Source organism: Panthera leo, chromosome E3 (genome assembly GCF_018350215.1).
Source record: "Panthera leo isolate Ple1 chromosome E3, P.leo_Ple1_pat1.1, whole genome shotgun sequence".
NCBI lineage: Eukaryota > Metazoa > Chordata > Mammalia > Carnivora > Felidae > Panthera > Panthera leo.
In genome coordinates this window covers 7,462,613-7,729,722 of record NC_056694.1, presented here as the reverse complement: position 1 = coordinate 7,729,722, position 267,110 = coordinate 7,462,613, and the positions used below count along the sequence as shown (strand labels likewise).

General features: G+C 54.4%; 20 protein-coding genes and 3 long non-coding RNA genes across 68 annotated transcripts; 10 read left to right on the top strand and 13 right to left on the bottom strand.

Annotated features, from left to right (window-relative positions):
* The first annotated feature begins 6,659 nt into the window (after positions 1 to 6,659).
* ACHE (acetylcholinesterase (Cartwright blood group)) lies at positions 6,660 to 12,329 on the top strand. 8 transcript variants are annotated; one of them, XM_042922727.1, is made up of 5 exons: positions 6,660 to 6,725; positions 8,324 to 9,403; positions 9,769 to 10,253; positions 10,995 to 11,164; positions 11,277 to 11,579. In XM_042922727.1, exons 2-5 carry the CDS (start codon positions 8,345 to 8,347, stop codon positions 11,402 to 11,404), a joined length of 1,842 nt encoding a protein of 613 aa, XP_042778661.1. In that variant the 5' UTR covers positions 6,660 to 6,725; positions 8,324 to 8,344; the 3' UTR covers positions 11,405 to 11,579. The 8 variants fall into 8 exon arrangements, with proteins under 8 accessions (XP_042778661.1, XP_042778659.1, XP_042778660.1 ...); XM_042922725.1 differs by lacking the exon at positions 6,660 to 6,725 and adding an exon at positions 6,923 to 8,021; XM_042922726.1 differs by lacking the exon at positions 6,660 to 6,725 and adding an exon at positions 6,923 to 8,021 and having other exon boundaries at positions 8,321 to 9,403.
* A 274-nt stretch (positions 12,330 to 12,603) lies between these two features.
* On the top strand, positions 12,604 to 13,572 carry UFSP1 (UFM1 specific peptidase 1 (inactive)). The gene has a single exon (XM_042921576.1). It carries the CDS (start codon positions 12,965 to 12,967, stop codon positions 13,454 to 13,456), a length of 492 nt encoding a protein of 163 aa, XP_042777510.1. The 5' UTR covers positions 12,604 to 12,964; the 3' UTR covers positions 13,457 to 13,572.
* A 54-nt stretch (positions 13,573 to 13,626) lies between these two features.
* SRRT (serrate, RNA effector molecule) lies at positions 13,627 to 26,516 on the bottom strand. Of its 7 annotated transcripts, none has more exons than XM_042921569.1 (20): positions 26,213 to 26,516; positions 25,817 to 25,956; positions 21,494 to 21,622; positions 21,081 to 21,227; positions 20,634 to 20,846; positions 18,621 to 18,790; positions 18,306 to 18,490; positions 17,995 to 18,093; positions 17,378 to 17,495; positions 17,029 to 17,186; positions 16,659 to 16,720; positions 16,466 to 16,544; positions 16,004 to 16,192; positions 15,531 to 15,704; positions 15,269 to 15,422; positions 14,803 to 14,996; positions 14,456 to 14,612; positions 14,156 to 14,245; positions 13,910 to 14,036; positions 13,627 to 13,807 (listed from the first exon to the last, which is right to left on the bottom strand). In XM_042921569.1, exons 2-20 carry the CDS (start codon positions 25,936 to 25,938, stop codon positions 13,732 to 13,734), a joined length of 2,643 nt encoding a protein of 880 aa, XP_042777503.1. In that variant the 5' UTR covers positions 25,939 to 25,956; positions 26,213 to 26,516; the 3' UTR covers positions 13,627 to 13,731. The 7 variants fall into 7 exon arrangements, with proteins under 7 accessions (XP_042777503.1, XP_042777507.1, XP_042777502.1 ...); XM_042921573.1 differs by having other exon boundaries at positions 17,029 to 17,183; positions 20,634 to 20,822; XM_042921568.1 differs by having other exon boundaries at positions 14,156 to 14,257; positions 17,029 to 17,183; positions 26,213 to 26,515.
* Positions 26,517 to 27,365: 849 nt separating this feature from the next.
* On the bottom strand, positions 27,366 to 31,129 carry TRIP6 (thyroid hormone receptor interactor 6). The gene is made up of 9 exons (XM_042921574.1): positions 30,919 to 31,129; positions 30,536 to 30,663; positions 30,318 to 30,443; positions 29,647 to 30,024; positions 29,240 to 29,333; positions 28,970 to 29,139; positions 28,113 to 28,291; positions 27,738 to 27,858; positions 27,366 to 27,626 (listed from the first exon to the last, which is right to left on the bottom strand). The coding sequence occupies exons 1-9, from the start codon at positions 31,025 to 31,027 to the stop codon at positions 27,495 to 27,497; spliced, it is 1,437 nt and encodes a 478-aa protein (XP_042777508.1). The 5' UTR covers positions 31,028 to 31,129; the 3' UTR covers positions 27,366 to 27,494.
* A 355-nt stretch (positions 31,130 to 31,484) lies between these two features.
* On the bottom strand, positions 31,485 to 40,606 carry SLC12A9 (solute carrier family 12 member 9). Of its 3 annotated transcripts, none has more exons than XM_042922142.1 (14): positions 40,494 to 40,606; positions 39,486 to 39,708; positions 39,124 to 39,258; positions 38,538 to 38,669; positions 37,829 to 38,137; positions 37,111 to 37,218; positions 36,867 to 36,978; positions 36,142 to 36,299; positions 35,948 to 36,030; positions 35,653 to 35,777; positions 35,328 to 35,520; positions 34,982 to 35,156; positions 34,619 to 34,765; positions 31,485 to 32,763 (listed from the first exon to the last, which is right to left on the bottom strand). In XM_042922142.1, the coding sequence occupies exons 2-14, from the start codon at positions 39,664 to 39,666 to the stop codon at positions 31,874 to 31,876; spliced, it is 2,748 nt and encodes a 915-aa protein (XP_042778076.1). In that variant the 5' UTR covers positions 39,667 to 39,708; positions 40,494 to 40,606; the 3' UTR covers positions 31,485 to 31,873. The 3 variants fall into 3 exon arrangements, with proteins under 3 accessions (XP_042778076.1, XP_042778077.1, XP_042778078.1); XM_042922143.1 differs by lacking the exon at positions 40,494 to 40,606 and adding an exon at positions 39,852 to 40,390; XM_042922144.1 differs by lacking the exons at positions 38,538 to 38,669; positions 39,124 to 39,258.
* Positions 40,607 to 40,738: 132 nt separating this feature from the next.
* LOC122210181 lies at positions 40,739 to 43,056 on the top strand. Its single transcript, XR_006197954.1, has 2 exons — positions 40,739 to 41,952; positions 42,551 to 43,056. It is a non-coding gene; the product is annotated as an uncharacterized LOC122210181 (long non-coding RNA).
* An 11,550-nt stretch (positions 43,057 to 54,606) lies between these two features.
* Positions 54,607 to 72,207, top strand: EPHB4 (EPH receptor B4). The gene is made up of 17 exons (XM_042922171.1): positions 54,607 to 55,112; positions 57,862 to 57,932; positions 58,116 to 58,403; positions 59,112 to 59,508; positions 60,478 to 60,633; positions 60,819 to 61,151; positions 61,453 to 61,577; positions 61,996 to 62,161; positions 63,957 to 64,059; positions 64,272 to 64,336; positions 64,455 to 64,568; positions 64,656 to 64,903; positions 68,068 to 68,283; positions 68,561 to 68,710; positions 69,364 to 69,557; positions 69,773 to 69,928; positions 71,089 to 72,207. Exons 1-17 carry the CDS (start codon positions 55,061 to 55,063, stop codon positions 71,216 to 71,218), a joined length of 2,964 nt encoding a protein of 987 aa, XP_042778105.1. The 5' UTR covers positions 54,607 to 55,060; the 3' UTR covers positions 71,219 to 72,207.
* Positions 68,226 to 70,896, bottom strand: LOC122209888. Its single transcript, XR_006197815.1, has 4 exons — positions 70,860 to 70,896; positions 69,787 to 69,969; positions 68,741 to 68,866; positions 68,226 to 68,298 (listed from the first exon to the last, which is right to left on the bottom strand). It is a non-coding gene; the product is annotated as an uncharacterized LOC122209888 (long non-coding RNA).
* Positions 72,208 to 74,353: 2,146 nt separating the features above from the next.
* Positions 74,354 to 112,846, bottom strand: ZAN (zonadhesin). Of its 8 annotated transcripts, none has more exons than XM_042921971.1 (47): positions 112,659 to 112,846; positions 111,462 to 111,514; positions 110,826 to 110,972; positions 110,382 to 110,653; positions 110,115 to 110,202; positions 109,261 to 109,413; positions 106,416 to 106,580; positions 105,761 to 105,852; positions 105,484 to 105,562; positions 105,193 to 105,339; positions 104,394 to 104,665; positions 104,027 to 104,111; positions 101,099 to 103,549; positions 100,079 to 100,263; positions 97,539 to 97,680; positions 97,253 to 97,372; positions 96,650 to 96,774; positions 96,142 to 96,287; positions 94,299 to 94,442; positions 93,814 to 93,921; positions 93,558 to 93,727; positions 92,750 to 92,952; positions 91,873 to 92,014; positions 91,308 to 91,555; positions 90,896 to 91,076; positions 90,530 to 90,641; positions 90,084 to 90,178; positions 89,591 to 89,767; positions 88,361 to 88,569; positions 87,969 to 88,113; positions 87,303 to 87,550; positions 87,042 to 87,206; positions 86,469 to 86,593; positions 85,833 to 86,128; positions 80,890 to 81,104; positions 80,316 to 80,457; positions 79,693 to 79,940; positions 79,143 to 79,272; positions 78,780 to 78,954; positions 78,306 to 78,479; positions 77,914 to 78,053; positions 77,258 to 77,457; positions 77,024 to 77,162; positions 76,315 to 76,455; positions 74,662 to 74,767; positions 74,525 to 74,569; positions 74,354 to 74,439 (listed from the first exon to the last, which is right to left on the bottom strand). In XM_042921971.1, coding segments are annotated over exons 1-47 (9,423 nt in total). In that variant the 5' UTR covers positions 112,736 to 112,846; the 3' UTR covers positions 74,354 to 74,438. The 8 variants fall into 8 exon arrangements, with proteins under 8 accessions (XP_042777905.1, XP_042777906.1, XP_042777907.1 ...); XM_042921972.1 differs by having other exon boundaries at positions 74,354 to 74,569; positions 101,099 to 101,853; positions 102,001 to 103,549; XM_042921973.1 differs by having other exon boundaries at positions 74,354 to 74,569; positions 101,099 to 101,790; positions 102,001 to 103,549.
* Positions 107,108 to 113,574, top strand: LOC122209792. 2 transcript variants are annotated; one of them, XR_006197756.1, is made up of 3 exons: positions 107,108 to 107,183; positions 108,856 to 108,953; positions 112,834 to 113,574. It is a non-coding gene; the product is annotated as an uncharacterized LOC122209792 (long non-coding RNA). The 2 variants fall into 2 exon arrangements; XR_006197755.1 differs by having other exon boundaries at positions 108,856 to 108,957.
* A 6,525-nt stretch (positions 113,575 to 120,099) lies between these two features.
* On the bottom strand, positions 120,100 to 122,431 carry EPO (erythropoietin). 2 transcript variants are annotated; one of them, XM_042922264.1, is made up of 5 exons: positions 122,419 to 122,431; positions 121,739 to 121,881; positions 121,409 to 121,495; positions 120,978 to 121,157; positions 120,100 to 120,810 (listed from the first exon to the last, which is right to left on the bottom strand). In XM_042922264.1, exons 1-5 carry the CDS (start codon positions 122,429 to 122,431, stop codon positions 120,655 to 120,657), a joined length of 579 nt encoding a protein of 192 aa, XP_042778198.1. In that variant the 3' UTR covers positions 120,100 to 120,654. The 2 variants fall into 2 exon arrangements, with proteins under 2 accessions (XP_042778198.1, XP_042778197.1); XM_042922263.1 differs by lacking the exon at positions 122,419 to 122,431 and having other exon boundaries at positions 121,739 to 122,182.
* A 9,534-nt stretch (positions 122,432 to 131,965) lies between these two features.
* POP7 (POP7 homolog, ribonuclease P/MRP subunit) lies at positions 131,966 to 133,070 on the bottom strand. Its single transcript, XM_042921844.1, has 2 exons — positions 132,895 to 133,070; positions 131,966 to 132,649 (listed from the first exon to the last, which is right to left on the bottom strand). Exon 2 carries the CDS (start codon positions 132,637 to 132,639, stop codon positions 132,217 to 132,219), a length of 423 nt encoding a protein of 140 aa, XP_042777778.1. The 5' UTR covers positions 132,640 to 132,649; positions 132,895 to 133,070; the 3' UTR covers positions 131,966 to 132,216.
* Positions 133,071 to 142,692: 9,622 nt separating this feature from the next.
* Positions 142,693 to 157,674, top strand: GIGYF1 (GRB10 interacting GYF protein 1). 6 transcript variants are annotated; one of them, XM_042921355.1, is made up of 29 exons: positions 142,693 to 142,727; positions 145,787 to 145,905; positions 146,988 to 147,212; positions 147,950 to 148,101; positions 148,181 to 148,241; positions 148,394 to 148,462; positions 148,557 to 148,686; positions 148,795 to 148,890; positions 149,055 to 149,166; positions 149,278 to 149,386; positions 149,753 to 149,793; positions 150,014 to 150,184; positions 150,429 to 150,682; positions 150,803 to 150,911; positions 151,397 to 151,534; positions 151,699 to 151,796; positions 152,005 to 152,176; positions 152,311 to 152,477; positions 152,595 to 152,695; positions 152,783 to 152,896; positions 152,980 to 153,080; positions 153,235 to 153,317; positions 153,425 to 153,571; positions 153,712 to 153,939; positions 154,212 to 154,402; positions 154,500 to 154,660; positions 154,755 to 154,912; positions 155,005 to 155,134; positions 155,228 to 157,674. In XM_042921355.1, the coding sequence occupies exons 6-29, from the start codon at positions 148,428 to 148,430 to the stop codon at positions 155,278 to 155,280; spliced, it is 3,099 nt and encodes a 1,032-aa protein (XP_042777289.1). In that variant the 5' UTR covers positions 142,693 to 142,727; positions 145,787 to 145,905; positions 146,988 to 147,212; positions 147,950 to 148,101; positions 148,181 to 148,241; positions 148,394 to 148,427; the 3' UTR covers positions 155,281 to 157,674. The 6 variants fall into 6 exon arrangements, with proteins under 6 accessions (XP_042777289.1, XP_042777290.1, XP_042777291.1 ...); XM_042921356.1 differs by lacking the exon at positions 142,693 to 142,727 and adding an exon at positions 142,804 to 142,900; XM_042921357.1 differs by lacking the exon at positions 142,693 to 142,727 and adding an exon at positions 143,163 to 145,606.
* A 335-nt stretch (positions 157,675 to 158,009) lies between these two features.
* GNB2 (G protein subunit beta 2) lies at positions 158,010 to 163,216 on the bottom strand. Its single transcript, XM_042921361.1, has 10 exons — positions 163,061 to 163,216; positions 160,613 to 160,758; positions 160,374 to 160,412; positions 160,149 to 160,255; positions 159,755 to 159,818; positions 159,509 to 159,671; positions 159,348 to 159,414; positions 158,872 to 159,073; positions 158,565 to 158,781; positions 158,010 to 158,485 (listed from the first exon to the last, which is right to left on the bottom strand). The coding sequence occupies exons 2-10, from the start codon at positions 160,667 to 160,669 to the stop codon at positions 158,379 to 158,381; spliced, it is 1,023 nt and encodes a 340-aa protein (XP_042777295.1). The 5' UTR covers positions 160,670 to 160,758; positions 163,061 to 163,216; the 3' UTR covers positions 158,010 to 158,378.
* Positions 163,217 to 170,306: 7,090 nt separating this feature from the next.
* ACTL6B (actin like 6B) lies at positions 170,307 to 183,574 on the top strand. Its single transcript, XM_042922904.1, has 15 exons — positions 170,307 to 170,331; positions 170,429 to 170,504; positions 170,670 to 170,877; positions 171,082 to 171,247; positions 171,527 to 171,627; positions 176,800 to 176,897; positions 177,584 to 177,678; positions 177,745 to 177,851; positions 178,487 to 178,576; positions 178,733 to 178,794; positions 178,907 to 179,021; positions 179,160 to 179,240; positions 179,337 to 179,432; positions 179,653 to 179,739; positions 183,351 to 183,574. Exons 1-15 carry the CDS (start codon positions 170,307 to 170,309, stop codon positions 183,429 to 183,431), a joined length of 1,488 nt encoding a protein of 495 aa, XP_042778838.1. The 3' UTR covers positions 183,432 to 183,574.
* Positions 183,575 to 185,138: 1,564 nt separating this feature from the next.
* Positions 185,139 to 198,680, top strand: TFR2 (transferrin receptor 2). The gene is made up of 18 exons (XM_042922613.1): positions 185,139 to 185,206; positions 185,451 to 185,700; positions 185,812 to 185,998; positions 189,820 to 189,960; positions 190,072 to 190,183; positions 190,290 to 190,412; positions 190,786 to 190,902; positions 191,034 to 191,173; positions 191,515 to 191,678; positions 192,690 to 192,809; positions 193,336 to 193,418; positions 193,502 to 193,565; positions 193,664 to 193,731; positions 193,818 to 193,894; positions 193,976 to 194,060; positions 194,149 to 194,376; positions 194,738 to 194,878; positions 197,927 to 198,680. The coding sequence occupies exons 1-18, from the start codon at positions 185,174 to 185,176 to the stop codon at positions 198,209 to 198,211; spliced, it is 2,418 nt and encodes an 805-aa protein (XP_042778547.1). The 5' UTR covers positions 185,139 to 185,173; the 3' UTR covers positions 198,212 to 198,680.
* A 2,819-nt stretch (positions 198,681 to 201,499) lies between these two features.
* Positions 201,500 to 204,112, bottom strand: MOSPD3 (motile sperm domain containing 3). Of its 4 annotated transcripts, none has more exons than XM_042921648.1 (6): positions 204,039 to 204,112; positions 203,297 to 203,561; positions 202,985 to 203,060; positions 202,526 to 202,755; positions 201,783 to 201,947; positions 201,500 to 201,683 (listed from the first exon to the last, which is right to left on the bottom strand). In XM_042921648.1, exons 2-6 carry the CDS (start codon positions 203,496 to 203,498, stop codon positions 201,652 to 201,654), a joined length of 705 nt encoding a protein of 234 aa, XP_042777582.1. In that variant the 5' UTR covers positions 203,499 to 203,561; positions 204,039 to 204,112; the 3' UTR covers positions 201,500 to 201,651. The 4 variants fall into 4 exon arrangements, with proteins under 4 accessions (XP_042777582.1, XP_042777585.1, XP_042777584.1 ...); XM_042921651.1 differs by having other exon boundaries at positions 204,055 to 204,076; XM_042921650.1 differs by lacking the exon at positions 204,039 to 204,112 and adding an exon at positions 203,946 to 203,990.
* A 2,422-nt stretch (positions 204,113 to 206,534) lies between these two features.
* Positions 206,535 to 212,434, bottom strand: PCOLCE (procollagen C-endopeptidase enhancer). 2 transcript variants are annotated; one of them, XM_042922876.1, is made up of 10 exons: positions 211,406 to 212,434; positions 210,477 to 210,585; positions 209,779 to 210,037; positions 209,480 to 209,554; positions 208,753 to 208,877; positions 208,073 to 208,209; positions 207,534 to 207,781; positions 207,206 to 207,283; positions 206,903 to 207,073; positions 206,535 to 206,772 (listed from the first exon to the last, which is right to left on the bottom strand). In XM_042922876.1, the coding sequence occupies exons 1-10, from the start codon at positions 211,498 to 211,500 to the stop codon at positions 206,606 to 206,608; spliced, it is 1,464 nt and encodes a 487-aa protein (XP_042778810.1). In that variant the 5' UTR covers positions 211,501 to 212,434; the 3' UTR covers positions 206,535 to 206,605. The 2 variants fall into 2 exon arrangements, with proteins under 2 accessions (XP_042778810.1, XP_042778811.1); XM_042922877.1 differs by lacking the exon at positions 209,480 to 209,554 and having other exon boundaries at positions 211,406 to 211,622.
* A 101-nt stretch (positions 212,435 to 212,535) lies between these two features.
* On the bottom strand, positions 212,536 to 223,838 carry FBXO24 (F-box protein 24). 6 transcript variants are annotated; one of them, XM_042922869.1, is made up of 11 exons: positions 223,573 to 223,838; positions 222,488 to 222,637; positions 220,172 to 220,270; positions 219,884 to 220,067; positions 218,616 to 218,854; positions 218,139 to 218,373; positions 216,942 to 217,100; positions 216,559 to 216,680; positions 216,163 to 216,294; positions 213,474 to 213,644; positions 212,536 to 213,141 (listed from the first exon to the last, which is right to left on the bottom strand). In XM_042922869.1, exons 2-11 carry the CDS (start codon positions 222,524 to 222,526, stop codon positions 212,779 to 212,781), a joined length of 1,743 nt encoding a protein of 580 aa, XP_042778803.1. In that variant the 5' UTR covers positions 222,527 to 222,637; positions 223,573 to 223,838; the 3' UTR covers positions 212,536 to 212,778. The 6 variants fall into 6 exon arrangements, with proteins under 6 accessions (XP_042778803.1, XP_042778802.1, XP_042778808.1 ...); XM_042922868.1 differs by lacking the exons at positions 222,488 to 222,637; positions 223,573 to 223,838 and adding an exon at positions 223,341 to 223,449; XM_042922874.1 differs by lacking the exons at positions 222,488 to 222,637; positions 223,573 to 223,838 and adding an exon at positions 220,600 to 220,734.
* LRCH4 (leucine rich repeats and calponin homology domain containing 4) lies at positions 222,956 to 234,247 on the top strand. 3 transcript variants are annotated; one of them, XM_042922866.1, is made up of 18 exons: positions 222,956 to 223,269; positions 226,805 to 226,949; positions 227,118 to 227,244; positions 227,626 to 227,731; positions 229,751 to 229,887; positions 230,033 to 230,148; positions 230,291 to 230,390; positions 230,635 to 230,725; positions 230,816 to 230,892; positions 231,025 to 231,086; positions 231,197 to 231,325; positions 231,457 to 231,525; positions 231,642 to 231,754; positions 231,885 to 231,968; positions 232,181 to 232,266; positions 232,400 to 232,537; positions 232,633 to 232,710; positions 234,044 to 234,247. In XM_042922866.1, exons 1-18 carry the CDS (start codon positions 223,050 to 223,052, stop codon positions 234,146 to 234,148), a joined length of 1,983 nt encoding a protein of 660 aa, XP_042778800.1. In that variant the 5' UTR covers positions 222,956 to 223,049; the 3' UTR covers positions 234,149 to 234,247. The 3 variants fall into 3 exon arrangements, with proteins under 3 accessions (XP_042778800.1, XP_042778799.1, XP_042778801.1); XM_042922865.1 differs by lacking the exon at positions 234,044 to 234,247 and adding an exon at positions 233,025 to 233,672; XM_042922867.1 differs by lacking the exons at positions 222,956 to 223,269; positions 234,044 to 234,247 and adding exons at positions 223,885 to 224,181; positions 233,025 to 233,672.
* SAP25 (Sin3A associated protein 25) lies at positions 234,239 to 236,367 on the top strand. Of its 4 annotated transcripts, none has more exons than XM_042922885.1 (6): positions 234,239 to 234,958; positions 235,133 to 235,233; positions 235,322 to 235,428; positions 235,526 to 235,679; positions 235,798 to 235,895; positions 235,977 to 236,367. In XM_042922885.1, exons 1-6 carry the CDS (start codon positions 234,501 to 234,503, stop codon positions 236,262 to 236,264), a joined length of 1,206 nt encoding a protein of 401 aa, XP_042778819.1. In that variant the 5' UTR covers positions 234,239 to 234,500; the 3' UTR covers positions 236,265 to 236,367. The 4 variants fall into 4 exon arrangements, with proteins under 4 accessions (XP_042778819.1, XP_042778817.1, XP_042778818.1 ...); XM_042922883.1 differs by having other exon boundaries at positions 235,061 to 235,233; positions 235,325 to 235,428; XM_042922884.1 differs by having other exon boundaries at positions 235,061 to 235,233; positions 235,837 to 235,895.
* A 313-nt stretch (positions 236,368 to 236,680) lies between these two features.
* LOC122210266 (insulin receptor substrate 1-like) lies at positions 236,681 to 243,024 on the bottom strand. 2 transcript variants are annotated; one of them, XM_042922879.1, is made up of 4 exons: positions 240,931 to 243,024; positions 238,597 to 239,856; positions 237,863 to 238,384; positions 236,681 to 236,895 (listed from the first exon to the last, which is right to left on the bottom strand). In XM_042922879.1, the coding sequence occupies exons 2-4, from the start codon at positions 238,991 to 238,993 to the stop codon at positions 236,831 to 236,833; spliced, it is 984 nt and encodes a 327-aa protein (XP_042778813.1). In that variant the 5' UTR covers positions 238,994 to 239,856; positions 240,931 to 243,024; the 3' UTR covers positions 236,681 to 236,830. The 2 variants fall into 2 exon arrangements, with proteins under 2 accessions (XP_042778813.1, XP_042778812.1); XM_042922878.1 differs by having other exon boundaries at positions 236,681 to 238,384; positions 240,931 to 241,790.
* A 224-nt stretch (positions 243,025 to 243,248) lies between these two features.
* On the bottom strand, positions 243,249 to 264,881 carry AGFG2 (ArfGAP with FG repeats 2). Of its 2 annotated transcripts, XM_042922880.1 has the most exons (13): positions 264,484 to 264,881; positions 256,442 to 256,535; positions 255,456 to 255,571; positions 254,237 to 254,390; positions 253,490 to 253,655; positions 252,684 to 252,809; positions 251,932 to 251,964; positions 247,018 to 247,138; positions 246,772 to 246,854; positions 246,516 to 246,599; positions 245,388 to 245,516; positions 244,744 to 244,829; positions 243,249 to 244,452 (listed from the first exon to the last, which is right to left on the bottom strand). In XM_042922880.1, exons 1-13 carry the CDS (start codon positions 264,702 to 264,704, stop codon positions 244,393 to 244,395), a joined length of 1,473 nt encoding a protein of 490 aa, XP_042778814.1. In that variant the 5' UTR covers positions 264,705 to 264,881; the 3' UTR covers positions 243,249 to 244,392. The 2 variants fall into 2 exon arrangements, with proteins under 2 accessions (XP_042778814.1, XP_042778815.1); XM_042922881.1 differs by lacking the exon at positions 251,932 to 251,964.
* Between the last annotated feature and the right edge of the window lie 2,229 nt (positions 264,882 to 267,110).

Genomic DNA, 267,110 nt, shown 5'->3' with positions numbered 1-267,110 from the left:
CGTGGGGATTGAGCCCCCCCCGTCAGGCTCTGTGCTGAGCTTGGAGCCTGCTTAAGATTCTCTCTCTCTCCCCCCCCCCCGCCCCTCTCCCCCACTCAGGCTCTTTTTCTCTCTTTCTCTCTAAAATAATAATAATAATAATTTTTAAAAATAAGCAAAGAAGCGCACATGTGCCTGAGAGAATCAGGGGCTTCTGCCGCAGGCCAGGGCGGGAGAGGGCAGCTGGGGTGATGGAAATAAGAAAGTATCACATAAGGGAGGCGAGGAAGGAGGAGAGGGCTAGGGAAATGGGAGCGTGGGAGGGGCTAGAAGTGTTACCACCTCAAGACAAATGCTTTCTACTTTCCCCAAAGCCCAGGGTCTCTGTGGATTCAATTCACCCCCCACCCCCCGCCCCGCCACGAGCCCTCCCACCTACAGAGAAGGCCCAGGGGAGGGGTGCCCTTCCTCTTGAGTCTCCATCATGACCATCACGGAGCCCCAGGAAATGAAGGGGCCTGGATGGAAGGGTCTCCAGAAGTGGCCCCTGAGATGGGGGGGGTAGTCAGGGAAGGGTCGGGGAGACGGGGCCTGGGTCTGAGAGACCACTACACTGGGCTGTGGGTCCGGGACGGAATGGGGAGACTCAGGAGGCACTGAGCTACTCTGTTCCCAGGGGAGCCTGGACATTCCATACCCTCAGGCTCCGACCTGGAGGCTGGCTGAGGAGAGCAGTATCTCGCTATCTCGCTGTCGGGAGAGGTCTCTGGCTATGGGAGTGGGATGGATGTGTGAGGTCCCAAGTGGGGAGGAGGAAGGGCCCCTGGAAACGGCAGAGACCGTCACACATCCTTCTTCGTCCACAGAGCTCGGTGTTCTGCACCTGCTCTCTTCATTCAAAATGCTGGGGCCTCTCACCCAGACCCGAGTGAGGCCTGAGAGGGAGAGAGAGAAATGGAGGGCGAGGGAGGAGGGACAGAAGGGAGGTGGTCTCCGGAGAGTGGGAGGCAGGGAAGAAGTGTCCAGGAAGCACAGGAGAGTTGTGCAGAGACCTGCCCCATGCTTTTTCTTGTCTTGGACGCCGGGAGTTAATTACCTGGAAGTCACAGAAAAGACGAGTGACTCCAAAGCAAGCCAACCTTATCACAGGACAGAGTTCTCAACCTGAATCCAGGGCCTCCACTTATCAGCTGAGGACGTAAGCAAAAATGTAGCCTCCGTGTGCATCAGTTTCGATTTCCCGACTGTTCTATTCCAAGGATAAAGAACAGGGACACCCGGCCACTGCAAACGTCATCAGCCAGAATTAAACGTTTAGCAAAGCATCGGGGCCAGCGGCTGCTAAACTACAAGCCCCCAGTAAACACTAATGTGGACATAACGCTGGGTCTGGGCCACTCACCGACCCCACTCGGGTGTCCCCAGTATTGTGGATATTCACCCCGGGGCTCCAGCTGTCCACAGGACCACTGGCCATGCAGCCGACCTTGCAGCCAGCCTGCACTGTCCCCAGACAAGATGAGGGATCCCAGAAAGTCCCCCCCGCCCCACTTGTGTGTCTGATGCTTCCTGTCGCTGGAACCACAGCCAGGTTCATCCAAGGAACCTCTGGGATGGCTCTCACTGGCTGGCTGATCTCTGCAGGGCAGCCGGGAGCAGCTGGGAATGTTTTCAGGAGCCCCCTGGGTGCCAAACGCAGACAGTACCCAGCGCGACCTCACCAGCCGTTTCCCAGAAGTCATCCAACATTGCTAACATTTAAACCAAAACCAGCGTCCGTGGTGGCTGGTGCCTGTGTGGAACCAGGATCTGAGCAGGGAGCGGATCAGGACACCAGAGACCCCGTCAGGTGGATGCTGAGCTCCTTTGAGGATCCTGAGTTGCTCTGAGGTTCTGACACCAGGGCAGATAAATGGTAAACGTGGGGCTAAATGCACTCCCGATGAAATAACACATTTGACTCCTTTGGGAACCATTACAGCTCACGGGCGGAGATCAACCCCGAGAAGCGGACTGATGTCTGTAATTACCCAATCCGGCGGCACAAGGATATGCCACCCCCACTCCACCCTCCCCCCAGGCAGAAAGGGGGTGAGGATAAGCCAAAGGATGTTTGGTTAACTGCATAGGGAATACTAAAAAGCGGTTAAACATTTCACCGAGCTGTGACAATAAAACGAGTCTATCGAGAGACAGGCTCTACGTTGTGTGAAATGCTCAAAACCGGCAAAAGAGGAAAAAGGTACAAATGGGGTGGCTGGGCGATTCTGAGCAGGAATCATGTGAACTCGTGTGACTGGGATCAAGTATGCGTTTTAGGCCAGAAGGGGTCGCAGGATGGGGTGGAGCGAGGGGAGGAAAGTGTCTTGCGAGGCTCATGCCCCCACTCTTCAGGTCAAGGACCCCGCTGAATGGGGATGGGGCAGTGGCCTCATCTGGCGCCCCCCAGCCTCGGGAGGGGGCAGCCCCTGAGGACATCCGGGACCAACAACCCCCGCCTTGCTCTGCACGCGGGGAGGGTGGGAGGACCCGGGTCTGGGCGCTGCGTCGCCAGAGCCGGGCCGCCGCCTGTCTGGGACCCCTTTGCCTCCCCCCCCCCCCACGGCCCCCAGCGCGCTCTCGCCTCGGCCGCCCCTTCTCTGGAAGCTCGCGACGAAGACGCTCAACGCCACCAGCAGCAGCAGCAGCAGCAGCAGCAGCAGCAGCAGGGCCTCAGCCTCCCGACCAGCGCCCTCCAGCGGATGGCGTGGGAAACAGTCGTTTCCGTGGGAAAGCAGCTGGAGCAGGGGGTCACGGCCCACAAAAATCACAGAGTGCGGTGGTGTTCATGAGAGAAGATGTTGGGGGTGCCATGCCAGAGTTGAGCCCTTTTTTGTTTTCCTTTTTTAAAATTTTTATTTAAATCCAAGTTAACTAATATATAGTGTAATAATGGTTTCAGGAGTAGAATTTAGTGATTTATCACTTGCGTATAACACACACTGTTCATCCCGACAAGTGCCCTCCTTAATACCCATCACCCATTTAGCCCATGCCCCCCCCCAACCTCCCCTCCAGCAACCCTCAGTTCCTTCTCTGTATTTAAGAGTCTCTTACGGTTTGCCTCCCTCTCTGTTTTACCTTATTTTTCCTTCCCTACCCCTATGTTCATCTGTTGTGTTTCTTAAATTCCACATGAGTGAAATCATATGCTGTCTTTCTCTGACTTATTTCGCTTAGCATAATACATTCTAGTTCCATCCACGTTGTTGCAAATTGCATTTTAGAAGTGTGTTTCAGGGGTGCCTGGGTGGCTGTCGGTTAAGCGTCGACTTCGGCTCAGGTCATTATCTCGTGGTTTGTGGGTTCGAGCCCCGAGTCGGGCTCTTGGCTGTCAGCACAGAGTCTGCTTCCAATCCTCTGTCCGCCTCCCTCTCTGCCCCTCCCCCTCTCACAAATAAATAAACATTTTTTAAAAAGTAGAAGTGTGTTTCAGTCCTACACTAAAGGAGGCAAAGGCAGGCATCGTGGGGTTTGGCAGAGGATGGCTATCCCCCAGTGTCCGCTCCCTCTCCTCCCTTAGTATTAGAACCGACAAGTTTTAGGTGAATACGTAGAACAAAAACTACATCTCTGACCATCTGGCGTAGCCAGTTATGACCTTAGGATTAAGTTCTGGCCAATGCACTATAAACCAAAGTGCAGTGTGTGTGACCGGTGGTAGACGCAAGGCTGATTCCTGGATAAACAGATTCTTCCGTGGGAGAATCAAGGACACCCCTGTGGTGACAGCTGTGGAGGGTGGGGTCAGAGAGGACGCTGGGGAGGTTACTATGTCGAACCATATAGGAAAAGGTGTCATGGCTAGATAGGTGAGGTCCCTGTGTTAAAGGTTAGGGAGAAGCTCAAGGTAAAAGAGGAATGTTCCTGAAATTTCTATCCATTTTTAAGAACAGGCTCAAATCTGTGACCATCTCCCTTTGTGGCCAAGGGCGTCCCTGTTAGCCCATGTACCTGTTGACTGTCCAGCAGCACCTTCTTCTGACCCACACAGGCTGTTGGTCCTCAAAAGGTCAGTTTGGACTGAGTGTGGGGACACCTGGTCCAGAATGCTCCTCATGTGAGCCTCAGACCACCCTCACGGGACTGTCCTAACGACTTACTAAAACCGCACACGTTAAGGACGCCGCCCAACCCCAGATGGATCAGTCCCGCCGGTGGTCCTCGTGATTCCGATGTACACTCAAGTCCAATCCACCATTTTACACATGGGGAGACTGAGGCCCGACGAGGAGTGGGACATCCCAGAAGTCTCCCTGACAGCAGAGCACTGGGCGAGAACCCAGTAATCAAGACCTGCAGGCCAAGGTTGACTCCACTGCCGTGTGGATCCTCTATCCTGGCTCTCTCAGGCGGCTCCTTGCTAATTTAAAGACTGTCTGAGATGGGACACAATCTGCATGGCCTCCTCCATCCTCACAATCCTGGGACAAACCTCAGGCTGAGGACACACCTGTGGCCCCTCAGAACGTCTCTCAGATCCTCTTGCAGCGATAGAACCCTAGCCGCACGGACTACGCAGGCCCAGGAACTGCATGCCCTAGGACTCCATGCAGACTTGCAGATGCCTCTGATTAGACATTCTCTCCTTCTTTAATGTTTATTTGTTATTTATTTTGAGAGACAGAGAGGGAGAGAGCGAGCGAGCACGAGCAGGGGAGGAGCAGGGAGAGAGGGGGAGAGAGACTCCCAAGCAGGCTCCACGCTGTCAGCTCAGAGCCCATCGCGAGGCTCGACCCCACGAACCGTGCCTTGTCCTTTCACCTTCCGAGTCACGTAAGGTATCACTAGCTCGTAACTAACGTGGTCCCTGACCTCCTTAGGGCCTCATGATTTGAAAAGTCAGGTGAGACGCCTACGCTCAGAAACCTGCCTCGGAGTCTTTTCTCCCTCAGCAACACCGACTGTCCATTTTTCTGCCCCTTACCCAAACCCGCAGCCCTATGCCTGCTCTTTAGGCAGTGGAACTGGGGACGTGGTTTGGAACCATGGGGAGCTCTCCACCAGTGGGGCCGTCAGGACGTTGAAAGCCGGATGTAGGGAACCTCGGTGTCCACGCGGGGTATTCGGGGTGCGTAAAGAGCGAAGGGCGGAAAGTGAAAACGGTGGGAACAGACCGTGGTGAGGTTAATCGCCGCACCCCGCGCCGCATCCCGGTCTCCGAGGCCCGAAGAGGCTCCTTTTGGCGCCACCTGGCGGCCGTCGTGCGAGAGCGGAGAGGGGACCCAGCGCGGGTCGCCGGGTCTGGGGCGGTCGCTTCCCGCGGGACTGGCAGGCGCCGGGGGAGGGAGGCAGGAGGGGGCATCCAGCTTGGAGAGCCAGGACTGCGCGGCCCGGGGCAGGGAACGTCTCTGGATTCGGGGGACCCCCCCACCCACCCCGGAGACCCGGGGACGCGGACCCCTAGCTGCAGCGGACCGGCGGCCGCGGGCCGGGACGCTGCGGGGCGCTGGGCGCCCGAGTCAACGTGCGCGCGCCCGCACGCCCCGCGCAGCACCCCGCACCGCCGCGCGCACGCACGCCCCGACGCTCGCCCGCGCCGGCCGGTCTCCCACGCAGTGGGCCGTGGGCGTCTGAGCCCAACGCTCGGGGAGTGGAAGGCCTCTCCGCGCGGCGCTCTCCTGCGGGCACACCGCGGCGCGCCTTTGCCACCCTCACCTCGGGCGTGGGGACGCCGCCGCGGCCGCACTGTTCCCATGGGTGACCCTCTGGAGGGTGGGTCGTGGGGGTCCTGGCGGCTCAGGCCCTACCGATCAGGCTGGGGGCTCCGGGTCCAGGCCGCTCCCACCTGCTGGCCGCGGCGGCCAATGAGAGCCTGGTCTGGTGATGTCATGCCCCGACCGGACCCTGGTGACGAAAGTCCCAGGTCACCCGTCAGGGAACCAGTGCAAACCCACCCGCGGGGGTTCCGGAAGTTTCCACTGCGGCAGCGGAGTGCGGCCTCGCCCCGCAGCCTTGCGCGTGCCACCACGTTTGGCCTTCTGGGGTGTCCCCGAGTCACCCCTCCCTCCCCCCCCCCCCGAGGGTCTTCTTCCGTGGGCCCCCCCTTCATTTCCACTCGTGATCTCATGGTCTCATCTTCATTCCCACAGGTGTGCCCTCATCCCCCAGGAGTGTTGCACGTCACCTCTTCTCCCCTAAGGGGGTCCTCAGCCACACTTGCAACGTGCCAGTCCTCCCATGCCACCCCCACCTCCCGTGTCGTGGCCAAGGATGTTCACTTATTCAGCCCCAGCCCTGACTGAGGTTGTCAGTGTGTCCGAGTGTGTGTCCGTCCGTCTGTGAATGTCGGTCACTGTCTGGAGCTGTCACTGCATGCGAGTGTCCGTCTGCGTGTGTCTCCGCAGCTTCTGTCCGTCTGACACTGTGCGTGTCTGCTCCGCCGCGGCGGGTCTTTCGGCCGTGTCACCGTGTGTCTGTCCGTCTGTCGGCGTCTGTCACTGGAACCGTCTGGGCCCCGGGGTCTCCGGGTCTCGGCTCCGAGGGAGGGAGAGGGAGGGCAGGTGGCAGCCCGCGGAGGCGGGGAGGGGCGGGGGCGGAGACAGTGGGCGGGGGCGGGGGCGGGCGGGGGCGCCGTGCGGCCCGGAGGGGGTGTGTGCGGGGGGCCGGAGGCGGCGGCTGTCAGAGTCGGCTCAGCCTGCGCCGGGGAACATCGGCCGCCTCCAGCTCCCGGCGCGGCCCGGCCCGGCCCGGCTCGGCCGCCTCAGGTGAGTCTCCCGCCTCGGCCGGGACCCTCCCCCGGCCCGCGGCCCATTCCGCGTCCGGGGAAAATGTGCGCTCTCGGAGGGATCCAGGCCCCCAAACGGGACGCCCCCCGCGCCCCCGGGCCTGCCCAGCGACGCCCCCCGCCGCCCCACACTCATCCTTAACTCTTGCCTCTCCGCCGAATACTTACGGTCGCCCGCGCGGGAGCCTGCACCCCGCGGGGCCGGCCGCCGCCTCTGCTCTGGAATTCCTGTGGGGACCCCCGAGCGTCCCTTCCCCCGCCCGCCCAAGTCTGAGACCACTGGCCGACGCCCCCTGCTTGGGGCGGAACCCGAGCTGCGCAGGTTCCTGGCGCCGGGCTGGCTGCCCCCCCCTCCAGATCCCGCAACCGCAGCGCCCCTGCGCAGCGCCCAGCCGAAGCCCCCTTCCAGGCCCAGGCGTCCCCCTCCCACGGGGACTCCGTCTCTATTTTGGGGAAAGGGGAGGCTCAGCGGAAGCCCCGAGTTATAATTAGCCTCACTCGGGTTTCCTAGTTAATCTCCAGCACCACCACCACCACCCCCCAACCGCAGGGCGGCGGGTGTTGGCTGGGTGAGAGGTGACCGCCGGGAGAGGGGGGGAGTTCCGACCCGGGGAATTTTGATCCCTTGGCTGGAGATGCCGGAACCGCAGCAGCTGCTGCCCCAAAATAGCCCCCTCGCCCCTGCAGCCGGGGATCTCCGGAGCTCCGAGAAGACAGGCGTCCGGGTTCGCCCTTCAGACCCCTCCGCAAGGCCCGCGAGCCTCCAGACCCCCGCCCCAAGTTCCCGGCTCCCGGACTCGGGGCGGGGAGCGCCGTCCTTTTCTCGGTCTCTACTGCCCCCCACTGGCGGCAGCGTGCCCCTCAGCATCGGATGGATGGGGGACTCGAGTCCTGGGGGGGACGGGGCTGACGAGCCTGTTCCCTGATGCTGGGCGAGGCGAGTGCGCAGCTGACCGGCACCCACGGGTACCCCGTGCCGGACAGCGGATGAGGAAGGGCAGGGTGGGGCAGGGTGTGGAGTAAGCGGGATCTGGGGTGCCCCGGGACCTGCAGCTCCCACACCCTTGAATGCCCAACCCACCCCCCAGGGTCCCCGACCCTGGCCAACGCCAGAGAGCCTGCGCCTTCACGCCACCGCAAGCTTCCCCATCAGCGCCTCCCGTCAGTGAGGGCCCCGCCCCTGTCGGGTGGCCTGTGTGTGGACTGCGGTCTCTGGTGTGGGTGCCCACACTGCTCACGCGGGGCCCAACGCAGTCCACCCCGTTGGGGGAAGGAGGTGAGGGTGGTGGGCCCTCTGTGGGGCAGCTTCGGGAAGGTATTGCCCCCATCTCTGGCCTCATCTGGGTTCCCTGCGTTCATCTGTCTGGGTGTTGTGTCTGTGTGCCTGTCTCTGTCCCCTCTTGCTTCTCCCTGTCTGCCTGTGTCCTTGTCTCTGCCTGTCTCTCTCCATTTCTCTCCCAACCTGCCCCACCTCCTCTGCAGCTCAGTGATAACCCCTGGGTAAGAGTGTTACCTAATCAATCTCCTTGCTCCTGGCAGCCTCCGGCCTTCACCCTCTGCCTTTCTTTCTCCCAGCAGAGCCTGCCTGCCCTGGCAGCCATGAGGCCCCCCTGGTGTCCCCTGTACATGCCCTCCCTGGCTGCCCCAATCCTTCTCCTCCTCCTCTTCCTCCTGGGAGGAGGGGCAGAGGCTGAGGACCCAGAGCTGCTGGTGACGGTCCGTGGGGGCCAGCTGCGGGGTGTCCGCCTAATGGCCCCTGGAGGCCCTGTCTCTGCTTTTCTGGGCATCCCCTTCGCAGAGCCACCTGTGGGCCCCCGTCGCTTTCTGCCACCGGAGCCCAAGCGGCCCTGGCCAGGGGTGCTGGACGCCACAGCCTTCCAAAGTGTCTGCTACCAATATGTGGACACCTTGTACCCTGGCTTCGAGGGCACCGAGATGTGGAACCCCAACCGCGAGCTGAGTGAGGACTGTCTCTACCTCAACGTATGGACACCATACCCCCGGCCTGCGTCCCCCACCCCTGTCCTCGTCTGGATCTACGGGGGTGGCTTCTACAGTGGGGCCTCCTCCCTGGACGTGTATGATGGCCGCTTCCTGGCCCAGGCTGAGGGGACCGTGCTGGTGTCCATGAACTACCGGGTAGGAGCCTTTGGCTTCTTGGCCCTACCAGGGAGCCGGGAGGCCCCAGGCAACGTGGGTCTACTGGACCAGAGGCTGGCACTGCAGTGGGTACAGGACAACGTGGCAACCTTCGGAGGAGACCCAATGTCAGTGACTCTGTTTGGGGAAAGCGCCGGTGCCGCCTCAGTGGGCATGCACCTGCTGTCGCCTCCCAGCCGGGGCCTGTTCCACAGGGCTGTGCTGCAGAGTGGTGCACCCAATGGCCCCTGGGCCACAGTGGGTGTGGGAGAGGCCCGCCGCAGGGCCACACTGCTGGCACGCCTCGTAGGCTGTCCCCCCGGCGGTGCCGGTGGCAATGACACAGAGCTGGTCGCCTGCTTGAGGACACGGCCAGCTCAGGATCTGGTGGACCACGAGTGGCACGTGCTGCCTCAGGAAAGTGTCTTCCGCTTCTCCTTCGTGCCCGTGGTGGATGGAGACTTCCTCAGTGACACACCCGAGGCCCTCATCAATGCTGGAGACTTCCACGGCCTGCAGGTGACTAGTGGCTGGACGGGGTGGAGCTGACTCCTCTAGGCCTGTTCTCCCATACCCCACACCCCCAGGGACCCAGGCATGAAGGCACCTCAAGACCCAACTCCCAAAGGCCTGGGCTTCTGGCCCCTGGCCAAACCCTCCTCCCTGAGACCTCAGATCCCAGGGTGGTCAGTGGGACGGAGAGAAAAGGAAACGTGGGTACATTTTCTCTTTCTCTCTGTCCCTTCCCCAACCTTATAGTCTCTTCCTCCGTGGTTCTGGGTCTATAACTATTGCTCTCTTTGGCTCTTTGTCCATCTGTTTCTGTCTGCCTGTCTGTCTGTGCCCCCCCCACCCCGCCCCCTTCCTCCATCCTGTCCCCCCAGGTGCTGGTGGGTGTGGTGAAGGATGAGGGCTCCTATTTTCTGGTTTACGGGGCCCCAGGCTTCAGCAAAGACAACGAATCTCTCATCAGCCGGGCCCAGTTCCTGGCCGGGGTGAGGGTCGGGGTCCCCCAGGCGAGTGACCTAGCTGCCGAGGCTGTGGTCCTGCATTACACAGACTGGCTGAACCCTGAGGACCCCGCACGCCTGAGAGAGGCCATGAGTGATGTGGTGGGCGATCACAATGTCGTGTGCCCCGTGGCCCAGCTGGCTGGGCGACTGGCTGCCCAAGGTGCTCGGGTCTATGCCTACATCTTTGAACACCGTGCGTCTACACTCTCCTGGCCCCTCTGGATGGGGGTGCCCCATGGCTACGAGATCGAGTTCATCTTTGGGCTCCCCCTGGAACCCTCGCTAAACTATACCGCCGAGGAGAGAACCTTTGCTCAGCGACTGATGAGATACTGGGCCAACTTCGCCCGCACAGGGTCAGTAGTACTGAGGGGAGGAGGGCCTCCGGGAGCCAGGGAAGCAAGAGCAGGGGACACAGGGAGAGGCAGACAAGCAGAGACAGGGCCAGAGAGGGGGGGAAAGTTCACAAAAGAGAGGAGACTGGAGAGGACAGCAGGGAGGCAGCTCCTGAAGAGACCAGGACAGAGGGGGAGGGAAGCAAAGAAAAGAGAGACAAGGAGACAAAGGAGTTACCATAGTACTGAGGAGCTTGAGCTGTACAGAACTGGATTCAATCGGCCCAGTGGTGACTGTGGCAGTTGTGTGGCATGCACATATGCATGGATACTCACACGCCAGTTTACCTGTCCCAAAAAGGGGACCGGAAATCGGACAGCACAAGGGTGTTGGCAAAAGCAAACAAGATGTTTGTAAGAAAGAGGACTGGGCCTGGTTACATAGTAAGGGCTCAGTTTTTTAAGCGGAGAAACAAAGACAAAGATGGGGGGGTAAAACAAGGAAAGGCAGAAAGAGGGAGGGCAGAGGAAAGGGATGGCTCCAGATGATGGGGGATTCGGGAGACCAGAAGGAGGGCCTAAGGCGGTGGTGGGAAGGAGGGGATGGGCTCTCCACGGAGCAAAAAAGGGCACGGCGGGGGGTGGGGGGAGGTCAGGAAGCAGCCCGCCTCCTCCTGCTCTGGGTCTCCAGGCCACAGCCCCAAGGGCAGGGGAGGGGGAGGCAGGCTTGCCCCAGGCTGAGCCTGCCCTTTCCTTCCGAAGGGACCCCAATGACCCCCGAGACCCCAAAGTCCCGCAGTGGCCACCATACACGGCGGGCGCGCAGCAGTATGTGAGCCTGGACCTGCGGCCGCTGGAGGTTCGGCGAGGGCTGCGCGCCCAGGCCTGCGCTTTCTGGAACCGCTTCCTACCCAAATTGCTCAGCGCAACCGGTAGGCAGGAGCCAGCGGGCAGGGGCTGGCGGGAGAGGGCAGAAGGGGGGAGTGAAGAGAGAGAGGGGAGTGGGAGCGGGCCGGGTGTAACCCCTCTCTTCTCCCCCCCCAGCCTCGAAGGCTCCCAGCACCTGCTCAGGCCCCGCCCACGGGGAGGCTGCCCCGAGGCCCAGGCCCGGCCTTTCCCTGCCCCTCCTTCTCCTCCTCTTCCTCCTCCTCTCCCGACTCCTGCGGCTGTGACCGAGGCCGCTTACCCCTCCGGCCTCAGGGGGCCCCTCCTCTAATGAGTGGTCGGACAGTGGGGAAGGGCCCCACTCAGGGATCTCCGACCCAGCGCACCCTCCTTCCTCAAACAGAGAGACTCAAACTGGCCAGTGCTGCGAGGGGGTGGTGACTTACGACCCGTCTCAGGGACCCACACGACTCTGTTGTTTAAATGGAATTATTTGGAGCCTGAGCCGGGGGGGGGGGGGGGGGGGGGGGGGGGGGGGGGCGGAGAGGGAGAGCCAGGAGCTAGATAGCACCCCCTTGAGGGGCTATAACCGTCAACCATTTCTGTCTCTTCTCTTTTCCCCACCAACCCACGGATCCTCCCTCTTCTGATCCTTGCTGCCCCCCTATCTTCCGGTCATTTTCTCCTCCCTCCGCCTTCCTTCCCGCCATCCTTCTCTGGCTCCGCCTCCACCCTCATCCTTCCTCTGGTCTTCGTCTTTCGCGTATTCTTCTGGTCCTCTTTCCACCGTCCTACGTGCCATCCTGCGTTCTCCTTGTATCCTCCTGAACTCACGCCCCCCACCTTGTACGTTCCCCGACCTTCCCCTTGTCCTCCTCCAACCCATTTGCCGGGCGCCCTGGCCGCAGACACGCTGGACGAGGCGGAGCGCCAGTGGAAGGCAGAGTTCCACCGCTGGAGCTCCTACATGGTGCACTGGAAGAACCAGTTTGACCATTACAGCAAGCAGGATCGCTGCTCAGACCTGTGACCCAGACTGGACCCCCACGTCTCCCCGCCCTGCCCGCCCCGCCCGGCCCCCTAGCTGTATATACTATTTATTTAAGGGCTGGGATATAACACAGAGAAGCCCTCCTCCCCGACTTTCCCCGGAGGCTCCCCGTCCTCTGCATGTTTCGGTCCGAGCCCCCCTCCACCCACCCCCCCAACCCCCCGCGGTGCCTTGGCCCCTCTGGGCTGCCAATAAACTGTTACAGCCACAGGAGTGTGCACGACTAGGGAGCGGGGAGAGGGCCTCAAACACCAGGACTGAGTAGACGGAGGGGCGGGTGCAGACCCAGGTGAACTTGCGGATCTCTGTAGTGGGGCGGAGCGCGCCCGCTCCCACCGCCCCGCCCCGCCCCGCCCCAGGAGGCGGGGCTCGCGCCCGCGCAGTGACCACGACGGCCGTGCGGCGGTGCATTGTGGGAGCCTCGGGGATCGCTGTCTTCTCAGCCCACGCGGGCCGCGCCTCTGCTGCCGCCACCGGAGACCGGGCGAGAGCGTCCGCAGAGCCCGCGCGCCGGTCCTGCCTGCGACTAGCCCAACACCCAGGGTGGAGAGGGAGAGTTGGAGCCGGAGTTCCCTCCGCGCCGCCAGGACACATCAGCCTGGTCTCGGCCACCGCCGCGCCCGCCGACCGCCCTGGAGCCGCTGAAGGACGTCCACCTGGGCCTGGCCCCGCCCGCCCGCGGTCCCGCTCGCCTGGCCCTCCTCTCGGGCCACTACCTTTACTATCACTACGGCTGCGACGGCTTGGACGACCGGGGCTGGGGCTGCGGCTACCGCACCCTGCAGACGCTGTGCTCATGGCCAGAGGGTCGGCCCGCGGGCGTGCCCGGGCTGGCCGAAGTGCAGGCGGCCCTGGAGGACATGGGCGACAAGCCCCCGGGTTCCGGGGCTCCCAGAGCTGGATCGGTTGTGTAGAAGCCAGTCTCTGTCTCGACCACTTCGGAGGGCCCCAGGGGCGCCTATGTCACATACCCCGTGGAGCAGGGCTTCAGGGGGAACTGGAGAGGCTTTACTCCCACTTCGCAGGGGGCGGGGGGCCTGTAATGGTTGGGGGGGATGCGGACGCCCAGTCCAAGGCCTTGCTGGGCGTTTGCCTGGGATCAGGCACGGAAGCCTATGTTCTGATATTGGACCCTCACTTCTGGGGTGCCGCGAAAAACCCTAGTGAACTACAGGCTGCTGGGTGGGTGGGATGGAGAGAGGTGGGCACAGCCTTTGACCACAACTCCTTCTACAACCTGTGTTTGACCAGCCGCAACTCCCAAAAGCAGCAGCACGCACTGGACTGAGGCTAAGGTCCCAGAACTGAGAGGTCTCTGGCCCCAAACACAGTCACCTACCCCCTTTGTGAAACGTAAAAGCTACTCTGGGCCTTTGAAGTCCATAAAATGGATGGCCCGAGCCCATCTTGTTGGGGGGGGGTAGAATTTGGGGTGGTATGTAATAAACAGTCAGCCACTATGGAAGTGCTTTTATTGGCAGTAGGGTTGAACGTACAAAAAATTCTCAACTGGATGGGAGGAGGCAGTCACAAGTATAGACGATACGAGGAATGAGGAAAAGCTCAAAAGAAATCCACATCATCTGGAGCATCCAGGTCACGGTACTCCACAATAGCCCGTGGGTCTCCTCGGACCATCCTGGGAAATAAAAAAAGAGGTAAGATGGAAGGAGAGTTGAAGGTCCCTAAGAGCTTAAAGAGGGCAAGAAAGCTTGCACATCACATCTTAGCTCATTCTCACCTGTTTCGAGGCTTCCCAGGATAACCTCCTTGGCCTCGAAAGGCATCATAGTTCCCTCGACCAGCACCATAGGGGGCATGAGGGTATGGAGGCCCTCCCGTGGGGACTGCAGGGCGGACGGCACCAGCTATGAGCAAGATCAGTGTTGAGTCAAAAACCTGTGACCTCAACTACACCTTGGTTAAGTTCCCTTCCTCCCAGCCCCTCATAATCCACCAAGCCTTTTCATGTCCCTCCTATACTTACCTCCATAGCCCAAGATGGGGGGCCGGGGCTGACCATAGGGCATCAGGCCCTGTGGAGTCTGGTGTGGGTAGGGGAGTCCCGGGGTCAGGCCTGGGGGGAGTACAACATGGACAGGAACATGAATTACTGCGGGGGGGGGGGGGGGGGGGAGGGGAGGCAATGGGGAATGACAACTGGCTTTTAGGAATATGGCCTGAGAGTGGGATACAAGTTTTCAGAGAACCACAAGGTATGAGAACCAGAGTCCTTGAGTAGTCAAGGTAGAGGGAATGTGGCAGACCCTCATGGATCGTATCTTACTCTGGGCAGGGCCAGGTGGCTGGGCTGGCTTGATCTCGGGCAGAGCTGGGCGCTTGGCATCAGTGAGAAAGTTGTTAAAAAACGCCACCTCCTTCTTCACTTCCTCAATTTTCTCTGCATGCTTGTTGAAGATATGTTTGCGTACAAACTCAGGGCCCTGAGTAAAGAGGAAAAGGGTCAGTCAGAACATGGCAAGCAACGTGGAAGGATGATCACACACACCCCCCCCCCACCCCCCCCCACCCCCACCTATTCCACAGAGCCCATTCCTCCCCAGGCCTGAGGAGGCTTCTGGCTCCACCCCCTCCTCCCACAGGTCTAGCGCACAACTCCCTAACATCCCAGACCTTGAATTTCTTGCCACTGAGAGGGCATAGCCACTTATCCTTGCCCAGTTCCTGAGTGTTAGAGGTGACAAACTTTTCCACTTCCTGCTCAGGGTCTTTGCGACCCATCTTCTGAGCCTCTTCCTCTGAAAGAGATTCCCGTACACTCAGCAGTGGAGCCAGCTTCTCCTCGAATGTCTTCTGCCACTCTAGCACTGCGGTTTAGAACAGACGACAGGTTGGAAAGGGGAGCCAGAAGCAAGGAATGAGAGATAAGGGGCACCTGGCTGGCTCAGTCACTACAGCACGTGACTGCTGATCTCAGGGTTGTGAGTTTAAGCCCCACGCTGGGCATCAACAATCAAAAAGGAGGGGATAAAAGGAGAGGGTGGTAGGGCACTGCTATCCAAACACATCTAAGGCCAGAGGCAGCTGAAGAGAAAAGGAAACCAAAGGGGAATCAGGACTGGGGAAGCTGGGAGCCCACCTTCTCCATGACTAATGCGGTTGGGTGGCATGGGCCCACGAACGTGGATGATGCCACAGCGGTTGGGCATTTCATCCTCATTGGGGTACTCGCACGTGTTATAATAATCCAGGGAATGCACGATGCGCAAATAGAGGAGGAGTTTGTCCAAAACCTAAGAGAAATGAGGAGCTGTGAGTTCACCACACTCTTGCCCCTCCGATGCTCTAAACCAGGAGGATCCTGCCCGCCTGCTCTTGCCACACTCTGCTCTTGCGGGCACCTTGATCAGTTTCTCATCCCGCTCCACGTTGATCTCTGCCGGGTTCCCCTCCTTAGGGGGCTCCTCAGGGGGGGCCCCCCCACTGCTCCCGAGCAGCTCCTCCTCCTCCGCGCTCACTTCCTCAATCAGATAGTCCGTGATATTCTTCAAGATTGGGTTCTGGGAGGGCAGACTCTGGTGGGGAGGAAAAAGAACAGGTGAGGCAGAGAAGCCCAGGAACCTCTTCACGTGAAGCAGAAAGGAATCCAGGGTTCGCTGGGCCTATTACCACTGTTTCATTGTTTGTCTTTTTTTATTCATTCTATCCCTAGCAAATCATCACTAATGCCAACCTGTCCTGCTGGAAGCTGGAGGTGCTGCCCAGATAGCCCAAGTACAAGGGGTCAACACTACAGATCAAGTGAGACAAGACCAGAGGTGCCCAAGCAGACGACATGACTGCTTTTGAAAGAGTTCCACGGGGAGTCACTGACTGTTGGCAGAGGAGGTGTCCCAGGCTCAGAGGCCCAGAGCTGGGTCCTGTCATCCAGCGTATGGATCAGTTTGGCTGCCAACTTGATGTCGTTGCGCACGATCTGCTTGTGCTGGGTAATGCCATTGATGTTGCGGACTCGACGGGTCAGGTCTCTGTTCACACCAGGGCTCAGCTCACACTCTCGGAGCTGGAGGGAACAAAAAGCTTACCAACACACTTGCCCCAAAAAGCAGCAACTCAAAGACTGGCCTACTAATTAGATCAGTGATTAGACTGAGCTCACGGAGAAAAGGGACCAGAGAGGTCTTACTCGCAGTAACAGCCCCAGAGCCCAGCCCAGAGACAACAGCATATTCTTAATGTGAGCAGACTGAGTGGATGAAATAGGGGGCTCGACGGGTGAATCAAGGAACAAAGGAATCCGAGGTTGTGTGCAACTGAGAGCCCATTCCGCACTTACTCGGATATTCTGCAGGTTCCAACAGATCTCTTTGATGTTAACACTGCGGTCAAACGTCACCCAGCCGCGGCGGAAAAACCTACAAAAGAAAGGGTCAGCATAATCCTGGCTGGTGGAGGAGATGCTGGCCATTAGCGCTCCCCTGCACCTTATCTCCAGGGTATCCAGGGTCACTCTTCTCTCCATTCCTCACCTCCTCTCAGGCTGGGGTTCTGACAGTGCCACACGCATGAAGCCGGGGTATCTTTTACAAAGCTGGAAAAGCAGAGGAACAGAAACCCCACTGAGCGAGTCAACGTTACACTTCTTCCTCTAGTCCCCATGTCCTCAGAACCCTAAAATTGTCTTTGAATCTTTACTCAAGCAAGGAAAAACCAACAAAGGACGTTAAGAGCAATGATGCAACCAGGGCCTGCCCACAAAAGACACAGGCCCGCGAGAAGGGGGCTTCCCTATTAGAGAAATAGGGATGTGTTAGAAGCAGAGCCAGATTACCTTCTTCCCACCACCAAAGATGGAGCCCGGATGCCATTCCTGCCCCCAGTAGCGCTCTCCCCACTCACAGAAATGATCTCTGCCCTCGAGATGTTGGGTGCGATGTTGCGCATGAACAGGGAGCAAGTCTTATGGAGGGGACGGGGTTTACATTCCAGCCCCGGAGTGTCCTTAGGCTTCTCCCTTTCTTCTTCTTTGGGCTTCTCCTTTTCCTTGAGTGCTTCTTCTATGCAGGAAGCGGTGGGAGTTGGTGAATTTTTATTGTCAATGTTGAAAGGGAAGATAGAGAAGCTGTCAAACTCCTGCTACGTCATCTCCCCAAAGGCCCCCCCTCCTTTATCAATTTCACCCACCGTCACCTCCCCTACCCCTATTCAGTAGGAAGAGAATGGAACAGAAACAGAAAATAAAACCTACCAGCCTCTTCCTTCTCTTCCTCAGCTTGGCCACTCTCGGACTCGGACTCCGACTCGGACACACTGCCTTCATCAAAGCTGTCGTCACCGCTGTGCTTCCTATTCCGCTTCTTGCTACTCTGTGAGAGGCACAGCAAGACAAGGGGAGTCAGATAGCCAGGACCCCAGTCCTGACACTGACCCCCGAGCAAGAAACACCCTACTTTTGTTTTTAAGACTTTTTTAAATTTATTTTTTTCAATGTTTTATTTTTTTATAAACGGAGCACGAGCAGGGGAGGGGCAGCGAGAGACAGACACAGGATCTGAAGCAGGTTCCAGACTCAGCTGTCAGCACACAGCCCAACGTGGAGCTTGAACTCGTGAACTGTGAGATCATGACCTGAACCGAAGTTGGACGCTTAACTGACTGAGTCACCAAGGCGCCCTTAAGATTTATTTTTGAGAGAGAGAGAAAGTGCAAGCGGGGAGGGGCAGAGAGAGGGGTACAGAGGATCCAAAGCAGGCTGTGCTGACACCAGCGAGCCTGATGCGAACTTGAACCCACAAACCACAGGATCATGGCCTGAGCCAAAACTGGACATTCAACAGACTGAGTCACCAGGTGCCCCTACCCTACCTTTTTGGCATCTTTCTCAGAGTCGTCTTTCTTCTCTTCCTTGTCCCCATCACCCTCAGATTTCTTAGTTTTGTCATCATTAGAAATGTCATTTTCAGCCTGCAGGTAAAGACAATCACAGGCATGTCAATCTTCCCTTCAATCTGTATCAGAGCCCCGCCCCTCCCCTACAGCTGAGCCCAGAAGTCTGCCTCCACCTCTCCCTGGACCCAGGATACAACCTTCCGGTCCCCCCACCTCCACCACGGAAGCTGCTCTATTCTCCTCCCCAGGTGCTCACAGGCAGCACCCAGCAAGCCCAGCCCGCAGACCTGTTTGCCGTCTTCTTTCTTGTCGTCCTTATCATTGGCCTTGCGCTCTCCGTCCCCCAGGCCTGGTCCAGCCCGGCCTTCCTCTTTCTTGCTGGGCTCCCCAGGCTTTCCCGCCTGCTCCTCCTCCTCCTCCTGCTCCAGGATGCGCAGATCGTTCTCCGTCCCTCCTTCCATCTTAATCACAGCTGCCAACAAAGGGAGCAGAGGTCACAATCCCAGGGCTGTGACCTTCTGCCTCTGGTTTGTCAATGGACTTCTATTTCCCAACCAAGATCTTGGTTACCAGACATCCTCTTCCCCTCCCAATCTACACACCTGCATCCAGCATCTTGACAATGGCATCAGCTTTGTCTATGTCCAGGAGAAGATTATCAAACCAGCCACTCTCCATGAGGGACAGGAATACCCTCAGTCTGTTTTGCAGGGCCCCCCGGGCCTCCTGCCGACGCTTCCCCACCTCATCTGGGTGGTACTTAGACCGAAACCTGGGAAAGGAAGTGGGGAGGGGAAGAGACAAAATAGTCACTGGATGCCAGGGCCAGGACATGGGGAGGGGCCCAGGAAAGTCAGGGCTTAGCCCCCATCCTCTCACACCCACATAAAACCATGAAAGCAGAAAGACTGGGGAGAGGGGTGCACTAGAACCACCCAATACCCCCAAAAGGAACCAGAAGTTCTGCTCGGAGAAGATTTGGGGGAGAGCCAGGAACTAAGAGCTCTGGATTTGGGAAGAGCAACGACTACAGGGAGAGGCCAGGGTTAGAGAGGCAGAATGATCGCCCTGAGTCTCTGGGAAACACTAACTTGAAAAAGTGTAGTTTCCCAAAGCTTCCAAGAGGAAGGCTAAGGAAATAGTAGGCCCCAAAGAACCTCCCTCTCCTTGTAAAACCCAAACTAGAGTAATTAAAAGGACTGCTCCCACCAACTCCCTCCATCCCTAGGTGGAAGACAGAGGGAAACCTGAAATGCACCAGACAGGAAAAGCCAAAAAAGGCAGAAAAGCTTTCTCCCCCCTCGGGAAGAAAAGGAGATGGTGGAGGGACAGGAAAAGACCAAAGGGAGAAACTGAAGTGCCCTTGTAACCTCAGGTACTGCCCACAGGGGGAGAGAGAGGCGGGAGGAGGATCAGGGTGGAGCATGAAAAGGAAACATTTATAATAGGAGGGGGTGGGGGGGGGGCGCAGAAGAAAGGAGTATGAGAAAAAACAGAAAAGGAAAGTGTGAGAAAGTCCCAGAAATCGAAAACAAAGGGAAAAACAACTAAAGGTCAGAGAAACTGAAAAAACCAGAGGAAAGAAATGTTAAGTGAGGTGCAAGGACAGGGACAAAGAAAGAACAAAAGGTACATGAGAGAATGAGACCAGGACACAGAGAAAGAAGAAAGAGGGAACAGTGACAGACAAAACAGAACCACAAGTTGAGCGTGAGAGGAAAGGAAAGCCGCAGGCGTCACCTCCAGGATCTTTACCTTGGCCGCTTGGTCAAACAGAGCTCAAGATTTAACTAGCCGCGCCCAGGGCCCATGCTGGCAGGTGGGCCACCGGCTGGCTCCTGGCTGGGGCGTCCCGGCCCAGATGCCCCACCCCCGCGGGGCTCCGCGGTGGGGGCCCTGACTGACTAGCTGCCTGAGCAATCACATTCAGCTAAACCGCTGCATTGTGCACAGCGGTGCCCTGCCTGTCTGCCTGGCCGGGGCAGCGCGGCTCAGCCCAGGGGGCTCATGTATGGGCTGGGTATGGTGGGGGTGGAGGTGGGTTTGCTCCGAGCTCCGTCGATGAGCGGGTGTAGTTCCCAGTTCTGGCTCTTTTCAAGGAGGAGGAGCAGAAAGAGGATGAGGAGGAGGAGGAGCAGGAAGGGGGGAAAAGATGGTTGATTAAAATCAAAACATCCACAAAAGGAAAAAAAATTCAAAATTCTTTTCTGTCAAACGACCCTGAGATCTTTGCTTTTTCTTGTCTGGATTCACTCGTTGCTTTTGGGAGAACACCACAGCCACACAGGGTCCCGGCGATCAGGGATGACAATGACCCAATACCAGCAAGTGGGAAGCAGTCTGTCTGCTGCCCCAAGGGAACAGGTGGCTCTGGCCAGCTGCCTGGAGGTGTCCCACTCACTGAGGACAGAGGGGAAGCGAGGTGGGGCGGGAGGCCGTGGCAGACGGTGAAGTGAGGAGGAGAACCCATCAGCCAATGCTGTTGTCCTTCCCATCCCCCGCCCCCAGGAAGTTCTGGATCGGGGAAAATGGGAGAGGACAGGGCTGCAGGCTCCACTGGCGGGGCCAGGGGACACATGCTAGGGAACAGACAGGAGGAAAACGGGGGCACTCACCACTCCTCATCTTTATGAGCCAAAAAGAAATCTTGCATCTGCTGCCTTCGAAAATCCAGCTTATAGTCATTGTAACGCTTTACGGCCTCGGTCTCGTCCACAGAGTCATCCAACGACAGGAGAAACTCCTTGAAAGTCTTCATCACCGGTGGTGGCACACCCAAGTCAATCTCTGCGATGCTGCCCAGCCTGGGGGGGGCCCGGTCAGGAAGTCTTGGTTGTGGGGGAAGAGGGTGGGGGGGATGGGGGGGCCGAGGTAGCCAGCTGCCCCCTTCCTTTGCCCACGACGGACACACACCATAGGCACCAACTGCTTCCCGCCCCCACAGGCACCCCTCTGTACCTAACCCACTTCCTGGCTCTGGCTGCGGTCTCTGGCAACCCCAATCCACCCCCCGAACCTAACAGCTCCCTTTTCCCAGGAACCCCAGAACCCCAGGTCTTTACCTGGCCTGGATAGGCAGAACATGGTGCTGCATGATGTGGACGTCTGGGTGGCCCCAGGGCTGAGGGGGGCCATAAGTTGGGCCCCCACCCCCCCCAGCATAGGGCATCTCATAGCCACTGTGGTATGGGTCAGAACTGTGCTCATCCCTGAGGGTAGGGGACACAAAAGTCAGACAGAGAAGGGCATCATGTCTCCAGAGCACGAAGGAAGACGGGACAGAGGAAGGGGCATACGGAATGTGGGCTCTCACCCAAGGGTTTAAAGGGACAAAAAAAGGGGGGTTTATAGGAAGTCCTCCAACTTCCTATAGGAAAGGAAATGACACAGTCCTCAGCCAAAGTGCCAACAGACAGCCAAGGCCCGGTGGAACTGAGGCTAAGGAGAGAAGGCAGAGAAACCGTTGCCACCTCACCAGTCTCGCCTCATGCGCTTTTGTGGGGGGCTGAGTTCATGGCGGGGAGGAGAGAAGCGCTCTCGCCGATTCCGGTCATAGTCCCGATATTCACCCCGACTGCGGCGCTCCCGGCCACGGTCCCACTCTCTGGCGATTAAGAACAAGTAACGGTCAGAGGACACAGCCGGCTTACACTCCTAGACGTGCCCTTCCTATCCTGAGACACCAGACTAAAAGCCTACGATTACAAAACCATTCTCTAAACAGAAAAAAACTTGCCTACCGCCATCGCTTCAGCCGTCACCCGCACACTGATGGCTGTCCAACTGTTCCTCCAGACCAGCACCAAACACCCACCACTAGGATGGCCACTGCCACCTCAAATTCAGGTCAGAACTGAGCCTGTCATTTCTACCACTTCGAGCCCAAGCTTGCCTTCCTCGTCCCGTTTCCCACTCTCGGGTGTATCAGCACATCGCCAGGTATCCGACTTCTCAAGTGTCACCCTCACCCCTCGTTTGTTACTGGTTTCTTAATCCTCTGCCTCAGTGCCTATCAAGGCTTTCCTCTTCCTTGCCCTGCCCGCCAACTTCCCTAGTCCCTGTGCCCTGACCCTGGTCCTCTCTCCTGTAACCACAACATCAGTGTATCCACCTCTGGTCCCTCCCACTCCTCTACTGTCAAAGCGATCTGTCTCAAACGCAGAGGTGATCAAGCCATGCCCTTCCTTGCTAAATGCCAGTGTACAACACTCTTCATAACCTCGGCTCCTGGTGTCTGTCATTCCAGCCTCTCCACTAGTCACCCACCACCTCCATCCCAACCTTAAAAAGAAAATCCTTTGTTCTAACCCAGCAGTTTTCCAACTTTTGGTCTTGGGTCCCCCATCCCCACCTTACACTCTTTAAAATTACTGTGCAGGGGCACCTGGGTGGCTCAGTCAGTTAAGCATCCAACTCTTGGTTTCAGCTCAGGTCATGATCTCACGGTTCCTGAGTCTGAGCCCTGCATCAGGCTCTGCGCTGACAGCACAGCCTCACTGGAATTCTCTATCTCCCTCTCTTTGCCCCTTCCCCGCTCTTTGCCCCTTCCCCGCTCACACACTCTCTCCCTCAAAAGTAAACAAACATTTAAAAAATAAATAACGTTACTGCGCACATCGAAGAGTTTCTGCTTATGTGGATGGCATCAATACTATACTCAAAATTAAAACAAAGGGACACCTGGGTGGCTCAGTCAGTTGAGCATCCGACTTTGGCTCAGGTCACGATCTCACGGTTCGTGGGTTTGAGCCCCACTTCGGGCTCTATGCTGACAGCTCAGAGCCTGGAGCCTGCTTCGGGTTCTGTGCCTCCCTCTCCCTCTGCCCCTCCTCTGCTCGCTCGCACTCGCTCTCTCTCAAAAAAACCAAAAACATTAATAAAGAAACTAAAACAAAAAATTAACACCTATTAATTGTGAAGTTACATATCAACATAAATTACATCCTTTTATGAAAATACAGCTATTTTCCAAAACAACATTTAATGAGAAACGTGACATTGTTTTTACATTTAACAAATCTTTTCAAGGCCTGGCTTAATACAGACAGCTGGATTCTCACATTTGCTTCTACATTCAATCTACTGTAATGCATTGTTTGGTTGAAAATATGAAGAAAATCTAGCCTCACAGATAGGCAGATGGAAAAGGGAATCCTTTTAATAGTCTTCTCAAGAAACTAGGGATATTCTTTGATACTACCCAAAACTTGACAAGAGATAGTTTCTTTTATTTATTTATTATTATTTTTAATGGTTATATTTATTTTTGACACAAAGAGAGACAGAGCATGAACAGGGGAGAGGCAGAGAAAGAGGGAGGCACAGAATCCAAAGCAGGCTCCAGGCTCTGAGCTGTCACCACAGAGCCCGACGCAGGACTCAAACTCACAAACCATGAGATCATGACCTGAGCCAAAGTTGGACGCTCAACTGAATGAGCCACCTAGGCAGCCCCCCCCTCACCTTTTTTTTTAAATATTTACTTATTTTGAGAGAGAAAGAGAGCAGGTGCATGCAAGAGCAAGGGAGGGGGAGAAAGGGAGAAAGAGAATCCCAAGCAGGCTCCATGCTGTCAGCACAGAGGCAGAGGAGGGGCTCAATATCACAAACTGTGAGATCATGACCTGAGCCGAAAACAAGAGTTGGACGTTTAAGGCACCTGGACAGCCAGTCGGTTAAGCAGCCCACTTAGGCTCAAGGTCATGATCTCTCTTGAGTGGTTTGTGAGCTCGAGCCCCACATCAGGCTCTCTGCTGTCGGCACAGAGCCCACTTTGGATCTTCTGTCCCCCTCTCTGCCCCTCTCCCACTCACACACTCTCTACCCCCGCCCCCTCTCAAAAACAAACGTTAAAATAAAAAAAAAAAAAAAAGACTTGGACATTTAACTACTGAGCCACCCAGGTGTCCCACAAGGAACATTTTCTACTCTGCTACATTTAAATCCATTGTTCTATCTTGCTCTGTGAATGGATCTTGGCACATTTCATTATACAATATCAAAACATTATATTTATTAGTATTACTACCTAGCTCATCAGAAAAGTCTTAAAGTAATGGGAGGCTGTCAAACTCACACTGGTAGATAAAAGTTTTCTAAAATTTCAATTTTCACTGCCAAGTTCCACTTCCTCACTGGCAACAAAGCTAACAATTTTCCTTGAGATAACATAGATCCTTAGTCTTTTTTCAAAACAATGTCTCTCAAATACCCAAACAGGAATAACCACTGTCCAATAATCTTTCGTTCAGGTAAAAATGACATCTCACCAAAACAACCACACACCTGTTAGTTCAACTCCAAACTCAGCTCTTCTTTGAGGTAACCACTGTACTCCTATACGCTGCATAAATGCTTCATGCAGATTTCTCATTCATCGCGTGTGTTACGGAGACACATAGACAAGAATTCAACTTAACAGAATTTAAAATTTTTACTGCTTCATCAAGGACGTTAAGTGAACCCGTTTTGTCTGTTTTTTTTTTTTTAACTGTTTGGTGCCACTGCCTTTATTTGCACTAAGACACCAAATGGTTTTCCCCCCAATACCATGAACCAACAGAGAAAATGACCATCCTCCTTCAAGTTACTATGAAAAATATAGTTATAACACCACAGATCCCGAGGGTCTGTGGACCACATTTTGAGAAGTACTACCCTAAAAAACCTAGACTATGGGTTCTTTTCTGCACACAATGTCATGTCCCCAACTCCAGACTATTCACTCAGTCTGTGTCTGGGGAATTCTCAATCATCTTTCCAAGTCTTGCTAAGGGCCACTTTCCTGCAGCTCTCTCTGACATATAACCTCCACCTCTACTCTCCCCTCCGTTCTAAGATCTGTTCCTTCAACACTTAACCATCTTCAGGATGATCTCTTACATACACTCTGCAGGGCACACCCAAGGCCATTTTGCCCCCCACTCCAAGCTCCAGAGATAAACTCTTTAATTACAACAAACACTCCCTACCTATCTTCAGAATTCAGAACAATTTTAATTTTCTTCTTTCTTAGAGAAACCAGGGAAAACAAAGAGCCACAGTCCCCCCAGCGAAGAGATACAAATTGAATGATTTCCCGAACTGTTTTTTCAAAATGACACTGAATGACTAAATACTATTACACTAAGTCACCTCAAGCTTTTTTTTTTTTTTTTTCCTGGTAATGTTTCCAAATCAAGCGTCATCAGCACTGATATTGCTGATTAGATTCGTGGTGTCCTTTATATTTACAAAATTTTGCGCGGTTGCCCTTAACTTCATCAGTTTGTTTGAAATCACCTCTCTCTGTGGAAACACCTTAATGATAATTAACTCCAGAACATCCCAGAAAACTAATGACTAGCTAAGTCAAACCTAACCAACTGACCTAACCATCACTGTCCAAAAAACTCTTTCCGATTTTAGGGAAGACAACTACAAGATATTTAACCATATTTTGCCAGGGAACCGGTCTGATCTGACAACCTCTCCAAGTTAAGTCAATTCGAAAGCGTTACTTCCTATGAATCCACACCTTTGAGGAGTAATTTACAAACAAGAAAATGCATGCATTTTAAAAACATTACTTCTTCATACCCCAACTCTTAGGTCTACTGCTTTGACCTCATATACGTTTCAAAATCAAGCCATAGCTAGCTAGCTCTTTGGCAAACAGCGAATAGGTTGACCGACCGGAAACGGTCAAGCATAAGCGACTTCATGTGGTTCGCCCTATATAACGAATAAAGGCAATGCAACGAGGGAGGAGTGCAAAAGAATGAGATAGGGAAAGAAAACTAAGAAAAGGAAGTCTTACCGGTCATTCCAATCGTCTCCTCGACGTCTTTCATCTCTTTCGCGAGAACGGTCATAGTCGCTGCGCTCTCTTCTAAACTTGTCCCTGCGCCTTCGGTCGTACTCGTCGTCACTGTCCCCCATGGTGCGGTGTGAGGGGGCCTGGGGCCCGGACAGGGGTGGTCAGGGTGCGGAACAATGACCAGGGCAGGAAAGGATCCAGAGCTGCTCCGGGGCAGCACGCCCGCCTCCCTCCGCAAAGGCCAGCCTCCCACTGTCCCCGCCATCCCAAGCCCTCTTCCCGCGCAGGTGGACGGCTCCGACACTCGCCCCCAGGGACTCCCTGCCCACGCCCGCCCGAACCCCCTCCCTCCCGTCCGCCGCAGCCCCGACTCTCCAGGCCCCGCCCCTCCCCCACCTGGGAGCTTCGCGGCCGTTAGTCTCGCGCTCCCGCGGGCTAGTTTTCCGGGAGACCTGGGCCCGCCTCTCGCCTCGGGCGCGCGACGAGGGCGGCGCGGACGGTGAGAGGGCGACGCGAGGCTCTCAGCGAGGAGGCCGAGGAGACGAGAAGAAAAGTGGGACAGCCGGGGATGGGCGGTCGGCGCGCGCCGCTCGCGCTGCGCCTGCGTCACCGACGGGACGGGGCCCCAACCACAAAGTAGTCCCCCGCGGCCTGAACTGGAACTTAAAGCACACAGCGAGAGGCTGGGAGCACCGCGGGATGATGGGAAGGGGCGGGGACCGGAAGTCTCGCGTGCTCTCTGGAACGAGAACTGCGCGCGGACGAGAGAAATTACGGGAGCCGAGGTGGACCAAGCGAAACCTCGGCCGGGTTGTGGAGCCTTATGGGCGTGAAGGAGCGCGTCCTCCCGTTGAGGTCGAAGGTCGTTGTCACTCGGATGTGTCCGGGGTCTGAACCAGCTCGTGTCCAGTTGTCCCCCCAGCCAGCCTGCTTGGCCGCCTCCTGACCTCATCGGGGCGGTTTTCTCCTCCTGGCGCAGGGCAGGGAGTTGGGGAATGCAGGCGTTTAGCGGGGTGGAGCAACCATTTTAAAGCATCTCCCACCATTTTGTGGTGCAGCAGAGAACCAGGCTTTTTGCTGCCTCAGTATGCGCCATATGCAAAGCCCTGTGACTGCTGTATCTCAACAGAGGCGCCCCGTCTTGTAAGCAAAACCGGCAAATCTGTCTTATCCCCAACCAATGCTTGGTTGGGATAGGCTATAGGTTGAAGTCTTGATCAACAGGGGGAGTCTGGCTTGCCCCAGATTAAATGCATCACCACCCGGGAGATAACACCCAAGTCCTTGTTCAGGGAGTGGAGTGTGAGGCTTAAGAGTAGGAGATGCTGCCTCCCTGGAGCATGCCGCAGCTCACTCCCAGCACGGGGAGAGGGTGTACAGTGTAGTTGCCAAAAACCAGGACTAGGACCAAGAAGACCCAGGCTCTGACCTCGGTACTGCCATTTGGGAATCATGTCATCTGGGATCACTTCTATAAAAACGCAGGGAGGTGCAACAGTTGTGCGTGTGTTAGGCTGCTGTGAGAATCAGATGAGACGACACGCTTCAGTGGGTTTTGTAAACTCTTGAGGGATTATTATTTCATGATTGGGGGAAGAGGAGACAGCATTTGGTGACAAAGTTGTAAGGGTAGATGTCAGGGAGGGTGGGAGAATGCAACAGGTGCTTCTGGGGAGACTCAGCAGTCAGTGGTGACGGTGGCTGAGAGCTCCTGGATGCGCCAGGCACTGCAAGCCTTGCACAAGATGTGCCCATCCAGCGGGTAACAGCCCTGACACTCACCCTCGGAAGAGAGCAGCAGCCCACACTCCTGTTGAGACAGAAGCAACACCTTTCTATCGGGCCTGGATCCCTGGGTTCTACCATATCCAGCACCCCAGACTCCAAGAACCCCCGCTTCCCCTTGCCCAGGCCCCCTGACCTCGCACTTATAACAGCCAACGTGAAAACTGCGATCCAGAGCAACGATTCGTACGGTCTCCTCCTGACCTGGCTCAGGCATGATGGCCCCACCACATACTGAGCATCGTGGGGCAAACTTCCTGGGTCAGGAGGGAACCAAGGAGGCTGTCAAGCCCCAGGGTTGGAGGGGACTAACCATGGAGCCCAGAGAAGGTAGGATACACGAGGGAACAGGAGAGACCAGGGGTATGGTCTTAGATCTTAGAAAAGAGAGTGATGTTAACAAGAAAGAGATCAGGCCAGGGGTGGGAGACCAATGCTGGGGCATGAAGGACAAGTGGGGAAGATGGGGAAGGTCAGACATCTGAGACAAAGGTGGGAGACCCAGCCTGACCTGTGGAAGTCCTCAATGCAGTGGATCTGGCTGGTGGCATCCACGGTGAAAGGGATGCCATCAAGGCCACGGTGGCACACCACACAGGTAAAGCAGCTAGGGTGGTAGGCCTTCCCCATCGCCCGTAGGATCCGGTCCAGGATGGGTTGGGAGCATGTGGAGCACTTCTCCAGGGTGGCCTAACAGGAAGGAGGGTAGGAAGTTTGGGGATGGGGAGGCCCGCTGGCCCACCCATCTGCTTATGTAGCCCCTGCAAGAGATTCGTTGAAAAGTGGCCTTGGGGTGCCTGGGTGGCTTGGTCAGTTAAGCGTCCGACTTCGGCTCAGGTCATGATCTCACGGTCCGTGAGTTCGAACCCCGCGTCAGACTCTGTGCTGACAGCTCAGAGCCTGGAGCCCGTTTCAGATTCTGTGTCTCCCTCTCTCTCCGCCCCTCCCCTGTTCATGCTCTGTCTCTCTCTGTCTCAAAAATAAATAAACGTTAAAAAAAAAAAAAGAAAAGAAAAGTGGCCTTGAACAGATCTGTGTAGAAGTCCTAGCACAGCAGCCTCCCAGATAAGTGACTTAGTCTCAGCTTCAGTTTCCTTCAGTAGTCATAGGTGCTCCACAGGGGTGGCGGTGTGGGAATTTAACACATTCCCTTAACTCTAAAATGTCTGGCATTTGTAAGAGACCATTGTCCTTTCCCTCCAGCAGCCAGTATTTAGCAACTTTTATAATTCCTCCCTTCTTATGTGTCAGTTTAGTGCCCCCCCCACTTTGAGCTCTGTACCTTTTATGGGGCTCGGGCATATGGTCCCCACCTTAGATGGAAGCCCCCTGTCTCCTGCTGTTGACACCCCCAGCCCACCTACTCACCACGTAGCAGCTCTCACAGTACGCCCTCCTCTCCACGGCATAGAAATGCTGGCCCCGAAGCTGGGCCCGGCATGTAGAACACACAAAGCAGCCGACGTGAAAGACACGGTCCAGGGCCACAACCCCAGCCCCATCCCCAACCACATCTTCTCCACAGCCACCACACCGCCCTGGGGACAAGGAAGGACAAGGTGAGTCAGTACAGAAGAGAAAGGTAGATTCTCTGGCCCTCTGACTCTCCAGCCCCCTTCCCACCTCGGGTCAGCTCACCAAAGTACTCCCCTGTGGGAGGGTGGTTCATGTCGTGCACCAGCTTCTTGGTCAGCCTCTCAAGCTCCTCTTCAGGAGGCTGGCTCAGGGGGACCTGAGAGGAGGGAATCAGGGGTTCAGCCCTACCTCTAGCTCTCTGTGCTGTCAAACTTCCTGAAGGTGACCAGGCAATTCCACCCAGAAGTCTCATCTGAGAAGGGCTCAGCGCCGGGCCCAGGGGCACACCTCAGGAGCCAGTGAACAGCCCTAGCCCTACCCTCTTATATTTTCTGACCAGCACAGCGTGCTCACCCAGAGCACCAACCCGACAGGCCTCTGACAACAAGGGCATTAGACACCACCCCCGCCCACCCAATCAGTATCCAGTTGTCTGTGAGGACCCCAAATCCCAGTTACCCGGGACTTACCTGGGGTCCGTACCTGCCACCTCGTCCTCCTCCTGCGGCCTCCTCTTTACCCCCTGGACCTGGCTCACGGTGGCTCCTATAGCCAGCCCCCCACACTTCACCTCGGCCTGGGAGAGGAAAGTGGGGGCCCGGGAGGGCCCCGGAGGCCTGAGAGGCCCCCCGCCTTGGGGGGCCACAGCCTCTCACCGGTTGTGCCACCTTCACTTGCACGGGGAAGGCAGGACCGGCGGGGGTGCTGGCTGTAGCATAGGAGGCCGGAGTGGGACCCCCATAGGAGGACGCAGAGAGCTGTTGGGGAGGAATCGGAACACCCCCTCCGTTCGGCTTCAGGGAACCTGAGCCCGTGCGGTAGGCATGGGGCTGAGGGGGCTCATAAGCCTGGGGAGAAACACAGACCGGGAGTGAGCAGACCCATTCCAGGACGCACACCTGTGGAAGCCCCCGTTTGTGCGGCCCCGAGATAACCACTGGTCTTTGACAAGGGCTCATCCTCAAGAGGTAGACAACCTGGTAGGCTCAGGTGGGCCAGCTTCTTCCACGCTCCTGTGTGTATCACTCACACAGAGAGGGCTGGGCTAGACTGAGAATCTAGAGAAGGGATCAAACTAGGGAGTGGGGAGGAGGGCAGGAGACAAGGAGCAGGGGAGGGACAAGGCAGGCCAGTGGGTCACCTGCCGGTCTGACCGCCGTGGGGCATGACCACGACCTCCATCCAGTTCAGCCAGCATGCTGGTCAGCGAATCTATTTCAGCATCCAGACTTCCTGGGCGCAAGGCCCCCCTGTCTTGGGGGAGCCCCTGGGGATGAAGCAAAAGCAGGGAGAATTCAAATCACCTGTCCCGGGTGCCCACACCTCCCGCCCCCCCATCCCCCAATTCCAGGTTCTCACCTGTGAGCGCTGGGGTGCTCCATGGCACCCCACCCAGGCTAGCCCCCGATCATCCGGTCCCCCCGGGGCCTGGTAACACTGCTCAGATGGGAGGGGGCAAAAATTGACCCTGGGGTGGGGCTGAAGTGCTGGGGTGAGGGAAGAGAGAGCCAAGGTGGGGATGGGGAAAGAGAGGAGGGTGACACTTCTGGAGGCCGCGCTCTAGGGTCCCTCATCTCCCCTCCCCCCCACACCTGGGGTCCAAGAAGGGAGCGGGAGGAGCAGGAACGGCAGGAAGCCGGAAGAGCTTCAGGGAAGGGGTGGCAGGGACAGGCGGGAGGCAGAAGGCAGAGGTGAGCGAGGAACGGCCAGTGGCCTCCTCAGCGGCACTGGAGCTGCTTTACCTGCTCCGTGGGCTGGCGGCGGCCCCGGGGCACCTCGGGAGAGTGCTCTTCCCAGAGGGGCTCTGGCAGGCTCCAGCTGCTTTGGGGGGAGCCAGGTGGGCCCCGACATGGCCTGGAACAGGGGACTCCAGACAGCGATCGGCCCCCGTGTAGTCCCAAGCCTCTGGTCTTGACCCCTTCTTCCGTCCCACACCTCGTTTGGGACTCCAGGAAAGAAACTTTTTCTGGCTTTTTTTTTTCCCCTTCCTCCCCAATTTTGGGGACAGCCACGCCCCCGGTGACGTCACCGCATTCCTGGGGGAGGGTCACGTGGCCCCCTAGGCCCTAAACCGCCGTCCCTCCCCCAGTCAGCCCCCTCCTGCCGAGCTGGGAGGACTTTCCACGGCAGCCTCCGGTTCTGCCAGTGCCCCCAGGCTGGCGCCCCAAGTCTTGCACGTGGCCACCTCGCTGCTGGGACGCTCCAGAGCTGCTCTTTCCCACACTCCCCCATACAGATCTCTCCCTCTTCCGTCCCACCTACGAACCCCCCCGCCCCCTCCCCCACCCCACCCCACCCCCCGCAGCAGTATTCGGCCAGCCCATAGTGTTTTGGTCTTTTATTCACGTTCAGCGGTTAGAAAAATAAAACAACAAAAACATCACAACCTCAGCGGTCTGTGAATCTGTTGGGCGAGGGGAAACTGAGGTAGCCTAGAGTCCAAGCAGAGACCCAGCCTCCATCAAGGCACCGGTGAAGGAAGGAGGCCAGTGGGGAGGACTGCTGGCTTCCTCCCCCAGCGTGGCGGGGACACTGAAGCCCCTCTCCCAGGGACGGGACGCCCCAGCCCAGGATCCCCTAATACTTCCCCTGGGAAACTCCCGTATGTGGAGCAGGCCGGAAGGCTGCCCTTCCCCTTCACATCCACTAACCAAGGCGGGTCGCTGGACCTGCACACTCTGCTTCAGGACCCGGGCATCAGAGATCAGTGCAAGTGACCGGGGTGACGCCATGAATGAGCAGTGTGGGGCCCAGGTCACGGGTCAGAATCTCCAGCAGCGCCAGGTAGCAGGTGTAGCGGGCAGGATCAGCTGGCGGCCGAGGCAGGTACAGGAAAGTGAGGGCCGTGGCAGGCCCGCCCTCGCCATCCCCACCCTCAGGCCCACCAGGCCCTTCTCCTCTGCTGCGCCCCTGCTGGGCCCGAACCAGGGCGTTGGCGCTGCCTGCCAGGGCCTCTGCCTCAGCATCTCCCCGCCTGCCATTCACAAAGTCCCCTTCCTCCTCCTCCCCAGGCTCCCCAGACCCAGCCCCCTCGCCCCACACCACCTCCTGTACTTCGGCCCTGATTCTCAGCTGGCTCAGCAGTGCCCGCAGCCGCCCCTCGGCCGCCCCGGGGGCCTCTCGAGGCCCCAGGCACAAGAAGATCCGGAGCCGGGCACTGTGCCAAGCAGGCACCATGCCCAAGATGGTTGCCATCTGCAGTAGGAAAAGGCCGCACACGTCCACATAGCCGGGCCCGCCCCGGGGCCGCAGCAGGTTGAGGGGCCACACATCCACGTGATGCGGCTGGGAGGTGCCCCCAGACCCCCGGCTCAGCCGCTCAGGGGGCAGGGCCCCACAGGCCCGGGCCAGAACCACATTCTTGTTCATCTTGAGGGCGTCTGCCACCGTGGCCACATAGTCCTGGGGACTGAGAGCCCGGGGGCTCCCGGGAGCCCGGGGTGGAGGGAACAGGGTGCTCAGGGCTGGGGACCCGCCCTCCTGGGTGCCATCAGCAGCCTCGGAGAAAGCAGGGTCTGTCAGGAAGTGGTCCTGGGGTGCAGCATCATCGTAGAAACCCAGGACCAACGTGTTGGGCTTCATGCCACCTGGGGGCAGAGAGGAGGAGGTGGGAAGGAACCAACAGGAATCAGACTCACGGGCTGAGTTTACACCACGCTAACGCGCGCCCACTCGTACACGCCGGCAGCACCACACGTCAGCCATCAGGCATGGCATTCGCCTCGTGCTTGGGCTCTCCGGGCAACACTATGCACGTTTGCATAACGACTCTTCCTTTTCCCAGACGCTCTTGCATGCGTTTATCTGTTGCACCTCCGTGACTAATCTCCCCACTTAAGTGGGCAAAGTTCGCCTTAGGATTCTTCTAACTAACGAGCACTTCCGGTACTCGGCAGTAGGAGGCCTCCACTGCAAGCTTCTAGCTAGCAGCACACCTTTTTCGTCATGGGAGATGAGAGTCTGAGTCTACTGGGCAGACCACACCGCCCTGAGTAGTCAGTAGTCAAGTTCGTGGGCTCCATCCCCAGGGAAACAGCACCTCAGACTCTGCTGGGGGGTGATGAGAACTGGCCCGATCTGTTTCTACTACTACTGCAAAGCCCTAATGGTGGTGAGTCCAAAGCAAGATCCCTGGACAAAAAGCAGCTACCATCTGCGCACTAACGAAGGGCCAGGGCCCGCTGAAAGCACTTTGTGTTTTAACTCGTGAAGCAACACCAGGAGGTAGGGGCCATTTACTCACCCCTCTCACAGGTAAGCAACCCGAGGCACAGAGCGGTGAAGTCACTTGCCCCAAGGCTCACAGCAGGTGGATACCGGGTCCACAGGCGAACACAAGGCACCCAGCAGCAGAGGCCACCCTCTAAGTCTCTGAACCCGTGTGTGAAGTGAATACAGTGCCCTAGGTCCCTGCTGACAGCTCCTGATTTTTCCATTTTTGAACCAATGTGGAACCGGATACTCTCCCCCCATCCCCCCCACCCCCGCCCTTCAACAGGGCTGAGTTCACAGAAAACTTCTGAGATCTTGTCTAAGGCTTTTTCTCATGAAACAAATGGGTTGCTCAAAATCCACCAGTAAATCAAGTTCTGCACGTCAGGAGGACTTAACTATTTCGAGGAAATCCTTCCCCTTCATTGCAATCGCTTTCCTCAGGATAAATTTCGTAGAAGTAGTGGTCTCCTGGCACAGGTTCCCCCACAAAATGTGGGGCTGAGGAGAGACCAGACTCTCAGATGCTCCAGGGACTGTCTCATAATGCTTGCCAACAGCCCCCAAACGCTTGAACTTTAGCCAGATCTAAACGGAGAACGGAGCATGTGCCCAGAGAGGGGACTGACACCCCCTAGGATTGAGAAAGAAGGAGGCAGTTCAGCCCAGATTTGGAGGAAGCCGGGGCGTAAGGCTGAAGGCCTTCGCACTAAGGCAGAGTAGCAAGGCAGAGACTCTTCCACTGGCTCGGGAAGCTTCAGCCCCACTCACCCTCTGCATCCTCTGTGGTCTCCGGAGGCCATGTCACACCAGCCCTTCCTTCTCCACCCCTTCTAAGGCCCAGCTGAGTATACCATCTTGTCACTAGCCGCATCAGCACACAGCGGTCTTGAAGTGGGATGATTAGAAACCATCTGCCCTAGATTTGATGGAGCAGCCCCCCTGCCTCAAGTAATTCTCCCATTGTCCCCAGGAACACAGCATGCTCTTCAGAGCTTGTACCCCAACTTTTGGGTCAGAAAAAAAGAAACGTCAGCGGCACCCATCGCCAGCCCTTAAGCATCTCCTCCAGGACCTTCTCACACACCATCCGGTATCTTTGAGTTGAGCCCCGCGTCTTATCTGCACTAGACTGTGAGTCTGCAGTCTGTGGTTTACTCTGGGGGATGGTAGCAGAGATTAAAAGGGGCCACAGAGGGGGCCGAGGGGACCCGGGGAGAAGTAGCTCACCAAGGCCGGAGATCCGCAACAGATGCTGAGCTCCCTGGCGCACGGAGGGCGAGAGGGTGAGGTCCACGAAGGCCTTCACTTGGGCTCTGTCCACCAGGCTGAGCCATGCCCCGTACTGGGGCTGCACAGGGTCCGAGGGCAGGCAGTCTGCAGAGAAGGGAGGTAGTAGATGTGGGCCAAACCCCTGTACCTTCTCCTCAAATCCAAATCCCAAATGGGCCAAAGAAAACAGTCTGGGCAGGGCTCGGGCTGGTTGGAAGGGTCGTCAGGGAAGAAGCATGAGGCCTCTGAACCCAAAGAACATGAAGAATGTCTGAAACGTGAGGGAGGAAGAGGCTGGGAAGGGAATAGAGGGCCACTCACCAAGGTCTCCCAGGGTGACGTGGCCCAGGACATAGAGGCCCCCCTTCTTGAGCTGGTTGGCCAACCGCAGCAGAGGCAGGGCGCCCCGGGGGTTCCCCACCAGTAGCAGCAGTTGGGGCCGCCAGAACTTCACGTGGTCCTTCCGGACATCCAGCCGGAGCAGGTATTTACGTACCTGGGACCAGGGGTGAGGTGTGGAGAGGAAGGGCTCAAGAGGGCAGCCCCCACTCACCACCTCTCGGACAAGAACCCTGATTCCGGCCACGGCAGAAGGAGGCCTACTTGGAGCGGGATGGGGGATCCCAGACTGCCTCCCCCCTCCCTACCCTCCTCCGAGCCCCCCAACCTGGTGGAAAAGCAAGGCCTGGCTGACGTAGCCCCAGCTACTGGGGCCTCCTCGAGCAGTGAGCAGGGCGGAAAGAAGGCCCATGAGAAGCAGTGAGCCGCCGGCGGCCCCGGGGCTGATGAGGAACATCATGAGCAGACAGGAGGCCACCCCCAGCAAGCAGGTGTGCCAGGAGAACAGGCTGAAGGTGGGGCTGGGGTGGGGGAGAGAAGGAAGGGCACTCAGGGCCTGCCATGGCCTCCATCTCCAACCTCGGTCCCCTGGACCGAGCCCTTCCCACGCCTCCCCCCTGGTCTCTGAGGACACAGGCCACTTCTGCACTCACCGGAAGTTAGGGGCTGAGGCCCACTCCAGGCTCAGACAGGACAGGTCCACCGCAGCATAGGCCACCAAGTAGAAGACGGTGACCACAGCAGCCAGCGTGTTCAGCTTCCCAGCCAAGAGCACCAGCTACACAAGGACCGAGAGGCTGGGCATGCACGCACCCCCCCCGACCAAATGCCAATGCATCCTGCCTTTTCGTTCACTCTCCCAGCCCAAGCCCAAGCCCCTCCTGGTCCTGGGAACAGAACCAGAAGGAGCCCAGGGGAAGGGGAAGGACAGCCGGAAAGAAGGCTTACCTGCACTAGGCCCCAAGAATAGAGCACAGCCCCCCAGGGGTTCCCTGTTCGGGACACGACCTTGGCCGGCGCCAAGATCACTCCTGTGCAAACAGAAACACCGTGGCGGACACATCAGCCCAGGGCCAAGCGGAGAGAGAGACAGACACGGGAGGGTGTGCTCAGAGCCGGGCGAGGAGCAGGGGGCGGCGCACCAAAGAGGTCATCTTGAGCCAGAGCGTGGAGGATGCGGGAGGCCCCGATGAGGGAGCTCATGGAGGCCGAGAGCGACGTGGCGTAGATACCAATCAGCACCAGTGGGGGCCACAGGCTGATGGCGCGAAAGAACCCATAGTCCTCCTGCAGCAAGGTCCTGGCGGGGGGGAAAGGAGGATGCAGAGAACACAGGTGCATCTAGGGCCTCCGTGAGCAAAGTGCTCTGACTCTTCGTGAGGTCAAGAACTGGGTATTCCTGGGGATTCTCAACTGACCCAGGCTCAAAGGCCATTGTAATACATCATGTGTGCCCGGAGGGGAAAGACATGGTATTCACTGGTTGATCTTTGGGCTGCTTTGGATTTAATCACATGGTGGACATTCCCAACGTTGTATGCACAAGAAACCAAATATTTATGGAAATACGCATTGAGAAGCAGCTATCCCCCACCCCCTAAAACCAAGTGCTTACAACAGTCCCAGGGACACAGCAAACTCTGGCTACAGGCTGGCTACCACCAATTACCCGGCTGTCCCCATCACCGGCGGCCGCTCCTTCTCTCTCCCAGAGGGAGAAACAGTCTCCGTTTTCCCTGCACCCCAACAATGGGGGTACCTGCTCCCCCTCGGCCTGTGCTTCCCTTGGTGATCCAGGGGTGGCAACCTTGTTCTGCGGCCCCATTCCACCCCCCTCAAGGGCCAGGCCAGCCCCCTCCCCAGGCACCTGTCACAGGTGAAGCTGGAGAGGAAGAAAAGCAGGGTGTAGATGAAGAAGGTGTAGGCGACAGCGACAATGGTGCCCAGGGGAATGGCCCGGCTGGGGTCCTTCAGCTCCCCTGGAGGGAGAGGGGCAGAAGGGGAGACATCAGCCATCTACCATCTCTTACATTCCTGAGCCCTCAGCGCTCCCACCAGGGCACAGGGTGGCAGCCCTACACCCCCAGGGGGCAGCAGGCAGGGACCCTCACCTGACATGTTGGCCCCCGCCATGATGCCCGTGCAGCCATTAAAAAGGACAGCAAAGACACTGGCGAAGTTCATCATGGCCCCCGTGGTATAGTCCTTGGAGTAGCCAGCTGAGAGATGGTTCCCAGGGAGAAGAAGGCGTCAGTACCCCTCATAGGGACCCAGGCATGTTGGCCCCGCCACCTTCTCCTCACATGTCACAAACAGCCCACCCCAAGACCCCAGCCCTGACCCATCACAGCCCCTGGCTCAGCTGGCCTCATCACTCCCCCCACTCTCCTCACTCCTCCCTCTACGCCTTTGCGTTGCCCCTTCCTGAGACACCGTCCCTCTCGCTCCTACCTGAATTCCCCAATATACCTCGGGCCACCTCCCAGCTCTCCCTGCTCGCCCCCAGCCCTCCTCCCAACTCCTCTCCTGATTCCCATCTATGTGAACCACTTTGGTCTTATTGTGCTGTTTAATTGTTTCCTGAATGCACATTTTATCTTTCCAACTAAAAAAAGTTCCTCTAAGGCAGGAACTGTCTCGTGGTCGCTCTCACGCCCCACTGGGCCAAGCATACTAGACAGATCCTGAATAATCTGAGCTGTTCTGAGATCTGCCCTCCTGCCCCTGATTCTCTCTGGCATCTGTTCTCATCCAGGGCTTCCAAGGGCCTGCCTCCTCCCACATGCTTGCTCCTTGTCCTGAGAACCGTCACCCCTGTACCCAGCTCACCACCCAAGTTGGCCTTCAGGGTGCTGCTGTTGAAGCCAGTGAAGTGGCCAACCTGGGGCGGCAGGGAGGAGCCATTGGGGCCAGGCCGAGGGGTCAAGGGGATGCTCCTGGGTCCCACAGCCACAAAGCTGACCAGCACAGAGGCCAGGGATCCAGAGACCAGCAGGAATGTGAGGAAGGAGGCTCGGGCATAGAGGCCAGCCCCCAGTGTGCAGACCCCACCCACAAGGCCCAGCAGCAGGGAGCCATAGAGCAGGTTCCAGCCGTAGCCCTGGGGCAGGACCTGAAGCCCACTGGACCTTGCGGAGTCTACAAAGAGGAAGGAACAGGGTTAGAAGACAAGACTCCCCAGGAGAGATCCCACCCATGAATCAAAGCAGGAACAGACCCCCTCTTTGGCCCACCTGTCCTCAGACACTATCTTTCCCACCTCCCTACTCAACTGTACCCCAGCATCTTACCCCTCCCTAGTAGATACCACCAATCTTGCTCTGTTGAATTTAGGGGTATTAGCCTGGCCTCTCCAACTAGACGGTAAGCTGCCTGTGGGCCAGGACAATCTCTCAGATGTCTAAGGCTGGGAACATAGTAGGAGCTCAAGAAAGCCAAACTAATAGACCACTTTGCCCCTCTTCTAGAGAGGCCTCTCACCCTCGTGATCCCCGAATCCCAGACCCCGCAAACCCACAGAGCTCCCTGGCACACAGACCAGCCCCGAAGACATCCAGCACGGCCTCCACCAGCCCCAGCAGGGAGACAGCACAGCCACAGACGTTAGCCAGGTAGAACATGAGGCCGATGCTGCCCCCAACCTCAGGCCCCAGGGTCCGGCTGATCATGACTAAAAGTGGAAGCAGGGGGTGAGTGTTAAGGGAAAAGAAAGTCAAATGGAGCAGGAGGAAGGTTCCAGGCACAAAGCACACTGCAGCCCTGTCTCCCGGCACACACTGGGATTGTCCCTAGTATTAATCTGTCCAGAGCGGTCACACCCAAGCCAAGCCACGTGGCTTTGCAGTGCGCCACTAATACTCTTGAACTCCGGTTTCCTCATCTGGAAAATGAACTATCTAATTGACAAGACTGTTGGGGGAACCAAAAGGACGGCTGGGAAGACACCTGATAGACTGGAGAGTAGCAGTAAGATACGCGGAAAGGCCATGTTGGTCACCTTCCCCATATCAGCCCACCTGCTGAACATTGATTAGAACCTGCCTCCCTCTTGCCCTGCCCTTGCCCCTCCTCCTCCCTACAAGACAGAAGAGCCCAGACCCCAGTCCATCAACATTGGAGGATACAGTAGGCTCCACCCCCCCGCACAGCTCCGTTGGTGGCGATGGCACAGACAGAGAGGACGGTGAGCGCCAGGATGAAGTAGGCAACCAGGAGCATGGCCAAAGCCTGCAGCAGCCCAGCATGGCCCACCACGAACCCTGGGACAGGAGTGGCAAAGCAGGTCAGAAGGTGGCTCATGCGTCCCCACACCACACTGGTCATCAGTTACCTCCAGGGCAGAGCTCAACACAGGGCCATGGGGAGCCCTCTCCCAAGCCTCCCATCCATCTACTTCTCCCGGGACCCTTCCCCAAACTCTTCCCAGTCCCACCCCTCCTCCACCCCCCCCCCCGCACCCCAGAGCAAACCCCACCACCCCACTTACCAATTCTCAAAAAGACAACTATACTGAACATGGACAGGACCGTGGGCACCACCACACCCAGGAAGGTGGAGAGCTTCCGGGCAGATGCCCCTCCAGGACCCCCGGCCCCATTGGCAGAGAAGGCAACCCCCTCCTCTCCCAGGAGCCGGTAGGCCAGCAGAGGAGAATTCTCGCTGGCCATGGTGGAGAGCAGGCAGAAGATGCCACCAATGGGTTATGAGGCCTGCAAAAGACAGTGTTACTTAATGGAAAGCAGCTTCACGGAGCCCCTCAAAAACACCTCTAACCGAACACCTGGAAACCTCCCCAAAAGGAAGAGCTTCAAGAAACACACACACACACTCACTCACTCACTCACTCACTCACCAGCAACCCAGAGTTCCTGGGGAGCAGACTGGTCCTTGCCACTTCCCTGGGCAATGGCAGACTCCACACCCTCAGCATTTGGGTACCAAGTCCCCTCCCAGCTCCTGGGGGCCACCCTTCCCCCAAATCCGGGAGACTAGGGATGGCAATGGTTCTGGGAAGAGGCAAAGATACTCTCCCTTTTCAACTAACTAGCAGTATAAGAGGAAACAAATCCCCCAAAAGGGAAGTGAGTTACCGGCAGGAAGCCCTCCTCACCCCCTCCTCCGAAGTCCTGAACTGTCCCCATCCTAACTCCCCCAAGCAATCACCTCACCCAAGGCAAAGAGAAATCTCCAAATCTCCCATTGCCCCGCCCTCCATCAATCCTCTCCTTCAACCCATTTCAAACGAGCTCCTCTCCCCCCAGCCTCACCAGATTCCTCCCACCCACACAAGGCACCCTCCAAACTCGACCAACCCAAACACACCCCTCGACTACCAAAACAAAGACACAGGCCAGCAACACAAGGTGGGTCTTCCTCCCGGCCCTGACACCGGTTCCTGCCCACTTTCTCCCGGGGCCGGTTCGAGGGGCCGAGATCCGCGGCTCCCGGGCCAGGCGCATCCCCACAGCCCGAGTGTGGCGGGGCGCTCACTCACCCGCCCGGAGGACGCAGCCGCCCGGGGGAGGGGGGATCCCCGAGAGCCGGAGGGGTCGGCTACGGGCCGAGGGGGCGCGGGTGCCGGAAAAGCCAGCTGCAGCTACCGGGATGCCAGGCCCGGAGCCCGCCCCCCCCCCCAGCCCGCGCGCCCCATTGGTCCCGGCGCCCAGCCCCGCCCCGTGGGCGCGCCCCCGGGGAAGCCCCTCCCCCCTCGGGCTCCGGGGGCCGGCGCGGCTCCCGCTCCACACGCGCCTGGGATACTGCCCTGGGTCGCCCCTCAGGGATGCGTCTCCGGCAAGGTGGAGGCCACGGCCCCTAAAGCGGCCCATCACCCCCGTGCAAACAGGCACCCTTTATGCGGGCGGGAGCCCACTCCGAGCTCGCGGAGACGCCCGGAGGCGCCACCACGGAAAGGGGCGTGCGGCGACGGCGGAAGACAGCTGCAGGTGGGCGGGGATGTGACACCTGGCCCAGGTGCGTCGCCGGGAATGCGGGGCCGCGTCGCTCGGCGCCTTCCGGAGTCCTATTCCTCCGGCCTCTCGAATCCCTGGAATGTCTCTGGATACGGGCCTCAGCCCTCACCCCCGCGGAGACCCGCCCCTCACGCCTGGTCCATCCCAACCCGCTGCGTTCTCCGCGTCCGCCATCGGAGGGAGCCATCGGCCGCTGGTCCGGAAGAGCCCTGGCTGCGCCGGCCACCGTCGGTCCGCAAGGTCCTCCTGCCGCCTTCCAGCCTCCCTGCAAGGTGTCGTCCCCTCTAACAGACATGACAGGACTTGTGAACCTCCGGGAGATGGGACCTCCTCCCCTCCTCACTCTTTACAGTTACCATCAACTGTAGCACCACCTGGTAACGTTTCCTCATCTATAAAACGGGGACTAAATAGAGCCCTGCCTGCATGAGGTTGCTGCGAGAGGGTTGGATGAACTGACCGACACTCGAAAACAATGCCGAAATGTTCAGTAAGTTATTTGCACGTCGTGCTACCTTACATATGCATAAGCACTCTGTGAGGTAAGTACTTCTTAGGGAAGCTGAAGCTGGGAGAGCTTTCGTAATCACTTGCTTAACTTTGACATAGTCCTTTGTGGCTACACCGTCATTTGAGCCTCAGAAAATGAACAGTGCTTTTAGGGTCACTGGCCTTTGGCTATAGATTCTCTGCAACATGTCCCTAGGAGAGGAACCGGCTTAAAGCAGCCCAAAGGTTGGCTTTGCCAGGGAGAGGTCTCATGAGCAACTGAACTGTGGCATCTTCAGTGGTCATCGCTGCTAACCATAACAGAGTTTGGCTCGTGGGTCTCTCCAGCACCATCCTGTCGCAGTTTTTGATGATTTCAATATCCGTACTGATGAGACTTCCAATATCCGGGCGTGGCAGTTGCTTGAACACAGATCTGCATAGATCTCACGCTCCACGATACCCAGTGGCTGTGCCCAGATGTTGTCCTTGCCGGTAAATAATTGCAGGCCCTCCTTTCCATTCACCTTTTCTGGTATGCCTCCTAAGGGGGAAAAAAATTAATCTGACACTTGTTAAAATGGTAAAGAAGACTTTATTCAGGACCATTCCAATAGGTGTCAGAACGGTCACAATAGGGGAAAGAGTTGGGGCTCTACAGCAAAGGCAGCTGGGCATTTCTAGCCAACAAGCAGAACGAGGGAGTCAGTGATGGGAAATTACAAAGAGCATGGGGGGGTTCTAGCTAAACAGACTTAGGATTCTTGCTGAAGGCAGACCAGGGTGATCAGATATCAAGTATCAAGGGTGGGAAGATTCTCCCTAAACTAGGCCAGGCGAGGCAGGCCCAGCAAGGATGGGGGCCAAGTCTAAAGAGGGCTCAGAGAAGCCTGACTGAAGTTTGGTCAAGCAAAGGGTCTTTGTCATGCCTTGACCCCAACAATCCTCCACCTCACTGCACCCCAATCCACTGATCCTGCCCTCTTCCCAGTCCCCGACTCACTTCCCTTCTTATCCAGCTTAAAGTTCATGGTCAGTGAAAAGCTCTCCCTTGTCCCTCTCTCACTTTATTAACCTCCTGGCAAAACCACAGCCCAGGTAAATGCAACTCCCCGCCCAGCTTGAACCTGCCCAAGCAGCTAAATGTGGCTGAAGAAAACATCCAACTATGGGAGCTCATCTCAAATTCATGACCATGAACCTGAAGTGTGCCCTCATGCTGCCCAGCATTCAGACGAGATTTCTCTAGTCCAGTCACTCTCCTGCACTCCTAGATGACTTACATCCTCACCCCTCTCTGTTCAACCCTCTGTGCTTCCTGTACAGCTCCTCAGCACCATCTCACTTCCCAATTCGGCGAGAAAACAGAAGCCACCAAGAGACTAAAAGCTCCTAATTCACCACCACGCTCCGCTGTGCCCTCCTCCTGTCACTAGTGATGAACTGATGATCATGCTCCCAGCTAAGGTCAACCCGCCACTACATCCCATTTAATCGTCTTGTTTTCTCTTTTCATTGGCTCATTCCCACAGATATACAAATATGCTTTTTTTTCCCCGTCTTGTCTTAAAAAGGAAAAAAAAATCTTTTTTGAATACACTGTACTCCCCCATTATCGCTCCATTTCTTTGTTGTTCTATATAGCAAAATTCCTCAAACAAGTTGTCTATACTGTTTCCAATCCCTCCTCACATTTATTTTTATTTATTTATTTATTTATTTATTTATTTATTTATTGAGAGAGAGAGAGCAGGGGAGGGGCAGAGAGAGGGGGGCAGAGGATCCAAAGTGAGCTCTGCACTGACAGCAGAGCCTGATGTGGGGCTTGAACTCACGAGCCGAGCCATGAGATCATGACCTGAGCCAAAGTCGGACACTTAGCCCTAAGCCACCCAGGCTCCCTCCTCACATTTTTTTTCTTTTAATGTTTTTTAATATTTATTTATTTTTGAGAGAGAGAGAGAGAGCAGGGGAGGGGCAGAGAGAGAGGGAGACACAGAATCCGAAGCAGCTCCAGGCTCTGAGCTGTCAGCACAGAGTTTGACGTGGACTCCAACCCACAAACTGAGAGATCCTGACCTCAGCCAAAGTGGGAAGCCCAACCTACCCAGCCACCCAGGCGCCCCCAGTGGATTTAAAAAGAAATGTGAAGATGGGATGCCTGGGTGGCTGGGTAGGTTGGACATGTGACTTTGGCTCAGGTCAGGATCTCTCAGTTTGTGGGGTTGAGCCCCAGGTCCGGCTCTGTGCTGACACTCAGAGCCTGGAGCCTGCTTCAGATTCTGTGTTTCCCTCTCTCTCTGCCCCTCCCCTGCTCGTGCTCTCTCTCTCTCTCTCTCTCTCAAAAATAAACATTAAATATAAATAGATAATAAAAGTAATAAAATAATAACAATAAACCCACTAAATTTAGGCTTTTGCCCCTCAGCAGCAAAAACAAAACTGCCCATCAAGTCACCTGTGACTTCCACTCTGTCAATCCAAGGGTTGCTGCTCAGTCCTCATTTTACTAAGCCATCACCAGTTGACATGCAGGCATACCTCGTTTTATTGCCCCTCGCTTTATTGCACCTCACAGATACTGCATTTTTTTTATACATTGAAGGTTTGTGGCAGCCCTACATGGAGCCAGTCTTTTGGCACCATTTTTCCAATAGTGTTTGCTCACTCCATGCCTGTCACGTTTTGGTAATTCTCGCAGTATTCCAAACTTCTTCATTATTTTTATATTTGCTAGGGTGATCTGTGGTCAGTGGTTGCAACTCACTGAAAGCTCAGATGGTCAGCAGTTTTAAACAATGAAGTCTTTTTTAATTAGGGTGTGTACATGGATTTTAGACATAATGCTGTTTCACACTTAATAGATTACAGTGCAGTGTACCCATGACTGTGATGAGCACTGGGGACCAAACAATTCATTTGACAGGCCTTCTTGTGATATTCACTTTAATTGCAGTGGTCCAGAACCAAACCTGTACTATCTCTGAGGTATGTCTGCATTTGATTACCATCTTCTCCTCCACCACTTTCCTCTTCTTCTAGGAGACCACACTCACGCATTTCCTCCTGCTTGGTCTCTTTGGCTTCCTCCTCTCTTATCTTAACTCTGGAGCATTCCTAGATGTTGGAGGCACAGCCACAAGGCACTGCGGACTGGAGGCTCCACCAAAGACCAGAAGCTCGGTCCTCAGACTTCTTTTCACCATTTACACTCCCTCCCTCAGTGACCACTTCCAGTCTCAAGGTCTTAAATACCATCTCTATGATGGTGTAGCAAGGGTGTATCTCCAGCCCAGATCTGAGCTCCACACTGTATGTCCAACAACACACTGACATCTCCACTTGGACTTCAAACAGGCAGCTCAAACTCTGTATATTCCAAAATCAAACGCCTAAACTTCCTCCCACAACCTACTCCTGTTATGGTCTTCCCACCTTTCCATTTGCTTAGGTAAAAAACCTTGGGGTTATGCCTTCTCTCACATCCCACATCCAACCCATCAGCAATTCCTTTTGCCCCTACTTTTAAAATATTACCAGTGTCCAACCACATGTTATCACCCTACTCCAAGCCACCATCATCTCTTAACCTGCATTATGGCAACACCCCCCTAACTGGTTTCCTGTTTCTGCCCTTGTTCCTGCAGTCTGTTCTCAAAAGAGCAGTTAGAAGGATGCTGTTAAGGGGGCACCTGGGAAGCTCAGTCAGTAGAATGCACGACTCAATCTCCGGGTTGTAAGTTTGAGTCCCACGTTGGGTGTAGAAATTACTTAAAAATAAAATCTTTTTTTTTTTTTTTTTAAGGATGCTATTAAAGCAAGAATCAGTTCGTGATGCTTCTCTTTTCAAAACTCTCCAATAGTGACACCTGGGTGGCTCAGTCGGTTAAGGCTTCCACTCCTAGTTTGGGCTCACGTCGTGATCTTAAGATTTGTGAGTTCAAGCCTTGCATGGGGCTCTGCTCTGATGGCTCAAAGCCTGCCTGAGATTCTCTCTCTCAACATAAACTAAAAAAATAATAATAATAAAAATAAAAAATAATTCTCCAATAGTTTCCTATTTTTGCCATTGTAAAAGACAAAAGCTTTAATAATTAGGATAACATACCTCATGATTCATCAACTATAGTCCCACTACAAAGTTTATGCCCATTGCCTTAGTGTAAATGTTAATAGTGTTCCTTTGGCTCAGAATTGAGCCGGAGTGGTCTATGTATTTCATGGCCACTCTACCCCTGTAGCCCTATCCAATCTGCATCCCCCCCCACTCTCCTCATCTCCTTGCGCCAGCCTCCAAGAACGCACTGTGGCCCACAGGGCATGAGCTTCCTTGGTGTTCTGGACGCAAATTTTGACGTCTTCTTGAAATCTCCTCCACCAATCTCATTTAAATTGAACCACACCCTTCATCCCATCCCCGTTTTTTTTCTCCATTGCACTAACACCATCTAATATACGTCATATATTTATCTTGTTCACTGCCTGCCTAGTCCCCAAAAAAAGTCAAGCTCCGCGAAACAGGAACTTTTGTTTTCTTCGCTACTGTAGCTCTGCCGCTTTAGAAGACTGCTAGACAGTCGCCTGCACGGGTTGGGAAACTTGCTCCTCACGTGACTGCACCGGGCGCCACCCGCCTGCTGGGAAGGGAAGATGGCTGCGCCCAGGGTGGCCTCAGAGAGAGGGCAACCAACGAGAGGACGTCGGCTCGCTAGAGCGTCCACGCCTCGCCTAAGTCTGCGGTTGCGTCCTGGGAAGGCGCGAATTCGGGGGCTACGTGCTGGTCCTCCTCCCCACCTTTTTTTTTTTTTTTTTTTTTTTGAGGAGAAAGGCATTAGCTCATTCTCGGAGATGCTTGGTGTGACTTGACTGCTGCTTCCCCACTGCTTGGGATCGCTGTCATCCGAGGCGTGTAGGACGAGGTTCTGGGATTCAATATCTGGGTTTTTCGCCCCTGGTGCAAGCTCCTCGGTCAACCTATTAAGTGACCTCACAGTGTCAGTCCAGCCTCCAGTTCTGGGCACCCCCGAACACACCCGAACTGCCTCTCGGGGCCAAGGACGTCTAATCCACTCCGCAGGTGCCCCACTCAGAGTTCAGGCCCTAAATGTGAATTCCCTGGCGATCCACAATTCCGCCCCCCCCCCCCCCCCCGCCAACCCCGCAGCGCGGGGTGAGCTCCCCAGGATTAAGTCTCGTGAATCCGGACCCCCTCCCCCAGGCCCCAGGGGCAGATGAGCCCTTGGCCACCGCCCCTGCAATTTCCTGCAGACCCAGCAAACAAAAGGCTCGGGAAGAGAGGCGAGGCTGAGCGGGCGCCCTTCCTGCAGGAACAGCTGATGGAGCAAAATGGTCCAGGAGGGAGCGGAGGGGAGGGATGAAATTCCAGGATTCCTGGAGGACCAGAGTGGGAGGCCAGACCCCTGGATCCCGAGGAGGGAGGGAATCCAGCGAAGTGGACGTGGAGGGCCCCGGGCAGGACACCTGAGTTTCCTGGGCTCTGCCAGATCCCAACTGCCCTAGCAGGGTTGATGTCAACTTTTGGGAATGGAGGGGGTGGGGGGGACAGTGCAGTTCAGGTGAGCTCTCAGGCCCACAGGCTGGAATGGGGGGGGGGGGGGCGCTGGGAAAGGCCTGAAGCCCTGCGTCATCTCCTCTGGGGCCCAACCTACCTCCCCCTGGCCCGACCTGCTACCCTCTGTGCTGGCCCCACCCAGGCCTGGCTTCCTGCTTCTCCCCAGGCACAAAGCTTTTTCTGCTAAACTTCATGAACCAGCACCCCCACCCCTCGCCCCCGGGGTCTTCTTGTCCCTTCTGGACCCTAGTAGCCTAGCCCCGCAGCCACTTATATTCCCTCCTAGAGCCAATGCCCCTGCCCCCCATTCCTGTCAAGGACACAATGGTAAGGGAAGGGCCACGTTCAGTGGGTGGGGGGATGCTGGCATGGAGAGGGGGCTTGGCCTCATATCCTGTCAGGCTGCCAAGGGAAGAGAGGAAACAAAAGACTTCCCAGCTGGGACAATGAGCCTCCCGATACCTCTCCTCCCCTGCTACCACTCCTCCTCCACCTCTCCCTTCTAGCTCTAGTCTTCAGCTCCTTCCCCTCCCTTCTCACCAATTTCTTACCCTCTGGTAGCCTTGGCTTCTGGTGTGAGCTCTGCCAGTCCTTCCTAGAAGATAAGGGCAAGGCAAAGGGGGGAGATGCCCTCTGGCTGGCCTGGCTGAGAGAAGGAGGAGGAAAAGGACATCGGTGTCCTTCAGGTCCTTGGGGGTGGGGCTGGAAGGCCAGCCTGTATGCTGAGTGCCACAGTGGAGTCAGCCAACCTGCTGACTACTGGCCAAGTACATTGGACGGCTCACTTAACCTGAGCCCGTCTCATCTTTAAAGTGGATGTCAGAAGGGCACCCTGGGTGGCTCAGTCGGTTAAGCGTCTGATTTTTGGTTTCGGCTCAGGTCATGATCTCATTCGTGAATTTGAGCCCCACGTATGGCTCTGCGCTGACAGTGCGGAACGTGCTTGGGATTCTCTCTCCTCTCTCTCTCTCTCTTTGTCCCTCTCCTGCTTGCGCTCTCCCTTTCTCAAAATAAATAACCATTAAAAAATAAATAAAGGAGGGGCGCCTGGGTGGCTCAGTTGGTTGAGCATCCTGCTTCGGCTCAGGTCATGATCTCATAGCTCGTGGGTTCGAGCCCCGCATAGGGCTCTGTGCTCTCAGCTCAGAGCCTGGAGCCTGCTTCAGATTCTGTGTCTCCCTGTCTCTCTGCCCCATCTCCACTCGTGCTCTGTCTCTCTCTGTCTTAAAAATAAATAAAACATTTAAATAAATAAATAAATAAAGGAAAATATAAAGTGGGTGTCAGAATAACGCCCATCCTGCCTAAGAGTTCTTATGATGAATTAAATATGATAATGTTTGCTTTTATAAATAAATAAATAAATAAATAAATAAATAAATAAATAGTGAAGTGTAAGGCTTTCCTCCACCTTTCCAATCTATAGTCTCCTCCAACCCCCCTCCCACTGGGCACAGGCTCCAATCACCATCATATGCCAGTAACCCCTGAACCTGTATCTCCTGCCAAAAAGCTGCCCCTGAATGCCTGTATGGTTGACTGCTGGACCTGCGTTCTGGATGATACACAGGGATCTCCAATTCAACCTGCCCACACCTTCCTCCCTGGTGGCTCCAGTCCCCTGGCTCCTACCTAGCTGCCAGAGTCTGAAACTTGAACCATACTTGATTCCAGTCTCCCCCACTCCCATGGCCAGGCTCCAAGACCTACCTGCTCTCGCATGTGAGCGCATACTTCTGTCCTTTCAAGCCCTTACTGTCATTTGGAGACCTACATGTGGTTTTTCTGCCTTCAGTCTTGATCCCTTTCATATATATTTTTTTTAACATTTATTTATTTTTTGAGACAGGGAGAGACAGCATGAATGGGGGAGGGTCAGAGAGAGAGGGAGACACAGAATCGGAAACAGGCTCCAGGCTCTGAGCTGTCAGCACAGAGCCTGACACGGGGCTCGAACTCATGGACCTCAAGATCATGACCTGAGCCGAAGTCGGATGCCCAACCGACTGAGCCACCCAGGCGCCCCAGTCTTGATCCCTTTCAATCTACTCTCCAAAGTTGGACACATGGGGTCTTTCTACACAAATCCGATAGGGTTGCCTCTTTGTCTCAAACCCTTCAGTGGTTCCCCAGGTATTCAGGACAAGCCTGCACTCCAGGATTGTCCTGTGATGTCAGGCTGGCCCTTGCTCATGTCACCAGCTCATCCACTGTCACTGTCCTGGCAATTTACACCCTGGCGTCCTGAACTCTGGCAGCACAGGGACAATCTCACTACGTCCACACTCTTGTTTTTGCTCTTCTTCTGTCTTTTTTTTTTTTTTTAATGTTTATTTATTTTTGAGGGGGGGAGGACAGAGAGAGAGGGAGACAGAGGATCCAAAGTAGGCTCCACGTGTCAGCACAGAGCCCGATGCAGGACCTGAACCCACAGTGAGATCACAATCAGAGCTGAAGTAAGACACTCAACAAATGACCCACCCAGGCGCCGCCCCCTTCTGCCTTTAAAGCAACCTTTCCCCCAATCTCCTCTAGGACTCCAGTCAGACAGCATCATCTTCTCCAGAAAGTTCACCTTGAACCCGCAGGTTGGATTACGTGTGCTCCCCCTGGGATCCCATAGGACCCTCTGTATGCCACTACTTATGCTCCACACATAGCTTCCTGCGTTCTGTTGAAGTTTCGTGGTTGTTTCTTCCCCTGGGCTGTCAAGGATGACTTTGTGTCTCCAGTCCTGGTCCATAGCAAAAGTACAATAAATAATCGTTGAGGGGTGCCTGAGTGGTTCAGTCGGTTAAATGACGACTCGTGGTTTCTGCTCAGGTCATGATCTCATGGATCATGGGTTCGAGCCCCAAGTGGGGCTCCACACTGACAGTGCAGAGCCTGCTTGGGATTCTCTCCCTCTCTCTCTGCCCCTCCCCTGTGCACATACTTGCTATCTCATAATAAATAAATAAACTTAGAATAATAATAATTGCTGAGTTGGGGTGCCTGGGTGGCTCAGTTGGTTAAGTGTCCGACTTTGGCTCAGGTCATGATCTCGCGGTTCATGCGTTCAAGTCCTGTGTCGGGCTCTGTGCTGACAGTTCGAAGCCTGGAGCCTGCTTCAGATTCTGTGTCTCCTTCTCCCTCTGCCCCTCCCCTGCTCATGCTCTGTCTCATTCTGTCTCTCAAAAATTAATTAATTAATTAATTAATGCTGAGTGAATTCAAGAATGACTAGTTAATAAAGGAATAAGTATGCACATTTACTGAGTATGTACATAGGCCAGACTTGCATTGGACTTACCGTTGAGCACAACACACATTGTACCTGCTTTTAGGAAACCTGGGACCACAAACAATGAAAATACAATCACTAATAAATTTATAAAATCTTTTACACTTGTGTCTATTACAATTTCACATATGGTGAGTTTGGGAAGATGCCTGGTGGTCAGACAAGGAGTGGATTCAGGTTTTGTGAGTCCTGAAGTTTGTATAACATGGGGAACCCACCTTAAGAAAATAAAATTGTGAAGCTGAAATTAGGTATAAAAGCTAATGTTTGCTTAAATGCAGAAATCACGGGGGCGCCTGGGCGGCTCAGTTGGTTAAGCTTCCGACTTCGGCTCAGGTCATGATCTCGTGGTTCGTGGGTTCCAGCCCCACATCGGGCTCTGTGCTGACAGCTCAGAGCCTAGAGCCTGCTTCAGATTCTGTGTCTCCCCCTCTCTCTAACCCTCTCCCGCTCCCCCGCACGCACACACACACTCTCTATCTCAAATATAAATGTTTAAAAAAATAAATGTAGAAATCACAGCAAAAGTTAAGATGACAATTACCATAAATACTACCAAATCGAGAAAAACAGGCTAAGTGTAGTAAATAATTGCCCAACACATCTGTATAATACCTTCATGTCCTACCTTTTTCTTACCTGTGTACTGGGGCTACCTCTTCATATGATAATGACTCTGTAATACTACTTTCTATTTCTCCTTGTCTCCATCTTCCCTCTATTATGGCCAGTTGACTTTTTTTCCCTTTCATTATTGAAATTTTATAAAGATCTCACTGAGGTTTACAACTCATTATTGGCAATGTTGAAACCTCTACCAAATTCCCTTTGTGTAAGGGCCGTAAGATTTCAGGCTATTTCAAACATTCTTGTGCTGGAATTCACCTTAAAAACTGTTTAAATTGATGGCACTCATTAACCAGGACAGTGGGAGGGGCAGTCAGGTGAGGGGTGCGGAAGCTTAAACGTCATGGGCTTCCACTAAACTTAACTCTAGACTTGACAGGGTGAGGTGCACGCTATGAAGGGCACTGGGATATGGGGGGAGGAATGACAATTTCTAGAATTTTCAGTGAAAGGGATGATTTGTTGTTTATTACATATAGGGAAAGTCCTAACTCCAACACTGCGCCAAATAACTGTCATGATGTGGGTAGCAAAAAGGAAACCTGGGGCACCCGTCTGGCTCAGTTGGTAGAACACGTGACTTTTGATTTTTAAGTTGTAAGTTCAAGCCCCACTTTGGGTATAGAGATATATACTTAAAAATAAAAAATTTAGGGGCACCTGGGTGGCTCAGTTGGTTAAACGTCTGACTTAGGCTCAGGTCATGATCTCGCAGTCCGTGAGTTCGAGCCCCACGTCGGGCTCCGTGCTGACAGCTCAGAGCCTGGAGCCTGTTTCAGATTCTGTGTCTCCCTCTCTCTCTGACCCTCCCCCGTTCATTCTCTGTCTCTCTCTGTCTCAAATATAAATAAACGTTTAAACATAAATAAATAAATAAATAAATAAATAAATAAATAAATAAATACAAAATTTAAAAGCCCGACCAGCTGTTGGGGTGGGGATGCTCTACACAGGTACTGGCATGGCGAAGATCATAGGCAAGGAACAGGGGGTGACAGCCTAATTTTGGGGTGAGAGGTCAGTGAAGCACTCTAATAATGAAGGAAGGAGCACCCGAGATTTGCTCAGGTCTGTTCCACAAGCATCCATCCAGGTAGTGATTTGGCTGCTCACTTACGTAATGTAATACAGTAGATACTGAATTAGCTTTGCTAGGAAGTAGTCCTGGGTGGATGGAGGGTGGAGGAAATGACTTCACACTCACAGGATAGACACTCCTGAGCATTGGAGTGAAAAGCTCAGATATCATCTCCAAGGAAAGGGGAAATAATGGGATTCCTGCCCCATTAGAAGATCTTTGAGGCCAGGAGCCTTGCTTTACAAATCTGCAAACTAGCACAGTGATCGCTTGGCACATAGCAGATGCTTAATAACAGCTTTATTTTATTGATTCCTTTATTTATTTTTTGTTTTTTTTTATGTTTATGTAATTTATTTGAATAATCTCTACACCCAATGTGGGGCTTGAACTCATGACCCCGAGGTCAACAATTGCAGGTTCTTCTGACTGAGCCAGCAAGGTGCCCCATTATTCATTCTTTTACTGGTATACATTAGATATTGGGAACTGGCTTACATGATGGGAGGGGTGGGGACTGAGGACCCTATGATAAGGGATCAACTGGGTATTTTCTTTTTCTCTAATATTTATTTATACTTGAGACATAAAGACAGAATGTGAACAGGGGAGGGGAAGACAGAGAGGGAGACAGAATCCAAAGCAGGCTCCAGGCTCTGAGCTGTCAGCGCAGAGCCCGATTTGGGGCTTGAACTCATGAACATGAGATCATAACCTGAGCCGAAGTTGGACACTTGACGGACTGAGCTACCCAGGCGCCCTTCAACTGGGTATTTTCTTATCTGAGTTCTCTTCCCTATAGCTGAGGGGGCCTGGTTCTCAGGGGTCAAAAATACAGGGTTCGAATCTGCAGTGAGCTGCACCCCTCTGTCTCATCAGCCCTCACTACCCCCTGCCTCATTTCTCTGTGCATCTGTGTGGGTCTCTCTTTACCATTCAGGCCATCCACCCCCCACCCCATCAGGGGTCCCAACCAAATAAGACAATTCAAGCAATCAAGGGCACAAGGAGGTTGAGCACAGAGCCCAGGAAGAGATAGAGACATAACTTTTGGAGGAAAGAATTTGAGTGTGTAGTGAGAACCAGGGAAAGGTGTGTGTGTTCCGAGCGAGGAGGTGGGTGTTTAACCTGGAGGAGAAGCTGAGTGAGAGAAGGGAGATATGGCTTGGATCAAGGAGGGAGGAGGGGATTCCTGGCCCTGGCCTGGTCTGCCTGGCTCCAGCCAAGCCGGCTGTTTCCTGCCCTCCGTGACCCCCCACCCCGGAGCAGGACCCAGGCAGGGCCATGAGGAAGGGCAGGGGTGTGGGGAGCACACTTGTGGCCGGAAGATAAGTGCGCTGGGACAAGAGGTCACTGCAGGCCTAGCTGTTCTCTTGGGGGGGTTAGAAGCGCTTGGCAGTCTCCTCACCCCCCCCTCCATCCACCTCCCTCCCCAAAGTCCTGGGCAGCAAGGAGTGTTCCTTCACTCTCTCGGCTCCTCAGCAACTCCAGACTCTGTCTCCCTTAAATTTCTGAGTTAAACCCTTTTCTTCCAGCTCTTCACTGGCGGATTCCTGCAGCGCCCCCCCCCCCCCCTCCAAAGGTGACCTGACTTATAAGGGGGTTGGTGGGAGGAGCACTGTTTTCCTGGACCCTCCCCTCTAACTGATGGGATGGGGGTGGGGAGGCGGCAAAGAGAGGAAGGGCCTTCCCAGCCATCCCAAGGGCCCCCAGGAGCCAGACAGGAAACAGCCTCTGGAAAGACAGCAGCAGCCCCGGCCCAGCCCCAGGGGTCAGGCGGCAATGAGCTCTCCCCAACGCGACAGTGAGAGTGAAGATGGTGATTTGGGAATCCATCCAGACTCTTTACTCTCGGTCCCACCTACCTTTTATTTACTCCTGCTTCCTTTTTTTCTATACGCCTCCCCATCTCAACCCAGTTGCCCCACTTCGCTAGGTTGCGCGCACAGCAGGTCCCCATACCTAATGTTTGTTGAGTGATTGTGTGAACGTTCGCTCCAGGGTCATCTAAGCAGCGATCGCTGTCTCGGGAGCCCAATGCGCCACCCTCCATCCTCAGAAACTTCCCCCAAACATGGTCCCCTGCGCCAACTATGGAGTAGTGGGCGCATCCAGGAGTAGAATCCAAAGTCCGCAAGAAGGTTGGAGCGGGCTTCGAGTGAGTAGTGCACTTTTCCACGCACGTCCGGGCGGCCCTCCGTGCTGCTGCTGGGTGTGTTTCTCCGCTGCCTGCCGTGTGCTGGGTTCGGACCTGCCCCGGGGGTCCCCGGGCCCCGGCCCCGACACGCGCGGTCCGCGTCAGGGCGCACGGCCACCGCGCACGTCTGGGCGGTCCCCGGGCTCCGCGCCCGCCGCCCCTCCCCCTTCTCCAAACTTTCTCCCAACTTCCCGACCTGCTCCGCTCGGCGTCCCGCTCTGCTTCCCTCATGAATTATTCAGCAGTGCGCTCTCCAATCAGCGCGCCCCGGCCCCCACGCCGAGCCCGGACTCGGGGAGGGGGGAGCTCCCCCGCCCCCCGCGCGCCCCTCCCTCCCCGGCCAGGCGCCGCCCGGCCCAGTCCCAACCCGGCCCAGCCCCGGCCCGCCCGGCCCCGCGCCGCAGTCTCCCTCCCTCCCGCTCTGTCCCCGCTCCGCTCCCACCCTCCCGGCCGGCTCGGAGCGCACCCGGCCCGGCGCGCGAGCAGCACCACTCCAGGGAGGGGGGGAGACCGCGAGCGGCCGGCCCACCCCCAGCCAGCCGGGGCGGGACCCCGAGGCCCCGGAGGGACCCCGACTCTAGCCACGTCTCGCTCTGCGCCCGCCCGGCGCAGCCAGTGCGAGGACGCCCCCCGCCCGCCCGCGCGCGCGGCGGGGACGCGGGGCCACACCTGGACGCCGCCGCCCGGTGCCCGTGCCGAGCGCGCCCGCATGGGCCCGCGCTGAGGGCCCCGACCGAGGGTCCCGGGAGGGGAGTCGGTGTCTGCCGTCTCGAGGGGGGGGGTCCGACCTGGGGGGGCTAGTGCCCCCCAAACTCGGATCGGATCCAACCCGAGAAAGGCGGCGCCATGGAGCTCCGGGCTCTGCTTTGCTGGGCTTCGCTCGTCGCGGCTTTAGAAGGTGAGTTTCCCAGGGGGCACCCCGGCACTCCAGGGGCCCCCAAAGTTGGGCCTCGGAGTGAGGGAGCCGGCCTCGGTCTGCCCCTACCCCGGCACCCCAACCCTGAGCACTTCGGACCAATAGTGCTAGACCGGGCGGGGGGCGGGGAGGAGGCGGCCCAGCGGGGAGTGGAGTTTTCTTTTGTTTGGGAAAGAGAAGGAGTGGAGCTCCGTCCCGGGACTTGCCCCTGCCCCAGCTTCCCAAATTCTTAACCCTGATTCCGTACGCCCTTGGCAGCCTTTCCTTTTCTCCCTCCTCCAACCTTCAAACTGTCTCCAAAGCTTCTGTCCCTCTTCCCACCTCTGCCAAACATGAGAAAACGTTTCTGGAGGAACAACTGTAGACCAGGCAGAATGCTAGGCCAGAAAACTGCCCCCACCCCCATTCCTCATCGTTCACACCTTGATCCTGCAGTTCCCCTGGCCTCTGGCAGCTGGGCCACCTTCTAAACTCACCCTCCAAACGCCCAAATCTGTCTCGAAGCCACTGCCTCTGCTGCCGTGAGGCCCCCTCCCTGGTTTCCCCAGGCTGCACCTCAGCCCTTTAAATGCCGTCTAGACCCCAGACCTGCACTAGTCCTGCCTAGGCCCCCTTCTCCAACCCCACAGGCCAGCAGAAACTGACCTTCACAGCCCCTGGGTCACCTGAACTTAGCCTAATAGCTACCAATCTCTCTAGATTTCTGATTTTTCTGTGTTCCTCCCAGATGTTTCTTCATCCAGGAGTCTTTTCCCTCGCTTCATCTCCTAGAGGGGGAGCAGAGCCCAGAGCCCTATAAACCCTCCTCCTACAGCCCTAATCTCCTTTCAATGAGCTGCCTCCTTCCCCCCCTTCACTGCCTGGAATCAAAGGGGTCTCTGGTGGGGGGGGGGGGTCATGGGGGGGGGGCTGCTGAGGAGGAGGAATCAAAGGCAGTTGGAAACCCCTCTCCCCCAGGCTGGGCAGTGCTGCTCTGGGCTGGGGATCAAAGGCTGGGGAGGGGGAGAGGGAACCCTTGCCCGGCTCTGAGAAAGAAGGGGAAATAACTGAGTGAGGGAAAGGAAGACAAAGTGGGGAGATACGCCCCAGGGCAAAGCATGGCGAGAGGGAAGGAAAGAGGCAAAGGAGGAAGGGGGAATGTTTTCATGCTGCTAAGTAAGTGCCTTCCCAGCCCGAGGCCTGCGCTAAATTTTCACCTTAAATTTTCACCTTCACAACAGCCCTGCTGTGGGAGGGATTGTTGCCCCCATTTTACAGATGAGGAGACTGAGGCTTAGAAGAGTGAGATAACCTGCCCAGGGCCACGTGCCCCAGTGAACGTGAAAGGCTGGAGACAGAAAACCTAGGGGAGTATAGTGACAGAAATGGAGGTGGACAGAGGGTGGAGGAGAGAGGTGAGAGGCAAGAGAATTGACAGATTGAGGCAGGCCCTCTGAGCCTGAGATAGGAGGAGAGAAAGTGAGTCTCTCAGAGCGCTGAGGACAGCCCTGAAACAGACAGTGTGTAAATTGGAGACAGGAAAACACTATCCAGGCTGGAACAATGGAGGGTGGAGACGGCAGCCTCTATCCACCCCCTTCCCAGAACCCGGGCATCCTGTCCCCAGCGTGCCGGGTTGGCTCCTGCCACCCCGGGGGCCCGGGCCTCACCTCGGGTTGGCTGGGGTCCCGCCTGACCCCTTGCCTTCCGTGGACATCACTTGGCCCCTGGGAGGAGGCTGCCCCACCCACCCACCTTCCCTTCTCCCCTGCAGCCCCCACAGGGGCAGAGGGAGGCAGGCGGGTGAGTAGGGGGAACCTGGTCCCAGGTGTGCTGCTGGCTCCCCTGGGGGCCTCCCACATGGCACTAACTCCCAGGGGATTCCCCTACCCTCCCTCTACCCTCCACTGCCAGGGGCTGTGATGTTTCTCCTAATCCCCCCTTTCCGCCAGAGCCCCACCCCTCCCCCGATGCCCCTCCCCAGAGACCAGAGCAGAGCGGAGCCAGGTGTGTTCACCCCTCCATACACACACCCCTAAAATCTCCTCCCCTTTTCCTTCCCGTAACCAAATCCAGATGTGAGGCCTCTGCAGGCAGGGGCCAGGGCGGGAACCCAAGCGTCCTGGCCTCCAGCACTTCCTCCTCTGACAGCAGCGAGCTCTTGAGGTGGGGGCAGGGGGTGGTGGTGGCAGGGCTGGGCCTGGGCAGCTGAGTACCACCTTCAGGGATCTAAAGGACTGGAGTGTTTGGTCCCAAAAGGAGGTGGGAGCCTGGAGCAGGAATGGGGTTGCAGGGAGGGAGGCAGTGACTTTGGATTTGAGGAAGGGACTGTGAGTGGAGGTGAGGCAGGCCCTCTAGGGAGGGGTATCCCCCCGCCTGCGGTTCTCCTCCCTCAGGTCATGCCAGGTCGGGGTTCTAGTTTAACCCTGTCTGAGCTGTTTGGCCTTCTTCCCCTTTCCTCAGGGCAGAGCGGTTCTCGGAAGCCTAGATCAGGGAATTCGGAGGGGGGCAGCCCGGTGCCTGCCAGCTGTGAGGGGTGGGGTTGGCACTCCAATAAAGAGATGAGAAACAGGGTGGCAGAGGACAGGACTTGCTCCCCTCTTCATCTCTCGGCTCAGTCAGCCCCAATGCCACCAGCTTGGAGCTCAGAGGACCCAACTGCCTCAGTCAGTTCCCAGGGATCTGGTCTCCCTGGTGTCTCCCCCAGTGCTGACTGTCTCTGTCTGTCTGTCTGTCTGTCCGTCTGTCTTAGAGACCCTGCTGAACACGAAACTGGAAACTGCAGACCTGAAGTGGGTCACGTTCCCTCAGGTGGAGGGGCAGGTAGGAGGCAGGCCCAGGAGCTGGGGCTTGGAGGGACGCCGAAGGAGGAGGGACAAGAGGTACCTGTGCTGGCCTGCTTCCCATGCCGCCAGCCCCCAGATCACAGCAGCCTGAGCCCCTCCTTGCTTTATCACAGACACCCCCAAGCAGCCCCCAAGCTGATTCCCCCCACTCTCCCCACAGTGGGAGGAGCTGAGCGGCCTGGATGAAGAGCAGCACAGCGTTCGGACCTACGAGGTGTGCGACGTGCAGCGGGCCCCGGGCCTGGCCCACTGGCTGCGCACCGGCTGGGTCCCGCGCCGGGGAGCTGTCCACGTGTATGCCACGCTTCGCTTCACCATGCTCGAGTGCCTGTCCCTGACCCGGGCCGGGCGCTCCTGCAAGGAGACCTTCACTGTCTTCTACTTCGAGAGCGATGCTGACACGGCCACAGCCTTCACGCCAGCCTGGATGGAGAACCCCTACATCAAGGTACCCGGGCGCCCGGGACCCAGCCGCCGGCCAGTGTGGGACTGCGGCAGGCCCGTTGTGGTCCAGGGGCAATGGCTGAGCTTCCGAGGCCCTGGGGGGTTGCGGGGGCGCTGGGGCCTGGAAGCAGGATGCTGCAGCCTGGAGAGGGAAGAAGGTGATTGGCTGGGTGGAGCAGTCACGTGTAGTTGAGCTGCCCCCAGGACCCCCGGGGCGGGGGGGGGGGGGGGGGTCGTCTAGACCACCTCTGCCACTTCCCACCTTCTCCCAGTACACCTTGCCCTTCAGAGACTCCTTTCTGCGCCTTCCATCCGATTCCTACTTGCCCTGCAAGCTTCAACTCCCCCGGGACGCCTTTGCCCTGGGGTCTCCCGCCAGCTACAGATCTCATCATGCTTTTAACTTCTCTGTTTCCTTCGTTCCTGTTCCCTCGGCTCCAAGTCCAGGGGCCTGTCATAGAGCAGGTGTTGATAAATGTCTGTAGGGTGAATGAGTGAAGAGAAAGGGGGTGCAGGACAGAGGCTGGACGCATCATAGGAGCTCAGCAAGCATTAATGGGTAATGTTGGGGCCTGCAGGCAAGTGGAGAGAAGGCTCTGGAACAGGAACGGAGGTGGTCAGGGAGAGGGTGAGCTGGGAAGAAGAAAATAGTCCCCCAGGCCCTCGGGGAGTGGAGGACAGTTGGCAATGAGTCTCTCCCTGCTCCTGGCAGGTGGACACAGTGGCTGCTGAGCACCTGACCCGGAAGCGCCCTGGGGCCGAGGCAACGGGGAAGGTGAACGTGAAGACGCTGCGTCTGGGCCCACTCACCAAGGCTGGCTTCTATCTGGCCTTCCAGGACCAGGGTGCCTGCATGGCCCTGCTGTCCCTGCACCTCTTCTACAAGAAGTGCGCCCAGCTGACCGTGAACCTCACCCGCTTCCCAGAGACTGTGCCTCGGGAGCTTGTGGTGCCCGTGGCGGGGAGCTGTGTGGCTGACGCCGTCCCCACCCCCGGCCCCAGCCCCAGCCTCTATTGCCGGGAGGATGGCCAGTGGGCCGAGCAGCCGGTTACGGGCTGCAGCTGTGCCCCGGGGTTCGAGGCCGCCGAGGGGAATACCAAGTGCCGAGGTGAGGCCCAGCGTCTTCTCCGTAAAGCTTGCCCACCCGTGCAGCTCGCCCATACCCCGCTCTTGGACCCACTCCAATTTCCATTTTGAACATTTCTCTGTTCTCAAGGGCACTCACAGGGCCTGTTTACAGAGCCCCCAGCATAGTTCTGAGCTCTTTCTCACCCTTTCTCCTAACTATGTCCCCAATGCTTTTCTGGATGAGGGATGAGGGACGCAGGGCTGACCGCAGGACGAGGGTACCTTGTTGGGCTCTGAGGACAAAGGCATCGTGGTCTCTGTTTCTTGTTCATTATGGTTTCCTCCAATTTACTGAGACTGAATTCTCACTTAGCTATTTTTCTCTAGCGTGTGCGTGCAAAACTCAGGTTTTGTAGATTGAACTTAAGGGATCTGGGAACTTCTGTGGAAAAGAAAATGACCTTACTGTCACTCACCTCCACCTGCAGTTGGCCTCTGATAGTGACAGGGCCCAGCAGTCACAGCAGGACCTGAGGCTTGCACACCTTTCGAATCACAGCTATTTTCCCAGCCCGTTCCAGAAGATTCAGGAATGTCCTAGCTGCATTTTTTTGCCCATCAGGGCTTCAGTATTACAGTGGCCATCGGGCCTGCCACTCTACCTTGTAAATAAAGAAAACACGTTCATTCCTGTGGCACAAACTTGTTTTTCTCATGTTTTGATCATCGTATTTCAGTTTACTTGGTCTCTGTTGTGACCTGGTGTATTTAGTGGTGTGCATTTAAAAACATAATTCTGAGCAGGGGTCTGTGGTTTTACCAGACTGCCAGAGGGTATTTGTAGGGGGTGTCGAGGTTAACAAAGGTCAGAAACCCTGATCTGGAGGGAGGGTCTCCTTCTCCTCTTAGAGGCGAAGTTTCTGAGCTCTTCCCTTGCTGCTCCCTGTGTGCCCTCCACACAACTTTAAGAGCAGCTGAATGTTTCTGATGAACGCTGTCTCTCTCTCAGCCTGTGCCCAAGGCACCTTCAAGCCCTTATCTGGGGAGGGGTCCTGCCAGTCGTGTCCAGCCAACAGCCACTCCAACACCATCGGCTCGCCCGTCTGCCAGTGCCGCGTTGGGTACTTCCGGGCCCTCACAGACTCCCGGGGTGCGCCCTGTACCAGTAAGTGACCAGTGACCCCTGGGGCGGCGGGTGGACACCCACCCCAGCTCCCAGCCTCTCCGGCCTTCCTCCTCTTGGCCCTGGCCTGCTGGTGCCCAGCCAAGACAAGAAGTCACGAGGCTGCCTGCGTGCCCCACTGCCCCTCTCTGCTGAGCGGGTCAGCCTGACTCCCTGGTGTCCCACAGCGCCGCCCTCTGCTCCGAGAAGTGTGGTTCCCCGGCTGAATGGCTCCTCCCTGCGCCTGGAGTGGAGCGCCCCCCTCGAGTCCGGGGGCCGAGATGACCTCACGTATGCGCTGCGCTGCCGGGAGTGCCGCCCTGGGGGGTCCTGCACACCCTGCGGAGGAGACCTGACCTTCGACCCTGGCCCCCGGGACCTTGTGGAGCCCTGGGTGGCGATTCGTGGGCTGCGTCCTGACTTCACCTATACGTTCGAGGTCACCGCCTCGAATGGGGTGTCCTCCTTAGCCACCGGACCTGTCCCGTTTGAGGCTGTGAATGTCACCACTGACCGTGAGGGTGAGACTGCGAGCCGGCTGGAAGGGACGCAGCTGGCCCCAAGGCCTGAAGGGCAAAAGTCGGTGGTGGGGCAGTGAGGCCGCCGGGAAGCGTGGAAAGTCAGGGCTTGCAGGGCAAGAGGCAGACACAGCGAGTGAAAAACGGTGCCGAGGCAGGCAGGCCTTCAGGACGGGGCAGAGTCAGAGGCAACTCCTGGAACAGCTGGAGGACCGACACAGGTGTAGCCAGCAGAGGCAGAGTTGGAAAGACGGGGAACAGACCTGTCAAGAGCAAATACCCTACCCTGTCCTCTCCCTCACAGTACCGCCCCCAGTGTCCGACATCCGGGTGACGAGGTCATCACCCAGCAGCTTGAGCCTGGCCTGGGCTGTTCCCCGGGCACCCAGCGGAGCCGTGCTGGACTACGAGGTCAAGTACCACGAGAAGGTGAGAGCAGGACCTGCCCCTGGGGGTTTGGGGTGGGCAGGGGGACGTGTTTGGGGACTGGGACACCTCAATTACAGGCATCCAATAGGCATTTGAATTCTAGCTCTGCTGAGTACTAGCTGTGTGACCTTGGGCCAGCCCCTTGGCCTCTCTGAGTTTAATAACCCCATTGTAAGTCAGTTACAGGTACCAACCCCACAGAATGGCTGCAAGGATTAAATGCTATGATAAAAACCAAACACCCAGCACAGTGGATACATAAATGAGCTCTGAGGCCCCTCTTGATGCACAGGGGAACCAAGATGCAATGATGGGGGAGGCTCAGGGCAGGGAGGGAGAGGTGGGAAGAGCAATGGAAACACGGCGGGGGGCGGGAGGGGTGCCTGGTTTACAGCCAGCCCCTCCTCCTCTCGGACAGGGCACAGAGGGCCCCAGCAGCGTGCGGTTCCTGAAGACGTCTGAAAACCGGGCAGAGCTGCGGGGACTGAAACGGGGAGCCAGCTACCTGGTCCAGGTGCGGGCGCGCTCCGAGGCCGGCTACGGGCCCTTCGGCCAGGAGCACCACAGCCAAACACAGCTGGACGGTGAGCCTGGGGAGCAGGGCATGGGCGGGCCTTGCCCGTGCCCTCGGAGGACCCCCAAAGTCACGTTCCCATGCTCCTCTTTCAACCACAAGGCGTTTTGGCCTAGTGAGGAGAGCATAGGCTGCAGAAACCAAAGCGTATAGCTGGGAGGGGAGACCTGCTCAGTGGCTTTCCGGCTGTGTGACTTTCGGCAGAAGCCTGACCCTTCCTTAAGTCCCACCTCTCTCCTCCCCACAAAGTGGAAATATCCCGAGGCCTCTCTCACAGGGCTCCAAGGATTAACTGAGGTGACACCTGTTCATTTTTATTTATTCATTTTTATTAATTTATTTATTTTATTTTATTATTCATTTTATTATTATTATTTTATTTATTCATTTGTTTATTTTGAGAAAGAGAGTGAGCACATGAGCAAGGGAGGGGCAGAGAGAGAATCTCAATCAGGCTCCCGCTGTCAGCACAGGGCCCTATGCCGGGCTCAAACTCCCAAACCATGAGATCATGACCTGAGCCAAAATCAAGAGTCGGACACTTAACCGACTGAGCCACCCAGGCACCCCATACCTATTCATTTTAATATGCTTGGCCCCAGGGGGCCCCTGGGTGACATTTGAGCATCTGACTTCGGCTCAGGTCGTGATCTCACGGTTCATGGGTTCGAGCCCTGCTTCGGGCTCTGTGCTGAACGCTTGCTCAGAGCCTGGAGTTTGCTTCGGATTCTGCGTCTCCCTCTCTCTCTGCCCCTCCTCCACTCGAGGTCTGTCTCACTCTGTCTCTCAAAAATAAATAAATGTAAAGAAAAAATTTAATATGCTTGGCCCGGTAGCTTTCTGATCCTTTTCATTTGACAGTTTAATTGAGCTGGGACTCACATGCCATACAATTCACCCATTTAGAGTGTACAATTCGGTGGCTTTTAGTATATTCAGTGTTGTGTGACCATCACAATTAATTTTAGAACCTTTCAGCATCCAAAGAGAGATACTATAGCCCTTTAGTCACCCCCAGCCCCTGGCGAACACTAATTTACTTTCTGTCCCTGTGGATTTACTTATTCTGGACATTTCATACAAACAGGAACCGTGCATTCTGTGGCCTTTGGAGACTGGCTTCATCCTTGACTCAGGACAATGTTTTCTTTTTTTTCTTTTTTTCAAGTTTATTTTGGGAGAGAAAAGGGGGGGGTGTGGAGAGAGGGGGAGAGAGAATCACAAGCAGGCTCCACGCTGGAGCCTGCCGTGGAGCTCGATCCCATGATCATGGGTCTCCCTAAGCCAAAATCAGGAGTCAGATGCTCAACCGACTGAGCCCTTCAACCACCTAGGCACCTCTAGGAGAGTGTTTTCGAGATTCACCTATATTATAGTGTGTATCAGTGCTGTTTATGGCTGAGAAATATTCCATTGTATGGCTACAGCATGTTTTATATATCCGTTCATCTGTTGATGGACATCTGGGTTACTTCCACTTTTTTGGCTACAAACCTTTTCATTTTTAGCCCTTGGGGACTTTCTGTGATCATCAGTATCTGTAACTGAACAAAATCAAACTGCTCTTGCCGCAACTAGGTCTGGAAACTTCCTCCCTTGCCCTGAGGGACTTGGGAGGGGCCCCCACCTGTGGAAAGCAGTCCGAAAACCACTGTGCTTCCCGGACCCTGCGTCTCCTCCGCCTTCCCCGTACCCCCCACCCTGCTGGGGGCCTGTTCGCAAGGGAACACAGCTCGTGCCTTGCGGCTGGTGTGGGGTCCCCAGGGGCCGTCGGCTTCTCTTGATCACCAGTTTTTCTCCCCCAGAGAATGAGAGCTGGCGGGAGCAGCTGGCCCTGATCGCAGGCACGGCGGTCGTGGGTGTGGTGCTGGTCTTGGTGGTCATCGTCATCGCCGTCCTGTGCCTCAGGTAAGGGCTCTGGGCACCTGGAGGCCCTTGGGAAGGCCCGTATAGCTGTCCACCTGCCCGCTCGCTCCAGGCAAACCTCCCTCAATGCCCCAGGATACTTGTTTTCTCTTGGAAGCTTCTCTCATCCCCGCTCCTCCTCCCCCCGGTCCTGTTCCTTTGGGAACGCACAGATGTGGGATTCAGTTTACCTTTTCTTTTCCCATTGGCCACAGGAAGCAGAGCAGCGGGAGAGAAGCTGAATACTCAGACAAACATGGACAGTATCTCATCGGGCACGGTGGGTAGGCGTGTCCTGAAAGAAGCAGGACTGGGGGCAGAGCTGTGAGCCGAGAACCCAGGCATCTGAGTGCATGGGAAGCTGCCTCTCGGTTAACGGGGCCTGTGTGATCCCTCAGGTACTAAGGTCTACATTGACCCCTTCACTTACGAAGACCCTAATGAGGCTGTAAGAGAGTTTGCAAAAGAGATCGATGTCTCCTATGTCAAGATTGAGGAGGTGATTGGCGCAGGTGAGAGGAAGGCTGGGCGCCTGGGGGAGGAAAAGGAGGGCCAGATGGTGGGCAGAGGAGGGCTGACCCTCAGCGTCCTTCCTGAAGGCGAGTTTGGCGAGGTGTGTCGGGGGCGGCTCAAGGCCCCTGGGAAGAAAGAGAGCTGTGTGGCCATCAAGACCCTGAAAGGGGGCTACACGGAGAGGCAGCGGCGGGAGTTCCTAAGTGAGGCCTCCATCATGGGCCAGTTTGAGCACCCCAACATCATCCGCCTGGAGGGCGTGGTCACCAACAGCGTGCCCGTCATGATCCTCACCGAGTTCATGGAGAACGGCGCCCTGGACTCCTTCCTGCGGGTGAGCCTTCTGCCCCCAGCCTCCCGCACCCCCCTCACTCCCCCAGCACAGCCAAAGAGCTCAGAACCGAGGTAGATCGTGGGGCACGATCGTGGGGCATCACACCTCCTCTGCCCTTTGTTCTTCCTTCGGGACAGCTTGAATTCCTGGGACTGGCTTTTCCTTTGGCCGTGAGTGTCAATGGCCTCTCGGTGGGGCGAGCTGACCCTAAGATTTGGAAGGATGGTCATTTGTCCTTTTGACAAATATTTCCTGAGTGCCACCTGGCACATCAGCCACTGTCCTAGGTCCTGGGAATAAAGCCATGAACATCTCTGCCCTTGACAGTATAATCGAGGAGACTGGAAATTAACAAGTAAACAAATAAGCTTTTGGAATACAGATATTTTGGGGGCGCCAGGGTGGCTCAGTCGGTTGAGCGTCCGATTCTTGATTTTTAGCTGAGGTCATGATCCCAGGGTTGTGGGATCAAGCCCCGAGTGGGGTTCTGTGGATGGAGCCTGCTTAAGATTCTCTCTCCCTTTGTCCCTCTCCCTTCCCACTTTCTGTCACTCTAAAAAAAAAAAAAAAAAAAAAAAAAAAATTTAAATACAGATAATTTGGAAAAGTGACTTGAGATGATGGGGAAGAGTTTCTTTTAATTTTCATCACTTTAACAGGCTTCACTGGATTTTATTTTATTTTTTAATTTTACATCTTTTTGGGGGGAAAAAACGCATTTTCCTACAGAGCAAGATATTGCATTTAACAGAATTATGATGCTTCCTCAGGATCATCCGGTACCCAGTCAATATTCACATTTCCCTAGGTGTCCCCCAGATGTCTCCTTCCTCCTGGTTCCTCCAAACCAGGATCTAGTTCAAGCATTGCACTTAGTGGTTTTGTTTGTTTGTTTTATTGTGTTTTGTTTTTCCTGGTGGTTATTTTTTTGAGCCTCTTCTAAATCCAGGACCGTTCTTTGTTGTGACACACTGACATTCTGAAAAGCTGGGCCTCTTATTCCTTTGAATATCTCACCTTCTGGATTTATCAGCTTCTTCCCTATGAGGTCATTGTTTCTCCACTTCCTTTAAGAGAAGATAGATTTAATGTTCTGATAAGTTCAAAAGTAAATATGTGTGGCCAGCCTACATCGGGGGTGCTGTGTACCTTACATGACACCCCATCCAGAGACAGGCTATCTGGCTCTCATCAGGAGAGATGCTGAGGCAGGCCTTGGGGTAGTGTGATGGCGGCCTGACCCTTCCTTGTGGACACAAGCTTCTGTTCCTTGGTACCATACAAAGGTCTGGTTGCCAAGAGAGGGAGGGTCTATTTTAGAAGAGATGACATTTGGGGTGCCTGGCTGGCTCAGTCGGTGGAGCATGCGACTCTTGATCTCGAGGTTGTGAGTTCAAGCTCCACGTTGGGTGTAGAGATTACATTTAAAAAAGAAGAAGAAGAAGAGAGGACATTTGGGCTGACATTTGGGTAGATGAGAGAGAGCCAGCCAGGAGCAGATGGAGGAGAAGCACGTGGGCCTCATGGCCTTAGTAAGGAGTTTGGATTTGATTAGAAGTTCAAGGGGAAGCCTTTGGAGGGATTTCGGCAAGAGAGGTGACTTTAGGAGCTCCCTTTGGTGTGCTGGGGGGCAAGAGCCAAGAGCCAGTGGGGAGACTCGCAATCCTTTGGGGCACAGCAGTTGCAGCAGGATGGGGAGAAGTGGCTGGATTCGGGACGTGGTTTGGAGGCAGGGCCAGCAGAACCTGCTGATGGATTGTAAGTGGCAGGTGAGGAAGAGAGGAATCGCAGAGAACCCTGGCGTCTGCCCCGAGCATCTGGCCAGCGGCGTTCCTGCAAGCTGAGTTTTGAGGTGTGGCACAGGGGCAGGCTTAGAGGAGGGTTCAGAATTCAGGGTTTGGACTCTGGCCCTGGCCCTGCATGGCTGCCAAGGGTCCCCTGCGTGCTTGCTGAATCCAGAGGATGGGATTTGTCCACTGTAACTGTTTGGCTGATCCGGTGAGAGCAGACTCTGTAAAGGTCAAGGTCAGGCTTTAGGTCTTGGCTTTGGCGCCGTGTTCATCGATCGCACCCAGTTTTTCACTGCTGTGTTGCAGGCTACACACAGCTGGTCCAAGAGGGCTGAGCAAGCTTTCTTTGGGTCAGCACAAGTGCATCTGCACCTGTAGACAGGTAGTTTAGGGCACACCTCAACTGTCGCCACTCTGTTGCCTCCAAATAAAAAGAACATACTAGGGGCGCCTGGGCTGCTTAATCAGTTAGGTATCTGACTCTTGATCTCGGCTCAGGTCTTGATCTCAGGATCCTGAGTTCAAGCCCTGCACTGGGCTCTGTCCTGGGCACAGAGCCTACTTAAAAATGGGGAGAAAAGAGTTGTGTCAGAAATAAAGAAAAAATTAGGGGCTCCTGGGTGCCTCAGTCGGTTGAGCCTCCAACTTCAGCTCGGGTCATGATCTCACGGCTCATGGGTTCAAGCCCTACGTCGGGCTGTGTGCTGACAGCTCAGAGCCTGGAACTTGGTTCAGATTCTGTGTCTCCCTCTCTCTCTGCCCCTCCCCTGCTCGCACTCTGTCTCTCTCTGTCTCTCAACAATAAATAAATGTTAAAAAATTTTTTTTAATAAAAAAAATAAACATTAGAAACATTTTTTTAAAAAGTAAAAAACTGAAAAAAAAAAAAAAGTACTAGACTAGAAGGATTTGTTGATACTCCCTGGATATAAAGCCCTGCCCTAGGCTAAACAGAAGAAAATGATTTTTTTAGTTTTTTTTTTTTTAATAATGTTTATGATTTTGAGAGGAAGAGAGAGACAGAGAGAAAGGGAGACACAGAATCTGAAGCAGGCTCCAGGCTCTCAGCTGTCAGCACAGGGCCCAACGTGCGGCTCAAACCCACGAACTGTGAGATCATGACTTGAGCTGGGGTCTGACGCTTAACCGACTAAGCCATCCAGTCGCCCCTAAATCAAAGAAAAGTTAAAAATAATCGTATAATCTTGAACATCATGTCAGGTTACTGTAGCGAGAGCTGAGAGAGCTCAGAGTAAGAGAAAAGAGGAGGGCTTACCTGGGAAGGAGGAGGGCTTACCTGGGAGGTCAGCGGAAGGAAGGGGGGATGGCAGGTGCGCTGGCCTGATGGTGCCCTCTCCCTCGTCTGGTCTCCAGCTGAACGACGGGCAGTTCACCGTCATCCAGCTGGTGGGCATGTTGCGGGGCATCGCCTCAGGCATGCGGTACCTGGCTGAGATGAGCTACGTCCACCGAGACCTGGCTGCCCGTAACATCCTGGTCAACAGCAACCTTGTCTGCAAGGTTTCCGACTTCGGGCTTTCCCGCTTCCTGGAGGAGAACTCTTCTGACCCCACCTACACGAGCTCTCTGGTGAGGCTGGGGGACCTGCGTATGAACTAGGTTCTCAGGGCCAGGTGGAAAGGTGGGAGGCACTGGCAGCTCCAGTTCAGGGTCAGGATGTAGGCGCAGACCATGGAGGGGGCGGTCAACTTAGGGAACCCAACTTCCGGTGTCCAGGAAAAGAACAGAGTTGAGCTATGTGTCTGGGTCCCAGAAAGAAAGGAGGCCTGGGGGAAGGCAAAGGCAGGGGGCCAAATGCCTGGGTCCTGTGAGTCCCTCAGCTAACCTTTTCCCTCCTCATCTTTAGGGGGGAAAGATTCCCATCAGATGGACAGCCCCCGAGGCCATCGCCTTCCGGAAATTCACATCTGCTAGTGATGCCTGGAGCTACGGAATTGTGATGTGGGAGGTCATGTCATTTGGGGAACGTCCATACTGGGACATGAGCAATCAGGATGTAAGTGTCCCATAGTCCTACCAAGCTTACCTGAAATGTTCTCTCTCCTGGGATATGGGTTGGGGAGTGGGGTCCCCAAAGAGCTAATCGCTGTTGTCCTTGAGGGTGGCACAGAGTAGAGTTGATCTTTGTATCCAAGACTTTGATACAGCACGTCTGGTCACAGAAGGACACAGAGGAGGGCAGGGTTGGGAAGTTACTCATTAGATCACGGCCCAAGAGCCACTGGGGCTTCAAGCCACAGCCAGCTTCAGCCACAGCCAGAAGGACCCCCACCCCAAATCTGCCATTCTTTTTTTTTTTTTTTTTTTTTTTTTTCAACGTTTTTTATTTATTTTTGGGACAGAGAGAGACAGAGCATGAACGGGGGAGGGGCAGAGAGAGAGGGAGACACAGAATCGGAAACAGGCTCCAGGCTCCGAGCCATCAGCCCAGAGCCCGACGCGGGGCTCGAACTCACGGACCGCGAGATCGTGACCTGGCTGAAGTCGGACGCTTAACCGACTGCGCCACCCAGGCGCCCCCCAAATCTGCCATTCTCAGGGGCTATGGCATCTCTCCCGGCATCTGCTAAGTCCCCATTTTCTGGGAGTCCTTTGGCACCCCAGTGTTCCCGGGAGACCCTCACCCAGTGCTCCTACCTGTCCTTCCAGGTGATCAATGCCATTGAACAGGACTACCGGCTGCCCCCACCCCCAGACTGCCCCACTTCCCTGCACCAGCTCATGCTGGACTGTTGGCAGAAGGACCGGAACGCACGGCCCCGCTTCCCCCAGGTGGTCAGCGCCCTTGACAAGATGATCCGGAACCCAGCCAGTCTCAAAATCGTGGCCAGGGAGAATGGCGGGTGAGGATCCCAGACAGACAGCGGGCTTCCTTCCCACACTCTGCCACCACCTGAGAGCACCCCCCCCCCCCCCCCCGGCCCTTCCTCCTCAGAAGTATCCGTCCCTCTGGTGGTTTGTGGGATTGTCCCTGCCTGCTTCTCTGAGGCTGGGCTCAGAGTCTCCACCTGATGTAGCCTTGGAGCTCAGCACGCCCCTCCCCATCCTTGCCTCCCAGGGCCTCGCACCCACTCCTGGATCAGCGGCAGCCTCACTACTCAGCTTTCGGCTCTGTGGGTGAGTGGCTTCGAGCCATCAAGATGGGAAGATACGAAGAAAGTTTCGCAGCCGCTGGCTTTGGCTCCTTCGAATTGGTCAGCCAGATCTCCGCTGAGTAAGTCGTGGCAGAAGCTGGAGGTGGTGGCTAAGGGGTACCTGGGGACCAGAATCAGATCCGCAGGTTTAGCAGGGACCTTTGGGGGAGATTCCTGGTGCAAACCCTGTTATCAAGAGTCTCCACCACCCCCACCCCCACCAAAACAAGCAGTAACAGCTCTGGGGGCTGAGAGCCTACAGAATCTCCCAGGCCGGCATTGCCCAGCTCACCCCTTTGCGCCACCCCATGGCCCTGCCGCACCATAGGTATCTATCCTTGTGTATCTATCTACATTCCGGGTTCTGCTCTCACATTAACAGTGACAACTCTGGCTGTTTTCCCCACCCATAAAAGGAGAGGGTTGGACTAGGTTTTGGAGATCCTTTCCAGCTTTAATGTTAAATAGTATTATGGTTCCAACGCCTCTCACTTGCCTCTCACTTTGTTCCCCCAGTCGGCCCCTCTGGCGCTCCACCTTTCTGCCTTCCCATTTCCCTCCCAGGCTCTTTTCTCAGGCCAGGTTTGAATAACACGTGGAAGGAAGAGAAATCTGGAACCAGGAGGTGGGAGGCAGTCTCCCCGCAGGGCAGGTCATGGACCCCCGTGCTCCCTGATTGTTCAGGAGACTCATGCTCTCTATTTCCCACCTCTGCTGTTCTCCCTTATCTCGGGCTCCAGGCCTCAGGATAGGGGCGGAGCGGGGCAGCTTGTGTTCGCCCCTCCCCCCTTCCTCCCCACCCGCTCTTCCTCTCTCTGAGACCTTTTCTTCTGACTTCTCTTTTTTCCTCTAAAGCAATCTGTGCAGCCCCTTCCCTCAACCTCATTTTGCGCGTTTTTCCCTCTTTCATTCCTCCCCTTCGCTGATTCTCTGCCTTTTCCTAATCCTTGCTGGAGCCCCAACCTGTGGCCCCCACAACCTCCCACCAGCCCGCCCTGCTCAGCTACCTACCCCACCCTCTACTGCGGCTGTGCAGAAGGACTGAGGCTGTGCAGAAGGACTGAGGCCCGGCTCTTAAATCCTCCGGAAACTGCCGGCAACTATTGGCAACTATTGACGTGCCCCTCCCCTGCTGGCCTTCCTGATTGGCTGACAGTCCTGAGGCAAGACGCGGTGTCTGGAGCTAAGAGAGCCTCCCTGGGAGCCCTATGGCCTCACCTAGCTCTCCCTTCTTCCCCAGGGACCTGCTCCGAATTGGAGTCACTCTGGCGGGACACCAGAAGAAAATCCTGGCCAGTGTCCAGCACATGAAGTCCCAGGCCAAGCCTGGAGCCCCGGGTGGGTCGGGAGCACCAACCCCCCAGTACTGACCTGCACCTGCTTGCCTGGCCCCACTGCTCTGGAGCGGCAGGAACTCCCAGCTGGGGACACCGCTCCCCTTCTTCCTGGGACAGAGTCGGATAGGGACCCAAGAGGCCATCATACCTAGGCCCCACTGGATTGCACTTTGAACCCATGGGGGTGGGGAGCTGGCAATTTGGAGACAGGATTTGAGGATTCTGCCATATGAGAGTAGAAATCACATGTCCCCCCGCCCCCCAGGCGGGGAACCCTATGCCAAGGGTGCGGGAGCCCTTCCCTCGGGATTGGGTGTGACCAGAGGGAAAGGAAGCGCTTATAATCTGCCAACTTCCCAGGGGTGGTTGGGCACGATCCCCACAACCTCCCTCTGATCCCCAGTTAGGGCCCCACGTACCGCCCCCCCCTTCACCTCGAAGGGTCACTGCACTGCCCTGCAGACCAAAGAGAAGAGGGTGACTAGCCTGGGAGCTCGGGAGTGGAGAGCGCCGCATCGTGGCCGGAGGCGGGAAGGGGTGTCGTGGCCCAGTGACAAAATCATTGGACTTGGATGTCCCAACCTTGCTGCTGTCTTCCCCGAACTCAGTTTTCCCTTGTAAATGGTCCTCCCCCATCTGCTGCCTTCATATTGAAGGTTTTTGAGTTTTATTTTTTATTTTGGCCTTACTCCCCCCCCCTTTTTTTGTTGTTTTTTGTTGTTGTTTGTTCTTCCACCGTCCTTGTCATAACCTTTTGTGTTGGAGGGGCCCGTTTCATTATTGCCTCCTTTGCCCAGGGTGAAACAGGGCCTCATCGCTGTGTCTGTTTCCGGAACAATGCCTTGGTCACACCACAACTCCCAGACACTTCCCTGCCCCCAAGTACCCCCAAGCTGTGTCCATGAGGGGGTGTGGGAGGGGTGAGGTGGTGGTGGAAACCAGAGACAGACACCGGTGCTTGGAGGGGATCTTAAATTATATTTAAAACAATTTTTTTTTGTATAAATAAAAGAAACTGGGAAACTGTGCAGTTCTGGGGGTGATTGGGGATGGGGGATGGGCCAGGTTTCCGCAGAGTGCGGCCTGGGTATGGAAGAGTGGTCGGAGGTCTGGAGACAGGGCTGTGGGGGGCTGCGGGGGGCTGCAGGCTTGGTTCCCGGGCCCCAGGGTGTGTCTGAGGTGGTGGGGTGGGGGCAGTGGGAGATGAGTCATTGGCAGCTGCTTCTAACGGCTCCAGATGGTTCTGCCAAGAGCCTGGGGCACCTCCGGGGTGGGGCTGCCCCTCCCTCCCCTGTCCTGGTTCCCCAGCCCTGGTAGGGGGCCTCACCCGGGGAGGCCTTGAGCTTGTAGCCCTGCCCCGCAGCCCCCTGAAGGGGTATAGGGGGGCATTGGCTGGGGTGGGGGTCCAGTTAGATGAAGGAGACAGATGTGGGCCAGATGTTGGCAGCTGGGGTTGGTTTAGAGGCAATGGGGGGAAAGTCTGCATGGGCTGTGGGGGGGGGCAGAGCTGGAGTGAGGGATGTGGACCCCCCACGGGTACACACACAGACACACACACACACACACACACACACACACCCTGGGCTGAGTCCTTGGGAAGACAATTCCCCCTTTCAAGATGCTGCCCGGGCAGGTTCTCCCAGGCTCTTCCGAAGGGGAGGGGAAACCACTGAATGTCTTCCCCCAACTTCCAAACAGGAAGATGGGGATGGGGTCAAACCCCTGCGAGCCCTTGTTACCCTCTTTTGTTCCTTTGCTCCCAATCTGCCCACCCTCAGGGACACCTGCAGGGGCCAGCCTTGCTACTTCTGCATCTCCGGTGCCCCCTGTTGTGTTGGGGTCTGTGCGGGACCCCAAATCACAGTTTCTGCCCTTCCCTGCCCAGGTGGCCTCAGGTGGCGATCCCGTCTGTGATTTCCTACCTGTCCCAGCGTCTTCTAGGGTCCCTAATGCTCTGGAATCCTCTGTCCACTCCCTCGATGACCCATCACTCCTGTTTTGTACACTCAAGAGGTATGGGAGGGACTCCATCCTGCTAAGGATGGAGGGCGCATGGGTCCAGAAGGACGTGGTCTATCGGGGAGGATGCCAGTCCAGGCCACCCCTTTCCCCTCCCAACCAGACATCTGGGCTAGATAAGGTGACCTTAGTTGTTGAGGGGAGGGGCAGAGGTCAAGGGGACAGGGCGCAGACGAAAAACAGGCAAAAGGTCAAAGATGCGGTGAAGGGAGTTCGGGTGGGGGCGGGGTGTGCAGCAGGGAACCCCGTGATGCCCGAGCCAAAGCGCAGCCAGCTTACTCGCGGAACCCCCTGAGCACCCCTGCCATGCCCAGCTCGAGTGGGAGCTGCTCCCCCTAGCCAGCCGGGTCAGGGGCCATCCCTCCCTCCCCGGGCCCTTCCCCAACCAGGTGGGATCTCCATTCCTTACACGAGGGTGGCTGCAAGGGTCCTCTCAGAAAATAAGCACAGAGGAAGGGTTCCTTTGTAGAACCCAGTGTCCTGCCTGCTCTGGCATCCCCTGTCCCTTGGGGTCTTATGTCCTGGCCTCCCCACCCCAATTGGCAGCCTTCCTTTCCCTCTTGGCGCCCAAGCAAGATGTTCCAGGCCCCATCCCCAAGCAGTGACCTGCCCGTAGGGAGGCCCGAGACCCTGGGGGAGGGGTCAGAATGTGAGCCCTTTGGGTTCAGGCTGAGGAGAGCTGGCCTCCGCTGCTGGGATGGGGCTCCGAACTCCTCAGCCCTTAGACCTCACCAGCAGTTGCCATAGTAACCCCTAGGCCCTCCTGGGAAATGGATGTGCGCAGAAGCGAGGGGCCTCCCCGGAGGATTACAGAAAAAAGCCACATTCCCCATCCTTAGCCTCCACCCCGTGTTTAATCTCCTCATGGGAAATGTCAGCCTCCTCGGGATCACCTGGGTTCCTGGGAAGACTGGGGAAGTGCAGGCTTTTCTCCCATTTCCCAGAAGCCAGAGGGCTGGACACCCCACCGCCAAGCGGCTCTGTCCAAGGGACAGTCAGACCTCGGTCCGCCTCCCCTCTGGACATTTTGCAGAGCACCCAGCGCTGGCCACCCCCCAGCCCTGCACACCGGTGTCCCTCCCTCCTATTTCACCCCCCCCCCCAAGACCCACTTCACAGATCCCTTCCTCCACCACAGTCATGTGGAAATTCACATTTCAAAAATAAATTTTAATTTTCTCTCTCCTTTTTTGAGGGCAACTCAAAACTGAGGGACTCTAAGGGCAGAACGAAATCTGAGGAGAAAGCGAGAAAACCCCCCGTTAGAGGCAGACTTGGCTCCCAGTCGCCAAGGTTTTGTGGGGCCGGGATGGTTCTCACCAGCATCGGCCAGCCTGTTCTCTGTTCTGGCTCTGCGTTTTCTCCCTGGGAGTGGTGGGGAAGAGAGGAGGGTCAGTGCCCACTCCCCTGTGGACTCATCCCCACCCACCCTGCTCATCCCCTTTCCCAGAACTCACCTCCTCCTCCTCCTCTTCCTGGAAACACATTCCCAGGTCACTGCCGGCACTATGACCACCACAGGCACGAGCATCCCCAACAGGATGGCCACAAAGCTGGATGCTTCTGGGGTGCGGGGGACAGAACGGAGGCACATGGGATAGGAAGGCGTGGGGGAGGAGACACTCCCCTTCCATCCTAAGTTGCCACCGGAAAGGACTATAACCCCTGAGTCCCTGGGTGTGACTAGTTCTCCCTCCAGAAGGCTTTTACTCCAAGGCCTCGGCACCACACACCCAGGGTCCCTTTGTGTTTCTGGACACTCAACTCCCATCAGCCTTGTTAAGGGGGGTGTTTGTCCAGCTGGTCCCCTAGAGTCCAGGGTATCATTGTGGCCAGTGCTTCTCAACGAGCAGCCCTGGAATCACTTCTAAAATGTTTTGTTAATATTTATTTATTTTTGAGACAGAGAGAGAGAGAGAGTGCAAGTGGGGGAGAGGGGCAGAGAGGGGCAGAGAGACACAGAATCCGAAGCAGGCTCCGGGCTCCGAGCTGTCAGCACAGAGGCCGACGCGGGGCTCGAATCCATGAACTGTGAGATCATGACCTGAGCCAAAGTTGGACGCTCAACCGACTGAGTCACCCAGGCGCCCCCGGAATCACTTCTACTAGTCACCCAGGAGCTTATTAAAAATGCAGATTTCTGGGCCCCCTCCAGACCTACTGAATCCAAATCTCTGGGCTGCCAGGAGTGGGGGGGGGGGGGGGGGAGTCCTGAAATGAACATGTAGAAAAAGCCACCCCCACCCACCCCACCCTGGGTGAGAGGTGGGATAAAGTCAGAGAACCACAGGCTCAGAAGCCCAAGGGAATTCGAGTTTTGGATGGGGAGAAAGGGTCAAAGGTACTGGAGAGGCTCAGACGGATCCGAGACGGGACAGGAAGAGCAGGAGTGAGGCAAGGAGACCAGAGAAGGGACCGGGGTTCCGAGAGAAGATCCCAGAGGACAGCGGGTCCCCCTCGTAGTCTGGGGTTTCGCTTTCCACACTTGGTCACCCACAGTCACCCGCAGTCCAGAAGCAGATGGTCCAGTAGCGTCAGAAGGTCAACAGCCTGACACTACATCACAACGCCTACATCATGCACCTCCCTCGTCATCTTCTCTCCCATCATCACAAGAAGGGGAGGACAGTACAATCGGTTTGAGAGAGAGACCACATTCAGATGACTTTTATTATCGTAATTGCTCTGGTTGTTCTATTCGGTTGTTGTTAATCTCTTATTGCGCCTAACTGGTAAACAAAACTTCATCATACGTCTGCACGTACAGGAAAAACCAGATGGGGTCCGGGGCTGTCTGTGGTTTTGGGCATCCACCTGGGTTTGGATGGGGGTCTTGGAAAGTACACCCCACAGATTAGTGGGGGGCTACTGTATGTCGGTAGGGGATGGGCACAGGGACTCGGATTCTTTGAAACTCCTTGCTCTGCTCATCTCTAGGGAGCATATTATTATGTTTTCTATAATGTGTGTTATATTAAGAATCTACTACCCGTCATAGCTCTGTAATAGGTATGCATTATATGTTCACATTATGTACATGGAATAATGCTGTAGCAACTGGTGGTGGGGAAGGGGCGGTGAGGATACAGGGTCTGGGATGAAGTTCTCACCTGGTTCTCCAGGGGGTGGCACATCCTGGGGCTCTGTGCAGAGGTGCCCCCCGTAACCGAGTTCACACTCACAGGTGAAGTGGGTTCCCTGCTCCTGGCACCGTCCATCATTTTGACAGGGGTTCCGTAGACATGGGCTTTCTGTGAGGACAAGCGGGGTGACGGGTGGGTGGTTCTAAGACGACACCCACAGTCAGGGAGAGGGGCCTGGGGCTGGGACCCCAGAGAGGGAAACAGAGGCTGGAAGAAACTGGGCAGGGGTCCGCCAGCCTGGCTTGTTGCTTGCTTGCTTTTTTTTTTTTTTCCCCTGAGTTTTAACACTTTTTTGATTATTTTTATTTAAATCCAAGTTAGTTAACATATACACCAGCCTGCCTTTCAAACTGGGCTCTACACTCACTAGCCCTGGGCTCTGGAGAAAGTGCTCACCCTCTCTGAACTCCACTTTCTTTACCTATAGTGGGGATGTGGGGTAAGGACTGAAGATCACGGAAAGCTAATGCCGGGACAAGGCCCCAGCACAGTGCCTGGCAGATGGCAGGCACTCACTGCACGCAGATTCTTTCTCTCTGCCCCTCCCAAAAAAGGAGAGAGTGGGATGACGGCCAGCTTCCTGACATCGAAGACTGAGAGGGACGATCCTCCGTCCCGCTCTTCCCCGCCCCCCCACAAGGGGGCAGCTTGAAGCCAAGGGGAGGTCTAGGCTCACCTCGGAAGCAGCCACGAGTGAGGTTCCCCAGGGTGCAGATCTCCCCGGCACGACAGCGGAGGGGCTCACACAGCAGCACCCCCGAGCTGGCGCAGGTGCAGCGCTGAGAGCAATCCTCGGTCACAAAGCTGTCACCCCGCTGCAGAGGGGAGAAGGGCCGGGAGGAGAAGGTCTGGTTTTCCCCCCTCGTCGGGCTCTCCTGCCCCCACAGGGCCCTCCACTCCCAGCCCGGACCTGGTAGTAGATGCCGTTGCTGGTGCAGCCACAGTGGGCCACGGGGAGGCTCCGGGCACCACTGTAGATGTAGCCTGGGAGGCTGGCACAGCCTTCCACACAGGGTCCCTTGCAGTCCCTAGGGGCTGCCAGGTTGGCACAGGAGGCTGGGCAGGGTGTCATACAGCTCTGATAGACGGTGTTGGCCGGACACGCCAAGGCTGACGGGAAAGTCATAGTGAGGTGGTGGCCAGGCCGGGCTGACCCCACAGATACGGGGAACGTGGGGCCGGAAGCTGGAGGGGGGAACAAGGTCATCCAACAGAACCCAGAGCTTGGTAAAGGCCGGGAAGCCAGAAGAGGGGGCCGGCTCTGCGTGTCCTTCTGCCTGTGACATTAAAGCGTGCTAAGGAAGTGGAGGAGCAAAGCTGGGCGGAGGCGAGAAGGAGCGAGAAGGAGCGGGATGGGCTGACACGGGTGGGTGGGGTGCAGCCTCCTGGGTGGGGCCGAGAGGGAGGCTGGGTCGGGAGGACTCGGATGTGGTGAGTCCAGGGAGGGATAGGGGAAGCGGGGCGGGCAACCCAAGAGGAGCAAGAGTGGGGGCTCAGAGCCGAGCAGGGGGCAGAAGTGGCCAAGAAGGTCGGGGGACCAGCTGCTGGGGAAGGTCAGGGCCTCACCACAGCCGGTGAGGTCCCGCCAGCCGGCCGGGGTGGCTCCCGCCTCCTGGCAGATGATGGCGTAGCCGCTGAGGACCTGGCAGCGAAGTTCCTCCTGCTCTTTGGGGGTCCGGGCGGTACACAGATCAAACACACAGTGCCTGGGGGTAGCAGGACAGTTGGGGGCTGTCAGAGACGGGGAGGCAGAGACCCAGCCCTGCAGAGGAGGACCCGGAAGCCCCAGCAGAAAGATATTAGGCAGTGTGTGTGTGTGTGTGTGTGTGTGTGAGCGTGTGTATCACAAGGAACTGAAGCCACAGAGAGAAAGAAGAGCCAAACAGAGCTCGGATCACAGAACCGGCAGCAGGACCCAGACAAAGGCCACTCCCATGTGGTCTGGGCCCTCGACTCACTCCTGGAAGGGCTCGGGGGCCACAGTCTGGTGACAGGCAGCAAAGGGGCCCTGGGGGTCCACCAGCACCCTACACGCCTGGGTGCTGTTGATGAGCGCCAGCCGCTCCGGGGTGCATTCCGAAGTGTCGGAGCCTGACTCCTCCCCTTCCTCCTCTTCCTCCTCCGGTAGGGCCCTGGGGGGCAGAGACCCAGGGAGCGCCAGGTGAGGCCCATGAGGACGGTGAACTCTGGAACTGGGGAGGAAGTGTGGGGAGGCATGGGCACAGCCTGGGATCTGTAGGGCCGGTGTGCCCACAGTCGGTCTGAGAGGCAGGGACAGAACGAGATCAGGCAAGTGTGTCTGGGCTCTCGGCCTCGGGCGTCCTCCTCTGCTGAGGATACGGGGTGAGTGGGGTGTGGACAGATACCGGGCTGATGCTCACCCCCCCCAGGGCCGGTCACCTTGCGGCCACTCAGAAGCCCAGCCCTCTCACCTTGCGAAGCGGGCGAGGCCGCCACTGATCCTGTGTACCTCCCAACTGTTGCCAAAGCGGATCAGGTCTTGGGTGATGGTGCCGTTGGGCAGCACGAAGTCATTCCTCTTGTTCCCGTCAAAGTTACCGCACAGGCCACGCACGAGCCCCTTGTACTTGTTGGGCAGCGTGATCACTGCGGGAGGAAGGGGTGTTCGAAAGCAGGGCTCCCCACCTCCTCTCTGCCCCTCCAGGCTCCTCCCCAGGCGCTCAGGGCCCACTCCCAGGGCAGGGGCCTCCTCACCACGGCCTGGGGACCACGTGGTTTTCCTGGCCCCCTCCCGGAAACGTCCATCCTGCTCTCCCATCCCCGCTCTCAGGTACCTGCATTTTTGCCTCCGTCGAAGCTGACAAGCATCTCGAAGTCAGTGATCAGAAACAGGCGATGGCCTCGCAGGTTAACCCGCAGACGGTCATCGGGCTGGTAGGGGATGTCCACCTTCTGGTTGTTGACCTGGAGAAGACAGACGGGAGCCACGTGGTCCGGAGTCAACCCGACCCTCCGCTGCCTCTCCTCTGCCTCTCTGCACTGCTCGGCATCTCCGTGCCGTCATTCCATGGAAGGAGACACCCCGGAAGGGTTTGCTCCCCCGCGTCTCTCTTCCTTGGCAGAGCAGACGCCCCCGGTCCTACTTCAGCCTGGCTCCACCTTCACGCCGCACGTTCTCTCCTTCCCTTTCTCCCTATCTGTCTCCAACCTCTGGCTCAGTCCCATGAGGGGAGTGTGGCACTGATTCCGACTTCCATAACCAGGCAGCCCAGCCCAGGCCGGGAACTTCCCAGAGAACACGGAGCCCTGGCTTCGCCTGTTTTCGGTGGCCTCCCAAGGCCCAGGCCGCCTCCCGACACCCACCGGGCCCGGCCTGGCTCTTACCACGAGCTCCAGTTGAGCCCGGAGCTGGACTGTGTAGCCATAGATCACCACGATGATTTCGTGCAGGTAGACGGGGCTCCAGGGCAAATACACTTTGTTGCGCCCCTCGACGATCAGAGGCGCCACCCCAGTGGGGAGCGCGTCCACCGTCTTTATCAGAGTGTAAGTCATGCGGCCCCGGAAGAGGTAGCTGAGGCCATCAAACGTGCGGTAATGGGGGTCCCCGTAAACTGAGCACTGTTCTGATGCTGCCAAGGAGGACAGACACTCAGAAGGGACCCTTCCCGGATAGAACAACGCTCAGAATCCTTCTAAGGCCCTGATGTCTCTCGTCACCCTCCCTCCGAGCCCCCAGCTCCCTAGATACTTGACCTTCAACCTTCTTCCTTTCCCAGCCCCCGTTACAAAACCTGAGAGATCTCTCGGTCCCGTCCCCTCTGTTTGCACTTAATAGAGCAAATCCCAGGGGCGGCCACGGCTAGGCCACGGAGCAGGTGAGAGCCCAAAAGAGGCCGCAGGCCCACCCCCTGCCCGTGCCGGGCCCCCTTCCCTCTCCAGACTTTCCCAGCCTGAGCCCCTTCTGGCCCCACCTCTTGCTCCACCTCCCCGGTTGCCCCTCTTACTGTTAACGTCACAGGTGCCCGTGCCGTCAGATTGGGGCTCACAATGGGAGCCAGAGGGGCAGCTGAACTGCTGGCAGTGGACGGTTCCCAAAGTGCAGGCACACCTTCTGGTGCAGCGAATGGTGATCCAGGTCTTACCCTCCTAGAGAAGCCACGGGAAGAACCAGGGCGTGAGGAGGGAAGGGCCAGCCTAGGCCCACAGTCTGAATGGCTTACTTGGCCCAGGCCAGAGGCAGTTATGGCACCACCTCCTAGAGGCATCGTGCTTGGTGTCTTACATACGTTGTTCAGGAAGTACTACTGGACCCATCTTCCAGATGAGGACACTGAGGTCACGGAGGTCCTCTGACTCATGAGTGGTACCCATAGGATTCAAACCAAGGCCACGCCCCATCCCGGCTGTTTGGATTCCTCAGATCCAAAACCCAAACCGTGCCCACCGCCGCCCCCCGCCCCCAGCCCAGCTCTGGCTGGACACCACCCTGTTCTGTCCCCAGGCTCAAAGAGACCCAGGAAAGGAGAAAATGCCAGCTTCCAGGTGTTGTCCCCACCGCCACTTCCTGTCCCCACTCACAGGGAAGGAGCTGCCATAGTCGTCTGTGCAGCCGCCACACTGACTCCTGGGTACACACTCTTTCCCACTGAGCACGAAGCCGGACTGACAAATGCAGCCCTCCTTGCAGATGGTGGGGACTTGGGTGTCACTGCACTGGCCTGATGGGTCCACGCAGGAAGGTAAGCAGGAGGGAACGCAGGACGAATACTGGGTGTGGATGGGGCATTCCAGAGCTGGGAGAGGGGGAGGGGGGGAAACATTTATTGAGCGTGGGCTCTGTGCCAGGCCCCAAGGAAAGAAAGGAGTAAAAACGGCCCTTCCACCAATTCAGTGTGGGAGACAGAGGTCAGCCAGCAGCCCAGCGACTTTGATGTGTGTGGTCAGTAAGTGTGTGACAAGTGTGCGTGTGCAACAGGAGCAGGGAGGTGTTCGCTCTGCTGCAGGAGAGAAATAGAGCCCTTTAAGCAAAGTACCTGTGATCAAATGGAAATGTTCACGGATAGCAAGAATCTACAACATAAAGGAGTCAGTTGTCCCTAAGTTAATTTATACATTTCACATGACCCCAACAGAACACGCCAGCGTGATTTTGCATTGTTGTTGTTGTCTTAAGTCCATTTATTTATTCTGAGAGAGACAGAGACAGCCTGGATGAGGGAGGGGCAGAGAGAGAAACGGAGAGAGAGAGAATCCCAAGCAGGTTCCGTGCTGTCAGCGCAGAGCCCCACACAGGGAACGCAGGAAACTGAGATCATGACATGAGCTGAAACCAAGTCAGATGCTTAACCAACTGGGCCACTCAGGCACCCCTGTTTTGTTTTTTTTTTTAATAGGGCAAGAAGGTATTAAAGTGGAGAGGAAGATATGAACAAACCAGAAAAGCCAAGAAAACTTAAAAAAATGAAAGAAAAGAAAGAGCAGTGAGTAGTGAATGTCCCTACCAGAAATTAAAACACAATTTAAACTCTCAATGATCACAACACTGGGTTACTAGTAAGTGAAGACACAGCAGTGAAAGGACAAAGAAGACCCCATAGGGACCAGATACATATAGGAATTTAGTATAGAATAAATCATGGCATCTCAGGTAGTGGGAAAAAGAGACAGGTCATTTAAGATGCTAGGGGAAAAAATAAAAACAAATGTGATTCACATCTCGTACTGTGTACCAGAATAAAAATTCCTGTGGATCAAACATGTAATATAAAAAAAGAAACCATTCGGCTGGCTTGGTCGGTAGCCCTACATTGGGTGTAGAGCTTACTTAAAAAAATAGAAAGAAATCATAAAATTGCTGAAGCAGGGGCCCCCCGGGTGGTTCAGTCAGTTGAACGTCCCACTCCTGACTCAGGTCATGATCTCATGGTTCGTGGGTTCGAGCCCCGGGTCGGGCTCTGACCGACAGTGTGGAGCCTGATTGCGATTCTGTCTCTCCCTCTCTCTGTCCCTTCCCTGCTTGCACTTTCCCTCTCTCTCTCAAAATAAATAAACTTTAAATGCTGAAGCAAAACATGAGCAAATTTTTTTTTAATGAATTTTTTTAAGTTTGTTTATTTGTTTTGAGAGAGAGAAGGAGAGCATAAGCAGGGGAGGGGAAGAGGGACAGAGAGGGAGAATCCCTATCAAGCTCCCATGATCAGCACAGAGCCCGATGGGAGGCTCGAACCCACAAAAACTTTGGGATCATGACCTGAGCCAAAGTCAGTCGCTTAACTGACTGAGCCACCCAGGCGCCCATGAGCAAATTCTTTTTTAACTCTGGAGCTGTAAGGCATTTGTAACTATGGCTCCAAATGCAGAAGCCACAGAACAAAGACTAGCATATGCTACCCCACATACATGTATCTCTTTTATTTGCCTGACAAAAAAAGTCAAAGAAAAAAAAAAGAACTGGAAAAATGTTTGTAACTCATAGCACTAATAAAGGGCTACTTACTCTCTGTGATAGATAAAGGACCTCCATAAGATAGTTTGACAAAAGCCAACGAGCCAGTGGAAAAAAAAATGGTGAAGGGATACGAAGACAGAGTTCTCAGCAAAGGAAATTCAAACAACTCCCAAACACGTGGAAGAATGCATAACCTCACTCATCGGAAAAATGCAAATTAAGACTCTTTGTATTTTTCACGTATCAGATTGGCAAAGGTCCGAAAGTGTGACAATGCTCTGTGTTGGCGAGGCTGTGGGGAATCGGGCACTCCCCCGTGTTGCTGGTAGGAACGTAAACTCCTCACCCGCTGTGGAAAGCCAACTGGCAGCATTCCTCAGAAGAACGAATGCACACAGTCCTTCATCCAGCATTCCACCCCCAGCAGTTTATCCTACGGACAGACGCGTACATACAAAATCATAACTGCAGCGCTGTCTGCAGTAACAATTGGAGACAACGGGAAAGTCTGCCAACAGGAGACTAGTTAAGTAAAGTAGGACAAACAAGGGGCGCCTGGCGGGCTCTGTCTGTGGAGCAGGCAACTCTTGATCTCAGGGTTTTGAGTTCGAGCCCCACATTGGGTGTAGAGATGACTTGAAAATAAAATCTTAAAAAAAATATATGACACAGGGCGCCTGGGTGGGGGGGGGGGGGGGGGACGGTGCTCAGTCGGTTAGGCGTCCGGCTCTTGACTTCAGCTCGGGTCATGATCTCACAGTTCGTGGGTTTGAGCCCTGTGGCGGGCTCTGCACTGACGGTGTGGAGCCTACTTGGGATTCTCTCCCTCCCTCTCTCTCTGTCCTTCCCCCACTCATGTTCTCTCTCTCTCTCTCTCTCTCTCCCTCTCTCTCTTTCAAAAATAAATAAACATTTAAAAAAAATTATGACAGAGGCTCCTGGCTGGCTCAGTCATTTGAGAGTCTAACTCTTGATTTCGGCTCAGGTCATGATCCCAGGGTCGTGGGATTGAGCAGTGGGGAGTCTACTTAAGATTCTCTCTCTCCTGGGGCGCCTGGGTGGCTCAATCAGTTAAGTGTCCGACTTCAAGTCATGATCTCACAGTCTGTGAGTTTGAGCCCCACGTTGGGCTCAGTGCTGACAGCTCAGAGCCTGGAGCCTGCTTCCGATTCTGTGTCTCCCTCTCTCTCTGCCCCTCCCCTGCTCATGCTCTGTCTCTCTCTGTCTCAAAAATAAATAAAAACATTAAAAACATTTTTTAATAAGTAAATAAAAAGATTCTCTCTCTCCCTCTGCCCCTCTCCCCAACTTGCGCAATGCTCTCTGAACAAATAAACAGATAAAAATTATGACAAATGAATTATGATGTAATCATGGGATATCACAGAGCTGCAAAAGAGAATGAGGGCACTCCTTAGCTGATCTGATGTGAAAGGATCTCCAAGCTAGATTATCAAGCAAGAAAGATAAAATGCAATCTACCGGCTGTTTCGAAGGGACACATGCACCCCCATGTTTATAGCAGCACTATCAACAATAGCCAAAATATGGAAAGAGCCCAAATGTCCATCAATGGATGAATGCATAAAGAAAATGTGGTCTAGGGGCGCCTGGGTGGCTCAGTAGGTTGGGCGACCGACTTCAGCTCAGATCACGATCTCGCAGTCTGTGAGTTCGAGCCCCGCGTCGGGCTCTGGGCTGATGGCTCAGAGCCTGGAGCCTGCTTCCGATTCTGTGTCTCCCTCTCTCTCTGCCCCTCCCCCGTTCACGTTCTGTCTCTCTCTGTCTCAAAAATGAATAAACGTTAAAAAAAAAAAGACAAATGTGGTCTATATATACAATGGAGTATTACTCGGCAATCAAAAAGAATGAAATCTTGCCATTTGCAACTACGCGGATGGAACTGGAGGATATTATGCTAAGTGAAATCAGTCAGTCAGAGAAAGACAAAAATCATATAACTTCACTCATATGAGGGCTTTAAGAGACAAAACAGATGAACATAAGGGAAGGGAAACAAAAATAATATAAAAACAGGGAGGGGGACAAAACAGAAGAGACTCATAAAAATGGAGAACAAACTGAGGGTTGCTGGAGGGAGTGGGGGGAGGGGGAGGGGCTAAATGGGTAAGGGGCACTAAGGAATCTACTCCTGAAATCATTGCTTCACTATATGCTACCTAACTTGGATATAAATTTTAAAAAATAAAAAATAAAGTTAAAAAAAATAAAATGCAATCTACTGGATCTTGTATGCTATTTTTAAAACAAATAAAAATTTTAAAAATAAGGAAAATTAATTTGCGTTTGTTTCTATGGGCATAAGTAAAAGATCTTTGGAAAAATACTCGGATGCTGATAAGGTCAGGCTGTGACCCGGGGTCAGGGGGGAGGGAGACTCTTCACTGGCAATCTTTTTTTTTTTTTTTATTCTTTTAGTAATTTCCACACCCCGAACATGGGGCTTGAACTCATGACCTGACATCAAGAGCCGCAGGCACTTCTGGCTGAGCTACCCAGATGCCCCAGGCAATCTTTTAATGCATTAAAAGTTCCTGAACCATGTGAATGCGTCACATCCTAAAAACACACTAACCACTGTCTTAAAGTTTAAAAGGTTTTGGAATTATATAGTGATGATGGTTGCAGAGCTTGTAAATATCCTAGAAAACAATGAATTGTATTTTTAAAGTGGTGACTATTATGGTATGTGAATTCTAATTTGAAGAAAATAATGTTAGGAACTACAGAAGGATGCCTAGGAGTCTGCCAGGAGGCGAGAAGAATCTTTGCCGTCAAATTTGACCTGGACCCCGGTGTTAAAACCTGGAACTTTCCAGGTTCAGGGAGCGGTGTGGATAAAGGAAAGGAGGGGTGTGGAAAAGCAAGGTCCGTGTGTGCTGTCCCCGTCATAGGGGCATTGGCTAAGACCTTGTTGCAAAGGAGCCACAGCTGAACAACGAGGTCAGATGCAGGTCGGGCACGGCCCAAAAGGAAGACAGGGAGCTTTAAGGGACACGCAGATGGAAAGGAGGTGTGGGAGTGCTCCGGGGTGACCGTAGGGGACACTCACGGCAGAAACTGCTGTTTCTCCAGATTGGGGGCTGGAGCCCCCGGGCCCGGCAGGCGGCTGCGAAGTTTTCCAGAGATCCACAGAGGGCATGGCGTAGGCCTCCAAACTGACAGAGGTTGTGGATACACTTGAGCAGGAAGGGCTTGAGGAACACGTAGGTGGCACACTCAGTCCAGGCCGGAGTCTGAAAGGCTGCCTGGCATTGTTCCTGGGCTCTCACTAGGTCATCTCTCCTGCAGCCTATATTTAGATTCTCCAGCTGTATTGCTTGGGTCTCCTGGCTCTCTTTTTGGCAACTGCAGAGGAGAAAAGGGTCATCACAGGGACAGACACTGTCCCACCTATGAAAATGGCTTGGCCCTCCCAAGTGACTCAGAAGACCCCCTTGTCTTGTCTTCACCAGGAAGCTGGTCCAAGCTCCGGCTACCTTCCGGAAGCCTCAGTCCCTGCCCACACTCTGAAGCGAAGAAAGGAAGGCTCATGTGTCCCCAGATAGGTTCCGGGGACCCAGAAGCCATCCCCCGTCAAGTTGCACACATACAGGAACACTCCAGTCTTCCTATCCTTGGCACGCTACACAGTCCGGGATCCCAACTCCTGTTCCTATGAAAGGTTAGAGGCTTTGGGGACAATTACTTTGGGTGAGACTCCTTATCTTGCCAACTCTCCACAAATTCAGTGTCATTCTGGGCTAATTCGTCATTGGGCATCATGAGCTCATCCTCTTCCTCACCATTGAAGTTTCCGCACAAGCCACAGACCTGGGTGGGCAAAAGGGTTCTGGGCACCAGGGAAGCAAAAGAGGCTTTTTTGGGGTGCCTGGATGGCTCAGTTAAGCGTCCAACTTTGGCTGAGGTCATGATCTCATGGTTTGTGGGTTCGAGCCCCGCATTGGGCTCACTGCTTCCAGGGCAGAACCCGCTTCAGATCCTCTGTCTGCCTCTCTCTCTGCCCCCACCCCCCTCCCGCTCTCACTTGCTTTCTTTCCTTCTTTCTCAGAAAGAAGGAAAGAAGGAAAGAAAGGAAAGAAAGAAAGAAAGAAAGAGAAAAAGGAGACTTTTTCATACGGCATGGGCCCGCATTTCCACTCCTAAGAAACAGGCGCACTCCCAGCCCTCCTCCATTCTGGGGAGTGACCAGTTAGGTCTGGAGAGGGCTCTGCCCTCTTGACACAGACTCCCCTAGAGAAGAGCCAGGGGATTCCCCCACCTTTTGGTAATAGGCTGCAGGGAGCTGGACCTCAAAGAAATCTTTGCCGTCAAACTTGACCTGGACCCCGGTGTTAAAATAGAGTACGGTGTTGTTGCCAACAATGCTGATTCTGAGCCCTCGGATCTCGGTGGCGAAGGGAAAGGTGACCTGTGTGCCGTTGATCTACAGAGGAGGGCAGGGCAGGTGAGTGGGAAGAGGGACCTGAGCCCCCTCCCCAGAGCTGGCCTCCTCCCTTCCCCCCCACACCACCCAGCTCACCAGCACACGGTGGTCCTTTATCAAGGTAATGAGGGTATTAAAGAAGTCAACGTTGACCTGGTGGAGGTAGGAAACAGCGGATTGGCCTCTCTTCTTCCCATACTTGACGCTGATCTTGAAGAAAGGCAGGTCCATGGTGGGGTGGCACACTTTCACCAGGATACCAGTGCAGGTGTCCCTGATGGTGTGGTAAGTGCCATCGAAGCTCAGGTACTGAGACTGGTTTGAGATACGGCACACTCCCATACCTGGCAGAGAGAGACGGGTTGCTGAGGAGTGGTCCAGCCTCTCCAAGAACAAGTGCTCCCCCATCTGTGAGGAGAGCTGAAGGTGAAGGAGGCCCCACAGGGAGGGGAGAAGAGAAATAAAGGCTCGGTGGCCAGGCTAGGATGAGGCTTGGGGGTGGAAGGGGCGCTATTCTGCCAGAGAATGTGGCATCATAATGGGACTCACAATGTCCCATCTAAGTTCACGGCCGGGACAGCCATGAGTGAACACGAGGAACCCTTTCCAACGGCACAGGGGTCATCATTCCCAGTCAGAAGTTCTTTGGGACCCCGGACATAGGAGCCCAAGAGCTACAGATGATGGGAGAGGGTGAGGAGGAGTTGGGGACAGCAGTCCCAGTGACACCGGGGTCCTCCTGTGTGCTCAAGGGCCTTCTACCTGAAGCCCGGCAGCGTAGCAGCCCATCCAGGGGCCAGCACATCTGGCCAGGCTTGCAGGCGGCCTGCTGGCAGGAGATGGCGTTGCGAGTGGAGCAGGTGCAGAGCCTGGAACAGGTGTGGTCCGCGTACCATCTCTCCCCGACCTGTGGGATGTGGGCGTCAGCAGAGCCCATGGAGGTTTGGAAGCCAGGGTTGGACCGAACCCTCTACCCCGGGCGCCCCCTCAGGCTCGCTCCCCTTGGCTGCTTGCCTCCATCCCCAGACTTTCTCAGCCTTCGGGCTTCTGGGCTTGCTGCTCAGCCCCTAGCACTGGCCCTGCCGCCTTATCCCTTCACAGGCTCTGAGGCCTCCTGCTCCCCAAACATGTGGCGCTGCGGTCCGGCTTCTCACCGGGTGGTAGTAGCCCTCCTGGTCGACGCAGCCGCACTGGCTGAGGGGCACACAGGAGGTTCCACTCAGGATGTGACCTTTCTGGCACTCACAGCCCTCCGTACAGGGCAGTGCTGCTGGGCAGTCTCTGGGGGCCGTCAGGCTGAGGCAGGTGGCTGGGCAGGGGTTGGCACAGGGGCTGTAGCTGCTGCTGGACGGGCACTTCAGAGCTAAGAAGAAACCAGTGTCAGGAAAGGCAGTGATTTCCAGCACCCTGAGCTCGGGGCATCGAGAGCTCCCAGAGAATGTTCATCAGATGAATGGATGAACACAATGAGATCTATCCATACAGTGGATTATTATTCAGTCTTTTTTTTTTTTAATTTTTTTGTAACGTTTATTTATTTTTGAGACAGAGAGAGACAGAGCATGAACAGGGGAGGGGCAGAGAGAGAGGGAGATACAGAATTGGAAGCAGGCTCCAGGCTCTGAGCCATCAGCCCAGAGCCTGACGCGGGGCTCGAACTCACGGACCGTGAGATCGTGACCTGAGCTGAAGTCGGACGCTTAACTGACTGAGCCACCCAGGCGTCCCTTATTCAGTCTTTAAAAAGACATTCTGGGGGCACCTGGGTGGCTCAGTCGGTTAACAGTCTGACTTCGGATTGGGTCATGATCTCAGGGTTCGTGAGTTTGAGCCCCGTGTTGGGCTCTGTGCTGACAGCTCGGAGCCTGGAGCCTGCTTCGGATTCTGTGTCTCCCTCTCTCTCTGCCCCTCTCCTCACGTTCTTTCTCTCAAAAATAATTTTTTTAAAAATTTAATTAAAAAATGAATAAACATTAAAAAAAGTTTTAAGTCATTAAGATGGGAAATTTTATGTTATGTATATTTTACCACAATTTAAAAAAAAAAAAAAAAAAAAAAAAAAAGAGTTCCCTGAAAAGAGAGGAAGGAAGAAAGGGAACAGAGCTGGCCCAGGTCAGAGGGGAAGGAGGCAGTAACCAAATGAGGGTAAACCGTCTTGGTGAAGAGAGAGTCAGATGGAGGAGGCTCCCAGAGTGGGGAGACAAGTTGAGGGTGGGGGTTGGGTTCGGAGAGACTGGAAGGCTGGGACAGGATGGGGGTTCCACATGGGGCTGAGGGGCAGGCTGTGACAGAGGAGCAGAGGAGCAGACTTTAAGGACAGGAAGAGAGACAGGGGTTCTGGCAGCCTCCTCCGGGCTTCGGGAGCAGGTGGTTGGGTCACTCACGGCAGAAGGTGCCATTCCGCCAGGAAGGGGCCCGGCCGGCATGCGCGCACAGGGATGCATAGGCCTGCAGGGAGCGGCACAGGGTCAGGGTGTCCCCCTTGGTCCCACACTGGCCATACACACAGCTGGCGAAGCTGGACTGGGGAGGCACCACCCCGTGGCACTGAGAGAAGGGTCCTGGAAGATGAAACGATGTAGGTGTGAGGGCAGAGAGTCAGCTTGGAAGGGGAAAGAACCACGCGGCTGCCCTGGAGTGCATTCAACATCCATTTCAATCAAAACCCGTCATTATTGAGAAAGTACCGTCTGAGATGCAAAGAAAAAAGGTCCATCAGAGCTCCCGAGGTGAACACTGCCTCTGCCTTACCTTCCGCTTGCCTTCCCTCCGACTTTCTATTTCCTGTCTCATCCTTCCTCTCTGCCTGACCAGTCCCCCTCCTCTGTCTCTGGCCGGGGGAGGAGAGCGCTGCGGCCACCAAGGGATGTGGCTTACCCTGAGGGTCCATTAAGACATCACAGTTCTTTTCCCAGCTGTTTGCCCCTCTGTTCTCCTGGCATCTGGAGGGCTTCGGACTCTTAGCAAAGCAGCTGAACAAGGAGAGGGGAAGGGACAGGAATTTAGGATTGGAGGAAGCTTCCCCAAAACTGAAGCGACAGTGGAGAGGGAAAATGGGAGGGGAATAAGAAGAGAACAAAGTGGTCCCTCAAGCAACAAGGTCAGAAGATGCAATAGGAAGGAAAGCGTTTGGCACTCAGGATGGGATTCCCAAGGGGGCTCTCCAAAGAGACAGATGAGTAAGTGCAGAAGGCAAGCGGGGCGGCGGGAGACAACAACCTTGGGTCAGTTCGTCTCCGGAGAGATCAGGGACGCACAGAGGACCCCCCAGGCTGCCCGCTGAGGCTGCTCCCCAGCTCTGGCTCCCCGCATTCCCAGCTCACCCTGTTTCAGAGTAATCAGGGAACTTCCAGGCGACGCCCAGGCCATCCGAGCTGGCCACAGGCCTTTTGTCCAGGAGCAGATTGTCATCCAGGCTATTGTTGTTGTAGTTGCCTGGAGGAGGGTCCAGTTAGAGCCATAGACCCTCTCCCAGGACCACCACCTTCCTCTTAGAAGAGACAGCTCGCTCTTCACTCAACAGACCACGGTTCATCTTTCTTTCTCTTTCCCTTTGGCCTTTTAACACCTACCCGCACACACAAGCAGACAGGCCCTCAGGACACCTACTGAAATCTGTGGATGAGCCGGTCTGGGACAAACTCTGGCCCATTGTCCCCACTTTGCCCGCAGATGCCCAGGGAACTCACCACACAGCCCGCAGAGCCGGCCAGCATAGGAGGAGGGCACTGTCACTTCGGCCAGATGCTTCCCATCGTAGCGAATTTGAAGCCCAAAGTCCGTGTAGAGGAGGATAAAGGAACCGCTAGGCCTTATGCTCACCCGGCCTTGCGCAGGCCACACAGGCAGGGCCACTCGGCGACCATTCAGCTACAGAGGCAGGGAGGACGCAGTAGGGAGAAGCCCTTGGGACAAGGACAACGGGCCCAGGACGAGGCAGCAGACAGCGATGGCGATGTGTCTGCGGAATTGGGGGCTGGATCTGCTGTGGGCTTCCCCCAGGGGCTCTAGAAGCCAGACAGGTGGGCCTGTGGGCAAGGAGGGTGCAGAGAAGAGATGCTGGTGGTGCAGGGGCCAGGGGAGGCGGGCGGAGGCACGCACCATGACCTTGTAGCCTTTGATGAGCGAGATTCTCAGGTTGAAGATGTGCAGGTGAACGGATCTGACATAAGAGGCCTCCAAGTTCCCACTGCGAAACTCATTGGTGGCGCTCACGATGAAGTAGTTCTCTAGGGACCTAGACTGGCAAGGCCTGGTCAGGATGTAGCTGCAGGTGCCCATGAAGTGGTGCAAGGCTCCGTCGAACGTCAGGTAGTGGGGGTCCCCTGAGACGGTGCAGGTGGCAGCCCCTGGGGTGAAGTGGATGGAATTCAGAGGTGCCCTGACCCTGAGCTGCTCTCTGGGCGAGTCCACATTGGAATGGGACCCTTGGCTCATCCTTGGCTCATCCGTGTGGTTGGCTCGGCCTAGAGAGGTCAAGCATAGGGACTGCCCCAACCTCACCGGGTCCACGCAGAGGCTGCTCAGGCTCGGGCCAACTGCCTTCCAGTCCCCCGTTAGACTCCGGCTCTCTGGGGTGACTGTTTTAGGGCAGAGCCATGCCCTCGCCCAAGGTCATGCGGGCAGCTCCCCCCCCCCCCCACTCACCTTCCACCGGTCTGCTCACCTAGGGCATGGCAGCCATAGATGCCATCCTGCTGACGACAGACCTCCTGGGCCTGACACCTCCACTGCATGCAGCGAATTTTATTGTTGCTCTCGCAGGTACAGAGCTGTCTGCAGCCTGGCTTGAACCACCGCTCCCCTACCTGGGGGATGGAAAGAAGAAAGGAAAGAGGTCATTCCCAGGTCTGTTACTCAGATCAGTGGGTTGCTCCCTGGGACCATTCCTGTCATCCCGAAGCTCCAGGCTTCGCTGCAAGCCTGGCATTGGCTCACTTACTCAGCCATTCACTTCTTTGTTCCTTCACTTTTTCAACAGATATCTGTTTGTGCTAGGTGTTAGGGATTCAGGAATGAACTGGGTGGACGATGTTCCTGCCCTAACAGCTCACGATGGGGGGGGGGGGTAGGGAGGGGGGGCAGTAAACAAGTAAATTAATGGATCAACTGTTCCAGCAGGATATGCACCTAAAGAAGACAATCAGGGGGCCCAATAAGAGTTTCCTGCCATCAACACGGACAATAAGCACGGGCTCAGGAAGTTTAGAGGAATGTCTTCTGACTTTGCTTATCAGGAAGGCTTCAAGGAGGCAGCATTTGAACAGAGCCTCAGAGGAGGTGAAGGATTCCAACAGACACAGGTGGTGGGGGGCGGGCAGAGCAGAGATAGAGGGACTACAGAGAAAGTAAAATTGAGGGGAGAGCAAGGCACAGACAGGGTATTCAGTAGGCCGACCCAGAGCTGGGCAGAGGGCTGTGATGGACGCCAGTGTCGTTCTCAGGGACAGGGCAAGGGACAGGCAAAGGAGGAAGAGAGAAACACCAGAGATGAGGGTCTGGCTTCAAATGTGCACATGGGGGTGGGGGGCCCAGAGGCTCACCTTGAAGTAGCCCAGTGTGGGCTCGAGGCACCCACACTGGGAGTGGGGGACACACTGGAGACCGCTGAGGACGAAGCCCGGGTTGCACTCACAGCCCTCCACACACCGGTTCTGGCAGGCCATGCCAGAGAAGCCAGAATGGCAGGTGGCGGGGCACACCCTGGCACACAGCGTGTACGTGCTGTTGGGCGGGCAGGTCATTGCTGGAGGAGGGAGAGGAAGAGGTGAGAAGGGCACAGGGCAGGGCAGGGAAAAGGGAACGAAGATGGGTTCAAAGCCCAGCGTTCAGAGGGCCCACAGCTAGAGGCTTCTGCCCAATCCTGAGAAGCAGAGGGTGACCCGGAGAAGGGTGACCAAGGAGCTCGGCTTCCACTCTGGGCCCAGAAAGTGGCCTGCTGGGAGCTACTAAGAGGCAGGTCTGGGGGAGCAGAAAGATCTGGGGGAGCAGACAGATCCAAACGTCTCAGCACTGCTGCTGTGTAGACATGCACTTGTCTACAGGGCAGAAGAAAAAGCCCATGAGGGCTCGATCAAGGGCACCGCCGCCTAAGCAGGCTCCCCAGAGGCCGTGCAGATACACCTGCAAGCATTGCCCCGCATAGCCTCAGGCGGCCGGGGGTGCTTTCTGAGTCTGCAAGGGACTGTGATTTTTCTCCATGGCTATTTCTGCCTGCAGATTTCCCTGTGCACGTGCGGAATCAGAGCGGTTCAGCCAGGGGTCCCCCACGCCTGTGCCAACACTCAGATGCCCACCCTCTGCTCGCATCCGTGGGTGAAGGAAGGGGCCCTGCTGCGGGGCACAACTCACAGCAGAATTGGGGTCCCCTCCAAGGCTTCACGGCATAGCCAGCATCCTGGCAGATCTCAGTCAAGGCTGCCATATGGGCACACAGCACTGGCTGCAGCCCCTGGAATTTACACATGTCAAACGTGCAGCTCTTGAAGAACGAGGAGGCCTTGAGGTGAGGCAGACATGCCCTAAGGAGAGAGGCTGGGTCAGAGGAATGAGCCAGGTGCTCAGTGACCACCCTGCCTCCCGTGGCCCTAACCGGCTCCCTTCATACTCAAAGGCTCCGCGGGTGTCCAAGAGCCGTCCACAGAACTGTAGTCCCGACAGACTGTTCTGCAAGCCTGACTTGCACGAGGGAGGAACTGTTGGGTTCTTCTGGCACCTGGAAGAGACACCCCCCCCCCAACAGGCCCTGAAGGCTCGTCTCCACCCCGCCCCTACCCCAGCAGTCTCGCGGCTCTCGGCGGCCCCTAGTGGACAGCTGCTGAACCCCAAGCCCGGGAGGAGGTGGGAAAACCTGGAACCGAGCAAACCGGAACAGAGGCTGCTTGGCATCCCCTGAGGACGACTGACAGCGTGGGGGCAAGCGCGGTGGTGAGGTGTCCGTGAACTTGGCCGGATCGGGAGCAGGGAGAAGAATGACAGAAGTGGCGGGGGCAGGGGGGTTGCAGGCGGGAGAGGAGAAGGAAGAAAAGGGGTGATGTCGGTCAGGGTGCACGGTTCTCAGAAGGGCAGAGGCAGGGTTGGCCACGTCCTCACTCCTTGTCCTCGTCCTCTGCCGTCTGCCAGCTGTTGCCCAGCTCCTCATCGTCCAGCGCTGGGCTGCCGTCGGGCTTCTGGTTGTCATTGCTACCGTCCCCGTCATAGTTGCCACAGAAGCCACAGAGTTTGCTAGAGTAGGTGCTGGGGGTGGGAGGAGAGGAGGAGGCGTTAATGGAGAGAAGGGGCTCCAGTCCCTGGAGGGACCACGCAGAGGGAAGGGCAGAGCTGTGGGCCTCGGGCAGGACACATCAGAGGACTAACAGACGCACGTTGCAAACAAGAGCCTGTGTCAGGCACCCTGCGCACAAGGACCTCACAGACCTTCCCCCCAGCCATCCTCACTACTCCACTCATGCCCCATCTTCTTGCTGGCCCTACAAATGTGGGAACCAAAGGCAAAAAGAAATGTAGATAAAATTACACTTCCTTACAACCTACAGCCCTTTGACAAATTCTTTTTTTTATGTTTATTTATTTTTGAGAGAGAGAGAGAAAGCAGGAGTGCACGCAAGCAAGCGGGGGGAGAGGCAGAGAGAGGGGGACAGAGGATCTGAAGCAGGCTCTGTGCTGATAGCAGAGAGTCCAACGTGGGGCTCAAACCCATGAACCGTGAGATCATGACCGGAGCTGAAGTTGGACACTTAACCGACTGAGCCACCCAGGTGCCCCAACAAATACTTGAGACAGGCAGAGTAAGATGTTCCTCCAGGAACTCCATCTGTCTTAATATTAATACTCTGTTAGAGGGAAGGACAACCGTAGCTTGGCAACAGCTAGACCTCTGGGATCCTGTGAGTCTCCTTTGGAAGCTTCTGCTTATCTTTACTTCCCCAATTCCCAAGTCTATAATCAGGCACCCCTCAATCCCAGTGCAGCTCTCTCTGCCCATGGGTCCTATCCCTGTGCTTTAATAAAACTACTTTTTGGGTTGCCTGGGTGGCTCAGCCGGTTAAGTGTCTGACTTTGCTCAGGTCATGATCTCTCGGTTCATGAGTTCAAGCCCCGCATCGGGCTCTGGGCTGACAGCTCAGAGCCTGGAGACTGCTTCACATTCTGTGTCTCCTTCTCTGTCTCTGCCCCTCCTTGCTCGTGCTCTCTCTCTCTCTCTCTCTCTCTCTCTCTCTCTCAAAAATAAATAAACATTTAAAAAATGTTTTTTTTTTTTTAAATTTTTTTTTTTTAATGTTTTATTTATTTTTGAGACAGAGAGAGACAGAGCATGAACGGGGGAGGGGCAGAGAGAGAGGGAAACACAGAATCGGAAGCAGGCTCCAGGCTCTGAGCCATCAGCCCAGAGCCCAACGCGGGGCTCGAACTCACGGACCGCGAGATCGTGACCTGAGCTGAAGTCGGCCGCTTAACCGACTGAGCCACCCAGGCGCCCCTAAAAAATGTTTTTAAAAAATTCTTTTTCATTGTCGACTCCAAACCCCAGCATTTCAAACCACACCACAACAATATTCCCACATTCCCGGTTTTCCATGCATTTGCCGTTTGCTATCTGCAAAGACATTCTTTCCCTTGTTTGTCCGTCCTGGGAACCACCCTTTCTTGAGACTGGAGTCAAGTGACCACTCTTCAGGAAGCTCCCAAGACCCATTAGCCACTCGTTCTAGGACATTCCCAAAGCATCATGTGTATATCCTGCTATTATCATTCTGCCCAGAAACCAATTTCTCCTGTCTCCTCATCCAAAGGGAGGCGGGAATTAGATGCTTCCCACCCAAAGATTGAAAATTAGTGCCTGGATGGGAGGGGGAGGACGAGGGCAAGGTCCTGGGAGGGGGAGGGGACAGAGCAGGTCGGGGGAGTGGCAGCGGCACCGAAGGGCACCCCTCACCTGGGCACGCTTATATACAGCTGCTGGTTGCCATCCCATCTCACCCGCAAACCAAACGCCGTCTGCAGCTCCACAAACCGCCCACTTGAAGCCAGGAAGATTCCTTTAGAAGGTACCGCTGGGAGAGAGACTTGCTTCCCCCCAACCTGGAAGGCGGGGCAAGGGAGGAGACCAGGAGACAGAGGGAAAGTCAAGGAGAACCCCCGCCCCCGCCCCCACCCCCACCCGGAGAGACAGACAGAAAGTCAAGGAGAACACCCCACCCAGAGACAGATGGAAAGTCAAGGAGAACCACCCCCCCGCCCCCCGCCGCCCCACAGATTCCCACATCCACGCTGGAAGGCACGGCAGCATCCACGGCAATCCTCAGTAGCACACAGAATGCTCTGGAACCCGTCCCTGAGAGGTCTGGAGGTGGCAGGAGCTGGCTGGAACACCGCGGCCCACGGGACAGGCTACAGCCAAGGTCTGGAAGCATTGGCAGGACTGAACAGAAAACCAGACTCACCAGCGTGCGCCTGTCCCTGAGCAGGGTGATGGTGATCTCATGAAGAGTCACGTAGACTTTGCTCAGGCAGGACATGCCTTCCTGTCCTCGATCTTCATTCTTTGCCGCCACCCTGAAGAATGGCTCTGGGTGGGGAGAGGGGTGAAGAGCACCCAGGGGCCCATTCAACAAGCATGTCTGAGCGTCCACTGAGGGTGGCGCCCACACCTGGCACTGCAGGGCTAAAGGACCACAAAGAGTGGGGCGTGACTGTCTGCCTTCTTCCAGAATAGCCTGTACTGTGCTGAGACTCTGTGCCCCCTCAGTGGGCCAGGGCACCCTCTGGGGCAGGGCATTCGTAATAGCTCTCTCGTCCCTTCATTGCCATTATTCCAGGTAGGCGTTCAGTAAAAGCTGGCCAGGGAGACAACTCCTAAAGAGGCATTCTCTTAAAGGGCATCCTGAGTAAGTCCTGCTTCTGGGGTGGACGTGTCCACTCTTACGTCACCCAAGACATTGTTCCCATCTTGCTCCTCCCATCGGCTCCCCAGCCCTTTCCTGCCGCCCGCTGTTCCCAGCTGTTCTGAACTTGGACCCCTGGCCCAGGCATCTCCAGGGCCATACCTGTCGAGTTGCCACAAGGTTGGGCCAAGACGTAGGTGCATTTGCCCATGAAGTTGAAGTGTCTTCCATCAAAGGTGAGATAGTGCGGGTCTCCGTAGACGGTGCAGGTGGCGGTGCCTGCTGGGGAGGAGGAGGGTGGGGGGCACAGGCAGCGGGCTGCTGCCACTGCTCCAAGCAGCACCTCACCCACCCGGTGGCGTGCCCCGGCTCCTCTGGTCAAGGAACCCTGGTGTCATACCCACTCTGACCAGCTGGCTGGCGGGGTAGCGTGCAGGGAGGGGCTCACCATAGGGCTGGCATCCGTAGTGGCCGTTCTTCAGCTGGCACACTGTGTGAGTCCCACACTGAGAGATCTGGCACTCCATCCGACTGCCAGGCCTGCAGCGGCAACGTTCTGTGCAGTTCGAGCTGAACCACTCTGCCCCAGGCTGGGAGCAGGGGGTCCGGAGTTAGACACTATAGCTCTGGGGACCCTTCCCCCTTCACCACCACACCTGCAGACCTCACTTGGCGCATAATCTTCCTCTTCCCACGGCCCTGCCAGATAGCCCTGCTCACCACAGGACATTTGCACGTGCTTCCCTCTTGTCCTGGAATGCTCTTCCCCCTCCTTTCTAAATCATTTTTATGTAACCAGCTCAAGGGTCACTACTTTCTCAGGAAGACTTCTCAGACTCCCTGACGAGGTCACCCTCACCGCTTTGGGTACCTTTCCTTCCCAGGACTTACCACAACTGTACTTTCGTATTAATTCCTGTGATTGTTTGATTGCAAGCACTCTGTGAGGGACCATGGCTCTTTACTCACTATCAGAGCCGCAACACATCGCACAGTGCTTGGCAGGAGCTCTCATCCAAGAAACCTTTGCTGTTGGGGCGCCTGGATGACTCAGTCAGTTAAGCTTCCGACTCCTAGTTTCGGCTCAGGTCATGACCTTATGGTTTGTGAGTTCAAGCCCCGTATTGGTCTCTTTGCTGACAGTGGGGAGCCTGCTTGAGATTCTCTCTCCTTCTCTCTCTGCCCCTGCCCCCCACACACACACAATAAATAAACAATAAAGAAAAAGAAACCTATGCTGTGTCATAGTGAACCAAGATCCAATGTATCCCGCGGAATCTAAGAGCATTAGGAGAGCAAGGACCATGCCCTGTTTGGGATGGCCCCAATTCCAGGAGGGTGGAAAGGACTCAAGAAACGTTCCTTGAATGCATAAATGAATGTATAAGAAATGCATACATGACTCCAGGGGCAGGCAAGAAATGCTTAATGCTAATGGTTGTGATAGATCTTTCTGAGGCTGAAACTAATCCTAACACTGACACAGGGACACCCAGGAGACTAGTTAAAGGGAGGAAGGGGAGAAAGTGGTCCTCAAAGAGGCAGATAGGAACTCAGATGATCCATGGGGAAGAACACCTGAAGCTGAGACAAGCCACTGGACACTAGTGAAGAGCTTAATGCACTTTTTTTTTTTTTAAGTAGGGTCCACGCCCAACGTGGGCTTGAACTCACAACCCTGGGATCAAGAGTCACACACTCTACCAGCTGGGCCAGCCAGATGCCCCTGGCTTAATGCACTCATAATAGGTTGTGTATGATATTTACCATAATTAGCTAATAATAGTAACATTTATTAAGTACTTGGCCTGTGTTCAGACCTAATTTCAGCTTCACAACAGCCTTATGAGGTAGGTAGAAATTATTGTGTACACATTTCGTAGACACAGACACAGATCTGAAGAGATAAAGACACTTGCCCAAGGTCACCCAGCAAGTGAATGCTGGAGCCCAGATTTAAAAAAAAAAAAATCTTTTTTTTAAAATGTTTATGTACTTTTGAGAGAGACAGAGACAGAATGCAGGCTCTGAGCTGTCAGCACAGAGCCAGACGCAGGGCTCAAACCCAAGAACCGTGAGATCATGACCTGAACCAAAGTCAGACGCTTAACTGACTGAGCCATGCAGGTGCCCCTGCTGGAGCCCAGATTTAAAGGCTCTGTCCAATACAGTGGCTACCAGCCACATGTGGCCATCGAGCTCTTGAAACGTGGCTGGCTCAAATTGAGATATGCCGTAAGTATAACATACACACTGGATTTTGAAGAATTAGTATGGAGGGGGGAAGGAATATAAATGATCTCATTAATAATTATTAGTTACATGTTGAAATGAGAATATTTGAGATTGAGTACATTACTGGAATTAATTTAACCTGTTTCTTTTTACTTTTTAAAAATGTGGCTATTAGGAAATGTGAAATAAAGCATGAGGCTTGTGTGCTATTTCTTCTGGACAGCGCTGGCTCAGAGCCTGCGCTCACGTGGAACCTTCCCAGGGGGGCCACCAATTAGGGGAGACAAAACAGTAACTCCTCTGTTTTGACAGGATATGCAAGCTCCTTTGGAAGAAGATTCTGGAATGCTGTGTTCTGCCTTGGACACTCCTGAAGTTCTACTCAGCATCTGGGCTCCCTGTACATGCAGGGACCCCCCCGGCTTTCCTCAGGATGGAGATGGGGGCCTTGGACCACCAGGTTGGCCCAGTATCTCATGCGTGGGGCTACAGGATTATGGAATGTTCTGCACAGTCTAGCCTAGCTGAGCCAAAGTGAGTACTCAGCACCTATTTATTGTAGGAACAGAGATGACCATCAAAAGCCATATTTGGAATGAATGACTCCAATATTGCATAACCTCTGCTTGTGAGCTGGCCCCTTGGGACTATCCCACGGGGACAGTCATCTCGTCTCGGGAGCAGATGGAGCCAGAACCCAGGTGTTCCACTCACAATCTCCCTCGGGGGCTCTGGGCACCCCAGCGGCCTTACCTTATAGTAATTGTTGTTGTAGAAGCAATTGCAGGACGAGGCATTGATGCAGAGGGATCCCCGAAACAAGAAGCCAGAATTGCAGACACAGCCAGGTTTGCAGGGGGGCCCACAGTTGGGCTTGGGTCTCTCACAGGATGCTGGGCAGGTGCAGTGCTCATAGTGGGCATTTGGGGGACACCTCGCTGAGAGGAAAACAGCCTGCATCAAGCCTTCACTCTACCGCTTTTTTCAGGGAGACTTCCTGTTCTCCTATACCCCCACACTCAAGTTCTCTACAAAGCAAGTCCATAATTTAGCCATAAAGAGGAGCGAAGATCCCTCATATGGATGGACTTGAATTTCTACAACACGGAAGAACCTTGAAAACATGATGGGAGGGAAAGAAGCCAGTCCAAAAGACCACATAGTACATCATGCTCCATGTATGCAATGTCTAAAAGAGGTAAATCCACAGAGACAGGAAGTTGATTAGTGGTTGCCAGGGCTTGGGGCATGGTGGGGGTTTGGGGAGAATGTGGAGTGACTGCTAATGGGTTTCTTTTTGGGGTGATAAAAACGTTCCAGAATTAGAAACTGATGTTTGCACAACGTTGTAAATATACGAAAACCACTGAATTGCAAACTTTAAAAGGATGCGTCTTATACTATATGAATTATATCTCTATAAAGAGGAAGGCGTGTGGCATGCGACTGGCCCAGTCAGTGGAGCATGCAACTCTTGATCTCAGGGTTGTGAGTTAGAGCCCCACGTTGGGTGTAGAGATTACTTAAAAATAGAATCTTAAAAAAAAAAAAAAGATGCTGTAAGTTCGGGACTTGACTCCCAACAACCTCCACCCCACCCATGCTCTGCTTCCCTCTTGGTCGGGGTGGTCCTCATTTTTTCAAAAGTTAACATGTCGCATTCATCTCTCTTCTAAGACTGCAGTTTTCTATTAGAAGCATCCATTTACCTAATTCTCTCTCCTACTCATGATCTCTTACTTTCTGCTGTCGGTTCGATGCTGTGTCACATACCTGGAGTGCGTCCAGGGGTTGTAGCGGTCGTGGAGGTACTTGGAGCGGTAGAAGGCATCACCAAGACTGTTGGCCCAATGGGTACAAGTGTTGGGCTGGGCTGGGGTATTGTAGGAACTGTGTGCCATTCAGTGGCAAAAGTAGATATTTTTGTGGGGATGGTGGGGTTTTTTGTAGGGACAGTGGGTTTTTCAGTAGGGATGGTGGTTTTTTCTGTGGGGATGGTAGGCCTTCCAGTAGGGACGGTGGTCTTTTCAGTGAGGACAGTGGATTTTTCTGTGGGGATGGTGGTCTTTTCAGTAGGGGTGGTAGGCCTTTCAGTGGGGACAGGGGGTTTTTCTGTGGGAACTGGAGACCTTTCAGTGGGGATGGTGGGTTTCTCTGTGGGAAGGGTAGGTTTTTCTGTGGGGATGGTGGTCTTTTCAGTAGGGGTGGTGGGTTTTTCTGTGGGGATGGTAGGCCTTTCAGTAAGGACGGTGGGTTTTTCTGTGGGAAGGGTAGGTTTTTCTGTGGGGATGGTGGGCCTTTCAATGGAGACAGTGGGTTTTTCTGTAGGAACTGTGGGCCTTTCAGTGGGGACGGTGGGTTTTTCTTTAGGAAGGGTAGGTTTTTCTGTGGGGATGGTGGTCTTTTCAGTAGGGGTGGTGGGTTTCTCTGTGGGAAGGGTAGGTTTTTCTGTGGGGATGGTGGGCCTTTCAGTGGGGACGGTGGGTTTTTCTGTGGGAAGGGTAGGTTTTTCTGTGGGGATGGTGGGCCTTTCAGTGGGGACGGTGGGTTTTTCTGTGGGGATGGTAGGCCTTTCAGTAGGGACAGGGGGGTTTTCTGTGGGAAGGGTAGGTTTTTCTGTGGGGATGGTGGTCTTTTCAGTACGGGTGGTGGGTTTTTCTGTGGGGATGGTAGGCCTTTCAGTAAGGACGGTGGGTTTTTCTGTGGGAAGGGTAGGTTTTTCTGTGGGGATGGTGGGCCTTTCAATGGAGACAGTGGGTTTTTCTGTAGGAACTGTGGGCCTTTCAGTGGGGACGGTGGGTTTTTCTTTAGGAAGAGTAGGTTTTTCTGTGGGGATGGTGGTCTTTTCAGTAGGGGTGGTGGGTTTCTCTGTGGGAAGGGTAGGTTTTTCTGTGGGGATGGTGGGCCTTTCAGTGGGGACGGTGGGTTTTTCTTTAGGAAGGGTAGATTTTTCTGTGGGGATGGTGGTCTTTTCAGTAGGGGTGGTGGATTTCTCTGTGGGAAGGGTAGGTTTTTCTGTGGGGATGGTGGGCCTTTCAGTGGGGACGGTGGGTTTTTCTGTGGGGATGGTAGGCCTTTCAGTAGGGACAGGGGGGTTTTCTGTGGGAAGGGTAGGTTTTTCTGTGGGGATGGTGGGTTTTTCTGTGGGAAGGGTAGATTTTTCTGTGGGGATGGTGGGCCTTTCAGTGGGGACGGTGGGTTTTTCTTTAGGAACGGTAGGTTTTTCTGTGGGGATGGTGGTCTTTTCAGTAGGGGTGGTGGGTTTTTCTGTGGGGATGGTAGGCCTTTCAGTAAGGACAGTGGGCTTTTCCGTGGGAAGGGTAGGTTTTTCTGTGTGGATGGTGGGTTTTTCTGTGGGAAGGGTAGGTTTTTCTGTGTGGATGGCGGAACTTTCAGTGGGGACAGTGGGTTTTTCTGTGGGCACTGTGGGCCTTTCAGTGGGGACGGTGGGTTTTTCTTTAGGAAGGGTAGATTTTTCTGTGGGGATGGTGGTCTTTTCAGTAGGGGTGGTGGGTTTCTCTGTGGGAAGGGTAGGTTTTTCTGTGGGGATGGTGGGCCTTTCAGTAAGGACGGTGGGTTTTTCTGTGGGAAGGGTAGATTTTTCTGTGGGGATGGTGGGCCTTTCAGTGGGCATAGTGGGTTTTTCTATGGGGACAGTGGACCTTTCAGTGTGGATGGTGGTCCTTTCAGTGTGGACAGTAGGTCTTTCTGTGTGGACAATGGGCTCTTCTGTGGAGATACTGGGCTTTTCAGGGGGTATAGTGGACTTTTTAGTGGGGATGGTAGGCTTTCCAGTGGGGATGGTAGGTTTTCCAGTGGAGATGGTGGGCTCTTTGGGAAGGACAGTGGTCTCTTCAGAGGGCACAATGGTCTCTTCAGAGGGGACAGTGGGTTTTTTAGTGGGAATAGTGGGCTTTTCTGTTGGGACTATGGGCTTTACTGTGGTGACAGTGGGTTTTTCTGTGAGGGCCATAGGTTTTATTTGGGGTGTCATAGGTTTTTCTGTGGGGGTCATGGGTTTTCCTGTGAGGGCCATGGGTTTTTCTGTGAGGACAGTGGATATTTCACTGGGGACAGTGGGTTTTTCTGTGGTGGCCATAGGTTTTTCTTTGGGGACTGTAGGTTTTTCTGTGGGAGTCCTAGGTTTTTCTGTGGAGACAAGGGTTTCAGAAGGGCCAGTGGGGGGAACTGGAGATTTGGAAGGAAGCACTGTTGGCATAGTTCCTGCAAAGAAAAAACAAACAAACAAACAAACAAACAAACCCTGGAGTTTAGTCGAAACCAGACCACCACCCTCTTCACTCACTTCCAATTGGAGTGGGTGGCCTCAAAGGGTAATTTATTCACACCTCTCCTTCTACTCCCAACCCCAACCTTCACTCAACAAACTCTCAACAAGCACTGCTCCTAATAAATATCAGACGTCATGCCAGATACAAACGACACAACATGAATAGGATGTGGGTCCTCCCTTCAGGATCGCCATCTACTGGGTAAGGAATTCTGGATCTAGCCACAGAAATTCACTGCATCAAAGTCACATGCGCACACGCAAGCATCCTGATGCCACCGAGAAGGCAGAATGTAGAACACAAAGCAGTGTGAAAATACAAGCACAGGAGAGAACTTGATTTTCAGCCATCTGACAGATGGTCATCCCAGAGCACCGCCCCCTTTCCGGGGCCTTGAGTTTTGTTTTACCTCTACAAGTCCCGTGATTGATCAAGATAAAACCCACAGCGACAACAAAGGCAGTGTTGGTCCCTCTGATGGCCTCCAATATCAGCTGAAGGGAATGAAGGACAGAGAAGAGAGAAGTCCAACTGAATCCATGGCACCTCAAGGATTCTCCCAGACAGCCTGTCCTCTGCCAAAAGGTCACCTTGTTCTAGGCTCAACAGTCCAATTCTGCCCTCACTCCTTTTCAGGATGCAGATATCCCTCTCAGGGACACTGAGTTCACCTCTGCTCTGCCCCCTTTCCAGCGTCCCATCTCCTCAGCCCTGATTGTCCCCGGGTACTATGTCCCCCTCACCGGGCCCCACACAGGGCCCACTCTGTCTCTCACCTGCATGGGCTGTTGATGCCCCGAAGGGATAGTGACGGAGGTGTTCAGCCAGTCGGGGCTCTGAGACCCAACGCGGTGCCAGAGAGAAGTCGGGAAACTGCCTGCGGGACTCTCCAGCAGGAGACTGAGTTTAGCGCCCTCTCCTAGGCCGTACATGTGGTAAGCAAACTCCACACAGATCGCACTCGGGGCACAGAAGGGCCGGCTCACCAGTCTGCAAGACTGGCCTGCCTCAGAGAACTTGTCAGCCTCGAAATAGATATAGCGACCTTCTGGGCAAAAGAAGGGAATCAAAAGAAGGGCAAGATGACAACCCCCACCCCCACCCTGAGGACACTCTCGTGTTGTTTTCCCTAGCGACACCTTGCAAACGAGGGTTTGACGCGAACACCCAAACTCCCCACGCTGTAAGCGGGTTTTTTTTTTTCCTACTTGTTTTGGACTTCTAACTGAAGAAGGTAGGATCAGAAAGAAAGGGAAAACCAAACGAGCAACCCAGATTCCTTTGCTGGCTGCACCAGTAAATGTCTTAACTGAAAATGAGATTGTGGATTTTGAAGGCTCGGGCTCAGTGAAGTGAGTTGCCTGGATTTTCTGGCGGTTTCAGTGACCCCACAGGCAGGAGAATCTTCAACCCGTTCGATTTCTGTCATCTCCCCAGCTCGGACCCATGGTGGCTTCCCAATAAACACCTGCCAGCTGACCGTCGCCACCTACAATATCTTCTCCCAGGAATCATACCAGCCAACTCCCCAGTAATCCGTTGGCTACGGGATTGGGAGATCCTCAATCTCCTCACCTCCATTAAGGGAACCTCCAAAAGCGCCTGTACCCTGGATGTGCATATTTTTACTTCCCCGGGTCCATTGTCCACCGTCCTCTGATGCCTGGGCCCAGTCACAGAAGGGATGGGCATCATCGTCAAAGTCACACTGAGGAAAGCTCTCTAGGGGATCAAAATGGGAGATGTGAGAAATTTGGGCCATGCCCTCTATTTCTCCCCAATCTTACCCTCCCACCCCCCCCCACCCCCACCGCCCGTTTTGATGATCTGGTGGAGGCCCTGCTCCTCCCAGGGCCTTGCTCTCACCCCCACAGGGAGCAATGCTGATCGCATCCACTGCCACAGCAGGCTCTGGGGTCTCTCCAAACACACCCACCACAGTGAACTGAAGAGAGAGAGAGAGAGAGAGAAAGGGGACTGGGAGTGAAAAAAGAGCCCAGATGCCCAAACCACCCCCCCACCATCTAATTTTACTCTATTCAGGAACCCAGACACCCTACTCCCAGCGCCCAGACCCTCACTCCACTTCAATATCAGAAGTGCCTACCCTGTGCAAGGGGTCCTGACCTTTGCTCCTCTGTACCTGAATTTGTCCCTGGGCTGTGTAATTGACAGTAACAGGCTGCCAATTGGGTCCAGGTTGTCCTGAGAAGAGAGTGTGTTTCCTGATGCTGCCTGCAAATGAAAGGAATCAGAGAGAGAATTGCCTTATTAAGGGGACTGAAAATGACCTCAAACCTGTACTCAGGGGGCGCCTGGGTAGCTCCGTGGGTTCAGCGTCTGACTTTGGCTCAGGTCATGATCTCACGGTCTGTGAGCTCGAGCCTCACGTCGAGCTCTGTGCTGACAGCTCAGAGCCCGGAGCCTGCTTCACATTCTGTGTCTCCCTCTTTCTCTGTCCCTCCCTTGCTCACGCTCTGTCTCTCTCTCTGTCTCTCAAAAATAAACAATTTTTAAATTAGGAAAAAAAATCCCATACTCAGAAAGAGGAGTAGCTAAGGGAATACTGGGAGTGTATCCCCTTCTCCCAAATGCAAGCACATCCTTCTCTCTCACTCTCCTGGTACTTTTATCTGTTTTTCTAGAAGCCAGCACTCTCCCAGCTCCCCAATTCTACGCCACACAATAATCTTGCATATATCCTAGATTTCCCTAGAAATATGGGATGCCCCATATTTTCCTGTCAACTCAACCCTGGGAGACGAGATAAGCATAAATCCTGCAAATGCCAGTCTCACCCAAGACAGAAGCATAGATGGCGAGGGCTGCACCAGGTGACTGGCCATAGAGGATGTAGTGGAAGGACAGGCTCAAACAGCCAGAGGACTGGCTCAGGGGGCTCAGGAGGACAGATTTCTGCCGCGGTTTTGCATTCTTGGGGTCCAGGAGCATGTAGAAGCCACCTATAAAGTAAAAGGCCAGTTAGGTGGGGCGGCTGAAATTGGGGGATAGGACCCTGTGACCGCAGGGGTCCCGGGCCTGGGAAGCCCCAACAGCTGCCTGGGATCGGCCAGCGATGAGGTGGGCCTCCATCTGTCCGAGGCCTTCGAACTTTCCAGAAATGCTTGGCAAGACTGGGTAAGGGCGCAGGCACCACCATATGAAACGCAGCATCCTCTCAGAAGCAGCAGCCAGAACCTTGTCCTTTGGGTTGTGACGCTTTAGGTCCCCCAGGGTCATATCCTCTTCCTTTTCTGGACCCACGGGACAGAGCTGATTCACACAAACTGGTGAGAGAGGACTGGTCTGACGCCTAGAAGCCGGCATCTTCCCACCCCACCCCCTCCGGCAGTTCAAGCAGCCAATCAACCTGGACCTCGCTCCGTGACGCAACTGGTAGCCGGGGGAAAAAGTTAGGCTGCGCAGGCGCGCTGCGTCTTGACTCCCGAGCGGTCCTGCCTGGTGAGCGCGCACGCACAAGGCCTGGAAAGGCGGCCTCGGGGAGACCGAATAGAGGGCAGAAGGGGAGGGAAGAGAAAAGAGAGGAAACATCAGGGAAGGAGGAGGTAAGGGGAAGGAGGGAAGTGGTAAATGGTGAAAGAAAACGCCAGGAGGGCGCTAATGGGATAGCTGGTTGGTGGAAAGGAGAAGTGGGAGTAAAAGAAAAGACGGAAAAATAGAAGGAAGCAAGCTGGAAAAAGGAGGAGAGAGAAAATGGAAACAACAACCAACATTTACTGAAACTACTGAGGCTCGGCTTGGGGGTGCTAATACTGGGAGGCGGGGGTGATGCGGAGATGGGCTGGCCCTGCCCTGATCTCCAGGGCTTCGGAAGGGAAGGGGAGAGGAGGTTCTCAGGGTCTTTCTAGAAGGCGGACCTCGGAGGCAGCAGGAACAGCAAGAAAGCTCAGAGGAAGGAGATCTTGCATTTGGAGTGAGCAGAAAGGGCTTCTGGGCGCTGGGGGCAGACGGAGGGGAAAAGGACAGAAAAATGAAGGGAGAGGATTGAGAATGGAGAAATGCAAGGGGCCAGAGAACAAAGAAGAGAATTTAGAAAAGAAATCAGGGAGCGGGGTTCTCATGTTTGACCTGCACAGCTTGGCGTGCGTGGCGTGTGCTCTGTGAGGACTGGAGAGGCACGTTGTGTGGAGAAGACAGGAAGAGAGGTAGCTGCTGTGGGCGAGAGAAAAGGAGCAGAGAGGCACAGGGAAGGAAGGAAGGAAGGAAGGAAGGAAGGAAGGAAGGAAGGGAGGGAGGGAGGAAGGGAGGGAGGAAGGGAGGGAGGGGGGTGGGGGAGAAAGTAGAAAGGGGGAAGGAAGGGAGGGAGGGGTCATCCGTGAAAAGAAAAGCCCAGTCTAGAGCACAGAGAGAGATGGTGGGAAAGAAGCTACGGACAGACATGGATGCAATGGAAGAGGAAACATATTGCCTGGCTTATTACAAAAGCCTTGTAACTATATACATATGTATATGTTTATTTTAGAGAGAGAGCACGCACACGTGCGTGAGTGGGGGAGGGGCAGAGAGAGAGGGAGGCAGAGAATCCAAAGCAGACTCCAGGCTCAGAGCTGTCAGCACAGAGCCCGACATAGGGCTCGAACTCACGAACCATGAGATCACAACCTGAGCCAAAGTCGGACATTTAATCGACTGAGCCACCCAGTTGCCATATTGCAAAAGCTTTCTAAATGGCCTCTCTGCATCTGCCTTTGGCCGTTCCCTTTAGCGTATTCTCAACGCAAAAACAAAAACAAAAAACCCCAGGTGATCCTTTTAAACATAAGGCAGATTTAGTCACTCCTCTGTTCCAAATCCTGCAAAGGCTCCCCATCCACATCCACATAGAATCAAAGCCACAGTCCCGACCATGGCCTTCAAGGCTCCAAGTCATCAGCCCTGCCTAGGACTGCTCTAAGCTCCTCTTCTCTATCCTTGCTAGGTGGCCTCTTGTATCTCAGCACCTCCCCTACCTCCTAGCTCACTGCTACCTCAGGACCTTTGCATGGCTGGCCCCTCGGCTTAGAATGTTCTTCCCCTCTATATGTTCACTCCGTCACTCCTTCACTTGCTTCAAGTTTATGCTCAAATATGACCTGAATGAGACCTACCCTGACACCTTGTTTAAAACTCACAACCCCCCCCCCCGCCTTAACTCCTGCACTCCCAATCCCCTCATTTTGTTTGACTTTCATTTTTCAATAGTCCTGCTATAACTATATAATTTATTTCTTGTTTTAGGAACCATCTTCCTCTCACCCCCTGCCACTCCTAGTCTGTTTTGTAAGCTGATGTATCTCAAGGGCCTGGAACAGCACCTGGCACATCATAGGCGCTCAGTAGGTACTTGTTGAATGAATGGATGAACGAATGAATGAAGAATGCATGAATGAATGGTGCCAGGGAAGGGAGGTGAGGAGTAGGCTGTGTTGGGTCTGCCCGGTGGGGTTTGTGGGATGGCAGTGGGGGAAGCTGGGGTGTGGAGTTTGCTTTCTGCTGAGTAACTTGCGCTCAGCGAGGTTTGAGGTTGCTGGGGCTTACATCCCATGGCAGTTACTGTGCGGTAGTCAGGCAAACATCGTAAACTCCTGCAGAGGTCACTAGAAGCCCACAAAGTCAAAGGACGGAAGTGTGCTCATTACTCACCACCAGGGCTAGAGAAATCGTCCTCAGGCCCCACTTTCAGCACCCCGGACGACCCCTTCTTCTGGACCCACTTGGCCCCAGAGGCTGTCGGGATCCAGCTCCAGCCACAGAGATCATTTGGAATGTCAAAGCTGCACATTTGCATCATGCAGACTGAGGGGAGAAAGAGCGGGGTGGGGAGGGAGGGAGGATTTAGCTTGTTCTAGAAGGATGCAGCTCTCAAAAGTATGCCCCAGTGTGGGCATACTCAGAATTCTGAGTCCCAATACTGTGGGACCCAATTCTGAGTCAGAATACCGTGAGCCACGGGGGGCTTTGGAGCCAGATACAATTCCACTCCTCAACGGCTTATTCCTGGGACATGTTACAGAACCTGCCCAAGCCTCAGTTTCCTCATCTATAACTGGGAACGACAGCACCCGCCTATCTCACTTTAGATCATTTGTGGAGAGCCACTAGTACAATCCTGTGCCCAGTAAGTGTTAATTACTTGGACTCAGCTTCTGGAATTTTCCTTCACTTGAGTTTGCTCCCCTTGAATCTCTATATGTCAGCTTAGAGGGCTGATTCGGGATGGATCTGGGGGAACAGCTGGAGTGACCAGACATCCAGTTTTGCGCAGGGACTGAGGCATTCCTGAGATGCAGGACTTTCTGTGCAAAAATGGGGACAGTTCAGGGCAACCCGGACTTGGTTGGTCACTCTCGGAAAGTTATTACCACAACTGTGTTCAAAGGGAACCTCTCCTTAGGTGTAGGTGCTTCAGGATTCAAAGGTGTGAGGTGTGGAAGTAGAGGGAAGCCAGAGCTGGGCGGATGGTGGAGGCAGAGAGAGAAGGAGGGACAGGGGCTCACTCCGATTGCAGGAGCCCCTGTGGATGGAGATGGCATCCAGAGCGATGTCCAGGTAAGCTGTGCTGCCCCTCACTCCTTCAAACATCACCTGTGGGAGAAAGGAGGGGACCACGCAGCCTGTAAGCTCCTTTGCCTCAGGCCCCCACTTGTCCTGTCTGAATTCGGGTGGCCCGGCCCCGGCGCCCCCTCCTTGGCCCGGCCCCTCCTGCCCCCACCCACCCAGATTCGCCCCAGGGCCCAAGACTCTGCCCTCTGCCGCACCCTCACCCGACTGGGCAGGGCAAGCCCCATAGGCACGGTGACAGCGGTGGGAATCCAGGAGGGGTTCTGGGTGTTAGTATGTTTCCAGAGCAGGCTGGGACGCTTCTTCTTGGTGCCTCTGAGCAGCAGCAGTTTGAGCTGGGCGCCCCACGAGAGCCCAAACAGGTGGTAGGCGAAGTGCACGCAGAGGGGGCCTTGCTCCCATACGGGGGGGCTGCGTAGGCGGGCCACCCCGCCCCGGTGGAAGGTGCTTGATGCCATGTGCAGGTAGTAGCCCTCTGCGGGAGGCAGAGCCCAGGATGATGAGGAGGCCCTCCCAGCCTTGAGGGCTGCCCTCCCACCCCCTTCCCAGAGCCCAGGCGTCCACTTCCAGCTGCCTCCCTTCTCCCTGCACCTGCGTCTGCCCATGCCTACCTCCTAGCTGTCTCCTTAAACCTTAGGCTTCCTTACCTCCGTTGGGGTAGCCCCCGGGGGGACCCGTACTGCCGATGGGGGAGGGTCCACTGGCTCGAGTCCAGTCCCCGTCGTCTGTGGACACTTGGGTCCAATCACAGAGGGGGTTGGAGTTATCCTCAAAGTCACACTGAGTGAGAACAGCTGGGAAGAAAGGGCCGCTCTGAGGCCAGGAGAGGGGAGAGGGCCAGCCCCAGAGCCAAACTGGGGGTCGGGGGTTAGCAGGATTGCTTAGCTTAGAGAAGGCAGCCACTATGTGGGTCCAGAGCACAGATTTGGAAAAGAGAATCTGAGAAATAAGAATCTCGTAGGAGAAATTCAGGGCGGGGTGGGGCAGGGCAGAAGGACTTCTAGGACAGGGGTCGCACACTGAGGTCCCGGGGGGATGGGTTCATCTGGGCAGACAGGCTTTGTCTGGATGCATACATTTTGTTGTTGTTAACCTGAACACGAATCTTCTAGGTAGGGCTTAGACTCCACTCTTCCATGGTCCCTCCACCCTCTATTCATCCAAGGACTGCCCTCCACACATCATTATGTGTTTATGCCATCGCCCAGCCCAGAGGGCCCTTGAGGTGGCCACCCTGCCCTGGGGAAGGAGAAAGGTCTGAGTGGTGCTGGTTTCCAACTCACAGTTATCCCTAGAGTTGCGGGCAACTGGCTTCCATTCTGAAGGCTTCCCCTTCCTTGGGGTTGGAGAAGGAAAAAGAAAAGTAATACTTGTCATCATCAAGAATCATAAGCCTCATTGATCGTGAGCTTTCTGAGTGGTTCTTCATGAAGGATTTCTTGGTATTCATACTGCACCAAAGTGTAGGCGGCGAACATATATTTGTCTTCTTTAAGGTTTTCAAAAGGCCGGGCGCTTGGGTGGCTCAGTCGGTTGAGCGACTGACTTCGGCTCAAGTCATGATCTCACTGCTTGTGGGTTCGAGCTGCACATCAGGCTCTGTGCTGACAGCTCAGAGCCTGGAGCCTGCTTCAGATTCTGTGTCTCCTTCTCTCTCTATGGCCCTCCCCAACTTGTGCTCTCTCTCTCAAAAAATAAACATTAAAAAAAAAAAAAAGAAGGCCCCCAACCTCCTCACGTTAAATTCTCATCTGTCTCCTAAAAATAAAATAAAATAATGAGTGTCTCTCCTCGGAGCGCCTCACTGGTTCCCTCCGTGCCTCTGTGACGTGTGTTGGAGCCTCCCTGGAGGAGGAACCCGATCGTGTGTCTGGCAGTTCTCAAGCAGTGCCTCCGCGTTTACACCTGGGGACACCCCTTCCTTCGAGCTGAGGTCCTCTTGTGCTGAAGCCTAAGTTCTCCCCTTAGAGCGGGGACCCTGGGTCCCATGCTGCCCTAGCTACATGCCACTGAACATACAGATGAATAACACAGGGATGGCGCCTCCTCGCCCTAGGAATAACACACAGACGCTCACTGCGCCTCCCCAGATGGTGTAGGCCAAACAGAATAGCCCTTTGCCATCCATGCACAAGTTCGGCTTGCTCAAATCCCACAAAACAAGCTCCAGGACACCAAGCCATCTATCATTTCTTGCTGCCTCTACCGGAAGTCTCCTGTCTGCTGGGTTTGCCCTGGGTTTGGTCCGTTTCCCGAAGGCCCAGCCTCTCCTCTCGTCTCTCCTTGCTCTTTCTAACATCTGGGCTCTGTCCTCTGAGCTTCTCACACTCCTCAGTTCTAGGCGCTTGGGTCGTGGGGTTCTCCCCACTGTTCCTGTTCATCATCCCCTTCCTCCCCACGGCTGTGCCCTTCATCGTTACCCTTTTGCCCCCCCACTCTCCCCCAGAGTCACCCCAGATCACCCCCTGAGCCCCGCTTACCGGACAGGGGCAGGCATGTGACCCTGGCCCCAGGCGGCCCCCACCAGCAGCACCAGAGTCCAGACTGGAGGAGCCATATGGGACCTCAGAGGCGGCTCTTAGGGAAGAGGGGAAGGCACAGTGAGCCCAGGCTACTTTATCTATCCCTGACCCTCCTCTCTTGACATCCTTCCAGGGATGCCATGAAAACCAGACAGAGAACACCAGAACGCTCTGGGAAATGAAAAATACAAAGGGTGGAAATTTAAAATCCAGTGAGAGGAAATGAGATGAGAGCAGGAGAGAAGGACCAAGAGAAAGACTTAGAGAAGCAGTCCAGAACGTCTAGCATCCAACCAAAGAGTTCAAATCAGAAAGACCAAAGGAAAAGAAAGGACTTCGGAAAAACCACACGAGAAGATTTCATAGGACTGAGCTACAAGTCTCTTGATGAAAAGGGGTCTCTTATGATGGGTGCAAAGACACCCATGGAAGGTCTGACATGAGATTTCAGAGTATTGGGGGAGGAGGGGAGAGAAGACCCTAACCACTTTCAGATAGAGAGAAGCAGGTCACATACTAAGGATCAGGAGTCACCATGGCATCAGGCTTTTCAATAGCAACCAGGGGTTCTAAGAGGCCGTGGAACATTGTCTGCAGAATTCCAACAGAAAATCATTTCAAATCTAAAATTCTATAGCTGGCAAAAATGGCAAAAACGACTGGCAGGTCATTACTGGCAAAGAATCGAAAAAGACAAGTCCCAGAGGAAGACGTACCACCAGCCAGTAAACATCGGAGATGTCCTGCTTCACTAGCGATAAGGAAAATGCTAATCAAAACTACAACTGTCACATTGACAACCATTTAAGAGATTGAAGGCATTGGGCATTGGCCAGGATGTGGGTAGACACACTCAAATACATTGATGCTAAGACTCTGTGTTGGTGAAAACTTCTTCAAAGGTAATCTGAAACTCTCAAACTTCCTAACATGCACGTCTTTGACCCCGCCTTACTTTTCCAAGCATCTTCCCACAGAAATACCTATTTGCACAAAATAGTAATAGAAATGCCTTTTTGCACAAAGCTGGGCACATCTTAAAGTTGGTAATTGTGGCACTGATTAGAGTAGGAAAAAAAAAAATCGAGATTACCCAAACGTTTGCCAGCAGAGATGCGGTTGGATCATAGTCAAGGACTATTTTTCACATGGAGGAATATTATGTACATATTAAAAAGAATGGCACTCCTCCAAAAGTTAAAAATAGAATTACCATAGGGCCCAGCAATTCCACTTTTGGCTGTATACCCAAAAGAATTGAAAGCAAAGATGAAGAGATAGATAACCTGGTCACCCATGTTTATGGTGGCATTATTCACCATAGCCAAAAGGTGAAGGCGACCCAAAGTCCACAAAGCCAAAAACTATGGAACATACATACAATACCATTCAGCCTTTTTTTTTCATGTTGATTTTTAATTTTTTTATTTTTTGAGAGAGACAGTGTGAACAAGGGAGGGGCAGAGAGAGGGAGACACAGAATCTGAAGCAGGCTCTAGGCTCCCAACTGTCAGCACAGAGCCCAACGCGGGGCTCGAACTCGCAAACTGCGAGATCATGACCTGAGCCGGAGTCGGATGTTTAACCGGCTGAGCCACCCAAGCGCCCCTCGTTCAGCCTTTAAAATGAAGGATGTTCTGACACATGCTGCAACACTGAGGACATTATGCTAAGTGGAATAAGCCTGACACAGAAAGACAAATAGCATATGATTCCGCTCATAGGAGATGCCTACTGTAGTCAAACTCATAGAGACAGAAAATAGAATGGTGGATGACAGGAATAAGGAGTTTTTGTTTCATGGGGACAGAATTTCAGCTAGGGAAGATGTGAAGGTTGTGTGGATGGCCAGTGGTGATGATGTCACAACGCGAATGTACTTAATGCCACTGAACTGCACACTTAAAAATGGTTAAGAAGAGGTTTGCCTGGCTGACTCGGTTGGAAAAGTGTGAGACTCTTGATCTTGGGGTCGTGAGTTCAAGCCCTATGTGGGGTACAGAGATAAATAAATTTTAAAAAAACAAAAAAAAATTTTTAAGAATTTTAATGGTTAAGATGACAAATTTTATGTTGAGTATGTTACCACAATTAAAAAATAGTTTAAAAATATTAATTGATGTTATTACACTTTGTTAAAGTTTATTCCTGGCTTAAGGAAAAACATAAAGAATGGTGGTAGAGCTGTATGCTGTGATAGTGGAAAGGGATCCTGCGTATGTTATTAAATGAAAGAGGCCGGGAGAGTCCAGAATGCAGGCAACAGGAGGGATGAGCCACCTCTGGGAAGGGACGGAGGAGACCTTGCCGACACAGGTTTAGAGACTTTCTAAACCACAAAGGGGTGGTAATCAGACAAGATGGGAAGACACATCCAGGAAGGAAGAATGTTCCAAGCTTAGAGGGAGCATGACACTTTTTTGAAGAATGGTGTGGGGGCGGCGGGGGCGGCGGGGCGGGGCGCGGAGAGGCAGGGTCCCTGGCTTGGAGGACCTTGGATGCCATAGCTTTGAAGGGCCACTAAAAGTTTTTAAGCCACCAGGGTGACTTGATCCCACGTACATTCTCCAAAGGCTTCTGTGGCAGCCTCGGCAGATAAGGACCAAAGAGAGGCTGGTTGGAGCTGGAGAGACAGGAGGGGAGACTGCGGAGGGCGAGGGATGGTGGTGCAGCTGGACGGTAACATCGAGACAGCAGGAGTGGGGAGAACTTTGCAGGAGCCAGGAACAGCGGTGCTTGTGGGCTAATCTAACCGCACCTCGTGTCCTCTTTGTTGCACAATTATTGTCCTCGTTTTCCATGTGTTGAAACTGAACTCTTCGGAAATGAAGTCCACTGTCCGGCCCAAGAGCATGGCTCCGACGGTGCCCACAGTGTGGCCTGCAGACTCCCACCGTTGTGTTGGGAACATCCAGAAGAGGTCAGGGCCCCACCCCCACCCCAGCCACAGCCACAGCAGCTCTGCTTTGACCTGTTTCATAAATGGCAGTCCTACATAAGACTGCAGCGGAAGGGTGGTTTTGCCCCTTTTGAAAAGGCTGTTGACTCTCACCGCGCATATGGAGCCGTATCTAGGCTGGAGGGCCGGTCAACAGCGAGCTGGCCTCTCCCGTCCAGATTTCCCATATCCCACCACACCCAGGTGTTTCTAAAAGCCTTCAGTTTCACTCCCTTCACCTTGGCAGCCCCCCATTCCCTATCATCAAATCCATGCCCAGCGCGGCTCAGTCGGTAGAGCATCTGACTCTTGGTTTCAGCTCAGGTCATGATTTCATGGTTGTGGGATTGAGCCACACGTTGGGCTCTGTGTGGACAGCAAGGAGCCTGCTTGGGATTCTCTCTCCCTCTCTCTCTGCCCCTACCCCACTCATGAGCATGTTCTCTCTCTCTCTCTCTCTCTCTCTCTCAAAATGAATAAACTGTAAAAAAACTTTAAAAAAAAAAATCTATGCCCAGGGGTACATCAAAGAGGGAAGTCCTAACCCCCTTCACAGTCCTGGGGATTCCTGCCCACGTGAGCCCAAAGGGACTGTGTAGGGGTCCGATCTGGGGAGAGAGCAATCCTCTGCCCCTTTTCATCAAAGTGGGGGATGTAATGGATGCCCGGCCCAAACGCTGATCTACCCTTTCTCCATACCAGGTTAGGAGAGCAGTCGAGAGAGGGACAGCGCCAGGAAATGGTTAACCCAGGGAAGAGCAACAGAAGTCAATTGATCCACAGCCCCTCCTGGTTGGGCAATAAGTCCTCCGAGGGCTGCTTTTGCTGACCTCTCTTTGGCGCCACAGAGCTGGACAATCTCAGCTTCCAACCTGTCCGGGGGTGGGGGTTGGTTCACAAGTCAGGACAGGAAGGGCTGGCGATGTGGGAGGGAGCCCCCAGGCTCTGCATTTTGGGGAGTCACGAGTGCACAAAGACCCAGAGGGCTTGTGGCTTGACCAGCCTAGCAGCTGCAGGGATAGGTATGAGAGACCCTGGTATGTGGAAACCCTGGGGACCACTCCAGAGAAGTAAAGCCGGTCTTGGCTTCACTGTGTTTTTTTGGACACTTTACTCACCCTCTCTGGTCTTTAGTGTGTGCTTCTGTAAAATGGAGAGACTAGCACGGCTAAATTTTGTTTTGTTTTGTTTTGTTTTGTTTTGTTTTGTTTTGTTTTGTTTTAAAGCAGGAATTGTGTGTGGGTCATGTAATTTTTTTCCTAATCAATTTTTAAAAATCAAGAAGAGAGAGTTCATGGACATTTGGGCATGACTTATATAAGTTGGGAAACCATACTCCTGCCTGCTTTTCTGTTGCCAGTAATCTTTCATAATGTCAGTTTTATGATGGAATTTTAGAGGAATTAACCTTGACCAGCTAGAGAAAAAAAAAAAAACAAAAAACGTAGTTAACATTCAGCTTAGGTTGCAATGTCTAATGTTGCCAACTCAACTCCAGCAACACTTGTCTTCTTTGGTGAGAAGAGGATTCTGAGCAGTTCCAGGAACATCTTAGGTGACCTGTGAGCTGGGGTCAGGCAGGTACATTTGGTCAGCCTGATGCTCAGGCCCAGGGAGAAGGTTTGGGCCAATAGGTGGCAGTCAAGGTGGGGTCTCCGGCTGCTGGAGGCGACTGAGTTGGCCTCCAGTGCTGGAGACTTGGGTCTGGGAAGGGTGGGAGGTAACTTCTGCCCATCTAGGGAGGAAGGAGGAACCCCAGGCAGGGGATGGAGCAGGGAGGAGTTGATGGAGCAGGGAGTGAGAGATGGATGGGCCTAAAGCCTCATTGACCCAGAAGTGCTCTCTCTCCTCCAGCTACTCCCTCTACGCTCCTTTCCCCGTGGTCCCCGCTTGGGGCAGAAGAGGGAACCAGGGTCAGAGAACCTGGATCCTGGTCCTTATCTTCCTCTCAGTGTCTTACGGCCTGGGCACGGCCCATAATCTCTCTGAACCTTGGTTTCTTCCTCTGCAAAATGGAGATCCTCTACCATCTCTGCCTTCCTCTCTCGGTTAGGAGAGCAAATAAGAAAATGCCCCGAGAAAGCACCTTGTAAATCGCAAAGCACTCTACAAACACAAGGCAGTGCCATTAAACAATTATGTAACCGGCTGACTCAGAACTGGGCTGTGCCGGCTCCTGTCCTGCCAGGAAGTCAGAGGAGCTGGCTGGCTGTCGTTTACCTGGTGGGACTGAAGTTTTATTCTCCCCATCCGGCAAACGGGGCTGATACTGAAGGTCTTCCTGTTTCGTGGATTGGTGGTGAGAATCACAGCAGGTCATGCCGGTGCCAGAGTTTAATAAGTTGTGAATCATCGTCATAATAGTACAGAAGAGAGTTCACACTCCCTGCCTGTGCCTGAAAAACATCTGGAATCTGGAGACACCCTCCCTCCTTGGGTATCTATGTCGCTTCGCAGGGACTTGAGCCTTCACCAGGTCCTTCCCATCGGGGCCTGTCCATACAGTCACCTACAAAGCCGGCTCTGTCCACATTTATGAGCTCCTGTCTTTTTGTCTCCAGTGGGGAATGCCCGCTTTCTCGGGGGACACCTGGGCTGTGAGTGGCGCAGATAATCATTTCATGTTTTTCTAAGCACTCAGCACAGAAGCTGGTACCCAGTAGGTACTCCGTTAAGTGTGGAATAAATGAGTTATGTGGGGTTTTTTTTAAAGTTTTTTTATTTTTGAGAGAGAGAGAGACAGACAGGCAGACAGACAGAGTGCTAGTGGGGGAGGGGCAGAGAGAGAAAAGGAGAAAGAGACACAATCTGAAGGAAGCTCCAGGCTCCAAGCTGTCAGCACAGAGGCCGACGCAAGCCTTGAACTCACGAGCCATGAGATCAAGACCTGAGCCAACGTCAGATACTTAACCAACTGAGCCACTCAGGTGCCCCATATGTTTCGAATGTTTTAACATACTGGCCCAGGTCATATAGTTGGGGTCCCTTAACTAGCTAGGTACCACATCAGGCTAAGATGTGCTTAGGGGTTGAGTCCTCAACCTTGTGTTCAGGTCCCAGCTGCCATTATTAGCTGCATTCCTTGGATTTCAGGACAACCCTCTTGACTTCAGTTCTGCCAGAGAGAAAGACAGATTCCTCCCTTCCTGATTCATAGCAGTGGGGCGAGAACCAGATGCCATCTGTGGAAACCGCAATACAAACTTCTATTGAAATGTGCCAAGATCGGAGCCTTAAGGGTTCTTTTGCAGGCCAATTTGTTTAGCATTTCCTAGTGGGGCCTGAAGAGGGCACTGTACCCCAGGAGCTGGATTGGCCAGGTGAAAATTCTCCTTTGGATCCACCCCTCTGTGGATTCCTCCCACCCCTGCCCCCATCACGCTCCTATACTTCATAAATACCCTCCAAGCCTGCAACCTACCCCTAATTTTTCCTGCTGCAGATTGCAAAACTTCTCTCTCTTTTGCATATTTTCAGGGGTGCAGCCTGACTTCTCTGTTTTGTGATAGAAACAGAGAGACTGATCCTCCCATATATGTTAATGGCCGGGATCTGGATCCTGATGCAGTTTTGTGTCATCTTTTGCTGTCTGCACTGGTCTCTCCTGGGCGGTACTTTACAGCGGAAGCATTATGTCTGGGAAGGAGTTTGAAGTTGATTGTCAGAGTAATGAGTAAAATTAGACGTAGGGATGGAGAGTGGAGGCCGTTTGTTCTGTGTCCCATATCCCGGGGAAGCAGGGAGCAGGTAGGGATTCTGCGGAAGGAACAAGCAGAGAGGGAAGGGGTCAGTGCTGGGGGAATTGGGGGTTCCTGTTGTCTTGACCTTGGCAGTGACTTTATTTCTTCATCTGTTCAAAGGGAATGACAGTGGACACTTTCTCATAGAGTTGTGCAAGGAATCAAATGAAGTCGAGTAAGGGAACCACCTGGAAGAGCCATGCTCAGTGAGACCCTTGTCGGGGAAGGTGGCTCCTTCTGTGAGTTACAGGGTAGAGCATTAATAGTGACCATCCCCGGCAAGGAAAGAGGGCAGCGGGATTTAGAGGTGGCAAAGGCGGATTCTGGGAATGTGGCTTTAGCCAAAGGCACCACAGAGAAGAAGTGAGAAATAATAAGGGTCTAGTATACAGGACTGGGAGCTGTCCCCAGCCACCAAAGGGTCTCTTCCTCCTGGCTCCTGTTTCCTTGATGGCGGCTGTAACTCACTAAAGAGAGTTGCCAGCTGCCTACTGAGGAATAGCCTTGAATGGAGCCACCTTATTGACCAGCGTGGGCAGAGCTTGTGGCCTCAGGCCCAGTGGGGTCAAGAGGTCAGACAGGCCATGCAAGGCAGCACGTAGGGCCTGACCCCCTCCAGCTCTAGTTTCCCAGGACTGCTGCCTGCTGCCAGGGTGGGAGCAGGGCCAGGGAAGTGGGGTGCTCCAGGGGAAAACAGAAAAGCCAAGAGCCATGTTGTGGTTTCAGTTCTTGCCGGTGAGATTGAAAAATACACAAGATGTGGACGCACTGGGAGCCAGGGGCCAGCCCCCATCCCATCTCCCTGGCTCCCACCACCCTTCGTCCGGCGGGCTCTTACTATCATGGGAGTGCCCATGAGACCTGGAGAATTCATGGCTCGCCACCTAAATTCTCCGGTCCCTCCTATCCCTGCCTGATGGGTGCACGAAGAGGCATCGGCCCTCCACCTTGTCCCGGCATCGCGGTTCGGCAGGGCACCAAGATGAGTTTCGGTTTCTCCCCAGCAAGGCTCCATCCCCAAGTTTAAGCTGATTTCCTCCAAATTCCTCCTGCTTCGGGGCCTCAGGCTGGCCCTGTGACATCCTTAGATCTGAGTTGCGCTCTGGACAGTTCCTCTGGCCCTTGCGATGTCACCACTGGCCGTGGAGTGTCCGTGGGACAGGCTGGTGCTGAGCTGATCACCCCCGACAGGGGTCAGGAGTGGTGGTGCAGAGGGCGTGGCACAGGCAGTGGTGGTAAGTGAGGTGGTGGACATGCCCGGGGTGGGAGCACCTGGTCACCTGTCTCCTCTTTGGCAGGCCTCCCCTGTGTACAGCGTCAGCTTTCCCCGCAGGAAGTTGGAGTAGATTCGGAAAAGTTTGCACAAAGTATCGACAGTGAATGTTCGGAGTGGAGCAGCAGAGGTTGCCTCTGGAAGGGAGGTGGCTTCCTTCTGCCAAGGAGAGAACAGAAGGTTACCGCAGTGCCGGGGCCCCTGGAGGGAGATGGGATTCAGGCTAGAATCGGGAGGGGGATGAGAGCCTCAGTATTTCTTGGCAGGGGTCCTTCTCCCATTTTACAGAAAGGGCAGAGAGAAGTGAGGCCCCCCCACCTACGCACCTGGGCTCCCAGTGCCCGAAGCAGGGAGGTGAGGCTGCGCAGGCTGCTGACGGCTTTATCCACATGCAGCTGCAGGGTCTCAGATGGCTGGGAGGAGTTGGCCAGCAGGGCCTGGCCCCGCAGGATGGCTTCTGAGAGCAGGGCGAGGCCCTGCCAGACTTCCACAGCCTGCTGCCCGACCTAAAGGGAGTGGACACTTGGAGTCAGCAGCCCAAGCCAGCCCCTCCGTCTCAGCAACCCCAAGCACCAAGCTGAGCAAATGAAGCCATGGAACCAGTTTTGTTGAATGAATGAATGAATGAATGAATGAAGAAAGGAATAAATGAATGGACATACTGCATTCAGCCCTCACCTCCTTCTGTCATTCTCCCTCCCACCCCAACAGGTTCCCAAAATGAGACTCCCCAAGAAGAAGGAAAACATAAACTCACGTCCATCCTCTTCCAGGTATAGAAGTTGACCTTGGTGTCTGGGACAGTGATATTCTCACTGAAGCTGCAGCCTTCAGCACAGCCCATCTGAAATGCACGACCCCGAGTCAGGCTCCCCGAGGGCTCCCCTCCACCACTGCCCCTTACCTAGCTTCCAGGTATGCATTGGGGGTACCACTTTTATCATTGTTACTGGGGGTTCTGGCTTCCCACCTCCCTGAGCCAAGTGCCAGGAAGGGGCTCAGCTTCCTGGATCTTGGAGGACCCCCCCCCCCCCCCCAGGACTCCTGAGAGTGAGTTCTGTGGAATGTTTTGTGGAGGGGGCCTCACCGTGACATTTTCGGCCTCCCTGGCCTCCAGAATGTACCTCTCCAGGACTCGGCTGTCACAGATGAGGCGAGGGGGGGCGCCCAGGACTGGGAGGCCCAGGGGAAGCAGCAGCAAAGATAGCAGAAGCAGCAGGGCAGGACATTCTAGAAAAGAGTGCCAGGCTGAGTGTGTTTGGAGCAGCAGGTTCACACATCCCGTTCCTCTGCCCCCAGCTTGTCGCTCCCACCCCGAACCTTCCCAGCGCTCGGGTTCTGCCTCCTTGGCCTTCATTCAATCCCCGCCGCCGCCGCGGTGAGCACACCCCACCCCCCAAACTACCGGCATCCCCTTCTCCCGGGCAAACTTCAATCCCGGTGTGACAGAGGCTTCCCCTCTCGCAGATCCCGGGGATTGCTCCAAGACCCAGGTATCAGCTTCCTCCCCACGCACGGAGCCGCCCCTCTTCCCCCCGAACCCGCAAACCGCGTCCCCGTGCCCGGGTCAGATTTCACCTTTTCCCGGCGGCTCCGGGAGCCCTGCCGGCACGTGGAGGCTGCCCCACCCCCCTTGCCCTTCCGGGGTCCTTGGCAAGTTGTCGGTCCTTGAACCCGGCCACCTCGGGGCCACTCGCCCCAGCGGTAAATTCCTGCTCAAACAGGGGCCCAGGCGGGCGGGGGCTCCTCCAGCCGGCGGGTACTCACCGCACGACCCCATCTCCGCGCCTCCCCCGGCCCCTCAGCGACCAGGGGCTCGGCCGGCGCCCTTGCCGGGAGCCCTCATCCCGGGAAGCGCGGCGGGGCAGGGCCGGTCTCACGCCCTGAAGGAAGGGGCCACCGTCCGGGGGCCGCCGAGCCGGGGTCGCGCACAGCGAGCGCAGGACTGCTGGCCACGGTCCGCGAGGACTGGCGCGCGGCGACCGGTCGGGGTTGGCCCGGGGACTGCGGCTCGGCCGGGGGTCGGGGCTGTTATCAGCATGTGTGCGTGCGTGTGTGGGGGTGGGGGGCAGGCTGTGTGCGTGAGGGGTCGCCGGAGGTAGGGGCCAGAGGGGTCAGACCGGGGCAGGACGCCTGGGTCGGGGGTTCGCCGGGGCGGGAGCACAGCGGCCGCAGGCGCGGAGCGGGGCACCGGTCTGCGCGTCCGAGCCCGGGTTCTGGGAGGTGCCGCTGGGTGCGCACCCGCGGGAGGGGTGCCATTCTGGGAAAGGCTGGGGGCCTCCGACGCTCCCTGGGGGTGGGGGAGGGGGGCGTCCCGTTCTCGGGCCAAGGTGGGGGGGGTTCAGAGTTGGGGGTGCCGGTTCCTGCGAGGCAGCTGGGTCTGGAGGCCGGGAAGGTGCTGGCAGAGGCGAGTTGCCTTCCTCTCACAATCCCGCTACTTCTAGAAGCCAGTATTTGTTCGTGGTCTGGAATTTTATGGGGGCACACGAAGCAAGAACTCTGGGGGTCTTCTCTCCCCACTCATCACTTTCCAGGACTCTGAAAACCCAGAAATGGAACTTTCGGGCACCTGGTATGTTGTGCAGGACAGGCCATGCACTTTGACATCCTTTTTGTTGTTTTTGTCTCTGACCTGTGATATAGGTTAGTCTGCGTGGCAGAATTCTTAAGAACTCTGAAATAGAGCTATCCCCCAGAATGATGGCTCTTCAGATTTGCAGCTCAGCCTTTGGGGCTTCTAGGAAGCATCCGGGCAAGCTGTCTAGAGCAGGAGTCCAAGGCTGGCTGGTCTCTCAAACCTTGGAAAGGCCTCAGTGCCCTGACCTATCAAATGGGGCTGATGAAAGTCCCAGTCCCAAAGTCCTACAAATACAGGTGGTTATATATATTCCTTCACATCCTTACCAGTTCTGTGATACTAAAGATATCTCATTCAAGCCATCGGTGCCTTCTTTTGTCAAGTCAGCTGACTTTTGCAAGACAAAAAGATGTGTTTGAGACCTTGCTCCCGCTTCCTGGAGTTTGTAGCTTACCGTAGAGATAAGATGGGTACACAGGGCAGTGTGTGAGGACTGGAGTGTGTGGAGCCTAGGTGGAAAAGTTTGAAAGAGGCAGAGCTCACTGTTAGCCGGGGGAATCACGGAAGATTTGATGCAGGAGGTGACTTGAGCTCAGCCTCGAAGGGCGGGTAGGATTTCCGTGGGAAGTGATGTGAGGCGGGGGAAGAGGCTAGTACAGCAGGGAAGAAGGAAGATCCGGGATGGTCAGGCATGTCAGGGGGGAGGGTGTGGAAGGGAAAGGTGGACACAAGGCCAGAGGGCTGGTTTGGGAGGGGTCAAGTTGGGAAGGGCCTTGCATGCCACTCTAAAGAATTTGGATTTTGTTTGAAAAGAATGGGAAAGGGGCGCCTGGGTGGCTCAGTCGGTTAAGCGTCCGACTTCGGCTCAGGTCATGATCTTGCAGTTTGTGAGTTCAAGCCCCGCGTCGGGCTCTGTGCTGACAGCTCAGAGCCTGGAGCCTGCTTCAGATTCTGTGTTTCCTTCTCTCTCTGCCCCTCCCCTGCTCATGCTCTGTCTCTCTCTGTCTCAAAAATAAATCAAACATTTAAAAAGAAAAGAATGGGAAACATTCATTCATTCGTTCATTCAAGAAATGACTATTCCTCTAAGAAATATATATGAGTACCTAATTGTGGCCAGGGACCTGGGGATAGAGCAGTGAATGAAACGGACAAGAACGCCTGCCTTGGTGGAGCTGACGTTCTGGCAGCAAGGCAGATGACAAACACAAACATGGGGATCTCCGGGGCACCTGGGTGGCTCGGTTGGTTGAGCATCTGGCTCTTGATTTCGGCTACGGCCATAATCTCGCGGTTGGTGGGTTTGAGCCCTGTGTTGGGCTCTGCGCTGGTATCACGGAGCCTGCTTGTGAGTCCCTCTCTGCCTCCCCCGTATTGCATGTGTGCATGCACTCTCTCTCTTTCAAAATAAATAAAACTTAAAAAAAAGAAAAGAAAAAAAAAGAGGCTCTCCAGTGGCAATAAGGACCAAGGAGAACAGACATGGAAGTGGCCAGGAGTGACCGGGGAGGCTGCAATTTTAGATGGGCAGTCGGGAGAGCCTTGCTGAGAGGGTGACATGAATAAAGTCCAACGGAGGTGAGGGAGGGAACCATAAAGTGGAGAGAGAGCAAGATCAAAGAGGGGCTCAGAATGGTGACCAGGAGAGGCCGGGAAGCAGAGGCTGGCCTGCTTCCAGTGGGAAGGAATGAGGGTCTGACTTGCTCAGATCCTGCCCCTCTGCCCTCCACTCACCTCCAGCCTGCTCTGGGGTCCCTCCTCAACCCTGCTGTACTGGCTCCCGGTCTGCACACCCTGCTATGCCCCTGGTGCCAATTTCCCTCTCAGCACCCAGGCAGCCTCCCAGCCCCGCCTGGCCCTCGGAGCCCGGTCCTGCTTCCCTCCTAAATCCCAGCTGTGGGACAAGCACACGCACGCTCACGTCCACACACGTCCACACATGCGTTCTGTCCCGACCCCTCGCCCCTCCCCAGCCTCTGCTCTTCATTCCCCCGACTCCTGCGTCACTGCCCTGACCTGACCATGGAGAGGGGGCCAGGGACAGATGGGGGGGGGGGGTAGACACTGCCTGAGGAAAGGGAGGAGAGGAGGATTTCGGGCTGTGGGACCTGCTGCTTCCTTCGTAGCGACTTGTCGGAGGTGCCTACACCCCTGCCTTCAAGAAAGGAGGGGAGATGGGCCAGAAGGACCAGCTTCTAGGTGTTGGGGCCTGCTGGACAGGGGCGGTGCTGGCTCATCCTCTAGGGCTTTTGGAGAGAGCCCTCTGATGGCAGCTTGGGAGAGAAGGTGCAGGAGAGGATCTTGGTCCACCCCACACCCAACCCCTGAGCTGAGGTAATCCTACTAGAGGGCAGAGGGTGCTTCGGGGCCAACTTCAACCCAAATGCTCTTGGCTACTGCCCAGCAGGGTCCAGCTATCTGCCCATGACATCAGGGGACCCTGAAGAGCAGAGAGAAAACAGGAAGCTTCCCGGGGCTCCCCCCCTGCAATGCCCACCGCCCCGTGCCAGGGCCCCCTTCATCTGCCTCCCTGTGCTCTCCTAGTATGGCGCTGACCACTGCAAAGGGTCTCCTCCCCAACCTCTGCAGTCAATCCCCACTATCTTTCCCATTGAACAGCCTCTCCTGTGTCACTCCCCTGATCAGGAGCCTGCTATGGCTCCCAGTTGCCTCAGAACTAAGACTGCCTGTGTTCTGCCCTGTGTCTACCTTTCCAGCCTATTTTCCTACTTTGTTCATTCCTGCTCCTTCCATCACATGAACTCCGATGCTTCCTGCCTTTTGCTCACTCTGTGCTTTCCACCTGGATCACCTTCTCACACTCTCTCTCCCCACATCGTTCTTCAAAGCCCAAGCCCGAGCCTTAAGCTCCTCTGTGAAGCCTTCCCTGATCCCCCAGCAGGAAGCTGTCCCCTTCCTCTGTACTGCCATCATTTATGGATGTGGCTTAGGCCTCTTACTGGCTGGGCCAACATGCACAGCTTTCAAGATTGAGCACTGTACAACTGCAGAGGGTGCCACTCACAGGCTTGCCGGGAATGGTACTCCCTGGAGTCACGCAGCACGGGTGACTTGATCACCAAAAAGAGCAAAGGACAGTGTATGGCAGGTCTGGCTCACTTTGGTACCCCCCGGGCACCCAGCATGTTGCCTCTTTACGGTTAAGCCTGGCTGGTATTAGGCAATCCCTCCACTCCGGACACCTCTGCCAGAGAATGGGAGACCTAGAGTGGGGAGGTGAGCCACTCATCCTCCGAGTGCTTGCTGGAGCCAGGCTGGACAACCTAGCTCTGGGATCGCAGGGGCCCGTGAGGCCTACATCCACTTCCTGAGCAGCAGCCACTGAGGCAGGATCTGAAAAGGGACGGGGTGACAAGGAGGATGGCGGGGGTGGAGGCAGGCTCTGTTCCATGGAGCCTTCCTGGCAGCCAGTCCAGACTGCAAGTCCAAGGAGAAGCAAATTTACGGTTCCCCTGAACTGCCCCAGACCCCAAGGCAGCAGGAAGCCCCAGCTGCCTGGAGTCGTGTTGGGGACGAAGAGGGGGGCCTCCGGGCTTCTCTTCCATCCTCTTTGCAAGCAGTGGCTTCTCAGCTCGGCTGGAGAGTTCAACCAGTGGCCCAGAAGACGTTCTGTGCTGGGAAGTGAGGTGGCCAGGGACTGTGGAGGGTGCGGTGGGGAGGGCTTCCTGGCCCTTAGGGAGCTGGGAAGGGAGCAAGAATGCTGGAGAACAGATCCCCGCTGGAGAACCAGAGAAAGTCCTGTCCGAAGTCAGTTTGGGGAAACTGAGGCAAGGGTTGCTTTCTTGGCCATAAAATAGCCAGTGGAACCAGACATCCAGGTTTCTGCTCTCAACAAGCAGCTCTGTGGCCCAGTGGCTTCCAGGGGTTGTCCTGGAAACAAAGGAGCCCGGATTAGTGGCCTGATCTGCCGCTTACCAGCAGCCCACTTGGACCAGTGACTGTACCTCTGAGTCTACGGATGGCGAAAATGATAGTGATTGCTTGCCAGAGCTCTCGTGAGATTATGTAACACCTCGAGCGGGGTAATCAATAAGTGCCGGCTGTTACTACTGCACTATCTCTGCTTTATTGTCCCTCCTACTTGTCCTCACTTGGGAGGCCTAGAGACCAAATCTCCAGCATATTCTCCAGACTTCCTCCACTGTTCCCTCTGGGGCGCTGGGCACAGGCTCAGGGCACCTCGTGTCTGGTGTTGTGTCCGCTATGCCAAGCAATTCACCGGAAGACGTCGTGAGAATGGAGAATAGTGGGTTGTGGATGGAGGTATCTTTGGGTGTGTATACTGATGGCACTTGGAGAAACTTGCCCCTGAACACAACCGAGCGAAACAGAGTCACTGTGGGAGTTGCGGGTGGGTTAAGAGGCAGATACCAAGACATGTCTCAAATGGGTCAGCCGGGGATTCCTTGCCCTGTCGGTGTGGGTCTCCTCCTAGGGGGGCCCAGAGAAACCCTAAGGATCTTGAACTGAATGAGGCCTTTGGGCTCACCCTAGACAAGCCCTGAAACATGATGGGCCACCTTTCTTGAACACTTGTCTCCTGAATCCCCCAAATGTTTGAGTCCTTGAAGGTGGGCTCCCAGGGCACCAATGCCTCCGCCTCAAGCTCCAGAACGACCCCGGTTCGGTTTCCGTGGAAAGCGTCTGGCGAATCCTAGGATCTGTCGCTCACTAGTATTGCTGAATATTCCTAAGCCCCCTCCTGTATCTCCCAACCTGTAATCAGAAGACAGAGCTGCTAAGTTGACCAGAGTAATGTTCCTGTCCAAAAATAAGACTAGAAAATCCTAACTGAAGCAAAACATGACTGGTAATGTCAACACGAGTAGTTTGTTTCTCCCGTGTGAGGCCTTTGCAGGCGCTCGGTTGTGAGTACAGACGTTTCATTTTGTTGACGTGCGGCTCGGGGACTTTTTGAGGATTTGGTATGACCTCTACTGGGCGGTATTATAGGCGCTTTCTACTTAGAAGAATATAGGCCGAGACCTCAAGGGAAGTTTATAGAAGCCTTAGACATACTCCTGCACATCCAAATATAGCAGATATTCTCCCAAGCTGTTCACGGTTCACTGAGAACCAACAAATATCAAGAACCTGTTGCTCGACCCCATAGGCATCCCTTGATCTGTATACAAGGGAGCCTCTCTGCTTCTGTCTTATTTCAGGAGCCAGCAAATAAGTTTAGTACTTTCAGGAAAGTATATTTTTCTTGCAGCCAACAAAATTCATTGACTCTGAACCGGAAAGGACCTAGGAGGTCCCATGAAAGTGAAGGCCCACCCTCTGCTTGCAGACTTCCAGTGGCAAGATATTTGATGTTTCTCAAGAGAGCGGAGGCTTGTTATAAAGTGGACGGCAAGCTGTCCTTCTATACATCCATCCATGTAGTCATTAGGTATTTATTTGTTACTGGATCAGGCAATGAAATCACTTCTTCTCCTTGAGGTTATCTTACCAGTATGATCACTAACTCCCCTGATGACCCCACCTAGAGAACAGAACAAAGGAACACGCTTCGTAAACAATTAATGTTCTCTTATTACAAAAATGATATGTGATCACTGAAAATTAGAAAATATGGCTAAACCAAAACATAGGAGTTAAAAAGCACCCACAATGCCATTATGGCATTTCTTTTGCCGGACAAACTTCTAGTCGTCCTTCAACATTCAAGTCAAAGATGACACCATTAAGGGGCGCCTGGGTGGCTCAATCTGTTAAGCGTCTGACTTTGGCTCAGGTCATGAGTTTGAGCCCCGCGTTAGGCTCTGTGCTGACAGCTCGGAGTCTGGAGCCTGCTTCAGATTCTGTCTCCCTCTCTCTATTCCCCCTCCCCCACTCATGCTCTGTCTCTCTCTTCCTCTCAAGAATAAATTAAAAAACATTGAAAATTTTTAACAAAAAGATGAACGATTAAGGCAGAGCCTTAAGTGGTCATATCCAGGCATCTTTCTTTGTGGGATCACCTTTGCCTCACCCCAAACCCTGGTGCAATTGGACCTCTGCTCCCTGAGAAACTACATTCATCACAGACTTTTCAACCAACTTCTCTAGAGGTTCGTGGGTTTAAGGAACACGCCATTCTTCCCCCAACTCCTGACCAAGCACCCTGCACTCAGCCCATCCTGAGTATGAGGACCTCCCCAGGAGGATCATCACCCAGTCCAAACCAGTTCATGTGTCCTTAGGGCCTGTCTTCTTCTCTCCCAGGCAAGCCACAAATGTAAAAGCCAACAGAACTAGTAACCCGGCCTTGTAAATCAAACACACAAATCCCCTTTCCACCCCCCTCCCTATTCCCACAGAGAGGCCCAACACCATTTCTTTGCAAAATGGCTCACATTAACAATAGTAGCTTTTCTGACTTGTGGAGCCTGTACTAAATGCCAGGGACGGCTCCCAGCACTATGCCAATTATTTGTCTTTTTAAATCTGTCTCACTCCCTATTGACTTTATAGGACCAGTTTCACCCTCTCTGGGAGGCGGGATGCTTAACAGATCCCTGCAACTAGTGACTGCTCAATAATGCTATGGGTGATGAGCAAATGTCTACACCCTCCTCCAAAATAAGGCATTTCAATTCTGGCCTCTGGGGATCTGCTTTTGAAGTAAGAGGTCATTTTGAATGCCTGGTGGCCTCTGCAGCTGTTGAGTAAAAACAAGGGAGGGGAACCCCATTGGGACACACCTTCTGCCCCACCCCCTTCCCTTTTCCCAAACTCTGATGGAAGGTGCTTCAGTCAACAGAAGGAAGCGGAAAAGAGGTCTTGGTTGGCCTCCCTACAGGAGGGATCTGGAGTGCCCTGCCCTGCCCACGGTGCGTGGACTCTAGCAGATGCAGGAGCCTCCCCCACGCCCCCTACCTCCCCACACACTAAAGGGCACGCTCCAGGACCCACTCTTCCTTCAGCAGCAATGTCCAGGAGCTGTTTCTGCAGACCTGCCACTGAGGGAAGCCCCATTGGCAAGCAGTGAGAGGACTTGGAGTAGAAACAACAAATAGGCTGGGAGAGGTAGCTGCCAAAACAAACCAAATGCAAAAGGGCTGCTTGCCACCACCTCAGCTGGGCCTGGGCCAGGAGCACAGAGAGATGAGAACACATACGTGCAGAGAGACACATAGTTCCAGCAAGCTCCCTATTCTGCTCCTGGGGGGCTCCAGGGCAAGGGAGCCTTGCAGTCAAGGCTGATAGGGGGACAAGGTAGGTGGCTATGGAGTGGGGTGGGGGTGGGGGACCTGAAAGAAATGTCTCTGGTCTTGTCTCCCTTAAGTCTCCCCAGCGCCCCCTGCTTTCTCGCCACCCTGAGTTCCACGATACACGCTGCCTATTCATGACTCCCCTTTGTGCATGCTGACCCCCCTGCCAGAGATGTCTGTCCTCTCCTCTCTTTTGCCTGGCAAACTCCTATTCATCCTTCAATACCCAAGTCAACAGTAAAACCATTTTAGACTCCAGCAGGAAGCTAGCCATTTCATTCTCTACATTCCCAACTCATGGCTACTCTTACATCTTACATAACTCACCTTCTCACTCATTCACAAATTTGTGTATCTACCTTCCCAGTTAAATGAGGAGCTCCTTGAAGGCAGGGGTTTTTGTACTGATTTTGTATCCCAGGGCCCAACCCAGGCTTTGGCTCACAGTAGGCACTCAGCACGTTTGTTGGAATGAAGCACTGGTCTGGTAAGGAGTCCCCTTGCCCGAGTTGCTGGCAGTCAATGACCTGGCATCAAAGTCCCTCAACAGGAATATCCAGGCCAGAGGGAGGGTTTTTGAGAAATGAGAAGCCTTATTTTCAGAACCCCAAACCAAACTGCCTTCAGGCAAATTAGAGTAAAACCTCTGTTACTTTTAAGTCAGAGGCTTTCCAACTCCTGTGACTTCGATCGATGGTAAAAAACACAATTTCTATCATAAGTAGCACATGTGTAACTCTACACCTACCCCTAACTGGAAAGGCACTAACAAAACATCACCGGTTCAGTGGCTTTTTTTAATAGAAAAAGAAAAAAAAAAAACTTTCTAAATGGCTCTGACCCAGTAAATTGATTTCAAGACCCACAAATGGATCACCACCCACTTTGATAAACATTGCTTTCAGGGACTCCAGCTTGATAAACATGAGAAATCAGATCCTCTTACAAATACCCAAACAAAAATTACTGATTACCTGTGTACCCAGTAATTCAGGGAGGAAGCTCTCCTTTCCCACTGGAGCAGCTCGTCAAGAAGGGTCTAAAGGGCTCTGGACCACAACTGCTTGGAACCACCTGGGCCCCGCAGGACTGGGAATCCAATGAAACAGTCCCTATCATAGAGTCTGACACAGGGCAGGCCCACGGTTTTTGTTTGCTCCCTTCATCCTTAAATTCTCACCTTTCTTGTCTCGGGGACCGCCACCAGAAAGCCCGATGCTTCGTGAGTGTACAATCATCCTGCTGCACTTTAAGCAGGCAAGATGGAACACCTCATCCCTCGGCCTTCCTCTGAGAGTACACAAAATGTTAAAGCAAACACTGGGATTCTCCGGTTTTTGCATTGCACTACAGTTTGTTTTCTTACACAGTCTGTAATACTATCTACGCTCTCTAAAGGCAGAAAACACTTGGGGTCCCCTCCTGTACCTAAATACTTGTAAAGTTTCCTACTCTCCCTTTCCAGGCACACACAGAATTTACACAGGGGAGAGCCAGCCGCAGTGGGGTAGCTGCATACTAACACAACTTGATATTTTTTATTGTCGATGACAAAGCTTACAGACCACAAAGACGGTAAGACCCGCGGCTTGGGCCCAACAAGAGACAATACTCTTTCCCTCAGTTCAGAGTCCTCTGGGCTGTAAGGGAAACAGGCTTTCTCTTACGTGGCTCTGGTAGGAGGTCCATGGCCACATTCAGTACAAGGAGAGCCACGTCTGAGCCTAGCTACCTGGGGGTAGGTGGACAACGCCGTCCTCATTTGGATTACTTGGGTGTAACCCTGAAAACACGGATGTGGATGGCCGAGTTGTTGCGGATGCGGGTCAGAGGCTCTCGGGTATCAGTCTCTGGTTCCAGCTCATCGACGAGCTCCACGGTGGAGGTATTGGCAGCCACCTGCAAGGACCCGAAGCTGCCCGCCTGAAGCTGTAGAGCAATGTTGATGGCACGGTTGATGGCCAGGCCCAAGCCATGAATGTAGATCTCACTGCATGAGTTCTGACCCCGAGCCCCTCCGTCCAGAAGCTTTTGGCAGCGGGCCAGCTGGGCTTTAAAGTCAGTCTTCATGTTGACGTAAATGTCATTGGGTCTCCGGGGCAGGCGGTGGGGGAGCCGCTTCCGAAGGGTATACTCCACCGGGTCCAGCTCAGCCTCGACGGCCCCGCGGGGCTCTCGATTTTCCGCCATGCTGTGCGCCCTGACGCGGGGAGGGAGATCAGAGAGAGGTGACAAGCGACTTCGCTTTCGCTTTCTTTCCTACCCCGTTTCCAGCCCAAAGGGTGCAGACGGGAGGGGGCGCACTCAACGCCCCTTTTCCCTTCCAGCCTCAGTCCCCTCCCACTCACTTCGGACTTGCGTATCTCCCTCACCCCCAGTTCCTATTCATCCAGGACATCTCCCCCACCCTCAGGTCCCTCCACAGCCCCCTTCCCCCGCGCCTACACTCTCCAGTCCACAGTGCTCTCCCCGAGCACGCGGCCCACTCCCGGCCGAACCACTCAAGTTTGCGTCGACCCGCCCGGGCTGAGGGCGCGGCCCGCGACCCACAAGCCCCAGGACGAGAAGGAAAGCCGCGCGTAACAGGATCGCGAGATCGCAGGCACCCTGGCGGCTCCCGGCTCCTGAAAGGGCTGCCAAGTGCGCACGCGCGCCCCGCCCCCCGAGGCCCGGCCCGCGTGCTCCACGAATCGCTTTCCTGGCCTCCGTTCTCCCCGCCCCCTCGGGCGCTCGCGCAACCGCGCGACGTGTTTAAGTAACGCGAGAGATCTGAGAGACGGGCTCTACCACGTGTACGCCACGCAAGCTGGGCGCGGATGCGTGGGGCATGTATTAAGTCAAACCCCGAGAGAGTCAGCTTTCCTAAGCCAGTCCAAGTTCCTGGCCCACGAACGGCGTCTTAGAGGGGAGACAGGAGGCTGTTCTAAGGACGTGGAGGATTTGGGGTAGGGGACTGCCAAAGACCAAAAAAGGGCTGCGAGTTCAAGAGAACCTGAAGGGGACTGAAGGCAAGTCTGGACTCCCGCGTTCATCGCGGTTTCTCTGGTCAGAGGAGGCGCGGCAGAGTTGGCAGAACTGACTCCCGCCCAAGGCCCCTGCTGCCCAAAGACTTGAGTAGGGGATTGAGTGGCGAGGTCGGGCCCCGGGCAGAAAAAGCCACCTCTGGACTCCCCAGTAGATCACGGGGACCTGTCCCTTTCCCCTATCACTTGCAAGGGCTGACCCTAAAGTCAGCCCTTGGAGACCCAAGCTACGAGACGTAGGCCCAGCCTTCACGGCTCCCCCGGAGCATGCTGACCGACCCACACTTCTCAACCTTTGCCCGCCAGTTCATCGTCCTCTGTCCACCCCCACTCCCGCCCCCAGCAGGGACGTGCACCCCCTGGTGGGCAGGGCGAGGCAGCGCCTGCGGGTTCCTGGCTCCCGATGGCAGTAGGGAGGGGTTTCCTCTGCTCAGATTGGTATCGTTTCTGGAGAGTTCTCTTCAAAAAGGAGTTAGACCTGCATTGGGAACCTAGAGCTATTCTCTGCTTGAGTTGCCCCAACACTTAAATAAGGATGATAATTCGTGTTCTGCCACTGGGAAACCCAAAATAACCTTGTAAACTTAAGCCTACGCATGTGAGTTGGCATTTTTATGACCCCATTTGACTGCAGGTTGGAAAGGGGTCAGGTTCTTGAGAACTTTTCTCCCAGCATCATTTAAATCCTGTAGTTCTCCCTTTAGTTTCAGATTTTCATTAATCACAAGTTTGGGGGTTTATGTGGCGTGAGGAGGAAAGGCTATTCTGCCTCGAAAGTGACGTCTGAGCTGAGTTTTGATGGATAAACTGTTTTTCAAGGAACCAAGGAGTATTCTGGAAACACTGAATGGTATTTTGAAAAGAATGGAAGCATAATCTAAGCTTCCACTTCAAGGAACTAGAAAATGAGCCAAATAAAGCCAAAGGAAAAAGAAGTGAGGAAATAATAAAAGAATAAAAATCAAACAACACAAAAACAATAAAGAAACTCAAAAGAAAAGCTAGTTCTCTGAAAAAATCGATAAAGTTGATAAGCATGTAGCAAGACTGACAAGTCAGAACCAGAGAAGGAAAACTGGTGCCTGGCTGGCTCAGTCAGTAGAACATGCATGCAACTGTTGATCATGGGGTTGTAAGTCTGAGCCCCAGGTTCGGTGTAGAGATTACTTGGAGCTAAAATCTTAAAAAAAAAAAAATCAAATTATGATTACTAGAAATGAAAGTGGGGATAGCACTAAAGATAGCCTCATATGCAAAAGATACTTAGAGAATAATACAGGCATGCCTTGGAGATATTGTGGGTTCAGTTCCAGACCACTGCAGTAAAGTGAATATCACAGTAAAGTGAGTCAAATAAATTTTTTGGTTTCCCGGTACACATAAAAGTTATATTTACATCATAGTCTATTAAGTAGTCTATTAAGTTTGCAATGGCATTATATCTTTTTAAAAAAAGCATGTATCTTAGTTTAAAAATACTTTGTTGAAAACATAAAAATATTTTATTGATGGGGCACCTGGGTGGCTCAGTCATTTAAGTGTCCAACTTTGGCACAGGTCATGATCTCATGGTTGGTGAGTTTGAGCCCCAAGTCGGGCTCTGTGCTCATAGCACAGAGCCTGCTTGGGATTCTCTCCCTCCCTCTCTCTCTGTCCCTCCCCTGCCCTCTCTCTCTCTCTCTCAAAAATAAATAAATAAACATTAAAAACTACTTTACTGCTGAAAAATGCTAACCATCATCAGCTTTCAGTGAGTTGTGATCATGATTACAGATCATAACAAATATAATGAAGTTTGAAATATCAGAATTACCAAAATGACCCACAGACACAGGCTTAAGCAAATGCTGTTGGAAAAGTGGTGCCAAGAGACAGGGTTGCCACAAACCTCCAGTTTGTAAAAAGTGCAGTAAAACAAGGTATCCTTGTACAAACAACTTGCTATACACAAATTCAACAACTTAGATGAAATGGACCAATTTCCTAGAAAACCACAACCTACGGAACTTACAGGAGATGAAATAGATCATCTGAATAGTCCTGTGGCTACTGAAGTAACTACATTCATAGTTTTAAAAAACCTTTAGAAAAAGAAACATCTAGGTCCACATGGTTTCCCTGGTGAATTCTACCAAATTCTACACAATCTCTTCTCTACAGAAGAGGAAGGAACACTTTCTAACTAATTTTATGAGGCCAAAACCAAAGATTTTACATAAAAAACTACAGACCAATATTTCTCATGAAAAAAGGTGAAAAAATCCTCAACAAAATTCTAGCAAACTGAATCCAGCAGTATACAAAAAGAATGATAAGCCATGACCAAGTATCCAAGCATCCAAAGATGCCAGACTGGCTCAAAAAATAGAAAATCAATCACTACCATTTACCAGGCTAAAGAAGAAAATGTATATGATCATATCAGTCAATGCAGAAAAAAACATTTAACATAATTTAGTATCCATTTATGAGAAAAACTGCCAGCAAAAAAAGAATAGAAGGGAGCCACCTGGCTGGCTCAGTTGGTGGAGTGAGGACTCCTGATTTCAGGGTTGTGAGTTCCAACCCCACATTGGGTGTAGAGATTACTTTAAAAATAAAAATCATAAAAGAACAGAAGGAACTTCCTCAACTTGTTAACGAGCATCTACAGAAACTCTACAGCTGGCTACAATCATATTTAATGACATAAGACAGATGTAAGACAGTTTTCTCTTAAAATCAGGAACAAGGCAAGGATGTCTTCTCTAACCACCCTCACTATTGAAGTCCCACCCAGTGCAATAAGGCAAGAAAAGGATACAGTGTAATAAAGCAAAGAAAAGATTGGAAAGGAAGAAATAAAATTCTCTATTTGCAGGTAACATACATGACTATTGGAAACTGAAATTTAAAACAGTACCATTACAATCCAGAGAGAGGGGAATCAGGAGTGAGGGAAGTAGAAGGAGGGAGAAATATTTAGGTATAAGTCTGACAAAACACGCAAAGAATCTGTATGCTAAAAACTACAAAATCCTGATGAAGAACTCAAAGATCTAAATTACTAGATGTCCATGTATTAGAACACTGAACATAATAAAGATATCAATTCTCTCCAAACTGAACTCTAGGTTTAAGGCAATTCCTATGAAAATCCCAGCAAGAATTTTGTAGATCTAGCCAACTTCACTGTAAAGTTAACACGGAAGGGCAAAGCAAGGTAAAGCAATTTTGAAAGAGGTGGAATCACAATACCTTATTTTAAGACTTACTACATAAACACAGTATCAAGACAGTGTAGTATCTGCCAAGGGATAGACACACAAATCAATAAAATGGACTAGAGGGTCGCCTGGGTGGCTCAGTTGGTTAAGCGCCCGACTAATGATGTCAGCCCAGGTCATGATCTCACAGTTTGTGAGCTTGGGCCCACATCAGGCTCTGTGCTGACAGTGTGGAGCCTGCTTGGGATTCTCTCTTTCCCCCCGCTCTCTCTGCCCCTACCCCGCTTGCTCTCTCTCTCTCAAAATAAGTAAATAAACCTAAAAGACATTTTTAAAAAATGGAATAGAGAATCCAGAAATTGATTCTCACAAATACAGCCAGACAAAGGTGCAAAAGCAGTTGAAGGAGAAAAGAATAAAGAACCTTGGGACACCTGGGTGGCTCAGTCAGTTAAGTGTCCGACTAATGATTTCAGCCCAGGTCATGATCTCACGGTTCAAGAATGGGAGCCCCACATCAGGCTCTGCGCTGAGAGCCCAGAGCCTGGTATGGATCCTCTGTCTCCCTCCATCTCTGCCCTTCCCCCATGCTCGCTCTCTAGCATTCTCTCTCTCTTTAAAAGATAAATAAACATTAAAACAAAAAAAAGAAAGAAATAATGGGGCGTCTGGGTGGCTCTGTCGGTTGAGCGTCCGACTTCGGCTCAGGTCATGATCTCGCGGTCTGTGAATTTGAGTCCCGTGTCGGGCTCTGTGCTGACAGCTCAGAGCCTGGAGCCTGCTTCGGATTCTGTGTCTCCCTCTCTCTCTGCCCCTCCCCTCCTTGTACTCTCTCTCTCTCTTTCACAAAAATAAATAAAACATTAAAAATTTTTTAAAAAATTAACTTTAACCCTGTGAAAGATCACATTAGTAGAATGAAAAGAGAAGCCATCCATCGACTAGGAGAAAATATTTGCAAATTACATATCAGACAAAGGATTCGTATCCAGAATAAACTCTCTAAATTCAAGAGTCAGGAAACAAACAACCCAATTAGAAAATGCGCAAAAGTCTTGAACTGACGCTTAGGTAAAGATGGTGTACGGGTGGCAAATATGCACATAAAATATACAAAGTTGTTAACCGTTGAGGAAACTCAAATTAAAACCATGATGAGGCACCACCACACATCTATCAGAACGTCTAAAAGAAAAAAATCTTACCAACCAAGTATTCACAAGAAAGCAGGGAAACTGGATGTCTCACACACTGCTTGTGGGAACGAGAAATGGTCTAGCCACTCTGCAAAAGAGTTGGGCAGTTTCTTCTAAAACGAACCATACAGGGGCCCTGGGTGGCTCAGTCGGTTGAGCTCAGGTCATGATTGGTCACCTGGTTGGCTCAGGTCATGATCTCACAGTCTGTGAGTTCGAGCCCCGCATCGGGCTCTGTGCTGATAGCTCGAAGCCTGGAGCCTGCTTCGGATTCTGTCTCTTCCTCTCTCTCTCTCTCTCTTTCCCTCCCTTCTCTCTTTCTCTCAAAAATAAATAAGATTTAAACATAAATAAGTAGGGGCGCCTGGGTGGCTCAGTCGGTTAAACGTCCGACTTTCAGCTCAGGTCACGATCTCGTGGTCTGTGAGTTCGAGCCCCACGTTGGGCTCTGGGCTGATGGCTCAGAGCCTGGAGCCTGCTTCCGATTCTGTGTCTCCCTCTCTCTCTGCCCCTGCCCCGTTCATGCTGTCTCTCTCTGTCTCAAAAATAAATTAAAAAAAAAAAAAAAGTTTAAAAAAATTTAAAAAAACATAAATAAGTAAATTTTTAAAAATAAAAAATAAAATAAAAATAAAACAAACCATATATACGCTTAGCCTATGACCCAGCAAGAACACTCAAAGGCATTTAAAAACCTGTTCACCGGGGCGCCTGGGTGGCTCAGTCGGTTAGGCGTCCGACTTCGGCTCAGGTCATGATCTCGTGGTCCATGGGTTCGAGCCCCGCGTCGGGCTCTGTGCTGACAGCTCAGAGCCTGGAGCCTGTTTCAGATTCCGTGTCTCCCTCTTTCTCTGACCCTCCCCTGTTCATGCTCTCTCTCTGTCTCAAAAATAAATAAATGTTAAAAAAATAAAATAAAATAAAAACCTGTTCACCAATGTCCATAGCTGTTTTATTTGTAGCAGCTCCAAACTGGAAATAACCCAGGTGTCTTTCGACGGGTCAATCGTCAAACAAGCTTCTCAGCAGTAACAAGTGGATCAGGACTTGATAGGCTGTTGGAATACTAGTTACATCACAGAATTCTGTGCTAAGCCGCTCACGGTTTCGTGTGGAAGACAAACAAGATGAACAAAATGGTGAGACCAGTGCTAAATGGGGAGCATGTACAGGGTTCGGTGGGGCCCCCAGGAAGAAAGAACAGCCAATGTGACCTGGAGGAGATCCAAGGTTTTCCAAAGGAAGCAGTGGCTAAGCTGAGATAGGAACGTCTAGCATTGGGGCTCATAGCCTGTGCAGTCCCTCCCATTACAATGAATAGGTCTGGAAAGACTGAGCATTGTGTTAAGGAAGAAGGAAGGAACCACAAAGGATGCAGAAGGAGCGGCTGGTGAGGTAGGAAGAAAAACCAGGGAGTGTGGTGTCCTGGAAATTATGGGAGGAAAGCATTTCCTGGAGGAGGGAGTGATCAGCTGTGTCCATGCTGCTGACAGGCCGCATAAGATAATGGACCAGTGCGGGTACCTGGGTGGCTCAATCCATTAAGCATCAGACTTTGGCTTGGGTCATGATCTCACGATTCGTGAGTTCGAGCCCTGCTTTGGGTTAGTGCCTTTTTCCCTCTCCGCCCCTCATGAGATTCTCTCTCTGCCCCCTCTCACTTGCACCCTCTGTCAAAAAAAAAAAAAAAAGATAACGGACCAGTGGGATCAGCAACGAGTAGGTCATTGGTAACTTGAGACGCTAAGACAAAATCTTAGATCGTGGCAGAAAATAATTCTGAATGCAATAAATTCATTTTGAGGCCCATTTTGTCTGACAATTAACAATAAACAGTTTATGAACGATCACTCCATTACTCAGGATATGTGTCTTTTCATGGGATCTAAAATGTGGTTTCTGAACTCTGACATCCAGATAAATATAAAGGTTCATGATTTATGTGGGTGAGGCCAGGCACCGTAAGAAACTGATGTGACATTAAGATGGTCCTTATCTTTTTTGCATTTCATTGAAGGTAATCACTACAGAGGAATCTGCCATTTGGAAAAAGGGCAGAACTTGGCTCTTTAAACTTACTTGGGACCTCCCTTTCATCTCGATTAATCATCTCGCCAAATCTCTTTCTTAAATTTTTTTTTTTAACGTTTATTTATTTTTGAGACAGAGAGAGACAGAGTATGAACGGAGGAAGGGCAGAGAGAGAGGGACACAGAATCGGAAGCAGGCTCCAGGCTCTGAGCCATCAGCCCAGAGCCTGACGCGGGGCTTGAACTCACAGACCGCGAGATCGTGACCTGAGCTGAAGTCGGACGCTTAACCGACCGAGCCACCCAGGCGCCCCAACCCAAATCTCTTTCTTTACTTCAAAAGCAATTTAAAACAACATAGACCAAGGCATTTTACACCATAGCACCTGAATAAACAAAAACATTTTAGGTCTAAGTGATTTTTTTGTAATTTTCTCTTTCATTCTGTAGGGGAGATACACAGTTCTGATTTCAGTTTCTTTTCTCAAAGAGGGTGCTTAACAGATTCAAATTCCCATGTCTTCAGCGGCAGCAGCCAGAGCGTTTTCCCCAACTTTACAGCTGGAGGAGATTACTTGGCTACAGTCACAAGTTGGAACACAAGGAACCTTTGGTGATCACTCCAATCTTGGACTCTGGAGTCTAGTCTGTGCTCCTTGCCAGGCTGCATCTAGTGGGTGCTACTCTATAATCAAACACTTTTTTTTAAAAAAGTTACTTATTTTGAGAGAGAGAGAGAATCCCAAGAAGGCTCCACATTGTCAGCACAGAGCCCAACGCAGGGCTTGATCCCATAAAGCATGAGATCACAACCTAGCTTAAATCAAGAATCCGATGCTTAACCCACTGAGCCACCCTGGTGCCCTGATCAAATACATTTTTATGGTAGCATTCGAAGCATTCAGCTGAAGTTCTGCTTTTCTTCTTACCCATCTACTCTTCTCCCATCAGCCTAGATTGCGGCTATCATAAAGCTGACCCCCACTTTTCCTAAAGCCACCCCAAATCCTGCCTTTCTTCCAGCTCAGCACGGCTGAGTCCACAGAGCTACAGTCCCTACAGCTACCAGTCGACAGAGGTCCCTCTTTTCCCTTGTACCATTTCTCCACCAAAATTTGCAATCTCACGTTGCTAATTAACAAAACACGCTAAGGCTTTCCTCATTCCGAGATTAGGCTGCTGGGATCTTCAACCACCCAGGACACAATCTAGAAAAGTTAAAAAACAAACAAAAAGCAAGGACAACAGCTTTTGAGTTGAGAAAACACTGTTATAAAAAAGCTGATGAACTTTAGGTAAAAAATTCTCACCCAAGCTTAGATTCTGTTGATACATTTTTATACAGTGTTAACAATCAGAATATTGTGGACCCTGTGGAACCAGAAGCCCCTACCAGGTAACACCGGTGGAGTACCTGCCCTGTGCCAAGCGCTGTGTTAAGTGCTTTACCCCACAATCCAGAGATGGAAGAGATTATTTCCAAGGCCACAGGCAGTAATGAATGAAACCCACACGGGAGCCCTTGCTCTAAAATAATTCCACTTTCCAGCCTGGGAGCAAGCACCTAGACTGGCAGCACTAAGAAATCCTGACTGCGAGAAAGTCAAGGGAACGGAAAAAAGCAGACACTAACACTACAAGTGCACAGAAGCCTGGGGAATGCTCAGTGCAGGAACAAAGGGCCTTCTGGTAGCTCCTGAGGTCTGTGCTCCATTATGGCACAACACAAGGGACTCAAGTTCTAAGTCTGACTTTACTTCTCCATATCCTAAGAATTACATTGTGTTTGGTAACAGCTATTATAGGAAGCTGGAAAGCAAAGTATTACATTCTAGAATAACTGTAAAAAAAAAAAAAAAAAAAAAGGTGAAAACACCAGAACACTTTTTCATCCTGAAAAGTTCAAGGATTCTGGAAAACCCCTTTTTTAAACAAAGGAGGTGTCAATCTACTACTCGATTTGCATAGTAATTTCTCTCTTTTCACAGCCTTTCATATTCACCTATTTTAATTCTTTCAGCACTCCGGGAAGGAAGTGGAGTGAGGGTCAGGGGTGGGGCGGAGAAGTGCAATAATACCTGACTGCAAACGAGAAACCGAGGCCCGAAGGTATCAAATGCTTCCCCCGAAGTCTAGAAGCTAGTCAGTGGCGGCGCCAGGTAGAAACTCTAGGTCTCACCAGCCAGTGCTGCCTCGGACAGTTTCCAAGTGATTAGTTCCTCACTTATTTCATATATCCCAGAACGTCTGAGTGAACACACATCTGGATTAAAAGTTGTCTCCTTCAATCCAGGCGGGCTTCCTGGAGGAAGCCGACTGGCGAAACTCAGAGCCCTGCGATGCCACCTGCGGCGGCCTCCGTCGCGACGGTCACGCGTCACTTGCTAGGGGCAGCCGGGGAGCGCCCCGGGGACCCCCACCCCCGGCCCGCTGCAGGCCCTACGTCACGTGATGAGCCAGGCCCCGGGTCACGTGTCGGGGGGGTCGGGGCGGCGGGCTTTGGGGCTCCTCGCGGGTCGCGCGGGGCGGACGCCTGGCCGTGCGGGTCGCGGGGGACCGGAGCCGCGGAGGGGGCGGGGGCGGCGGGGGCGGTGGCGGCGGCGGCGGCGGCGGCGGAGGGGGCGGCCCCGCGGCCCAGCGTCCGCGTCACGTGGTGCGAGGCGGGCAGCCATCTTGCTACAAACACAAACAGAGAGGAGCGGCCGCCGCGGGAGCGCCAGCGCCCCCTCCCCCGCCGCCGCTGCCGCCGTCGCCGCCGCCCCCCGGCCCGCCGCGCGCCGCCAACGCCCCGGGACCGGAGCCTCGCGCCGCCCGCCCGCCGCGGTAAGCGCTCGGCGGCTCCGCGGACCCCGGCCCGCCGCCGGGCCCGGGGCAGGCCCGCCCCCGACGCCGAGGCGGCCGCGCCGAGCCTGCGAGAGCCAGAGCGAGAGCGCGGGCCGCCGGCACGGACCCTCCCGCGCCTCTGCCCAGGCCGCCGCCGCCGCCGCAGCCGCCCGGTGCGTCCGCACTCCCGCCGGCCCTTCCCCGGCACGGCCCCGAGGGAGGCCGGGCCCCTCCCGGGGGGCGGCCGCCCTCGCCCCGCGCACCTGGCGCCCCCTCCCTGAAGGGCACGCCGTCCTCCCGGGCGGCCCGCCTCCTTCCCACCCCCGCGCTCCTAACGGTCGCCCTCGGGCCCCTCGGCGGCCCTGCCCGGCCCCCTCCCGTCCATCCGCATCCTCCGCCTGGCCCGCCCGGGGCCCCCCGACCCTAATGCCCGGCGGTCCCCGGAGACTTCCCCGGCGTGCCTCCGGGCTCTTATCGTAATTAGCTGGGCCCAGCGGCTCTGAAAGTCCAGGCGTTCCGTGACTTTGGCCAACGTGGAAGCCTTTCCTCTTAACCAAAGCACCTCCACTGGGTCTTCACCTAAATCTGCTTTCCACGAGCGACATTAGTGCTTGGTCATTGGGGTCTCCTTGCTCCCTGTTGCCTGACCGTTTTCAACACCTAAGTCTCTCCTGTCTCCAGGCCAGGCTCTTCCCAGCCCAGCGCCTCTGATGCAGCAGCTCCCCGGCCACGGCCCCTCACACTTTGGCTTTTTTTTTTTTTTCCCCCCTCCTTCTTCTTCCTTCCTAAGTTAACTTAAAAGCAACCCTCATCTCGCATTTCTTACCCAGCCGTTACTAGAATTCCCAGTAAGCTCCCAGGTCTGGTCCTTCATAGGGCCCCGGCCCTGGGAGATGCTAAGTCAATTGTTGTTGGCCCATTCTTTCCTCCACCCGCCCCAGTCTCACTGCCCTCTCCTTATTGCTGTTTGCCCAAAGATCAGCCTCCACACAATCTCTCCACTGCTCCTCTGAGCTGGCAGTTGCACCTTAGCCCTCCACCCCCCACCCCACCCCGCCTCTGCATCTGAAGCCCTATGGGCGCCGACAGGCTAGTCCCCTTTGCCACTCACGATGTGGGAGTTTGCTCTCTAGGTCCTTCATCTGTACTGTTCCCTGTGTGTCTCAGGCCACCCACCCTCACTCAGCTCCAGTCTTAGTTTCTAGTTGTTGGCCTGGTGTGTAATTGGGAAGGATCGAGACGGATCTGGATTTTGTGTTGCTGCCTTGGTCTGGGGACCCAGGGCCTTAGGAGACCTATATGGTGGTTACAGTCAAGTGAGTTGTGTTCCTAGACCTCTGGCCCGGCTTTTTAAGCCAGGGGACAGATTAGTATTGTTGCCGTTTGAGAAATTAAAGGACTGTAGTTTGTTGTCTGTGGTTGGAGTTAGGGGTAGAAAGAGTAGTCTCAATTTAAACAGCAAGGGAGAAGAGATTGCTACGTGAAAGATTTATAAAACTAAAGGAAATTTAAAACGGCCTGAAACTCACAAAGTACTCAGGGTGCTTCTGCTGCTAGTGCATCCCTTCTCCAGTCTCGAACAGAGTGTCTGGGGACATGGGGTCCCCTGTGGGGCCAGCTGCATCCTTCCTTCCTTGTTTTCCCTGGCTAGGTCCCAAGACTGGGCAAGTGGGTAGAAGGGATCAAATGAGGTAAAGTGTGAAAGCGCTTTGAAAACTTAACTGGTAAACGTGCCAAGGGGCGTTATTTGTCATGATGGCTCAGAGAGGAGAGAGCTGGGATCGCTCACCAGGTGGGGGAAACATGGGCTTGCACCCCTTTCTGAGCTTTCTCAGTTACCCTCCTGGGCCTGGAGGATCTTCGCATCCTGAGAAAGGGCAGAGTCACTTCCCAACAGGTTTGGGACTGGGCGGTTGTTGGTTGCTCAGATGTTGGGGAATTTGGGACTCCACTTCTGTTAATAGTGGTACCTTTCTGTGCCAAGGCACATAGCTCTGGAATGGGGCTAATTTTAGGGTTGATGGAATGAGGAAATAACGTTAACTTAGCGTGTGCTAGGACTGCCCATTCTTGGGATCTTTTTCTTCTCAGGGTTCTGAACCCCAGAGAACAGGCTTCCCTCCTGTTCCTGCAAGCCTGTTGTGAACACCCTGGACCAGTATATCTTTTTCCCTCAACTCCAGCAGGGGGCAGCCTTTTAATAGCAATAAATCTAAAGCTCGGAGGGAGAGGGTGTACCAAGGCCTGAGAAAGAAGATGGGGCAGGGGGATGGAGGGAGCTGGGCAGGCAGATGAGGCAGGCAGGTGCTGAAGGTAGGGGTGGCGGGTAAGCGGGAAGGAGCCTGGAGGAGACGCTTAGATCAAGAAGCCAGGAAAGGGTGCTGCCCCCAGTCCTGTCTGCTCTCTGTCCCGGCCCTTTCCTTCACTGGAAAGGGATCCAAACAGGTGGCTTCGAGAGTTTGTGATAGAGAAACTTTGCACAATTTTTTTCATCTCTTAAGGATTTCCCTCCTGGCAGGGTTTCAGATTTCTCTCAAGGGACAGTATAATTAGGAAAAGATTTCCCTGCCTTTAGGGGAGACTGAACTGGAATAAATTTGGTTTGTCCTGTCTTCTGTTCTTCCCTGTAAACACAGAGCAGGCTTTACCTGCGCTTGTGATATGGAGGAGGCGTCCTCAGCCCGGGCACTGTCGCCGCATTGGGCCCACTAATTTCTTGTTGTGGGGGGCTGTCATGCGCCTTGTTGGAGGCCAGTAGCGCCTTTCAAGTCATGCCTACCAAAACCGTGTCCAGATACCGCCACATGTGCCCTGGAGTGCAGGCGCCCCCAGTTGAGAACCCCTGGCTCAGAGGACACAGAAGCACGCCTGGTCGGAAGGTGGGAACCACTGGCAGCTCGTGTGCTGCTTTGCAGTGCTTCCTTTGGTCTGAAGGACGACCCGACAGCCACCGGCTGCTGGACCAGGTCCCCCTGTGGCCAGGCCAGCCCGGAGACGTGACTTTCCTCCAGCCGCTCCTCTGCTTCCTCTGCCCTGACTGCCTTTCCTTGCTTCTGCAGTTTCCCTGCTTCTCACACCGGGAACCACTTTTCCTCAGTTTGCCAGTCTGTGACCGGGACAGAAAGGTGAAGGCCGGAAGAGGAGAGCTGCCTTTGCCACTCCCTGGAAGGGAGGGAGGGTGAGTTGTCCCTGTTGTCTCACAGCGGACTTCCATGAGGATGGGGCTCTTCTGGAAAGAATCGCAAGAGGCTCAGAACAGCCTGTCCTGAGGTTTGTTTGCAGGAATGTGGGGTGTTTTCTTTGGAGTGAGGAGGACCTCGGTATGTAATAGGTATTCCCAAATGTCTCTTTTTTTCCCCCTAAACCTTTTTTTTTTTTTTCTCCTGCCGGGGTGGGGGGGTGGTAAAACAGGCCATTTAACCATTTTTGAGTGTACCATTCTGCAAGGTTAAGTACGTTCACGTTGTTGTGCAACTGTCCCCACTGTCCCATCTTCAGAACTCTTTCATTGGTCCCATTTTGGCTGAAACTTCTTACCTATTAAACACTTCCCAGCCCTGGCCCCTATTGTTCTATGTGTCTCTAAATTTGGCTGCTCAAGGAATCTCAAACGAGGAATCCTGTGGTGTTTGCTCTTTTGTGACTGGGCTGTTTCATTTAGCATAGTGTCTTCAAGGTTGATTGGGCAGATTAGGTAAGGGCTGTAGCATGGAAAGAAGGAACCTTACTCTGTTGTCCTGGGAGGCCTGCGTGAATCCAGTGAAAGGAAGAGCTTTTCAAATGTTTTTATTTATTTTTGAGAGAGGCAGAGCATGAGTGGAGGAGGGGCAGAGAGAGAGAGAGGGAGACACAGGGTCCAAAGCAGGCTCCAGGCTCTGAGCTGTCAGCACAGAGCCCAGTGAGAGGCTCGAACCCATGAACAACGAGATCGTGACCGGAGCCGAAGTCAGACGCTTAATGGACTAAGCCACCCAGGTGCCCCTTTTCAACACCATGTGTCTCCTGAGAGCCACGTGTGCCGTGGTGTGCTCTGTCGCCAGGAATGTCCAGTTGGGGCTGTTGCAGAAGAGATGGTCATGCCAGGGACAAGTCCACCCTGTTCTAGACAACCTCCAAAGCTGGGTTTCCTCCTAGGACACCAGGATTTTGGAAGCGGGTCGCACTTCTGTCATGGTGTTCTGCTTTGTCTTCCCGTCTGCAGCTGTGAGAGCTACTGCCCCTTGACCCCTCTGGAAGAAACCCTTCCGCCTTTCTTCGCAGAATCGTGGAGTCTTGGACTTGATGGAAACCGTGGAGGCACTCTGGTCCGGCCTCCTCCCCAGCCAGTGAGGGAAGCCCTTGTGCAGCTCCCTGAGACCTCACCCACCCATCCTTGCTCAGAACCGCCAGGGATGCGCTGCCCCCTGAGAGCCTCTCCTGCTGTTCCTTAGGAGGACAGGTCACTGCCACTGCCACTACTTCTGTCAACCTCATTTTTACTTTATGGTGAGAGGGGCTTTTGCCTAGTTTGTAGCATAATGTTCCCTTTTTGGTTCTTAGTAGTTGTGATGGGGCTCTTCCCGATCCCTGGAAAAGTGTGGATTCCTGTTGGGTAAACCAGGCCAAGGGGGCACTGGCTGGACTCACCTGCCTATGGCCTTCCGTTTGCCCTGTCTTTGGCCCTGGGGGAGGGGCTCCTCACCGCCGCTCCCATTCCACTGGCTTTCCCCCCAAATGAAATCCCTGGATTCTAGCCGCCAAATAGGTGGCCCTGAGAGTTTCCAGGAGGGAGGTAATTTTGCTCCTAGGTTGCATTTGTAATTCTTTCCATAACTGATGTTTTTTTGTCTCTAGGGTATTTGTGGCTCTGATGTTTTGTTTGTTGGTTTCCTTGCTTGCTTGTGTTTTACCTTTGTTCTCAGTGTCCCCCATGCCTCAACCAGCCCCTTCCCAAATACCACGCCACCCTGCGGGGGCGCTTAGGCCTGGAGAGGTACCTGGCGTGCTCTGCCACAATGCCAGCGCCTCTGTTAGCTCTGCTGGGTCAATTAACTGGTCTTAAGGCCTAGCGGGGGGGACAGAGATGAGAAAGGGCAGGGTCCGTGGCTCCCTGCGCCGGGTAACTAGAAGCCTCCCGCAGCTGTGGATCTCCCCATGTTGCGGGCCAGAGGAGGGCCAGAGGTGGGGAGACCCATCCGGCCCGTTAGTTTAACCCCAGTTTTATTTTCTTGCCTCTCCGTAAGGATCTTTCCCTGATGTGAAGCTCCCTCCCTGGACACCACTGTAGTCAGGTCAGCGTCCTGTAGCTTGGAGACCTTGGTTCATTCCAGCACAGGCCCCTGCCTGAAGAGAGCCCCGGCCTGGCCCTACCTGCTTCCTGGGGCAAGGCTGCCAAGTAAGTCTGGGGTAGAGGGAGGTACCCTTTGTTGAAGCTGGAAAGGGCTCCAGCTGCCCTGTTTCCTTCCTTCCCCCAGGTCTTCCCCCGTCGCGACAGTTCACTTAACTCATGGTGTGAGTGGCACGTGGCTGGCTTAGGTGAGTCCTTTCAGAGTTCATTAGGCGGGATTCCATTTTTTCTCTTCTTGTGGTTTTCTAATGTGTTGTCTCCGAGGCCTAGTGTCCCCGTGTCTCCCCAGGTGTTTGGAGAGTGAACGCCGGGTCCCCCCCCCCCCCCCTTGTCCCTTCAGCCCCTCGGACCTTGAGGATACACCTGGCTCCACAATGGCAGCAGAGACCCTCAATTTTGGGCCTGAGTGGTGAGTCACACATGCTTTGGATGGCTCAGAGAAACCAGGAAGAAGAGGGCTGCCCGGATTCCTGTTTCTCTCCTTTCCTGTGTCCCTTTTCTAGGCTGAGGGCCCTTTCCAGCGGTGGCAGTGTGGCCTCTCCACCCCCGTCCCCTGCCATGCCCAAATACAAGCTGGCTGACTATCGCTACGGGCGAGAAGAGATGCTGGCTCTCTACGTCAAGGAGAACAAGGTGGGGCTAGGCGAGAGCGTGGGGTGTGTGGCCCTGTTGCCCATTTGGTCTCAGCCAGTGGAGGGGGTCCAGGAGCACGTGGGACCTCCGCTCTGCCCCGGTTGACAGGTACCCGATGAGCTGCAGGACAAGGAGTTTGCTGCGGTGCTGCAGGAGGAGCCACTGCAGCCCCTGGCGCTGGAGCCTTTGACTGAGGAGGAGCAGGTGGGCCTGGGCCGGAGCCTTGCAGGGCAGGGTGCTGGGTCTTCATCTTGCAGAGAGGGGCCAAAGCTGGAAAGACAGGTGGTGGAGGTTGTGGTTCTGGGCGGGGTGGGGGGGGGGGCGGCGGGTGCCTGGGTCCTCACTCCCACCCCTGGCTCCCTCCTCAGAGAAACTTCTCCCTGTCAGTGAACAGTGTGGCTGTGCTGAGGCTGATGGGGAAGGGGGCCGGCCCCCCCCTAGGTGGCGCCTCCCGCGGCAGGGGCAGCACTCGGAGCCGAGGTAGAGGGGGTGACCACGTGTCCAGGGGCGGGCCGAGGTGGGGCCCATGGTTTTGAGGGTGCAGAGAGACGATCGGGCAGGCTTCCCACGTGCATCTCCTCCTTTCTCCAGGCCGAGGCCGTGGTGACAGTTGCTTTTACCAAAGAAGCATCGAAGAAGGCGAAGGGGCCTTTGGCCGAAACCCCCGGGAGATCCAGCGTAGCCAGAGTTGGGATGACAGGTGCTAGCAGCATCATGGCAGAGCAGAGAAGCCCTGTGGCGGGTTCTGGTGTCGTGTGGAGGGGTTCCGCGCCTTTGGCATTAGAGAGCAGCAGGGGATTTGCTGAATAAGCCTTGGTCACAAGTCTTCCTCTTTGCCTCCCAGCTCCCTGCTGCCTTCCTCTCTTCCCATTTGTCCTGTGACCTCCTGTTCTAATGTGTCCCCTTGGGCTCCCTCCCAAGACTGACTTTTCCCTAACTGCCCCCCCCCCCCCCAGCCCTCCCTCTCCCCACCCTTCTCAGGGCAGAAGGGATAAATTGTGCAGAGATGCTGCAGGTTGGGGAGGGGAAGCTGTCCTGGTTTGACCAACACCTTTTCCTTCCGCAGAGGCGAGAGAAGGTTTGAGAAGTCAGCCAGGAGGGATGGAGGTATGGAGAGTGACAAGGGCGATGGCCGGGTCCTGAGGGTCCCTGAGAGGTGGGGGGAGGACTGAAATGGGTGACCACATGAGGGGAAGGTGTTTCCCGAGGGAGGTGGTGGGAGCAGGAGGGCCCAGAGCTGGGCTCCTCCTTTATCGCGAGGTGTGTAGTAAGAGTCTTCCAGGAACCGTGGCTGCCCTTCCACTGACTGTGTCTTCCCGTCTCCAAGCGCGATCCGGGTTTGAGGAGGGAGGGGCTGGCCCGAGGAAGGAACATGCCCGCTCAGATAGCGAGAACTGGCGTTCTCTCCGAGAGGAGCAAGAGGAAGAGGAGGAAGGCAGTTGGAGACTTGGGGCAGGACCCCGGCGAGATGGCGACCGCTGGCGCTCAGCCAGCCCTGGTGAGGTTGGGGCCGGATGGGTGCTGTGGGGGGCATTGGTGGCAAGAGCTTCCTGAGGGTGTGTTCCCGCAGCCGGGTGGAGGGAACAGAAAGTTTCCTGCAGTGGAGCGGGTGGGAGGGCAGACTTGGAGATGCCGGTTCCCGGTGGGGGCGCGGGGGCGGGGGGTTCCCAGTGGGCAGCAGAAGAGCGAAAGCCAGCTTGCCCAGGATACTGATTCTCCTTCTCTTGACTTTTTCTGCGCAGATAGCGGTCCCCGCTCTGCTGGCTGGCGGGAACATGGGGACCGGCGTCGCAAGTTTGAATTTGATATTCGAGGGGATCGAGGAGGGTGTGGTGAAGAGGAGGGGCGGGGTGGGGGAGGCAGCGCTCACCTGCGGAGGTGCCGAGGGCCTGACGGCTTTGAGGAGGACAAGGATGGGCTCCCCGAATGGTGCCTGGACGATGAGGATGAGGAGATGGGCACCTTTGATGCCTCTGGGGCCTTTCTGCCTCTCAAGGTATTCGTGAGGGGGCGAGGGGAAGGTCTGTGCTGGCGGGTGGCGGGACCTACCCCAGCAGGGGCCTCTCCCACTCATCCTCTGCCCCTCGTCCCCACCGGGTTCCGTAACCCCGTGCAGAAGGGCCCCAAGGAGCCTATTCCTGAGGAGCAGGAGCTCGACTTCCAGGGCCTGGAGGAAGAGGAGGAAGAACCTTCTGAAGCGCTAGATGAGGCGGGCCCTGAGGCGGGTGAGCCCAAGGAGCAGGGTGGGGTGGGGAGGAGAGGAGGCGGGCAGGCAGAAGGCCCTCACCAGGCTAGGCACCAGCTGTCCACCCGCCTTCAGGAGAAGGTGGCCTGTGAGAACAGCGGGTGTCGTCGGGCGGGAGGAACGCAACGGGGCTGTCTGAAAGGCAGGGTGCCAGGCGAGACCCCGATGTAATCAAGATGACCTGTGAAAATTCCTTGGAGGACTTAAGGAACGTGGTGCCAAGAGTGGTGTTGCGTGTACAGCCCTAGGCGGTGACCCGGACATGCTCCCGACGTGTCTGGTGTCGCAAAGTGGGGTTTGTGGTGCTGATTGGTTGGATGTTAGCGGGGTCGACCAAAGCTAGGTGGGAGGATTCGGTGTCCAGAGGCCTAGATTCTGGCCACAGATGGAGGGTTTATGCCAAGTCATCTTTAAGGCCTTCCAGCTGGTTGGTTTTGAATTCTGGTAATTGCCCTTCTCTTTCAGGAGGGAAGGAGCTGACCCCACTGCCTCCCCAGGAGGAAAACTCCAGCTCCCCACCCCCACTGCCCACCTTGGGACCGCTCTGGGGAACTAACGGGGAAGGCGACGATGCTACAGAGAAAGACCTGCCGGCGACTGAAGGTAGCCTAGGGTTGATGGGGGCGGGGGACGCTCCCCTTCCTTGGAGGGGGCGGGGAGAGAGCTAGAATCACAGTGCTCTCCTCTGGAATGAGGGTGGTTGGGGGGGGGGGGTGTTTCCTTCCTGTCTCGGGATTTTCTGTTGCACTTCCTGTCTTCACTCCTAGACGATATGAGGGGGATGCAGCTGAGTCCCGGGGTGGGCTCACCCCCTGGTCCACCCGGAGATCTGGAGGATGATGAAGGCCTGAAGCACCTGCAGCAGGTGTGGGAGAAGCCTAAGAAGGTTCTAGGGATCTTCCCCTACAGAGGACAGGGGGCCGTTGTTCCATCTGTCGCCCCCCAGTTCCTACTTTCCCCGTCTGTCTGCCTTGTGATCTGACCTCCCGGTTCCACCCTGACCTCAGCCTCGGCCTCGTCTTGGTGTTGCCTTCTTGGGCCGTTGAGCCTTCCCTCTCTCCCTGGTCTCCCAGGAGGCAGAGAAGCTGGTGGCCTCCCTGCAGGACAGCTCCCTGGAGGAAGAGCAGTTCACGGCTGCCATGCAGGCCCAGGGTCTGCGCCACTCAGCAGCTGCCACTGCCCTCCCTCTCAGCCACGGTGCGGCCCGGAAGTGGTTCTACAAGGACCCACAGGGGGAGATCCAAGGTGCTCGTGGGGAGTGGGAGCCATGCAGTGGGAGCTCAGGGGGCGGGGGTGGGTGGGCAGGAGGACGACCTCATTCTCGTTCAGGGCTTCTCTGGCGTAGCTTTCTGACCGAAGTCCCCTTTCCCTTGGTCCAGGCCCCTTTACAACACAGGAGATGGCGGAGTGGTTCCAGGCGGGCTATTTTTCCATGGCACTGCTTGTGAAGCGGGGCTGTGATGAGGGCTTCCAGCCACTGGGTGAGGTGATCAAGATGTGGGGTCGCGTGCCCTTTGCCCCGGGACCCTCACCACCCCCACTGCTGGTGAGCACGTCCACCTGGAGAGGAGCAGGGCGGGGAAGCGGGAGCCGGACGGATGGCGGCGGGTGGTGCGGAGCTAGACCAGGTCAGAGGCACAGAAGCGCTCTGGCCCCCACTCAGGGCAACATGGACCAGGAGCGGCTGAAGAAGCAGCAGGAGCTGGCGGCCGCGGCCTTGTACCAGCAGCTGCAGCACCAGCAGTTTCTGCAGCTGGTCGGCAGGTACGGGGGCCTTGAAGGCCTTGTGGGTCAGGCCGGGCGCCGGCTGTGTGGCCTCTCCCCGCTCGACACCAGTCTCCGTGTCTGCAGCCGGCAGCTCCCGCAGTGCGCGCTCCGGGAAAAGGCCGCTCTGGGGGACCTGACGCCGCCCCAGCAGCAGCTCACTGCGTTCCTACAGCAGCTCCAAGCTCTCAAACCGCCCAGGTCCGGGGCCAGTCTGTGCAGGGGGGGAGGTGGGCAGAGCCGAGAGGGACTCCCGTCCTGAGAATCCTCGCTCTGCTCCTCAGAGGCGGGGACCAGAACCTGCTCCCGACCATGAACCGGTCCTTGTCGGTGCCGGATTCGGGCCCCCTCTGGGACATACATACCTCAGCCTCATCACAGTCAGGTGTGTGGCCAGCCTGTCCCCTGCCCCCACTTTCTGAACCCCAGTGCCCCAGTCCCGGGGGGGCGGGCCAGGGGCTCTGTGTCTGCTCCCACCCTCTTGCGCTCTAGCCCGGCGGCACCCTGAGCTTCTTCTGCAGCTGCTTTGCTTCCTGCAGGCGGTGAGGCCAGTCTTTGGGACATACCAATTAACTCTTCGACTCAGGGTCCAATTCTAGAACAACTCCAGCTGCAACACAAAGTGAGTGGGCTTCAGGGGGCTGGGGTCCTGGGGTGGCAGGGGCCAGACCGACGCAGGGGAAGGCTGGGTGCCCCCACTCTGCCGTCTGAGCTGGCTTCCTGTGCCAGTTCCAAGAGCGCAGAGAAGTGGAGCTCAGGGCGAAGCGGGAGGAGGAGGAGCGCAAGCGGCGGGAGGAGAAGCGCCGGCAGCAGCAGCAGCAGCAGGAGGAGCAGAAGCGGCGGCAGGAAGAAGAGGAGCTGTTCCGGCGCAAGCAGGTGGGTGCCCAGCTGGGCCTCCCCCGCCGGGCTGGGGCCCGCGGCCGGCCACGCGCTCTCCCCGCGTCTTCCCGTGTCTCACCGCGTCTCCTCGCGTCTTCCCGTGTCTCACCGCGTCTCCTCGCGTCTCCCCGCTCCAGGTGCGGCAGCAGGAGCTCCTGCTGAAGCTGCTGCAGCAGCAGCAGGCAGCGGCCGCCGTCCCGGCGTCCCCCGCACCCAGCTCCCCGCCCCCGTTGTGGGCCGGCCTGGCCAAGCAGGGGCTGTCCATGAAGACGCTGCTGGAGCTGCAGCTGGAGGGCGAGCGGCAGCTGCATAAGCAGCCCCCGCCTCGGGAGCCGTCGCGGGCCCAGGCCCCCAACCACCGTGTGGTGAGCAGGCGGGCCAGCCCTTCCCCCACCGATCGATCGGCCGGTCTTGAGCCCTCAGGAACCCCTTCCAGTTACAGTTCCCAGGGTGACCGGGGGTGGGGGGAGCGGGGGGAGGGATGGTTGAGCCCAAGGTACAGACCTGACTCTGAAGGCGCTCGCTTCTGGGCGGCCCTCACCTTGCGCTCTGCCACCTAAACGAGCCCCCCTCCCCACCTAGCTGTTTGGAGTGCGTGTGTCTGTGTTTGGGTCACCCTGACTTCTGCCATCTGTAGCAGCTCGGGGGCCTGGGCGCTGCTCCTCTGAACCAGTGGGTGTCTGAGGCTGGGCCACTGTGGGGCGGGCCCGACAAGAGCGGGGGCAGCAGCAGCGGTGGCCTGGGGCTCTGGGAGGACACCCTCAAGAGCAGCGGGAGCCTGGCCCGCAGCCTGGGCCTGAAGAACAGCCGGAGCAGCCCCTCTCTCAGGTGGGTGCCGGGGTCTGTCTGCGTGGCGGGGCGGAGGGGGAGGCCCTGACCTGCCTCAGCAGATTTCATGCCTCCGGTTCGTCCCCATCCTACTCAGTGACTCGTACAGCCACCTGTCAGGCCGGCCTGTGCGCAAAAAGACAGAGGAGGAAGAGAAGCTGCTGAAGCTGCTCCAGGGCATCCCCAGGCCCCAGGACGGCTTCACCCAGTGGTGTGAGCAGATGCTGCACACATTGAGCACCACAGGCAGCCTGGACGGTATGGGCAGCAGCCCCTGAGGGTGCCGGGCTGGCCCGGGGCTTCCCGACCTGCATCGGGTGGGCCCTGACAGCCCGCCTCTCCTGCCCCTTAGTGCCCATGGCTGTAGCGATCCTCAAGGAGGTAGAATCCCCCTACGATGTCCACGATTATATCCGGTCCTGCTTGGGGGACACGCTGGAAGCCAAAGAATTTGCCAAACAGTTCCTGGAGCGGAGGGCCAAACAGAAAGCCAGCCAGCAGCGGCAGCAGGTGAGGCTCCGTTGGCTCCCCCGGCAGGTGGGATGAGGTGGGATGAGATCGCCCCACACCGCGCTGACCCAGCTTCCTTCTGCGCCCCGCAGGAGGCTTGGCTGAGCGGCGGCTCCCTGCAGACAGCCTTTCAGACCAACCACAGCACCAAACTCGGCCCTGGGGAGGGCAGCAAGGCCAAGAGGCGGGCTCTGATGCTGCACTCGGATCCCAGCATCTTGGGTAAGTTTGGGGGTGCGGCCATGAAGGAGGCTTCTTACTCGTACGGGGCGGGGGCCTGGGGAGAGCTCAAACCCAGCTTCTCCCCGGCTTCAGGGTACTCCCTGCACGGACCTTCTGGTGAGATCGAGAGCGTGGATGACTACTGACCAGCCCGTCCCACCAGCCCCTGGGCTGTAGGCCAGGGGCAGCAGCAGCGGCTTGGACCCTTGGGTCCCCAGCCTGCAGGCTCCCCACGGGAGCATAGGAGGAAGCAGGGGCAGGGTCCCCAGCACTTGTTACAAACCACACGATGCACCTTAACTCACCCACCACGAGGCACTTTACAGATTGGGGGGGAAGGGTTTTTGGTTTTTTTGTTTTTTGGGTTTTTTTTTTTGTTTTGTTTTTTTCTTTTTTTAAAAAGCATTTTAAACCGCATTGAAGAAAACTGTTAGGAGAGACAAAAATTGTTAAAAACTAGACTCTAAGCACCCCTTCCCCCTGTAGGGACAGTGAGGGTGACAATGGAAGGTCCACAGAGGTCTTTTGGGGTTTTTTTTGTGTATGTGTGTGTGTGTGTGTGTGTGTGTGTTTTGTTTTTTGTTTTTGTTTTTTAAGAAAAAAGAAAATGGAAAAAAAAAAGGTTAGGAGATTTAAGGAAAAAAACACACTGTTATTTTGGGGCAGTGGGGACACAGGCCCCATGGACCTGTCCTGCCTGGCCCCCAAGGCTGCACTTACCCTCCCTGCCCCGCAAGGTGGGCCATTGGGGTAACTGGAAGCTGGGGTGCCAGCAGTTTGCACAGCGAGGCCCCCTCAGCCCCGCCGGCCGGACCCGCTGTGAACGGCTCCCTTTGTTGCTGTGACCGTGGCAGAGGTGTCCGTGGTGGGGGCCAAAGTAGCCCCTTGGCTTTGCTGCTTTAGGGGAAAGTTGCACAAATGGGCCGGGCCGCCTCAGCTCTCTAGGCTGCCATCCTGTGCTGGCTGACGGTGGGGAGGGGGAGAGGGCCAGCCGGTGCCAATCTCTTCTGGCCGTCAGGGTGACGGGACTTCCACTCTGGCCCTGGTGAGGGGCTTCCCCCACTGCTGCCATTTGGGGGGACGGCCTGGGTGTGAAGCTGAAAGCCTCAGCTCCCTGCCTTGCCACATGAATGTATTCTTTGGGCCACAAGCCCCTGCTGCGCCTTCTGCCTCAACCCCGTGCGAGGTGGGAGTAGAGCAGTTCCTCCGGGAGCTGGAGAGAGAGGCACCACTTACTGACTGTTTTCTCCTGTGAAAGGGGCAAGAGGAGGGCCTAGGAGGCCAAGGGAGTGGGCAGCATGGGGCTTCGGGTTGCAGTGTGGGGGCTGTCAGAATGGAGCTCTCCCCGCCTGCAGCCAGCTGTGTGGGAAGTGGACCACCCAGCCCTGCTCTGAACCCCCCCCCCCCATTGACCAAATGGGAGAGGAGCCGGTGGCCTCTCCCCCTCCCTGCTCCCCTGATGCGTTTTTAATGTTGGGTAAGGTGTGGGGGTCAAGAATAGAAGTGTCGTCTCTCCTGGGTCAGGGGAAGGCCACCCTTCTGTTGCTCACCAACTTCTCATTCCCAATCACCTGCCTGGGTTTGTCTCCATTTGTGTGTGTTTTTCTTTTCTTTTCTTTTTTTTTTTTTTTAACAGTTTGTTGTATCTTTTGGGTTTCTCATCTAACTTCTCCCATTGACCTCATTGCTCAGAGTGCAGTATTAGGGCAGGAATCTGCCACTGCCTCCCCTCCATGAATGTATTTGTCCTTCCTGCCCTGGGGAAATGGGGAGTGGCCCATTTTCTTTCCCCATCCATTCTTAGACCACATTTTTTTTCTTTTTTTGTTTTGTTTTGTTTTGTTTTGCACCAAAGTGGCAACTGGGTCAGTGTTGGGGGATAAAGCTGGCCTCGGGGGTGGAGGGGCACCCTCCACCTGCTTCTCCCTGGTTTCAACAGTGTTAGCGTCCGTGAAAAGACAATATTCTCTCTAAAGCAATAAGGGGGTGATGGGCCAGGGGGAAATGTCTTGCTGCTGCTGGCCCCCCAGCTCCCCCTTTCCTCACGCCAGTATTTGGCGGCATTAGAGGTGTCGGGGGAGTACTGTTGTGACTGAATGTAACCGCCCCCACCCCTGCCGCAGCCAATGCAGGGGAGGGGGGTGACACTCTTCCCTGTTTCTTCCTTCCCCTTCCCCCCAGCTAAAGAGACTTTGAACTTAGGGGGCCCTTGAGCCTGGAGAGGCCTTAACCCTGTGAGGAAGTGTAGGGGGGGCCCTCTCCCACCCCCATCCCCTTCTGAGAGTGGTCAATGTTTACAAGCCCCTGAGCCCCCCAGCCCAGGGACTCCACCCCCATTGCTGTCCTTTCCCACCCGTCTTCCTGGGCCCCAGCTGCTCTCCCACCCTCCTGGGTTGGGGTGGGTGCAGGGGCTGTTCTGTATCCCCTTGTCTGCCTTGGACCCACAATCTCCCCCCACCCTCACCCTGTGTGACTCCCCTCTCTTCTACCTGCCCCTGTAAATATTCCCCTTTCCCCAATAAAACTTGGTGTGTGTTCTCCCCTCTTGATTCTGTGTCTTGTCTTGGGGAAAGGGGCATTGTGATCGGAAAGACAGCTCTGAGCTAGGAACTGAGCTGTGGGCCGGGGCAGCTGTGGTCAGCCAGCCAGAGTCTGGGGGCTGTGTGTGTGTGTGTGTGAGCACCCGTGGCCTTGCTGGGCAGGTCCTCCTGCTTGACTTCCGCTTGGGCTGGAGAAGGAGTGGGAGTTTCTCTCTGGCCCTTGCTTACAAGGGCCCAAACCCTGCCCCCGCCCCCCCCCCCCCCCCCCCCCCGCCCTTGTCTGCCCTGGGGACAGAGATCTGCACTGAGAAAGACACAAGGGTAGAGACCAGGTACAGAGTTGGAATTGGTTCCTTTATGGAAAAACTGAAAATATAATAAAAATTAAAATAAAACCAGTTTTAAAAAAGCCAGCCCCTGGAGTTTCTACCTCCTGCCTCTGGCCCTCCAGAGGGATGAGGCCCCAACCCCAGGGCAGCAAAAGGATGAGGGCTTTCTGCCCCTCCTCTCCCCCCATTCTATCCCATCTTCATCTCCACAGTGGGGGCCCCCGGGAGGAACCAAACCTGGGTAGGGGAGCAGGGACCCAAGGCCCGGTGGCCCGGGGAGGGGGGCTTGGTGTGCACCCAGCCCCAAAGCTCCCGGTCTGTAGTGTGGGCACGGGCAGGGCCCCTCCTGGCCTGGGCTCAGTGGGGTGGCAGCTGTTAGTTCCAGATCTTGAGGAAGGAGTCCCAGGAGCCTGTGGCCACAGCCATGCCATCATCAGTGACCCCAAGGCAGCTCACGCGGTTGTCGTGGCCAGCAAGGACACCTGTGTGGAAAGAACATCAGAACTCCCACCGGCTGGCGGCCCCGGCCCCGGCCCCCGCCCCCGCCCATCCCCAGCGCACCTGCACGATCACCCTTCATGGCGTCCCAGATGTTGCAGTTGAAGTCGTCGTAGCCAGCGAGCAGCAGCCGGCCGCTGCGGGAGAAGGCAACAGAGGTGATGCCGCAGATGATGTTGTCGTGGGAGTACATGAGGAGCTCCTGGTCGGCCCGCAGGTCAAAGAGGCGGCACGTGGCATCATCAGAGCCCGTGGTGAAGGCATAGCCATTGGGGAAGAACTGCAGGACATGGGACCAGAGTGGGATGAGGGCACAGAAAGGCCAGGAGCCTGGCAGAGACAGGCCGGCCCAGCTCTGTCCAGAACTTACAGCCACGGCATTGATGTCTGATTCGTGGCCAATGAAGGTCTGTCGGCACATAGAATCCCGAACGTCCCACAGCTTGATGGAGGCGTCACAGGCACCTGACACAAAGGTGCGGCCATCAGGGGCCAGCGACAGGGACATCACATCTCCACTGTGTCCGGCAAAACCCACCGTCTGCTGTCCTGTCTCAATGTCCCAAAGGGCACTGGAGAGATGACAGGAAGAAGGAAGGGGTCAGAGAGAGGTCCCTGCCCCCCTTCCCCTCCAAGTGAGCCCAGCCCTGACAGAGCCTCCTCCAAGGAAGGGGCATGGGGGGGGGGGGTTGGGGGGAGCCACTGGGTCACAGGAAAGGGAGGCAGAGTGTTCAGAAGCCCCTCACCCTCTCAGGGCGTGTACTACATGCTAAGCACCAAGGCAGGGGCCCCCCCGGGGAGGAAGTACTGGTGAGCCCTGACTACGTAGCCCTGGCAGGGCCTCACCAGGTCGTGTCCCCAGAGCTGGTGATGATTTGGTTGTCATCCAGGAAGCGGCAGCATGACAGGTACCCTGGGGAAAGGGGCTGGTCAGCCGGGTCTCTCAGGGAGGGCAGCACAGCCCCTCCCCCCGCAACAGCACCCAAACCCTGCCAGGTCCCTCTCACCAGTGTGGCCAGGCAGCTCCCGGCTGACCCTGACATTGCCCTCACGGGTCTTGAGGCTGTAGATGGAGCAGATGTTGTCCAACCCCCCACAGGCCACAAAGTTCCCTGAGGGCGCGTAGGCACAGGTCATGACCCAGGAGGAGCGCAGAGGGATGGCATGGACCTAGAGAGGAGGAGCAGTGCCCAAGGTCAGAGCCAGCCAGGGCCTGCAGCCCAGCCCCATCCAGCCTCAGGCACCACCTCTACCTTGTTGGTGGTATAGCTGTCCCAGATGATGAGCTTCCCGTCCTGGGAGGCGCTGACCAGCAGCCTTTTAAAAAGTGGCAGGGAAGAGGCAGAGGAGTCAGGGTAGGAAGCTCCCCCCGGAGGCAGGACACCTTTCCCCCTTCACCCATCTGGTGGGAGGCCCTCTGAGACTACTCCCAGCAGCAGCCCAGAAGTCCCTGTTCATTCGGTCCTATTTCCCACCCCCTGGGACTGTCTGGGAGCCATGGCCTCCCCAAATATGTCCACAACATGGGGATCCTGTTCATCCCACCAGATCAGCAAGGTTGCAACCCTCACCCCACTCTGCCTGCTATGTTCAGCCCAGGGCAACACAAAAGCTCGGCACACAGCCCCAACCACTCGCACACCACACCTTGAATCTGTCCCCCAGTGCATGGCATAGATTTTTGCCAGGTGCCCGCGGAGGGTCCTCCGTGTCCTCATCTGAATTCTCCCCACTGGGTCCAGCCCAGCTGTGATCTGGAGGTAGAAGCAGAATGGGCTCAGGGAGGTTCGAGGTGGTGTGGCCCACCAAGCAGTATGCCTCTAACACTTGCTCCTTCCCTAAACCCCACGTCCGGCCCTGCATTCATCTCACCTGGGTCAGTGTTGAATCCCCACATGCTTTTCGGGCATCCTGTAAGAGATGGATGGCAGAACCATCAGAGAGACAGGAGAGGCGAGGAGGAGACAGGGAAAGAGGTGACAGGGGAGTGGAGAGAAGACAGCGAGCTACTAGGATAGCCACACACACACAAATCCCTCCCCCCACCCAGTACGTGCAGGCCACCTGGCCCTGCCTGCCCAGCCTCCCCAGCCCAGCGGCCAGGCCCTCACCCGGATCTGGTTCCGGAGCTGCTCAGCCTCCTGTCTCAGTTGCTCCAGCTCACTCATGGCGCCGGGCCCGTGGGGCGGGGTTGGGGGCGGCTGGGGGCCGCGGGACGGGGGCTGGGGGAGACAGCTCCTCGCCGCTGGCCCGAGGCCTGGGGGATGCAGGGCTGACGTCAGGCCCAAGGCCGCCGGAGAAGAAGGGGGGGAAAAGGCGGGGTTGAAGCCCGGCCCGGAAGGGGTAAGCGCCGGTCGGAGGGGGGAGGGGACAGCAACGGCGGCCGCGGTCCCCCAGGCTGAATTGGGGTCTCTGGCACAGAAGGGATGTTGCCCAGGAAGAGCTGACTTCCCCAATCTTCCGCCCCCCGGAAACGGAGCGGGAAGTGCAAGAGGAAGCTCAGGGGAAACCCCTCCCTCGGACAGCAGCTCGGGCGGGACACCCGCGGCAGGAACTGAAGGGGGGGGGGGGGGGAAGGAGGAGGGGGGGCGGGGAGAGTCCCTTAGAAAACAAACCTGGCGTCCTCCCGGGCCGCACAGACACCGCCCTCCTAGCACCTAATTTTAAAAGGGGCGGTGCCTCTTTAAATTCACCCCCACACGCCGCACACCCTCCACACATACCCCAGCTTCGACTGGGGTGGGGGAGACCAGAGGGGGAAGCTGGGCTGTTCGTGGGGTTGCCTAGGCAACCGTCACCCGGACTGAGAGCACCTCATTGGTGAAGTGCCCCCACCCTAGCCCTGTTGCCAAGGCAACCGCATCCACGGCAGAGACCTGTAGGGTGGGTGACCCCACCCCCGGCCCCATCGCCCCCGCCCGACCCAGCCTCCCGCCCCGACCCAGAACCGGCCAGGGTGGCTGTTTACAGGATTTGGGAAAGCCGATTGGCGCTAATAGGTTCGGGACGGCTCACCCCGGATAATCCCCGGGCCGGCTGCGCCCCATTAGCCGCCCCCGGCGGGCGGAGGCGAAGGTGGAGGGGAAGGCAGCCCCTAGTCGCTGCTCCCTCCAGCGCCGAGGCCGCCCGCCCCGGCGCGCCCGCAGTAAGCCCGTGGGAGCCGTTCTCGAGTAATTAGTGCTCCGAGGAGAGGTCCCCGGCCCCGAGGCGCGGAGCTGCTCTCTCCCAGGCGCGGGCGGGCGGGAGAGCTGGCGGCCCCAAGCGGCCCGGCCTCGCGCCCTCGGCACCCCAGAAGCCCAGTCCCTGGGCTCCGCGCCGGGGCCCCAGGGGCCAGGCTGGCTCCGCTCCAGGGCCCCGGAGTCCTGCCCCACTCTTTGGACACCTGTGTGATCAGGCCATGCACACTGCTCTCTGCCGACCCAGGCGTCCCCCACCCAGCTCCCACTTCCCCCAGGCCCTGGGCGTTCCTCTTTCCCCCTGACATTTCCCCTCTGTCAGTTCAGCGTTTTACGCTCGCGCCGGGGGATGCCCTTCCAAAAAAGCGGGGGGGGGGGGGGGGGGCAGAGTCTCCCACTCCACCGCCCCAGCTCAGGACAAAGCCTCTTCCTTCTAGCCGCCAGCAGCCCAGGCCGGGCGGCAATGCCAGAAGCTGGGGGCAGAAGGAAGCAGGCCAGGAAGAAGCCGCTGGGGGCGGGGGCGACGCTCCCAGCCCTCAGTCCCCATCACTCGCCGGAGCCCCCTCGGCTGCCCCCGGATTCTGGGCATACAGTAGCCGGGGCCCCAAGGAGAAACAGGGGTGCCACCGCCTCCGCGGGTCTGGCGGGGCGAAGGGGAGGGGACATGGGAGGGTCCCGGATCTGGCAGCTGGAAGGCGCGGGCCGGTGCCGCGCTGCAAAGCGCAGTGGGCCTGGCCCTTCGGCCCCCACGACCTCCATTTTGCCCAAAAGAAAGCTAGGCGTGGGGTGAGGGCGCCCAGGAGCTGGGCTTGAGGTTAGGGCTAGTAGAGGGAGCAGGGTGCCGAGGTCTCCGGTCTAGGGTAATATGGCCAGAAAACACCGACAGAACCCAAGGGATCTGAGGGTAGGGTGGAGGCGAAGGGAAGGGTGGCCTCGCGGCCTTGCCTGCCTCTCTGAAGATTCTGGAGTTTTGCAAGGCGAATACCGCCAGAGGTGCAAAGAGGACACGAGGGGTGCTACCCAGGGGCAAACGAGAGGGCGGTGATGGGGGGGAAAGGGGGCGGGACGGGGCCTACAGAAAGCCCGGAATTTGGCCCCCAAACTTCTCAGGGAGCAAGAGGCAGGAGGGGCTGCGACAGGGTCTGGGGTCAGGCAAAACGCCTCGGACGGTGCAAGGAGCGCGTGCATTTCTGGGAACAAGGGTCCCCCCCACCCCAGTTCCCCTTCCGGGTTTGGGAGCGACGGAGCCAGAGGAAGGGAGGGGAGGTCTAGGGTGCTACGTCCGCTCCCGAGAGGCCAGACCAGGAGACAGAAGGAAGAGAGGTTCCCCCATGGGAATTTGGGGCTGGGGGAGAGAAGGACTCCTTTTGCCAGCGGAGGTACCTGTGGCGGTGGGACTCTGCGAAGGGTCGCTAGAGCAGCGCGGGAGGTCCTGTCTTCCTCCGCGGCGGAGGCGGCAGCGGCGGCGACGCGGATGGATTTCCTCAGTCACCCCAACTCAACCGTCCAGCGCTGCTCTCCCCAGAGCGGAGGGATCCCGCCCGCCAGTGACGCGGCCGTCGCCGCCGCGCCCAGGGCCCGGCTGGGCGAGACCAATTCCTTAGTGGGGGGAGGCCAGAAGGCAAAAGACCACTTAAGGGGCAAGAACTAACCCCGTCACAACAAAGATATCACACCACACTATTTCGACGCAAAACGGACCAAAAAGAATGCTTCGTTTTCTGAAAAGGAGCAGGACATCCCCCCTGGGACTGGAAGAGATGGTATCGGCACAGGGGCGGGAGGGGGGGGGCGGAAAACCGCTCTCTGGTCACGTGACCCACCCTCCCGGATTGGGCGGCTCCAGACTGGGTAGGGGAGCTTGACGCCCCAGTTCTGAGTTCGGCACGCCCCTGCTCCAGTGAGACCACGCCCCTCCAAGGTCCAGGACAGGGCTCGAGAGCTCCCTACCCGCGCGGGACGGAGCAGTCGGTCTTGAGGCTGTAGAGGGACGCTTCTGAAAGTCCCCGAGGAATGGTGCGGGACCCTGAACCTGAGAATGATGAGAAGAGCCATCCATGCCCAGGAAGTTCCCCAGCGTTGCCCCCTGGGCTTTTGTAGAACTCTGCCGGGCTGCATGGCACTGTAATAACAACTCCTATTTTTTGAGGTCCATACTTATTTAGTCCTCACGACAGTGCTGTGAATTTAAGTACTGGCATTGTCCCCATTTTATAGTAGTGGAAACAGATTCCTAGGGCTGCAGAGTTGAGATATGAACCAGGGTGGCTTTAGCGACTTAACGTGCAGGAATACCAATACTAACCTCTTGAGTAACCCTCCAGTGGACCCTCCCTGCAAAGGAATGAGAATGAAAGTGTTGCCTTCCTGTCTGCCCTGCAAGTCACGTTGGATTGTTATGAGAGTCTGACGGATTGTGGACATGCTTTGGAAGGTTCAAGTCACCGAAGAGCCTTCACTGAGTCCTCATCCAATTGAAAAGTGAAAGTATCAAAACAGACACTTCTTATAGGCATTACAAAAAGTTTTCACAGCACACTATTTTTAAGAAAATAAGAAAACAAAGTCAGTCTTATGCACAAATCCCATGTATGTGCCCTCACCAATTCAAGGATATATTAGCAGTAGATGATAGATGTCAATTAGGCATTAGCATATGGAAGGGACCTTACAGATAATTTCCTTCAGTTTCCTCTCAGTCTACAGATGGACAAAGTGACTTCCCCAAAGTCACTTAAAAAACTGGTAGCCCAGAGGCACCTTGGTGGCTAAGTTGGTTAGTTCGGCTCAGGTCATGATCTCATGGTTCATGAGTTCAAGCGCCACATCAGACTCACTGCTGTCAGCACAGAGCCCACTTCAGATCCTCTCTCTTTCTCTGCCCCTCCCCCACTGTGCTCTCTCCAAAATAAATAAAACATTAAGAAAGAAAAGAAAAGGAAGGAAGGAAGGAAGGAAGGAAGAAAAAACTGGCCGCCTAGGACTAGAACCCAATTTTATTAATCTCTGTAGTGCATCTGACAGTGCTTCCTCTTGCTTTGCTTTCCATGCTAATACGCTTCTTTGTTTGAACTCGTTCAGCAGATATTCACCTAAGTCCCAATGATGCATCAGGCACCGTCCTGGGCACTGAGGATATGACCATGAACTGTGAACCCTCCTCTGCCTGCAGGGAGGTTATAATCTACAGAGGAGGCAGTGGTAGATGATCGTTGGAATGACGATCAGTGCTGGTGGCTTGGAAGTGCATTGACTAAGAGCAGAACACTGGCGGGGGGAGGGTGGGGATCAAAAATTTTAAGTTGAGACATGTTAGGTTTGCAGTGCCTAGGAGAGGTGCTCAGAAGAATACTCAGAGGGTGGTTGTCAACGCAGGTCTGGGGCTCCGCAGAAGAGTATGAGTTGGAATAGAGCCTTAAGAATGAGTGGCGTTTTAGAGCAGATGAAGTCATAAAGAGGTTCAGGGAAAAGACAAGATGGCCTAAGACCAAGCCCTGAGGAACTCCAACATTAGAGGTCAGGCAGAGGAGAGGAAGCTGCCAAAGAAGAAGCCAGAGAGCTAACAGGAAAATCAGGAGAATGTGGAGTTCTGGAACCCAAAAGAAAAGAATGTTCCAAAAAGGGAATGGTAAAACTGTTTTGAATGCTGCAGAGAGATGAGGCAAGCCTGCACTGGGAAGTGTGCGTGACATTGAGAAACAGGCAGGCCATGGGTGACTTTGTCAGGAGCCCTTGCAATGAATGCTTTTCTTGCAATAGGTTGAGGGTGAGAAATGAGGCAGTGGAGACAGTCAAAGTGGCCAAAGCTCTGAGAATCTTGTCCTGGAGGGGGTGTAGAAGGGTGGGGCAGTGGTGAGAGGAGAATTTGAAATAAAGGTATTTGGGTTTTGGTAGGAGCTTCTTTAGATGATAATGGGAAGGATGGGGTTTGGGGGAGGAGAAGGATACACAGGTAGCCAGTGGACGACCAACTTCTCTGAGAAAGCAGAAGCCCTAGAGGACATGTGGAGACCCTGACTCTCACGAGTCATGGGACACTTCCTCCTTCCTCTAACTCTTCTTTCTCAGGCTTCTCCTTGGTCCTCTCGTCCTCCTCCGCAGGGCATCCGTAAACAGAGTTTCTACAGGATCCCAACTTCAGCCTCCTTTTCTCACTGGTGACTCCCTCTATTACTGTGACTTTAACTGTCCCCTAATTGCTCACAAAGCTCCATCTCCAGCCCAGATATCTCTCCCCAGATGTAGACTTGGTGTATGTCCAACTGCAGCCTGAATATCATCATCTGTTTGTTCCCAGACAGTGGTGTGCTGGAGTCAGCTTGTGCCAGTTCAGGCCAGCTCACAAGAGCCCAGAGTGCACCTCTCTTCCCAACTCCTTGTTTAGTGAAGTCAGGTTGATAGCAGTAACTTTTAATTGTCATGGTGGGAGTAGTTACACCATGGACATTGGGAGTTGCTTCAGATCAGAGCTGCCTTTGCCTGAAGGGCTGATTGTTAAAACATTTCCTACACACCTCTGATCACAAACATGTCACATTCAACACATTCAAAACTAAATTAATCCTCTTCTACCCCACCCCACCCTGCCCAACCCTGCCCTTTCTCTGAATCTCCTGGCCTAGTCAACAGCGTCACTATCCCCTCAGGAGCTTCTCGCTCCCTCATTCCCCATATCCAAAGGTGGTCAAGTTACTGTATAGGACAAGCTGCTATAACAAAGAATCCCAAAAATTCAGTGGCTGAAGAGACCACTTTAAAATAGATCCTCCAGGACTGTGGGGACATCTCTGCCATGCTGAACCCCTAGCTTCCGTCTCCGTGTCTATTGTGCCCCAAGCAGCTTCCACAATCATACCTGAATTTCGTCCATTGGGAAGGGGGGGTAGGGTGGAAAGCACAAGTTCTTTCCTGCCAAGCAGAAGCACTAACTTCTGCTCAGAGGTTGGCCAGTTACAAGGAAGGTGGTCTTTCGTCATACACACAGCTAAAACGGTATTAATAAAGAAAAAAGGGAGATGGCTGTTGATATAAGGCTAGCAATCTATGTCACTGGTGGCTAAATCTTGTCAATGCTACCTTTTGTATATTGCTGAAATCCATCCCTTCTACTGTATGCCAAATGCTATTACCCTGGTTTTTGCCTATGTCCTGTCCTCTAGGACGGTTCCTCTCTATTCGTCTACCAAATAGCTGCCAGACATATCTTTCTAAAATGCAAATTAGATCATATAACTTTGCTGTTCAAAACCATGCATGAGTTCCCTATTGGTTCCAGGAGAAGACCCAAACTTCTTTGCATAACACACAGGGCTGGGTCTTGTCCCCTCTCAGAATGCCTTCCACCCCAACTCCAGTTCTATTTCCTTTTCAGCTGGGGAAATCCAGTTTATTTTCTCAAGCTTCTTTTGAATATTGCCTCCCTGACCACACTGTTGTCTGTGCCCCACCGCAGTGCTGGCTCCGTCCCTATTGCAGCCTTTACTGGACTGTTTATTTCTGGGCCCTTGCCACCTGCACTAGGCAGGGGCTCCCTGTGAAGCCAAGACACTTGATTTATCTGGCAGAGGACTGGGGCGGGGGGGGGGGGGAAGCCCACCAAAGCAAGGAACAGACCCTCACAAGATGCCAAATCATGTCCAAGGTGTGGGGTCTGAGGGTCCTGGACCTACTACTTTTGACATCATTACCGGGTGTCCAGGTTTGGCCAACCTGACTGTGGGCCTGGAATGTGCGAACCTCCCGATGACTTTGTTGAATTAATTATTTAACCCTCCATCTTCCAGGATAGATATGAAACCTTAGGAGAGTCACGTCAAGTTATATGAGCCATTTTATTCCTGGTGTCTGCAAGGCACCTTGAGAACATCCTTGAAATTAATAGAAGCATAGCAACATTTTCCCCAGGATCAATACTTTTCACATGTCACAGTTCCAATCTCAGCTCTGTCATTTACCAGCTGAGTGACCTTGGGCAAGTCGCTTAATCTCTCCATGCCTGTTTCCCCTACAAAATGGGGATAATAATCAGATCATGATGAGAACTAAACTACTTGACATTTATAAAGTGCTTATAACAGTTGTTTTAAAACACTTAAAAACAGATGTTTTGTGTTTGCTAAATAAAAATAGAGTTTAGGCATGAACAAATTGGTGTTTGACTACTTTTCCAGTCTTATTTCCCCCTAACTCTGGTTTCTGCCACCAGCTCATATGCAACCCTCCTTCAAGACTGAGCTCCTAACTCCATACAGGCCACAAATGTTCGTGTCTCTAGAACTTTGGACATGCCAGTCTTTGTGTGGAAGACCTTTCCCACCTTGTTCACCAGTGAACCCTATTAGTCCTTCACAATTCAACTCAAACTTCACTTCTAGGAGCCTCTCTGGACTCTCAGAGACAGGCAGCTCCTCCCTCCTCTGGGCCCCCATTTCACCCCACTTACATGCATGTCCGAGCTCCCCACTACACCAAAACTTCTCTAGAGCAGGGATATATCTTATGCATTTCACTATTCCCATGCTTCGCACAAAGATGTTTGTTGAATCAATGAATGGACAGTGAAATAGAGTAATAATATTTTACCTTAACCACTGACATAATAGGATACAATCATAATACAATGGAATGACAAATGAAAATCGGCCACGGTTGACTAGGAGGTAAATCAAGTCCAGTTGTGTAGTCAGCCAGCTATAGTTTTTCCACCAACTGTGAGAGGAACATTCACTTCTTATTACAATACTACAGATTTCCAACTTATGAATAATAAGCTTTCCTAAGCTTCAAAAACTCCCCAAGAGCATTCTTAGGACCAGCGTTTACTGACTAGTCCTGTGTGCCTAGCTTTTAGCCAAGCACTTGGTTCTGGCATCAGATTGAGTCCTTACCACCAGCAGTACTATAGATGGGGACAGTGAAGCTTGGACCAGGACACAAAAGTGTTATGAAATAAGGTCATCTCTCAACTGGCTGATAAGAGGTGTAAGTTCTAGTCCTGGCTCTGCCCCAGTGGGCTTTGTGACCCAAGACAGGGCTTTGCCTCAATCTGCAGAAACCTTTGTAAAATCCAGGGGCTGGATCCAGGATCAGTAAGGTTTCTCCTGACTTGGGGCAGTCTCTGAATCTGAGATCCTAATGGAGGTAGGGGAGGGCTGATGGGAACTGACAAGGTGAATTTACAGGGGAAGTGAGGCAACATCATCAAATGTCAACAAAAGGAGAGGTGCAGGTCACGAACAGAATCACTTTCCACTCCAGCGTCCCTGTAATCCTCACCTCAGCAATGATAACAATAACGATAATAATAATAATTTTGTAAGATGAAGAATGCAGGTGCCAAGAGGTCGAGGGCACTCATCCAATTCATCCAGGTCTCAATTTATGGAGGCCAATGACTAACTCACTCAGGAATATTTCAATTTCCCAGCACTGAGTCAGCTCTCTCCCCTACAGCTCACCTCTTGCACTTAAGCCTGAATGCCTCCAGACTGAAGAGCTAGGCCTGGACTCCCAACCAACCTTGGGCATGTGAAGGGCCACTGTTGTCAGTAGGTAATCAATGAGCCATCTTAAACTATCTGTCCTTTGGCTGGAGACAGGTGGAATCTCTTCCAGAGTGGGCATCTGGTGAGCAGAGAAACTTCAGGGGCTTTGGCTGTCACACAGTACCCTCTTCCTGTGCCATCCATGGTCTCCATGCTCTCCCCCCACCCCAGAAAGGAGGTGGAAGTGCCCTCAGCACACACATATTCACATGCACATATGTATACACACACACACATGCATATGCACATGCACACATATCCCCACACGTGTAAGCACATACATACCAGGCACACATCACATAAGAGTCTCTCAGCTAAGCGAGTCTGTAGAAGTAGCTCCCTGACCTTTGCTATTAAAACTGTTGTGGAGGTGGTGTCAGGCCAGGAGAACAGCTGGGGAGAGATAGATGGGGAAAGGAAGCTAAAGATGGGTTAGCTCAGCACCAATGGGTGAACACGGTACACGTGTGTATGTATAGGGCCCAGGCGCCAGGGACGGGAGAGGAAAAGAGGGGCCATTAGAAAGACGAGGGTGGAAAGAAACAGGGAGAAGATGGAGACACACCCCCTCCTGTACCTCTCTCTTTCCTTCTTCCCTTCTTCCTTTCCCTCCTTCACCGGGCGATTTCATTCAGACTTGGGTATGACGGAACCTTGCTCAGGAGCCTGAGAATGGAAGACTCCAGGACTACGGAGCCCTCTCCTCGACCCCATTTAAAACAGTAAGGAAGCAGGGGCCCCATCAGTCATCCTGCGGCGTCCTGATCTCCAGATGGACAAGATTTCCATCTCTTTTGTACGCCAGCCAGCTCTCTACCTGGTTATCCCTTAGGGTCAGTCTCAAAGTCTTTGCTATCCTCCCCACAATCTTGAAGTTTTGGTGTCTGCCCCTTTAAAGCAGCGGCCCCCGGTCGGGTTATTGTCTTGCCTCGCAGCCAATCTGCGGCGCCATTGGGGGCGGGGGATCCGACCTCCTGATTGGCCACTGCGCGCCCCGCCCCGCCCGGGATCCCGGGAGCTGTCCGGCCGCCTCGGTGCTGATCCCGCCGCCGCCCACGGGCCGTGAGCCGCGCTGAGAGGGCATTATGAGCGGGGGCGTCTACGGCGGAGGTGAGCTAGCCTCGGGCTTCAGGCTCCCTAGCCTGTCGCGGCCTCGCCGGCAGCCCTGCACCCCTCACCCGCGCGACCTGAGCTCTGGGCACCCCAGGGCCTGTCACCTCGGCGCTCGAATGGGTCCACCCTGGGTTTGGGTCCTGCGCCACTCCTACCTTTGGTCCTCCCAGGTCGGTCGCTCGCGCGCACTGGGCTCACTCTCTCCATCATTCAACTCACCTCCTCCCGGCCCCCCTGGCCCCTTCTTTCCCGGCGAGGAGAGTGGCCTGAATAAGGCCACCGGGCAAGAAGGGATTCTGGAGGCTTGATCCCCACTCCCAGGATCCGGACTCCAGGCCGAGCTCCCACCTACCCCGGCCGGCGTTGAAGGTGGCGAGACTGTGGCTCTGCCCTGACCTCCTCTCGGAGCTATCCAGGGGGAGAGAGTTTGGGAGAGGTCCCCTCACACACCTGTCTCCCCGCACAGATGAGGTGGGGGCGCTGGTCTTTGACATTGGCTCCTTCTCAGTCCGCGCTGGGTACGCTGGGGAGGACTGCCCCAAGGTGAGCCTTCCAGCCCCATCCCCAAGTCCGAGAGACTCCGGACTCCCCTCCAGGCTTCCCAGTGACCCAGGGTTCTCACAACACAGAGAGAAGCTCTGCAGAGCGGGAATGTGGGAGTAAACCCAGGGGTGGGCTGAGGGCCTTGCCATGGGCCTGGACAGGGGCAAGAGGTTGATCCCTCTTCCTGCCCATGCCCCCCTCCAGGCTGACTTCCCCACCACGGTGGGGCTGCTGGCCGCGGAGGAGGGGGGCGGGCTGGAGTTGGAGGGGGAGAAAGAGAAGAAAGGGAAGATCTTCCACATCGACACCAACGCCCTGCATGTGCCTCGGGATGGAGCTGAGGTCATGTCGCCCCTCAAGAATGGCATGAGTAAGGAGCCCCTACCCACCATCTCCCGACACAGACCCGAAGCCCACACACTACAACCGGGGGCACATCACCCCACACCCACAGAGTCTACCTTGCAGTTGCCCACAGCTGCCTGGTTCCCAGCCCAGGGGCCCGACAGATTCCTAGGAAGGGGGGATTTCTGCTGAAACTGATCTCACATCTCCTCCTCTGGACTTGGCCTCCCTCCTTCCTTTGCTTCCTGTCCCTGGACCCCTACCGGCCCACTCTCATCTCTCCCCGCTGGTCTCCTGGCCCCAGTTGAGGACTGGGAGTGCTTCCGTGCCATCCTGGATCACACCTACAGTAAACACGTCAAGTCTGAGCCAAACCTGCACCCAGTGCTCATGTCCGAGGCCCCGGTAAGTGCCTCATCCAGCCCCTAGTCCAGCCCTAGGGACTCCCTGCATTCTTTCTGCCATTTGTCTCTCCCACCCCTCCCAAAGCCTCTGCCATCAATCACTCCACTTAACTTTTCAGACTTTGCTTCCAACTCCACCATCACCATCTTCAAAAACACTTTCTTTCCTCCCTGGTTTAGTCTCCTTTCCACCTTCCTATTCTATCCACTCCTATCTTTTGCCCATTCAGTCCATCCCTGCTGTTTTCTTCACCAAAGTCCTTGTTTGACTTTTTAACTTAAATTTTTTTTTGTCAATGTTATATATGCACATTGTCAATTTCCTTTGTAAAACATGTTAAGGAAAAAAACTGCCTTCATATCATCTTCCTTCCATTCCCCTTTTCCAGAGGCTTTTCTTTTAGCTATTTTTGGGAGGGGGGGTCAGGTTCTTCCATATCTGCAAATATCACACTCAAAAGGCTGCTCGTGGATTTTTTTAGTTTTAGGCATTGATTTCCCACCATAGAAAAAAAACATTGAGCTCACTTTCCTCTTCCAGCCCACACCACACACTTTAATACAAATACAGTTGTATTTTAGATTTTTAAAAATCATTATTCAGTATTTACACTCTTATGTTTATGTATGCTAATAAGGTCTGGCCTGGGCAATAAACTATGGTCACTTTTCTTTTCCTTGCACAGCTTTCTGTTTTCCCTAAAGCTAAAAATTGTGCTGGTTTTTATTTGACTTAGTTTTCTATTTGCTTAATAATATGACCCTAAATTATTCATCTGCTTATTACTCATCAGCTTATGTTACCTACATCCTTTCTCAAAACATTAATTCCTTTAGATATTCTATCAATTTCATCTTCTTGAAGAAATCTCTCCAAAATCCCAGTGATTTGCTCCACTTTGGACTTGTTGCCCTCTACACAGAGAACATAGATATCATCCTGACATCTCCCTTCACCATCATCTTAGGGCATCCCTTCACCTCTCTCCTGTGTTAGAAGTCCTGTTTCTTGTATCTCATCACTCCTTTTCTTGATTTATTCCCTTATTTTCATGGAGCATATCCTCCAGTAACTGCCTTAGAAAGGTCATGAGAAGTAAAAATGTTAAGACCTTGCATGTCTGACCTTGGATTGATAGCTTAGCTAGGTATAACATTCCAAATTGGAAATCATTTTTCTTCAGAATCTTGAAGGTCCTTCTGCATTGTCTTCCAGCATCTATTGTTGCCATCAACAAGGCAGAGGTGAGGTGTCTGCATGATTCAGTAGGTTAACTGTCCGACTTTGGCTCAGGTCATGATCTCATGGTTAATGGGTTTAAGCCCCTCATCAGGCTCTGTACTGACAGCTCCGAACCTGGAGCCTGCCTCGAATTCTGTGTCTCCCACTCTCTCTGCCCTTCCCTCACTTGCACTCTGTCTCTCTCTCAAAATAAATAAATAAATAAATAAATAAATAAATAAACACCCATAAATAAAAGGAAAAATAACAATAAAGAAGGCAGAGATGTCTAATTCCTGATCTTTTGATGTAATGCTTTCCTTTGTGAAAGCCTATAGAATTTTCACTTTGTCCTTAGTGTTCTATAATTTCTCAATATTATATTGGTTTGTTTTCATCCATTGTTCTAGATACTCATTATGTCCCTTCAATCTGAAAATCTATGTCTTTCGATTCAGTGAAAAAATAATTCAGTAATTATTTAAGTAATTTTAGTTCCTTATTTGATGATTGATTTCTCTTAATATTCTCTGTTTTTTCTTTAGGAAAGTATTATTTGGATTTTACAACTCCTGAATTCATCCTCTAATTTTCTTATCTTTTTTCTTATATTTTCCTTCCTTTCATATTTTCCTCTAATTTCTTTTAACTTTTTTTTAAATTTATTTTTGAGACACAGAGAGACAGAGTGCAAGTGGAGGAGGGGCAGAGAGAGAGGGAGACACATAATCTGAAGCAGGCTCCAGGCTCTGAGCTGTCAGCACAGAGCGCGATTCGAGACTCGAACCCACAAACCACAAGATCATGACCTGAGCCAGTCAGTTGCTTAACCAACTAAGCCACCCAGGCGTCCCTCTTCCTATAATTTCCAAGATATTCCCTCAACTTTATTTTTCAATTCTTCTATTGAGTTTTTCATTTCTGCTTCTGTAGTTTTACTTTTCAAGAGTTTTTTGGTTCTACAAATGTTACTTTTTAGAACATGCAATTCTTTCTTCATGGGTGAAATATGATGTTAGCTCACTCAGGATATCATTAGTTTTGTTTCTGTTTTTGGAAATTTTCATTTCCCTACATAATCTCTGTTCATCCAAATTGCTTTTTTTTCCTCTGCCATTTATTTATTTATTTCTGAGAGAAAGATAGTGCATGAGCATGTGGGAAAGAGCAAGGGAGGGGAAAATAGAGAGGGAGACAGAGACACCCAAGCAGGCTCTGCACTGTCAGCACAGAGCCCAATGAGGGGCTTCCAACCCACAAACCGTGAGATCATGACCTAAGCCGAAACCAAGAGTCAAACACTCAGCTGACTGAGCCACCCAGCCACTCCCTCTCTACCCTCTTTCTGGGGGATCTCTGTCTCATTTTAGAGGCTTTTCTTAGATTTCTGCCAATCCTTGGTTGTCTGCTTATGTTTACAAGTGGTGGACTAAAACACTGATTGGAAGCCATGTGAAGTGGGGGGACTCATTGGCTGTGGTGATAGAGGATGTTGCTATAGGATGATTTGCCTGGGGTGTTTGTTAGGCAGCCTCTGATAATTGGCATCTATAGATTTCTGATGTAACCCATGGAGAAAGCTTGTACCCTACAGACAGGCCTGGTCACCCCCTTTCTGGGAGTGAGGGAATAGGGCTGAGGTTCTCAGCATTTAATATGCATGGAATCACTTAATTCTCCTGTTTTTAGTGTCTTCACTCCCAACTGTGTCGTGTCCCACCAGTCCAGAGCCCCTCAGTGTTATTCTGTCTAGAGAATAAACTTCCAGTCTTCTGCTGAGGCTAGGATGGGTAATAAATAGCTCAGTGACATGGATGGAACTGGGGAGAGAGTTTAGGGAGCTATTACTTGAATGGCTTTAAACACTCTTTTTTTTTTTTTTTTTTTTTTTTTTAAGCTTTCCCTTAACCTTAACTGCCAGAGATGCCTGAAACTACAAATTCTTGAACCCTGTGAGAAGTCCGCAATTTGACACAGGCTGTTCTTGGCTTTTTCCATTACCTGCTTAGGAGTCAGTGTTCTTGAATCTGTTAGGTCAGTTACCACTCAACTATCTGGCTTCCGCTCTTCAAAAATTTGTTGTTTTCTCCTTCTTTGTTACTCCCAACTCTTGAGGGTGTCTGTCCCAAGATTCTTCCTGTCTCTCTTTTTCGAACTAAAATTCACATAACATAAAATTAACTTTTTAATGTTATCAATTTGGTGGCATTTAATACATTCACAATGTTGTGCAGTCATCATCTTTATCTAGTTCCCAAACATTTTCATCACCCCCCAAGAAAATCCATTTTCATTAACCAGTTTCTTCCTACTCTCCCTGCCCTTGGTAACCATCAATCTGCTTTCTGTCTCTATGAATAGATCTATTCTGGATCTTTCTCATAAGTGGAATCATACAACATGTGACTTCTTGGGTCTGTATTCTTTCACTTAGCATAATATTTTCAAGATTCATCCATGTCATGGCATATGTCAGTACTTTATTCTGTATTATGACCGAGTAGTTTTCCATTGTATGGATATACCACAATTTGTTTTTCCAATTTCTCCCTTCATGGACTTTTGGGGACTTTCCATCTGTGGCTATTGTGGGTAGTACTGCTATGAACAGTTGTATGTATGGATTTATTTGGTACCTGTTTTCAAGTCTTTGGATATATAACTAAGAGTGGAATTGCTGGGTCATATGGTAATCCTATGTTTAACTTTTTGAGAAACTACTCATTGTTCCCCACAGTGGCTGAACCGTTTTACTTTCCCCCCAGCAATGTACAAGGGTTTCAGTTTCTCTATACCTTTATTTTCCCCTTGATTATTATCAACACACTAGTGGGTATGAAATGGCATCTCATTGTGCTTTTGATCTGCATTTCGCTAATGGCCAACAATGTTGAGCATCTTCTCACGTACTGGTTGGCTTTTGTGGGTTTATGCCTTTTTTTTTTTTCCTCAAGAAATCTCAAGCCCAAATTCTCAAGCCTAATGTGGGGCTTGAACTCGTGACTCCAAGATTAAGAGTTGCATGCTCTAGTGACTGAGCCAGCCAGGTGACATGGGTTTATGTCTTTTTAAATTGCCCCTTTATTATACTTTTGCTGGGATCTTGGAAGAGAATAAAATTAGATGTTTGTATTCAATCCACAATTTTTACCCAGAAATCCTCTTCCCAGCTTTCTTCCCTCTGAGATGATTAAAATGGGAAAGAGGTATAAATTGGAGGCTGAAAGGAGCCTGAAGTATATATTGTACAATAAAGAACACTGAGGGGTGCCTGGGTGGCTCAGTTGGTTAAGCGTCCAACTCTTGATCTCAGCTCAGGTCTTGATCTCAGGGTCATGAGTGTGAAGCCTACTTAAAAAAAAATAATTAGGGGCGCCTGGGTGGCTCAGTCGGTTGAGTGTCCGACTTCGGCTCAGGTCATGATCTCACAGTCTGTGGGTTCGAGCCCCGCGTCGGGCTCTGTGCTGAGGCTCAGAGCCTGGAGCCTGCTTCGGATTCTGTGTCTCCCTCTCTCTCTCTGACCCTCCCCCATTCATGCTCTGTCTCTCTCTGTCTCAAAAATAAACATTAAAAAAATAATAAATAAAATAATAAAAAGTAAATTAAATTAATTAATTAAAAATAAAAAATAAAATAAAGAACACTGGGCCAGAAGTCAAGAGACTATGACTCTACCAAGCTCTACCCAGAGCTTTCTGTGTGATCTTGGGGAAGTTATTCTCCCTCTCTGAGTTTTATCTTCTTCAGCTGAATTTGGAGTGTGATCTTTAAAATTCTCCATAGTTCTCACATTCTAAAGGTCTATGTGGATCAAGAGGCCTGAACTCTCCCCAGTCCAAGTTTTGTGTGTGTGTGTGCGTGTGTGTGTGTGCGCACGCACGCATGTGTGTGTCGTACATGGGTCTGTGCCTCCCCCTTTTTGAATCCTCCCCTCCTGTACTTTCTCCCCAGTGGAATACACGGGCCAAGCGGGAGAAGCTGACAGAGCTGATGTTCGAGCAGTACAACATTCCTGCCTTCTTCTTATGCAAGACGGCTGTGCTCACCGCGTATCCTCTGGGCTGAGCTGCTCTGCCTGGGTGGAGGGCCAGGGTGGGGTTCATGGTGTGCTAAACTGGAGGCTGGACCTGATTCTGTGCAGATTAGTGTCCTGGATGGCAGACACCCACTCTGTGCCCCATTAGTGCAGAGGGCCTTCTGTGGGCCTTCTGACCCCGAGGCGGCCAGATCAGTGGCTCTTTCCTATTCCTTGGATCAAGCTGAACAGAGACAGACAGACAGAGTTGGGCCAAGTAGACAGCAGGGGCTGGGACTGGAGAGAACAGGGAGGGATATAACACTGAGGAGTTTCCTCCCCAAATAACCAATCAAGGATTTTTTTTTTTTTTTTTTTTTTTTTTTTTTTTTTTTTTTTTGGATCTACCTTGCATTAACTCCTGAGCTAGGCATTGGGGCAATATGGCCCCCCATTTCAAGGAGCCAATAGAACACTGAACCAAGACTCCAGAGAGACTGGGAGCTCAGAAGGAAGAAAAAGAGGAAGAAGTTGTGATTCAGACAGGGAAGAAGTGACAGGGGTCTCAGGAGCTTTCCTCTAGTCATGGGTCATAAACCAGAATGAGAGATTTGCAGATTGTGAATGGGCTGGACCAGGACAGCAGAGGGTGACCAGGCCAGACCTGAGTCCCAGCCCCATCACTGCCACCATGTCTTTGACTTACCCATCCCATGCCAGCTTTGCAAATGGACGTTCCACGGGCCTGGTGCTGGACAGCGGGGCCACCCACACCACGGCCATCCCAGTGCATGACGGCTACGTCCTACAGCAAGGTGAGGCCTCGGTAGGGCTCGGGGGTGTCTTGGGGGACAAGGCCCTAACGTCCCCTCCCTTTCCAGGCATTGTCAAGTCACCTCTGGCAGGAGACTTCATCTCCATGCAGTGCCGGGAGCTCTTCCAGGAAATGGCCATTGACATCATCCCACCCTACATGATTGCAGCCAAGGTGGGGTCTCTGGGGAGTCCTGGGCACTCACCCTATGACTGTTGACCCACTGACCCACCAGATACCAGAAAAGGGTGTAGCAGGGCCCCCAGAGGACCCAACTTACAATCGAAGCATCAGAGGTCCAGGCATGCTGAAGGCCATACAGCCAGCTGGGAGCAGGATGTAGGAGGGTCAGTGTGGTAGACCCAGGTTCAAGGTGTGCCTTTGCCATGTAAAAGCTGTGTGACCCCACAGCATGAGATTGAAGCTTCCTGAACCTCAGTTTCTTCCCCTGCAAAGTGGAATAACACCATGCAAGGCTGCCGTGTTAAGTGAGACACTGCATGCAAGGGTCCATCCTGGACCCCCACATGGAACACGGCTCAGGAAAAAGCCCCTTAAGGTTCTGTCTGATCTCTTACTATATTCCCCATGCCCTTAGCTTCCTCTGACTGGGCCTTTCAGATAGCTGCACTGCTGCATGAGTGACAGACACGGGAACAGGCTCTCCCTATTCTCTCTCTTCCGCTGCCTTTTGTGGACAACAGAGCAAAGAACCCAGTGCCTGTTTGATGTAGGAGCACAGGTGTGGTCCAGGTGGGCTGGGCAGGTGTGGGGTGGGGAAGGGCGCTCACAGGCTTTGTGCCCCACAGGAACCCGTACGGGAAGGCGCCCCTCCAAACTGGAAGAAGAAGGAGAAGCTACCCCAGGTTTCCAAGTCCTGGCATAACTACATGTGCAATGTGAGGACAGCGTCCCCCGAAATAGCCCCTGCCCCTCCCCAGCTCCTCGTCCCCTACCATGAGAAGAGGGGAAGGGACAGAGAGGCCCTGCAGGTGGGGGTACTTGGGGGTGCTGAGGAGGGAGACCAGGCCCTCACGACCTCCCTGGGTCCTCAGGAGGTGATCCAGGACTTCCAGGCCTCTGTGCTGCAGGTCTCAGACTCTCCCTACGATGAGCAGTGAGTGGCATTCCCTGCTGGAGGGTGGGAAAGAGGACAGGCCTGGGACTCTCGGGGGACCTCTGGTCCTTTGTGAGCACCCCCAGGCAGGGTCTCACTCTTTCCTGGGCAGGGTGGCTGCGCAAATGCCCACAGTGCACTATGAAATGCCCAATGGCTACAACACAGACTACGGCGCTGAGCGGCTCCGCATCCCTGAGGGCCTGTTTGATCCCTCCAATGTCAAGGTTGGGCTGGGCGGAGGGTGTTGAGGTGGGGGCTCATTGGATTCCCTGGATGCCGGCATGTCGGGGAGGCTGGGAAGGATCGCCAGGGTCTGGGGAGAGGGGGCAGAGGCTGGAAACCTAGATCACCTTTCTCGGCAGGGCCTGTCGGGGAACACCATGCTAGGTGTGGGCCACGTGGTGACCACCAGCATTGGCATGTGTGACATCGACATTCGCCCGGTGAGGCCCAAGCCTGTGTCTGGGCAAAGGGGCCCAGGAGCAGTGGGGAGACGGGGAGGGGCCCTTCCCTGAAGGTTCACTCCTCTCTGCTCTCAGGGCTTGTATGGCAGTGTCATTGTCACTGGCGGGAACACGCTGCTCCAGGGCTTCACTGACAGGCTCAATCGAGAGCTCTCCCAGAAGACCCCACCGGTAAGAGCCCACCGCGGCCAGGGCCCTGGACTCCAGTCGTGGCTTAGCTCTTTAGGACTTAGTCCTTCCTCCTTCCCCAACATCAGGCATCTGGCCACCAGAGCAGACACTCCCCCTGTGACTTCCCAGTCTTCCCCACTTCCAGCCCTGTCCCTTCCCAGAACCCAGGTGTCTGCTTCCCCCCCCCCCCTCCCCTGCCTGCCCCTCTCTTTCTCCCCAGAGCATGCGACTGAAGCTCATCGCCAGCAACAGCACCATGGAGCGCAAGTTCAGCCCCTGGATCGGGGGTTCCATCTTGGCCTCGCTGGTGAGAGGGACAGGGCTTGGCCTAGCACTGACTGTGGGAAAGGGGCAGGTCCGAACAGCTCCATCCTCTTGCCTGCCTCCTCATTCATTCATTCATTCAACAAACATATTTTTGAGAAAGAGCAGCCAGTGAATGCTCCATCGGGGCAAATCAGGGAACAGAAGGAAAGGAGCTGGAGAGACTGGTTGGGGTTGAGACTGTGGATGGGGCACCCACTGTTCTTAGCAAAGGGGAGACACAGAAGTTGGGGGGAGGAAGCAACGTGACAGTCACAGGCATGTTTGGGAAGACTGTGTCAGGCATGAGGAGATCAGGGTGTGAGCTGGACACAAGGGGACCCTGCAAAGGGTCCTGTCTGGACCTGTCACTGGGCACAGGCAAGACGGTGAGCAGGGAGCCGGAGATGCAAACTTCATCTCACGGGCATCAGCCACATAGAGGGGACAGCGGGGCCACAACAGAGCAAGAAGGACATCCCTCAGAGGGGCAGCCCTCAAGGAGACAGAAGCAAGGGTCAGAAATAGAGGAGGCTGATAGTGTGAAGTCAGCTGAGGGCCGGGAACATGTCAGCCATGCCTACTTGTGTGCCTGGCTTAGTCCCGGCCCCCATGAGAAGGCAGAGTCCAGAGGCTGAGGCCATTAAACAGGAAGAGACCACAAAGTGCAGGGATGTCCCTTCAAGGGAGGACCAGATCTAGTTCAAGGGTCATGAAGGAACTCAGAGGAGCGTTGAAGTTGAGATGGAAGACTGAGTAAGAACTTCTGAGGCAAAGAGAGAGAGGGTGCTGGGGCTATAGGGAGAGGCAGGTGAGACCAAAAGGTATAGGCAGACGCGGTCATATCCGAGTTTAGGAAGCTCACTCACTAGGGCAGCAGAGTGGAGAGTGGCTTGAGTAGGGCTGCTGTGGTCTCCGCTGGGAGTGGGGTTTGACAGAGGAGTGGGTATCAGGCTGTGGAAGTGGCAGCTCATCACAGGTCCAACTGACAGATGTGGACAGCATTTGGATACAAGAGGGAAGAGGGAAGGAGTCCAGGATGAGGCTCAGGACGCTAGCTCCTGGCAGCCGTGGTCAACAGGAATGTAATGCGAGCCACATATACAACTTTAAATTTTCTAAATAGCCATATTTTATTTTATTTTATTTTTATTTTTTTTAACGTTTATTTATTTTTGAGACAGAGAGAGACAGAGCATGAACGGGGGAGGGTCACAGAGAGAAGGAGACACAGAATCTGAAACAGGCTCCAGGCTCTGAGCCGTCAGCACAGAGCCCGACGCGGGGCTCGAACCCATGGACCGTGAGATCATGACCTGAGCCGAAGTCGGACGCTTAACCGACTGAGCCACCCAGGCGCCCCTAAATAGCCATATTTTAAAAGAGCCTGAAGAATCAGGTGAGATTAAGTTTAAAGAATATACTTTGGGGTGCCTGGGTGGCTCAGTTGGTTGAGCTTCTGATTCTTGATTTAGCCTCAGGTCATGATTCTGGGGTCATGGGATCGAGCCCCAAGTTGGGCTCTGTGCTGAGCATTGAGCTTGCTTAAGATTCTCCCTCTCTGTGTCTCTTTCTCTCTCCCTCTGCCGCTCTCCCCCGCTTGCACATTTTCTTTCTCTCAAATTAAAAAAAAAAAAAAAAAAAAAAAAGAATGAAAAAATATACTTTCTTTGGGGCACCTGGCTGGCTCATTCATAGAAACATCCGACTCTTGATCTTGGGGTTGTGATTTTGAGTCCCACGTTGGGTGCAGAGGTTACTTAAAAACTGAGTCAGCCAAAAAAAAAAAAAAGGGGGGGGGGGCGCCTGGGTGGCTCAGTCGGTTAAGTGTCCGACTTCAGCTCAGGTCACGATCTCGCGGTCCGCAAGTTCGAGCCCCGCGTCGGGCTCTGGGCTGATGGCTCAGAGCCTGGAGCCTGCTTCCGATTCTGTGTCTCCCTCTCTCTCTGCCCCTCCCCCGTTCATGCTCTGTCTCTCTCTGTCTCAAAAATAAATAAACGTTAAAAAAAAAAAATTAAAAAAAAAAACTGAGTCAGCCAGGCACCTCTAGTTAAAAGAAAAAAAAAAATATATATATATATATATACTTTATTTAATCCAATATATCCAAAATATTATAATTTCAAGGTGTGACCAATAATTTTTTAAATTTTATTTATTTATTTTGAGAGAGAGCCATGCACCTGCAGGAAGGGCAGAGAAAGAGGGAGAGAGAGGAAGAGAATCCCAAGAAGACTCCACACTGTTAGCTTGGAGCCGGACGCGGGACTCTAACTCATAAACTATGAGATCATGACCTGAGCCAAAATCAAGAATTGGACACTTAACCAACTGAGCCACCCAGGAGTCTCTAATGGGTGATCAATATCAAAGTGAGATATTTTACATTCTCTTTCCTGGACTTAGTCTTCAATATCTGTTGTGTATTTTACAACTGTAGAGTGCACGTCAGTTCAGACTAGCCACATTTCGACATCCACAGTGCTCAATAGCCACTGTGTCAGACAGCATTAGTATAGAAGGTGAGAAGACCAGCGGCACCTGGGTGACTCTGTGGGTTAAGTGTCATGATCTCACAGCTCATGAGTTTGAGCCGCACGTGGGGCTCTGTGCTGACAGCTCAGAGCCTGGAGCCTGCTTCCGATTCTGTGTCTCCCTCTCTCTCTCTCTGCCCCTTCCCCACTCGTGCTCTGTCTGTCTCTCTCTCAAAAATAAATAAACATCAAAAAAAAAACTTAAAAAAAAAAAAAAGAAGAAGAAGGTGAGAGAGACCACAGAAGCAGGTTTGGGCCAGGCCTAGGGGAACTCAGTCTTGGACATGCTGAGTTTGAGGTCCCAAGAGACTCAGAAAGAGGTGTCCGAAAGAGAGCTGAGTATTTGGGTCCAGTACTCAGCGCTGAGCATTGCAGACTGGAGACTGGGGGAAGGGGTGGGGTTTTAGTGCTTGAGCAGAAGTCCCAGGAGTGGAGGAGCTGGTTCTGGAGGGCTTGGTTCTGTGAGCCCAGAAAACAGGGTCAGTACCAGGGACACAGGCACTAGCTTTCAGGCAGAGGTGAAGCAACCATCCAAGAGAAGGGACAGTCTGGGATGCCCAGTGCAGGAGACCCTCAAGGGGCAAGGTTCAGCGTGGGTGGTGAAGACCACTCCAACTAGAAGTTAGGTGGTGCAGGAAGGGTGAGGGTGGAGGAAAGATTGTTCTTGGGAATGCAGGAGACTTGACAAGTTTGTAAGGCCTGATGGAGCGAAAGGTGCAGGAGGTGTTGGGGGGTGGGGGCTTTGGGGGGACAGGTTGGCTGGCCTGAGGCTCTAAGCTCCACTCCCCCCTCGAAGACAGCACGTGGCCCAGGGCAGACAGGTGCGCAATAAATACTTGTTGAATGAATGAACCAATGTTCTGACTGAACGACAGGAGGAGGGGTATTCACCCTCTGAATATGAAGGAGGGCGGGGAGGCTTGGGGAGGTGGAGGAGGAAGGGATATGGGCGGGAGAGGCGGGGCTCGCAGGGCAGGGGGAGGGTTTCCCAAGGGCTGGGCCTGCTGGTGGAATGTGGGGAGGGGCGTCCCCTCCTCTCTCCAGGGCCGCCCTGAAGGCCTCTGTCGTCCCCCGCCCCCAGGGCACTTTCCAGCAGATGTGGATCTCCAAGCAGGAATATGAGGAGGGAGGGAAGCAGTGCGTGGAGCGGAAGTGCCCCTGAGGGCGTCCCCTCAACACCCACTCGCCCGCCCGCCGCGGTGGGATAGGGGACGCCAAAAGGCGGGGAGAGGGTTTCCCGGCTCGGCCTCCGCAAGCGCACATCGAAGTCCCCACCCCATGCCCTCGTCTCTTCCCCTCCCTTCTCTTCCGCTTAGATGTGATGTTTCTGGGTTGAAAGGAGTAAAAATGTTTTAAGAAAAAAAAAAAAAAGTTTGGCCTGCTTGGTGGGGGTGGAGGGCGTGGGGTCAAGGGCCTGGGGGGAAGCGAGGGGAGGAAGGCCCACACCTACGTCCTTTGATGATCCCACAGTGGACGCCGGGGCAAAGTCTGCGGATGGGGACAGAGATCCAGGAGCCGCAGAAGCCTCGGGTTTCAAGGGAGACCCAGGGAGGATCCCGTAGCGAGGACACAGCAGAGTCGCTCAAGTGGGCCCCTAGCGAGGAGCCGAGTTGGGGCAGGAAACGGATGCTGGAGACTAGACCCCGCGGCAGGGGAGGGGCGGAGCGGAGGGCTCGCCAGGGGGGCGGGGCTGGGGCGGGCCCTAGGTGGGCGGGGTTTCGGGCCTCAGGTGGGAGGCGGTGCCTAAGCCCCCCGGACCTGCAGCTCAGGTGAGCCGGCTGCGCCTCGTCTTCCTTCTCCGGGCTCTTGGCGGTGGCAAGAATGGGGCGGAGACTGGGGCACTGGTGCGCCCCAGCAGCTCTGAGCCTCTCTCCCAATTTGGGTAAGAGCTGAGGTTTCCCAAGGGAGACCCGACACGAGGCCCCTGAGCACTTCTATTCCAGAGCTACTTGGGATCCTCGGTAGGGCTTGAGGACCTGCATCCCATGCGTGAAATTGTGGGTAAAACTTAGCAGTTTGTGCCCGTGATGTGTTCCAGGGGTGCCCAGACCCCAAAGAGGTAGAAGTCATGTCTTCCGGTCACCAAAGAGACGCAGGTGCCCAGAGAAGACCATGACTTGTTGAAGATCACCCAGTTCTGCCCAGGCCTTGACCAGGACACTTGCCACCAATGCCTGGTGGGCCTTGACTCACAGATCCAGGAGAACCCCCACATGGAGCACTCTCTGGTCCTACTTGACCATATGCTCCCACCCATGCCCCTCTATCCCCAGAAGTTAGCAGGAGCCCGAGACCCACTTTTCAGCCTGATTCCAATGAGATAGGCATTCACATGGCCAGACCAACCCCCAGGTCACACCACTTAGGCAACTTCAGCTTAGGATCACCCCAGCCAAGCCTAATGTGTTACAGGGACTGGCTGGGCACTCACTGGTGGGCCTGCAAGCCAGATGACTTGAGAGGGGGTGAGGTTTTCATAGTGGGGAGCTTAGGAAGGGGTCCCCAAGGACACTGGGAGGGGTGGAAGCAGGAGAGGGCATCCTTATCTTTGCCCTCCCCAGCCATCAGTCCCCTTCCCCCACCCCTGATGGGAACTAGGAGGCCAAAGTCTGCCCCAAGGTAAAAAAAAATGATTGTTTTGCAGGAAGGGGGCGGAAGTGGGACTGTGGAGGGATTGGCAGGGGAGGGCACAGCCCCTTGTCCTCTGGCCTGGGCTGGGGGTTCATATCTGGAAGGCTGGACTGAGGCCAGGAGTGTGCCCCCACCCTTTGGGGGGGGGGGGGGACAAGAACGGCTTAGGCTCAGGCTGCCTGCCAGGGCTGATAAGGGGCCCTCTTGGGGCTCCCACAAACGGTTTATCACTGTTGGGGGAACAGCCGGCAAGGCTCAGGAGGGGGCACGAGCATGGAGCGGCTTTGGGGTCTACTTCACAGAACGGTAAGACCGAGTGGGGTTGGGGGACACGTTAGGCCTTCTCTCTAGGTCCTTCAGCCCCCTCCCAAACCCCAAAGCTGGCCCCTCCTCTCCCCACCTCCATCTTTCCCCTGCAGCTTGCCTCTCAGGACCCTTTCCCCTGCCTTGTGCTCCTCTGGCACCCCATAGTCACTGACTGTTATTGCCAGATCCTAGCCTATCCCCCACGCCTCTTCTCCCAATCTCATGCCCACCGTGCCCTGCGCAGCAAAGGCTGTCCCCACGACCCTCTCAGACCATCTACAAGCGCGTGGAGGGCACCCAGCAGTGGCGCCTGGAGGAGGAAGAGGAAGACGGGGAGGAGGGGGCTGAGCCACCCATCCACTTCTGCCCTATGGAGCTGAGGGGCCCTGACCTGGGCTCCAGAGCAGGGAAGCAGAACCTCGGACTCTGGGCAGCAACAGGACGAAGGGCTGCCCCCTACCTGGTCCTGACAACCCTGCTGATCTTCACTGGGGGTGAGAGTCATCCCCTACCCCATTCCCCCGTCAGTGAAGGGCCTGGGTTGGGGGTGGATTTCTGGAATCCAGAGGGGGGTACAAGGGCATCTCCATCTTGCCATCCCCCAGCTTTCCTTCTGGGCTATGTGGCCTTCCGAGGGTCCTGCCAGGCATGCGGGGATGACGTGTTGGTGGTCAGCGAGGACATAAACTATGAGCCGGGCCCAGACTCCCACCAGGGCACCTTGTACTGGAGCGACCTCCAGGCCATGTTCCTGAGGTTCCTGGGGGAGGGGCGCCTGGAGGACACAATCAGGTAAGGGTCAGCCTTGCCGGAACTCAGCCTCCTTCCCTCTGCCCAGGACTCTGGTGTGGGGCCCCTTCTGAGGCCTTCCACTTGCCTCCCTGGCCTCCCTGGGAGTGGTCCTGGGAAGGATGTCAGGCACTTGGAGCTGAGGGGAGGGGGGGGGCATCCCAGAGATAAGGTTGCAGAGGGGCTCTGGCTCTGAGGATGGCACCCTTAGGAGATGTGGGAGCTGACTGTCTGAGTGAGAGCAGAAGGGTCCAGTATCCAGACAGGAGGCGGGACAGACCCAGAAAAGTCCTGAGTGCCACATCACAGGGCTTGGATTTTGACCTGTGGCTGTGGGAAGCTCTGGGGGTTTCTGAGAAGGGACATTTGAAGGAATCTGAAAAAATGAGCACGCAAATGCATTTGTGAGCATGGACCTTCCGTCTAATTTGTGAGAGATCCCATCCAGACACAGACCACGCAGGCCCGAAGCTCAGCCCAAGCAGGCCAGTGTTTCTCTTGTTTTGCTGAGGTCACTTTCCCTATTGGGAAGGAGCTGCCCATTTAGGTTCAGAGGTCAGGCCTCCAATAGCCCTCTCTTTGGTCAGGAATAGTGGTTTCAGTGGATTCTCCTGGGTTTTCTAAGTAGAAAATCATATAAGCTATAGCTAGTGAGAGATGTATAGCCTCTTTCTCAATGTCTATACCTTTTCTGTCTTTTTTCATTGCTTATCGCATTAGAGGATGTGAATTTAGGTAATGATGACTGGAGATATGCCTATTTCCTGATTCTCACAGGAATGTTTTTATATTACTTTGTTATGGAGTATGAACTTTGCTGTAGACTCCAGATAACTTTTTATTTTTTTTAATGTTTATTTATTTATTTTGAGAGAGAGAGAGAGAGAGAGAGAGAGAGAGTGCAGGGGAGGGGCAGAGAGAGAGGGAGAGAATCCCAAGCAGGCTCTGGGCTGTCACCACAGAGCTGGACTAGGGGCTCGATCCCACAAACAGTGAGATCATGACCTGAGCTGAAATCGAGAGTCAGATGCCTAACCAACTGAGCCACCCAGGCGCCCCAGGGCTTCTTATTTTCTTGGGCAACACTCGGTCGGCTGGGTACAGACTGAACAGGTGGTTTGCCAGGTTGCAGGGTGAGGTGTGGCACTGTGGATGTCATCAGAGGGTGGGGAGGGCAAGAGGGTGGCAGTGAGGGGGAGTGAGCGATGAAGTGATGCATGACTCCAGGGTGAATGGAGAAGGAAGGGAAAGCTGCAGAGAGGCTTGGAGAAATCGGACAGTCTGGAGTACTCAATGTGGTTGAAGAGCAGGTATAGTGAGGGTCAGGGAGCAAGCTGGAACCTGGAAAGCTCTAGTCAGAGAGTGGGATATTGGAACTTTTAACATTTATCTGATAAATTGTGTCCTATTTATTCTGACATCTCCAACACTTAACACAGTGCCTGGCATTTAGTTAGTGTTCAGTAAATCCTCAGTGGATAAATATTCTGGAGACGGAATTCTGGGTAATGACAAGAGCAGTGTGGGTGTGACCAGGGAAGTAAATGGCTGAACTGGCAGTGACATTGATGAGGTCATTCATTCGTTTGTCCACCAAATATTTTTGAGCACCTACCGTGTGGCAAGTGCTAGGCTAAGTAGTAGGTGGAGGCGATAGAGCAGAGAACAAAAGTCTGGACCTTGTCCTTATGGAGCTTTCAGTCTATTGGGGGAAATCAATACTGAACTAAAAATCACATTCCTGACTATGTATTTGTTACTAGGATCATTGCAATGACTATGACCAGGGAGATCTGACTTAGAGTGGGGGTCAGGGAAGGCTTCCTTAAGGAAGTGAGGAGCTGACCTCAAGGGGTGAGTTGTTCACCAGGCCAAGAGAAGGTGGAAAAGCATTTTAGGCCAGAGAACAGCAGGTGCAGAGGGCCTGGGGTGAGAATGGTGGCCTATTGGAGGAAGTGAACGAAGGTCCATGTGACTGAATGAGTATAGAGGGGTCCAGATAGGACAGACCCAGAAAAGTCTTTAATGGCACATCACAGGGCTTGAATTTTGACCTGTGGCCAGGGGGGGTTCGGTGTCAAGGTGGATATGGCTCAGGTCATATAAGGCTTTAATGGCTACCCAAACTGCTTTGGATTTTAAGAGGAAAGAGGGAGAAATGAAGAATTTGAAACAACAGAGTATCATGATCAGATGTAGGGGGAGCTTTTAGTGGTTTTTTTTTTTTTTTGGTTGTTTGTTTTTGTTTTTGTTTTTGTTTTTTAAGGTTGGTGCAAAGAACAGAGTTCATGATACTCCTGGGGCAGTAGTTCAGTGTCCTCAGCAAAGGATTTTCTTATTTAATTTCCCTCCCTAACTCTGAGCCCTCCTCCCTCGTCTCCTCACCCAGAAGCACCTCATCTGATGTGTTTGATGTGCGCCTTTAAATACACACATAGCTTTGTCATATATGGAATGTGCTACATGGATAGGTAGAATTTTCAAAACATTTAATGTTTGCATAACATCCTCTATGTTCATTGTTTTTAAAGTTAAGCCATGTGGAAAAATATAAAGAGGAATGTAAAAAAAAAAAAAAGTCACTCCAAGACCCACTACTCAGATACAGCTCTCTCTAGTGTCTCTCTAGCGTGTTTTTAATTTGATAAATTTTTCTTTTAATTTAACGCCATGTTTTCAAGGTCTATATATTGCAGCGTGTACATCTAATTTACTGTTATGCATCATCTATTTTACGAACGCACTGATGGATGCAGTTTCAAACAAATACTTGAGATCCTGGATGGGGGTGGAGTGGGAGGCAGGAATGGTCTTGAGAAAACCACTTAGACCATGGAGTGCAGTGGTCCTCGCGAGAGCTCAGAGGGTGCAGGCTGAGACTAAGGTGACCCTGCATGTGGATTTTGAAGTAGGGCAGAAACTTGGTGGAGTTCCTTAGTGGAGATGAAAATGATATGCCAGATACCAAAGTCCTTGATGAAAGCGGACAAGTGACCGATTGTCTGAAAGAGGGGCAGAGCGTGGGAGAGCTGGATGCTCCAGGCTTCAAAGGAAGAGAGTTCTCCCAGAGCAGTAATGGCCAGAAATTCCAACCGTGGAGCCAGGGGCCTGCCTCCACCGCAAGTGCAGGTGGTAGAAGAACCAGAGCCCCATAGGAACCCGGCATCTCAGGCGACAGCTGGGTTTCTGCCAAGGCAAAAGGTAGAGGGGTATTCAATGATGATGCTGAGGAGGGAGGAGTCTGTCCACCTTGGAGAGGGTGCAGGTGAAGCCTGTTGTCAGGGAGGCCATGCCTGAAGCTCAGGCGACAACAGGCTCACTAGTTAGGTGGTGACTATGGAAGACGACAGGGTGAGGTCTCCAAGACAAGGGGCCCCACTATGACACCTGGAACCACGGTGTTAAGATAGCTCTGTGAGACTCAGGTGGAGGGTGGGGGAGATGGAGGGCCACATCCGCCCAGTTAGCCCTTTGGAAGAAAAGTGTTTTTCATATGTGGGGCAAAGCACAGGACAGTATGCGTATGTGTGGAAAGGCAGTAAATCGGGAAGTTTGGATTGAGCCAGTAATAACCTAAGAGATGGTGGACAAGATACCAAGAAAGCTAAGGAGGAAGGAGGCCTTAGAGACGCTGGCTGGCAGCCCGGTGGTAATGGGATGGATGGTAATGGTCGAGTCAGGGAGAGACTTGAGAGTCCGTCACTCCCCAGGCCCCAGGGCGACCCCACGTCTCTGGCATCAGTCCCCCTCCCTCCCTCTCCTCCAGGCGTCCAGAAGTCCCCTTCTTCCCCTTCCACGCCCCAATCCCACCTCTTCCCGCTCAGGCAAACCAGCCTTCGGAAAAGGGTGGCTGGTTCGGCCGGCATGGCGGCCCTGGCTCAGGACATCCGCGTGGCGCTCTTGGGCCAAAAGCTGGACCACGTCTGGATGGATACGCACTACGTGGGGCTGCAGTTCCCGGACCCGTGAGTGCGCGGGGGGGCGCGCGGGGGGGCGCGTGGGGGGGCGCGCGGGGGGGCGCGCGGGGGGGCGCGCGGGGGGGCGCGCGGGGGGCGCTTACCACCTCCGCTCCTCAGGGCTCATCCCAATACCCTGCATTGGGTGGAGGCGGCTGGGAAGCTCGGGGAGCCCCTGCAGCTGGAGGACCACGATGTCTACTGTCCCTACAGCGCCACGGGCAACGCCACGGTGAGAGCCCCCTGTCCCGCCCCCAGGACGGGGGCAGCGAGCGTCCCCTCCCGGGTGGCGGAGGAGGGACGGGGAGACAGCGCCTCACAGCCCTTCTCATTCCCAGGGAGAGCTGGTGTACGCCCACTACGGGCGCCCAGAGGACCTGCAGGACCTGCGGGCCCGGGGCGTGGAGCCGGCGGGGCGCCTCCTGCTGGTGCGCCTGGGGGAGATCAGTTTTGCCCAGAAGGTGAGGGTCCCTGGATGGGGGATGGAGTGGAGCGCGGAGGGCGCAGGGCTGGGGAAAGCGAAGATAGGACAGCAGCAGATGGGGAGCCTCTAGGAGGCTGTCAGAAGAGGAAAAGAACCAAGAGGGTAAGAAAGTGTTGGCGGGGAACAAAATCGGGAGGTTGGGATGGGGAACAAGCAGGGAAGAATGTGGAGCAAGGTGAGGTTTGCTGTGCGAAGGTGGGAAGATGAGGGTGGTGGGGGGTGCCCACAGCCTCTCTGGGTTCATAATAGCAGAGCAGAGGCAGTGCCACTTTACTTTTACTTGCTTCTCCTGCCCTTATAAATCGGTTTTCTCTGGGAGAAGGAGCCTTTTACCCATGTCCCATCCCCAGGTGGCCAGTGCCCAGGACTTTGGGGCCCGAGGAGTGCTCATATACCCTGATTCCGCAGACTTCTCCCAGGACCCACACAAGCTCGGCCTGTCCAGCCACAGGGCTGTGTATGGACATGTGAGTCTGGGGGCAGCCAGTGGTGGATTCCTGGGGTCCCAAGACTGTACCTCTTTGTCTAGGATGATGCTGGTAAGCTACTCCTGGGAGCCCAGCTCACAGTTTCAGCGTGGACACCCCCTTCCTCACAGGTGCACCTGGGAACCGGGGACCCCTACACGCCTGGCTTCCCTTCCTTTAATCAAACCCAGTTCCCTCCAGTCCAGTCCTCAGGCCTCCCTAACATCCCAGCCCAGCCCATCAGTGCGGACATTGCCTCCCTCCTGCTGAGGTGAGGGGCGTGTGGGGGCCAAGAGGGGAGGAGGAAGGGAGAGGGAGCTAGTTTGTAAAGTCTTTTGGGGTGAACTAGAAAAAGATGAATCTTCTGGGTGGGCAGAGCCTCATGCCAGTGCCTGCCATCCAGTGAGTGGAACTCCAGCTGGATATCACACCCACTTCCTCTGGGCACCTTTGAGGACCTAACCTGCACAACTGTCCAAGGCAGGAGGCACATTGCAGAAGTCGAGCTGGAACCAGAGGGTGGGAGGGAAAGAGCGCAGGGGGAGCTCTGGGCTCTTCTATAGCCTGGGCCTCTCTGCCACTTCCAACCCTTTCTGCCCGACCCCTCTCCAGGAAACTCCAAGGCCCTGTGGCCCCCCAGGAATGGCAGGGGCACCTCCCAGTGTCCCCTTATCGCCTGGGCCCTGGGCCAGGCTTGCATCTAGGGGTCAACAACCACAGGGTCTCTACCCCCATCAGCAACATCTTTGGCTGCATCGAGGGCCGCTCAGAGCCAGGTGTGCTAGCTTGCCCAGCATCACCCACAGCCTGCAGGAGGGGAGCCATTGCTCATGAACCTGGACTAGAAATGGGGCTGGAGCAGGAGGCCCTGGGGGAGTGGGCAGGGGTGGTGCCCAGGGGAGGGGGCAGCAGGAGTTAGCAGGGTGGGAGGCTGGCAAATTGAGGCTGATCTGGGACCAAGGAGGGTGGCAATGAGTAGACCCCATGGTCAAATCTGTCCAGAGACAGGATGGGCAGTTCTGCACAGTAGTGAGTTCCCTAGCACAGGAGGTGAGCAAGTGTGCTTTGGGTGATGTCATAGCATAAAAAGGAGTTCAGGTTAGACAGACGAACATTTTGAGCCTAACTAGATGCAGATAGCAGTAGGAATCTAAGTGGGTTCTTTTTTTATTTTTAATGTTTAGTTTTGAGACAGAGAGAGAGAAAAAGAGTGAGCATGAGCGGGGAAGGTGCAGAGAGAGAGGGAGACAGAAGAAGCAGGCTCCACCTTGATAACAGAGAGCCTGACACAAGGCTCGAACCTATGAACCATGAGATCACAATCTGAGCTGAAGTCAGATGCTCAACTGACTGAGTCAGCCAGGTGCCCCCGAATCAAAGTGGGTTCTTGAGCTGAAGAGTGTGATATCTACAAACACTGAGGAGAGACACAGGGAAGCCTGTGATGGCAGCCCAGATGAGAAACCGGGGTTGGGGGGGGATGGTTGGGGTAGAGGGGTAGAGGAAGAAGACCCGTCAGGACTTGTCAAACAGCAGGACATGGCTGACCAGGGAGGTGACGGAATCCAGAATGACTCCAAGCACCCTGCTGAAGGAGCAGGCCATCCAGGCAGGGCCAAGCAGAAGTGGTGCTGTCACTTTAGGGACAGCAGGGATGGCAGGGCTGGGAAGTGGAGACTGAGAGGCCTAAGAAATGGTGAGGGCTGAGGCCCTGTGACACACCCTCCCAGGTGCTTTCTGGGTACTGCCAGTATAAGGACATAGACCCCAAACCTCCCCTCCTGCAGATCACTATGTTGTCATTGGGGCGCAGAGGGATGCGTGGGGCCCAGGAGCGGCCAAGTCTGCTGTGGGGACGGCCATACTGCTGGAGCTGGTGCGAACCTTTTCCTCCATGGTGAGCAATGGTAAGGTCAAGGCCTGGGCCGGGTAGCTGGGGCTGTGGCCTGAGCCAGGACAGGGCAGAGAGGCAGTCAGGAGCACAGGCTAGAGAGTGGCCACTCAGACCTGGGCCAAACCTGGCTTCTCCATGTCCCAGCTGCATGGCCCTGGGCAAGTCACTTTACCTCCATTTCCTCATCTAAACATGAAAGTAGAGTTGACCCTGTAGCAATGCCAGGGTTAGGGGTGCAGACCCCTCTGCTCCGTTGAAAATCTGCATGTAAGTGGACCCAAGCAGTTCAAACCCATGTTTAAGAGTCAACTGTAATAATAGTCCTTGGTCTGAGTGAAGCATTAAGCAGGAGACTCCATACGAAAGCCATCTCCATCACTGTTATAGTTGAGTCAGGGCAGACCAGGGGAGGTGGGCTGGGCTGGGGGCTGGACGGGAGGAAAGGAGAGACCCCAGGGAAGTAGGACAGAGGAAGGCAATGATGGCGTCTCTGCTTGGTCTTCAGCTGAGCCCATGCTCCCAACCCACTCTGCTTCCAGGCTTCCGGCCTCGTAGGAGCCTTCTCTTCATCAGCTGGGACGGAGGGGACTTTGGGAGCGTGGGCTCCACAGAGTGGCTAGAGGTAATGTGGGGTCCAGGACAGGGAGTCAGGCAGTGGGAAGAGGTGGGGGGGGGGGGTTTAAACCTCATATCCCTCACCCACAGGGCTACCTCAGCGTGCTGCACCTCAAAGCCGTAGTCTATGTGAGCCTGGACAATGCCGTGCTGGGTGAGTGGGGGTAGTGTGACCAGCTGGGCCCCCTCTGGTACACCCTGCCCTCAGGGCCAAGCCTTGAGCCTGGCATCCCTTCTCCTCCCTCTCTGCAGGAGATGACAAGTTCCAGGCCAAGACCAGCCCCCTTCTGATCAGCCTCATAGAGAACATCCTGAAGCAGGCAAGAGCTGGCCAGGAGCAGGGGATGAAGGGAAGCTGGTGGTGGCCAGGGCCTGACCTGACCGGTGCCCCCTACCCTGCCTCCAGGTGGACTCTCCTAACCACAGTGGGCAGACCCTCTATGAGCAGGTGATGTTCAACAATCACAGCTGGGATGCTGAGGTGTAAGTTGGGGTGAGGAGCAAGGGAGGGCAACTTGTGGGGGGAGCCAAACCCACAGAGCACTCCAACCTGCCCACTCTCAGGATCCAGCCACTGCCCATGGACAGCAGTGCCTATTCCTTCACGGCCTTTGCGGGGGTCCCTGCCGTTGAGTTCTCTTTCATGGAGGTGAGACTTCCTGGCCCTGTCCCAGAGCAGCATCCCCTCAGCCTGCCTGTACAATGACCCTGTGCCAGCGTGCACCCTGTCCCCGCAGGATGGCCAGGCGTACCCGTTCCTGCACACGAAGGATGACACATACGAGAACCTACACAGGGTCCTGCGGGGCCGCCTGCCCGCGGTGGCCCAGGCTGTGGCCCAGCTCGCTGGGCAACTCCTCATCAGGCTCAGCCACGATCACCTGCTGCCTCTGGACTTCGGCCGCTACGGGGACGTGGTCCTCAAGCACATCGGCAGCCTCAACGAGTTCTCTGGGGACCTCAAGGTCCAAGATACCAACCCTGCTCCTGGCTTCTGGGGATGGGGGGGGCGCTATATCCCCCCTAAGTGCTGCCCATTCCAGAGGTGTGGCCCCTCTTCCCCACAATCCTTAGGGTCTAGTCCCCTCTGACAACCTGGTCCTTTTACTCCTGCCCTAGACCCCTAGACCCCTTAGGACCCAACTCATACCCTCCCAACCAGAGAGAAGGCCCAGATCTTCTTCCCTCTCCCACTATTCTGTTCCACTCTACCCCCTAGTCCTGCCAGCCTCAGGGTCTCAGCCCCATTCCCCAGCACCTGGACCCCCACCCTAGGCTGGGGTCCTGGCCCCTGCGTCTGGCCCCAGCCTGCGTCTCCATCCTCAGGCCCGCGGGCTGACCCTCCAGTGGGTGTACTCGGCGCGGGGGGACTACATCCGGGCAGCTGAGAAGCTGCGAAAGGAGATCTACAGCTCAGAGGAGAGCGATGAGCGGCTGATGCGCATGTACAACGTGCGCATCATGCGGGTGAGGCCCCGCCCCCGCGCCCTCTCCCTTTCCCTGAAGGCCTGGAGCCACCCTTCCGAGGACCCATTCGCCCTGTGCTCCTCTCCCCTGTTTCCGCCTTTGCTCCGTCCCTGTCTTCCGGGCGCTCCCAGTCCTGGACTGACAGCGCTCACAGACCGGCCAGGCTGGAGCGACCACTGAGACAGGCCCCGCAAAGTGATGAAACGGACAGGGAGGGCCAGACGCGTGGCAGACGGCGTGGCAGAACTGGGACTCCTCTGCCTTGCGCCGAGCCCTTCACTGCCTCCCTCTCCTCTCCTCTGGAGAGAAAAAGCATGTCCACGATCGTCCACAGTACAAGAGGCACAAGCTTATGGCCAGGAGGGGCAAAGGCTTAAGAAATTCAGAGCAAGGAGAGCTCTCTTCCCTCTGGTAATAAGATAGGTGAAACCCAGAGAAGCTGCCTGGGGGAAGTGTCACGTAAAGTTCTACAGGATCTGATTCCTTGGCCAATTCCTCCCACTTCATTTTGAATACTTCCCAACTCACGCTCTGTCTCCTGTTCCAACCTCTCCACTTTCTTCCATTTATTTATTCCCAAGAACTCAGCGCTTTGATTTCGGGAAATGGGATAAGTAGGGGCCGTGGGCATGGGAAAAAGTCTACAGGGCAAAATTCTAAGCAGGACCATCCTCCTTGAGTGTGGTGTGGACAGGGAACCTGGAGTGTATGCAGGACCTTGGTTTTGGGACATGTCTTCCATTTGTTTTTCCCTCCTGTGACCCTGCCTGTTTCCCTTGGCACCACTTACCCCTTGTTTCTGTTCGCAAACCCATCCCTCTTGCTCTTTCATCCTTGCTCTTTTCTCCTGATCCCTCTCATCCTTCTCTCTCTTCAGTTTCCTCTCTTATTCCCCTACTTCCTGACCTCTCCATCTCCCCTTCCCTTTGCCCCTTCCACTGAGACACGCATGGTTCATTCTCATTCACAGATCTTGCTTTAATCCCCGCTGTGCCAGACTCCGGGAACACAAAAAGATGCTACTCCCCTCACCCACCCCACTCCCCCAAGTTGCCACATGCCCCCCCCCCCCCCAGGGAATGAAGGGCACCTGTATGCTAGGGGCATGATTCAGACTCAGGGCTGGAGAGTAAAAGATTCAGAACTTCAGAACCAGCAACATGGCTGGGTCAGACCCAGGGAACTCTGTTGCTCTAGACCAGGGGTTGGTAAACTATAGCCAGTGGGCCAAACTTGGCCTGCTGCCTGTTTTGCAAATAAAGTTTTATGGAAACACAGCCATGCACATTGATTTTTCATATTCTCTATGGCTGCTTTTGTACTAGCTATGGTGGCAAAGTTGAGTGTTTGCAACAGAAACAATATGGCCTGCAGAGCCGAAAATATTTGCTACCTGGCTTTTTTTAGAAAAAGTTTGCTAACCCCTGCTTTAGACTGTGAGGTTCGTCTAGAGGAACAAACAGAACGTGGGTTGGTGCAGAGAAAAGACATTCAGAGTAGAGACATCCAGAGTAAGGGTATGGCAGTGAGATAGGCCTGGTTGTCCTTGGGAGCAGGGCATGGACCAGCAGAACCTGAACAGAAGTCTGTGGAGAAGCAGAGGGGAGAGGAGCACCAAACTGTGGGAGAGAGATCACCTATCAAGGGAGCCTTGAATGCCAGGAAAAGAAGTTTGAATTTTTAGGGTCTGGGCATCAAGGAAATTAGGGAGGTGTTTGAACAGGGAGGTGGTGGGGGCAGAACAGAGTTTTAGGAAGGATTTGGCCAGACCGTCCATGGTGAAAAGGGAATGAATGGAGTGATGGCTGAGCTCTGGATGAGAGTGGTAGTAAATACCACCTGTGGGTGAGGGGACTGGAATGATGGGAGACATTTGGAAGGAAAATGGACAGACGGGGTGTTAAGGGAAGAGGAGGGGGAAAATGATAGCAGCTGCCATTTCTCGAGGGCTGCCATGTGCTAGGGCTTTACTGCATTTTCCCTCACAGGACCCCCCAAATCTCGTGAGGTTGCTAGTACTGTACAATAACTTATCCAAGATCGCAGTAAGTGGTGGAGCCAAAATCAGAAACCAGGCAGTCTGAGCTCACCCCATTCACATGAACACACCTTCCGGGCTGAGAGGCTGGCACTGGGGAGACCCTGGCGCTCACGAGGGATTGTGGGTGCAAGGGTCAGGTTTTAGAAGAAGTTGGTGCTCATGTGTGTGAGGCTGTGTCCAGGTGCCCCCTACCTGGTGGGGAGGTCCAGAAGGGTGGAGGCCAGGATTTCAGTGGATGATTTTTGTCAAGTTGACTTGGCAATTATCCCCATGAGGTCGTGACTGCAGTCAGGGGCATGGAGGAGCCCTTCCAGTGAAAGATGGAGGGCCTGAAAAGATGTGAGCGTGTGAGACCACCCATAGAGATTCCAATTTTGTTGGGGTGGCACCCACGCGATGGTGATTCTAATAAGCAGCCAGGCTTGAAGAACACCGGATTGTAGGTAAGGAGAGGAGCAGAGGGTGGGGGTCCAGCCTTGGGCCTGCCCATACGTGGGAGCAGAAGGAACCCAGAGAGGCTGGAAGAAAGGTGGGAGAACTGGGCGGGGAGTGAGGCCATCTCAAGAAAGATGATCAGCATCTGAGTCACAGAGGGAGGACAGAGTCAGGCACTTCATTAGCACTAGCCTGTCCCCTTGACCTTTGACGCTGGTATGTGGACGTTGGCGGCGGTGAGGGGGAATGACTGGGGTGTAGGGGAGTGAGGAACAGCAGGACCATAGACTGTTATTTGAGGCTTTAGCCGGGTAAGTGAATGAGTGAAGACGGAAGACTGGGAGGGCGTAGATGCGGGCTTGGAGGCCAGAGGGATAGAATGGGATAGAATCTAAAACACAGTAGGAGGACGCTGCCTACCCGGCTGCTGGTGACGTCAAAGAATGGCTACCCCCGATTGGGTAGACAAAGGGAGGTGGGACTTCGAGAAGCTGCTCAGCAATGTTCGCTACGCGTGTCCGGCCCCGCGCTCAGGCGGAACCCCCACCTGACACGACCCCTTCTCGGCGCAGGTGGAGTTCTACTTCCTGTCTCAGTACGTGTCGCCGGCCGACTCCCCGTTCCGCCACATTTTCTTGGGCCACGGAGACCACACGCTGGACGCGCTGCTCGACCACGTGCGACTGTTGCGCTCCCACGGTTCCGGAGACCCTAGGGCTGCCTCCTCCCGGGTGGCTCCCGGCCTGGGCTTCCAGGAGAGCCGCTTCCGACGCCAGCTGGCCCTGCTCACCTGGACGCTGCAGGGGGCAGCCAACGCACTTAGCGGGGACGTCTGGAACATCGATAACAACTTCTGAGGTCCGCGGTGGGCAGGGCGAGCATATGCCCCTGCCGAGAGCTCCTGCTCTCCCGCTTGAGCGACTTCTAGGTGATAGAGGTGCCTAGTGCCACCTCTCACTGCTGACCGGTTTCTCATTAGCCTTTCCCGTCCTTGCAAAGGGCCCAGCTGAGATGCCTGCGCAGACACCCACACCCCTGGCCCTGAAATGTAGGAGTAGGTGAGGAGTGACTTCCACAATGGGCCGGCATTACTGTCAGCTAATCAGAGAGCCGCATCCGCTCCCTCATCACAGCCCTTTACCCTGCGGGAAAGGGGCCCCCACACCTAGAGACCACTCGGGAAGGTTTCCTAGGTCCTGGGACATGACCAGTCCTCTTAGTGGGAGAATGACTGGAACCATAGCCTATAGCCAACAGGTGGTCTGTGGTGGGAGGGGCTGGGGTTTGGACCTTAATAAACCACCTGGTGGCATCTGTTGTTTATAAGCACTTTTATGCTTCTTCCTCACCCTCACTCCACCCAATCCTCCCTCCCTTGAGACAGGGAAGGGTTGGGCAGAGGGGCCAAAGAGGATGCAAACAGGAATGCTGTCTCCATGGGGAAAACTTTGTTCTGTTACCTGAGGAAGTAAGGATGCTGCCTAAGGAAATAAGGAGGGCCCTTCTCCAAAGACCATCGTGGGTGGAGAGCTGGCTCTGTAGCTTCTCCAGAGACCAGGGATGGATACATTATTTTCAGGGCCTCTTGTTCAAAAGGTATGAACAAACCTTTTTCTTTCCTACAGTCTTTCAACCTGTATGGTGGATTTTAATTTGCTATTTAATGTCCGGATCTTCAGACGGAAATACCCTGGGGCAGATCCCCATAGGCACTGGGGCTCTGCTCCACACCTTGGTACGGATGGCGCACGTGCCAGACCCTGACCATGACCTGGAACTTTCCTGTGCCTGGGGCCAGGCCCCTGCTGGGAAAGGAGGGTACCAGTTGTCTCTGGGTGGGGGCAGGGAGCTGGCAGGTAAGAACACGACCAGGGGCGGCAGGACCTCCACACATTCACCATTGTCCCATCAGACTGTCCTTCCAAAAACATAAATTCAGACGAGATAGGGCGCGTTCAAGGTGGCATGGCCGTAGATCCAAAACATAAATTCAAAGGTAAAACCAATTAAGAATTTCAAGGTGGTGACCACAGAGCATTAGCCCCCAAACATGGGGCCTCCTGAGAACAGGGCCCTGGGAGACTGCAGGGGTCACACACACACACACCTGTTAGACTGACCCACCCTGGGACCTCTCCACATGGGTCCCCTTTGGTCAGTTTTGTCCAACAAGGTAGAAGCTGCAGGAGGGCAGGGAAGTGTAAATGCTGCCTGCACCACTTTACCCTTAATCACATCTCAGGTGGCGGCAGCCCTGGCCCTCACTCAAGGGCAGCTGCATAAATACTAGGGCCTGTGTCTGGGCTACTCGGTCCTCTCTTGATGTGGACAGGTCCTACCCTGCACCTCAGGACACTGGGGAGTAAAGGCCTCTTAGTGTACAGCTTGCGATGCCCCAGGCTCTGGGTTCCAGGATGAAACTTCCCCCCTCTTACGCCCCCTGAGCCTGACTTGGTGGGTTCTCAGGAGCCTGGACCAGGGTCAGATGCTCCTTGACTATTTGCTTCTCTGACATAATGTCTGGAACAAATTTCCCAAAGTAGTTTCTCAGCCCTTCACCTTGTCCAGAATAGCAATCTGGAAAAGAGATGTTCATGTGCTAATCCCTGAAACCTGTGAATGTTACCTTGCCCAACAAAAAGGACTTTTTGGATGTGGTTGGGTTGAGGATCTTGAGATGGGGAGTATGTTGAGCTGAAATGTGCCCCCCCCCCCCAAATTCGTATGTTGAAGCCCTAACCCCCAATATCTCAGTCTGTATTTGGAGACACGGCCTTTAAAGATGTGATTAAGTTCAAATGAAGCCATTAGGGTGGACCTAATCCAAGCCGATCAGTGTCCTTGTAAGAAAATTGGACACGGAGAGACATCAAGAATGTGCACACACACAGGAAAGGCCATGTAAAGACATGGTGAGAAGGGGGCAATCTGTGAGCCAAAGAGAGGCTTCCAGAGAAATCAAATCTGTTGCCACCTTACTCTTGAACATCTAGCCTCTAGAACTGTCAGAAAATTAATTTGTGTTTAAGCGCCACCCCACCCCCCACGCCCGTCCCCGTCTGTGTAGCCCTAGCAAACTAATAGGGAGATTATCCTGGATTGGGGGAGTGGGGGTATGTCATCAATAAGGTCCTTCTAGAAGGAGGCAAGAGGATCAGAGATGTGACAACAAGCAGAGAACAGACGGAGTCTGTCTTAACATTGTCTTGCTGATTTTTGTCCCCAATCAACGATCTGCCAGTGTCACTGGCTGCCCCTCTTCCTTTCTTCTCCCTTGCCCTGCATCTGAGAGAGGGCTGGACACCTACCTTTCGAGGATCCTATTCTTTTCCTGTGCCTTAGTTTCTCCTGCCTGGTTGAGTTGGAAGTTATGTCAGGCAATCCCATTTTCCCCAGTCTTGGCAGGGACCTTGGTGTTTCTGACTCACAGGAGTTGAAGTCATAAAGGAAGAGACAAAAGCAGATAAAGGGTCAAAAAGGCAGAAAAGGATTCTGGGTATTGGAAGCATCTAGGAAACCCTGGCAAGAGGCTCTGATGGCTCCAGAGCATGAGACTGGATGGGGCACCTGGGTAGTTTGGTTGGTTAAGCATCCAGCTCAGGTCATGATCTCACAGTTTCATGAGATCAAGCCCCATGTTGGGCTCTGCACTGGCAGTGCACAACCTGCTTGGGACTCTCATTCTCTCTCTCTCCCTCGTCTTTTTCTGCCCCTCTCCCATTCGTGCTGCCTCTGTTGCTCTCAGAATAAATAAATGAAACTTAATAAAAAAAAAAAAAAGGACTGAAACTGGATGTCTACAGCAGGTGGGATTAGGCAGCATTTGTTTGTTTCTTTGTTAAGTACATCAGCCTAGGGAAGGGACCCTATTTTAGAGCTAAAGGGGACCTTAAAAAAGTCTACTTCCCCAATTCCCTCATTTTAGAAGTAGAAATAGAAGCTCAGAAAAGTTCAATGACTTGCTCAAGGTTACACAGGTTTTTCTTCTGGTGCAGCACCAGGACTAGAACCCTCACTGGGTCCCTTCACTGCCCCAGGTCCCCTGAGGATGGGAGGAGGAACTGGAGGAATGAAGTGGGAAGAAAGGGGCTTGTTTCCTACATTTCTTAGTTTAATTTCAAAAATTTATTTTATTCAATTTGGAAAATGAATACAAATCCCTGGGTAGTTGGGGAGAGAGGCTGGGCAGGAAGAAGAGGGAGTAGGAGTTGAAACAAAGCATGGGCATCACAGTGGCTGTCTCATGTACACATCCACATCTCTGCCCCAGGAGGTGGGTAAAAGTTGAGCAGGGAGCTCAGGTCCGAAGGAACACCATGGTGAGGAGGCCTGGAGGAGGAGGACAGAAGAGCAAGACCGAATGAGCAGCCTTGGGGCTCTGTTAGCCTTCCTCATGGCCCCCATGCCCCTAGCCACTACTGTGCTCACCCAAGATGTAGGCCGCCACCAACTTCTGTCCCAGGGAGACGTGCAGGATTTGGGGCAGCTGGCTGCCAAGTTCGTCCTGGAGCGGGAGCAGCAGGAAGGCCACGGAGACTATGCCCGTCAGCAAGAAGAGGAGGAAGGAGCTGGTGGCCAGTTGTGGATGGGGGTCTGGGAAACAAGCCTGGCTCATCAGAAGCTCCAGCCTCCCTCCTGCCCAGCCCACCGTCCTCCAGGATGAAAGTTGGAGATGGGAGGTGTGTCTATTTCTTATTGCCTTCCAGGGGGCATACTGCAAGTGTCGTCTCCTCCCTGGAGCCTCTGTCCCCACAGTTACAAGAAACCTTCTATCCTCTGGTTCCTCAGCATATTTTTCTCTTCACCCTGCCTTCATTACTGACTCCTGTGGACAAGATTGTCAGGCAAGGAACTCTGTCTCCCATATGCAGCCCACGACTTGGTACAGCATAGTGCTTCAGTATGGGTTTCATATTGAACTGAACTAAGCTGGCACATGATAGGAAGTACTGAAGTTAGAGCCAGGGGAGAACTTTTCCCTCTAAGTAGAGGCCAGAAACCAGGGAAAGCTACAGAAGTCTGTGTTTTGCCTAACCTGATATGAAATCTCAACTCCTAGGAATGCTTCTGCCAAAAAGCAAAAGACTGAACCAGAAGACTCCTTCCACTCCAACTGGGTGCATCTCCAGGGTAACGCTCAAGAACTCAAGAATTCCCATCCCCCAACTCACTCTCGGGGAAGTGTCTGGCCGTGGGTGGTGCTGTCCAGGAAGGAGGCCCTGGGTGGGGCGTTGGGTCAGGCTGTCCCTGAAGCTCAAGAGGGTAGGCTGGGGCCCTCAGAATCGAGGTGATGTCCTTGCGCCCCACCACTCGACCCTCAGCTCCCTCCTCAGACAGCTCAATGCGGAAGCGGTCCTGGACGTCATAGTGGCTGGGAATGGGGGCCACGTGGCGAATCACACTGGTCCCAAAATAGGAGAGAGGACCATTGTGAGGAAGTGAATGACAGGCAGTGATCCAAGTGGATCCAGGCCCACTTCCCAGGAGCTTTTCCCTTAGGGATGCTGACAGAGGTGGGGGAAAAGGTTGAAGAGACCCAGGTCTGAGCCCTAGGGCATGGGCGCGGTAATTCAGACAAAGGTAGCTGCAACCCCTGGCTCCCACGAGTCCCCTCAACCATCCCAACTCACATGTCAATGCAGGATTGAGGTTTCACGTATCCTTCTGCGTCAAACACCGTATATTTGGCAGGTGCTGTGCACAGGACTGAGGGATAAATGCACACACAGACCGACCATTGCTTCAGAGACCCTACACAAGCTTGCCCAGGGAGGGACACTAGAGTCCCTCTTGCCTTCTACCCCAGAGCACAGGACCTGATTCTTCCAGTCTGCCAAAGTTGGATATCTGACCCTGCTCATCACACTCCTCCAGCCCCACACAGTCCCCTGGTGTCCTGCCCCCAGACCCAGATCCCTAGCATGAGGTGCCCATCCATTCACCTCGGAAGCGAAGCGCAGCTCCCGTGGGGTTATAGAGGGTCAGCAGCTGCCGGGGTCCACTCCGCTGGTCCGCCCTGAATACTAGGTCCGGGGGAAAGACGAGGACCGGGACAAGTCCCGAGGGAGGAGGGGCGCCCCGGGACCCCCGCGCAGGAGCCCCCGGGCCCACCAGCTCCTGGTCCTGGGGCGCCCCACGGCGCATGCAGGCTGTGTACGGTGGGACATCCGAAGGCAGAGCCCAGGGGACAGGGCCTGGAGTCTAGAGCTGTTGAGCGAGAGAGGAGAAAGGGGTCGGAATGAGGTCGAGGGACAGGGCCTGGTCTGATGCTGCCGCCGCCGCGTCGGAAACCCGCTAGATGAGGCTCCTCCAGACCAGGCCCAGTCCCCCCAAACCCTTCCCCTCTCCAGCTCGGCCCGGGTCCCTTTAGGCCCCGCCCCAGGCCCCACCTCATGGTCACGCCCACCCCATAAACCCTGCCCCTAGCTGCTCCCAACCCGGGCCTCGTCTCCTGGCCCGGCTCCCGAGCTCCAAAAGCTCCACCCGCCCCGCCGCAGGCTCCGCCCCTTCCGGGCGTCCGTGCTCTCCGGCCAGACCTCGCCTGCCGCACCGCCCCCTCTGGAGCCGCCCTTTCTCTAGCTCTCCGGAGACCTTTATATAAGTGCCTCCGAACCCTCCCTGAGCTCGGCTCGCAGCTCTTTCGTGCCTCAGCCTCCAAACAGCCTCTCGGGTTGTAAGGCTTACCCTCTGGTCACCGCACCTGCCAATCAACTTGTGGCCGGACTGAGGCTGCCATCTTCCCAAGAGACCATTTCTACACTTCCGCCGTACGGCCCCTGTCATTGGCTAGGGCGACCTCGTTTCCGCCGTAAGCATACGCCGATTGGTGCACTTAAAGACGTGATTGGTTTGATCCCAGTGACGTAAGACTTGACGGGCGACTCCGGCTCGAATGATGGAACTCAGAGGTACCGGATGGGGACCTCGGCTGATTGGAGCTCGGGCTTTGTTCCTCCCTCCCCAATGAGACCTCCAAATCACTAGAATCAGCATCCCACAGGGAAGCCCTCTTTCTTTACTTTAGTCCTAGGCTCTCCTACAAGCCCCTGCAGCAATCATAGCCGTTTTCCATAGTACTGGTTGGGAGGTTGCTTCCAGTTGGACTCGGACTGAGACAGGGAAACTGAAGGAACCCCAGGGAAAAAAGCCGTGTTTTTCCTTTGCTTCTTTTCTGGCTTCTATTCTTGCTAGGACCCCGCATTCCCACCCCACTCAACACATGCCTCGTAATGCAAAAACACATGTTCTCCTTGTAAGGGACAAAGAGATAATATCATCTTTGGAGTCTTCCAGCACAATAGGCGATATCTAAGGAATGACCCGGCAGGCCATCAAGTGCCTATTCCAGACCACTGGCACTAGATATCTCCACGCCAAGACCCCAGGCCTCAGGGAACGAGTGGCTTAAGAAGGACCCTATCCTTGTTCTGACCAGTTCCTGGATGCCTGAGAAGGCATGTGCACAGAGTACAATCGCCAGTGAAAACCCCAGACCCCAAGAAAAGAGGAGACTCATGGTCTTTTCCTTTCCAAGTCTTCCAGACACCCAGTCCTTCTCTCCGTCTCTGTCTTCAATAAACTGCTTTCACCTACTGCTGGCTCCTGTTTGATTTCCTTTCTGCGGGAAGCCAAGGACCCTTTTGGCTGGTCCTGCAGGACCCCCGCTGGGTCTGCAGACCCAGCCTGCCAGCATCAGGATGTCAGCCCACGGCTCCTCTCCTGAGTTTCCCTTTCCTTATGGGACTCAGAAGTCACTCACATATGCACAAGGAAGTAGGGTTTGCCAACCCTGCCACTTGCATCATCCCACTGAATCTTGTGAACTCCTTTCACAAACCAAATGGCCTCAGCAAGGTGAAGAATCTCACCCCAGGCCACATAATTGGTTAGCAGTAGAGCAAAAACAAAGTTCATTTTATCCCAAAGCCATCCCTGAGCACCCCATCAAATGGAGAACCCCTTTATACTTTTAGGCTGTTTTTCTCATAGCATAGTTTCACTTGCCACCATGCTTATTCTTATTCTTATTTTTTTAAGTTTATTTATTTTTGAGAAAGAGAGCAAATGGGGTGGGGGCAGAGATAGACTCCCAAGCACACTCTGAACCCACAAACTGTGAGATCATGACCTGAGCCAAAATCAAGTCAGATGCTGACTGAGCCACCGAGGTGCCCCAACACCATGTTTATTTTATTGTGTATTTCCGCTCCAGTAGAATGTGCTCTCCTCCCCACAAGAGCAGAGACTTTGTTTTGTTTTCTGGTTCATTCCACAGTGCTTGCCATTTGGAATGAACAAATGAATAAGTGACTAGGATGAACTTTGAGCTGAGATCTGATTGAAGTTAGGAAATGAGCCATGAGAAATCAGTGGAGAGAATTCTGGATAGAGGGGATGGCAAAGGCAAAACCCCCAACCAGAAGGATACTAGAACTGGTCACGGAGTCACCAAGACTGGAAAAGTACTTGCAAAGGAGACAATAGGCAGAGATGAGATGGGGCGGGGGGGGGGGGGGGGGGGTGCTGGATGCAGATCACCTAGAGCCTCAGAGTCTACAGTAGGATTTTGGCTTTTATTTTGAGACTAATGGGAAATTATGGGAGGTTTTCTTTATCTCTCTTTTGATAGCTTTACTGAGATATCTTAGACATATAAAAATTGTATACATTTAAGATATACTTGATATTTGGATTTACATACACAATGTGAAAAGACCACAATCAAGCTAATTAACATGTCCATCCTCTCTACATAGTTACCACTACGTGTATATGTGTGTGTGTGTGTGTGTGTGTGTGTGTTTACAATATGGGAGAGTTTGGGGACGCCTGGGTGGGGCCGTCGGTTAAAGCGCCGACTCTTGATGTGGCTCTGGTCATGATCTCACGGTCGTGAACTGAAACGCCGCATCGGGCCGGGCTGTGTGCTGACAGCGCAGAGCCTGCTTGCTTGGGATTCTGGCTCTCCTCTCTGCCCCTTCCCTGCTTGTGGTCCCTTTTCTCCCTCTCAAAATAAATAACTTAAAAAATATATATGGGAGAGTTTTGAGCAAAGGGGTGACAAGGTCTTACATTCTTGAAAGATTGTTCTGTTACAGTAAACCTGTGTCGCGTTTAACAAATGAATGATTTCTCCTAGATGGGCCCCCAAACCATAGAAATGGAGATGTGACCCCTTCCTCAGTCAAGAAACATTTATTTGGATAACAAAGGAGTCCCTAGGGCTAGGGGCTGGGAAGCTGGCCTGGGTTTCAGGCCTGGGACCCAGCAGCCCGGACAGGTTGGGAGGGGCACTTCCTCTTGCTGAGGTTGGTGAGGATCTGGTCCTGGTTGGACCGGTAGAGAACTACGAAGCTCTCTGGAGGAAGGGTAGGACCTCTGTTCTCTTCCACCTGGCCCATCATCAGATAACTGACTCCTGGGGAGGGGAGGGAGGGATTGAGAGTGTGTTATTGAGACCTTGTAGATATACCTCCTCATCAGAGTCCTTCAGATTCTATCATTTTCATGAGGCAAAGTCCTCCTCCCCATTCACCCACATCTGTTACCTTTCTTCATGGGGGGGCACTGCTTGCAGGGCACATAAAACTTCAGGGGAGTGTCGGTGAGTGGAGAAGGCAGGTCCAGGCCACCGGTTTTGTAAGCACCAATGAGACTGACAGTGACAGTGAGGCCCTCCCCTGGGCCCCGAACCATGGACTTCACTGTTGCGGTCACCACTGTGGGAGAGTGGGGGTGAGCGGTGAGGAGAGAGGAGGCCAGCTCGGGACTGGAACCAGGAGGAGGGATTTGAGGGCCGGAGGGAGGTGAGAGCTGCTGGACGAGCAAAGCTGGGAGATGGGGCTTCTTACCCAGGTTGCTGGTACAGAAGTTGCTCTGCAAGGTGCCTGTCCGGCGGCACTGCTTTGGGCAAGGGACACTGGGCACATCTAGGAGGGAGGGGGACGCGGTTTGTGGAGGGCGACCTACGCAGCGGGTAGGAAGTGCCACTTTCCCCATAACGGCCTCATTGATTAGGACCCATTCCGAGCTCTTTCCAGCTTTGGGCCCCAGCGCCCAGTACCAGTTCAGAGGAGGCACCAGTGAGTGATGTATGAGTGAATGAATGAGTTCAGAAAGGAGACCTTTGAAACGGCTGCCTTCAGTCTGCGTCCCCTTCCTCCCCCTTCCCAGACTCACCGGGGCCCCCCGGAGTTGCCTGGGCCTCAGACGAGGCTTTTGGTTTCTCCTCAGATGGGAGTCCGGGCTTGGGGCCCGGGCTAAGGATCGGGGTACCCGACCGGGCATCCTCCCCGGCGTTCTGGGCCTGCTCTTCTTTGGCGGCACCCCGCGGCAGGGTCTTGTAGGAGGCGGAGAAGCCATCGGCCGTGACACTGAGGTCAGAGACGAACTGGACGAGGAGCTCGTTTCCTTCGGAGGAGATGGGACTGCGGATGGCGGGGCAGCGGGGGATGCGTCAGGCGGGCCTTGTGACCTCTGCCCGGGGTTGACCGTACCAGCTTCCTTGCTTCGCAGGACCTACTCGCCTCTGCATCCGCGGACCCGTTTTGCCTGGCTTCCTACTAGCTCCGCCCACCAGTGTGGGGGCTCCCGGGTTCAGATCCCGCCTCTTCAGCTAAGCCCGGCCCCTCCCAACCGCCTCGAGGTTCCCACCACTGTTTCCCCTGGGGAATTGGAGACTCCCCGGCCCACCGTCCACCCAGGTCCCGCCCCCTCACCCCGGGGCGGTGTCGCCGCAGAACTTCCCCAGCCTCTTGGCGTCGTCGCTCACGGCTCCGTTGAATACGCTGACCGAGTCGTAGCGGCAGTAGGTGTCGGGCTCCAGGTCAAACTTCCCGAAGGTCAGCGAGATTACCTGGCGGCAGGACCCAGGGCGGCTTGAGGGCGCGGAAGCCCTGCACCTCTCTCCTCCTCCACTCCGCGTCGTCGCCTCCGGAAGCCCAGAAGCTCGCCACAGCTTCCTCTTTCCACTCCCGCGTTCCCTGGAGATCTCCCCTCCCCCCGCTAAAGCATTCACCACCACTCGGAGGATCACACACTCAGGGGAACCTTTCAGTGGCGTCTGTTGCCGTCGTCGGCAAGGTCTAGTCCTGGCTCATTCTCAAGGAACAGACCCAGCATCCACCTCCACCGCCTCCACACGCACACACACACACACACACACACACACACACACACACCGTTTATATATCAGCATCGTGTACCTCACTCTCGTAAGACCGTCACAGGTGTAATTTTACATTTTTTTTGAGTGCAAGCAGTTCTGGGTCTGTTTTTGCTCCCCACCAGCGCGAGCTCACTGGTCGGGACATAGCAGATGGTCAATTAATCTCTGCTGGCTGCATGCTGGAGGACGCCGCCTGGGTCCCCGAGGGCAGCCGGGGCTGGGGATCGGTACCTGGTCCGGGGGAGCGATGATGTGCCAGGAACAGCTGATGCCCGGGGGATAATCAGACTCGGGCCAGTTGGGCGTGGTCAGGGTTCCCTGGGCCTTCTCCAGCCGCCCCCCGCAAAATTGGTGCTCTGGGGAGGGGAGAAAGGAGTGGGGGTGGGAGGCGGTGGAGACCCTCGGTCAGCTCGAGGAGAGCTCTAGGCTGGAAGCCGGTGCTGGAAGCTCGGAAGTCTGGGTCTCAGCGGGAGGGGATGAGAAGAGGGGTAGGAAAGAGGGGGTTGGTTAGCAGAGAGGGGGCTTGGAGGACCAGCGCTCAGGGGAGTCTTGGAGCCGGGCGCCCAGTCAGGCGGTGGAAGGGGGAGGAGGACTTGGCTGGACACGCTCCCTTCTCGCCCCTCCCCCTGACCCGCGGCCACCTCGCTCCTCTTCCCCTGGGAGATCCCATCTCCCCCGCCCGGCGGAAAAGTCCCCTTTGCAGGCTGGGGAGTCCTCACTCTGTGAGGGCGCCCTCAAATTGGGGCACAGCCCCAGAGGCCTCTTTGGCGAGGCCCCTGCCTTAAACATTTTAAGGGAGGCTTCTGCCGCCAGGAGGGGGTGATGGGACCGCAATCGGGAGCCCTGGGCTGGGTGTAGGGAGCTCCGGGTCGGGGGAACCTAGTCCCCCAGCCCGGGGGTGCCCCCTCGCGCCCGTCTGAGGGAGCCCGATTGCGGACGGGGGCGGGCAGTTACTCACCGTCCCAGTAACCCCAGGCCGCCCATTCCACCCGCGGGTCGGTGACCCATTTCCGCCTCGCGCCTGGGGGGGGGCCTGGAAGAGGGGATGGGTGGGTGCGGGAGGGGCGAGAGAAGATGGGGAGGAGGGACTGAAGGGGCAGTTAGTGAGGAAAAAGGGTAAGGGAGGTAATGGGGGCCCTAGGCTCTCGGGCGCAGGGTTTGTCTTGGGGAGGGGCGGGGTAGGTTAAGGCTGGGGGTGGGGCCTGCGCCGGGGGCGGAGCCAGGAGAGGGGGAAGGCGAAGGTGAGGGAAGTCTCACCAGTGCCCGAGGTGGCCCGCCCGCTGTACCAGAGCAGGAAGCCTCGTCCTCCTGTGCCCTCGTCTGCAGTCATCCTCAGGGTCACCTGGTTGCCGGGGGCGACTAAGGGCGCTGGCCGGAAGGTCCCGCAGAAACGTCCAAGCCGCTGGCCGGAGGTTCCAGACCCGGCAAAGACTTCCAGAGCATCGTAACGGCAGGCAGGGTGCAGCTCGAAGTCGAAGACTCGGAAGGAAAGGGACACAGTCTGGCCCTTAGGGACCTGACGACGAGGACAGGGGAGAGGACCTGCAAAGTCAGGCCACACACAACCGAGGCAAAGGATACTTCCCTTTCCCCAAGCACTTCATATGGACACTGGGCCTGAACAGGAAGGGACGCCATCGGGGAGCAGAGCAGAGGGCCTGGGCTCTGCAGGAGCTCATTGCCCAGGGGACAAGCCCTGGGGTCTGTGGAGAGATTCAAGGGCCAGAAATAAAACTGGGAGTAGAAGAGCAGGCCTAGAGTTAAGGTGTGAGGACACTTTGCCACATGTTACTGTGGGCTCTGCTGCCATCAGTGAAGAGGGGAGGGGGCCTGGACTTCCCTGGGCGCAGTGGTGCAGGGAGGAGGGCGGCAGGGGCTGGGTGGACCCGGGTTATCTTAGCAGTCAGGCCTCAGAGACTTCAACAAGGGGGTAGCGATGAGAGGGTCTTTCTCACCGTTATTGTCCAGATGCATTCCTTATTAGGGGGGTAGAGGTTGGGGAAACCCTCACTTGCCACGTAACCGGACTCCCCAGTCACATCCCCTCCGCACAGGAACACAGGTCTGGAGAACAGAAGAGGGGGCAGCCATGAGTGGAGGAGAGCTTGGGAAGGATAGGGTAATGAGGGTGAGGGGCCAGAGAGGGAAGCCAGGGGGATGAGGGAGAAAGGGGGTCTGGGGCAGCTTCAGCCAGCCAGGCTGGGATTGAGAGGATCTGGAACATGTGGCTGTCTCCACAACACCCCCCGATCCCCACCCCCACCCCAACAGGAATTCCCGGAATCCTCCTCGGGCTGTTCCTCACTCTCCCCCCTCGCGCCCTGCCTGGCAGCCGGGGACAGGAGCCGCCTAACTACTTCCAGATGTGGACACAGCCACGAGGCCATGGGGGGGGAGGGGGCGGGGAGATGAGAAGCAGCAGTGATGGCCCTCATATTGAACCTGGAGACCAGGGTCCCCCAGCTCCCAACCTTTGCCCTGCTCCTGTTCCTGCTAACTACTTGAGTATCTGATTCCCAAGTCTCCCACTCGCTTCCCCCACCATCTCTAATTCCCTCCTGGAATCCAGATGTCCAGATACCAGGCAAGTTGAAGGTCTTGGAGCTCTCAGGTTCCATGGGGGGGGCCAAGGGTCTGGGAGGATGGGGAAACTTAGAGGGCAGGGGACAAAGGGTGGAGGAATGGTGGCTAGTGGTGCCCTGCTGGAGACAGTGGTCTTGGAGCAGGGAGGGAGAACTTGGGGCCTGGGGGAGGGTGGGGGCTGCGAGAAATCTGGGGGGGTGGTGTGTTAGTGAAAGGATCCACAGGATCCACAGGCAAAACCCCCAAGAATCAGGGCTTTTGAAGCTCACTCAAGCTATCTGGAAGGTGCCAAGAGACCTACCTGGTGTAGTTGGGGGTCTGGCCCTGGGCGAAAGGCAGCAGGGCCCAGGCAGTGAGGAGGGGCCCCAAGAGGGAGGCAGTGGCAGCAGGCAGCATGGCTGGGGGGAGAGGCGCTGGGGTCCTCGAGACCGAGGCAGCAGCTGAGTTTAGCAGCGGCAGCAGCAGCAGCAGGGATAATCAGTGCCAGATGAGGCAGCCTCGGGTGTGTGGGCGTGGGGACTGGCCAGCGGGGCGGGCGGTGGGGAAGGCGGGACAGGGAGAGTGCAGTCGGGACAGTGGTGAGTCCAGGGGCCTCTCTAGGTCTAGGACACATAAATATTGACCTAAGTAGGGGGTGGAGCAATGAAGGGCAGAGGGAGCATCAACCCTCAGCTGTAATGCAGGCATCAAGCAATGTCATCTGGAAGCCTGCTGTGTCCAGTACCCAAGCATCCTGTGAACACAGCCTCTGGTCCTTCCTCATGATCCTCCCCATGCCCGCCTCCTCAGCACCCGTAGAAAGTCCTTCCCTAGACCCCCAACAACTAGTCACTCACCCCCTTCCTGACCACCCCCTGCTCCAGCTGATTTTCCGCTTCAAATTTCTACTGTCTTCTTTGCATCCCTGGACCAGACTAGGCCAAGGAGAAAATTCTTTCTGCCCGCCCATTTTCCCTCCCAAATATTTGGAGATCCAGGAGTGGGTTAGATGTGGATAAAGGGAGCATCCCTCTTAGTGAGGAGGAGGATGGAGGAGAAGGTGAGGGAAGGAAGGTTAAACAGAGGAGGGGAGGAGGTGGCTGACTTCACAGGGACCGAGGTCAGAAGCAGGTGGCCCCCTCAGGATGGGAGTAAGTCTGACAGACAGAGGATCCATAAGGGGACCGAGAAGCATATGTTGACTGCATTGTTCCAGAAGGTGGGGCTTGGACTTCAAGTCAAGAAGCCTGGACCACTCTTGGGAGTGGGAGGGGAAAGAGGGCTCTAAGATTCAGGTGGTCAGTTCAGCAGCACCTGAATGCTTGAGCCACTTCTGCTCTCTCTGCCTCCTCATCCATCCCCCTGCCTTCCATCACCCTCCTGATTGGGGGGCATTGGGGCCCCCATCCCCTGCCCTATTTTCCTCCCAGGCCACAGGGTTCCAAACAGGGCCTCACTTCAGCCTTTTATTCTATTTGCCCATCAAATCTCTTGTCCATGATAGTCAGGTTGGGGGTCCCTCCCGGGCAGCCCCCTGAACATTTTACAAAACGGTTCCCTGCCCACCTTGGCAAGCCTAGCAATTCCCACCCCTCCCCATGTGCACATACAATGTCTATTGCTACCATCCCACTCTCCTTAGCTCCTGGCCCAGGGCCAGACTCTCCCTCCAGGGGTTAAGACTAGGAAAGGGGCTCAGCTCTCAGGGGTTGAGGGGCCCGGGCCAACCCCTCCAGCAGCCCTCTGCAGCATGTCCAGGGCCTCCCAGAAGAAATCTTTCTGTGCAGCCATCAAGGGCATCCAACCCACGATCTCCTTCATCTTTTCCATGCGATCCTGCAATGTGGGACAACTGTGGATCTGGCTGAGGTACTCCTCACAGGCCCGGGCTGCCCCCCCAGGGTCCTGGGGTGCTCCAGCTCCCAGGCCGGGCTCGGGGGTCCCCACCACCCTGCTGGCTGGTAGGTCCCGGTAGGTGGGAAGGTGTTCGATGTCATGGCTGGACAGCATGTAGAGGCACTCTCTGGTAGAGCACAGGGAACAGGCACACAGAGGGACCTTAAAGGAGAGAAGGGGCGTGGCTGAGAGGGGCCTTTACTGAGGGGCTCCCAGGAAGCCCCAGCTGTTGTGTTCCTCCCTCTCAGACCAGCCCTGGGCCAGCAAGTGAGCTAGGGCTGGCTAAGCCCCAAGGTTGTGTGAGGTCAGAGAGGGCGAGCGGGGTCTGCTAAGGGAGAGCCAGGAGCCATGGTGTGTGGCCGGAAAAGGGAGGTGGGTAGTGCTGAGGGGGGGTGGGGCCCCCGGGTCCTTGCAGGAGCCCCAGCTACAGCCCTGTGTGCCACCTGGCTCTATTGCCCTTGCCCCGTTGCCTGCTGGCGTGTCCTGGCTCTGACCTTGACGTGGAGCTTCACGAAAGAGGCACTCCCCTTAGGCCAGCCAGGGAGGCGGCCTCCAGCCCCACAGCCGCAGCCCAGAAGCTCCTTGCTGAAGTCCGAGCCCTGGCTCAGCACCAGAGAGTGGTTGAGGCCACACCACAGGGCAATGGGACGTTGCAGATAATGCACCTGAGAACACAGGGCCAGGATCCCTAAGGTGGGAATGCCGAGGATTTGAGGGCCCAGGTAGGAAGAGGGCAACAGAAAGGCTCAGAGAGGTCTCTAGGAAACTAGGAGAGGGAAGCAAGGGGACTCAGCACCCCCTCAACCCCCACCCAGCCAGAAGGCAGACCAGCAGCAATCTTTCCCTCCCTCGTTCTCCTGCAGCCCCTGTCGGACTGCATGGGGTCTAGCACTTCTGTTGGTTCCTCATCTTTGCTCCTCAGAGAACAGGCTACTTGCCTGCGCCCAGGGCCTGCTACCTGCTCCTTCCTACTCCCCCAGACCTGTGCCAGTCCAGGCTCATCCTGCCTGCCAGCCTCAGGAGGGGGACTAAGTTTCCTCTTCCCAAAGTTTAAAGACTCCCTCCCTCCCTGTACAATTCCAGGTTAGCCTTCAGGACGGACCTTCCTTCCACTGATTCCTCCCTTCTCTCTCTAGCATTTTCCACTTGTCCTATCCTTGTCTCCCAAAATGGCCACTCTGTTTTAAAAAAAACAACAACAAAAGAAAACAAACAAAAACATTTCCACCTGATTCCTGCCCCTTCCTACCTCCATCTTTTAGGCAACAGAACTGGTTATGTGACCAGTTTGAGGTTGACCACATTTTTGTTCTCACCACAGCCCATCTTTCCTGAACTTCTTGTGATCTGGCTTCCCTGCTTACTAAGCTACTGATGTGTTCTCCCCAAATGCACTTGGCTTTCCAGCTTCCAAACCCCAGGGCCTCTCCTGCATGCTTTCTCCTGAGATTATGAGGGCTTTAATTTTGAAGACATAGGTACATAATTTATGGTCATTAAAGAAATGTTATAAAATCTTGGAGAGCAAAGATTAATTTAAAAATCACTGGAAATCCTACCACCCACTATTAACATCTTGCTGGGGGTGCCTGAGTGGCTCAGTCAGTTAGGTGTCCTACTTTAACTCAGGTCCTGATCCTGAGTTCGAGCCCCACATCGGGCACCCTGCTGTCAGCACATCAGCACGGAGCCCCTTCAGATCCTCTGTTCCCCTTTCTCTCTGCCCCTCCCCTGCTTGTGCACCTTCTCTCTCTCTCTGAAAAAATAAACTTAAAAAAATCTTGCTAGATATTCTTTTTTCTCTCTTCTTTTTATTTTTTATTAAAGTAGGCTCCTGTGCAGTCTGCTTGGGATTCTCTCCCTCTCTGTCTGCTCTTCCTCCCCTCAACATAAATTAACATTAAAAATAAAAAAGAGAGTCAGCCGCTTAACCATGTGAGCCAATCAGGCATCCCTGGATATTTTTCTTCACTGCTGCCTCTGTGTGTGTGTGTGTGTGTGTGTGTGTGTTCAAATTACAGACTTTTAAATAAAAATGGGGTTGTACTATGTAAATAATTTTATAAATTTTTTTTTCATCTAAAGATATGACCTGACCATATTTCCATGTTGGCAGGTATATTCCTATGTTATCTGTTACCATTAATCACCCCCTCTGTTTGGCACTCCCTGTGTCCCTGGCTTCTGGGACTTGGCACCTGAAGGTGTGCCTCCTGCCTCAGAGATAGCTTCTTCATTCCCTTTGCCTACAGCATCAGCTCCTGCCCAGGTTTGTGCCTCTGTCCCTGCTTCTGTCTGTTTCAGCCTTGTTCCAACATGGAATCTAATGCCAGAGAGACATTTTCACTTTAGAAAATGTCCAAATTCACGCTCTTCCTCTTTCCTCAAGCCAGCATCCCTTTCCACATTTGTTAGTGATGCCATCTCTCTTTAAGGGGTCTACTGCGACAGCCACTTGTGTCCCACAGCCATCTCCTCACATCTAATCAGTTTCCAGTACCTATTCATTTTCTTTCAAAACATCTCAGGTATCCATTCCTTTCCATTCCCACTGCCCCAGGCTCTTGTCCCAAGTGCCACTGTCACTCAATGGTCTCCCAGTGGGCTTCTCATTCAGTGGCCTCCTGTGCACTCCGGCCAGGTGACCTGTTCTAAGTCATCTGTGTGTGTGTGTGTGTGGGGGCGGCTTCTCTTGCTCCAGAACCTGCAGTGACTTTCCAAAATCTATACCTTTTCAGGCTCACCCCTGCCTGTATCACCTCATATCTACTGATTTCCAAAACATCCTCTCTGCTTCAGACCAGTCCTTTCATGGTCCCAGGTATGTGCAGCTTCGTTCTCATTCCTGTTACATGGAATGCCTTTCCCTATACCCACACGAATCTGATCTAACCCACCAGACCGTGATCGCATCTCACCTCTTCTAGTTATACCAGCCCACCAAGGTCTCCCTGCTTCACTAAATTCCTATTGCACTGGCAGCAAGCACCACACAGAATGGACCTCACAGTGCCAACCCTGGGAAAGACACGCAATAGTATCACGGGCATTATATACTGGCTGGCTTAACTTCCCTAGGGAGTAAGAAGTGGGTTCTAAAGAAAGTAGAGAAGAAGAGAGGTCTAAGGTGTAGAGGATTGGAGGAAGGGGGCCACGATGAGAATAACTGAAAACGAATCTCACCTGTGTGGGTTCCCCTCGGTCCATTTTGTCCCCTGTTCCCAGCTGCCCATATCTGTTATTTCCCTGCATAAAGATTCGGCCAAATTCATCCACCAAGCCAAGGTGATTGTAGCCAAGAGCACAAAATAGTATCTAGGAAGTAAGACAGAAGGAGAAGGTAGGCATTCAGTTCCCTCCAGAGGAACTCTGAGCTCCAGAATCTCCCAGCCACTAACCTGCCATTCCCAGCTGATTTCTTTTCGCCTTGCCCACTACCTCGCCCCTCTCTCTCTGGGCCCCTGTCCCTCCCTGATCAATCATTTGATTCCTGCTCATATTTCAGACCTCTGGTGCCTTTTAATCCCTAAATCCCCCTCTGTCCGCCCCTTGGTCCGTCCCATCCCTCCAGGATCCTACCTTGGCAGGCAGTGAGAGAGCAAGCGGCATCTGCTGGTCCAGGGGGTCAAAGGCTTGAAGGGTCCCAAAGAGATCACGATACACCCCTGGGGTATGCACCTCAAAATATACTCCCCCCTGGTCTGGGGGGTCAGGAGCCCTCAGCTCAGCAGCTTTGGGCACCCATTTCCTAGCGATAAGGCCCTACCTAGGATGAAAGCTGCAAGATCCAGGGAGTCTCACACCCACTAGAAATGTACCAGCTATGATATCTGGGAACCTAACCTCATCTTTTCACTAGGATGCCCGAAGGGGTCCACTGCTAGAGTAAGTATAAGGGGCTGTCCATATCTGGAAAGTCTGTTTAAGACTAGGGTGTGGAGAAGAAGGAAGGTGGTTCTTACCTGTGATGTAAAGAGTACTGCTCTGGTTAGAAGCCATGCGGGTCACACGAAGGTGAGGCAGGCAACGGGACACCTTCCTCAGGGCCAGCTGAACTGTGTAGGAGCGTGGCTGGTCCAGCTGGGTTTCATTCACTACCAAAGAGTAGATCTTTCCTTCCTCTGGGAGATGGGGAGAGGCAGACAATGATGTGGGGGAGGGGACCTCCCAATATCCACATTAACTTCCCAACAGACTCTCTAAGCCATAGCGATTAAACACTTATTGGCCTAGAGTGGGGTTGGAAGAAAAAGGGTAGAGGTGAAATACAGGAAGCGTGACCTCAAGTTGCCCAGACTCTAGCCCTGTACCACCAAAAATAAATCAGGGAAATCCTTCAGTGTGAATGATGAGTGGAGAGAAAACCAGCAGTTAGATCTGCCAGAATCCAATTTGAGTGTTGGGAGGAATGATGCCTGGGGACTTGGGGCTCTGCCTGGAATTAAGAAGTCCAGAGGGTCTGAGGCTTGGGAGTAGGGTCAAATATAGGGGAGAGGGACACCAGTCTGCTTCAGTCAGAACAGCGCATGACTCTTGATCTCAGGGTTGTGAGTTTGAGCACCACACTGGGTGGAGAGATTACTTAAGTAAATAAAAATAAAAATAAAAAAAATGTATATATGTATGTGACAATCAGCAAGGTGGGGGTAAGTTTGGGGTATTAAGTGGAGTGCCTAGCAGGAAGTGAGGAAGATTAGAATTTCGAAAATCAGGCTTTCACTAGAACAGTGGTTTCCAAACTATTTTTTTTGCAGCAGGGCCCTTTATTCATATGAAATACACAGAATCTGGGGCGCCTGGGTGATGCAGTTGGTTAACCATCCCACTCTTGATCTCAGCTCAGGTCATGATCTCACAGTTTTTGAGTTCAAGTCCTGCATCAGGCTCTGCGCTGACGGTGCTGAGCCTGCTTGGGATTCTCTCTTTCCTTCTCTCTCTGCCCCTCCCCTGCTTGTGTGCAGGTGATAAATAAACTTAAAATTTTTAAGTTGTTTAAAAAAAAAAAAAAGCAGAATCTTACTCTATGAGACAGACAAAAAGCAAAGCTATTTGGTTTGAGACCAGGATGAGGTGGCATGCAGAAAGGCCTTCCCCTCCCCTGCAGCAGGTCCTGGACCATGTGTAGAAAACAATTTGCAAACCACTGCTCTAGGCCACACCTGTGAGAAGCAGTAGAGCCCGCTGGTTCTCCTGACCAACCAGCACAATCTGTTTGAAGCTCATGGAGTGGTGGAAGGTCATCTTGAAGACCCGCTGCCCACTGGACTGCAGATAGACCTCGACACAGTCACAGGCCCGGCTGCCCGTTGTGCCTACCACTGCTGGCTGCTCCCGGGTGGCCAATACATAGAGGTATTTACGGTAAACGGTGTCACATCTTGGGTCCGAGGCAAACTGTAGGAAAAGATGAAGCTGTCTGGGATCTAGGTCTTAGAGTGGAATGAGGCTTGGGGGTGACAGGATCCTGGGGTGAGACATGAGATACTTGGGTTCAGGGCTGGGAAAAGAGGGTTTAGTTTTCAGTTCCTGATATGGGAGGGCAGACATCCTGAGGAGAGTACCTCCGGACTGGTGTGGGTCCCGGAGGAGCCCCGGAGGAGGGCTGGGGTCTCAGCTCCTAGGGCTCTGCTACTCACATCCTTGGCTCCGCGACACAATACAACATAGCGGCAGGCTCGCTTCCACTGGATCTGGCCAAGGGTAGAGGAGACCAGGGCATTTTTGAGGAAGAAGAGGGTCCCCGTGTAGTCAAGAATGAAGACATGGTCCTTGGTGGGCAAGAAGCGGCGGTAGCCATGGGCTAGCAGGGGGGCTACACTCTTGCTGAGACAGCGGCGGCGGCCTCCAAATGCCTGGAAATACAGGCCCTTCGTGTCTGGAGAAGGGAAGGAGATGGAAGGCTCAAGGGGTCAGGATGGCACAAAGAAGAGTTGTCAGAGCTTGGGCAAACTATAGTTCTCAGGGAGCCGGGTACTTAGCAGCTCCCATAGCAGCTCCCTTAGCAGCAGGACTGGGGAACAGGGACTTTTCTAAATGACATATGGAAAGCTTAGAAGATATCTTTAATAATCCCCTACACAGGCTATCTTTAATAATCCCTTATGCCTGAACTTTAGTTCTCTGCCCCCTACCCCGAGCCCAGGGCACTACACATGCTTCTAAGTGAGGGCTTCTTTAGTCCAACCTTGCATCAGAGACATCAAGGGAAATATAGTACATAGAAAAGCAGCAGACAGAGGAGCGAAAAGGAATGGCTGAGAAAGGCCAGTAACGCCCCTCACCCCTAGCTCTGGATCTGCTATCTGGATCAGATCTGGATCTCCCTGAATCTCCAGTGTGTGCAGTCAGGTACTTGGATAGGGACTCCCTGGGAATGGAGGGCTTCAGAGCATGTTTCTCAACCTGGGGGTGATTTTGTCCTCGGGAAACATTGGTTGTCACAACCGGGGGGAGCTTTGTTACTGGCATCTAGTGGGTGGAGGCCAGGGATGCTGCTAAACGTCCTACAATGTGCAGGACAGCCCCTCACTCCAAATAATTATTTGGCCCCAAATGTCAACAGTGGCAGGTTGAGAAACCCTGGTTTAGAGGAGGGAAAACTCCAGGTTTGGGGAGTGGAGGAGATGACCGGGGTAGGATTTGGAAGAGAGTTCGAATACGGAGGCTGACTTGGCAGGGATTCTAGTAACGGGGGCTCCGGGTGGGACGTCTATCAGAGGGTGGAGCTGGAGGCTTGCAGAGCTCCTAGATGGATGGCATGTTTGAATCTAACAGGCTCTTCTAGAGAAAGGGGCCCTGGCAGGTTGGCTAGGAATGCTGAGGCAACTCTATGGAACAGGAGGGATCCCAGAATAATAAGGCACAGGATAGAGGCAAAGAGAACTGAGGTTCTGGGGAGGTGTACAGTTAAGAATGGCAGCTCTCTTCCAGGGCCGGACCCCAGAGCCCTGCTCTCGCAGACGAGGACTAAGCCTGCGACAGATGCGTCTCCACACGCCCTCAGCGTCGCACACTTCATGGAAGTAGTGGCAGGTCTGGCCCAGAGCGACTACATCTCTGACTGGGAGGAATGAGATGATATGCTCCACCTGGGGGGTGGGCAGGAGGGAGGAAGCAGGAATCATCAAGGGGGTTCCTCATCACTCTGGTCCCCTGCCCTTTATTCTGGAATCCCTCCCCACGGATGACTCACCAGCTCTGGGGGGAACAGCTGAACAGAAATAGGGTTCCCTCTGCCCTTCTTCTCTTCACCCCCAGGATCTGGGCCACATGAAGGGCAGCTCCGCTTCACCTACCCAAGGAGAAGGGAGAGCACAGGGATTCCATGAGAGTCAGGCCTCCTTTTCTCCCTTCTGTCAGCCTTTCATTAGCTTCTTTCTTAGGGGCTCATGGCTCTGTGCCCTCAAATCTTCCTATCTTTCTCTCTAGGCCCATGGGACACCCCTCCCTGTCTGCCGTGTTCCTGGGTTCACCAGCTCCAAAGAACCCCTCCCCTGATCTCTTGCTGCCATCTTCTTCTCCTTCCCTTGCCTCACCCTCCCACCCCCTCACCCTGAGCCCCTCCTCCTGTCTGCACAGCCCGGTGAATTTTTGCAGCCTTCTTCTCCGGCTTTTCCTCACCATCTTGACTGCCCCGTCCCTGCTCCTGCCCTCATCCTCCGGCCCCCCCGACCCCCCCCCCCCCCCGTAGTCAGCTCCCTGGCCCCCGTTCCTGCTGCCTTTCCCACACCATGTCCCCCGCCTGGGCTTGGGGGACCTCTGGGGCCCCTCAGTCTTCTAGGCCCCTCCCCCAAGGAGTCTGGGAGGACAAACCTCTCTGTGACCTCACTGTTCAGCCACTGTGACCTATTTTCCCCAACCCTGCCAGGATTTTCTTAGACAGTTCCTGGGTTCTAGCTTGGCTCTAGCCACCCAGTGGCTCATGGAATATGCATGAGCCCCTCCTCCAGGAGAAAGAAAGTGTGAATGACTGCTAGATGAGGCCTTTACTTTTGGAGCACAGTTGTGAGGTTCCTCCCCTTGAGGCCCTTTAGCACTCTGCTCTGTAGAGAAACACCGGTGAATTCTTCATATCTCAGCAGGCCAGGGCCTCCAGGGGATTTGTATAGACTACGTAAGAGGATGACAGTATAAACTACCTAAGAGTATAAACTACCCCCCCCCCCAAAAAAAGTATAAAAAATATAAACTGTTTGACAGGTGAGGAGGAATGATGACCCTGCTACACTCGCTTAGAGGGAGGGAAGCATGCACTAGATGAAAGTGGGAATAATTCAGCACCGACTCTTTAGTCTTACAAAAACACATCCAAAAGCAGATTTCCTGGGACAGTAACATCAATGCATGTATGAAGGACAACCTATTAAGGTGGAAGAAAGGGATAGAATTACTCTGAAAGCATAGGGTATCTCCCAGGGTCTAAGCTTTTAACTTAGTCTTATGGGGAGAGAGGGCCGCCATATATGAGAAACAGCTGGAGTTCAGGGTATGTCTGTCCAGGTAGGGGCAAAGGATCTACACCAATAAACCAAAGGGAGTAACCGGCTCTTCCAGGAACGCAAAGGAATCCAATCCTGGACATCCAGCCCTCAGCTGCCTAGTATTACAGACTTTCCTTTACCGCGCCAGCTATCAGTCAATCACCCAAACTCCCTTACTCATGGGGACTAGTAAACAACTAGTTTGAGACACTGCGGATGGAACTTTAAGGATTCAATACATGTTTAGGAAATCTCAACCTCTGAGATGTGATTCACAAGAACCTTTAGTTGTTTGTGATCAGGCAACTATTAACGTGGTAAATGGACTATGTTAATGTGTTAGGTCCTTTTGCCACCTAAAAGGACGCTAAGATCCCTTAGCACACAGAAAAAGGATCCTCAGCTTCCTCTTGGGTCTGGGTCCCCACTATTTCAGCTCAGGAAGCAAAGGAGACGGTGCGAATAGAAAATGCCCACGTAGAAGTCGCTGGGGAACCGGGCTTCTGCTCTAGCCAACTCCTCAACTTCCCTCCGCCTCAGTTTCCTCATTTGTAAAACGGCGGGCTTCTTCCGAATGAGATGATCCCTTATGGACTAACTCCCCTCCCCCGCCTCAGGTCCTGTCATCACAGTTCCCGCCGGGGCGCGCTCCTCGAGGTAGGCTGGCCAGCCGGGCGGTAGTTCTGGAAGCTCTCCCGGTCTCCTGTAACCCTCCCTTCAGGAGCTGCCTTGGGCATCTCCAGTCTCTGGGAAGCCCCCCGCCCGCCGGAGCTCCGGAGACCGCCGCAGGGCCTCAGACTCCGCAGCCGGAAAGGCCTCCACGGTCCCTTCAGTTGCGACGACCCCCTCCCTCCCCGCTGGTCTCAGGCTTCGCCTTGCACCCCACCCCCCTCCTTCACGCCCTCAAAGCAGGCTCGCTCCCTAACATTTGCAGCTCGCACTCGCCTCTCCAGGCCCTGCACTGTTCCCAACCGGCCCGACCGGCAGCGCTCACGTTCTTTAACCTCCGTCTCAAAGATCTAGCTCACCCGCCTCCTGCTCGGCGAAGGGACCGCCTTCTCGCCCATGCTATTGGTAGGTACAGCCGTCCCTCAGAGAAGAGGCCGGGCCAGGTTCCCTCCGGAAGATTTAATTGGCCTTCTTGACAGTCACTCGCCTATATCCGGCTTGCGATTGGTCTCCGTTGGAAAAAAAAAACCCGAGACCCGGCTTGAGGTCTCGGCCTCTATCCCTTCTAGTTGAGCACCGGCGTCCCCGTCTCCTGGTTAGACCTGATTGGCTCCATCTCCAGCCCTAAGCATTGCGATTGGACGCGGCTGCGCGGGGCCGGCCAGCCTGGAGCGTCGGCCGTTGGCGAGAGCTCTATTCTAGCCCCCTCCCTTCTGTCGCCTCACTGCTGCGCTATAGTCTCCACCCCCCCGGCGGGTTCTGATTAGCCACTTCCAACGCGTCTTCGGATCGCGATTGGTCCGCCGTGTCCCTGAGCGCGTTTCCTCCCCCTTGAAGCGACTACGGCGGCTCCAAGGAGGGGGAGGGGGGAGGAGGGACGGCCGGTCCCGTCAGTCAGGCAGCGGGAGCCGCCGAGAGCGGATGGCGGCGGCGGTAGCGGCCCCACTCGCCGCCGGGGGTGAGGAGGCGGCGGCCACGACCTCCGTTCCGGGGTCTCCGGGTCTGCCCGGGAGCCGCAGTGCAGAGCGGGCCCTAGAGGAGGCCGTGGCCACCGGGACCCTGAACCTGTCCAACCGGCGCTTGAAGTACTTCCCCCGGGGCGCGGCCCGCAGCTACGACCTGTCAGACATCACCCAGGCTGGTGAGTGCACTCGGCCTAGTCCCGGGCTGGGACCCTCATTTGCATAGCCCCGCCCCTAGCTTGTTTCTCACCGGTCTCGGGAGTCTGGCCCGCCCCTTCACCTGACCGTCGAGGTTCTTGACCATGACTATTTGCATAAGCCTGCTAACTCCCCCTCCCCACTTTGAGAACTCCTGGACAATGAACCCATTTCTCCTTTGTACCGAACGTCCGGCGCCCTGACCGAGTGTTGTGAGAGTTCCCCGTCTTCTGCTTCTCTTTATTTGCCTTTCTGCGCACCTGTAGAATGGTCCCGCCCCTCACCTGGTTGGCTCATTTGCATGACCTCTTCAACCTCAGTTCTGATCGTTCCTTAAAGCAGCCCCCAAGAGCCCCTCTAATGACTCCTTTCTCTTTCTCCACTTCGTCTCCAACTCTTTCCCGGTTCCACCTAGATCCGAACAGCCGTAGGCCCCCCTGTTCCTTAGGATTCGCCCCTAACAACCTGGTGCTTCTGTTTACTGTGCTTATCGTCCCGCCCCCTGGCCCTCTCCACTCTTCACCCAGCAAGCCTATGGGAAAGAAGCAAATCTTACACCTCCCCTAACTCTTTTCTCCGCGAGCTCTTCCACCTATTATCCCTGACCCCCTTATCTGAGACTCCCCCTCCTTCTTGCGTGTGTGAGGTCACAATGGAGCCTGTGACCTCATAGGGACCTTAGAATTCCCATTTCAGTGTCTGCTTTCCCTAGGAGGGGAGGGACTTGAGGCAGTTGCTGAAAGGAAGGAAATCTTATCTCCTGGCATGGAGTTCTGGGAAGCTAGAGACTGTCCCACTGTCCTTCCACTCCTCCACCCCACAGATCACTCTAATCATGTCCCTCCTCCCCGGTGTCTCTTGATGGTGGGGTGTGGGGGACTCTACCATGACAGGTGAGTCAGGCTTCAGCTGCTCAGGAGGCAACAACCTATGACCCTGGGCTGGCAGCTGGGGGGTGGAGATTGGGAGTGGGCCAGAGGACCGCATTCCCGAAGCCCCACCCCAGCCTAGCCCAGGGGAGGGACTTGGGGCTGGCTGAGTGTCCTCCTGAAAACACTGCTCAGGGACTGAATGCATTTCTCCTCTAGCAGGTGCCTGTTCACCTGCAAACACCCAAGTGGACACAGACACTCTCTTTCCTCCACTGTTCTGGGGAGAACCAGTTTAAACCTCTCCACTTTTCTTGGGTTGCTGGGGAAACTTACTTGCCCACCATGCAGCAAGTGAGTTCAGGGAATGGGTGAGCCCCAGGAGCCATTCCTCTCCCTCTCCGTCTCCCCCAGCCGCCTAACCCCCAAGCTCCAGATTGACCTCAGCAGCTGTGTGACACTCGCCGTCTGTTCCCTTTCCCCTCCCCCTTGCTTGTTTTTTGACAAAGACCAAATGTTATTCTTTACTTCCTTAGGGCTCTGTCTCTGTGAGTGGACTCCTGGGGAAAACTACCAAGAACTCCCTGGCCCCTCCCAGCTCCTACCCCCTCCCCGCCTCCTCCCCCAGCATTCCGGCTCAGGGTGCAGGCAGTTAGTTCTCCTGAGTGAGCTTGTGTGACGAAGTGGGAAAATCCCAGCTTACTGAGGACCTCTCCCTGTCCTGCTCTCCACGCAGAAATCCTAAGTCCTTTCTGGGCCCAGGTTGTAGGCCAGGTGGAATCTGTCTTGTCCAAAATGTTCTCTGACCCTGCTCCCCAAGCAGAAGGCTTATAGTTTGGAGTGGAAAGGGGAAGTAACAGTTGGGGTTGCCCATACCCTGCCCTCCATACCTCCTTGCCCTCCAACCCAGACTAAACACTTCAACACTCCGCCAGATTATCCTGAGCCCTCTGCTGCTTTCCCAACTCTTTCTGCCCCACTGTTTTCTCTGCATATTTCCTGTGGCACAGGTCTCCGATATCCCTCGGACTCTGTTCCTTGGGGCCCCTGAAAGTAGGGTGAACCCTGAGATGGCGGGGAGGGGCCGCCCTCACAAAGGAGAAGTGCAGCTCATTCTCTCACAGACCACATCCTGTGCCTCCTGTGCCCTGCCTCCTCCAGGCTGGGCTCCCTTCCACCCCGAGCTTTTGCCCCTTTTGCCCCTGTCGCCGCTCAGCCGGCTTGTCCTCTCCACCCCCTTCATCCATGGCACCCACGCTTGCACACACATGCATTTGGGGATGCAGGGAGAGCAGGCAGGTGGAAAGTGAGTGGAGGAGGCCTGCATCTGGCCCTCTCACCCTCTCCAGAACTTGGGTCTTCTCCCTTGACAGGTCTTCTCTCTGTGCTCCGGGACTGTGAGCAGAGAGGGAGAAAGAAGGACCCCTGGTGCCTCAGGCTGTCACCGCCCTGGTAAACATAGGGCCCACCAGAGAGAGAACCCGACAGCTTGTTTCTACTCCATTTCCTGTCGTGAGATTCGTTTCCTTGGGGGATATACCCCAGCTTCCCTCCCAATGGCTTTCGCTCACCCCTTCCTGGGGAGGGCTGTCTAAAAAGCTCACCCAAGTTCTGTTGCCAGAGACATCCCACAGCAGGCCCTGGGCCCCTCCCAGTACAGGCGAGGAGAGGAAGCAGAAATCCAGTCTTGCTTGCAGGGCTCTCAGCAATTACCGTCCCCAGACTGGCGGAAACCCCATGCCTGACTCCTTTCATTGGAGTAGCAAGAGACCCCTTGAGAATAAGGGGTGGTAAGAGGTTTTATCCTCTGTTCCTCCCTCTCTGCCCCTCACCCACACCAAGATCCTGCAAAAGAGCCGAGTGCCTGAAGTCTGGGTCAGTAAGAGAGGAAGTAGAGCGGGGCTGGTGGAGCTGGAAGAAGGTGGGAAGGAGGCCAGTCCTGAGCACAGTGTATCCTGATGGGAGGGACCCGAGGACTGTAGCTCCCACCTCCAGGTTGATCAGCTTGGCCTCCCTTCCTGGTCCCTGGGAGTCTGTTACTTCACAGACTCTTGGACCTGGCTTGCTGATCCCAGGGGCTGATGAAGAAGCGCTGTTGTCCAGTATGTCAGGAGCCTTATTTAATCTCTAGAGCCAGACTCTAATGGCCCTTGGTTTCTCCCCTGTGTTGAAAAGAGGTTGAGGTTGGGGAAAAGGCCCCTGAGGAGGGATGAGCTTTCTCAGTGGTCTCCCCCAGAGGTTGACAATATTCTTATCTCGAGCCTCCCACTCTATTACCTTGCTATTTTCTCTGGAGCACCAGCCCTTCTCCATAGAACAACAGGAATCACAAGAGTTCTAGAAGCCAGTTACCCTTTCCAGGATAGCCCTTCATTTGTGTACTTGAAGGCGGTGTTCATGTTTTGCTCTCCCAAGTCTGGGACCCTGTGGCCTTTGCCTTTCCTTTGCTGTTCTGGTAATGTGCTTGCAACATGCTCAAGTTTTGCAGAAAGCTTTGTTGTCTCCAGGGACCCCAGGTTTATAGGTCTGATTCTTCAGGTCCGAAGGGGAGGCAGACTTCTGGGCAGCTGGCTCTGGGAGAGTTCATGGTCCTTTTGTCCAGGGCTGGGTCTTTCCACAGCTCTCCTCTGATACTTGCTTCCCCTAGACCTCTCCCGGAACCGGTTCCCCGAGGTGCCGGAGGCAGCATGCCAGCTGGTGTCCCTGGAGGGCCTGAGCCTCTATCACAATTGCCTGAGATGCCTGAACCCAGCCTTGGGGAATCTCACGGCCCTTACCTACCTCAACCTCAGGTAGGAAGGCGTGGCTGGGGAGGGGGTGCAGGGTGGGGAGCTTGTTCTTCTCAGCCCCAAGTCCCAGTGCACAGTACCCTGAGTCCCCCTCCTGGTGACCCTGAACAGAGGGCAACCCTGGGATGCCGTGCCTGGGGAGTGAGCCCACTGCCTTTCTCCCCTCCACAGCCGAAACCAGCTGTCATCGCTGCCACCCTACATCTGCCAGCTGCCCCTCCGGGTGCTCATTGTCAGCAACAACAAACTGGGAGCCCTGCCTCCCGACATCAGCGCCTTGGGAAGTCTGCGGCAGCTTGTGAGCATAGGGAGCAGGGCCAGGAGAGGGGCTGTCGAGCCAGGCACCTTTGGGGGAAGCTGGGGAGAGGTGGGGACCACCTGGAGGTGGCCAGAGACAGGAGGCAGTTTCTGATGCTCTTGTTTGTTTGTTTTTTCTTTTTAATGTTTATTTCTTTATTATGAGAGAGAGAGAGAGAGAGAGAGAGTGAGTCGGGCAGAGGGAGAGCGGGAGAGAATCGCAAGCAGTCAGCGCAGAGCCTGACGCACGGCTCGATCTCATGAACTGTGCGATCATGACCTGAGCCGAAATCAAGAGTCAGCCACTTAGCTGACTGAACCAGCAGGTGCCCCTGATGCTCCTGGTCTTAGGGCTCCTGCCCTGCTTCTTTCCTCATTGCAGGATGTGAGCGGCAATGAGTTGCAGTCCCTTCCCACAGAGCTGTGTAGCCTCCCTTCCCTGCGGGACCTCAGTGTTCGGAGAAACCAGCTCAGCACCCTCCCTGATGGTAAGGAGAATGAGGAGCTGGAGGGAGGGCGGGGTGGGGGGGGGGCGTGCGGAGAGAAAGAGTGTGTGTGTGTTGTTTACATTGGAGAAGTCGCAGACAAAGACTCTTCACAGAACATCGATGCCTTAGTTGCCTAAGGTTTTGCAGTGTGTAAAACAAATGAGAGAGAGTGAGCAGGGAGGGGCAGAGAGAAAGGGAAAGAAGGAGAAAACCAAGCAGGCTCCGCACTGCCATCGTGGAGCCCAATGTGGGGCTTGAACTCACGAACCATGAGATCATGACCTGAACCAAAATCAGGAGTCAGACACTTAACCGTCTGAGCCCTCCAAGTACCCCCTAACTTACTTGTTCTTAACCAGCAACCCTCTGAGGCTGGCAGACATGGGTTATTAGCTGTGTTTCACAAATGTGGAACAAGGCACAGAAGGGAGAGTGAGTGAGTGTGTTGGTACCCTGTAGAATCCCAGGATTGGAAGGGGCCTTCAGCATCACCCGGTGTCCTCATTCACCCAGTGGGAGCTCTCAAGTCAGATGATGCCCTGTACCTCCTCCCCGGAGATTGAGTCAGTGGAGCCACGTGCCAGAGCCCAAGCAGCCCCATTTGAACGAGCTAGCTGTGATCCACCCCAACATTTGATAGCCTTTGTTCCAAAGCAAGCACCACTGCCCTTAGCCAGCCAGCATTGTCGTGTGTTTCCTGTGTTTTAGGTGGGCGTCAGGTAGATGTGTGTGATGTCACTCAGATCTGGGGCCAACTCTTAAACTGTATTGGCTTCATGGGGAGAGAAGTGGAAGAAAGTGCTAGAACAGGACTCTTAGCTGCAGAAGCTGGAGGGAAGGCACGTGGCTCTGCTCAGGGAGTTTGAGGAAGACTTTGCCCCAGCGGCATGGCAGGAGCCGACCTGTGAAGGAAAGTTCTCCTTCCTTCTGCATCCCAGGCAAAGCATCCTGGGGCAAAGCATGTGGGTGGGAGGGAGCACAGTCTGGCAGGATGTGGTGAGAAAGGCGAGCCATGGCCAGGTGAGAAGGACCTGAGCCTTGTTCATCTTGTTCTTAAAGAACAAGGGAGGGAGTCAGCTGGTCACCCATTTTCTCTGAGCTCCCCTTACTCCTACACTGGCTCTCTTTCCTTCTGAGTCAGTAGCAGTGTAAACAAGCATTTGATCAGGATGCTCTCTGGGCCATAAAAAAGACCCCAGCAAAATTCTCTGGGGACACAGAGGAAGGAGCAGGGAATTCTAACCTAAGTGTCTGGAAAGATTTTGTGGAGCAGGCAGGCAACACTTGAGCTGAACCTTGAAAGATGGACACAAAAATGACATTGTCCCAGCTGAGCAAGCAGCAGGTGGAAAGGTGCAGAAGCCAAGGGGCTGGAGGGTTGTTTGATGTGGTGTAAGGGTGGGCAGTGAGATGGGAAATGTGGGCTGAGCCAGATCATGAACACCTTGACCGTGCTGGGCCAGGGAGTGGTGATTTTTATTCTGTGTCTCTGGCTACCACTAATCCAACTGTGTGTGTTTGAGAAATAGAAAAAGGCACCCTTTTCTGTGGGTGGGCACAGCCTTGCCTGGGACCGGAAGGGCTTAGCTAGTGAAGTTCAGGTGGGATTGCAGTCCCTTCCTGCCTGGGTCCTTTGTGCAGGGCACAGGCCACTCACCCTCAGCAGCCTTGGCTGCAAGTCATGGAAGATTTTTGAGCTGTGCGACGTCACAGTTTGGTTTGGGTCTGTGATGGTCACTTGGGAATGGAGGAACGGTTGAAGTGTGCAGTGAGCAGGGTGGGGAAAAGGAGAGAAGCACATGAGATGGATAGGAGCTAAGGGAGGGGGGCCTGGAGGGGGCCATATTTGAGCAGGAAGGGAACCAGGTAGGTTGTTCCTGGGGAGTGCTCTCAGCCAGTCAGGGCATCCTGTGGTGGACCCCGGGGTGGCCAGCTGGCCAGAGCAGAGGGCAGAGGAGGTGAGCACAAGACCCTCCCCCCCTTGGGCAGGCTCCTGACTCTTCCCTCACCCACGCCCAGAGCTGGGGGATCTTCCTCTTGTCCGCCTGGATTTCTCCTGTAACCGTGTCTCCCGCATCCCGGTCTCCTTCTGCCGCCTCAGGCACCTGCAGGTCATTCTGCTGGACAGCAACCCCCTGCAAAGCCCACCTGCTCAGGTGAGGGGTGGGTTTGGGGTAGACCATGGAGACAGAGCTGAGAGTGGGTAGGCGTTGGGAGGTGGTTCCCTTTAGCAGCCAATCGGGATCTGGGGGAGCCCCCTTCCCTTCCCCTAACCCCTACCTTGTGCCCCCTTATACCTAGATCTGCTTGAAGGGGAAGCTTCACATCTTTAAGTACTTGTCAACAGAGGCTGGGCGGCGTGGGGGGTCAGCACTGGGGGACCTGGCCCCTTCCCGCCCCCCGAGTTTCAGTCCCTGGTAAGTTCTAAGTGGGAAGGAAAGACGCTCCTGGATACTTGCTGCCCCTTCCTGGCAGCATGGACTCCGTGGGTGTTGGTGGGAAGATGAGAGGGGTCACTGCCTGATATCGGACTGACTAGCTCTCCCTGGCTGGCACTAGCCCTGCTGAGGACTTATTTCCGGGACGTCGGTACGATGGTGGGCTAGACTCAGGCTTCCACAGTGTTGACAGCGGCAGCAAGAGGTGGTCTGGAAATGAGGTAAGAGCCTCTTTTCTGAGGGACGTTGGGGGTCTCAGCCCCCGGGGAGAACCTCCTGAGCCAGGACCCTTTGCTTGGTGCCTCTGAATATCAGAGTGACAGTTGGTGGCTGGAGTGGTCTTCTTCCCTTGCCCAAGTTTCCAAGGAAGGGCTGGCTCAGCAGCAGACCCCAAGGGCCTGAACCCCATGAACCCCCAGCATTGCTGAGCAGCCGACTCCCATTTTTGCATTTCCGCATTTAAAGTCAACGGATGAATTTTCGGAGTTGTCCTTCCGAATCTCAGAGTTGGCCCGGGAGCCTCGAGGGCCCAGGGAGCGGAGGGAGGATGGCTCTGGTGAGTGATGGGTTGGGATAAGAGGACTGGGGTAATGGACAGGTCCCCGAAGGCTCCCCCCTGCTTGCTGACGTGCCCTGGCCTTTCCAGCTGACGGAGACCCTGAGCAGATTGACTTCATTGACAGCCACGTGCCTGGGGAGGACGAAGAGCGAGGTGCTGCTGAGGTGAGGGTCCGGCCCCTGTCCCTGTGCCCGGTAGTGTGCTGTGCCCTGTGGGACAGGAGAGCGGAGGGAGGGAGCCAGTACAGTCTTGGGGGAACAGATCCTCCCTCACCCCCTCTGCTGCTTTTTCTTTAGGAGCCCCGGCCACCAGAATTGAGCCCTGTGGCAGGGGACGGAGAGAAGGCACCAAACAGCAGGTACCCCAGAGCCACCTGAGCCGGCATCTCCTCCCTTTACCCCGTCACCCTACACTTTCCCTCCTCTCCTGACCCTGCTCTGCCTCACTGGTCCTGCCTCTACCCCTCAGGCGGGAGGAGCCTGCTGGTGAGGAGCGGCGACGCCCGGACACTTTGCAGTTATGGCAGGAGCGGGAGCGGCGGCAGCAGCAGCAGCAGCAGCAGCACAGCGGAGCGTGGGGGGCCCCCCGGAAGGACAGGTGTGGGCAGAGGGCAGGGGCGGGGTGGGGCTAGGGGGCTGTGGAAATGAGCCCTCGTGAGCTACTCTGTCCCTCAGGGTTTGCAGGTCCGCTGCCTGCACTGCCGACCCCATATCTCCTTTGCTTTCCAGTTTTGTGAAGCCAGGGGTCAGGGCTGCTGGCGGAGGTCCTGCGGCCTCATCCACTCAGGCCTCCTACAAGTATGTGTCCTCCCCGATTCCACCTCCCTGCGCCATCTCCCTGCGCCATCTCCCTGTGCCATCTCCCTGCACACCCTCCCTGGACCCCCTCTGATTTGCTGTGTGTCTGTCCTCAGCGGCATGCCCAAGTCCAGTGCCACCCAACTGGGATCTTCAGGGGGGCAGGGAGCCCCCCCGGCCCCTGCCCCCACCCCTGCCTCCCAGGAGCCCCTTCCTGCAGCTGGACCAGGTTGGACAGGGACTTTGGGAAGAGGATGGGGGACTGTATAGGTGAGGGGGTGGCTGGGCCTGGTGGTCTGAGGGAAGCATGGGACTCCAGGGGGTGTCTTTCTCACCTGCCCCCTGGCTCTGGCCCCCAGCGACAGTGCCTGCTCCCCGGCCGCTCGGCTCCATTCAGAGACCAAACAGCTTCCTCTTCCGTTCTTCCTCTCAGAGTGGCTCAGGTGGGTTTCCCCCTGTCGCCATTGCTAAGCCAGCACTAACCCTTGGGCTGCGGTCACCCCTTCTGGCCTGGGAGTTCTCCAGTCTATTGTCCCTTTGTGTTGAAAATCCCCACAAGTACAAAGGCAGGAGATGTGGGTGCCAGACACGGTGACCCAGCCAGAAAGTCGGCAGTGGGTGGTAGAGACAGCCCACATTCCTCCTTTTTCTCCAGGCCCTTCCTCACCAGACTCTGCCGTGAGGCCTCGGCGACCCCCTCAGCTTCTGGACGAGAAGGAGCTGATGGCACAGCTGCGCCAGGTGAGAGAGGTGGGATCTGTGGGGGCGGGGAGGGGCTACTTCACACCCTGTGGGTGCCTTCAGGAGGATGGAAGGGGCGGGCCGGAGTCCCCACTGACCCTGACTGCTCCCCTGTCGTCCTCCTGCCCCCTAGGTAATGGAGTCCCGGCTGCAGCGGCCCCTGCCTGAGGACCTGGCGGAGGCTCTGGCCAATGGGGTCATCCTCTGTCAGCTGGCCAACCAGCTGCGGCCCCGCTCCGTGCCCTTCATCCATGTGCCCTCGCCTGCTGTGGTCAGTGGGGTCCCAGGGTGGGAAGTAGTGGATGGGGCAGAGGACTGCCAGGGCCTCTCTTACTCTCTTCTTTTTCCTCTCTCGCCCTCCTGCAGCCAAAACTTAGTGCTCTCAAGTCTCGGAAAAATGTGGAGAGTTTCTTAGAAGCCTGCCGAAAAATGGGGGTGCCTGAGGTATGGGGGCGGTGTTCTCAGGAACCCAGGGCCAGTCCCTACTATAGAGTGGCGATGTCCTGGGCTCAGCTGAGCACTCCGTGTGGATGGCAGGGTTCCATTCAAAGGGGTGTCTGCTCCCCGGAAGAAAGCACGTCCACAAGTCCCACTCCTGCACGCCTCCCTACCCTGCATGCTTCCGTGCCCTGCACTCTGCATGTTGGTGTGGCTCAGGCCTTGGCACGTGAGGGCAGGGGGTGGGGAGGGATTGTCTTGCTGCTGCTGCTGACGTCTGCTCTTTGTCCTTGTCCATCTGTCCTACTCTCCCTTCCCAGGCTGACCTGTGCTCGCCCTCGGATCTCCTCCAGGGCACCGCCCAGGGGCTGTGGACCACCCTGGAGGCTGTGAAGCGGGTGGGGGGCAGGGCCCCCCCACCCCTCTGGCCCCCCTCTGGTCTGGGCGGCTTCATCTTCTTCTACGTGGTCCTCATGCTGCTGCTCTATGTCGTCTACACTCGGCTCCTGGGTTCCTAGGACCTGAAGTCACCCTTTCCCCTGCCCTCTCCACCTATTTCTATTTATAAGACTCCTGTGCAACCCCCATCCCTACCAGTGGTGCCTTCAGTCCCTACCAAAGACACTAGTGAACCCTCTCCCCTCACACACACTGACCTCAGAGGCCCCACTCTGGTGCCCCCAGACCCTGGGCCCCCAGCCTCTGGCCACCCTCCTGTAGCCCCTTCCCGTGCCCCTCACCTCTCCATGCTGATGGTGCCTTCATTCCCTCCAGGCCCTGCCCTGCCCTCTGCTCCCTCAGAGGGTAGATCTCAACCTTCTTCCTTGTGCCGTCCCCCTCCACCCCGGTCCCCCCACTGTTATGGGGAGCTAAATTATCTATATTTTGTAGAGAGAACTCTATATTTGTAGGAGTTGCAGGGGCCCAGGCTGGGTCCCTGTCTCTGTGTATAAATTGTACAGACCGTGGCCGCCTCTGTGTGTGTGTTTGCGTCTGCTCTTGCTGTGGCCAGGCCCAGCCCTGGCTGTGCCCCTTGGGCTCTGTGTGCCAGCCTGCCTACTCCAGCATTTCCCTCTGGAAATGACAGGTCTCTCCTCCCCTGAGCCTTGGCCCCCTGTGTCATCTCCCTTCTGTTACCTGCTGGCAACTTCCTTGCGTCTCATTTGTCCCAAGCCATGTCCAGGGTGCCCCTGAACTTTTGCCGCCTCCACCTGGGCCATCCTGTCAGCCCTGTTTGCCCAGGCTTCTTTGGGGTTTCACCCACCCTGCTCCCAGGAAGGGCAGGGAAGCCGAGAGAACAGGGTGACATAGGGAACTTAACCCGGGCCCCTCCCCCCAGGAGTCCCTGTGCCAGCCCCATCACATCCTGGAAGAGGAGGGGGCCCCGGGAAGGGGCCTCCCTTACATCGCTGCTGTCGTCCACGCACTGCTGGAAAGGCCATAGGGTTGAGGAAGGGGCGCAGGGCCCCGACCTGGCCTGCAACCCAGGAACAGAGAAGACAGCCGTGCCCGGCTTCTGATTTCTAGCAAGGACTCTGGTGAGGGCGGCCTTGGGCCTGGCCCTGTTCCTTGGGCGCCCCTCGGCCCTCCCGAAGGGTTGGAAGCAGGCCCGGTCCAGCAAGGTGCCTGGCCGCCTCTGGGTGTGGCCAAGGGTCTTGTGTCAAGTGCAATAAAGAAGTCGGGCCCTTTAGGCTGCCCTCAGGTTGTGTGTGTGTGTGTGTGTGTTGTGTGTGTGTGTGTCCGTCCGTCTGTGAACGAAAGCAGTGCTTCGCGGGGAAAGGGTCGCCTCCGTGTTGATGTTGGGGTTCTGCAGTTCCCCGCACCTGGCGTCACCCCTCCATAGCCAACGGCTGCCAAGCGCGGGCCCAGCCACCCCCGCCGCCAGGGGGCGTCCGCGGGATCCCTGCGGGAGCGCGCGCCACGTGGTCCGGAAACGCGCTGGGCGTCGGCGTGGCCGCGAGGCCCTGCGAGCTGGGCGGGGTGCTGCGGGAGGTGAGGGCCGTGAGGGGGCCGCGTGGGGCTGCGAGGGGAGAGGTGGGAGGCGCGGACGGTGCGGACGGGGGGCACGGAGCGGCTGGCCTGCGCTGCCCTCCCCCGCCAGAGGCCTCATGGTGCCTGGGCCGCCTCGGCGGTGGGACGCGGGCAAAGAGCAGGCGCTCGAGGAACATGGCTCCTCGGCTGGCAGTGACCCCGTGGAGACCTCGACCTTTGGAGAGGAAGCCCTGGAGGAGCCAGGAACTCCCCCGCAGGACAGGTGAGGGGCTGGGAGGGAGGGAAGTCCGACAGGGGGCCCACAGTGTGCGGAGATCTCCTTGCCGACCCTGAAGAATGGCTGTGCCCAGACTCCCTGCACCAGGCACCCTCGGCCCTGCCCAGGAAGTACCGGGGGAGGCTGTGACCGGTGCACCTCAGTACCTCCCGCTCCCAGCCCGCAGCCCCGGTCCCGAAGGCCCTCCTGGACCCGGAGAGAGCTGCTGCTGTCCCGGCCTCCCGCAGGCCTGGCTGCGGAGCATTCCCCGGGAACCCCAGGTAGGTTCAGGCCTTGCGGCCTTTACCCCACAGGACCCTTCCACCGACTCCCGAGCCTGTTTTAATCTCTGTCCCCTCCCCGCCCCAGTAGCCCTTTCCCCTCAGATGGCCTGGGAGGTGGCCCCCTCAAGGATGACCGTGTTAGCACCATGGGATCCCAACTACAAGGCTAAAGCGGGACCCCGGCTGGTGTGGGTGAGTTGGGAGTACCTGCGGCTCTGTCCTGGGGGTGGGGCAGGGGTGCCTTCGGAGGGAGCCCAAGCTCCAGTGTTCTGTCATGCCCCTTTCACAGGGGCCCAGCTGTGCACCTGGCACCTCCTTCTCAGGCCGGACCTTGTGTCATCCCTCATTGTGGCCGCTGTATGAGGCAGCCTCAGGCCGGGACCTCAGGTCCCTGGCCCCTGCAACAGGACATCAGAATGGAGAGCATGAGCCCAGGGATGCAGGTACTTTGCTTGGGCCCAGGGACTTGGAGTGGCCCTGCACGAGCTCCTCAGGGAACCAGTGCAGCCCTTGCCGATGTGGGAACCCCAGCCTGCTGCCCTCCCAGCTTCTCCTCTCCAGGGTTCCCAGTGATGTGCTGTGAAGATGTCTTTGTTTCAGACCCTCTGCTGCCATGTGGGCAGCGTATTCCCCTGTATCTGTCTGAGGCCTCTCAACAGGTGAGTGCACTTCCTGCCCTGGCCTCGCCTATTTTTCATGCAGGGCTTGGGTGGAGACACTCCCCCCTCCTGTCTCCTCAGGTGATGGGCTCTCTGAAGCTGCTGCTCCCACCTCCTATCATGTCTCCCTGGGTCCTCCGCACCCCATCCCCTGGCTGCCCTACTGCCTGGCTCAGTGGGCCTGAGCTCATCGCCCTGACTGGCCTCTTGCAGATGAGCCAGGGGCCTCCTAGACCTGTGGCTTTGGAGGCTCCCACGCCCCCTGCTGGCCCCCCAGACCCTGTATCTGATCACCCAGACCCCAGCGGTGGCCCCAGCTGTTCTCACTGCACTGATCCATCTGCCCCTCAAACCCCAGACACACATTGAACATACCCTTCTGGGTGCAGAATGGGTCCCGTACTCCCCTAGACAGCTTCTGTTGACAATAAAAGTGTTGGTTTGCAAACAGGCTCTTTGTAGTGAGTAGCAGAGTGGGGCATGGAGACAGGGATGGGATCTCTTCCTCTACACAGCTTAGGCTGCCCTCCCCTCAAATTCTTGTTACTCATTGGTCACCCCCACAGTAGCTCAGGGGAATCCACGGACCTAAGACCTTTCCAGGCTGACCAAGGAGGGCACCTTTAATAGGGCAGGGTGTGTGCGGGATCCACAGTACAGTCCCCCAGACAGTATTTGGAAGCAAGAAGTCTAGCAGCTCTGCCAGGCTCCATAGAAGGGAGGATTGTATGAACACATGGCTGGTGCTGAGAGAGGGAAATCAGGGAGTAAGGGGGTGGCACAGCACTTTTGGGAAGCAGTAGAGGGAAGGTACCTGGTGCTTTCAGCCCTCTTGCTTTGGGGTCCTAGGAGTTCAGCCCTGGGGCTGGGGATTAGTTCTTTGGCTGGGAGGAGACACAAGGCAGGTAGGGAGGAACAGGTCCATGTGAGAGAAGTCAGCCAAGACCGGGTAGGGGGCGCCAAGGCCAGCCTGGGAATTTGGAGTGATGCTTCAGGAACTCTGCCAGGAGAGAAAGGATCAGGGCTTTGCTGGGGGTTTGTGGGCAGGAAGAGGGGAGGGTGGCTCTAGAATTTTCTCCGTTAAAAGAATCCAGCTTCTTGGGGAACCTTTTCCTGAAGATTCCCCAGGCACCACATCTGGAAGGAGCAGAGTGGGTAACAGGCCTAAGGGCAGCTCAGAGCTCTGCAAGTCACAGGTCCTGGCGGGGGCGGTGCCTAAGAGCCCCTCCAGGTTTGGAAGGGTGAGGGGAGGAGTTGAGGGGAGCTGGCAGGAAGGCATTTGTCCTGTTTTCTCTCTCCTCCTCCCCATCCATCCGTCAGCTAGACTGGAGGGGGCTGCCTGTGTCTCCTCACCGGAACCTCCCTGAGGTTCTGGAAGTTGATGCGGGCATAGCTGTGTGGGTGGTGAATGCTGGACCCCGGGGTGTCGCCTTGAGCCTCCAATGGAGGGACCAGGTCCAGGTCTACATAGTTGAGGCGGTTTTTGGTCGGGTCTTGTATGGCAGTGCTCATTCCTAAGTGGTGTGGGGCCACGTACCTGATGCACACGTAATCTCCTGCTAGCTCCGAAGGTGGTTGCAAGCAGGGATGAGCCCCTGTCGGTCCCCAACATTCCCCGACGGCGGGAGGGGGGCCTTGGAAAGAAGGTCCCGGCCTCCTGGGCCTGGGCGTATAGGAACGGGGCAGGGAGCTCGAGGAAAAGGACCCTGGCAGAAAGTGGCTCATGGGCACGTATTCAGTGCCCCCGCACCCCTGGAGGTGCTTGTGGGGAGGGACATGGGCAAAGGCTGCAAGGCCCGGGGGTGCCATCACCATGTAACCACCTGCTTGGCCACCCCCCATGGGCTCGTAGTTGCTCCCAGCTCCCATGGCGACGTAGCCCCCGCCCCGCTCCAATTCCCCAGGGTGCGAAGCTGCAGTCGCCAGCGCCGCCAGGGTCTCAGGGGTTGCTTTCTCCTTCCTCTCACCCGCGCTCCCGCGATGGCTCAGGCCGCTTGATTGGGCTGCCGAGGCCAGGGTCGCATAAGGTTGGGAGACAGAGGGTCTGTAAGAGCTCGTCGGGGGATCCCTTGGCAGTGGCTCAGTCCTGCCACCAGCATCATCATCCCCGAGTCGCTTCATGGCGGCCAGTACGGTCTCGTGAATGCTTTGGGCCACCGCGGCATCCGGCGCCTGTAGCCACAGCTCCCCGGGGCCCGTGGGCGCCGAGCGGCCGAGTTCCAGGAAGAAGAGGGAGTCTGCGTGGCCACAGCGGCGCACGCTGAGCAGCGACAGGCGCAGGGCCGGCGGCGGCGAAGCCTGGGTGTCCCGAGAGCCTCTGCCCTTGGGCTTCCGCAGCAGGCTCAGCACCCCCGAACCCAGGCACAGGCGATAGCTGCCGCTGCCCAGGCCTCGTGTCCCCCCCAGTCCCTTGGGCCGCAGCGTCACGGGCCAGACGTCCTGAAATGGAGCAAGGATCCAGGCCCTGGGGTCCTCGTGAAAGCTGGGACCTGGAGAGATAGTGGGCTGGTCACAAAGGGCTCCTGGGTCCGGAGGTTGGAGTCACTGTGCCCCAAGAATTAAAGAGGTGTTAACGCTTCACGTTTGAACTTCATATCCGAGACTTGCTGGGACAACCTAGGATAAACAAAGCCCGCGAACACCCAACCCCCGGTTCCCAGCCCCCCGCCGCGTCTCCACCTGCCAAGGGGTGGGGCCTCACCCGCAGCCGCGCGCACCTCAAGCAGGGCGCTGTACCACGCCTGCTGCTCCGCCTCGCAGGCCGCCGCCACGCCCAGGCTGCGGTCACGCGTGTACAGGAGGATCAGGTGGCGCTGGCGCGCGTCCACGCGCGTGCTGATGGTGCACGCGCCCGCCAGGCTCACGATGAGCTTGGGCGGCACTCGGCCGGCGCGGAACTTCTTCTCGCTCTCGTAGCACTCTAGGCTCGGCGGGTCCGCGCGCAGCACGAAGAAGCGGCGGCGCTGGGACTTCTGCTTCCGAAGGTGGCCGCAGAGCCGCACGTCAGCGGGACAGGCCCAGGGCCGCGGCAGTACCAGGGGCACGTCGCCCAGCTCGGCCTCTGGGGCCGCCGTGGGACCACCGCCTCCCCGCTTCATCACGGGCCAAAGGCAATATAGTGGCCGGAGTAAGGGCTGAGATTCAGTAGGGTGGAGGTGGCGGTCCTCAGGGAGGAGGGCAGCGTCCAGACAGGTTGCCACCTGTCTTTATGCCCAGCGTCTCACCCCTTCCGACTTGAAGTTTGGGGCCTGGGATCTGCGGTGGACCCCTCGCAGCGCGCAGCGTGTACCCCAGTGGTTGTCCGGTGGCCTGTGACACACGGGGCTCCAGCGGCCTCTGAGGCCTGACCCAGGCCAGCCGGGGCCGGCTCCCCGCGCCTTGGGTCGCCTCCTGTCCCCTCCCTCCCTTTGCCGACCGCTCCAGAGTCCCCACCCCCACGAGGTTAACCCTCGTGCGACCGGAACGCTGGACACCAGGCCGTGGGAGTGAAGTCTGGGAGAGGTGGCCTCTACCCCACCCTAACCACCCTTGGGCTGGGGTTGCAGGGGCGGGGAGTGTGTGGGCGTCTCTACGGATCCGAGCTGACTGCCAAGGAAGCGACGACCGAAGTGAGGCAAATGTGAGTGGAACTGTGTCGGAGGCGAAGGCGCAGGAGTCTGCAGTCCTGGAGATTAGGGGACCGCCCTTACTGCAGCACCGCCTTTTGCTCCTGCCACTGGCTACTGGGGCTCTAGGCGTCCAAAACCTGTGTCCTCCGTTCCCACCCAGGAATGGTTCTGTACCCTTCCTTCCCAAGCCAGCCTAGGAGCTAGGGCCACCAATCATTGGGCTGTGATGATTTCAGAAGAGCTGGAGTTCATTTTCTCTCTGGGTTTAGGGTGATAGGAGGGGTCTTCAGAGAAGACTTCTGGATTGGTCTCTGTGCACAGACCATTCCACCAGAATTCCAGTCAAGGGGACACTGAAGGAGAACCCGGGGAAGAAGACACCATCTCTCTGGGGCACTGCCCTCCCGCTGCCCTCAGCCCCTTCTCACCACCACTGTCCCAAAATGCTACCATGGGCCAGCTGAAGGCTTTGATCAGAGGTGCAGACTCTCTGGTGGGGGAACCCCATCCTAAGAGATTTGAGATGGAGTTGGGGTTCAGACATTGTACACCCCACTTCTGACCCTTTCAAGGATCATGACTCCTGCTGGGGTGATGGCGCTGGTCACCACACACTCTAGAAGACACACCACCAGATGACACGTGGGTGGGAGCCTTTGAGGACTTTGTGCTATCATTCTCATTGCTAGTAAGATAGCTAAGGGCGGGGGTAGGGTGGGGGGAGCCAAGGGTCGAGGAGGGGATGTGGGCAACTGAGTCTTAGCCCTATTAAAGATGACATATGGGGGGGGGGAAGATGGCATATGGGGAGGAGGGCTATTAGGTAGGGAAGAAGATACAGCAAGAACACTGAAGCAAGGGAAGCCTGTTCGTTTTCTCAGACTAGTCCATAGGCCATGACAGCCTGAGCTGGGAGGGCAGGTCTTCCCACCCATGCTTCTCCACTCCCCAGATTCTTCTAGAATGCTGGAGAAGCCAATGGTGCACTGTGTGGAAGCTAGGATCCTCAAATATCTTTTCACCATCATGTTGAGGGTGAAATGCAGGGAGCCAACCGTCATCATGAGGATGCGCATCTGGCTAGAGGCAGGTGGTGCCCAGGTCCCCCCTGAGCCTCTGGCTCAGCCATAACCCACCCCCCCCCACCCACCCCCCACCCCCACCAAGTGCAGGAGAGGTGCAGAGAGCATGTGAGCACTGGGGCCAGTGGCAGCCACTACTTTTGGTGGGTATTGGCCAGGGAGAGGCAGGTATGTGATGGCTCCATAAGTGGCCCCCCAAACAGAATTGTGCTCAAAGCCATTGTCTCCAGTGTGGCCTTGACACATGTACCAGGTGCAAAGTAGCAAGGACACAAAAGAGATCTGCAGGTCCCTCCCCCTCCCAGTGCTGCTTTGAGGAACAGGGCACCCATAGGGCCTACGGACTTGCTGTGCTCCTGGCCTGGAGCCTTACTCTCCAGGCTTGATTTGAAGCTATCCACAGAGGGCCTCTTCATCCCTACTCCTTCCACTCCGCATCAACCAGGCCACAGTGAAGCACCCCAGTCCTTGTGAACTCACAGCTGCTGTCACAGAGACCAGCTCCAGACCACCTTGTGTCACTGAACCCCTAAGTGCTGGGTACAGATAGAGCAGAAAGCAGCAGGGATTTGAGTACCTGGGTTCTGGGCAACAGTGATGGTGTGGGGTGGTAATCAGTGCCAGGTGATTTAGCCTGCTGGATACCAGGAAAAGCCTGGAGCCAAACGACTGGCCTAATCAGTTGCCTTAGCAACAACATTGCCCTTGGCCCTCCCCAGACAAGATCTTGTCAGCCTGTTGCCCTGGTAACTCCACTTGCTCCCCAGGGACGGGAAGTGGCAGAACCTCAACCCCGCTGGGTGAGAACACCTTTCCCAACCTGAGGGGTCTACCTGTGCATCCCTCTGCTGGGTGCAGGGTAGCGGCAGGATGGGATCTCCACATTCTAAATCCCTGTGGAAGAATCTTGTTACCAGCGAGAGGAGCCTACAAGGAGAATGGGGTCCTAAGGCTGGGCTGTTCCTATCAGCCCCTTTCTCCCCCATCTGGAGTTCTTCCCCCTCTGTGGAGGAGGGATGCAGGGCCACCGCCATCTCCTGCCTTCAGTCTTCCCTCACCATGGCTCCCAAGCTCCAGTCTGGAAGGAAGGGAGTTTTCACAGCCATCCTGGGGACTGGCTCCTGCTTCCTCACCCACAGGGGCGTGTGACCTGCTGAAGGCTGGGGCCAAGCCAGAGGACTGTTGTCTGCAGAGTGTGATCACAGCACTGGCCAGAGGGACATGAGGACTTGGTCAGAAGCCCGGTGGGAGCCTGGGTGAGCTCCATGGTGTGCCTGCAATGGGGTTCAGATTTGTAACCCCCCAGGCAGGGCCGTGTAAGTGCGTCCTGGGGGGGGTGAGGTAGGAGGAACACAGCCCAGTCATTTAGACATTTTCTGTCAGGCCAGGGATTTTTCCATTCTTTGCTGCTCGCCTGGACACAGGAGGCCCCACGGAGGCAGCACTGTGGCTGCTCTGCGCCAAGAGAGGCAGCTGCGGTCCTAGTCTTGGCCTGTGCCCAGGGAACTCGAGTGTTCTGTCCTGGGGTTGAAGGCTGACCCAGTGTAACTTCTCTGATTGGTCACCCTGCCGTGGCCAGTGAGCTGGCTGGAGTCCATGTTGGACACAGTGCCCGGGATGTGGGGAGGGGGACTGCAGGGAGGTACTGGGGCCCAGGCACCAGGCAGTAAGGAGACCCTTGAGAAACTATAGGAGTGTGACTGAAACAGCACAGGCCCTTTCAATGTCACCTCCAAACCTCAGTGCTTTTGGTTAGGAAAGGGGGTTGGGGGTGGCTGGGGAAAAATAAGAAAAGGCTCCTCCTCCTACCATGCAACAGACCAGCTTCCTCCCTTCCTGGTTCTAAGCAGAGAAAATGGGAAACAAGGACAGGGACAGAGGGGTAATCAAGGGGGACAGAGAAAAACACTGGGAGAAGGGGACAGAGCATGAAAAACCCAGGGAAAAGGGATGGTGGTCCATGCTGGGAGAGCCACCAGGCGATGGAAGGAGAGAAGGGGCTGGGAGAGTGGGAACACAGACCCAAGACAGGATGGGTTCTGAGCCTTGCAAAGGTGGGGAGGCCATGCCTGGCTGGGCGAATAGCAGCAGCTGGAAATATTTCCAGAAAAGTCCTCAAAGTAAATAAAGTGATAACACAGTCTCCATCTCTCCTTGCTGTTCTGCTGTTAAAGGACATTGGGTAGAAAGATCCAGTGAATCCCAAGAATGAACAGCTGCAGGGCCAGAGTCCCTGTGCAATGTGGAAAAGGGAGGAACCTCTCTTGACAGCAAGGCTGAGTGCTGGGCCTCTCCTCTGCCACATGAGGTGTTTAACCCACGCTGGCTACCTTGTCACCACACAAACAGCAGAGACACCATGGCTGTTGACATAACATCCTCAGGTGAAAACAGTGTGGAGAGGGGCTGAGGATGCACCGACCTGGCAGTAGTCCACTGGTCTACCGGGTCTACTCGGATGAGACTGTCTCCATGCTGGCACTTCCTCCTCTGTCCACTGGCACCCCCCCCCCACCCCCATCACCCCCTCCCTGCAGCCACCTAGCTCCCACTGCACACGGGGACTCCAGCCATGTCCAGAAAGGAATTCTAGTCCCTGGCCAACAGCAGCCACGTTGGGGCCCCTCAAACTGACCCAAAGCAAGACAGCTAGAGCCATTTCCTTTTTCTTTCAAATGCAGTTCTTTTCCAACATTGCCTGCAACAGCTTTGGTGCAGAGAATTTTGTGGTGGGGTGGGGGAGGCACATGGGAAAAAGAAAGGAAAAAACCCAGCCAATTGCACAAAACCTTTCCCTGGAAAAGCCCAGGCTCTGGGGTGGTCAGGACTTGTGACTACCCTCCCCACCACCCTCTGGAGCTCCGGCTCTGCTGGTCGAGGCACAGATGGGGATTCATTCCATTCCCCATGTAAAAGAGCTGTCTGGGAGCAGAATGGCGGTGTGTGTGTGTGTGTGTGTGTGTGTGTGTGTGTGTGTGTCTCTGTGTGTGTATAATAGACTATATTAGAAAATTCTCTATGTATAAATATAAAACACTGGTATCCAAACATGACACCACAGCTAACTAAAGTGCTTGACAGGAATCGGGCATGTCTAAGTATGTAGGTAAAACTATTTATCCTGAATACCAGGATGAGGAAGGGAGCCAGGAAAGCAAAAACATGGAGGGCCTCCTTGCTCCGTGGGGGTGGGGAGAAGAGGTTGAGCTGCCCCCCACCCACCTCCACCCCCGCCCACAGCTTTCTCAGCCTGTCTGATCACCATCCCAGGTCAACACCACACATCATCTCCACCTTGACCCTACTTTTCCCACTGTGCTTCTGTCCACAAGGAGACCAGCACGGATGTTGTGGACACGGGGGAAGGCTTGCTCCCATAGGGGTATGTTGGTCAGTCTGTGCCCACAGCTTCCTTCGCCCACGGGGTTGGGAGTGAAGGGACCACTATGTATGCTGAGGGCAAGACAGGAGGATTATTGTTATCATAATTAATAATTTGAGAAATCAAACGCCATCGCTCCTCTAGGCCAAGCCCTGACTTCTCTCTTCTTGGGCCTCCTGCCTGGGTTGGGGCTGGAGGGAGGATGGGAGGAAGCCCTGGGGGCACCTGATGGGCAGCTGCCCTTTTATCTGCAAGCCCCAAGCAAAGCATTAGCACTTCCACCATCCCTAAGACCCCTTCCCTACAAAACAAGGCCCGTTCTGGTCTCAGACCCACAAAAATGCCACAGGCAAATGGTCACCAGAGCTCCTGGGAGTAAAGGGGCCCCAGAGGGCAGGGAGGAGGCCCCCCCCCAGGACACAGTGCTACAAAAATGGGTTGGTGGTTGGAGGTTTGGAGGCAAACGGGCTTGATGAGGATCCAGTCTGGAAAGAAACAACAACCACAAATTAGAGGATTAGGGGAGAAGAGCCGGAGGCCACAGAAAAGATGCAGCCCAGGATTCCTTTCTCCCCAGAATTACTGTGGTGAGGGTTGTGGGCAAGTCAGTGAGTGGAGGCGAGTTGGACGTGAGGGGGTGTGAGCCCACTGACTAACCCACTCTCCTGCCTGGCCAAGGCAGGGTTTCTATCCCACACTGCTCTGTTCCAGAAGGATTCTGTCCCCGGCCCTCAGAGAGAGGCCATACTCTACACTGAGGCCGTGCTGGCACTCACCATGAAGGGGTTGGTGGATGTCCCAGATGGCTGGCTGAGTTGCCTCTGCCCCAGTTTGGCTGATCCTAAGTCACTGAAGGAAGAGCCTGGGAAGCAAGAGTAAAAACTAGGCTGCCATAAACCCTGCCCCTCACATTGGTGCTGACCAGGCGCATCCGGCCTCCCTGCTGGGTGGGCACCTTTACATCACACAGTGGCAGCAGAACTGGGCCTTTCTAGGGGCACCTGGGTGGCTCAGTTGGTTGAGCATGCAACTTCGGCTTGTGTCGTGATCTCATAGTTCATGGGTTCAAGCCCCGCGCTGGGTTTTACACTGACAGTGAGGATCCTGCTTAGGATTCTCTCTCTCTCCCTCTCTCTCTGCCTCTCCCCTGCCTGTGCCCCCCCCCCCTCTCAAAAATAAACATTAAAAAAAAAAAAAAAAAGACTGGGCCTTTCTAAAGTCAGGGAATAAGGGTACAGAGCAGTCAGAGGACACAGGAAGGTCTGTGGCTTCTCTGGTCCCCCTAACGGTCCAAAAGGGAACTAGCTCAGATGTCTAGCTCCCAAATATCCCTAATATTCATTGCCACCCCCCCCCCCAACCCCACCCCTGGGGGTGGGGAATGGGGGCAAGAGAGGAGGGTATGGTCTGAATCCCTTACCATTCTGTTGCTGAGTCATCGAGGTCTGTGGGGGGAACAGCGGTGGTGGGAAGGTGCTGACAAAGGCCCTGGTGGGTGGCACTGTCTGGGGGAAGCCAGGCCCAGCACTGCTCATCCCAAAGCTGGGCCCTGTGGAACGAGGGACATGAAGTTCATGCGAAGTTCTGGAAGGCAGGCTGGAGAACAGTTCTTCCTAAATCTCTCCGAATTGGGGCCATGGGATAGTTATTCCTTAGCCAGAGGTACCCCGCAGAAGTACTCTGACTGAAACCTTCCACTTCCATGCAACCTGGCAAAACCTGCCTTCTTCCTGTACCCACAGCTTGTGGCATGGAGGGCACGGGTGGGGCACAGAACCAGGGGCAGCTTTCTGCTACCTGTCAAACTGCATCAACTAAAGCAAATGATTAGCCCTCTGTGTGCCTCAGTTCTCTCAACTATAAAACTGGAGTCCTCCTCTCTCCTAGGGCTGCTGTGGAAAGCAAATAACGGGTGTAAAGCACTCAGCAGTGGGTCAGCTTGCTAGCCGTTATCAGTCTGTCTTCCTGGCCTCAAGGATTTTGAGAACAGCTATGACAACAACAAAAAGGCAGGTGGTGGGGCGAGCAGGCCTTGGAAGAGAGAAAAGCTGAGGCTGGGGAGGAATGCGGGATCCACTAGCTGACAGGAGCCGGGACCAGGGGCAAGGTTGCAGGTGGGACACAGGAGGGAGAGAGGCTGGGGGCCTGGTGGGACACTGCCCAGGGGCAGGAAAGGAGAGTGGCTGCCACATCCGTCATTAAACCTTCAGAACTAGCTCAGGTAGGGAGGATTCTGTTTTCTGAAATATATTCTGGGACTTGGGTGCTTCTGCTCTTTGCCCACTAGGTGGCCTGGAAATTACACCGGGTCTGGCCTGGTGAAGGGCAAGAGGGAGACTTTCAGGACTACCACAGCTGCCTAGTGAGGCTGCTCCACTCCTCCTGACAGTGGGGTGCATGCGCGCGCGCGTGTGTGTGTGTGTGTGTGTGTGTGTGTGAGAGAGACAGACAGACAGAGACAGAGAGACAGAGACAGAGAGAGAGAGAGAGAAGGGAGAGAGGAATCCAAGCCCAGGAAAGCCAGGGCCAGCACAGTCCTGGGGCTTACCTGCGGCCAGGCCATCGGGCTGGAACGGGTTGGTGGGAGGCAGCTGGGGGTGAGCAGCAGGCGCTGTGAAAGGGTTGGTGGAGGCTGCTCAGGGTGACATGGGGTAGAGGTGGGAGAAAGAGAGGGTCACTCTTCTCATTTGGTTACTACTGAGATGACAGCACTCATCTAAATCTGGTGTGCTCTCTCTCCACCCTCCTCCCTGTTTCCTCTCGGCCTTGGATCCCTTTTCTGGGTCCCCTCAGGCAAGACTCACCTCCAAAGGCAAGCCCTGTGCCGCTGCTTCCACCAGCTGTGGCCGACTGGAGCGTGGGGACCTGGCCGGCCACCCCGAAGATGCTGTGACATGGGGAGACAAGTCAGCATGCAGGGCACCCAGGACCAAGGACAGAAGCTGGGCAAGGGACCGGGAGATGGCAAACCCTGTCCTGCCCAACGGGAGGAGCAAAGCAGGCTGGGAAAAGCGAGGCTCTCCCTAAGACTCTGTGAGGTCTGGACCTACCTGCTAGGGACACCTCCAGCTGGCACTCCGGGCCCCAGGAGGCTGCCCATATCTGCGAGGCTGTTGGGCTGACTGGCAGGTGCCAGAGGAGAGGCACCAAATGGAGTCACGTGGCTGCTCCCTGGGCAATCACAGGAAATAGAACAGGGAGTGCTCGGTGAGGCAGGATGGAAGGGTCAGACGAGACAGAAGTGGGGGAGCAGGGGGTAAGCAGCAGAGTGATGGCATGAGGGGTTGGGTTCTCTGAGCCATTTCCCCCTGGATCATCTGGTTCAGAGGGCCCTGAGTCCCACTGAGAATTCTAGGCCACATGCTACTCAGGCTTTCTCAATCTCCCTGGCGGTCAAAGCCGCCACTGCTGAGAGAAAACGGCTCTTGTGTGTGTCAGGTCATTGTCCCTGCTGCTCCAGTTTGACTTAAGGTTCCCATTTTTTTCCTCAAGATGTGGACAAGTCTGTCCTTTCCTCAAACCAGCATTTCCATTTATGGATCAATCACAGGAATGAAGGGGCAGGTAGAGGGGATGGGGGAGGAGCTGTGAAGGGCAGAAAGGCCCAGACACTCGGAACTGCTGGCTCCTGGAATGTGGAGACCAGTGCCGAACACAGATCTCCAGCCATCATCGAGGACTCCCACCAGAGCCGCCCCCTCTCGGGAGGCCACCCTAGGCCAGGAGCTTCGATCAGGGCTGGGGTTCACTGAGCAGGGCTGACTGGAAGTTCCCCTGCCCTCTCTGGTCATCACATCTAAAAAGAAAAAGCATCACGTGGGAGGCTTACAAAACAGCCTGAGGAGCAAGTCCAAGAAATCCTGAGCAATCTCATCTCTTGGGAAGAGGCCTGGGGCCCTGTCATTTGGAGAAAGCCTCTTTATTTGTGTGCCTGTCTCGGCTGTATGATGGGATCCTGTTAACCACTCTGGGCTGCTGTGATGGTAAAATGAGGCTGCAGATGGAAAAGGCTTGCTTTTTCTGAGTGCTGGAAGACTAGTACCGAAGGAAACAAACTTTGCATGGTGTCTGCCACGTGACAGTGCTCAGGAATTGTTTGCTGAATGACTGTGTGATGGGCAGAGTGAGGAGAAACGGAGTCTAGTTGGGGCCCTACCCCCTGCTACTGCTGTGACCTTACTGCAAACCATCTTATTTTCCTGAGCCCATTTTTTCTTGCCTTCTCATAGGGTGGCTGTGAAGACCCCTTGCGGTGAGTGAAAGTGTTCTGAAGGCTGCAAAGCATAATACAGATGTGACGTATTATCATAGCCTCTGATATAAGAAACTATTTCCAGGGTCAACAGAAACAAGACAAAGTCTCAAAGGAAACGTGATGGCTGGTTCAGATCGTAAATACAAGTGAACAAGAGCCCCCCCTCCCTCCGCCCTACTCTCAGCTCCAGCCTTCCCACATGCTCTGCGTCTGCCTTAAACAAAGGCCCCACCCGTGGTCCCGCTCACTCTTCCGGCTTAAAGGAACCAGACAGGCCTTCCCTGACCTCAGTCTGAATTACAGCCTGGTTTTCCTCTCATAACACCTCATTCTTTGCCTTCACAGCACTTGATATCTCTGCAGTGACATATTTTTGTTTACTTCTGTATCAGCTGTGTTCCCCACTAGACCAATTCCATTGCCAGGGATTTTCTTACAGATAGAGAAGTTGCAAATGTGCAAAACATGACACATGCGGGGTTATTAACTGCAGCACTGTTTAATAGCAAAAGACTAAACAGTCATCATTCATCCTAAATATTCACCAAAATGGGACTAATTAAAATAAATTATGGTATATACATAAGCAGGACTATTGTGCTGCCATAAAGAAACGTGTACTGATAAAAAAGAGAATCTAACAGTACTGTTCAGTTAAAAAAATAAATAAAGGTGCAGAACAATATGCATATTATATCATAAGGTGTGTAAAAAAAGAGAGAGAAAGAGAAAATAGGACAATAAAAAAATGGGTAAGTGAAGGCTACAGGCTCCTCTTCGCAGAGACATGGCTGTGGAGAGCAGGGGAGACAGGAGCCGAGCCTGGATGAGGCTGCAGAAACATTTGTAGGTTGGGCAACTTGGTGCATATTTGTGCGGAAAGGGAAATATGGTGGCAGAGTGGAAAGAGCAGAGATGAGATTCAGATAAGAAAGCTGATGGCAAAAACTCAGTAGAGACAGGGAAGGACGCAAGGGTAACCTTCACAAGGGGAGAAACTTTTTCCCCCCAGAGATGAGAGGGAAAGGAAAAGATAAAGTCATAAGGCAAGGGAGGAACGGCAAAGTCAGGCTGATTCTCAAATCTGTGTTGTCCCTGCCCCCCTCAAGCTTCAGCCTGGTTTCTCCTAAGTTTGGGGCTTTTTTCTGAGCCCCCCAGAGCTATCATGCTCCTCCTTCCCTAAAGGGTAAGGCTATATTTTCCCAAAGCCCTTTGTGAAGGGGACCTTCCCTGTGCTGGGCATCTCCGGGTCTGATCAGAGAAGCAGAGTTCAGCAGGGAAGGCAGGTGCCCAGGGCCTGCCGGCTGCGAGGTTCCAAGGATGGGCTGCTTCCTGAGTGCCAGTGCTCGCCTCGGCCACTCTCTTCTTCAACCCCTGGGCTTTCTACAGGAACGAGTGCTAGGCTATCACGCCACTGAGAACACTTGGTGTCAGTCCTCTGCACTCCACTGACCGTCAGGAAGGCTGGGAGGCCAGCAGGCTAGGGTTGAATCTTCTGATTCTTAGGGCCGCCTGGGCCTTTCCCTGGCAATGACTCAGGGTACGTGGAATTTCTGAGTGAGCACTTAGGTCACACTCTTCAGTCCTGCTCTGGGGCCTTCCTGCCAGGGAGCTCCCAGGCTGAAGGAGGCGCTGTCCTTCTGTCCCGAGGTCGAGCTGTGCCTCCTTGCGGACACTAGAGGGCAGAGCCGGCCCTTGCTCAGGCGGCCACGATGCTGCACTTTCGGCCCATTCTCAGAAAGGAGGCCGACTTAGGAATACCTGAGCTCTGGTTTGCTTCTTCTACACCTCCAGAGCCTCACTCCTTGCAGCTGGATTGGTATACATGCCTTCCAGCAGTTTCAGGGGCAACTGCAGTTTTAGAAACCTCCCTTCTCCATACTCCCCCTCAGAAATATAAAAATACAACCAGGCTTGTCAGAAAAGACACCCACCACTCACCCAATTCTCCCTACTTCATACCCCATAGTTCTTTATATCACATTCACAGAACCATCCTCGTGATCATGGTGTGATCACGGTGAATGGGATCTGCCACCCATCAGCCATTCGGTTCTGGCCAAGTCACGGGCCAATTTGAGCCGGTTTCCTCAGGTGCAAAATGGAGATCTTGCCTTCTTATGGAGATGATGTGGGGATGCTCTTAGCAAGGGCAGGAGCCTCGGAGAGGCTGGTTGGCTCTGGCTGGCTGCAGACCGTCTGTTTTTTGAGATGACCAGACACTGGACAAAAGTTCATCTCAGGTGCAGCCAGGGAGGGGACTAAGACGCTGGCACCTTCTTTCTTTCCTTTTTTAAAGGCGACCCTTTAAGCTCTCTTTCTAAAGCAACTGACTGTGACAGGAATGCATTTCTGAACGGACCAATTTTATAACCACCTTGTACAGGCTGTTTCCTTTTGAGCTCTCATTCCCAGGAACACTTCCCTCTTGTTACTCTGAATATTCTTGTACCAACTTACATTCTTACTGAGAGCAGATTAAAGGGCCAATATTCCCACATGGTACCCACCGTTATCAATCTTTAAAATTTTTGTGGATATAATGTGCAAAATTATTATCTTACCCTGATTTGCATTTTTTCTGATTAGTCAGGCTGGGAACATTTTCATGCCCCCGGGTTTTTTCTGTTTGTTTCCCTTGCTCGTTATCCTATTCTTCCTTATTGATAGGAGTTTTAAAAAACACATGATAGTTGTTAGCTTTTTGTCTGTTTTCCATATTGTAATTATCTTTTCCTTGTTTCATGCCTTAAAGGACATGAAGCATTGTTACAGGATATGTTTTAGGACACCTTTTATCGTATAGAATGTGACCTATGCAATTTCTATTTGTTAGAAATTTATGTGGTGTTGGGGCGCCTGGGTGGCTCAGTCGGTTAAACGCCCAACCCTTGGTTTCAGCTCAGGTCATGATCTCACAGTTCATAAGTTCGAGCCCCGCATCAGGCTTAGTGTTGATGGCACAGAGCCTGCTTGGGATTCTCTCTCTCTCCTCTCTCTGCCCCTCCCCTTCTCGTGCTTTCTCTCTCTCTCAAAAAAAATAAAAATAAAAAAAGAAATTTATGTGGTGTCTCCTAGTCCATGGTCAAAGTATAAAATGATTCTGTGTTTGGAAATTCTATCTTTTGATTACAAAGTTCTACTTATATTTATTAGGTCAAACTTGTTCAAGTGTTACTCAAATGGCCTACTTTCTTCCTTATTTGTCTATCTACTTTATCTACTAAAATCTTGTGAGTCTGCTGTAGGCCCCCTCTCTGTTGCTTTATTATATTTTCACTGTGTCTAACGGTTTTTGCTTTATTACTTTCAAGGCTACCCTGGTCAGGTACTTTAAGTTCGTAATGTGAGAATGTCTTTGTGAATTTTAACTTTTATCAATATAAAATGTCTCTCCTTGTCCCATTCAAAAAATAAAATAAATAAAATAAAATAAAATAAAATAAAATAAAATAAAATAACAAAAGCAACCAGACAATTTGTGGTGGCATAGTGGGAAGGATGTGGGCAGAGTGAGAGTCGAAAAATCTGGGCTCTGGGCCGAGCTCTGCCACGCTGTGGGCTGCACAGCAGGGAAATTACTGAACTGCTTCATCTGTAAAATGGCTAAATTTGAAGGGGTCCTTCCAGACCTCAAAGCTCTCGGCTCCAGAGGACCTGAGATAGGCTTCTACCTTGGGTGGGCTGTGGGGTGGGAAGAATAACTCACCAAAGCTGTAACTTCCAGTTAGCATCCGACTGGCTGGCAGTGAGGGTAGAGAAGGGGGAAGGGTGGGTAGGTGGGGGAAGGGAGAAAGAGAGAGCATCAGTCACTGGCTTTCCCTAGATATTGAGTCTTTACAGCACTCTGGCTGCCCTCCCCTGTGTCCAGGATGTGCAAAGGTAATGGGCCAGCCCCAAGGCTATGAAGACTTAATGTCTGGGGACTTAGGGAGGAACCAGATGCTTTAGGGCAGCTGCCTTTAGGGTCTCTTTCAACTGCTAAACAACACAACACAGTTTACAGGCTTCTGCTTTAACAGGGATGGGTGAATTTCTGGAGACCAGCTTGCACTTTGACCCAGCCCTTACCTTTTGGGCAGTGTACAACATGAGCCTTCAGAGCATGCTACAGGAAAGGTCACATCCACTCTTGACTTTTTGAGGACTGGGGACTCCCGAGCTTCCTGGTTCTGACCTCCTACGCACACCCTGCACGACTCCTATACACACCCTGCACGACTCCTGCTGCAATTCAGCTGCTTTCCTTACATGATAAAATGGAGAAGCGCCCTTCTTCCTGGCAAGAATCTCATTAGACCCCTCTCTTCCTTTCCCGGGGCTTCTCCTCTTCATCCTCTGTCTCCTTTGCCTAGTTCTCTAGGTTGGTGCAGATGTGAATGAAGGGCGATACATGGATGTGGAAAACTGAATGCAGTTGGAAGAGAGAAGGGGATCTGGAGAGAGCAAGGCAAAGTTTACCTGTGGGTGTTGGCTGGGCCTGGAACGGGCCTTGGCCAGCTGGAGGAATGCTTCCAAATGCAGAAGAGGCAGGGCTACTGCCAAAGGCATCAAAGTTGGCAAAGCCTCCGTGGGAAGGTGTCTGGCCTACAGGTGGAGGGTATATAAAGGCTGCATATATAAAATGTACATATAATCGATATAATATACACTAATTCCAAAGGCCAAAGGCCACTGATGGGCCATCTGCCTTTCTACAGGGTCCTCTTCAGGGAGAGATGGCAGGGGCTGAGCAGAGGGGATCTCAAAGGTCTCCAGGTTCACTCCCCGCCATCTTTTATCCTTACTCCATGAGGCACTAACATTTTTGTCAAGGCCTCATTCGGGCTTAATCATGTGAAAAAAAAATTAGTTCTGGTGGGGGAAGGAGCTTGAAAGGAAAAATGGAAACTAGACACCGCTTTATTCAACACTCTGTTGGCTACTGCTGATCTTTGGGAAGAGGGCAGGGGAAATGGAAAACAAGATAATCCCTCAGCCCCCATTTTAACAGAGAAAGAAAGTAATAAAAAGGCTATTTCCAGTGCTCTAAAAGGAAGTGCTAGGAGTCCCCAACTGTAACGTTTTCTGGTCAAACTTGCAAACATAATCCCAGCCATACTCATTTGGCCCCAGCCCTCCCGGCCTTGAGGCTCCACAATTCCCATCACATTCATTTGTGTGAAGTGAGCTAGAACCAGGTGAAATCTGGTCACCGCAAGGGCGTGAATTCCTCGTGTCCTGTGTACATATATTGCAAGAATGTTCTTGTCCCAAATCCCACTTACCCCCAAAGGCTGGGAATGCAGCAAAAGCTGGTGCCACCTGGGGAGCAGCAAAGGGGTCTCCACCTATGTCAGCCAGCAGGTCAGTACTGGCTTTCTTGACTGAGGAGTGGGCAGGTGGCTGGGAGCTCCGGGGCTGGGACGTCCGAGGCTGAGACTGACTGACAGACTTGAGAGGAGAAGGCATGACATAGAGCACTTGGACCAGACATGACCCGGCCCCCGCATGACTCCCTAGGCTGCCCCCAGATAGGCAAGTGGAGAGAGAAGAGAGGGAGAAACTGCCCTCAACTGAGAGACTTTCCTGGGCAGAAGCTGCCTTAGCCCCTCACATGTCTAACTCCTCTGTCTTCTCAGTATACCAGTTCCCAGAGCCATACATTTTAGAGCCTGTCAGTGAAGGCAAGTCTGAGATATACAGGGATGTGGCCAATGGTCCCCCTGGACCTGTTACTGCCTCATCTTTCCCAGGTGCTCAGGCAGTGTCCCGGCCCCTTCTGTGTTTCCCTGGAGCAATGGTCAGGTTTGAAGCCGTTACTCTGACTTCCCTAAATATCACTTCCTGTTGGGTTCTTTCTTCCAAAACATAGGAGTCCAAGGGGAGTCTAAGACATGGGTAACGGCAGGGCTGAGAGCCAACTCACATCTCCTATACTGCTGTCTGCTATGTCCAGGGGATTGGATTAAGGAAACCAATAGCCCTGTTTCCCAAAACCCCAACCAGTCTCGGAGGGAAGATTTGAGAGTTACCTGGCTAGAGGTGGAGGCAGCAGCAGAGAGAGATGGCACGGGATCCCCTAGAAGAGTCCGCAGGGGCTTCCCTTCTGGGACGGAGCCCTGGATGGGGGTGGAGGCACTGCCTTTGGTATAAGCGGGCCCCTTGACTTGGTCTGGGGGGACATACCTTTGAGAAAGAATAGTCAGGTGACATCATGGGCCATGCTCAGCTTAGGCACCCGGGAAGCACAGGTGACAGAAGTCCAAGTCCCTTTTCCTTTTCCCACTAATTCTCTTTTTTGAACTGAATTTTGTAACTCAGCACATTTTGCCCATCTTGAGAGTCCTCTTTACCATCAGGTGCTCATTCTTTTCTGACTTGTGCCTGTTTTTCTCTCCTCTCTCCTTTCTCTTTCTGACATCAAACCATCTGGGTTTCAAGTGATAACCCCTCAATAACGCCGCTGGACAGGCAATCCTATTTTCCAACTTTCTTTTTATTTCCTAGGTGTTTCTGCAGGTTCTCCTCCTTAGTCCCACAGAAAAGTTTCTGCCACCTCATCTTCTAAGTGCTCACAATCTATCCTGCCAGCTCCTGCTACTTCTGATAAAATCCCCTCCACTCCAATGCATGTGGTCTTTTACTTTGGAAGTATGTTCTATAGCCAGAGGACACCCCAGGAGGGACTCCAAAATGCTGTTATGTCCACAACAATCCCCTTGCTGTCTGTGTTCTCTTCTCCACCCTATAGTTACCCCCCAACATGCACACAGGACTGAGATCAGACAATAGGAAGGGCCACCTGGGGAGAGAAAAGGCAAGGGAGAAGAGAGACGCTTTTTTCGTCACCAGGAAAACAGAACACACAGATAAATCATGGATGAAACGATGGGGTAAAAGCACAAAACTCTCGGACATGCTTCCAGCCGCCTCTCTGCATCTATGGCCCCAGCTGAGCTATAAATCTGACCCACACCCCCTCAGGTCCAGCACCCCCTCTAAGCAGTCTAATGTCTCCCCAAAAGAGGGGCATCAAATCTTCAAGGTTAGTGACCGGTAACAAGCTGTCTTTTTAGGTAGCTTTATTTCTTTGAAGTCAGAATTGGGCCCTAACTGAATCTGGGTGGAACACACTCAACCCAAGTCTGGCCTCTCGAGAGAAGCCCCAATTCAAGTCTGGAAATTAGCCTGTCAAACGAAGAATGTCTTGGACATGTGTCTCTATATAGCAATCTCTTTCCTCCTCCTTACCATCTCTTCTTCTCATATTTTTCCTGGAGAAACTCCTTCACCTTCTGAGGATCCCTGGAGTCTGGTATTAATGACGTCCGAGCATCAAAAAGACCCAGCCAAATCTTCCTGCATACCTAAAGGAACGGAGTCAGGTGACAGAGGAGTTGAGGCAGAAAGCATGAAATGGGAATGATACCACTTCCAATGTATTCATCAATACATATTTATTGAGCACGGACACAGGGTGAGGATCTGGGTATACCTACAAAGCAGACATGATCCCTGTCCTCACAGAGTTGACCATCTAATGGGGAGGTCCTGCCTTAGATAAATAGAAATAGATTTATCATTACATAGTATGACACATCTTATAAAAGAAAATAGAGGGCCCTGAGAATTATGGGGCACTAAATCTGGATGGGGGTGGGGTCAGGGATAACTTTCAGAGCTGTGGCTTCCAGAACACCCTCCAGAGGCCTTCCCTTGTTTGCACCCCAAGTAAACCAAACACCCGCAAGCTAGGAGTACTGTTAACACCAAAGACAGCATCTTCCGACCAGCAGATTTAGCTGGGGAAGGGGTTTAACTCACTTTCAAGTACATGACATGAACTTAAACCCAGGGTGCTGAGGCTCAGGTCAGGAGAGCTGGCTCTAGGAGATCTTACTCAGAGGGGCTGGCCCAGGCAACTCTGAATGCTCATCAGTGTGGAGCTCTAAATGTCAAGGGACAGTTTTCCTTGTGAGTACCCAGGGGTCACCCCCTACACAGATTTTGCTCCTTTCCCTAATTCCTCTAACAAGGGCCTAGACAAATCACAATTTGTATAACTAAGACTACATGAATATATAAATATACGTAAGGTAAGACACATTTTAGGCTAAAAAATAAAAGAAACTTGGCCAAAAAAGAAGGCTGTAGGGTTTTTCTATAATCTGGACGCAAAGTTCACCCCGGCCAATGGGGCAACTACACCAGTAACTGTTCCGTCAGTGGTAGCTCACCTCATTTCCACGGGATTGCAGGAATACTACTTCAGGCTCAGTGAAAGTTGTCATGGAGATGGACTTGACTCGGTGAGGGGGGTTCAGGCCTCTCCTGTGGGAGAGAAACAGAAAGAGAAGTACAATGCAGTTAGCCTGCAGGTCTGTTTATGGGAGGAGGGGGAGGGAGAAAGGATAAAACAACACATAAATTAAGCTCAGGTAGAATTTCCCGACTGAAGCTAGTTCCTAATTCAAGGAAAGATGGGAAGCAAGAACGTTTGGGAGGTTTTTAATCAGAGACAGGGACGACAGAGTCCAGAATGTGTTGTGATCCCACTCATTCTGGAGAGTAAGGCAGAGTCTGTCCATCCAGAAGCCTTCTCTACTTTGACAAGGTTCTGTGTTCAACCTGCAGGCTGGGGGTACTTCTGGGAACTCTGAGATGTGCCCACTTCCCATTTCCTGTTTTACCACTGTTTTAGACCTGGCTGCCCCTCCTCTTTGTCTAGACAGAAAGTGTGTTGGTAGAGATGAACAGGGTCCCTCTCTTTCAGGAAGAGATCTCTGGGAAAAGAAATAGTCCAGACTCCGGGTTCTAGATCGATCGATTGATCTTTCTTTCTTTTTTAAATTTTTTTAATACCTTCATTTATTTTTGAGAGACAGAGAATGAAAGGGGGGGGGGGGTGCAGAGAGAGAGGGAGCCACAGAATCTGAAGCAGGCTCCAGGCTCTGAGCTGCCAGTGCAGAGCCCAATGCGGGGCATGGGGCTCCGGGCTCAAACTTGTGAACTGTGAGATCATGACCTGAGCGGAAGTCAGGCACTTAACTGGTTGAGCCACCAGGCGCCCCCTAGATCTTTTAATGAAGCAGGAGGAAGTCAGGTTCAACCATGAGATAGGAGATTGGCATGAGTCAGGAACATATATCCTGTAGTGATGCTTTTGTGTTTAGCTCTGTGTGTTCTGTTAACTCTCTGAAAAGTCTAGTTCTGCCCACGGAAGCCCTGTGGAGATTGCAGTAGACAAGAAGGCTTCCTTGCCCCCACTCAGCTGCCCTCTGGAGTGTTCTAACAAGGGAAACTTGGCGCTAAGCCAGGTTCCCCTTTCCCTTAAGTTTTACTCTGGTCTAGACCAACGGCACTCATCAGATGAAAACAAAACGAGCTAAGCCAAAACAAATAAATCAGACCCTAGGACCACGATGTGAAAGAGCCCAGGCACATGCAGGAAAGACAGTCTCAGCTGATGAGGTCTCTTCAGACTTTTGGTCTCCTGGGAAAAATCGGCAAATCAAGATGGGAAAACAAAAGTAACTCTAGCATAGGGTCCTGGTTGATGTCATCAGGAAAGCAAAGAGGGAAGTAAGAGATAACTCAATTTACCAAATGGAAATCCTAGAGAAAAGTGGGGAGATGCTTATGCTTATGCACACACAGTTCATGCTTATGCGTGCACACACAGATTAAATGCGTCCTTGCCAAGTCTAGAAGAATGGCAGTACACGTGTTAGTGTACGCGATGGCAGTGGGGCGGGAACAGGGGAGAGGTGACACAGTACAGAGTGAACAGTGAAGGGTGCAGCCCCTTTGTATGATAAATTACTGATTATGGGATTCTAACAAAGGACAGGACACTGAAGGCTACAATCGAAGGCAGTTTCAGCAATTCTGCTGCTAGGCTTTTAAGTAAAGGGTCTCAAAATACTCCTTTAAAAGACAGTATCAAAGAGGACTGATGCCCCAAGGAAAGATTAGAGCAGTGAAATCCAAAAGCAAGGCTTTGTAACTACACGTCAAACAACAGCTCTTAAACTTGATCTGCCCTGAAGATTCTCTTCTAATCACATTTCAGAGATATTCCAGTTTTCTCTCCCAAAGCCTCTCTTATAATGGCCTTGTTTTGTTTTGAGTCCAGACAGCCTTTTATATCCTTTCCCTTACCCTTGCTAACCTTAATCCCTAGCTAGGCCTTCCCTCTCAGAATGCCAGACTGCTCTGAGGTCTAGCTAGAGTGGATCTCTCCATCCTTATGATCCCAGCCCCACCTCCCACTAACAAATATTTGCTTCGCCAAAATACAAGGCATTATGGTAAGCACTTTGGGAGATACGATAGACAGTTGTTTATCACTATATATCATATATATCATATAGGACCTAATCCTTGATCACCAGGACCTTGCTTACAAGGCCCCAAGGAGCCTGGACAAAGATACGTCTTAACACAGTTGGGTGCCATTCAGGCACACACAGCCTGATCAGGGAGAATGTGGCACCAGGATGCAGCAGTGGGGGAAGGAAGAGAAATGGTCATGGGAAAAGTAAAATATATTATGTTTACTCTAGAAAAACAGATTCTAAGCCTATCACAAAAAGGTCATTGACATTTCCTGAAAGGACAACCAGGAACTGTTAGCAAAGTGTAAACAGGGAGGTGTGCTTCCTTGTAGGGGGAAGGGGAGGGACTTGACTCACTCATCAGTCTAGAGGGGATGATTAGAACAACAGAACTTCCTATGGCTGAGCTTGGACTGGAGGGTTTTTTTTTTGGGGGGGGTGTCGCTGGGGGGGTAGAAGATAGGATGAAGGGAAAGCAGAGAAAATAAGTGATTTAGGTGCTTTGGGCCAAATGAATCTGAAGGAACAGGATGTTTCCATAGCACAGTACAAAAAGCACTGCTCTGACCTTGATGTCTGTAGACTGGATTATGTATAACTAGAGCCACAGTTTGGGGGCAGGGAAAATTCTCTATAACGCAACACTCTGCAGCCCAGGAAGAAAGAGGACCTAGTTACATGGCCTATGAGTCAGAGCATTTGTTTCTGAATCAGAGAGAGGCCATCGCTGGCTGACAGAAGCAATTTAGAAACAAGAGCCCCTCTCCTCCCAGTAGCTGCAATCGAATGGTCTAGGGGTACTGGGTCTCCCTGGGGTCATAGCAGGGTCATGCAGTGGGCCCTATCTGAGTCACTGGCCTGGAATCAAACAGACCCAGCTCTCCAACTTGCACCCGGTCTCCCCAGCATGACTCTCAGGTTCTCCCCAAAAGAAGTGAGAGCTGGAAGGAGGCACTGCCCTTCGGTTATCGCAGCAAATCCGTTCTGTTATTTCTAACCAGGAGGTGCTGGGGAAACATAGAGATAAACTTATTTGCCCAGAATAGGGCATGTTTTTCCAACTGAGAGCAAGTACATTACTAGGACTCAAGCCTCAGCCCTGTCATGACGCCTTCTTTAACTCCAGTTTCTCTTTCACAGGGCACCTGACCAGCATTTGAAGTGCTCTGAATTACTGGCAGTGAAGTGACTTGCAAGGACCTGAAAGCCCGCCCAATTCTTTTTCCTTGCCTCTCTCTCCCTTCCCTTTGATTCTATCAAGCATACTACTGTTTCTACAAATACCACACCTTTTGTTTTTCTGTGAGCATCACCCTCACAATGGCCCATATTTTACTTCTGTCTTGCTTCATGAAAGTCTTGAACCTGCTCAGCTGCTCAGATAAGAAGGTTCTGTCAGGTCAACAATGGAAAAACACAGTTCCACCCAGCACCCAAGTTCTTTCATTTGTACCAGATTTGGACTTGGGAACTCCTGACTTCTGAATATTTCATGTTCAAATTCAAACACCCCAGAGGGGGTTTCTTGCTGCTGGGATTCCAGTCCTCTGCCTCTGAGCAGGGTTCAGTGAAACCACTGCAGTTCTTGGACCCAAACATCACCCAAAAGAGTCCCTATTAGAGATTCTTACTAGTCCCTAATAGGAAGGCTCCCTTATTTCCCTCCTCCAGGCTCAATTTCACTAATTTTAGGAAACTTCTTCCTAATCTAAAATCCCTGCCTCAAGCCATTTCCTGTAGTTCTTCCTTAGTGACAATGATAAACAGCTGTCCACTCGTGTAGAGCACACAGAATCCCCTGCTTTCTTCTTCAGGCCTATTCTCAATCCTTTTACACTGTTCCCTCTTCTTCTTATGTCTTTGGATGGAAGGTGAGGTGGGAGGGGTGAAGGGATGGGACTAACACAGGGGCAAGGAACACATCTACCTCTCTAACCCAGATGGATGGAAAAGTACTGAATTATTTAACACCACACTACGCCTTTTCTTCCATGGAGATAAAAGTACTTCAACTAGGAGGGCACCTGGGTGGTTCTGTTGGTTAAGTGTCCAGCTCTCGATTGTGGCTCAGGCCATCGTCTCACAGTTCGTGAGTTTGAGCCCCACGTTGGGCTCTGCGCTGACAGCATGGAGACAGCTTGGGATTCTCTCTCTCCCTCTCTCTCTCTCTGCCCCTCCCCACTCGTGCTCTCTCTCTCTCTCTCAAAATAAATGAATAAACATTAAAAAAACCTGCTTCAACTAGGAATCACTACTAGCAAGCCAGATGGGGAAACTAAGGCACAAGGAGGTTAGGAACTTGTCACAAGTAAAGAGCTGTCAAACACATCTCCTGGCACCCAGCCTAGAGCTTTGTCCACCTGAATCCTGAATTAATCCCATTACTGGAATAAAGTTGTGCAGAAGTAGAGGAGACAAGTATCTATTACCGAGATCAGAAGGTCAATGGATTAAAAAGAATGGACCCAAACAGCCCGGTTGGGGAAGTGTGCCACATATTTTGTTGAAAAAATTGGGTGTCAAAGGTAGTGCCCATCCCTGATGTCAAAAGACATTTCAGGACTCAAGATCTATTTTCTTTCTAAAGAAAAGCGCTTTATCCATCGAGGCATCCAGTCAAACCGGAACAAGAAAACACATTTAAGGCACTGCTTTGGAAAAAGCACTTTTTAGCAGCAATCTAGCATCATTCTCTAGTAGGAGAGTTAGACACAACTAAACAAACAAGTGTATGTATATGTTGGGGACATGAAATCTATATCTAGGTTAAGGAAACTAGGTATTGGATGAAAACCAAATGAATAAAACTAGGTCAAATTTGGGACCTACAATTGTGGCAGCATGTACATAAATTTAGTAACAGCAAAAACTAGCAGCTTCTCTCTCAGTCCCTCACACCAACGCTGTAGTTTTCTGCTAGAGCTGAGAAAATAGTTCTCATTAAAAAAGAAAACGAGAAAGAGCTCACACATGTAGCAATGAAGCCATAGGCATACCCACCCACCAGTATTAAAATCGAAAATTTCTCCAGATCCTGGGAAATTCAACTTTGGCTGGAACAGTCAACTTTGCTACCTCAGCACGTGTAGCCAGCTGGGAACTCGGGTGATTGTGCACACTGCCCTCAGAATATTCCATTGCTCTAAGAGGTGGAATATTTGTAACATACTCAGCAGAAAGCTGCCTTTCAAAATAAAGCCAGTCTCCCTGTCTCCTTTCTCTGGCTGTGGTTCTAAGTGTGGTATTTGAATTCCCTGCCCCCAATACCCTCGTCATTTTTAACAAAGAATATACTCTTTTCATCATCATAGCTCAACACGAGCTCCCATCACTCTCCAGCCCATGCTACTTCACAGCACTCATTCTACCTGCAAATATATATTTAATGATTGATTTTGAGTCCACAGTCTCCACTATGATGTAAGCTACATGAAGATTGTACTTTGTCAATTTTGTGCACTGCCGTATCTCCAGTGCCTAAAACTGTGTCCGGGTCTTAACAGGCACTCAATAAATGTGTTGCCAGACTGACTGAATGAATGTGCCACCTCCACATTTTTCACTTCCCAGTACCACAACATCCTAATCTGTGGGCAACCATGTGGATTTAAGATGTTAACTGGTATATGTGTCACTGGGGAGCCATGCCCCTCCGCTGCCTGCTGAACTGTGTGTGTCCCCTCTTCACTCTGCAGCCAGCAGCAGTAAGCGTCCCTCACTCGTTCTATTTCCGGCTCACCTGCCAGCACCCAGCCCCTCCCAAGGTCCATCAGAGGGCACACGTAACACTTTGTGAAGACCCTTTTATAAGGTTTCTATGCCTTGCCCTACTTAGTTCATGCTAATTAGAACTCCAATCAGCAAATGAGAAGCACCATCAGAACCCTGGCAGACAGTCACAGCCAGGGAAACTACAGCTTTCTTGAAGAAGTTTCTTCTGATATCTCTCTCCTTATAATCTTGACATGCCTTCAGTTCAGCCTCATTTATTGGCCCAGCCTCTTGATCCTCCACTAAAAACCAACAATAATGAGCACAGGGGAAAAGTAGTAAAATTTGGCAATTTGTGCACTGATATTTAAAGAGAACCGTTCCAGCAAAAGAAAATCGGGTTTTTAATGTGTGCCAGATCCCTTGACCCTCCTTCTGTCCTGATTGAGGGAATACTCATTATAGAAGTGAAATGTTATCTATGGGAGACTTGAAACCAAGATCTATGAAATAATGATAATGGTGTCAGCCCTCCCATTTAGTCAGTGATTTATCTTTTGTGCTGCGCAGCTAGCTGTGGGAATGAATTAACACTATTTCCAAACAGTTTCTTCCCAGGACCTAGACTCTGATATACCATCAATTTTATCCCCCTGCTTCCAGACTATAATCAGATTTTCCTTTTCATAACAGGATCTTCAAGAATCTGTTCTTTCTCTTTCTGCTATAAACATTCCTAAACGTTGCTCCTTCTCTCCTCAGACTATTCGTCCCAGACTCAAGTCTATCCTTTTGCTTCACTTAAGTCTCTATCTTTTGACACATTCCTGTTTGCGTTCTAATCATTGTCCCAAGAGCCATAATGACGTTCACTAAGACCAAAGTTATAACACACAAGTGAGGTTGATCAGAACATAGAAGTTTGGCAAAGGAGGTAAAAACGAAACAGAAATAATCGTACACTGTATCTTAGGAGACCTGGATCTTCATTTCTGGTCTGTCATGATCATAACTAATATCCAACAAGAAATGCTGAGAACAGCAACCCCCATATGGCATTGGATAAATTACTAAACCTCTCTTTGCTTCTGTTCTCCCATCTGTCATGTAAGAACAATACTGCCCGCTCCTTGGCTCCTAATGGTATAAGAAACAAGGAAAGCACCCCTTGTTAAATCTGAAACCAACCGACCAAACAAACCAATGCATTAAAACAATACTAAACAAGTCCAAATAAATCCCTTAATAAACTCACGGAAAAAGAGAGATACAGCATTGGTATCGAATGCTAACCAGGCATCTAACCAAATAATTCCCTAAGGGGAAAAAGAACCCTACTCTATAAGCAGAATTCTGGCCTAGAACTGTGGCTCTAAATTAGCTCAGGCATGACCAAATCGAGTGCCAGTGCCAAGTGTAGCACTGCAGATTATACAACAAAACTCTCCCAAATCTACAAAGATGCCAGATGCTACTACCAGGATCAAGCCATGGCAACAAGAAGCTTAAAGGTGTAAACTATTACACTTAAGGATGGCTCATTCAGATACCCAAACCTCTGGAAAAATTAAGCTCTCTAACAGGGCAACCCAGCAGCTCCCATCTCTTAAAATTTGTAAGAAATCTACCTCTGGGTAGCATCCCAAAACCCTGCGACATTAGGGCCTGCACCTGAACACTGGAACATGGTTCCTTACCTAGTCACTATGTCTATGCTGTCAACTGAGCTAACTTATCTATTTTAAATTGGTTTTTCCATCTCACACTCCAGGATGGGCACAAGCTAATAGAAAAGTATGCTTTATCTAGGGCCCAGTTCACTCTACTTCTTTCCTACTTGCCACCCCCCCGCCCCCCGCAAAGTTCCCTTGAAAGGTGGGTGTCATTCTCTGGCCCTTTAAATATCTAACCACCTTCCCTTCAACTCTCCCCACTTTCGGTTCGCCTCTCCTCCTTTAGGGAGTTTCTCCCTTCTTCTTCGGTGTCCTTCCTTTCTCCTGCAACGCGACTCCAATCGTGTCTTGTCTCCCCTGCCAATTTCCCTTCCCCATGACACCTCTGCAGCGGGGGACCCTCTCAGCACATCAGGCGCATCTCCAGGCCTCCCCGCCGCCACTACCTCAGCTCTGGCCCTGTCCCTTCGCCCCAGATCCCCGCTGTCCCCAACGCCGACTCTCCGCTGTCCCTTCCCGGTCCTGCCCCCTCCCCACCCTCCGCGCCAGTCCACTCACAGGAGGCCTGAGCAGGTGGTGCAGACGAAGCTGCCCACGGTGATATCCACGTAGGTGACCCCGCGCTGGGCGCACTCGAAGCAGTGGCGGTTCCCGGCCTGGCTGCAGCCGCCCAGTTCCCGCACCCGGCGACACCACACCTCCGAGGCCGCCTCCGCTTCCGCCTTTCCCCCGCTGACCCCGCCACCCGGGCCTGGACCCTTCTTCGCCGCCATCACCATGGTTGCCTGCACCCTCGGACCTCCTCCCTGCAAGTCAGCAATCGTCCCTTCAACCACAGCCGCCTTCCCGCCTCCTCAGCCTCCTCCGCACGCTTGGCTCCCCTGACAGAAACTACGGAGCCGGCGACGTCCGCGCGAGACTCCTCAACCCCTTGCCTTGCCTATTCTGCACGCTGATTGGTTGTTCTCCCCCCACCTCCTCACTCTGATTGGCCCGACATTGGACGGCCTTGGGTTGCGGGAGCCGCCAACGCCACGCCCCACCGCCTTCACCCTCAGGCCTTTCCCATTGGTCCTCAGAGACCCTGCCCCTAGAACCGTGCGTGCCCTCTCCCCGTCCCCGCCCCCTCTCGCCACTGCCTCCACGGCGGCCCGCCTCCCAGATTCGATTGGTGAGTCCTCGGAACTCTGGCTCTGACGTTAACTCTGATTGGCTCCCGCGGCGGCAAAGTTAGCGCGCGAGAAAGAGTCGGTGTCTCGCGCGTGCGCAGCCCTGGTCCTCCCGGCTGATGACGTTAATTCCCGCCAAATTTCAAAGGCATCGCCTCCGCTAGACGTGTGCAGAGAGGTATGAAAAGCAGAATGAAGTGGCATATAAGGGACCAGGAATGGCGTATGAGGGGCCGAGGGGAGGAGGAAAAGAAGGGAGCTCTCGGAGGGAGGGAGGGAGGGAGAAGGAGAGAGAGTGCTTGTTTTATAAGTGCCATTTCATTCACTCCTACCTTATGCCATAGGAAATCTCATTTTACAGAGATTTCATTATACAACTTGCCGTAGGTCACACAACTGTTGCATGGCCCAGCCAGGATTCTGATCTGAGTCGTCTGACTTTAGAAACCCTGCTTTTACCAGCACACTATCCGTGGAATAGTATTTGACAAACACGTAGTGAGTGTCTAATATAGATTTCAGTCATTGTGCTAGATAGTGGAAGTCCAGCAGTAAACCAACCCATTAAAATTCCTATCCTCATGGAGCTTACCTGCTAGGAGGGGGAGGCAGACAACAAACTGAAATTCTTCATCAGTTAGTGATAAGTTCTATGCAGAGAATTAAAATAAGGTATTGTAAAGGAGAGTGACTCACTGGGTGTTTTAGATTGGCTACGGGAATCATCTCTAATGATGTCCCTCAGTGATATTTAAGCTGAGACCCGAATAACTGAAAGGAGTTAGCCATGAGAAGATCTGAGGAGGAGCAACCCAAACGGAGGGAAAGCAGGTGCAAAGCCCCTAAGGCAGGAAGAAAGTCAGTGTTTTGAAGCAGCAAAAAAGAAAACCAGAGTGACTGGAGCATGATGACTGAGGGAAGAATGGAGGGGATTGTACCGGAGTGAGAACTGATCGTGTGCAATCTTCCAGGCTTTGGTAAGGAGTTTGAATATTCTTCTAAGTATGATGGGAAGCTGTATTAGTTAGAATTAGGTCCTATGACAGAAAACCTCAAATAACTGGGACTTAAACAAAATGAAGTTTATTTCTTTCTCATGTAGAAATCTAGGTAGGCATTTCAGGGCTGGTGGGTTGCTCCAACATGACAGGGACCCAGGCTTCTTCTATCTTGTTGCTCACAGGGCATTACCTCCACTCCCAAGTTCACCTTGGGATCTGTTCCAGCTTCAGCCATCATACCTGCTACATGTCTTTTTAAAGACATGCCAGGAGACTGCACACAACTTCATTGGCTCTCACTGGTCAGAACTTGGTCACATGACCACACTAAGTGCAAGGAGGAACTCTGGAAAATATGTTCTTTATTTTGGGCTTCTATGTGCTCACCTAAATTTCAGAAGTTCCATTATTGAGGCAGAAAGAAAGAAAGAAAGGACATAAAGATAAACTACATAAACTACAGTCTCTGCCACAGAAATCATTGGAAGAATTGTAGCAGGAGCAAGCCATGATCTGATTTTCAGTTCTGAGGAAAAAAAAATCATTCTGTTTACAATAGGGGAAATGGTTATAGGTGGGGAAGGTTGGAATCAGGGCAATTAAGAAGTGAGTTCAGCAGTCCAGGTGATGGTGGCATAGATGGATAGACCAGGGCGGCAGGAGTGAGTTGGAGAGAAATGGGTTGGTTCTGGGAATGTTTTGGAGGTAAAATCCATAGGATTTGTTCATGGATTACATGTGGAGGTAAGGGAAAGAGGAATCCCTGGCAACCTCGCTAGAGAAGCATTGTCCAACAGAACTCTCTGTGCTGGTGGAAATGCTCTGTATCTGACTGTCCAATATGGCAGCTACTGGCTATCAAGCACTTCAAATGTGACTAGTAAAACTGCAAACCTGACATTTTCATTTAATTTAATTTTAATTAATTTAAATTTAAATTTAAATAGCCACATGTAGTTAGAGGCTACCATATTGGGCAAAGCAGCTCTAGATTTTTGTTTTGAGCAACTGGTTG

Excerpts from the sequence above, each read along its gene's own strand:
- ACHE (XM_042922721.1), top strand. The coding sequence starts at position 7,814 with ATGCCCAACCCACCCCCCAGGGTCCCCGACCCTGGCCAACGCCAGAGA. Across the intron at positions 10,254-10,994 it reads GCCAACTTCGCCCGCACAGG|GGACCCCAATGACCCCCGAG; the intron begins GTCAGTAGTACT and ends TTCCTTCCGAAG. Across the intron at positions 11,165-11,276 it reads CAAATTGCTCAGCGCAACCG|CCTCGAAGGCTCCCAGCACC; the intron begins GTAGGCAGGAGC and ends CTCCCCCCCCAG.
- UFSP1 (XM_042921576.1), top strand. The coding sequence starts at position 12,965 with ATGGCCAGAGGGTCGGCCCGCGGGCGTGCCCGGGCTGGCCGAAGTGCA.
- SRRT (XM_042921567.1), bottom strand. The coding sequence starts at position 25,938 with ATGGGGGACAGTGACGACGAGTACGACCGAAGGCGCAGGGACAAGTTT. Across the intron at positions 21,623-25,816 it reads GGAGACGATTGGAATGACCG|AGAGTGGGACCGTGGCCGGG; the intron begins GTAAGACTTCCT and ends CTTAATCGCCAG. Across the intron at positions 14,997-15,268 it reads CCGCATTAGTCATGGAGAAG|TGCTAGAGTGGCAGAAGACA; the intron begins GTGGGCTCCCAG and ends TCTAAACCGCAG.
- TRIP6 (XM_042921574.1), bottom strand. The coding sequence starts at position 31,027 with ATGTCGGGGCCCACCTGGCTCCCCCCAAAGCAGCTGGAGCCTGCCAGA. Across the intron at positions 30,664-30,918 it reads GCCGCCAGCCCACGGAGCAG|CACTTCAGCCCCACCCCAGG; the intron begins GTAAAGCAGCTC and ends CCCTCACCCCAG. Across the intron at positions 27,859-28,112 it reads TGCATTGAGGACTTCCACAG|GAAGTTTGCCCCACGATGCT; the intron begins GTCAGGCTGGGT and ends CTCCTGACCCAG.
- SLC12A9 (XM_042922142.1), bottom strand. The coding sequence starts at position 39,666 with ATGGCCAGCGAGAATTCTCCTCTGCTGGCCTACCGGCTCCTGGGAGAG. Across the intron at positions 36,300-36,866 it reads TCCAGCTTCACCTGTGACAG|GACCTTGCTGCAGGAGGACT; the intron begins GTGCCTGGGGAG and ends CCCCCCCGCCAG. Across the intron at positions 35,521-35,652 it reads GCCTCAGCCCCTAACTTCCG|CCCCACCTTCAGCCTGTTCT; the intron begins GTGAGTGCAGAA and ends CCCCCACCCCAG.
- EPHB4 (XM_042922171.1), top strand. The coding sequence starts at position 55,061 with ATGGAGCTCCGGGCTCTGCTTTGCTGGGCTTCGCTCGTCGCGGCTTTA. Across the intron at positions 64,569-64,655 it reads TGAGGAGGTGATTGGCGCAG|GCGAGTTTGGCGAGGTGTGT; the intron begins GTGAGAGGAAGG and ends TCCTTCCTGAAG. Across the intron at positions 64,904-68,067 it reads CCCTGGACTCCTTCCTGCGG|CTGAACGACGGGCAGTTCAC; the intron begins GTGAGCCTTCTG and ends TCTGGTCTCCAG.
- ZAN (XM_042921967.1), bottom strand. The coding sequence starts at position 112,735 with ATGGCTCCTCCAGTCTGGACTCTGGTGCTGCTGGTGGGGGCCGCCTGG. Across the intron at positions 106,581-109,260 it reads CGATTTCTCTAGCCCTGGTG|GTGGCTTCTACATGCTCCTG; the intron begins GTGAGTAATGAG and ends TTTACTTTATAG. Across the intron at positions 88,114-88,360 it reads AGGAGGGCTACTACCACCCG|GTCGGGGAGAGATGGTACGC; the intron begins GTGAGAAGCCGG and ends CACATCCCACAG.
- EPO (XM_042922263.1), bottom strand. The coding sequence starts at position 122,008 with ATGAAGGCCAAGGAGGCAGAACCCGAGCGCTGGGAAGGTTCGGGGTGG. Across the intron at positions 121,158-121,408 it reads ATACCTGGAAGAGGATGGAC|GTCGGGCAGCAGGCTGTGGA; the intron begins GTGAGTTTATGT and ends CACTCCCTTTAG. Across the intron at positions 120,811-120,977 it reads TTCGGGCACTGGGAGCCCAG|AAGGAAGCCACCTCCCTTCC; the intron begins GTGCGTAGGTGG and ends TCTCCTTGGCAG.
- POP7 (XM_042921844.1), bottom strand. The coding sequence starts at position 132,639 with ATGGCGGAAAATCGAGAGCCCCGCGGGGCCGTCGAGGCTGAGCTGGAC.
- GIGYF1 (XM_042921355.1), top strand. The coding sequence starts at position 148,428 with ATGGCAGCAGAGACCCTCAATTTTGGGCCTGAGTG. Across the intron at positions 152,177-152,310 it reads CCCACAGGGGGAGATCCAAG|GCCCCTTTACAACACAGGAG; the intron begins GTGCTCGTGGGG and ends CCCTTGGTCCAG. Across the intron at positions 154,403-154,499 it reads CGGAGCAGCCCCTCTCTCAG|TGACTCGTACAGCCACCTGT; the intron begins GTGGGTGCCGGG and ends CATCCTACTCAG.
- GNB2 (XM_042921361.1), bottom strand. The coding sequence starts at position 160,669 with ATGAGTGAGCTGGAGCAACTGAGACAGGAGGCTGAGCAGCTCCGGAAC. Across the intron at positions 159,819-160,148 it reads CACTGGGGGACAGATTCAAG|GCTGCTGGTCAGCGCCTCCC; the intron begins GTGTGGTGTGCG and ends ACTTTTTAAAAG. Across the intron at positions 158,486-158,564 it reads CATGAAGGGTGATCGTGCAG|GTGTCCTTGCTGGCCACGAC; the intron begins GTGCGCTGGGGA and ends CTTTCCACACAG.
- ACTL6B (XM_042922904.1), top strand. The coding sequence starts at position 170,307 with ATGAGCGGGGGCGTCTACGGCGGAG. Across the intron at positions 170,505-170,669 it reads CCTACCTTTGGTCCTCCCAG|GCCGAGCTCCCACCTACCCC; the intron begins GTCGGTCGCTCG and ends TCCGGACTCCAG. Across the intron at positions 170,878-171,081 it reads CTGGGGAGGACTGCCCCAAG|GCTGACTTCCCCACCACGGT; the intron begins GTGAGCCTTCCA and ends GCCCCCCTCCAG.
- TFR2 (XM_042922613.1), top strand. The coding sequence starts at position 185,174 with ATGGAGCGGCTTTGGGGTCTACTTCACAGAACG. Across the intron at positions 185,701-185,811 it reads CCTGCTGATCTTCACTGGGG|CTTTCCTTCTGGGCTATGTG; the intron begins GTGAGAGTCATC and ends GCCATCCCCCAG. Across the intron at positions 190,413-190,785 it reads AGATCAGTTTTGCCCAGAAG|GTGGCCAGTGCCCAGGACTT; the intron begins GTGAGGGTCCCT and ends TCCCATCCCCAG.
- MOSPD3 (XM_042921648.1), bottom strand. The coding sequence starts at position 203,498 with ATGCGCCGTGGGGCGCCCCAGGACCAGGAGCTGGTGGGCCCGGGGGCT. Across the intron at positions 201,948-202,525 it reads GGCCAGACACTTCCCCGAGA|ACCCCCATCCACAACTGGCC; the intron begins GTGAGTTGGGGG and ends CTTGTTTCCCAG. Across the intron at positions 201,684-201,782 it reads GGTGGCGGCCTACATCTTGG|GCCTCCTCACCATGGTGTTC; the intron begins GTGAGCACAGTA and ends CTCCTCCTCCAG.
- PCOLCE (XM_042922876.1), bottom strand. The coding sequence starts at position 211,500 with ATGCTGCCTGCTGCCACTGCCTCCCTCTTGGGGCCCCTCCTCACTGCC. Across the intron at positions 208,878-209,479 it reads GGCCTGGGGTTACTGGGACG|AGCACCAATTTTGCGGGGGG; the intron begins GTGAGTAACTGC and ends TCCCCTCCCCAG. Across the intron at positions 207,782-208,072 it reads TGCGGCGACACCGCCCCGGG|TCCCATCTCCTCCGAAGGAA; the intron begins GTGAGGGGGCGG and ends CGCCATCCGCAG.
- FBXO24 (XM_042922875.1), bottom strand. The coding sequence starts at position 220,602 with ATGGTGAGGAAAAGCCGGAGAAGAAGGCTGCAAAAATTCACCGGGCTG. Across the intron at positions 220,271-220,530 it reads GACAGGAGGAGGGGCTCAGG|GTGAAGCGGAGCTGCCCTTC; the intron begins GTGAGGGGGTGG and ends CTCCTTGGGTAG. Across the intron at positions 213,645-216,162 it reads ACCGAGGGGAACCCACACAG|GTGCATTATCTGCAACGTCC; the intron begins GTGAGATTCGTT and ends CTGTGTTCTCAG.
- LRCH4 (XM_042922865.1), top strand. The coding sequence starts at position 223,050 with ATGGCGGCGGCGGTAGCGGCCCCACTCGCCGCCGGGGGTGAGGAGGCG. Across the intron at positions 223,270-226,804 it reads GTCAGACATCACCCAGGCTG|ACCTCTCCCGGAACCGGTTC; the intron begins GTGAGTGCACTC and ends TGCTTCCCCTAG. Across the intron at positions 231,526-231,641 it reads TCCACTCAGGCCTCCTACAA|CGGCATGCCCAAGTCCAGTG; the intron begins GTATGTGTCCTC and ends GTCTGTCCTCAG.
- SAP25 (XM_042922882.1), top strand. The coding sequence starts at position 234,501 with ATGTTGGGGTTCTGCAGTTCCCCGCACCTGGCGTCACCCCTCCATAGC. Across the intron at positions 234,959-235,060 it reads GGAACTCCCCCGCAGGACAG|GCACCCTCGGCCCTGCCCAG; the intron begins GTGAGGGGCTGG and ends TCCCTGCACCAG. Across the intron at positions 235,234-235,321 it reads GCATTCCCCGGGAACCCCAG|TAGCCCTTTCCCCTCAGATG; the intron begins GTAGGTTCAGGC and ends TCCCCGCCCCAG.
- LOC122210266 (XM_042922878.1), bottom strand. The coding sequence starts at position 238,993 with ATGAAGCGGGGAGGCGGTGGTCCCACGGCGGCCCCAGAGGCCGAGCTG. Across the intron at positions 238,385-238,596 it reads TGAGGTGCGCGCGGCTGCGG|GTCCCAGCTTTCACGAGGAC; the intron begins GTGAGGCCCCAC and ends CTATCTCTCCAG.
- AGFG2 (XM_042922880.1), bottom strand. The coding sequence starts at position 264,704 with ATGGTGATGGCGGCGAAGAAGGGTCCAGGCCCGGGTGGCGGGGTCAGC. Across the intron at positions 252,810-253,489 it reads TGCATTCCCAGCCTTTGGGG|GCCAGACACCTTCCCACGGA; the intron begins GTAAGTGGGATT and ends CTCCACCTGTAG. Across the intron at positions 251,965-252,683 it reads GGCCCAGCCAACACCCACAG|CCAGTCGGATGCTAACTGGA; the intron begins GTAAACTTTGCC and ends CCTCACTGCCAG.